The following is a 288,358-nucleotide window of genomic DNA, read 5'->3' as shown; positions in this document are numbered from 1 at the left end:
AACCTTACTTGGGCCATCCCCATGAGTTATGCACAAATTTGTTAGAGTAATAAAAATTAATATTTTACACATTTAGCTCTGATGTCCTTACCATATTTCTTGCCATTCACGATCTTTGTAACATTTCTCCACTTATTAAAGTAAAATTTATTACAACATATTTGCCGGCATTTGTACATGGCATCCCACAGTGTTGAATATGTGTACGTGAGTTCCAAAACTCAATACGCACGAGACAAACAGAGCGTTAAACAGCAACAGTGTAGGAAAGCAGAAAAACGAAAGGTTCCTCATGCGCCTATAACACACATTGTCCACCACCAGCAACCAGCCAAACAATGGGGGGTTACTTAACGCGCAAACGCATTGTCATCAGACATATGGTTGCTCTAGCCAAGCACGACAAGGAACTCTGAATGTGGCAAAAAAAAAACGCATATTGAATTTTCTGTTTAAACCATGAAGAATAAAATCATGTAACTCGTCATTTTATTCACGCAGTTTGTCGTTTATGACAAATGACACTACTAGACAAATTGTTAGAGGCTATAAAACTGCCTTCATTGAGGGGAAATATTCAATAAGTCAATACAAAATATTCATTGAATAATGACATGGGAAACTATGAAACTATTCAATAGAAGCAAGGATAGGGTAAAAATCAAAAGACTTGGGCAACAAACTTCTTTGAACTGTTACATAAGAAAGTAATCAATACAAGAATGGGGTTAAAAACAAAAGACTTAAGACTAAGCAACTATCATTGCCAATCAAAGGCCTTATCTTATAAAAGACAAAAATAAAAATAACAAGTAAAAGCGTGCAAAGTTCGACCGGGCCGAATCTTATATACCCTCCACCATGGATCGCATTTGTCGAGTTCTTTCCCCGGCATCTCTTCTTAGGCAAAAAAGGATATAAGAAAAGATTTGCTCTGCTATTAGAGCGATATCAAGATATGGCCCGGTTTGGACCACAATTAAATTATATGTTGGAGACCTGTGTTAATTGTCAGCCAATTCGAATAAGAATTGCGCCCTTTGGGGGCTCAAGAAGTAAAATAGAGAGATCGATTTTTATGGGAGCTGTATCAGGCTATAGACCGATTCAAACCATAATAAACACGTATATTGATGGTCATGAGAGGATCCATCGAACAAAATTTCAGCCAAATCGGATAATAATTGCGACCTCTAGAGGCTCAAGAAGTCAAGATCCCAGATCGGTTTATATGGCAGCTATATCAGGTTATGAACCGATTTGAAGCTTATTTGATACGGTTGTTGAAAGTAAGAAAAAAATACGTCATGCAAAATGTCAGCCAAATCGGATAGGAATTGCGCCCTCTAGAAGCTTAAAAAGTCAGGACAGCTATATCAGGTTATGGACCGATTTGAACCATACTTGGCACAGTTGTTGGATATCATAACAAAACATGGCGTGCAAAATTTCATTCCAATCGGATAAGAATTGCGCACTCTAGAGGCTCAAGAAGTCAAGACCCAAGATCGGTTTATATGGCGGCTATATCAAAACATGGACCGATATGGCCCATTTACGATACCAACCGACCTACACTAATAAGAAGTATATGTGCATTTCAAGCGACTAACTTTACTCCTTCGGAATTTGGCGTGCTTTCGACAGACAGACGGACGGGCGGACGGATATGGCTAGATCGACATAAAATGTCGCGACGATAAAGAATATATATACTTTATGGGGTCTCAGACGAATTGTTCCAGTAAATACAAACAGAATGACGAAATTAGTATACACCCATCCTATGGTGGAGGGTATAAAAATATAAAGATATATAAAAACAAGTAAAAGCGTGCTTAGTGCGGCCGGGCCATATCTTATACTCTCCACCATGGATCGCATTTGTCAAATTCTATGCCTGATATCCCTTTATAGCCAACAAAGGATAATGAGTATGAATTGCTATGCTTTTGGAGCTATACCAAGTTATGAATCGATTGGGCCCATACTTGGTTTGGCTCTTGGAGACCAGAGTTAAAGTCATTATGCAAAATTTCAGCCAATTCTAATAAGATCGGAATTGGGAGATCTGCTTATAGGGTTATTTCTTGTTCAACAGATCGATCTGTCGATTAAGCCCATCAAAAGTGCGTTTATTGTCCGATTTCGGCGAAATTCGAAACAGTGAGCTGCATTGTACCGAACCCTATTAGTAAACCCACCACCATAGGATGGCACTATAAAAATTTAGTCATTTGTCCGTGCGTCTGTCGAAATCACGATAGCAATCGAATGTGTAAAGGTAGCCGCTTAACATTTTGCACAGATATTTTTTTTTTTTTTATGTAGGTTATTTTGGTTTGAAAATGGCCTATATCGTTTACTGTCGATCCTCGGTTTTGATCTTTTGAGCTCTTGGAGGACTTAATTTTCATACGGTTTAGTTGAAATCTGGCACATGGTCTTGTGTTATAACTTCCAACATTCATGCCAAGCATGATTACAATTGGCCAATAAACTGATATGGCACCCATATAAACCGATCCCAGGATTTGACTGCCTCAGCTCCAAGAAGCCTTAATTTTCATCCGATTTGGCTGACATTGGGTATGTGAAGTGCACTTATGTCCTCCAACAGTCTCGCCATCTCTATTAAGCCCCATATTAATCGATATTCGTATTTGACTTCTTGAGCTCCTAGAAGCCTTAAGTTTTTGTGCCCAACAATACTGACAACGAATCCTTCCACGATAGGTTCATAAATAGATATGCCAATGCAAATTTTCCCATGAACATTCCATTAAGGAACAGGGGCCAACTTCTCACATATCAATAAGTGCAGTCCGGTTCATGTTTAAACTCAATGATAAGGGCCTCTTTTTTATAGCCAAGTCCGAGCGGCGTTCCGCAATGACACATCTCTTTGGGGAGAAGTTTTTACATGGCAAAGCCCCTCACAAATGTCGCCGGCATTAGGAAGGGGATAATCACCTCTTAAAATTTTATGATGGTCTCGTCAGGATTCGAACCCAGGCGTTTAGCGTTACAGGCGTACATACTAACCTCTGGGTAATGGTGGCCTTCGTCATAATTAGATATAGGTCCATTAAAATTCATACCCCGATATCACTTCGTGAGACCTTGGAAGCCTCAATCAAAACCCGAATTGAACACAAACTTAGGTAAAAGGATACATTTTATTTATTTATTTTTACACCCACCACCGAAGGACTGGGAAGGGATTTTGTCTTTCCATTTAGAACGCATCGAAATATCCATTTTCGACATTTTTTATTCTTGGTCTTCGTAAAAGTCTAAGAAGATCTAACCATGTCCGTCTGTCTGTTGAAATCACACTACAGTCTTTAAAAATAGAGATATTAAGCTGAAACTTTGCACAGATTTCTTTATTGGTCCATAGACAGATTAAGTTCGAAGAAGGGCTATATCGGACTAAATCTTGGTATAGCCCCCATATAGACCGATCTCCCGATTTAAGTTATTGGCCACATGTGTTACCCGATTTCGCTCAAATTTGACATAATATGTCGTGTTAGGTTCTACGATATCCGTGTTTTATATGGTCAAGATCGGTTTAAATTTGGATAAAGCTATCATATATACCAATCTCTCGATTTAAGGTCTTAAGCCCATAATTGGCGCATTAATTGTCAGATTTCGCAGAAATTGGGGCGAGTTGCGTTATAGTCCTCAACATCCCTGTTCAATACGGTCCAGTTCGAACCAGATTTGGATATAGCTGCCATATAGAACGATCTCCCGACTTACGGTCTTGGGTCCATAGTAGACGCATTTATTGTCCAAAATCGCTGAAATTTGGGAAAGTGAGTTATGATAGGCCTCTCGACATCCTTATTCAATGCTGCCCAGATCAGTTCAGATTTGGAAATAGACTGATCTCTCGAATTAAGGTCTTGGGCGCATTTGTTGTCCGATATCGCTGAAATTTGGGAAAGCGAGTTGTGTTAAGCCTGTCGCCATCCTTATTCGATGCTGCTCAGATCGGTCTAGATTTGGATATAGGTGCCACATAGACCGATCTCTCGCTTTAACGTCTTGGTCCCATAATAGACGCATGTATTGTCCATTGGGATTGGCGAGTTGCGTTATGATCCTCCTCCTGTTTCGAACCAGATTTAAATATAGCTGCTCGCTTTAAGGTCTAGTGCCCGATTTCACGGAAATTTGGGAAAGTGATTTTTGTTACGCCTTCCGACATCCTTATTCAATGCTGCTCAGATCGGTCCAGCTTGGATGTAGCTGCAAAATAGACTCTCGATTTAAGATTTCTGGCCCATAAAAAGCTTATTTATTGTACGATTTCGGCATCCCAGACCGGTCCAGATTTGGTTATAACTGTCATATAGACTGATCTCTCAATTTAAAGTTTTAGTCCCATAAAAGGCGAATTTATTAACTTAACTTCGCTTAAAATTTATCACAATGAGTTTTCTTAGGCCTTTTGGCATTCGTACCGAATGTGGCCAAAATCGGGCTATATGTGGATATAGCTGCCATATATCACGATCTCCGGGTTCAAGTTCTTAAGACAATAAAAGTACGTTTATTACTCGCTTTCGCTGAAGGCTAGCCTCTTGAAATTTTGCACAGATACTTAATATCGATGCAGGTCATTAGGGATTGCAAATGGGCCATATCGGTGCAGATTTAGATATAGCTCTCATGTAAAACGTTCTCCCGATTTGTCTTCTTGAGCCCCTAGAAGCCAAAATTTTTGGCTGAAATTTTGCATGCGGTGTTCTGTTATGACTTCCAAGAGCTGTGCCAAGTGCAGTCCAAATCGGTCTATAACCTGATATAGCTCCCATATTTTTGCAGAATCCATGGTGGTGGGTTCCCAAGATTCGGCCCGGCCAAACTTAGCACACTTTTACTTGCTGACTTTTAAAAATGTTTCGTCTTTTGGTAAAAGAATTCATTTGGTAAAAGAATTCTTTAAAAAAATTTTAAACCTTAACTTAAATTTTCACATAACTTTAAATTTTCTCTTTATACCAATAGTTTTGTACCAAGTTACAAACCGAGACGTTGTTATGAATAAATTTAACGTGAGAAAACGCCTTTAGGAATTAAATGGAGCATAAATGTATTTTCATCACATTGAGCGTTGCCAAAGGGAAAAGAAACACATTGGTTGGTGCCTCCTCATACAACAGCCCAGCCAGACAGGGCGTTTCTACTCTTTTTCTTACACTGTGATGTGAGGCTTACATTTTCCTCTTCAACTTTCAGGCTTTCCTCTTAAGATTTTTATGAATTTATATGCGTACAAAATGAGGGTGTGGTTGTCATTTTCAACTCCAAGTAAAACTCACATACGAGTAGATATTGCAGTTTACATTCGCATTGGCCGTATGGACAGGTATGATGTTACCAACATCGTAAAGGTAAGATAGATGAGAAAATCCATTTCATTATATTTTATAACGTTATAGTTTATCGAATGATAAAAGGGTGTTGCAATTGGCGATACAAAAAATCAAGAAGAAACACAAACACAAATTGTGGTTGGAGTTAGTCCATAAAGGGTAGAGAAATCGAGGTGTTCGAAACATTCAATGCGACAAATTTCAGCGAAATCGAATGTAATAAACTCCATTATGGCCCCAAAACGTTAAATCGGGTGATCGGTCTGTATGACAGCTTAATCAAAATATGGTCAAACGAGGAGTTTAATAAAACTCACTGTTCTTAAGTTTCATCGAAATTTGTTGTTTTATGGGTTCAAAACAGGAGATAGGATCATGTGTTAATGCAACTTTGCCTATGAACATTCCACTAAGGAACAGGGGCAAACTTCTCACATCTCAATGAGTGCTGTCCGATTTAAGTTTAAGCTCAATGATAAAGGTCCTCCTTTTTATAGCTGAGTCCGATTGGCGTGCCGCAGTGGGAGGAAGTTTTTACCTGGCACAGTACCTCACAAATGTGGCCAGCAATAGGAGGGGATAACCATCGCTGAAAATTTTTATACCTACCACCGAAGGATGGGGGTATATTCATTTTGTCATTCCGTTTGCAACACATCGAAATATCCATTTCCGACCCTATAAAGTATATATGTTCTTGATCAGCGTAAAAATCTAAGACGATTTAGACATGTCCGTCCGTCTGTCTGTTGAAATCATGATGGAGTCTTTAAAAATAGAGATATTAAGCTGAAATTTTGCAAAGATTCTTTTTTTGTTCATAAGCAGGTTAAGTTTGAAGATGGGCTATATCGGACTACATCTTGATATAGCCCCCATATACACCGATCCGCCGATTTAGGGTCTTGAGCCCATAAAAGCCACATTTATTATCCGATTTTGCTGAAATTTGGGACAGTGAGTTGTGTTAGGGCCTTCGACAGCCTTCGTCAATTTGGACCAGATCGGTTCAGATTTGGATATAGCTGCCATATAGACCGATGCTCCGATTTAGGGTCCTAGGCCCATAAAAGCCACATTTTTTATCCGATTTCGCTGAAATTTGGGACAGTGAATTGTGTTAGGCCCTTCGACAGCCTTCGTCAATTTGGTTCAGATCGGTCCTGATTTGGATATAGATGCCATATAGACCGATCCTCCAATTTGGGGTCTTAGGCCCACAAAAACCACATTTATTATCCGATTTTGATGAAAATCGGGACAGTGAATTGTGTTAGGCCCGTCGGCATCCTTCGTCAATTGGGCCCAGATCGGTTCCCATTTGGATATAGCCGCCATATAGACCGGTGCTCCGATTTAGGGTCTTAGGTCCATAAAAGCCAAATTTATTATCCGATTTCGCCGAAATTTGGGACAGTGAGTTGTGTTAGGCCCTTCGACATCCTTCGTTAATTTGGACCAGATCGGTTCAGATTTGGATATAGCTGCCATAAAGACCGATCCTCCAATTTGGGGTCTTAGGCCCACAAAAACCACATTTATTATCCGATTTTGCTGAAATTTGGGACAGTGAGTTGTGTTAAGCCCTTCGACAGCCTTCGTCAATTTGGCTCAGATCGGTCAAGATTTGGATATAGCTGCCTATATGACCGATTTCTTGATTTAAGGTTTTGGGCCCATAAAATGCTCATTTATTGTCCTATGTCGCCGAAATTTGGGACAGTGAGTTAAGTTAAGCCCCTTGACACACTTCTGCTATATCGCACAGATCGGTCCAGATTTGGATATAGCTGCCATAAAGACCGATATCTAGGTTTTAGGTTTTGGGGCCATAAAAGACGCATTTATTATCCTATGTCGCTGAAATTTGAGACTGTCAGTTTAGTTAGGCTCTTCGACGTCCTTCTTAAATTTTGCCCAGATCGGTCCACATTTGAATATAGCTGCCATATAGACCGATATCTCGATTTAAAGTCTTGGCCCCATAAAAGGCGTATTTATAATCCGATTTCACTGAAATTTGATACAGTGACTTATGTTAGGTTTTTCGACATCCGTGTCGTATATGGTTCAGATCGGTTTATTTTTAGATATAGCTACTGTACTTATTAGTGTTTGGTCCAAATCGGAACATATTTTGAAATAACTGCTACGCTAACATAAGGTATGAAATTTTCACCGAATTTTGATGAAAGATGGTTTACATATATACCCGAGGTGGTGGGTATCCAAAATTCGGCCCGGCTGAACATAACGACTTTTTACTTGTTTCTGATGTTCTCGCCAGGATTTCAAACCAGGTGTTCAGTCTCAAAGGCGGACATGCTAGTCTCTGCGGTAAGATGACCTCCAATGGTAGCTATATCAAATATGGCCTCGATCTCCATATTTGACACAAATGTCAAGAGGTTCAATACAACTCCCTATTCCAAATTTCATCAAAGTCGGCTCAAGAATAACCATTTTTCTAAGTACGTAAAGCCTTATCGGGATATCGGTCGATGTGGGGGATATATCAAAAATAGTTCGATATAACCCACCTTCGAACTCAGTCAGCCTATGGTAAAACATTGTCTTTGCAAAGTCGCCAACTGATATTCCGTTATATTGCAAACTGAAGAACAAAATTAATATCCCAATTTCCTTCAGCAATTGGTATAAAAAAAAGTTAGAATTCATTGTTCTGCCACTCCAACCCACTGACCCTTTTCAATAACTGATTTTACTGCACTATGCCATTTTTCAAACTAACATCCCATTTTTACCAACTCTGCCCTCTCTTAGCATACAACACACTAACCAAGACTTTGCCCTTCTCCACTATCTATGCTCTATAATCATTTCCCATGTCCCCCACTATGACGATTTTTCAATTTTCTTCAATGCTTCGTTGGCAATCATTGGAAGAAGAAATTGTTAAATGTTTTATTGGCCATCATTGTCAATTGATGATCCACTTGTTTGCGTTTTCTATGATTGCATTTTGTCAGTCGGGGTTTGGCGAGGAGTTTTTGTAATTTGCATAAATTTACAATTTCTGGGAGTTTAAATTAAAGTGCTCGAGCTTCAGCTGCCGCTGCAGCTAGAGTCATATCAAATATTTCTCTTCATCGGTGGTGGTCACTGAGGTGTAACATGAGACCAAATTTTATGATTTTGTCCATTGTTAATGTTTTGATATATTCTGAGATGGGAATAGTGGTAAGGAAATGAAATGTTTTTTAATTGAATTTCCTAACTGGTGGTCTGATTTTACAAAAATTTAATTTGATTTTGTTGATCAACCACCATGAATGAATGGTCTCGTTTTGTTTATGGCCCTTTTTGTGGTTTTGTTGGAGAGCATTTTAAATGAAAACGGCCTAAACATTTATGATTAAATCACAAAATTTTAATTGCGATGCCATGTCCTATTTATTTTATTAGGGATGCCATTTTGTCTTTACATTTTTTCTCACTTTGATGAATTTCTTAAGACAAAAAATAACTATTTAGTGAATGCGTGCTAAGTTCGGCTGGGGCGAATCTTATATATCTTATATATCCTCCACGGATCACATTTGTCAAGTTCTTTGCCCGACATGTCTTTATAGGCAAACCAAGGATACACAATAAGAATTGCTATGGTATTGGAGGTTATGAACCAAGGCGGACCATACTTAGCTTGAATGTTGGAAACCATAGCTTGAATGTTGAATACCATAGAAGATGCCATTGTGCAAAATTCATCCAAATCGGATAAGAATTGCGCCCTCTACAATCTCAAGAAATATAATCGGGAAATCGGTTTGCATGGGAGCTATATCAGGTTATGAACCGGTTTGGGGTCTTAGACCAATATTTCGATGTGTTACAAACAGAATGACGATGTTAGTCTGCCCCCATCTTATGGTGTAGGGTTTAAAAAACAACTTGCTTCTCGTTAAATTATTCATAGGTTCGTGTCTTAAGTCTTTTAATTTCAATGTTCGTGTCTTAAGTCTTTTGATTACTTTTTCACAACGACAGTCGGCTTTGACATAAATTACTTTTAAAGGTGTTAAAAACTAAACGCATAACAATTTCATTGATTAATTCTTGGAAATAAAGCTTGAAACCAAAGTTTGTAATATTAACACCACTACTACGAATAATAGTGAAATGTCTTTTAAATATCCAAAATCTATAAAAAAGTGAAATTTTTACGTTTGATGATCTTAATCTTAATTTAAACCAAGTAAAAACCCATTGGTGGACGACATAGCGCAGAGGTTAGCATGTCCACCTATGATGCTGAAAGCCGAATCCTGACGAGATCATCACAAAAAAAATTCAACTCCGTATATATGTCGTGCAAGCGAAACGGTCGGTAGGACGGCGAAAATCCTATGAGGAGAACCAGATCGTTAAAAGACGAGGCTATTAGCAAGAAGGAGGTCTGTATAGTTATTGGGGGACACATAGGACGACGAGCTCACTTATGTAAAATCGGTGCGGCAAGTGATAGCATGTGTAGGGCATGCCGGGAAGATGATGAGACGTTGCAGCATTTCCTTTGACATTGACCGGCTTTCGCGTCCAACAGACACCGGTACTTAGGAGGAGACACATTATCAAACATGATCGAACTTAGGAGAGTGGCGTTGAAAACAATTAAGGATTTTGTAAGTAGCACGGAATTCCTTACTTAAAATTTTCTTTTTAGAGGATACTTTATAGGTTTTTAGAGCGCACAACAAGCCGATTACTGGCTTAGGTGTATGTCCAAAGTGGCAAGGGGCGGATTAATATCTGCACCATCTTTTAAATCTAACCTAACTTAACATATATGTCGAGCAAATGAAAAATGCACAAATCAGGGTATTATTCGCATTTATGGGCCAATTCCCTTAAGTAGGGATATGGGATTAGGTTAGATTGAACAAGTAAAAAGGCATAATACGGTGACAAATGCATCATTTATGAACTCATAGCAGCTATATCTAAATATAGTTCGATCTCCGCCATGTTAAGGAAGGCTGTGTAAGGGTGTAACACAACTCATAGTACCAAATTCATCAGTTTTACTAAGTACTTAAATCGAGAGATCGGTATATGTATATGGCAATTATATACAAATATAGACCGATGTGAGCTTACTAGAACTCACTGTGCCAAATTTCGGCGAAATCGGACAATAATTGCCCATTTTATACGTCCAAGACCTTAAATCGAGATATCAGTCTATATGGCAGCTATATCTAAATATAGACCGATTGACATAGACATATTGAACACGAATGTCGAAGAGCATAACACAGCCCATTGTGTCTAATTTCAGCGAAATCGAGTCATAAATGTGCTTTTATGGCCACTTTGGGAGATTGGTATATAGGGCAGCTATATCCAAATATAGCTCGACCTTGATCATACTCGATACGAATGTCAAAAAGTCTAACAAAACTCATTTATGCCTAGTTTCAACGAAATTCACCTTCTATGGGCCTTAAACTTTAAATCGGGAGCGCGGTATTTATGGCAGCTATTGTAGATACATATCTGGACTGGAGGAACCTAGCATAGCTCCCTGTTCCAATTTTCAGTGAAATCAGACAATACATGCGTCTACCTTAACACAAGAGATTGGTTTAAATGGCAGTTATATCCAAATCTGGTCCAATCTGGGCAAAATTAAACAAGGAAATTGAAGGGCCTAACTTAACGTTCCAAATTTCATCGAAATCGGACAATAAATACGCCTCTTATGGGTCCAAGACCTTAAATTGAAAGATCGGTCTATATAACAGTTATATCTTTATATAGAACGATCTTAACCATCCTCAGTACGAATGTCGAAGGGCCTAACGAAACTCATTGTGTTCAACGAAATCGGTAGATAAATTCACCTTTTATGGGCCTTAAATCTTAAATCGGAAGATCGGTATATATGGCAGCTATATTCAAAACTGGCCCGAATTGATTTGTATTGAACGGGGATGTCAAGGAGTCTAATACAACTCTCTATTCCAAATTTCAGCGAAATCCAACTAGTATGGGCCCTAGTATGGGCCCAAGACCTTAAATTAGGGGTTCGGTCTATGTGGCAGCTAAATCCAAATCTGTACCCATCTGGGCCAAATGATATAAGAATATCGAGGAGACTAACATAACTAACCGTCCCAAATTTCAGCGAAGTCAGACTATAACTGCACCTTTTATTGGCCCAAGACCGTAGATCGAGAGATCGGTCTATATGGCGGTTTTATCAAAATCTGGACCGATCCTGGCCAAATTCATATGGGGGCTATATAAAGATATAGTCCCATATAGACCACCTTCGAACTTAACCTGCCTATAGACAAGAAAAAGAATCAATGCAAAGTTTCGGCTCAATATATCTATTTTTATTTTTAAATATTTTAGCGTGATCTCAAACAGACAGACAGACGGACGGACATGACTAGATCGTCTTAGATTTTTACGAGGATCAAGAATAAATAAATGTTATAGGATCGGAAAGGGTGCTGATTCGAATACGCCCCATTTCACTATGAACATATACCTAAGCAAATACCCAGCTTGTTGCGCTCTAAGTCCGACGAAAGAGTATCTCTAAGGAATTCCGTGCTGCTCACAAACTTTTTTGTTGTTTTCCATTCTATGCCAATAAGCTAAGTTCAAACTTGATATTGTATCCGCGCCCAAGTGCCGGAGTCTGTCAGCTGCGAAAACTGGTCGTCGACATAAGAAATACTCTTACTTTTCGTTATCCTCCCAACATGTCCTACACACGCTGTTACTTGCAGCAACTATTCTGCATAAGTGCCCTCGTAGTCCTATATTTCCCGCAATGAGACCGAAAGCCATACTGACCTCCTTCCCAACATGCCACATGTCCCTTGCCACAGCTTTTCTGCATAAGTGTGTCTAATGTGATCCGTAATGATACCGAAAGCCATACTGAACTGCTTTCCTCTTCTTGCCACTAAAAGCCTCTTCTTCTCCCGAGCCGGATTTCGTCATCCTATCGACTGTTTCACCGTTCATTGCCCAACCCCTTAACTAGGATTACGTCATCTCGGAAGGTTTCCTTCGCCTTCACTAAGTTTACCAATGCCAATGCTCTGGCTCCTACGGTCAATTCTGCCCTTTCTGGTCGGTCTGCCCTTTCTGCGCTGCGGTCCGGTACCCAAAACGATGCTGATGGTGCAATACTCAGACAAGGCGTTAAACACCTTCTTATTCTCAAAGACTGTTCGTTACCTTAGAATCCTGATTGTTATAGCCCTAATGGCCAGTTTACTGTCCGTAAAGATGTTCCAATTGGACGTCCTTGCTCTAACACCATACCACCTCACGCATACCACGATCTCCTGAATCTTCGCTCGCAGGACCGTTTTATGGTCCGGCAGTCTTAAACAGATCTCTGTCCCTGGGATCTCAATGTTGACCCCCTGGCCCACTCTGTCCTCTGTGTTTGATCCATCTGTGTAGTATGATCTTACAGATGGTAATACCAATGTTTCGTCAATCCAAGACTGTTCCGTTGGCAGCTGTGCCTCGCATTCGACCTACAGTATCGTCTCAGTTATTCAACCCGAAACTTCTTCCACTCTATCCAGGTTTTCTATCGTCTCCTCCATTATAACCAATGATATGGTCTTTTATCCATTCTCCCATCACCTAAAACTTTATAGCCTAAATAGGTTGGGTCACACTCGAACTATATGTCAATGGGTCGAACAACTAGAATAGTCTCCAGGGTCCTTGTAGCCATGGTTCTCATGGACCAGCTTATGAATTCTTATGTTTGACTTTTTCATTGGCGTCCACCAAACTACTGAGTCGTAAGTTAGTTTAGGTTAACCGCTTGGCAACCGCAGTTGCCAACCCCATCACTCGGAGACCTCTGGTACATTGTGGTCATCTTAAAAAGAAATTAAATAAGAAAAAAAAGAGACAGAGAGAGAAGGAGAGAAACGAAAGCAGGTAGAGAAAGAACAAGTAAGAAGGCGTTAAGTTCGGCCGGGCCGATCTTTGGATACCCACCACCTCGGGTATATATGTAAACCACATTTCGTCAAAAACCAGTGAAAAATGCATACCTTATGCCCCATAGCAGATCTATAAATATCATCCGATTTAGACCAAATGCTTATAAATACAAGTCATTGTTCAACCGAGAGATCGGTCTATTTGGCAGCTATATCCAAATCTGGACCGATCTGAGCCAAATTGAAGACAAATATCGAAGGGCCCAACACAAGTCATTGTCCCAAATTTCGGCGACATCGGACAATGAATGCGCTTTTTATGAGCCCAAAGCCTTAAATCGAGAGATCGGTCTATATGGCAGCTATATCCAAATCTGAACCGATCAGGGCCAAATAGAAGAAAGATGTCGAGGGGCCTAAGGCAAATCACTGTCCCAAACTTCAGCAAAATCGGATAATAAATGTGGCTTTTATGGGCCTAAGACCATAAATCGGAGGATCGGTCTATATGGCAGCTATATCCAAATCTGGACCGATTGAAGCCAAATTGACGAAGAATATTGAAGGGCCTAACACATCTCACTGTGCCAAATTTCGTCCAAATCGGATTTAAAATGTGGCTTTTATGGGCCTAAGACCCTAAATCTGAGGATCGGTCTATATGGCAGCTATATCCAAATTTGGACCGATCTGAGCCAAATTGACGAAGGGTGTCGAAGGGCCCAACGCAACTCACTGTCCCAAATTTCAGCAAAATCGGAAAATAAATGTGGCTTTTATGGGCCTAAGACCCTAAATCGGCGGATCGGTCTATATGGGGGCTATATCAAGATATAGTCCGATATAGCCCATCTTCGAACTTAACCTGCTTATGGACAAAAAAAGAATCTGTGCAAAATTTCAGCTCAATATCTCTATTTTTAAAGACTGTAGCGTGATTTCAACAGACAGACGGACAGACGGACGGACATGTCTAGATCGTCTTAGATTTTCACGCTGATCAAGAATATATATACTTTATAGGGTCGGAAATGGATATTTCGATGTGTTGCAAACGGATTGACAAAATGAATATACCCCCATCCTTCGGTGGTGGGTATAAAAAGATAACCGAAAAACCGCCATAGATACCGAAAAAATGTCGCACGGAGTAGACAACCACTCAGTCAGCTATTCCAGGCCCTAATAGAAGTCCAGAATGACTCAGTTGTCGAAAAACTATAGAGAGCTTAATGAAGAGAAAAGGTGTTTACCCACCTTCTGCCCGACATGACCTAAGGTATGATCAACCGTCTCCAAATCCTCCTCATCCTTACAGACCCTGCAGAAATGCTCATCGTCCCGAGCCCATCGCGATATCAGTGATCAAACATCGCAGTGGCCGATTAGGACTCCACCAACAATCCAAGGTAACTCTTCCCCAGATCAAGGGCATTCTTCCTCCTCGTTCTGGAGAACCTCAGCAAACACAGCTTTGAAAAACCTGGCAGCCATGTCTACGCATTTGCCATAGAAGCCATCCACCATCCCAAACAGCCAGCACAGAGAGGGATTCACAATCACCTTCACAATCACAGAATCGATCTGCTATCCAAACCTGGCCAAATCTCGCCAGCCGCTTTGTTCCCTGCCACCCCTTGGTGGCCCGGAACTCAACACAATCTAACAGCAGCCGCGAAAGGTATTTATCTAATCCCGCTCCTGTGGAGCCAGTGGACTATACATACATTCAGGCCCCATTTCGTGACCCATATGAACCTGTCTTCATAGTGTCCAATATATAAGAGCCTTCCCAGTACGCTTCTGAGTGTGACTCTTCCAGTACAGTTAACAGCACAAAATCACTCCTAAGTATTTAACCTTGTCGTATATCGGAATCATTCTGTTGGGGGAATGTGACTCATCAAATTGACTCAGTTGTGTATTATCTCCAAGGCCCTTTTGATCTTTCTGCATAGCTTTAGATACCTTCCCCTCAGAAGTATTATAACAATGTCTGTAGGGTTCAAAACCCTACTCAGTCAGTATCCGTAGTAGATATAACCCCCTGTTCCATTTTCTCCCATATATTTATGTCATGGGACCGACCCACAATTTATACACCTATATCTTAGTATGAGGTTTATCCAGCCTCTAAAGACCCAGTTCACTGGGTCAAATTGCCAAAGGATTGGATAAGTATGTCGGTTCTCATATTGTTAAGAGCCAGTCCATTCGACGTTTATGCATATCGTCAAGGATTCTTTTATTTTATGCACAACCTCGTCAAGGCAGTCTCCTCCAACCTTCTCTAGACATGGACATGCAGCTTGTATCAAAGCAATTCGCTGAATGGCCTACTCTTCATCAGGGTATCGACAATACTCTCCATGTTTTTGAGTAGAAAGGATGTAAGGCTAGTAGACCTATATGTCTGTGGTGCTGTCAAACTTGCCTTGCAGGACTTTGGTATAAGAACACCCTTGCCTAATGTCAGTTGTTCGGAGTATATGCAAGTCCTAGGCACCAGCTCAAGAAGTCAAATATGGGGATAGGTTTATAGGGAGGCTATACCAGTTTATGAAGCATGGGTACTTGTGAAAGCAGATGAGGCAGTGCTTGGAGTATTTGAGAGAAAGATTTTTCGTAAAATATATGGACCAGTTTGCGTTAACGGAGAATATAGGCGACGTATGAACCACGAGCTGTATGAGCTGTACGACGACGATAGCATAGTTACACGCATCGAAATACAACGGCTGCATTGGCTAGGTCATGTTGTCAGAATGGATGAAGAAGCTCCAGCAAAGAAGTCTTTTGAAGGCAAACAGGGTGGTACACGCAAACCGGGAAGACCAAAAGCCCGATGGAAAGATCAAGTTGTGGGAGACACCTCGAAACTTGGTGTCAGCGATTTTAGAATGAGCGCAGAAGATCGAGGCGCTTGGAACGCTATTCTACGTTCGGCTAGTGGAAGAAATATTCTGTCATAGCCAATTAAAGTAAAGTAAAGTATACCAGTTTATAGACCGATTCGCAGTATACGTGGCACAGATGTTGGAATTCATAACACAAGTCCTCGCACCAATTTTCAGCCAAATCAGGAGAAAATTTACCCTTCTATGGGCTCAGAAAGTCAAATCAGGGAATCGGTTTATATGGAAGCTTGATCAGTTTATAGACCCATTCAAGTCATACTTGGCACATATATTGGATTTCACAACAGAAGTCTTTGTGTCAAATTTAACCGAAATCGGGGCAAAATTGAGGTTTCTATGGGCTTAAGAAGCCAAATACGGGTATTGGCTTCTTGAGCCCAGTGGGGCCTATATCAGTTTGTTTACAGATTCGAACCAATACTTCGTACGAATGTTGGAAGTCAAAACACAAGCGCTTGTGTCCAATTTAAGTCAAATCGGAGGAAAATTGAGGCTTTTAGGGGCTCTAGAAATCAAATCCGGGGATCGGTTTATATACAAATCTGAACGGATATAGTCAGCCCCCTTGCAATACCCAACATCCAACAACAATAGGAAATATCGGTGCAAAATTTCAAGCAGATATCTTCATTCATCCGAACGTAATAATCATTCGGTAGTAAATAACAATTTGGCCACCTGTTAGTTACAAGGCCGTTACAAAGTATACCACCAGGGCGAGTATGTGTCTTAAGTCTTTTGTTTTTAAGTTCACCTATCCGTGGTATTTCATAAATACAACACTGAAGTTTTTTTTTTTTTTAAAAGGAAAAGATTGTCAATAAGCCAGACATCGACTGCAACATTGTTTTAAATAGAAAAATTAATAAACCGCCAATTTGGCAAAATGTCATAGTTGTTGATATTTTATTTCCTGTCGAAATGTATAACAACAGAAAACTGGTAAAAACGAACCAATATTTCAGATATGATAAAAAAAGCCCTGCATTGAAAAGGCCATAACTAATTCATTGGAACGAGAGGCAGGAAAGAAAGAAAGAGAGAAGAAATAAAAAAAATTGCAAGAAAAATGTATAACAACATGGCAAACAGACTTCAACATATCAATTTTAATTTTCCGCTATTGTAGAATGGTTAAAGAACATTTGTTTGCATAGCACAGTGGGCAATAATAACATAAATAGAAGTTTTAATTAAGGTTTTAAAGCAAAAGAAATTTGGAGTGTATTCGAGGAAGAACATTGGAATGCAGGAATAGCGAGGCAAGTAATTTATTCTACCACGAACATACCATAAAGGAACGTGCGACAAACTTCCAACATATTAATGAGTACTGTTCGACCCAAATTTTAGCTCCATGATAAGGAGACTGCTTTTCATAAACAAGACTTAAGTCTCAGTGCCCGGCTTTTGTGGCTAACACCCGAACGGTACTTAGGTGGGGACATAATACCAGACATACGCCAACTTAGGGGCGTGGTATGGAAAACAATTAAGAATTTTGTAGGTAGGTAGATTTTCTTTTTCGAAGTTGTATTTTAGTATTTAGAGCACACAACAAGCCAATTACTGGCTTAAGTGTATGTTCATAGTGGTATGGGGCGGATTAGTATCCGCACCCTCTTTTCAAGTCTCAACATCACCTAAGTCTCAACATGCTTCCGGCCGACCCTTCTTTGAGAGGAAGTTATTAAATCCGAACAATACCGCTTTGAAATCAACAAACGATTTTGGGTATAAAAATAATCAAAACAAAAATTTTTCTTACCATACAAAGTTTGTAAAAATTCGATTTTCGTGAAAAAAAATTTTTGAAATTTTATTTTCATAAAATTTTTTTCTCGATTTTCGTGAAAAAACATTTTTGAAATTTTATTTTCATAGAAGTTTTTTCCAACTTAGGCCAGTGTGTTCTGGTTTTTGTTACTATCTCGAATAAAAAAGCATAAAAACCATTTCAAGAATCTCGACAAATGTTGTGTGCATAAAAATATTGGGTGGATAACAATGATCGCGATTTCGGCCTTACCAGGGGTCTCATCCGATTGTTAAGCCACTAAAATGTTACATATTTCCACCCACTCACCAATCTTACGATCCCACAAATCCCATGCGGTTAGGTAGCTGGGCCAGGAACCCGCCCCAGGAAAACTATAAGAATCACTATGAGAAACAAAGGAATAGTAAAAGTTATCCCCCTAACGAAAAAAGGACCATGATTTGCGAATCTGCACTTTCCATAAAAGTTTTTTCCAAGTTAGACCAGTGTGTTCTGGTTTTTGTTACTATTTTGAATAAAAAAGCATAAAAACCCCTTTTAAATACTCTCGACAAATGTTCTGTGCATAAAAATATTGGGTGGGCAACAATGATCGCGATTTCGGCCTTACCTGGGGTCTCATCCGATTGTTAAGCCACTAAAAGGTTACATATTTCTACCCACTCACCAATCTTACGATCCCACAAAACCCATGCGGTTAGGGCGCTGGGCCAGGAACCCGCCACGGGAAACCTTTAAGAATCACTATGAGAAACAAAGGAGTAGTAAAAGTTATCCCCCTAACGAAAAATGGACCATGATTTGCGAATCTGCACTTTCCATAAAAGAATTTTCCAAGTTAGACCAGTGTGTTCTGGTTTTTGTTACTATTTCAAATAAAAAATCATAAAAACCTTTTCAAGAGTCTCGACAAATGTTGTGTGCATAAAAATATTGGATGGGCAACAATGATCGCGATTTCGGCCTTACCAGGGGTCTCATCAGATTGTTATGCCACTAAAAGGTTACACATTTCCACACACTCACTAATCCCATGATCCCACAAAACCCATGCGGTTAGGGCGCTGGGGCAGGAACCCACTCAGAATCACTATGAGAAACAAAGGAATAGTAAAAACAAACCCCACTAACGTTGACGACCCACACAAACGAAAAAAGGACCATGACTTGCGGATCTGCACCTGGAATGTCCACACTCCCTAAAGTGAAGGTGCAGTATATGCGCTGGCGGAGCGTTTGGAGAAGTACAAAGCAGATATTGCAGCCTTACAGGAAGTGCGATTGACTAGGAATGACGTCACAACAACAGTAAACGGTGACGAACTATACTATAGCTGCCATAACACGAGGCATGAATTTGGCTGTGGATTTGTCTTCAGCTTTACTCCGGTGGATGAGAGGCTAGCTACAATCCGCATAAAAGCCAAATTCTTCAACATCAGCCTTATTTGTGCTCATGCCCCGACGGAAGACAAGGACGATCAGACCAAGGATATTTTCTACGAGCGCCTAGAGAGAGAATATGACAGCACAGCATATGATCAACCGTCTCCAAATCCTCCTTATTCTCACAGACCCTGCATAAATCCTCATCGTCCTGATCCCATCGCAATATCAGCGATCAAACATAGCAGTGCCCGATTAGGACTCCCACCAACAATCCAAGGTAACTCTACCCCAGATCAAGGGCCCCGCCCATGATATTAAAATCGTTCCGAAAGATTTTAATTTGAAGATAGGGAAGGAAGACATCTTTGGTCCAACAGTCGGAAAATTTAGCCTCCACAAGATAACGTCCAGTGATGGGTTGAGGATGATAGATTTCGCCGCGGCAAAAAACATGGTAATTAGTAGCACCAGATTACAACATAAAAATATTCACAAAGCCACATGGCTGTCACCCAATCAAAACACGATGAACCAAATTGATCACTTTGCGATAGATGGAAAGCATTCATCCAGCGTGTTAGATGTACAATCGATCCGTGGAGTGAATATGGATTCGGATCATTACCTTGTAGCAGCAAAGGATCGAACCAGTTCGAACGTTTGAAAGTACGATCTGAGACTGCACGGAAGCTGGACTGAAAATTGATTGAAAAAATTGATTGATTGACTGGATTGAAAGCGGCAAACACAACAGATGGCAGCGGAATACTCCACTCGACTGGCTCAGCTGCGTGATGAAAGCACTCCTTGTTCCGATGATATTGGGTTGCCCAAAAAGTAATTGCGGATTTTTTAAAAGAAAGTAAATGCGTTTTTAATAAAACTAGAATGAACTTAAGGTTCATCAAATATACTTTTTTTACACTTTTTTCTAAAGAAAGCTAAAAGTAACAGCTGATAACTGACAGAAGAAAGAATTGCAATTACAATTACAGAGTCACAAGCTGTGAAAAAATTTGTCAACGCCGACTATATGAAAAATCCGCAATTACTTTTTGGGCAACCCAATATAATGACTCAGTGGCGGACAATTGCCCGCTCCATGGAAAATGCCGCGAAATCCGTGCTTGGGTAGCGAAAGCCTCCCCCTAAGAAACTCATGGTGCGACCAAGAGTGTCGAGATGTACTGAAGTCAATAATGCGGCATATAGAGCAACCCTGCAATCAGTAGTAACGCACCAGATGAAGGAGAAGTATCGGGAGAAACGGAGAGAGGAGAAATGTCTTTTCCGCAGAAAGAAAAAGTAAATGGAAAGATGTGAGTGTGAGCAAATTCAGATGAGGGGGAGTCAAAATGAAGTCCGGAATTCTACCAAAGAATTTGACATCAAACCGATGACTTTGGTGGAGGCACATCCTCCTGCAGAGACAAAGAAGGAAATCGGGTAACTGACACAGATAGCATGCTGAGGATATGGAAAGAACATTTTACCCAACTGCTAGTGTCTGACTTTGGCGGCGAAGAGGATACCGCAGCACCAATACCTGATGATGGTATAGCATGTTTACCTCCTAGTCAGAATGAGGTCCAAATAGCAGTGACCCGACTGAAGAACAACAAGGCAGCAGGGGCCGACGAGTTACCCGCTGAACTATTTAAGACCGGAGGCGACACGCTGATCAGGCGTATGCATCAGCTTGTCTGTGCAATCTAGCTAGAAGAACGCATACCCGATGATTGAAATCTCAGCATACTATGTCCCGTACACAAGAAAGGAGACAAGACGGAATGTGCCAACTACAGAGGAATAAGTCTCCTCCCCATCGCCTACAAAATACTCTCGAGCGTACTGTGTGAAAGATTAAAACCTAAAGTCAATGAGATAATTGGGCCCTATCAATGCGGCCTTAGACCTGGTAAATCCACCCTAGACCAGATGTGCACACTGCGCCAAATCCTGGAAAAGACCCGAGAAGGAAAAATCCGCTTTCGACACCTCTTTACTTTCAAAGGTATTTCAAGCCATGTCTGAGTTGGGTATCCCTGCAAAATTAATAAGACTCTGCAGGATGACACTTGCTGATATGCGTTCCTCAATAATAATAAGAAAGAATCTCTCCGAACCATTTAATGTCAAACAAGGTTTCAGACAAGGAGACAGCCTATCGTGTGATCTCTTTAATATCCTGCTGGAGAAGATTATACGAGATGCAGATGTGAATAGATATGGCACACTTATCACAAGGAAACACATGCTACTCGCCTATGCCGACGACATCGACATTATAGGTCGGCCACCGGAAGTAGTAACTGCAGCCTTTTAAAGAATCTAAAGAGAGTCAGTGAAAATGGGTCTGGCCGTAAATGGAGATAAGATGAAATGGATGGTTTCCACTCCCAAAACGCCTTTTACAACCGAGCAGATAAAGAACATGGAGAAAGTTGGAAACCACAACTTTGAGATAGTCAGCAACTTTATCTACCTCGGCACCACCGTTACTGAAACGAATGACACCAGTTTTGAAATAAATCGAAGAATAAAACTGGCAAACAGATGCTACTTTGGATTAGGTAAGCAGTTTAGATATAAGGCCACCTCTCGACAGACGAAGAGACACTGATACCCATGTTGTTATATGGTTCTGAGTCATGGGTACGTCTGATAGCAGACGAGGCAGTGCTTGGAGTGTTTGAGAGAAAGATTCTTTGTAAAATATATGTACCCGTTTGCGTTAATGGAGAATATAGACGTCGTATAAACGACGATAACATAGTTGCACGTATCAAAATATAAAGCCTCCGTTGGCTAGGTCATGTTGTCAGCATGGATGAAGAAGTCTTTTGAAGGCTGCAAAAAGTCTTTTGAAGGCGGAAATGATGGTACACTCAAACCGGGACTACCAAAAGCCCGATGGAATCATGTGGTGCGAGACACCTCGAAACTTGGCGTCAGAGATTTTAGAATGAGCGCAGAAGATCGAGGCGCTTTGAACGGTACTCTACGTTCGGCCAGTGGAACAAATGTTCTGTCATAGCCAATTAAAGTAATGTAAGTAAGCTGAAATTTGGCACAGAGAGCGCTGTGTTAGGCCTTTTATCGTCAGTGCATAGTATAATTTCAGTTCGTACCATATTTGGATATAACTGCCCCATATACGTCGATCTCCTTATTAACGTTCTTTCACCCATAAATGGCTTATTTATTACCCTTTCACGGGTTATGGGTTAGGCCTAGATTAGACCATAATTTGACATAGCTCATTTATTTAATTTATTTTCACCCGATTATATATATACCTGAGTTGGTGGGTATCGTCGCGGCTAAACTTAATGCCTTTTTACCTGTTTAAGTATCAACTAGGTATCAGATTCGTGCTCTACTCCTAAAGACATTTCATTTTTATACCCTTCACCATAGGATGGGGGTATACTAATTTCCTCATTCTGTTTGTAACACCTCGAAATATGCGCCTAAGACCCCATAAAGTATATATATTCGTCTGTCCGTCCGTCCGTCTGTCGAAAGCACGCTAACTTTTGAAGGAGTAAAGTTAGCCGCTTGAAATTTTGCACAAATACTTCTTATTGGTATAGGTCAGTTGGGATTGTAAATGGGCCAAATCGGTCCATGTTTTGATACAGCTGCCATATAAACCGATCTTGGGTCCGAAATTTCGCACATAGTGTTTTGATATCACTTCCAACACCTGTGCCAAGTATGGTTCAAATCGGTCTATAACCAGATATAGCTGTCATATAAACCGATCTTGGGTCTTGACTTCTTGTGCCTCTAGAGGGCGCAATTCTCGTCCGATTTGACTGAAATTTCGCACATAGTGTTTTGATATTTCTTCCAACACTTGTGCCAAGTTCAAATCGGTCCATAACCTGATATAGGTTCAAATCGGTCCATAACCTGATATAGCTGCCATATAAACCTATCTTGGGTCTTGACTTCTTTAGCCTCTAGATGGCGCAATTCTCGTCCGATTTGACTGAAATTTTGCACATAGTGTTTTGATATCACTTCCAACAACTGTGAGTAGTATGGTCCTAATCGGTCTATAACCTGATATAGCTGCCATATAAACCTATCTTGGGTCTTGACTTCTTTAGCCTCTAGAGGGCGCAATTCTCGTCCGATTGTTTTGATATCACTTCCAACAACTGTACAATTCTCATGCGATTTGGCACAAATTTTGTACAACGGCTCCTCCCATGTCCTTCAACATACGTATGCAATATGGTCAGAATCGATCTATAGCTTGATACAGCTCCCATATAAACCGATCTCCCGATTTCGCTTCTTGAGCCCCGAATCGGACTTAAACTTGATATAGCTGCTCCTCCATCCTGATTCATTATACTTTGTTTGCCTTAAAACAGATACTGTGCAAAGAACTCGACAGATGCGACCATGGTGGAGGGTATATAAGATTCGGCCCGGCCGAACTTAGCACGCTCTTACTTGTTTTATTCTGATATTTTTCTGATCGGCCTAACCCATGTCTAAGTCTAATTTTTCCTTATTGACCTAACACACATGTCCGATTGGAGGCCTTTTTGGGGGTCGGGCTGTACGCAGATATTTTGATTCAAATTTAAATGTCTTATGTCTACTTTACTCCGAAAGACCTTTCATTTAAGTCCCATAGTGTCCCGATCGGTTTACATTTCCGGGCGGTACGCAGATCTTTTGATTTTGGAAGTTTGGATGTCTAATATCTACTCTAATCCTAAAGAACTGACATTTGAATTCCATAATGTCCCAAACGGCTTGTATATCCTTCGGGGAGTTTGAGCCACATTCGTCCTTCCGTCCGTATTTTAAAGAAGAATTTCACATTTCTTCAGTTAGTCTTTCTTCTAACCAACCCACAGTGCAGAGAGGGAGTCATGGCGTTACAGCATAGGCACTTTGCAACACAAAAAAAAATAGGCAACAACTTGAAGCAAAAAATTGGCGAAAGATATGAATAATGGTTTCAAGGTGGTGAGACAACTCAACACAACAGAAATAAGTCTATGCCAACAACAGCAACAACTAACCACAATAATATGAATGACATTACAACAAAAACACCATGACACCAATAACATCTATGGCCTGCAACATTGGCCCGTAGTGCAAGGCAGCCCAGCATTCGTTCCTTGATTTTTTGTTTTTGCTCTTCGAAAAGAACTTTAAGGCATAACGACGACATAATATTCCTCTATGGATTTTTACTTGCAATTCCGATTGCTCTCATAAATCAAAAAAAAATTGTGAAACTCAAAACGTTTCACCTTCCTTCATTTTTTTCCTTGGCTATGTTGGCCTTATTGTCGTTAGCATAGCTTTTGGGGGCCGATAATGTGATGGTGTCGTTTTTGTATGGTGCCTCTTTGCGTCAGCATGGTGTTGACTTAATTCACTTTGTGATTTCATAGGAAATGTTGAGCCTAGCCCTGGATGGTGCGTCTGATGGGGTTTTCTTTAAAAAAAAAGTGAATGAATTTATAAAAAAAACTTTGTCTAGAGCCTTAAGAGAGTTTATAGTTCAACTAGCTGACCCGGGCCCGCTCCGCTGCGCATTCTTTTACTTTATATGGAACAAAAGTCCCCCAGACACTTGGCCTGAAAAAAAATCAGCATCGTGCTCTTCTTTCAAATACCATTTATTTAAACCCCATATTGCCATTGGCTTAAGAAGAGTTTACAGGATGAGGCGTCCCCCAAACACATGGCCCTAAAATAGGTTATCAAATTCGTTTTCTAATATCAAATACCTTTCATTTGAGCCACATATTGGCATGGTCGAAAATTTTTTTTCCTTTGGGTGTGTTTTGGGAGGGGGGTGATGGCCTAAATACATGGTCCTACATTTGGATATCAAATTCATATTCTACTCCTAAATACCTTTATTTGAGCCCCATATAGCGATGGTCAGTAAAAAATTGTGGGGTATTTTGGAAAGGAGTAGACCCCCAGAAAATTGATCCTGAAAATGGGTATCAATTCTTGCTCTACCTCTCAATACCTTTCATTTAAGCTCCACATTGACATGGTCGGTAAATATGCCCGAATTAGGGGTGTTTTGGGGATTGGGGTGGTCTTCCAAACACTAAGCCTTGAAAATATATCAGCAACGTGCTCTATTCTCATATGTCTATATATCATTTATTTGAACCCTATATTGCCATTGCCCTCAAAATTGGATTTCAAATTCGTTTTCTTATCTCATTTATACTCCTTATTGCAAAAGTCAGCAAATATGTCCGGTTTGGGGTATTGGTCCTAAAAACTATGAATATTTAGTTCCACTCTTTTTAAGAGCCAATTTGTCTTGGTGAGCAAATACGTCCTATTTGGGGGTTGTTATGGTGGTGGGACGTCCGCTAGACAGTTGGCCCCTAATGTTGATATCAGATACGTGGTCTACTCCCACATACCTTTTATTTGAGCCCCATATTTCCATAGTCGGCAAACATGACCGGCTTGGGGGTGTTTGGGGGATGCGCGGCCACTCAGTGAGTTGGCCTTGAAAATATATATCGGATTCGTGTTCCACTTTAAAAACCCTCTTATGTGAGCCTCATATTGCAATAGTCAGAAAATACTTCCGATTTGGGTGGTGTTGTGGGGGTGGCGTGGCCCCATAGACACTTTTCCCGAATATTGATATCAAATTCGTGCTTTACTACCAAAGACCTTTCATTTGAGCCCCATATTGCTATGGTCGTACATTTTTCCCCTTTGGGGGATGTTTTTGGTGAGAGGCGGCCCACCAAACACTTGGTCCTATATTTGGATAACAGATTTGTATTCTACACTCAAATACCTTTTATTTGAGCCCCATATTGCTATGGTCGTAAATTTGTACCCTTTGGGGGATGTTTTTACTGAGAGGCGGCCCCCCAAACACTTGGTCCCTTATTTGGATATCAGATTCGTATTCTACTCGCAAATACCTTTCATTTGAGTCCCATATTGCCATGGTCGGTAAATATGTCCGAATTAGGGGTGTTTAGGGGCTTGGGGTGGTCCCCCTAGCACCTGGTCCGACAATTGGATATCAGATACGTTTTCTTGTCCTAAATACCTTTCATATGAGTCCTATATTGTCATGATTGGTCTAAATATATGTTTGGTAGGTTTTAGGGTGGGGCAGCCCCCTAGGTACCCCATCCAAAATTTGGATACCAAATTTTTATTTTTAGGGTACTATATGAGAGCACACAAAATTTCGCTTAAATCGCACCACCCATATCCGAGATCTGGCGTTTCTGAAAATTAGGGTAAGGGGGAGAGTCCGCTATTTTCACAACGGGGTCATTATGCACCATCTGTGAAAATTTCAAGAAAATCGGTTCAGCCGTTTCTGAGTCTATAAGGAACACACAAACATACAAACAAACAAACCTACAAACAAACACAAATTCATTTTTTTAATATGACATGTGTTAGTGAATAGATGGCAAGTGTCGTCTGTCTCTTTTCGTTCTTTTCGGTTTATGGACCTATGCATTTGAACCATTCTTGGTTCTGAAGTTGGAAATCATAGGAAAAGTGGAAATTTTCAGCCAAATGGGATATGAATTGTGCCTTCTACTAGTTCATGAAGGTCGATTTATCAGTTTATGAACCGATGGGTATCCTACTTGGCATGGATGTTGGAAGTCATAACAAAAGTCTTAATGCCAAATATCAGCCATCGGTGAAGAATTGTACCCTCTAGATGCCCTCCACAGATGGACGGACATGGCTGAAACCCCTTCTGAGAAAAGGTAAACCGATCGGGACCTTATGTGACTCAAATGAAAGATCTTTAGGAATAGAATAGAAATATGGTATCACTATTTAGGTCAAAGAATCTAGGTGGTGCTTATGCCAAAAATCCCTCCAATTGGACATGTAATGGGTTGCCCAAAAAGTAATTGCGGATTTTTTAAAAGAAAGTAAATGCATTTTTAATAAAACTTAGAATGAACTTTAATCAAATATACTTTTTTTACACTTTTTTTCTAAAGCAAGCTAAAAGTAACAGCTGATAACTGACAGAAGAAAGAATGCAATTACAGAGTCACAAGCCGTTGAAAAAATTTATCAACGCCAACTATATGAAAAATCCGCAATTACTTTTTGGGCAACCCAATACAATATGTGTATTTTAATAAAAATTTTGGGAGTAGACTGCAAATATGATACCCAAAATTGAAGTCCAGAGCCTGGGAGTCACCCCATCCAAAAATATATCCCAATGGAAATGAAGGCTTTGAAGACCAGCTGAAGAGATGTAAACCGATCGGGACTTAATGCGACTCAAATGAATGGTCTTTAGGAGAAGAGTGGAAATCAGACATTTAAAATATATTACAAAGAATCTGGGTGCCACACTACCTCTAACCTCTAAAGGTCTCCAGTTGGACATGTAGTGCGACCAGAACAAATTTGGACTCTATACTCAAAAAAGTTGTTGTTCTAATTGTAAAGATTCGAGCCGAAGATAAGCATACTCAATTTTCCAACTTTTAATAGAGGCATTTACTTTGATGAAAGATATTTTACTTGATTTTAAGGATTTTGTATACCCATCACCATAGGATGGGGTATTCCTATTTAGTCATTCCGTTTGTGAGGCCTCGACACATTCGTATATATTTTCTTGATCGTCTCGACGTAAAAACTCGATCTAGCCATGTCCGTCCGTCCATCGAACACCGGTCGAACGTGTAAAGCTAGCTGATTGAAATTTTGCACAGATACCAAGTGTAGATGTAGGTCGTCGGGGATTGCAAATGGGCCATATCGGTTCAGATTTAGATATAGCTCCTTTTTGATTGTGCGAAGTACGGTCCGAATAGGTCTATGTTGTTGTTGTAGCAGTGTGTTATACACTGAGGCGGCAGCCCTTGCCGATGAAGAACTCCATCGGTACAACCGGCTGCCACGGGATACGTACAACTGGCCACGGGTACGTACAACCGGCTGCCATGGGATTGTCTATAATCTTATATAGCTCCCATATAAACACCGATCTCCCGTTTGACTTTTTGAGCCCCTGGAATCTGCAGTTTTTGTCCGATTTGGCTGAAAATTCGCATGTGGTGTTCCGTTATGACTTCCAATATCTGTGCTAGGTACGGTCAAAATAGGAGTATAACCTGATATAGCTCCCATATAAAATTTCAGTGAAATCGGTTAAAAAATAAAGCTTTTATGGGCTTAAGACCCTTTATCGGGAGTTTTATCCAAACATGGTCCGATCTGTACAACATTTGACAGGAATGGGTCGAATTCGGGTAATAAATGGATCTTGTATGGCCTCAATACCCTATTTTGGGAGATTGGGTCGTCGGTCTATAGGGCAGCTATATTCAAATATAGTCCGATCTAAACCGCACTTCACAGAAATGGATAGGGGTCTACCAGAATTCGCTGTGCCAAATTTCATCGAAATCGGATGAAAAATACCAATTAATTGCCTCAACACTTTTAGTCTGGAGATCGGTCTATATAGCGGCTATATATAACTAAAATCCGATTTTATGAGATCAGAAGGTCAGTCTTATATACAAAGAATACGAAAGCATCAAAAAAAAAAAGATGTTTTTATACCCAAGATATCTGCAAAATTATAAATACCCAGCTTTTGGGTATAAATAGGTAAATACCCGGGTATTTACCCAATTTACCTAATTTATCTGTTTAGTACCTTTTGGGAATTTACCCATCGCCCATCCCTACAAATACCCAACTTTTGGGTATAAATATTTGGCTATTAATAAATATTCGTTATAAATATCCGGGTATTTACCCAATTTACCGGGTAAAATCATTTTGGGCATTTACCCATCACCTATCTCTACTCATTAACCCACAGATTCATGTTTCTGTGTCTATACTTAAAAACAAATAGCTTCACATATCAACGAAGTCTTGCTGGGAACAACTTTATGCAAATCCATTATTTCTACGCCATCTTTCGTTGATATTGCTCACCATTCCGTCATTTACTCTATCCCTAAGATATGCTACATTTCCGCAGTTGTTCGTTTCGACCATTTAATTCATAATGATGTTAACTCTATTTTGCTGCATCCCTAAACTATGCCACAATTTATGACTAAATGTGTACTCATGATAATGTTTTCGATGTAGCTGTAGCAATTATTAGGCTCAGGTTACCGTTTAGAAACGTTTGAAAATAGGGGGAAAAGATGGATTTAATATAAAGAGGAATACATAAGTAGCACACTGCTATCATAACCTAAGCTAAAAGCTACTGGCAGTGTCCACAGATTGCAGTTAGTGGAATGCTCCAAAAGGAGTAGCTGCAACAGTCGCAGACAATCAGAGATGGACGATCGAGTGGAAAATCTCACTGAGGGTAATAAATAAAGCTTTTATGAGCTTCTGCCCCTAATTGGCATATCGGTCTATATGACAGCTATATCTAAATACGGTCCGATCTTTACCATATATAGATCAAATGGCGGGTGGCCTACTTATTGTTTCAAATTTCAGCGAAATCGGAGAAAAAATAAAGTCGGGAGACCTAAAACCTACCCACTGTTTCAAATTTTAGCGAAATCGGATAAAACAAAAAGCTTTTATAGGCTTCAAACACTTTATCTGCAGATCGGTCTATATGGCAGCTATACCTAAATATAGTCAGATCTGAACCATATCTGTGTCCTATGTTGGGAGGCGTAAAACTACTCACTGTTTCAAAGTTCAGCGAAATCGGTTTAAAAATAAAGCTTTTATGGGCTTCAGACCCTTTATCGGGAGATCGGTATATATGGCAGCTGTATCTAAATATAGTCCGATCCTACACTGGGAGCCTCAAAACAACTCACTGTTTCAAATTTCGGCGAAATCAGGTAATAAATAAAGATTTTATGGGCTTCAGACCTTTTATCGGGAGATCGGTCTATATGAAAGCTATATCTGAATATAGTCCGATCTGAACCTTATTTGGGTCCTATATTGGGAGACCTAAAACTACTCATCGTTTCAAATTTCTGCGAAATCGGTTAAAAAATAAAGCTTTTATGGGCTTCAGACGCTTAGTCGGGAGATCGGTCTATATGGCAGCTATATCTATATATAGTCCTATCTGGACCATATGTCGGGAGACATGAAATAACCCACTGTTTCAAATTTCAGCGAAATCGGGTAATAAATAAAACTTTTGTAGACTTCAGACCCTTTATCGGCTGATCGGTATATATGGCAGCTATATCTAAATATAATCCGATTTGGCCTGTTCAAGAACTTAACCAGCGTGCATCAAAAAGACGTATCTGTACCGAATTTCAGCTCAATATCTCAATTTTTGAAGGCTCTAGAGTGATTACAAAAGACGGACAGACAAACACACGGACATCGTTGAATCGTCTTAGAATTTTACTACGAAATATATATACTTTATAGGGTCGGAAATTGATATTTCGATGTGTTGCAAACGGAATGACAAAATTAATATACCCCCATCCTTCGGTGGTTGTTATAAAAATATATCAAAAAATATGACATACAAACAATCTCACAGGCAAAAAAAACCCGCATCGTCGTAGTCAAAGTTCTGACTGCCGGAGCGCTTTCGCCCCTTGCCAAGTAGGACTCATCAGCGGGCTTTGTCAAGTACAGTCCGGTCAAATACAAAAAGAACAAGTAAGAGAGTGCCAAGTTCGGCCGGGCCGAATCTTTTATACTCTCCACCATTGATCGCATTTGTCGTGTTCTATGCGCGGTATCTCTTTTTAGACAAACATAGAATATTGAATAAGAACTGTTATGCTATTGGAGCTATATCAAGGTATAGTCCGATTCGGACCAAAAATGAATGCTGAACATTGTAGAAGTCATTGTGTAATATTTCAGTTGATTCGGATAAGAATTGCGCCTTGTAGGGGCTCAAGAAGCAAAATCGGCAGATAGGTTTATATGGGAGCTGTATCAAGCTATTAATCGATTCAGACCATATTAAAAACGTATGTTGAAGCTCATGAGGGAAGCCGTTGTACAAAATTTCAGCCAAATCGGATGAGAATTGCGCCCTCTAGAGGCTCAAGAAGTCAATATCCTAGATCGGTTTATATGGCAGCTATATCAGGTTCTATACCGATTTACCCCATACTTAGCACAGTTATTAGAAGTCATAACAAAACACCTCATGCAAAATTTCAGTTAAATCGAACGACAATTGCGCCCTCTAGAAGCTCAAGAGGTCAAGTTCCAAGATCGGTTTATATGACAGCTATACCAGATTATGAACCGATTTGAATCATACTTCGCACAGTTGTTGGAAGTGATACCAAAACAGTATATGCAAAATTTCAGTTAAATCGGACGACAATTGCGCCCTCTAGAGGCTCAAGAGGTCAAGACCCAACATCGGTTTATATGGCAGCTATACCAAAACAAGGATCGATTTAAACCATACTTTGCGTAGTTGTTGGAAGTGCTACCAAAACACTTCGTGCAAAATTTCAATAAAATCGGACGAGAATTGCGCCCTCTAGAGGCTCAAGAGGTCAAGTTCCAAGATCGGTTTATATGACAGCTGTACCAGATTATGAACCGATTTGAATCATACTTAGCACAGTTGTTGGAAGTAATACCAAAACACTACATGCAAAATTTCAGTTAAATCGGACGACAATTGCGCCCTCTAGAGGCTCAAGAGGTCAAGACCCAACATCGGTTTATATGGCAGCTATATCAATACATGGACCGAATTAAACCATACTTTGCGTAGTTGTTGGAAGTGCTACCAAAACACTTCGTGCAAAATTTCAATAAAATCGGACTAGAATTGCGCCCTCTAGAGGCTAAAGAAGTCAAGACCCAAGATCGTTTATATGGCAGCTATATCAAAACATGGACCGATTTGGCCCATTTACCATACCAACCGACCTACAATAATAAAAAGTATTTGTGCAAAATTTCAAGCGGTTAGCTTAACTCCTTCGAAAGTTTGCGTGCTTTCGACAGATAGACGGACGGACGGGCAGACGGACGGACATGGCTAGATCGACTTAAAATGACATGATGATCAAGAATATATATACTTTATGGGGTCTTAGACGCATATTTCGAGGTGTTACACACAGAATGACGAAATTAGTATACCCCCACCCTATGGTGGAGGGTATAAAAACCCTAAAAAATATAAGAAAAACCTAAAAAATATAAAAAACCTAAAAAATAAAATAAAATATAAAATACCAAGCTACTTACCTCCATATCCAACTACTAAACACTAAAAACACACTATTTTAACCGGCTACTCACCACCGGACTCTAACACTTTGCACTACCGAACGCTTTGAATCACAAATGTAAACTAAGCACAACCCACAAAAAATCTAACACTCCCAACCGATCAGGCGCATGAGAGAAATAGCGGGAGAGCGGAAAAGCTCGGAATAGTTATATGGCATCAATCCAAGGGAATTGCATCAAAGTGCAAATGTCAATTCGTCTCCTAAAGAGAGAATTTTAACAGAGCAATCTACCACACGTAAACAACTAACTTAACGATATATGCTATCATCCCTTAAGGAATAAAGAGAGCCTTTGCCATCATCGGTAAAGGAATAACCACACAAAAATATACGCCATTATTTGTAAAGGAATAAAGTAAAAGAATAACCGAACAAAAAATACGCCATTATTTGTAAAGGAATAAGGAGAGCCCTCAACAGCCCTAACTCGGGAAAGTTGTATAGCAACATAGAAAGAAAAATTTGATATCCAAGTTTCGGAAGTTTTCGAAATTGATAACCACTTTCGGGACCAATTTTCTGGGGGTCTACCCCTTTCCCTAAAATGCCCCACAAACAGCAATTATTTACTAACTATCGCAATATGGGGCTCAAATACAGATATTTGGGAGTATAATGGAATCTGATATCCAAATGTGGGACCCTGTATTTGGATCACCGTCCCTTCCCCAAAACAGCCCCCAAAGGGTAAAAATTTACCGACCATGCCAATATGTGGCTTAAATAAAAGGTATTGAGATTAGAAATTGAATTTGATAACCAATTTTGGGGCCAAGTCATCCAATAAACGCCCCTTAAACCAATGACAATGTGGGGCCCGGTTCAGCTAGTCTTCTTCTTCTTATATATAAAAATTAATTTGTGTTTGTTTATTTGTTTGTCGGTTTGTTTGTTTGTTTCGTATAGACTCAAAAACGGCTGAACCGATTACCTTGAAATTTTCACAGATTGTGTATGTTGGTCTGGAAGGAATCATAGGCTATATAATTTTCTGATATCGTAAGGGGGGCGGACCCTCCCCCTTACCCTAAAAGTACTACCCAAAAATAAAAGTGTAGCGATCAGGACAATATGGGACTCAAATGAATGGTGTTCAGGAGTAGAGTACGAATTTCACATTAAAAATTAGGTCCAAGTAACTGGGGGGCCGCCCCGACCCCAAACACCCTAAAATAGGTTTATTCGACGAGTATGACGATATGGGACTCAAATGAAAGCTTTTCGGTAGTAGATTTCGAATATAATCAGGAAGAAAGAGTATGCTTTATAATTGGTTGATATCGGAATGGGGCAGACCCTCCCCCAAAACACCACCCAAAATCAAAAGTGGACCGATAAGGACAATATGGATATCAAATGAAAGGTATTGAAGAGTATAATACGAATATGGTATTTAAAATTGGGTCCAAGTACCCAGGAAGTCACCCTAGGACCAAAACTTCTAAAAGCAGACAATTTGCACCGTACTTAGCACAGTAGTTGGAAGTCTAATAGAAGACTATGTGCAAAATTTCAGCCAAATCGGACAAAAATTGAGGCTTACAGGGGCTCAAGAAGTCAAATCGGGAGATCGGTTTATATGGGAGTTATACCAGGTTATTCACAGATTTGGACCGTACTTAGCACAGTTGTTGAAAGTTGTAACAGAACACCATGTGCAAAATTTCAGCTAAATCGAACAAAAATTGAGGCTTACAGGGGCTCAAGAAGTCAAATCAGTTGTTGAAAGTTGTAACAGAACACCATGTGCAAAATTTCAGCTAAATCGAACAAAAATTGAGGCTTACAGGGGCTCAAGAAGTCAAATCGGGAGATCGGTTTATATGGGAGTTATATCAGGTTATTCACAGATTTGGACCGTACTTAGCACAGTTGTTGGAAGTTGTAACAGAACACCATGTGCAAAATTTCAGGCTCAAGAAGTCAAATCGGGAGATCGGTTTATATGGGAGCTATATCAGGTTATAGACCGATTTGGACCGTACTTAGCACAGTTGTAACAGAACACTATGTGCAAAATTTTAGTTAAATCGAACCAAAATTGTTACTTCCAGGGGCTCAGGAAGTTAAATCGGGAGATCGGGTAATATGGAAGCTATATCAGGTTATAGACCGATTTGTACCGTACTAAGCACAGTTGTTGTAACAGAACACTATGTGCAAAATTTCAGCTAAATGGAACAAAAATTACGGCTTCCAGGGACTCAAAGTCAAATCAAGAGATCGGCTTAAATGGGAGCTATATGCAAATCTGAACCGATATGACCCATTTTGTCGTGGACCCCGGAGGGTCCGAACTGTCTCAGCGGAGAAAGGGGACATAGTGTGCTGGCGGGCGCTGGCTGTTGGCGTTAGAGCTCCGGCTGTGGCTCAGTCTGGGGCGCGGTTCTTGCCAACACACCATGTCCAGAGACAGCTGACAAAAAAACTAAATTGAAACCAGCTCTGGATGGGATAACAACACAGGGTCATACTTACTTTACGGCAGGCACGTTATTCGCCTTCTTACTCGCACTTACCGCTATGGATTCGCTCTTCAGGGGGCACTGAGACATCCTACAGTGCCCTGGACGGCCCACCCCAACCATGGTATCCGTTGTCCAACAGTTTTGGATACCCCAGAATCGTCTCCCCGTTCCCCCTCTACAGCATGGTGCACTACCCCTTCCTTACCTTAATGATCTACTCTTCCATAGCGAAATGAGAATACTAAGCCAAGTGGAATTTCATTTCTACGTTATAAAAGGTATGTATGGGCTTTATTTAGAGGTTACATCCTCTGATTTTGATTCTATACGTTAAATTAACATTGATCAAAATATTTAAATGTTAAAGAAAGCTTTATAATTACTGCAATTTACAAAAACAAAAAAAAACGCAATTTTTAAGGCAATGCAAAGTAAGAAATTCAATTAATTAGATAAAGATTAAAACAAATCAAACTTCTAAAATCAATCCAAAAGGACTTAAAAAAAAAATAAAAAAATTACAATATATATATATAACTGTTTTTTTTTCTTTTCAGAAAAGTGCCTTTGTTGCGTCTGTCAGATCGCCGGACTGGAATGCTTCGACGACGGCTCCCCTGGATAGCAAGACAATTTGGTAGCGGAGGTGCCCTGGATCTCCCTTTTTATGTTCTTGGTAAGTATGTATAGGTAGTTCGTGTAATGTCTTACCCTCAATAAAAATATATAATTTCTTGTTTTCCTTTTTTTTTCTTTTAGCCAACCTGCAGGGACAACATTAAACGACCAAAGGGTCTTTTATTTAAAGTGTATTCCTAGTGCCCTAGAATGAGCTCACCCTACTTCCTAGGTTGTATCGTCCGTTCAATCACCGGACTGCAGATATGAAACCCAATGTCTACCCTGTTTGCTGCCTAAGTTATTCTGTTTTCTTTTTTTTTTTATTTCTTATATTTTTATTCCAGGATGTGTGTCAAGCTAAGTTTCTCTGTGTATCGTTCTAAGTATTGAACATATAAAAAGGAGCATACATCGGCCTACCTTGGCACCTACGGGCTGCTGGTGCAAAATTCCCTCGGGGACACTGGAGCAGATGGCGGCGGTGGAACCAATGATGAAGCTGGAGATGCTGATGAGATGATGATGTTGTTGAGGATGGAAATGTTGACGTTGCCGTGGATGACGATGGTTAAAATTGCAGTAGAGGTGGGTATTTATTATTTGACAAAAAGTTTTTGTTGTTCTGTTTAGTCTTTGCTATGTTTTATTCGTGGCTCAAATTAACGTTCTTTTTCAAAGCTTTTTATATTTCACAGGATCTTTTTTCTTTAGCATTAATTAGCACTAATAAGTTTATTTAGCTTTAAGTTGATCTAAAGTAACTTCAGCTTTTTTACTACAAAAGCTAGTCTTTATTCCTTTCACAAAAAAAGGAACATTTATTTGCTTTTAAATAAAAAACTTTATGCCTTTGGCATCACATATTCTGATTTGTTTTTTTTTTTTCTTTTGTTTGTCAAGCTCACAATCAAAGGTTTGTAGAACACAACATAACCTTTTCTTTTTTTTTTAAAGTTTTCTCTCTTTTTGAAACACCACTTTCAACACTCTTGAGTACACCACCTCTTACTGCTTGCACGGCTCCATCCAAAAAGAACTAGTCATCTTCCCTTTACTGTCCATCATGGTTCCCCCAAGCCATCATGTCCACCGAGGAACCATCATAAAATCTTGTTTTCCAAAATCGCAAAAACAAATAACATATGGTTTCCTCGATTTTCATTGTAGTAGTTACATTTGTATGTGGAGGTAACATATGCTGGTAACGCAGGGTTGCATTCACCAGCTGCCATAAAAAACACAGACGGTTCAAACCCAGATGTCGCTCTTCTCTAATCAGACATAGGGTGACACGCTACAAACCCAATCATCCTTTAGACGTCACCGTCATAGGATGGGAGGGAAAAACAACCTTTTGTCATGTATATAATAACATAACGTGTGAACGTAGCATTAGTCAAACCTATCTCAGTGGGTGTAGCCCCCTTAAGAAAAAAGTAATTCTTCTCCAATAAATGTACCTTGACCTATAAGTATACCTTGAGTCGAGTAGTACCTATCCGGTACTCGACTAACCAGTTATACCTTCCTTAGACATACCTTGATCAAATTAATTATATCACTAAAGCGGACGGACGGAAAAAATATGCTGAATAAGCATTTAAATTAAAAGGTAAGTAAAAGTGGTAAAAATAAATATTGTGAAATAAAAACGAAAAAAAAATAAAATAAGCATATAAAAATGCTTTGAATAAAAAAAAATTACAAGGTGCGTCCAAAAAAAACCAAAAAAAGTGCGGTAAACTTTACGTGTGTGCGTGTGTGTGTGTATAGAAATGAATGGACGAGTAACTACGCCAAAAAAAACTTAATAAAAAAACTCTACTTGCCTAACAAAACGCAATAAAAATGAAATGTAAATAAACAAAAGTGTAATGTATAGAAAATTATATGCCGGCCGTGGAGGAATTCCCATGAAAAAGTGAATTATAAGATAAAAATTGTTATACGGTGCTGTGTGTGTGTGAATGGAACCAAACGGCAGTAAACTAAAATAACAGGCACCGGCCAGTAAATAATGCCGGACAAAGAATTAATAGAAAAAAAAAAAGGTAAAAACCTAAATTTTTAATAACCAACAGTGAAAATTGGCAGAAAAATAAATTTAAGTGGTTATGTACAAATCATATGTGGTTTGCAAAACGTAACCTACAAAAAAACTAACTAAAAAAAATTCAACCAAAAAAAAAAACGGTTTAATTTGATGTGCAAGTGTGTGTGACTTTAAGTGCGTATTACTTTACGGTATCCCTACCATCATCTGTAAACCACTCAAATCATGAATGGAGGTGGGGGTGCTAAACCCAAACTGAGTGCCAAGACAAATTACTCCGCAAAAAGTGAAGTGTGAGAAACCAACAAAAACAATTGCGGAAAATGTGTGTGTGTCATGTGCCTAATGTAATGCAAACATAGAACAGGTGTTAACACTCTCTTCTTCTTGTGATTTAAACAGATCGAAAGAAACAGAACGATAATGAAATGCTGTGAATCATTTATAAGTTCAATGAACGCAAAGTGAAAGTGTTGTGAGAAAGTTAAAGTAAAATCAAGGTAAAATCTCACCTTGGAAAACGGGAAAAAAAATAAAAGAAAATTTATAAAAATTGTGTAAACACAAAAAACTTAAAGGAAATGGAAAATTAGAAATTTTCGAAATAAAAATAAAAAACTCTACCAAAGAAAATTTTCGGAACCAAAGCTAAAATGTTTGAATGAAATTAATGTGAAACAAAAGAATTATTTCAGTGAAAATACATACACCAAAGTTAAAAATGTAAAAAAAACAATATAAACAAAATTAAAGTCTATTTTCGTTTGGTCAAATAAGTGAAAATAACAAGCCGCTAATTTAAATCAGAAAAATTTTAAATGACAAAAAAAAACAAGAATCTAAAAAAAACTACGAAGCTCCCAAAGATAAAAATACAATGAGATTCAAAAGCAAAAATTCCTCAAAATTCTAAATTTCAAAAAAAAAAAAACAACAATTCCTCTAAAAAATTAAAAATATCAAACCAAAGGAAAATCTTAAAATAATAAATAATTTTAGAAAAAAAAAAAAAATGCATTTTGACTAAACAAACTTTCTTCTTGGTTCTCTTTCCAGATGCTGCAATGACACCAAACTCGCATCGGCCGCTTCGCTTGAGAGCACGGACCATACCAGACGTGGACCAGCGACCTAATGTGCCCAGGGCAGATGAACTGGTAATTGTCAAATAAATAATACGCCACGGCGTATTCTTTATTACTCCTCTCAGCCCCCTACTTGCACTCACCACGGCATCCCTCGCCCCATGTCCAAGATGCCATAGCGATAGAAAGACGGGTCACCCACTGCGAGGTTGACAGCGAGCTCTCCGGCGGTCGAGGCACCCCAGATAGGCAGAGAGAAATGGCACTACCTCGTTCTAACCCCTGTGCACATTACACCACTGGAACACTCCTGGCGGCCCCGCACTCGCGACTGCGTAAGACCACGAGTTTCGTCGCTCTCAGTCCCCGACGGATAATTCAGGTAAGTATAAGGTAAGTATAAAGTTCCAATCCTCTAGGTCCATTTACTCATCGTACACACACACACGTCCTTCACCGCCTGTTGACCATGGGATGTAACTTGCAAGGAATTTTATGGAAGCAATTCAAATGACCATCTATAGACGGTTTCGCCTAAACTGCCGCCCAAGGCGAACAAAAAAAAAAATCTAAGTTTAACCCAGAAACTGCGTGCCTGCCAAAACTAAAGCTAAGTATCCTTAAATCTAAAATTAAAAGATAATTCAAATTCTAATTCATTTCAATACTTATCCTACAGCCTACTATTCTATTGCCTTGCATCTACTATCCTTGGATTCCTAAGGAGGATTTGGAAAGTACCATCAACCAGGTAAGTGATTGCTACTTCCTCATCAAAGGTGTCGCCGTAGTATAGCGATCTATCATCGTTATGCCTATTGCTTAAGATCCTTCGCGTGGTATACCCCTATTGTCCTGCCTTTCAAGTCTTCAATCTCGTAAAGACATCTTCCCACCGATCTTTATCCGCATGTAAAGCCGGGAATCTTCACCCTCATACAATTTCGCAGAGGCTATTTCTTTTCTAAGGTCTTTCCTTTTCTTGTACCTGAGCCTGGCTTTCTCAATTCTTGTCTTATTCACCTTGAGGTTACCTTCGCTAAAAATTCTGTTTCTAACCTCTTGGTACTTCGCCCTCCTTATGGTCCAAGGCGTTATTTCCTTTAATCTCAATTCAGAATTTAATTCATTCTCCAATTCATTCTTAATCCTATCCTTATTCTCTAAAATAGTTACTCCAGCGGAGTCCTGCTCCACATGATCGGCTACTACTGGGGGTGCATCGGTTTCGGGCGCGTTTCCCCCTCTCTCGGGCCCGCTTGTCGGTTTCCCTGACACCGCGGACATTTGGGTTTCACCACGTTCTCCATCCCGCACCCATAGCAAAACAGTTTCCTTGTGGTGGATGGGCAGTCCACAAAACCGTGGCCCTTCTCCCGGCAGTTCCAACAGATATAATTGGACTGCCTACTGATGGCTTCTATTTCCAGTTCCGGCTCCTCTTGGTCATATTCCAGCTCATTTACTCTAGGGGCAAATTGCTGGCGGTGTGCCTGAGCGAACTGCCTTTGATTTGCTAGCAGCAACTCCGCCTTCCTACACTCCTCTCTGAAGTGCTGCAACCCATACATTCTTATCGGAAAGACCAGCGCCGCCATTGCCTGTTTGAGATTGCCTTTCATCATCTCCACCATCATCTCCTCCCTCATGGGCTCCCGTTGCTGGTGGCGAAGGCGCAGCATAGCGTTACAGAAGTCCTCGAACGACTCGTGGGACCCTTGCCTTCGGTCCATCATCCTCCTCTGTATATCGAAGTCGCTCTCGAACTTCCGAAACTGCGCCAGGAATGCCTGTTTCAATTCCGGATAACTGCGAATGTACCCCAACCTCCTCTGCATCCAGTACCACTCCTCCGCCGGTCCCTCCAGCAGCTGTGGGAACTTCACCAGCACCTCATCCCACTCACACCGATAATCCTCCCGAAGCTGTTCTATACGGAACATAAAATCCTCGGCGCTCATCGACTTCGTGGTGCCATCAAACTTCACCCGCCATTTCTCCACATCTATTCTTCTAATGGCCTGACGATTCGGAATAGGCGAAACTTGCGGGTAATGTGGCGCCGGCGCGTTTACAGCATTCGGAAGATATGTGTTTCTGTCACCCAGGTGGTACTGCTCCGGTGGTGGATGAGGGGATGGCCACCCATCCGGTGGTCTCTGCGGGGCGTCTACGGCTGGAAAGGTTTGGTACTGCTTCATTGTTGGCTCTCGGTACTCGCTGCCTCTCGGAATTCGATTCGATGGTGGTATCTGCTGGCCTACGGCCGTGTGTGGCTGCGCTGGTTGTGCGGTCGCTGTCTGTGGGACGCCTGTGCCCATCGGAACATTTAAGTGGGCCAAGCTCTGCTGTACAAGCTGGGGTACCAGCTGCCTCAACTTCTCATCGAGTAACCTGATGAGCTCTAACTGTCCCACACCAATGGCCGAATCTATGACCGCGTCTAGGGAACCTCCTTCTCGTGGAGCTTGGTAAAGCGCCTGGCGTGCAGCATTCGTCTCCCGGTTCTCTCTACGTTCTCTCTGGACCGTCTGAGCTGTCAAGCTGCTGAACTCCGGCGTGTCCGGAGTTATACGTACGTCCGACATATCCGATACCGACAAGGCTGGACTGGAAACCGCGGACGTGACCATCATGGGGGTGACTGTTGCTGTTGTTGTGGCCATTGCCATTGCCGAGGCTGCTGCTGTGGTCGTAATGGCTGTCGCCATGTTGGTTACTGTGGTTGTTGTTGTTGCCATAGCCGATGTGGTCGGATCAGGAACCTCACTAGTGTAACTATTTGCTCTGGTATTGACCATTAAACCTACTCCAACCTATAACCTATACTACTAATTAAACTTGATGACAATTCCAAATTACCAAATTCAGCCAACTCAAACTCTAAATACACTAATTATGTCTTCTTCTTTAAACGCAGATATGAAAACCAAAATTCACAAACGAGGTAGAAAGTGTAGTGCATATATCCTACTATAAGGTGGGGAACAAGTGAGAGAAGAGCAAATCTAAGCGGATAAGCGAAGCATTCTAAGTTTCCAAATAGGACTTCTCCAAACGTATCCGGAAACTGCTTTCTCTGCCGTAATGTATTGTATGACCCTGAGATGCTGTAGTATATTGGTATTACGTTTGCTACCTACGGACATAACCACACGGCTGTTGTTGAAAACATAAAGATAAACCCAACAACGTCTCATGTGCTTTGGCTCATGGGTATGATTGTATTAAGCGGACGGACAGGTAAGCAAAAGTAATTTGGGCTATTGCAGTTAACTATTGTATATAATGGCATCTCCTTCTCTCCTCAGGCCCGTCGCAAACGAAATGCGGATACCAAAATCCTTAAACTTCGTGACTTACGGGAGTTAAAGATTAGTAAAACACCGTGCCACATCCTGCATCTAACCAGCTTCCAGTCACCACCAGTTTGGCACGCGATCCAAGCTTTTGAAAACTTACGATCGGGACTCAATCCGGTAACCGAAATCCGATCAGTTGCTGGCTGTGGCGATAAAATGATGCGGTCAACCCGATAACTCGGGCCCCATGTTGCGGGCGCCATTCTTGTCGTGGACCCCGGAGGGTCCGAACTGTCTCAGCGGAGAAAGGGGACATAGTGTGCTGGCGGGCGCTGGCTGTTGGCGTTAGAGCTCCGGCTGTGGCTCAGTCTGGGGCGCGGTTCTTGCCAACACACCATGTCCAGAGACAGCTGACAAAAAAACTAAATTGAAACCAGCTCTGGATGGGATAACAACACAGGGTCATACTTACTTTACGGCAGGCACGTTATTCGCCTTCTTACTCGCACTTACCGCTATGGATTCGCTCTTCAGGGGGCACTGAGACATCCTACAGTGCCCTGGACGGCCCACCCCAACCATGGTATCCGTTGTCCAACAGTTTTGGATACCCCAGAATCGTCTCCCCGTTCCCCCTCTACAGCATGGTGCACTACCCCTTCCTTACCTTAATGATCTACTCTTCCATAGCGAAATGAGAATACTAAGCCAAGTGGAATTTCATTTCTACGTTATAAAAGGTATGTATGGGCTTTATTTAGAGGTTACATCCTCTGATTTTGATTCTATACGTTAAATTAACATTGATCAAAATATTTAAATGTTAAAGAAAGCTTTATAATTACTGCAATTTACAAAAACAAAAAAAAACGCAATTTTTAAGGCAATGCAAAGTAAGAAATTCAATTAATTAGATAAAGATTAAAACAAATCAAACTTCTAAAATCAATCCAAAAGGACTTAAAAAAAAAATAAAAAAATTACAATATATATATATAACTGTTTTTTTTTCTTTTCAGAAAAGTGCCTTTGTTGCGTCTGTCAGATCGCCGGACTGGAATGCTTCGACGACGGCTCCCCTGGATAGCAAGACAATTTGGTAGCGGAGGTGCCCTGGATCTCCCTTTTTATGTTCTTGGTAAGTATGTATAGGTAGTTCGTGTAATGTCTTACCCTCAATAAAAATATATAATTTCTTGTTTTCCTTTTTTTTTCTTTTAGCCAACCTGCAGGGACAACATTAAACGACCAAAGGGTCTTTTATTTAAAGTGTATTCCTAGTGCCCTAGAATGAGCTCACCCTACTTCCTAGGTTGTATCGTCCGTTCAATCACCGGACTGCAGATATGAAACCCAATGTCTACCCTGTTTGCTGCCTAAGTTATTCTGTTTTCTTTTTTTTTTATTTCTTATATTTTTATTCCAGGATGTGTGTCAAGCTAAGTTTCTCTGTGTATCGTTCTAAGTATTGAACATATAAAAAGGAGCATACATCGGCCTACCTTGGCACCTACGGGCTGCTGGTGCAAAATTCCCTCGGGGACACTGGAGCAGATGGCGGCGGTGGAACCAATGATGAAGCTGGAGATGCTGATGAGATGATGATGTTGTTGAGGATGGAAATGTTGACGTTGCCGTGGATGACGATGGTTAAAATTGCAGTAGAGGTGGGTATTTATTATTTGACAAAAAGTTTTTGTTGTTCTGTTTAGTCTTTGCTATGTTTTATTCGTGGCTCAAATTAACGTTCTTTTTCAAAGCTTTTTATATTTCACAGGATCTTTTTTCTTTAGCATTAATTAGCACTAATAAGTTTATTTAGCTTTAAGTTGATCTAAAGTAACTTCAGCTTTTTTACTACAAAAGCTAGTCTTTATTCCTTTCACAAAAAAAGGAACATTTATTTGCTTTTAAATAAAAAACTTTATGCCTTTGGCATCACATATTCTGATTTGTTTTTTTTTTTTCTTTTGTTTGTCAAGCTCACAATCAAAGGTTTGTAGAACACAACATAACCTTTTCTTTTTTTTTTAAAGTTTTCTCTCTTTTTGAAACACCACTTTCAACACTCTTGAGTACACCACCTCTTACTGCTTGCACGGCTCCATCCAAAAAGAACTAGTCATCTTCCCTTTACTGTCCATCATGGTTCCCCCAAGCCATCATGTCCACCGAGGAACCATCATAAAATCTTGTTTTCCAAAATCGCAAAAACAAATAACATATGGTTTCCTCGATTTTCATTGTAGTAGTTACATTTGTATGTGGAGGTAACATATGCTGGTAACGCAGGGTTGCATTCACCAGCTGCCATAAAAAACACAGACGGTTCAAACCCAGATGTCGCTCTTCTCTAATCAGACATAGGGTGACACGCTACAATTTGCAATCCTCAACGACCTACATCCATACAAAGTATCTGTGCAAAATTTCAAACGGCTAGCGTTACGCGTTCGACTGCTATAGTGATTTTGACAGACGGATGGACGGACATGGCTATTTCGACTCGATTCGATTCTCTATCAAGAATATATAAAGGGTGATTTTTTTGAGGTTAGGATTTTCATGCATTAGTATTTGACAGATCACGTGGGATTTCAGACATGGTGTCAAAGAGAAAGATGCTCAGTATGCTTTGACATTTCATCATGAATAGACTTACTAACGAGCAACGCTTGCAAATCATTGAATTTTATTACCAAAATCAGTGTTCGGTTCGAAATGTGTTCATTCACCGTAACGTTGCGTCCAACAGCATCTTTGAAAAAATACGGTCCAATGATTCCACCAGCGTACGAACCACACCAAACAGTGCATTTTTCGGGATGCATGGGCAGTTCTTGAACGGCTTCTGGTTGCTCTTCACTCCAAATGCGGCAATTTTGCTTATTTACGTAGCCATTCAACCAGAAATGAGCCTCATCGCTGAACAAAATTTGTCAAAATTTGAACACATTTCGAACCGAACACTGATTTTGGTAATAAAATTCAATGATTTGCAAGCGTTGCTCGTTAGTAAGTCTATTTACATTATGGGGTCCTAGATATTTCGAGGTGTTACAAACGGAATAACTAGATTAGTTAGGGGAATACTAATCCAAAAAAAAACTATTTTTTATTGTGTTCTATCTTTTGTCTGCTTGATTCTGTTGAGTGTCAAAGCCCAGGAACTCTACGACTAAGATGGGGTGCGTCCACAGGGATCTGGGTCTGAGTCGAGTGGGTCTGGCCGGGCAGTTAAACAGTTGACGTGTATCGTGCGGTCCCTGGTTACAATCGGGACATACATCTTGCACGTCGGCATCAATCCCAGCTCTGTGGGAATTGAGGCGGCTGCATCTGCCGGAACGTAATTGAGCCAGAACTACTCTGGACGTGTTAGACGGTGTGTTGCTGTAATAGCATTGATTGGTTTCTTAGATCGAGATTTCGTCGCACCAAATTCAGCGGTAAGATCTGTCAATATGGACAAATGCCTTTTTCTCATCTGAGAATCACAGAAAATGGTATGTCTTCTAGGCTGTAACTGGACTCTTAACAACATTTTTCTTTTGTAGCGCAGTAAAAAGGAAAATAACTCCACTTCATATATATCTGCCAAAAGAACACATCCAACTTTTTCAACCAAAACACACTTCCACAACCGCAACTCTAACAATCGTCGATTGCCGGAAGAGTACATTTTCAATGTAGGCATATTGCAGCCTATTAAAAAAAATACTTTCTATAGAAATACAAATTTGATAACCCTTTTAAATCCATTTCCCATACACACAAGTTTATTTTAAATACATTTATTAACTAAGAAGAAATTTAACATAACACCAAATAGTCTTTTTTGGTTTTTATGCTTAGAGAATTCATAGATAAGTTTAACGATAGTACACACACTTCATACACTTCTAAAAATATCGTAAAAACAAACTTTTTTTCCTAATCCAAACAAGCTTAACTTATAAAGTTCCAATCAAGGGAGAGACATAATAAATAAATAAAATCTTATATGAGCGAAGTTAAATTTAGGTTATGTAGCTGTGGAAAAGAAGGCTTTTCGAGTTTCGGGTTTCCTGGGTTATGGACATAGCAATTTATGTGTTAAGCAAATATACGATGGCATTGAAACCAATTGTTTCTTGTCTCTGAGGTTTGTTGTTTAAGGTACTATTTTAAAATGTTTAAAAACAAAAGCTGAACAACACAGTCATTAATTTTGATGATTTTGAGTTTTGTTTCGGATTTGAGGTTTGTATGGCTGTAATGTTTTTGTTGCTTCTTCTGAGGTGTTTGTTTGTTTGTTTTATTCAATTCAGACACTTTTGTCAAGTAAAGTTTGTTATAAAAAACGATGATAAAATAACCTAAACTACTAAAGCTTCTAGTTTGCAAAGAGAGCAGAGCATGGTTCTTATCTCCAAATTCAAGTCAGCAATGGCCGGTAGTTGGTTAAAAACCAAAAAATGGGAGATATGTGTTTGTGATGTAGGAATCAGAAAAACAAATTCAATTTAGGTTGTAAAAAGAAAATTCATTCAAAATTTGTACTATTGTCCAAGAATGGTAAAAAGATTTCTCTCATATAAAATAAAAGTGATCTAGAGGCCTTCTATACATAACCAAGTGCAAAATAAGCGTTGCGGACCATTTTGAAGAGGAGTTTTACAAGCATGTAAGTTGTCGATCCTCGTCAAAATCCACACACAAATGTCTCAAGTAATCTGCATAAAAAAATTATATTACCAAACAACTGACATCTCCACAATTGTTATAACCAACCTTGTCTTTATAGAAACACATCCTCATGAGATGTTTGCCTTTTGCTTCATGTTGCCATTTTGGTTTCCTTTTTTCGTATACCTATCCTTTGGAGACTAATGCTTTTCCTTACCAAGCTTTCATCATGTGCTCTCCTTACACCTCTATGTACTACATATTATTATAACTCTAAATTTTACAATTTATAGTCCTGCGTCTCTCTCTCTCTCTCTATAGATCGCCAGCATCATCTGAAGCCTCAGAACTATCATCAGATGATTGTTGTTTAGATTTTTTATTCTTTGGTGGTGCTGTCTCATCTTCGTCCTCTGAACTGCTGGATGAACTTCCCGAACTGGATGAACCGGACTCTCCCGTGTCGCTGGAGCTATCCGATTCGCTATCCGATGATGAAGAACTGGAACCGGATGAACCCGAACCAGTTGATGATCCATCTTCACCATCCGACGAAGAATCTGAATCATTGTCAGAACTCGATGATGAGCTACTGGATGAACCGGAAGATGAATGACGTTGTTTTTTCTGTTTCTTATTACCCGTCATGTTGGCCATGTCCAAGGCGTTAGTTACCCCATTAGCCATATTTTCCTGACTTTTTTCTTGCAATTTCTTGTTTAGTTGCTTCGTCCTAGAGGTACGATGTACATATTTGCGTTTCTCTTTGCATTCGTATGACCAATGGCCAAATTCCAGGCATTTTTGGCAACGTACACCATTGGGAAAAGCGGCCGCTAACTTGGCATTTCTATAATGAGAAAGCAAAACAAGTAAACATCTAAAATCTATTAAACCGCTTGTCTTCCATTTATAACAAATTACCTTTTCTTTAAGGAAAGCTTCCTGGCTGCCAAACCAACCAGTGTCATTATCAGTATTTTCCGAAATCGCCTTTGGGAATAAATTTTGGTGGCCGTTTTGTTTACCCTATAACGACATAAGCCCTGAACTTCACTAACACAGCGTGGACGTGGTTTTTAAAATTTTAATTTTTATTATATTCTAAAAACCCTTTCGTATATATGTTTTTTGCAAAATTAGTGTTGTCAATTGCCGGTACGTCGTAAAAACGCCATTGTTGTTAAAACAGTTAGTCGTTACGTATTGTATAACAAACTATAAAGTGGCATTATGAAAGTAAAGAGGTATCATACTTGAAAATTAGTTGAGATTATTTTCTGAAAATAAAGCTGCATGGCTGAATTATTTTAAAGGTTGCTTCATATGTAATACAACTACAGAGAAACCATATGGTGAAATCGCCAACTTGCCATAAAGCTGATAGACATTTCCTCTAGCTTTGATCCATTCGGAAGATCATGCTACACCGATGAATCAAAGCTAGAGGACAGAGTGGGTCTGGGGGTTTACATTGAGAAAAGCGTGACGTGGTGTGCTGCTAAGGCGAGGACTTTGAGTGTAAACATCTTTACAGACCGTAAAATTACCATAAGGGTAATAACAACCAGGACGGTAAGGTCACAAACAGTCTTGCAGTGTAAGATGGAGATAAACGCTTTCTCTGAGGATGCCAAAATCCGCATCGTTTGGATGCCGGGCCATAACTGAGTAAGGGGAAATGAAAGGGCCAACGATTTGGCGATGAAGGCCAGAGGAGTGCCTACAATAAACTTGGTTAACCCGCAGCCTTTCGAGTCGACGCAGTCCGAGTTTAGGGAGTTCTCGATGAATGCGCATGCAACCCTGTGAAACAGCGCAACGCTCGGTAGGACGACGAGAATCCCTATGGGGGATCCATATCGTGAGAAGACGAGGCTATTACTGAAAGGAAGAAAGAAGGCGGTCAGTATAGCTATTGGAATCATGACGGGACACAACCAGGACGGTAAGGTCACGAACAGTCTTGCAGTGTAAGAAGGAGATTAACGCCTTCTTTGAGCACGGCAAAATCCGCATCGTTTGTGGAACAGCGCTACGGTTGGTAGGACAACGACAATCCTATGGGGGGACCCAGATCGTGAGAAGACGAGGCTATTACTGATAGGAAGTAAGAAAGAGGTCAGTATAGCTATTGGAATCATAACCGACTACGAGCTCACTTATGTAAAATCGGTGCGGCAATTGAGGGCATGCACGGAAGATGATGAGACGTGTAGCATTTTCTTTGTCATTGCCCGGTTTTCGCGTCTAACATATTCCGGAACTTAGGTGGGGAGACTAACTATATCAGACATGAACCAACTTAGGGGAGTGGCATGGAAAACAATTAAGGATTTTGTAAGTAGCATGGAATTCCTACCTTCGAGACCACAACAAGCCAATTACTGTATGTCATGGGGCGGATTTTTATCTGCACCTTTTCAACCTCACCTAACTTAGGAAAACAATTGTTTTAAAATAAGAAATGCTGGCGATACTCGTTAGATATTCCCCTTATATAAACGTCAATTTATTGACCCGAAAGTAACAAGGCAAGGAGGGGAGCCATTCGTCGTATTTGTGATCTCCGTGTCGCTGAACAGCCATCACAATTTACCAAGCACGAATCTACAAATGTCATACGTGGCGCCAAGTCGCGCAAAGCGCTATTCCCAGACCGAATCTGTACACTGATGCTGAAGAATCTGGATCTACCTAAAGTCGAGTTATTTGTAACTGTTCTCATCCTGTCTGAACTCTATTATAGTACCCGATGTTTGGAAGATGGGCAGTGTGATCCCATTTGTGAAATCTGGAAAGGACACAACCAAGGGGAAGTCGTACAGACCGATCTCCCTTCTCTCATCAGTTGCCAAGGCGCATGAGGGACTACTCCTCCCTTTGGACATGCATGCATTATGAAGGCTGCATAGGACTACAACTACTTAACATGTCATCCCCGTATACAAAAGAAGAAACAATGTTCTCAAGTCCCTTGTCGGCAGCACTTGGTGTGCTGACAAGGAAACCTTGGACTAAACACCTAATGATTATGGATATTGTGGCTAGACAAACAAGGCGGATTTTAAAAGGTGGTGTTATGCGAAGAGCTGTTAACAGCCGACCATGTTTGACGGTATTAAGATGTTATGGCGAAACAACAATTGGTACAACAATCACAATTCAAATGGTACAATCAGCCATCTTCCCATCAAATTGATCGACGTTTTGCCAACACACACAAAGAAATTTGTGTGCGTGTGTGAATGCATGTGCGTACATGAGCAGATAATATGTGAGAAAGAAGATAACAACAAAGAGAATGCAAACAAATATCTGACATCTTAATACCGTCATACATGGCCGGCTGTTAATAGCTGTTTGCGTGAGACCACCATTTTAAATCTGGCTTGAATTCCAATCAACATTGCGTTTACTGCAGAGTAACGTGACCCCGAATATTAATCCGTTGCGTTTCGTATGGCTTCGAATAACTGCTGTTTAAGACTCTGCAACCCCCTGCTGTCACAAACAGCTGATACCAAAATTAGGGGGTGAAAAATTAGAATTTCATTCAAACAACAGATTCTATTGTAGTCCAGGAGCAGTAATTTTTAAACAATAAAAAACAACGACAAATATTAATATTATAAAATGTTTTGTTGTCTTAGAACATGTTTAAATGGCAATATACATAAAACCAATCGCACTCATCAACCCAGCAATCGAATCAAAGAGCCCGAAATACATCTTGACGCAGGAACTGCTGGTAAGTTGCGTTGTTTCCATCAACCGTATGTTTTAATTGTAAAAATATCTGCGTGTATTTTATTTGAATAGGCTCGGAAGTGATTTTGCTGTCCAACTATATGCGCATAACTGGCACTGGAGGAGCTTTAGCCACAGCACCATTAGTCCAATCAAAGTCTTATTTTGAAGTGAAAATACAACAAAAGGGCATATGGTCTGTAGGTTTGGCTACACGCCAAGCAGATTTAGATAAGAAATATGGTGGCTTAGATAAGGAAAGTTGGTGCCTGTGTTCGGACAATGTAACGCGTCACAACTCGGAAGAGTATGGTCCTGTTGTGACAACAATAAATGAACCTAAATCTAGCAATGGCGATGTTATTTTAAATGACTCCGCCATACCAGGTCTAATTGGTATCGAAGATATGGATGAGGATTTACTCTTAACCACGGGTCGCAGTGATGGCGGTGTTAGTGCGACAAAAACAGCTCAGGAAACGAAAGGTGAAGCGACTGATAGAACAACAGCAATCACCATGCAGCATAGCTTCCCCGATGAGGGAGATGTCATTGGTGTTTCATTCGATCACATTGAACTGAATTTCTATTTTAATGGAAAAAATTTAGATGTACCATTCCGCAATGTTAAGGCCAGTACTGTGTATCCGGTTATATATGGTGAGTGACTTGTTTTATATCCTATTGATCCAATTAGCTTATGAATAAATGATCTAAGTTCATTTTGAGCGCATAGGTAGCAGGGCTGATAATGAGCTCGCATAAGATCGTGGGTTCGATTTTGTCTGGTACTACTGTAGTTTTACAATTGTCAATTTTGTTCACAATAACCAAGCCAAATTTTGTTTTATTTGGTTTCACTTCATTTTTGTCTGTCTTTATCATTCATTTCAGTTGGCAATGGCGCAATTTTGGATATAATCTTGGATAAATTTCATCACCCACCACCCAATGGCTTTGAAAATATTATGCTCGAACAATCTCTGTTGTAAAAATCCTGCAACCCACTGTTTCTGGGAAAACCCTGTTAAGCGAAAAAAAAAAACAAAAATGTGAATACAATAAAGGCAATCAAGAGGAGAAGAAGGGAAGAAACAAACATTCCTTATGTACTGTTAACCATAAATTATTCTAGTCTTTACATTTCTTTTTCCATACCTACGATTTCAAACTGTTTTTTGGTTTATGTTGAGTTATTTTTTTGAAGTATGAAAAAATTTCTTAAAATTATGAAGAAAAACGAAAAAATTTTACGTGATTTTTACTCATTATTCCATTTGTATTAATTGTGCTCGAAAATTTTCTAGCCTCTTAGTTTACTTAATTCCTTTATTCTTAAGTTTTATTGTTAATTTACTTATATGGTTTCTCTATTTTTCCTATATACCTATTTATTAACCAAAATATCTTCTCTTGGCATTTTTATGATCTTTTATGTTCTTGGAGAAAGACAAGGCTTGTAATTGTATATGTATGTATGTATTAAAAATATAATCCTTATTCATGCAACAAACTATAAAAATAAATAAAAACTAAAATTATTTAAAGCGAATAATAAATTTCCGACTTCTGTTGTTGTTGTTGCTGTAGTAGCAGTGTGTGGTACACTGAGGCGGCAGCCCTTGCCGGTGAAGGAATTCATCGGGGCCATCCGGTACATACAACCGGCTGCCATACAACCGACTTCTGTGTTTTTCTGTTGTGCCAAAATTGTTTTTGTACTTATGAAAAAGTGTATTCTAGGATATGACATGAGATTTGATCTTAAAACTAATTTGGAACGTGGAAATTTTTCTCAGCAGACATTCTCAAAACATTTTGCGAGACCTTAGGGATGAAAGAAAATATAAAAATTAGTAAGCCAAAAAATTTCAAACAACATTTTACGATGTGAAAAATATTTTCTATGAAAATTTCAACGTTATTTTTAATCTAAATAAAGTTTTCTATTTTAAGCAACCCGTTCCCAATTTTGATTGAAATATTTGTCAAACAGACAGACCACATATACCACTAAAGTAATAGTGGACTTCTGTAAGGGCCTGCGATGGCTGACGGTCGGCCCGCAAGGCGATGAGACTTCTTTGGTCTCTATGTCGGCTTTTCGTTTGTCTTTATCTAGCGGCTTTCGTGGCTCTCTTATTTCATTTCTTTCAAGGACGAACACAATTGACCATTATGGAATGTTGAAGTTTCCAAAGAATAAACAGATATCATGGACTAGGAAGAATCCATTTGTAAGTTCTCCAAGCTCTTTGACATCGACTACGGATGTAAAAGCATCAATCATCAGGTAGGGGAATATCTTTTTGATTATTTTATTGATTTGATTGGTGTTAAGGAGGCAAATAATCCATCCGATGGTAGTCTCCATACTTAATTTGCTAATTGGGTGGTGTGCGACCGAGTGATGTGGTAAAAAATTGAGTCGGATTGGCTGGGTAGATGAATAGTTGTTGTTGTTGTTGTAGTAGTGTGTTAAACACTGAGGAGGCAGCCCTTGCCGATGAAGAAATCCATCGGGTCAATCCGGTACGTACAACCGTCTGCCATGGGATTTTATGAATAGTTGCCCTGTGCAAGCGGGACACATCTAACATCAATCCTAGCATAGTAGGAAATATGGACGGCTGCAACTACCGAAACAAAGTTTAGCTAGAATTACTTTGTTATGTTGAGGTAGGCTAATTTAATATTAACTTGGTAGCTGTTTAACTCTGCTGTTTAATGGATGTTGTTGTTGTAGCCATATTTGCATGTGGAGGTGGCGATTCTCATCACGCTCCTAAAGGCAAGCAAGCTCGTTTCGGTCCATACGACCGATCGACACGGGAACAAGTTCTTGTTTTTGTAAACAGTTTGCATGGGAAGATGGCGATCCTCGTTAAGCTCCTGTAGGTGAGCAAGATCGATCCGGTCCAAAGGACCGATCAAAGCGGGAACAGAGTGGCCATTGGTTATTTAAAGGCGCAAATAACTCGCCTTCTCATATCGAGCATTATAGCCACTTAGTATTTATGCAAGAGCCGGTGCAGGCCGGCCTCTCACAGAAGCTCTCCGTTCGATACCGCTGATTGTCTGCGACAACCGTTGCAGCTACTCCGTATGGAGCATTCGACTATCCGCAACCTGTGGGTGCGCCCGGTAGCTCGCAGCTAAGCTTCTCGTGGCAGCAAAGAACAGCACGCAAATTGGAGCTCACTGTTCGATTATGTGTAATGCTCACAGCTATACCGTGCCGCCAATAATGGTCCACCCGATATGCTGCTTAGTCTAGATTCTATCTTCAAAAGATCAACTTCTCGTTCTAGAAAACAAAATAGGGATCTTTGACTTTTCAGGAGATCGTTCACAAAAAAAATGTGGAGAAACGCATCATACCACATCTATGTATGATGTATGTTCAGGTCTGGATTTTATTGCACTACGGGTTGTGCAGCTGAGTAGTTGATACTAGGCAAGCCAAGTCCACAAGGTTTCTTTGTCAACATCCTAAGTGCAACCGACAAGCGCAAGACTTTATCACATTGTATTGCAGTAACATGTACGGAGGATCTGGAAAGGCTGTCAAATGTGATGCAAGGCGTTTTAGGAAAGTTGGTAGCCAGCGAATCTTTTATTTATCTACCGACATGTTTTCGTTCTCTATCAAGTTTTGAGAGAACTAGTGCCACAATCGCTTGACTATTGGCGAGAGAAGAGATATTGGTCTGTACGATTCTTTCTTACTTTAATTATTTTGTGGCATCAGTTGTGGGATCAATCTGCTCCTTTGTTAAACCTTGGGAACTATCAGAATGTTAGGAGTAAGAGTCTGTTGGATTGGGACCGATACAAGAGTTTTCACTACGTTCCTTGAAACAAGGAGTCATATAGACTTTTGGACGGGAAGCCTCTTTCAGACGATGGTGTACGTTGAATTAAAGGCACCATATACGATTTCGATATATGTATGTGGACATTCAGGCTGCGCTGAAGGCTTTGACAATGGGAAGGATGGCAGCCTCCGCTGCTCTGACGAAGGGTAGCGGGGAAACAGGCAGATGAATGGATAGATGTTGAGCACAGACGGTTTTTCAAAATCATTTTTCTCCTCAACAACCTCCCATTTTCCCTAATTTGGTTAAGGTTTTAAATGGCTTTAATACTTACAAATGTCGCCAGCATTTCCTAGAGTGTAATCACATTGAAATATATTTTTCATATACTTGTTGGTATTTGAACTCATGCTTTTGGAGACCCTATAAACCTGTATTTGTAAATTAATTTCCATTTAATAGGTATATTATTTTTAATTAAAATTTCAATTAGAATCAAATCTTACATTATTCAGGCAGAAATTCCTCATCGGCGTCATCTTCCTCTTCGCTTGTACTTTCATCTTCCTCCTCCTCTTCATCCATTCGAGATTTATTTTTAATATTTACCACTAAGGATTCTATGTCCAATAATTGCTTGTTTATTCTCTCATCAATCATCTCGTTGGGAGCTGTGGCCATAAGTATAGTAGAGGGACAATCAGGTTCAATGTCTGCAGCGGTAGCAACAGCAGCTGCAGCAGCCTGAGATGAGGTTGAGGGTTGTGGCTCTGCTGTTCTAGAGAAACTGCCAGTAATGTGTTCCACTAAACTGGATTTAAGCTGTAGTTCTTCTACCTTCAATGAATGGTGAATTTTAATTGTTTTTTCTTTTCTTTATATGACTTAGGTCTTGAATTGGTCGCCTTACCTTTAATGTGTTGATATTTTCATTTATATCGCCCAAAATCTCTTCCAGCAATTTTTCTATTTGAACAAGTTGCTTTTGTTCCTTTTGAATAGCTTGAACTTTTAGATTTTGAGCCTTACGCATTGTTATAATTTAAATAATAGAAGTAATAAGTTGAATTGTTTTTTGACAAACCCGGCTAGTTGAAAAACAATAACAAACAAAAACAGATGGTGGATAACGGTTACCAGTGTGGCGAATTAGAAGTTGGTATGTCGAGTTGCCAACTTCAAGGAAATGGAAGTTAACAAAAATGACGAGAGATGTCGCCAATGAATATAAAATTATTAAGCTAAGCTGAAGCAACAGTTCAAAAAAAAAAATCCAAATTCACTTTACATTGGTAAGTAAATGTGTTATTATTTATCGAATGGTGTTCTTGAAGGAAAATTTCAATCTTTCAGAAATTGCGTTCAATGAAACTGGCCAAGTGCTTAAACATCTGTTTTAATTTTTAATAATGTCAAATAAAAGTAAGCTCGCCTTACAGCGCTACAAGAGAGAACCTCTAGATCAAGCGGCATATCAAGCATGTCTCGACAACATTCATCCAGACACGGTAGCAGATGCGGTAAATGGCTACCGGGTGGAAGTAGTCCTTGGAGAACGATAGCCTCCCATTGCACCTGAAGATATTGACCTCCTTCGGCAAACCAGAGTAGTTCTTGCTCAATTACGTTCCGGCAGATGCAGCCGCCTCAACTCCTACAGAGCAAGGATTGATGCCGACGTGCAAGATGTGTAACCAGGGACCGCACGATACACGTCACCTGTTTAACTGCCCAGCCAGACCCACTCGACACAGACCCAGATCCCTGTGGACGCACCTCATCTTAATCGCAGAGATCCTGGGTCTTGACACTCAACAGAATCAAGCGAAAGATAGAACAACAAACTGCTACAACAACAACAGTTCAATCCCATGGAAGCAGGTTCTATGTACCGCATTTACCCGATGGAGTTCTCCATCGGCAAGGGCTGCCGCCTCAGTGTACAACACACTGCTACATGACAGCCGGTTGTACGCACCGGATTGACCCGATGGAGTTCTTCATCGGCAAGGGCTGTCGTCTCAGTGTTTAACACACTGCTACAACAACAACAACAACACACTGCTACAACAACAACAGTTCAACAAAATAAATTCAAATTTTCTTATCCTTGGTATGTAGATGTGTTATTATTTTATCGAAATGTGTTCTTGATGGATAATTTTAATCTTTCACATAATCAGTAAGGCACCCTCCGTCTGGGAGAATGTTCAACGAAAATGGGTGGTCCCTAAATCATCCCTTTATTCAAATTTCATAAAGGACATTCCGCAGGGGATACCGAGCTCAGACATGGCTTCAAATAACTTAGGAAGTAGAGGTCAATCAAAGGCGGCTGTGTAGTCAACGAAAGTATGGTAGGTATTGACTTGTCCTTCTCTGGTCATTTCCAGGATTTGGCGCAGTGTGAAAATTTGGTCTGTAGTGGATTTACCAGGTTTAAAGTGCATTTTTATCATGCAGACTTTAAATATGAATTTCTTAAACATTACGCTTGATAGAATTTTGTATGCGATGAGCAGGAGACTTAATTATCTGTAGACGGCGCATACATATGTATGTATGTGCAGGTTCGAAAACATCGGCTATGCGTTCTTCTATCCAGATCACGCAGACGAGCTGATGCCTTTGCCTCATCAACATATCGCCTCCGGTCCTTAATAGTTCAGCCAGCAACCCATCGGGTCCTGCTGCCTTGTTTGGTCCTTTATGCTAGTACTATGTTCGCTTTTAGGTTTGTAATCCGTGGCCTATTTATAGATTCACTTCACGAATTACAGAATTGGGAGACGGATGCTGTGTTGGAGAAAGTCAATAGTGGCGCAGAGGTGGATATGCCTCTATGAAGCTGAACATTTGGGTTCGTATCTTGGTGAGAAATTCAGAAAAAAATTTTGTGTAAACGCTGACTTGTGGGGTATTAAACCATAAACAAACTTCTCTTAAAAAGGATGTCGATCTGTTGTAAAAAAGAAATAGCGAATTAGGAGAAGGACGCTGTGATGGTTGTTGTTGTTGTAGCCACATTTAATGTGGAGTTTGCAATCCCCGTCAAGCTCCTGGAAGTAAGCAAGCTCGTTCCTATTCAAAAGACCGATCGCCGCGGGAACAGGTTGGTGGCTATTGGTTATTTAAAGGCGTCAATAACTCGCCTTGCCATATCGAGCATTATAGGCGCTTAGTATTTATGCAAGAGCCGGTGCCGCCCAGCCTCTCACTGAGACTCTCCACTCGATACTGCTGATTGTCCAAGACTACTGTTGCATCTATTCGATATTGTGCATTCCATTATCCACAACTTGTGATCTCGCCCGGTGGCTCGCAGCTAAGCTTCTCGTGACAGCAATGAACACCACAGAGATCAGACCCCAAAGTTCCAGCGTGTATGGTGCTCACAGCTATCCCGTGCCAGGTGCTGCGATGGAAAAAGTCAATTATGGCGCAGTGGTTGACATGCCCCTATGAAGATGAACATTTGGGTTCTTGGTAAGAAAATCAGAAAAAAATTTTGTAATTCGTTTCAAGAAGATGTCGATTTGCGATACAACGCTTAGATTCGGCTATAAAAAACTTTAACTTGAATATTTAAACACTCAATGGTAAGTGAAAAGTTTGTCCCCTGTTTCTTAATAAATTGAATCATCATCTAATTGCAATCTGGCGAAGCAATGTTCTCGGCGAACTACAGTAATATTGGCTGAACTACGTTCCTGCGGTTGCGATTCCTAAATTCCTTTTATGTGTGTGTCCCGCTAGTAATCAACGTTTACCAATTAATCAGGTTCCCGTGGCGGCCGGCCGTATAGACCGTAACGAGCTTGCTCGCCTATAAGAGCTTGACGAGGATCGCCACCTCCACATGCAAATGTGGCTACAACAATAGCAACCTATTTTTCTGTCCAGCCAATTATGTAAAACTTTGGTAAGGTAAGTTGAGGGTGGAAGAGGATGACGCCAAGATGTACATATGCCTTAGCCTCTGCGTAGGCTATCGTATGGCCCATTGCGATTCCTCAAGTAACGACAAGCTTGTAGACGTAGAAAGAGTTATTCAAAGCGCATGAAAATAAAAAATGGGATACAGGCATATTGGAAAGGGCCTCACATCAGTGAAAATTCCTCCAGACAGCCACTTCAGGCTCCTTCAGTAGTCCTGAATGACGAGAGTAATGTGAATGTATGTGCCTTAAGAGAATCCAGAAAAGAAAACAATGTGCTCATCCATAATTCTATGACTCCTTCCCGCCGTTGCAGGACAATGGTGCAAAAGTAACTTGAACATCAATAATTTCTCCTCCTTCCCAGCAAACTTGCAAGGTTTGCTTCTCCCTTCATCCGGTGTGGTGCCAAAGATTTTGAATAACCATAGCCATTCAAGACTTCTATAATCAGCTCAATCTTATGCTTCCTCAGCCCTAAGGAAAATGCCGTTCTTCTCAGTGAGAAACTCCGTTATAGTGTCTTAGTCACCCTGCAACCCAATTACCAAACCCATGGCAGCCGGTTGTACGTACCGGATTGACCCGATGGACTTCTTCATCGGCAAGGGCTGCCGCCTCAGTGTATAACTCACTGCTACAACAACAACAACAACATCACCAAACCACGCTCTATTTGCGTAGTCATCGTAGAGAGAGATTCTATCCTACCAAAGAGTTTACACAGAGAGTTATCGACTGATTTTGTAGAATGCTCACCCAAAACTAGCGAATCATTCGCTTACCATTCCAGTGGCGTAATTTCCCGCCACACCTTGATGGTTCGAAACCCAGCAAAGTCTACAGCACTTCCCATGATTTAAAGGTTATTTTAGTATCGTTTAATAGGTATCGACTAAATCACTTCCAGAGCCTAAAAGATCGCAAAGACTTCTAAAAACGATACATCCGTCCTAACTCCTGTGACTCAATAAAGATCATTGTTGGCAATGCGGGCTCATCTAAACTGGATCCATTTGTGTTTACCGAAAATCCAGACAAGGGAGGGCAACCTCTAGTCAAAACATCCTCGCTGAGGGAACGACATTCATGTCGCCAATGAAGAGAAATCTCCCAGCTAAATATTCCGTCGTCCTAAGCCCCCAATAGAATAGAAAATCACCCGAATTATAGTGAACAAAAAGTTCGTGATCCCCTCAGCCTAAGACATCAGATCGAGCATGACATCTGGCTCCTTAGTTCGTCTTACTCTGCAACTACTTGATCAACCTGAGAGACTATTTCTCTTCAGAGATTGAAACCAAACATGCAAAGGTAAAAAATTAGTTAAATTACCTCAGTAAACATTCACCTCGGGCTAAGTCTCTAATTCGTAGCTATCGGCTTACGACAGAAGTAGAGATCACCAGTCCTATGTTGACCCATTTCATCATTTTTTTTTTCAGTCCAACCTCTGGTCAAGAATTACATTCAGTTACTTAGCCCTACGAGGCTACCGTAGCGCAGTGGTTAGCATATCCGCCTATGACGCTGAAAGCCCGGGTTCGAATCATGGCGAGGCTATCAGAAAAACATTGTTCAGCGGTGGTTTTCCTCTTCTAATGCAGGCAACATTTGTGAGGTACTATGCCATGTAAAAACTTCTCTCCAAAGAGCAGTCGCACTGCGGCACGCCTTTCGGACTCGGCTATTAAATGGAGGCCCCTTATCATTGAGCTTAAACGTGAATCAGACTGCACTCATTGATATGTGCGAAGTTTGCCCCTGGAATGTTCATGGTCAAATTTTGCATTTACTTAGCCTTTACATCGTTCCTTTATGGAACCAAAGATTTTGTCTTTAACCACCAAACTACGATCCAGTATTGTAGTTGAGGCAGCAGCCCTTGCCGATGAAGGACTCGATTTAATCCGGTTAATCCGGTACGTATAGATTGTCGATCTAATGTTTGAAACGATTTTTGAAATCGCAAGCCAGGTAATGAATATTTGACGCATTCGGAATGTTATGGAAGACTTCAAAACGCCATGAAAATAAAACACTCTTTAAGGTTTGGATATAATTTTTTTTTTTCGTGATTTTTCGAACACATTCTAGCTTGAGATCATATTCATTTGCTTTCTATTCGAAGAATAGCATAGCAAAGAACTTATAAAAGTTGAGCAATTGTGTGTTATTATTCAAAACATTTTGACTGTTATGGTGGATCGTGATTTCTGATACGCCATGTTCTTCCACACCTTTGTCAAATTGATTAAGGTGCCCTACATACCCAAAGACTATTAAGTACGATGTAGAGCGCGCTTTTGTTTTGAAACAAGGCTCGTATCCAACTCTTAAATACCTTTCATTTGATGCCCATATTGTCCCAATAGGTATACATGTCCGTTTGGTTGGGTTCTGGGTGTACTTACCTAGTCATTCCGTATATAACACCTCGAAATATTGATCTAGGACCCCATATAGTATATATATATTCTTGATCGTCTCGACGTCCTGAGTCGATCTAGCAAGTCTGTCTGTCGAAATCATGGTCGAACGCGTAAAGCTAGCCGCTTAAAAATTTTCATACATTAATATTGATGTAGGTTGTTGGCGAATGCAAATAGGCCATATCAGTTGAGATTATGATATAGCTGTCATATAAACCGATCTCCCGATTTGAATTCTTGAGCCCCTGAAAGCCACAATTTTTGTCCGAAATGGATAAAATTTTGCATGTAATGTTAAGACTTCCAACAATAGTGATAATTACAGTCCAAATCGGTCTATAACTTGATGTAGCTACCATGTAAATCGATCAACCGATTTCACTTGTTGAACCCTTACAAGCCCCAATTTTTGTCCGATTTTACTGAAATTTTGCACATTGTTTTCCGTTATGATTTCCAACAACTGTCTCAAGTACCGTCTGAAACGGTCTATAACCTGATAAAGCTCCCATATAAACCGATCTTCCGATATGACTTCTTAGAAGCCACAATTTTTGTCAGATTTGGCTAAAATTTTGCAGGTATTGTTCTAAAGGGTGATTTTTTTGAGGTTAGGATTTTTATGCATTAGTATTTGACAGATCACGTGGGATTTCAGACATGGTGTCAAAGAGAAAGATGCTCAGTATGCTTTGACATTTCATCATGAATAGACTTACTAACGAGCAACGCTTGCAAATCATTGAATTTTATTACCAAAATCAGTGTTCGGTTCGAAATGTGTTCATTCACCGTTCAGCGATGAGGCTCATTTCTGGTTGAATGGCTACGTAAATAAGCAAAATTGCCGCATTTGGAGTGAAGAGCAGCCAGAAGCCGTTCAAGAACTGCCCATGCATCCCGAAAAATGCACTGTTTGGTGTGGTTTGTACGCTGGTGGAATCATTGGACCGTATTTTTTCAAAGATGCTGTTGGACGCAACGTTACGGTGAATGAACACATTTCGAACCGAACACTGATTTTGGTAATAAAATTCAATGATTTGCAAGCGTTGCTCGTTAGTAAGTCTATTCATGATGAAATGTCAAAGCATACTGAGCATTTTTCTCTTTGACACCATGTCTGAAATCCCACGTGATCTGTCAAATACTAATGCATGAAAATCCTAACCTCAAAAAAATCACCCTTTATTATGACTTTCCACAGCTGTACTAAGTAAAGTCAAAATCGGTCTATAACCTGGTACAAAACCAACACCTGTATCTGTAAATTTTTGTTTTATTTTTATACCCACCACCGAAGGATGGAGGTATATTCATTTTGTCATTCCGTTTGCAACACATCGAAATATCCGTTTCCGACCCTATAAAGTATATATATTCTTGATCAGCGCAAAAATCTTAAGACGATCTTGCTATGTCCGTCGGTCTGTCCGTCTATCTGTTGAAATCACGCTACAGAGGTATTGAGCTGAAACTTTGCATAGATTATTTTTTCTCCACAAACAGGTTAAGTTCGAAGATAGGCTATATCAGACTATATCTTGATAAAGCTCCCTAATAGACCGATCCGTCAATTTAGGGTCTTAGGCCCATAAAAGCCACATTTATTATCCGATTTTGCTGAAATTTGAAACAGCGAGTTGTGTTAAGTCACTCGTCGTCCGTATTGAATTAAGGTCTTGAACTAATAAAAGGCGCATTTATTGTCCAATTTCGCTGAAATTTTGGACAGTGAGTTGTATTAGACCTTTCGACATTCTTCTTCAATTTGGCTCAGATCGCTTTAGATTTGGATATAGCTGCCATATAGACCGATATCTCGGTTTAAAGTCTTGACCCCATAAAAGGCACATTTCCGATCCAATCCGATTTCACTGAAATTTGACACAGTGACTTATGTTAGGCTTCTCGACATCCGTGTCGTATATGGTTCAGATCGGTTTATTTTTAGATATAACTGCTAAAAAGACCAATATTTTGTTATATACAATGGGACAAAAGGTATTCATTTCACATATTTACACGAGGTGGTGGGTATCCAAAGTTCGGCCCGGCCGAACTTTACGGCTTTTTACTTGTTTTCCATAGAAATACAATTTGTAACAGATTTTCCATAACAACAGATGATCAAAATGGACTTAGTCCGTTACATATTAATGATGTATTGGGTTGCCCAAAAAGTAATTGCGGATTTTTTAAAAGAAAGTAAATGCATTTTTAATAAAACTAAGAATGAACTTTAATAAAATATACTTTTTTTACACTTTTTTTCTAAATCAAGTTAAAAGTAACAGCTGATAACTGACAGAAGAAAGAATGCAATTACAGAGTCACAAGCTGTAAAAAAATTTGTCAACGCCGACTATATGAAAAATCCGCAATTACTTTTTGGGCAACCCATAGTAAAATAATTTTTATTTTTTTTTAATAAATACATACCTATGTTAATATGTATGCCATTGAATGAAGTTTTAAAAAATATTCTTGTGTACATATTACATTTTTTATTTCAACAAACTTATACATATATAGTTGCAATCTATTTATTAATTTTAATAAATGTTTCTTTGCCTCCTTTGTTTTAATTTATTGTAAACAGTCTTAGTTTTAAACAACATACATACATATATATGTTTGTTTTTTTTTTACTACAGAAAACCAATTGCTTTGAAATGTTAATAGAGTTCTATCATAGATATTTGTGTTAGTTTTTTTCAAAAATTATTGTTATAAAGCAAATCTTTATTTGGTGGAGAGAAATAATTAAAATATTCTTATAATGATCAATGCACTGCCTCTGTTAGCAATCATTATCTAATATACTGAAAATTCTGCAAATGACATTCAAATGTTCTAGCAATAAGAGCCATTTGGCTACAACTTGTCATGTCACCATACAACACTGCTATGACACTACAAGACATGAATCTAATAATTGAGATTTAACTGCTATTTTTTTAGCTTTAAAATAGATGCAGTGCATTGATTTTCTTTCCTACTCTCAATAATGTTTAATATAAGTTTGAAATATTTGTTTTTTGTTTTTTTTTTTTTTTTTAAATAGATTTATTGTTTAAGCAATAGTTAGGTACTTTAGTTATACAGAGCATGTATGCATATTGACAGAGAACAGTAAGGATTTAATAGCCTTGTTTAGTTGTATCATATTTAAAATTTTATAATTTTTTTGTATATAATTATTGGTCTACCCCAAAGGGTTTAGAATATTCAAAAGAAAATAAATAAGGACGGGCTAAAGTCGGGCGAATCCTACCTTTTGATACCCTAAACCACATTGGATATGCAGGCAAAGTCGTCGAATTTAAAATTTGCTTAAAGTTGATTTTTTTGAGAAGATCGATTGATACATGGGTTAGCAAAGGCCTTAAAAGTGAAAATCGGGAGATGCATATATATGGGAGCTACATCTAAAACAAATTTCTATGAAATTCATTAGTCATCAGAAGAGTTATAAGAGTTATAACCATTGTGCCAAATTTTGTGAAGATCTGTTCACAAATAACTAAACTCTTGAGTATCATTCAAACTCGGACGAATGTATATTGCAAATTTTGCCCTTTAACATTCCACTAAGGAACAAGGGTAAACTTCTCACATATATATGGTAGTTATATCTCTATATGAACCGATTTCTATTAAATTCAATAACAATACCGGGAGTCATAAAGGAATCCTTTGTGCCAATTTTCGTGTGAATCGGTTAACAAATGGCCAAGTTATTGCAATACTAGTCCAAATCGGGCGAACATATATATGTGGGAGCTATATCTAAATCTGAACCGATTTCTATAAAATTCCCCAATAATATCAAGACTTGTAAGAGAAACCCTCGTGCAAAATTTCGTGAGAAACGGTTTACAAATGACTAAAAAAATGCAATTTTAGTCAAAATCGGACGAACATATATATGGGAGCTATTTCCAAATCTGATCCGATTTTTTTCCAATTTCAATAGGATTCGTCTCTAGGCCCAAGAAAATGCTTGTGTCAAATTTGAAGATGATCAGATGAAAATTGCGACCTGTACTTTGTACACAAATTAATATGGACAGACGGACATAGCTAAATCGAATCAGAAAGTGATTCTGGGTGTTACAAACAAATTCTCTAAGTTATAATAAACTGTACCACAGTAGTGGTGTAGGGTATAACAAGTAAGAGCGTGTTAAGTTCTTCCGGGCCGAGTCTTATATACCCTCCACCATGGATAGCATTTGTCGAGTTCTTTGCGCGGTATCTCTTTTTAGGCAACCAAAGAATAATGAATAAGAACTGTTATGCTATGGGAGCTATATCAAGTTATAGTCCGATTCGGACCATAAATGAAGGCTGAACATCGAAGAAGTCATTGTGTAATATTTCAGTCCATTCGGATAAGAATTGCGCCTTGTAGGGGCGCAAGAAGCAAAATCGGGAGATCGGTTTATATTGGAGCTGTATCAAGTTATAAATTGATTCAGACCATATTGGACAAGTATGTTGAAGGTCATGAGAGAAGCCCTTGTACAAAATTTCTGCCAAATCGGATGAGAATTGCGCCCTCTAGAGGCTCAAGAAGCCAAGATCCCAGATCAGTTAATATCACAACTATATCAGGTTATGTGCCGATTTGCGCCATACTTAGCACAGCAAATGGAAGTCATAACGAAACATCTCATTTAAAATTTTAGCCAATTTGGATAAAAATTGCGCCGCCTAGAGGCTCAAGAAGTCAAGACCCAAGATTGTTTTATATGGCAGCTATATCAGTATATAAATCGATTTCAAATTTACTTGGCATAGTTATTGAAAGTGATACCAAAACACCACATGCAAAATTTCAGTCAAATCGGACGAGAATTGCACCTCCTACAAGCTCAAGAAGTCAAGACCCAAGATCGGTTTATATGGCAGCTATATTAAAACATAGACTGATTTGGCCCATTTACAATCTCAACCCACTTACACTAATAAAAAGTATATGTGCAAAATTCCAAGCCCCTAGCTTTACTCCTTACTCGACAGACAGACGGACGGACATGGCTAGATCGACTTAAAATGTCATGAGGATCAAGAATATATATACTAGACGCATATTTCGGGGTGTTACAAACAGAATGACGAAGTTAGTATAACCTCATCCTATGGTGGAGGGTATAAAAATGCAGGCTCTCGAAAAATTGAGTTTTAAAATTCTAAAAAACAAACGATGTTCAGCCCAATTTTTGTTAAGGGTAGCTGACGAAGTGTTACCAAATTCACACTGGTATATGAGTCAAACTAGAAATGACAGCTACATAATATTCGTTTTATTGACAGTTCATTATATTGGCTACGAGCCACCAAAAGAAACTTGCTTCTGAGTTTATTTAAAAGAAAGTTATTCGTGATGCAATTCAATCATAATATTGTGATTGTGCTATAATATTTGGCTGGAAAATCACAATCGCCTATTGTTGGCGAACTCAAAAACCTCAAAGTGAACAAAATGTTTGTGTATTGCACCATACATTTCTATTATAATACTGACAGCGTTGCCAAACTATGGTGATGGTAAAAAAAACTGCAAATACATCTGAAATGATTTGGCGAGTAAAGGCTTGAATTCAATAAAATCTACGCCATAGTGGCCGTACAAATGGTTCAAGATTTAAAAATATCCCGCGAAAGTATACAACATATATTGAAAAATTGGCTCAAGGTAAAGCCATACAAGTTCCACAAGGCACCCGTTTTTATACCAAAGCAAACAAGTTAAGACTCGAAAGTTGCTGAGTTTGCATGAAAAAGACTCGAGAGGGACAATTCAACAAATACCCTCTCTTTTATGACTACAAAGCCGCTTTCGATACCCCTTTACGTTCAAAGGTATTTCAAGTCATATCTGAATTTGGTATCCATGCAAATTTAAGACTCTGCAGGATGATACTTGCTGATACGCGTTGCTCAGTAAAAATAGGAAAGAATCTCTTCGAACAATTTAATACCCAACGAGGTTTCAGACAAGGAGACAGTCTATCGTGTGATCTCTTTCAATATCCTGCTGGAGAAGATTGTACGAGATGTAGATGTGAATAGATATGACATACTAATCACAAGAGAACACATGCTACACGCCTATGCAGACGACATCGACATTAAAGGCCGGTCACCGGAAGTAGTAACTGCAGCCTTTGAAAGAATCGAAAGAGAGCCAGTGAAAATGTGTCAGGGATACAATGTGATACGTTAGGATCGCTTAGAGAATGGAGGTGGGGGATTGGCCTCCGTGATACACCATTCCGTGCAGTATAGACACATCTCGCCTGCGCCTGGCGCTGTTGGCCCCAACATGGAGTGCATGGGGATAGCTGTCAGGTCCGGTACTGCCGACAGAGAGCTATACATCGTATACATACCGCCGGTTGGTAGCTGTGGCCCAGTTAATGGCCAAGCTTACAAGCCCGACATAAGTCATCTGGTTCTAGGGGCCTCACACTTCATGGCATTCTCCCCTAGGTAACGACCAGCTGGGGATAGATTTGGCAGAGCAGATTGAAGGCTCCACGTCTTACACGGTGAATGAGGATGCCACCACCTGGATTACGAGGAGGTGCAGTAGCTGGTCTCCTGCTTCCCCTGATCTCCTGAGTGACGTATCCTGGCAAGTCGTCATTTCTTTGGGAACAGACTACCTACCCATAATTCTCACTATCCAGCGCTCCTTTAAGCGATGAACATTTATAAATCAGAAGAAGGCCGCTTCGATCGGTTTCTGAGAATACACTTATCGCCCCATCAGTGTACTGACACCTCGCTCAAATGTACTAGTTGCCGAGGGGAAATTCCGCCGCTCGCTTTATACCAGCAGGTCGAATACTCCAAGTTCGACTCAATTTCACGAGCGTGATAGAATTTGTTGAACGGACACCACTGATCCCAGAATCAGCGAGCTGAATTTGGAGATAAACAGGGTAGTTAAAACAAGTAAAAAGGCGTTAAGTTCGGCCGGGCCGAACTTTGGATACCCACCACCTCAGGTATATATGTAAACCACCTGTCATCAAAATGCGCTGAAAATTGCATACCTTATGTCCCATAGCAGTTATATCGAAATATGATCCGATTTGGACCAAATACTAATAGGTACATGTCATTGTTCAATTGTGTATAACAAAAATATTGGTCTTTTCAGTAGCTATATCTAAAAATAAACCGATCTAAACCATAAACAACATGGATGTCGAAAAGCCTAACATAAGTCAATGTGTCAAATTTCAGTTAAATCGGATTATAAATGCGCTTTTTATGGCCCCAAAACCTAAAACCGAGAGATCGGCCTATATGACAGCTATATCCAAATCTTGACCGATCTGTGCCATAATGCAGAAGTATGTCAAGGGGTTTAACTTAACTCACTGTCCCAAATTTCGGTGACATCGGACAATAAATGCGCCTTTTATGGGCCTAAGACCCTAAATCGGAGTGCCGGTCTATATGGCAGCTGTATCCAAATCTGGACCGATCTGAGCCAAATTGACGAAGGAAGTCGAAGGGCCTAACACAACTCTCCGTCCCAAATTTCAGCAAAATCGGATAATAAATGTGGCTTTTATGGGCCTAAGACCCTAAATCGGAGTGTCGGTCTTTATGGCAGCTATATCCAAATCTGGACCGATCTGAGCCAAATTGACGAAGAAGGTCGAAGGGCCTAACACAACTCTCCGTCCAAAATTTCAGCAAAATCGGATAATAAATGTGGCTTTCATGGGCCTAAGACCCTAAATCGGAGTGTCGGTCTATATGGCAGCTATATCCAAATCTGGACCGATCTGAGCCAAATTGACGAAGGAAGTCGAAGGGTCTAACACAACTCACCGTCCCAAATTTCAGCAAAATCGGATAATAAATGTGGCTTTTATGGGCCTTAGACCCTAAATCGGAGTGTCGGTCTATATGGCAGCTATATGCAAATCTGGACCGATCTGAGCCAAATTGACGAAGTATGTCGAAGAGCCTAACACAACTCACCGTCCCAAATTCCAAAATTCCATTAAAATCGGATAATAAATGTGGTTTTTATGGGCCTAAGATCGGAAGATCGGTCTATATGGCAGCTATATCCAAATCTGGACCGATCTGAGCCAAATTGACGAAGGAAGTCGAAGGGCCTAACACAACTCACCGTCCCATATTTCATTAAAATCGGATAATAAATGTGACTTTTATTGGCCTAAGACCCTAAATCTGAGGATCGGTCTATATGGGGGCTATATCAAGATATAGTCCGATATAGCCCATCTTCGAACTTAACCTGCCTATGGACAACAAAAGAATCTGTGCAAAGTTTCAGCTCAATATCTCTATTTTTAAAGACTGTAGCGTGATTTTAACAGACAGACGGACGGACATGTCTAGATCGTCTTAGATTTTTACGCTGATCAAGAATATATATACTTTATAGGGTCGGAAATGGATATTTCGATGTGTTGCAAACGGAATGACAAAATGAATATACCCCCATCCTTCGGTGGTGGGTATAAAACATTGGCGGAATTTGCGTCGGGAACACTTGGAGCAATGTAATTAAGGTATTGGTTTAAGCAGGTTGTGGTCTACTGTTAGGTCACTTTCGAACCCCGGTAGATGGGACGAACTCAGTCACTTCTTGCGACGTAACCGTGACTGAAGAAGAGATGCTGCATATTGTTCAACCGTCAATTTATTGAACAACATGTGTTCCGATTGTGATATGGGACCACACGTCACCTGTTTCACTGCCCAACCAGATCCACTCGTTTCAAACCCAGATCCCTCTGGACGCAAACCACCTTAGACGAGTCGAGAGTTGCCGGATCTGGATATTCGACACAATCAAACAGACGTAAGATAGAACACAACACACTGCTACAACAACAATACGGCCTACATCTGGGTTTTAAAATCGTGAGTTACAAATGGAAATCCAAGTTAGTCTATCCCCCTTTATAGGGGGATGCTTCACTGCTACAACAACAATGCGGCCTACATCTGGATTTTAAAATCGTGAGTTACAAATGGAAATCGAAGTTAGTCTATCCCCCCCCTTTATATGGTTGATGGTACAAAAACGTATTAATTTTTGAAAGTGGAGTAGACCAATGTTTTTTTTTGGTAGCATGCTAATGAAAATATTTTTGCTATTATCAAGTCCTAGTTATCATAAATGAACATTGTGTAAGTATATAATGTATGTAGATAGATTATATAGTTAAGCTTAGGTTGTTATTATTCTTAAATAGTTTCAGTAATGTTATTTAACAACAACAATAAATGATTAAATTTAATGTGTAGTACTTAATGATTTCATTTTTTTTTGCTTTTTGAAGAGATATGCAGTTGGCGGATATGTTGTTGAAGGAGCGCATATTTGTAGTTTTACTGTTGTTTTGTTTATTTTTTATTTATTTGTTTTTTTTTTCTGTTTTATAATATATTTTCTAATAAATAATGAGCATATACATACAATTATTGTTGTTGTAGTTTTCATTTACATCTAATAAATATAATTTCGAATTTCCGTTAATATCATTTCGAACATTATGTTTGGGATGGAGGAGGACGTTTTTGGGAATGGCGATTTTTTACTCTTCTTGAAAAGAGTGATAGATAGAGGGGATATAACCAATAACTTGGGAACGTCTTTCTAGATTTTTTTTTTTTGGAATTTCTTTTGCTTTATAACGTTTTTTTGTTAACTTTAAATATCGTAATGACGAATTTTGTTTAAGGGGATTTTGTTTTTGTTTTTTACAATAAGTTAAGAAATTTCACAGGGATTTGATTTTCTAAAGACTTGACTACAGACTTAATTCGGGTAATGGCGTTATTGAGTGTGGCTGCTGATGATGAGAAGACCTTAGTTCCTGCTGCTGTTCTAGTGTTAGGTCGTCATCATTAATTGATGATGTATCATCAGCTGCTGCTGCTTTTGCAGTTGTTGAGGAGGCCTCCATTGATGAAGCCGCTATTGGTGAGGCCTCTGAAGTTGAAGTCACACTGTTACCAATGCCACCTCTGCTGTTGTCAGAAATCTGAATCAAGTCCTTGTTGTTTATATCCGTTCGTATTGTTGTCGTTATAGATTTATGAACATCTGTATTGTATTGCTGTTGTAGGTGGTGTGGTACTTGCTGCTGCTGCTGCTGTCGACTGTTGTTGTCTTCATGGAAACGATTTCTTCTTAAACTAGTCGCACGTTCCAAGGGCAATTGTTGTTGTTGATAATGATGCTGATGTTGCTGATGTTCCTGCAACTGATGCTGCTGCTGCAATCTATTGTGTTGGTGCTGATGATTGTTGTGGTTGTTGTTGTATGTATTTCTAAATTGTTGACCCATCGGTTGGTGGCTGCTGTAATAAGTATGATGTTGATGTTGTTGCTGCTGCTGCTGGTGCAATTTCCATTGTTTACGTCTTATGTTGTTGGCATTCGTTGACCATCCACTGTAAAAGACAATCGAAATAATGGAGACAATAAGAAAACAAAAACTTTCTCGTAGAGTAACAAGAACAAAGACCAAAGTCAAGTCAAAACAGTTGATACATATCAAGTCAAAACAGTTGATGCATATCAAGTCAAAACAGTTGATACATACTACACAGAAAAAATGAAAAACATGATTCAATTAAGAAATTTGTACATTCAATTAAAAAATTCGCTGAAATCGGACTTAAAAGGGAAAAAATTATTCAATTAAGAAATTTGTACATTCAATTAAAAAAATTCGCTGAAATCGGACCTATAAACGAATTTGTATTAGTGATTAACAATTTTATCATTTGCTCAAAAATCCAATTACACCCATAGAAAAAATCAAGCACGGCGTTGACAAAATGGCCACATTCGTTCATAAAAGTGAATCAACACACAGATGTTATTAGATCAACAACAAATATTTATAAATCAACAACAGTTATGTTGAACAAAACGTCCACAGACGTTCACATTCTGACAACTTCAGGTGTACAGTTTATTAAAAGATCACAAAAAGATTTTGTGTGCCGATGAATATCCAACCTGTGTTCCATCAATCTCAAACGCCTTAACACATTGCACCACGGCCGGCTATACACATACAAGGTTTAAGAGTCATCTAAACTTAAGGTTGCTACATATACACATTTCAAAGGGATGATGACCACAACGGTCTTTGTATGAATCGACAACGATTGTTCACAAAATCATTCACGTTTGTTGACAATATTTCCAACAACGCTTGTGTATGATAATCGCAACGTTGGTGCATGATTTTGAAACCTATTTTTCCTATCTGTGTATTAACTCAATTTATTTGAAAATTGTCCCTTCCCCCAAATAACATTTTTACCAATTTAATAAAAGAAAATTTTTGATATTTTTTGCATTTATAAAAAAAATATTTTATTGGATTAAATTGCTGATAAAACAGGTAATATATTGCGTTTAAATATTCATTTTTATACCCAACAACTGTGCTAAGTATGGTTCATATCGGTCCATAACCTGATATAGGTGTCATATAAACCGATCTGGGGTCTTGACTTTTTCAGCTTCTAGAGGGCGCAATTTCTATCCAAATTGGGTGAAAGTTTGAACAACGATTTCTCCGATGACCTTCAACATACGTGTCAATTATTGTCTGAATCGGTTTATAGCCAGATGCAGCTCCCATTTAACCGATCTCCCAATTTTACATCTTGAGCCCCTAAAGGGCGTAATTCAGTTCAATTATGGTCCGAATCGAACTACTGTAACTTCCTTCACAATTTTTCAGACATCCTTGGATTTGCGAAGAAAATCTTTTTCCGTAGAGGTGCTACATGAAGCGATACTGTTAAGGTTGCTATGGAAAACATAGCAAAAACCAATTTATTTTGGGCGTAAAAATTCAAAGTAGTTTTCAAGGCTAAAAACGCTATAACTCAAAATCGCATAATCAATATCCTAAAAATGCAAAAAATCAACGTGAGTTTGAAATTGCTGTAACATCCTTAGTTTTGCGAATTTCAAAATTCTTAGCACATCTTTGGATTCGTGAAGAAAATCTCTTTCCGTAATGGTGCTGGATGAAGCAATACTCTCCTCTATTTCCTTGAAAACTTTACGAGTATTGCTTCAAAATCGCATAATTGATATCCAAAAATTCAAAAAAACCAACGTGAGTTTGCAGCTGCTGTAACTTCCTCAGTTTTGCGAACCTGACAATTTTTAACCACCATTGGATTCGTGACAAAAATCCCTTTCCGTAGAGGAGCTACATGAAGCGATACTGTTAAGGTTGCTATGAAAAACATTGCAAAACCCATTTTTTTTGGGCGTAAAAATTCAAAGTCGTTTTCAAGGCTAAAAACGCTGTAACTTCTTAATTTTTGAGAATTTCGAAAATTGTTAAGCATTCCTCAGTTCCAAATTCGAAGACGATTCTTAAAGTAAACAGAATTACTTAAAATTTCACATTTTATTTTTTTTGCATTTTTTTAGCAAAGGCTAACCCCTTATGAAAATTTTCAATTTTTGATGCGAAAAAATTTTTCGAGTTGAGTATACAGTATTGAAGATAATCGCAAAAAATTCGGTTTAGTGCAACTCCTATGTTTTTTCTTCAAGAAACAAGCTCAAAATCGCATTATCAATATCCGAAAAATGCAAAAAAACTAAAGTGAGTTTGAAATTGCTGTAACATCCTTAGTTTTGCGAACTTCAAAATTCTTAGCACATCTTTGGATTCGTGAAATAAATCTCTTTCCGTAATGGTGCTGGATGAAGCAATACTCTCTTCTCTTTCCTTGAAAATTTTACGAGTATTACTTTAAAATCCCATAATTGATATCCAAAAATTCAAAAAAACCAACGTGAGTTTGCAGCTGCTGTAACTTCCTCAGTTTTGCGAACCTGACAATTTGTAAGGCACCGTTGGATTCGTGACAAAAATCCCTTTCCGTAGAGGTGCTTCATGAAGCGATAATGTTAAGGTTGCTATGGAAAACATAGCAAAAACCAATTTATTTTGGGCGTAAAAATTCAAAGTCGTTTTCAAGGCTAAAAACGCTGTAACTCCTTAATTTTTTCGAATTTCGAAAATGTTTAGGCATTCCGCAGTTCGAAATTCGAAGACGATTCGTAAAGTGAACAGAATTACTTGGAATTTCACATTTCATTTTTTTTGCATTTTTTTAGGAAAGGCTAACCCCTTATGAAAATTTTAAATTTTTGATGCGAAAAAATTTTTCGAGTTGAGTATACAGCATTGAAGATAATGGCAAAAAATTCGGTTTAATGCAACTCCTATGTTTTTCCTTCAAGAAACAAGCTCAAAATCGCATTATCAATATCCGAAAAATGCAAAAAAACCAAATTGAGTTTGAAATTGCTGTAACATCCTTAGTTTTGTGAACTTCAAAATTCTGTGCATACCGTTGGATTCGTGAAGAAAATCTCTTTCCGTAATGGTGCTGGATGAAGCAATACTCTCTTCTATTTCCTTGAAAACTTTACGAGTATTGCTTAAAAATCGCATAAATGATATCCAAAAATTCAAAAAAACCAACGTGAGTTTGCAGCTGCTGTAACTTCCTTAGTTTTGCGAACCTGACAATTTTTAAAGCACCGTTGGATTCGTGACAAAAATCCCTTTCCGAAGAGGTGCTATGAAGCGATACTGTTAAGGTTGATATGAAAAACATTGCAAAAACCATTTTTTTTTGGGCGTAAAAATTCAAAGTCGTTTTCAAGGCTAAAAACGCTGTAACTTCTTCATTTTTTCGAATTTCGAAAATTTTTAGACATTCCGCAGTTCGAAATTCGAAGACGATTCGTAAAGTGAACAGAATTACTAGCAGCTTCAAATTTTATTTTTTTGCATTTTTTTAAATTTTTTTGAAAATTTTTTTGAAAATTTTCAATTTTTGATGCGAAAAAATTTTTCGAGTTGAGTATACAGTATTGAAAATAATGGCAAAAAATTCGGTTTAGTGCAACTCCTATGTTTTTTCTTCAAGAAACAAGCTCAAAATCGCATAATTAATATCCGAAAAATGCTAAAACAAGTAAAAGCGTGCTAAGTTCGGCCGGGCCGAATCTTATATACCCTCCACCATGGATCGCATTTGTCGAGTTCTTTTCCCGGCATCTCTTCTTAGGCAAAAAAGGATATAAGAAAAGAGTTGCTCTGCTATTAAAACGATATCAAGATATGGTCCGGTTCGGACCACAATTAAATTATATGTTGGAGACCTGTGTAAAATTTCAGCCAATTCGTATAAGAATTGCGTCCATTGGGGCTCACGAAGTAAAATAGAGAGAACGATTTATATGGGATCTGTATCGGGCTATAGAACGATTCAGACCATTATAAACACGTTTGTTGATGGTCATGAGAGGATCAGTCGTACAAAATTTCAGGCATATCGGATAATAATTGCGACCTCTAGGGGTCAAGAAGTCAAGATCCCAGATCGGTTTATATGGCAGCTATATCGAGTTATGAACCGATTTGAACCTTATTTGACACAGTTGTTGAAAGTAAAAATAAAATACGTCATGCAAAATTTCAGCCAAATCAGATAGGAATTGCGCCCTCTAAAAGCTCAAGAAGTCAAATCCCCAGATCTGTTTATATGACAGCTATATCAGGTTATCGACCGATTTCAACCATACTTGGCACAGTTGTTGGATATCATAACGAAATACTTCGCGCAAAAATTCATTCAAATCGGATAAGAATTGTGCCCTCTAGAGGCTCAAGAAATCAAGACCCAAGATCGGTTTATATGGCAGCTATATCAGGTTATGGGCCGATTTGAACCATACTTGGTACAGTTGTTGGATATCATAACAAAACACGTCGTGCAAAATTTCATTCCTATCGGATAAGAATTGCGCACTCTAGAGGCTCAAGAAGTCAAGACCCAAGATCGGTTTATATGGCAGCTATATCAGGTTATGGACCGATTTGAACCATACTTGGCACAGTTGTTGGATATCATAGCAAAACACGTCGTGCAAAAATTCATTCCAATCGGATAAGAATTGCGCACTCTAGAGGCTCAAGAAGTCAAGACCCTAGATCGGTTTATATGGCAGCTATATCAGGTTATGGACCGATTTGAACCATACATGGCACAGTTGTTGGATATCATAACAAAACACGTCGTGCAAAAATTCATTCCAATCGGATAAGAATTGTGCACGCTAGAGGCTCAAGAAGTCAAGACCCAAGATCGGTTTATATGGCAGCTATATCAGGTTATGGACCGATTTGAACCCTACTTGGCACAGTTGTTGGATATCATAACAAAACACGTCGTGCAAAATTTCATTCTGATCGGGTAAGAATTGCGCACGCTAGAGGCTCAAGAAGTCAAGACCCAAGATCGGTTTACATGGCAGCTATATCAAAACATGGACCGATATGGCCCATTTACAATACCAACCGACCTACACTAATAAGAAGTATTTGTGCAAAATTTCAAGCGGCTAGCTTTACTCCTTCGGAAGTTAGCGTGCTTTCGACAGACAGACGGACGGACGGACGGACGGACGGACGGACGGACGGACAGACGGACGGACATGGCTAGATCGACATAAAATTTCACGACGATCAAGAATATATATACTTTATGGGGTCTTAGACGAATATTTCGAGTAGTTACAAACAGAATGACGAAATTAGTATACCCCCCATCTTATGGTGGAGGGTATAAAAAAACCAAAGTGAGTTTGAAATTGCTGTAACATCCTTAGTTTTGCGATGAAGCGATAATGTTAAGGTTGCCATGGAAAACATAGCAAAAACCAATTTATTTTGGGCGTAAAAATTCAAAGTCGTTTTCAAGGCTAACAACGCTGTAACTCCTTCATTTTTTCGAATTTCGAAAATTTTTAAGCATTCCGCAATTCGAAATTCGAAGACGATTCGTAAAGTGAACAGAATTACTTGGAATTTCACATTTTATTTTTTTGCATTTTTTTTAGCAAAGGCTAACCCCTTATGAAAATTTTCAATTTTTGATGCGAAAAAATTTTTCGAGTTGAGTATACAGCATTGAAGATAATGGCAAAAAATTCGGTTTAGTGCAACTCCTATGTTTTTCCTTCAAGAAAAAAGCTTAAAATCGAATAATCAATATCCGAAAAATGCAAAAAATCAACGTGAGTTTGAAATTGCTGTAACATCCTTAGTTTTGTGAACTTCAAAATTCTGTGCATACCGTTGGATTCGTGAAGAAAATCTCTTTCCGTAATGATGCTGGATGAAGCAATACTCTCTTCTATTTCCTTGAAAACGTTACGAGTATTGCTTCAAAATCGCATAATTGACATCCAAAAGTGCAAAAAGATTGTAAATGAGTTTGAAATTGCTGTAACCACCTTAGATTTTCCTGAAAATCGTGAAACTTTTGTTTAATTACATTATTTGACGAAAGAGGGTAGGTAGCCTTTTGAAGTTAAAAATTTTTTGTGCCTCAATATTTTGTTAGTTGAGTACATATAAATAGAGATAATGCCGAAAAAACTCGGTTTAACGTAATTCCTAGGGGTTTCTTTAATAAACAAACTCACCTTCGCATAATTAATATCCAAAAACAGTAAAAAGTACCTCCGATATATACACATACCGTCGAAACCGCATAACTGCAATACGCTTAAGTGAAAAATCCCGCTTAAATGAAACTTGAGGGAAAGAGCCATTCGTTTTTGGTGCTATTCAATGCAATTTAATTCGCTTATGTGAAAAATCGCTTAACTGAAAAACCTTTTACACCCCAAATTGCGTTTTATGGGAACTTGAAGTCACATAAGTGAAACAGTATTTCTATGGAAAACTATCTGGAATTTGAAAAATACGCTTCATAAAGAAAATTCGTAAAACCATATTTTGATATCGCTAATTATTTTCTCTGACTTTTAAAGGGTTCTGCTGCCACCGGAGCGCAGAGGTTAGCATGGCCGATGAAAAAAAGACACTTTTCTGCGGTGACTATCACTTCCTTATGGTGGCGACATTTGGCATGTAAAAACTTCTCCCCAAAAGAGGAAAATAGGTGTCGCAAAGCGGCACGCCATTCGGACACGGCTATAAAAAGAGGTCGTTTATCATTGAGAAACTTGAATCGGACAGCACTAATTGATATGTGAGAAGTTTGCCCCTGTTTCTTAATCGAATGTTCATGAGTAAATTTTCACCATTCGCCCTGTGCAAAGTGCGTATATTTCGTAAATTTTTGGTATCTCTTAGAACCAAAATATTCAAAGTTCCAAATACTGCTTTACGCAACTCATTTAGTTTGCCATGGTGTACCTAAGTACTCTTGTACCAATTTCGTTATTAAACGAAATAGAAATAGTTCTCCCACTTTCAATACTATTTTGGGAAAATTGTTACCAAATCCCATTTTATCCAGACGCTCTTAAATTTGGGTCCAAATTCCTCCCGTTAGCGCTGCGCAAATTCTTACCATTTCGTACAATTGGGTACTTTCTAGTACCTTAACGTACGAATATCACAAAATTTAGCCTTGTCTCGCGCCTACGACCCAATTCTTATAATCATATCTCCTATTAAAATAGGATTTTCACACTCAATCTCATTCATAAATTCCTTAACCAACGAAAAAATCATGCTCCCAGTTCGCGCCTATTATGTTCTTGCCAGGATTCGAACCCAGGCGTTCAGCGTCATAGGCGATCATGCTAACTGCTGCCTAAAGTGGCAGCAGAACCCGTTAAAAGTCAGAGAAAATAATTAGCGATATCAAAATTTGGTTTTACGAATTCCAGATAGTTTTCCATAGAAATACTGTTTCACTTATGCGACTTCAAATTCCCATAAAATGCAAATTGGGGTGTAAAAGCTGTTTCAGTTTTGCGGAATTTTCAGTTAAGCGATTTTTCACTTAAGCTAATTTAAATGCATTGAATAACACAAAAACGAATGTCTCTTTCCCTCAAGTTTCATTTAAGCGGGATTTTTCATTTAAGCGTATTGCAGTTATGCGGTTTCGACGGTATGTATAAATATCGGAGGTACTTTTTACAGGTTTGGATATTAATTATGCGAAGGTGAGTTTGTTTTTTGAAGAAAACCCTAGGGATTGCGCTAAACAGAGTTTTTTCGGAATTAACTCTCTTTAACAAAATATTGAGGCATCAAAAATTTAAAATTTTAAAAGGCTACCTACCATATTTGCTCAAATTATGTAAAAAAAACAAAAGTGAAAATTTTAAGAAATTCTGTTTATTTCATGATTTCCCTTTGATTCAAATCTCGGAATGCTTTTGGATTTTCGAGATTCGAAAAAATTAAAGAGATACATCGTTTTCGACCTTTAAAATAACAACAGATATTTACGCCCAAAAAAAATATTTTTTGTGTATTTTTTCTAAGAAAACTATGAAATATAGCTTCAACCAGCATCATTGGAGAGAGAATATTGGCTTTTTAATCCATGCATGCTCCTGGATATTGGAAATTGGAAAATACAGGGAGTTAACAAATTGTTGGACTCATTTTTTCCGTAAAAAAATTTATTTTGGTTATTTTTTGATGTTTACTGAAAATTTGTTTCACAAGTTAACTTCAATATGAAAACAGCTTTACTTTTTGAATCCAATGGTGTTTTCAGAATTTTCAAAACTTCGAGAATCTAAGGTGATTACAATTTCAATTGCACTTTTGGAGATCAATTATGCGATTTTGAGCTTGTTTTTGAAGAAAAATCGCAAGATTTGCCATAAACCGATATTTTTGCCATTATCTTCAATACTGTATACTCAACTCAAAAAATTTTTTCGCATCAAAAATTTAAAATTTTAGCCTTTCCTAAAAAAATGCAAAAAATATAATGTGAAATTCCAAGTGATTCTGTTCACTTTACGAATCGTCTTCGAATTTCGAACTGCGGAATGCCTAAAAATTTTCGAAATTCGAAAAAATTAAGGAGTTACATCGTTTTTAGCGTTGAACTTGTCAGGTTCGCAAAACTGAGGAAGTTACAGCAGCTGCAAACTCACATTGGTTTTTTTGAATTTTTGGATATCAATTATGCGATTTTGAAGCAATATTCGTAACGTTTTCAAGGAAATAGAAGAGAGTATTGCTTCATCCAGCACCATTACGGAAAGAGATTTTCTTCACGAATCCAACGGTGTGCTCAGAATTTTGAAGTTCGCAAAACTAAGGATGTTACAGCAATTTCAAACTCACGTTGATTTTTTGCATTTTTCGGATATTGATTATGCGATTTTGAGCTTGTTTCTTGAAGGAAAAACATAGGAGTTGCACTAAACCGAATTTTTTGCCATTATCTTCAATGCTGTATACTCAACTCGAAAAATTTTTTCGCATCGAAAATTGAAAATTTTCATAAGGGGTTAGCCTTTCCTAAAAAAATGCAAAAAAATAAAATGTGAAATTCCAAGTAATTCTGTTCACTTTACGAATCGTCTTCGAATTTCGAACTGCGGAATGTCTAAAATTTTTCGAAATTCGAAAAAATGAAGGAGTTACAGCGTTTTTAGCCTTGAAAACGACTTTGAATTTTTACGCCCAAAATAAATTGGTTTTTGCTATGTTTTCCAGAGCAACCTTAACAGTATCGCTTCATGTAGCTCCTCTACGGAAAGAGATTTTTGTCACGAATCCAATGGTGCCTTAAAAATTGTCAGGTTCGCAAAACTGAGGAAGTTACAGCAGCTGCAAATTCACGTTGGTTTTTTTGAATTTTTGGATATCAATTATGCGATTTTTAAGCAATACTCGTAAAGTTTTCAAGGAAATAGAAGAGAGTATTGCTTCATCCAGCACCATTGCGGAAAGAGATTTTCTTCACGAATCCAACGGTGTGCTCAGAATTTTGAAGTTCGCAAAACTAAGGATGTTACAGCAATTTCAAACTCACGTTGATTTTTTGCGTTTTACGGATATTAATTATGCGATTTTGAGCTTGTTTCTTGAAGGAAAAACATAGGAGTTGCACTAAACCGAATTTTTTGCCATTATCTTCAATGCTGTATACTCAACTCGAAAAATTTTTTCACATCAAAAATTGAAAATTTTCATAAGGGGTTAGCCTCTGCTTAAAAAATGCAAAAAAATAAAATGTGAAATTCCAAGTAATTCTGTTCACTTTACGAATCGTCTTCGAATTTCGAACTGCGGAATGCTTAAAAATTTTCGAAATTCGAAAAAATGAAGGAGTTACAGCGTTTTTAGCCTTAAAAACGACTTTGAATTTTTACTCCCAAAATAAATTGGGTTTTGCTATGTTTTCCATAGCAACCTTTACAGTATCGCTTCATGTAGCACCTCTACGAAAAGGGACTTTTGTCACGAATCTAACGGTGTTTGAAAAATTATAAAGTTTGTCAAAATAAGGAAGTTAGAGCAATTGCAAACTCAAGTTGGTTTTTTTGAATTTTTGGGATATGAATTATGCGATTTTGATGCAATACACTGAAGATTTCAAGGAAATGGGAAAGAGTGTTGCTTCGTCCAGTACCATCACGGAAAGAGATTTTCTTCACGAATCCAACGGTGTGCTCAGAATTTTGAAGTTCGCAAAACTAAGGATGTTACAGCAATTTTAAACTCACGTTATTTTTTTGCATTTTTCGGATATTGATTATGCGATTTTGAGCTTGTTTCTTGAAGGAAAAACATAGGAGTTGCACTAAACCGAATTTTTTGCCATTATCTTCAATGCTGTATACTCAACTCAAAAAATTTTTTCGCATCAAAAATTGAAAATTTTCGTAAGGGGTTAGCCTTTGCTAAAAAAATGCAAAAAAATAAAATGTGAAATTCCAAGTAATTCTGTTCACTTTACGGATCGTCTTCGAATTTCGAACAGCGAAATTATGCGATTTTAAGCTTTTTTCTTGAAGAAGAAACATAGGAGTTGCACTAAACCGAATTTTTTGCCATTATCTTCAATGCTGTATACTCAACTCGAAAAATTTTTTCGCATCAAAAATTGAAAATTTTCATAAGGGGTTAGCCTTTCCTAAAAAAATGCAAAAAAAAAAATCACTTTGAATTTGTAAGTAATTCTGTTTACTTTACGAATTGTTTTCGATTTTTAAACTGTTGAATGCTTAAAAATTTTCGAAATTCGAAAAAATGAAGGAGTTACAGCGTTGTTAGCCTTGAAAACGACTTTGAATTTTTACGCCCAAAATAAATTGGTTTTTGCTATGTTTTCCATGGCAACCTTAACATTATCGCTTCATGTAGCTACTCTACGGAAAGGGATTTTTGTCATGAATCCAACGGTGCCTTAAAAATTGTCAGGTTCGCAAAACTGAGGAAGTTACAGCAGCTGCAAACTCACGTTGGTTTTTTTGAATTTTTGGATATCAATTATGCGATTTTGAAGCAATACTCGTAAAGTTTTCAAGGAAATAGAAGAGAGTATTGCTTCATCCAGGACCATTACGGAAAGAGATTTTCTTCACGAATCCAACGGTGTGCTCAGAATTTTGAAGTTCGCAAAACTAAGGATGTTACAGCAATTTCAAACTCACGTTGATTTTTTGCATTTTTCGGATATTGATTATGCGATTTTGAGCTTGTTTCTTGAAGGAAAAACATAGGAGTTGCACTAAACCGAATTTTTTGCCATTATCTTCAATGCTGTATACTCAACTCGAAAAATTTTTTCGCATCAAAAATTGAAAATTTTCATAAGGGGTTAGCCTTTCCTAAAAAAATGCAAAAAAAAAAAATCACTTTGAATTTGTAAGTAATTCTGTTTACTTTACGAATTGTTTTCGATTTTTAAACTGTTGAATGTTTAAAAATTTTCGAAATTCGAAAAAATGAAGGAGTTACAGCGTAGTTGGCCTTGAAAACGACTTTGAATTTTTACTCCCAAAATAAATTGGTTTTTGCTATGTTTTCCATAGCAACCTTTACAGTATTGCTTTATGTTGCACCTCTGCGAAAAGGAATTTTCGTCACGAATCCACTAGTGTTTGAAAATTTCCGAAGTTCACAAAACTATCGAAGTTACACCAGTTGCAAACTCACGTTGGTCTTTTTTTACAATTTTTGGATCAAATCGGTCTATAACCTGATATAGCTCCCGTATAAACCGATCTCCCGATTTGACTTCTTGAGCCACTGAAGGCTTCAATTTTTGTCCGAATTGGGCTCAACATTTTCAGATAATGTTCCGTTATGACTTCCAACAATTGTGCTAAGTACGGTTTAAATCGGTCTATAACCTGATATAGCTCCCGTATAAACCGATCTCCCGATTTAACTTCTCGAGCCCATTGGAGGCTTAAATTTTTGTTCAAATTGGGCTCAAAATTTTCAGATAGTGTTCCGACAATTGTGCTAAGTACGGTCTAAATTGGTCTGTAACCTGATTTAGCTCCCATATAAACCGATCTGCTGACTTGACTTCTTGAGTCCTTACAAGTTTCAATGTTTGTCGGATTTGAAATTTTGCATGCGGTGTTCTGTTACGACTTCCAAAAAACTGTGCCAAGTAAGGATCAAATCAGTCTATAACCTGACACAGCTCCCATAAAAACCAGTCTCTCGATTATCTTTGTTCGGTTCTTGGATTCTTTAATTTTTGCTGGTTTGGTATGTAAAATATAACTATGCCCTTCAACTATATTTAGTTTGTATCAAATTTTAGCAAAATCCACGATGGTGTTGTGTTCCCAAGATTCAGCCCAGCCGAACTTATCACGCTTTTACCTATTTATGGTAGGACGGGCGCTCAGACACTTGAACTCAAATTTTTGTAGCGTATTTGGATTCTACTCTTAAATGACTTTAATTTAGGAACCATATTGTAGCGATCGGGCTTTACGTCCGTTTTGGGTGGGGCGCTCCCCTTATGTGTTGGTCCCTTAATGAGCGATTTTGAGTTAGTATCAAGGTACAAACAAAAATTTCCATAATTTGGTTCAGCCATTTTGGAAATATCTCGGAAATAACGCAAATTGTTTACCATTTTTTTCGATCTCATCCCACTGTACGATGTACCGATAGGTCTTTATGCAAGTTTCGCGTGGTTTTGAAGGTGGAACGGGCTTACTGACACTTGGACCCTGTTTTTGAATGTCAAATTCGTTTTATACTCTTAGATATCTTTCATGTAAATCTTATATTGTACCGATCGCTCTATACGTTAGTTTCTGGAGGGGGGTTTGTGGAAGTGAGGTGGCCCTCAAGACACGTGGCCTCAAATTTTTATATCAGATGCATATTTTATTTCCAAATATCTCTCATTTTAGTCTAATATTGAACCGAATGGTCTGTATGCCCGTTTAGGCGGTTTTTGGGGAGAGGCGTGCCCCCTACGAACTTAACCTCAAACTTAAATAGGTATTTGTGTTTTTTCATTACTATAAAGGTAAAAAAAATAGCATAAATCGTTCCATCCATCTCTAATATATCCCAGAGTTACCGCAAAATAAAGGCTTGAGAACTCAAAACCGCTTTTTGGCGTTTTGGTCTACTGACCTACGACTTTCAACGCCATTTGCGATTTCCCACCCCCAGATTTGCTGTTGTATAGTGTTATCTACTCACTTTGACAATTTTCTGCGCATCGTTTGGGAACCTTCATAGTCCATGCGATTTAGATTTAAGTCCGAGTTTCCATTAAGGGAAGCCGATAAAGAACTTTGAACTAAAAAAAAAACAAGAAAAGTGGTAACTCTGTTTGATATCTACACAGGGCCTTATTTGTCCTTCTTACCATGTTTTCTCTTGGTGCCTCGCTGCAGGCTATTCACTGTTGCTTGGGAGGAATTGCCTATAATCTGAGGCCGTTTCAAGGTGCAACTTCTGCCTTTACAATTCTTGAGTTTGGCAAGAGTATCATGCATATAGGATTTTTCGTTGAGGGTCAGTGAAGAAGCACGATTAAGGGTCTCAAAGGGATCTGAAATGGACAAAACACACATTTTTCAAGTTGAGGAAGAGTTTTTTTTTTTGCCAAATTGAATCCATTTACCTATTCTTAAATTGTAGTAGGTTATGAGACCTGTGGTAAATTCACAATACAAATAATCATGGGTGGCATTGATGGTTCTTAAACACGAGTAGGTGTTGTTGTTGGCATTCATGCAGAAACAGAAGGGACTGTCATTCCACAGAGGAGCAGTACGCCAATGGCTATTGTCATGGGAGAAACAATTCATTTTCTCCGAAAGGCATTCCTTTTCCAGGCGGGCCTTTTTGATGCGTTTACGTTCTTTTTTGCGTTGTCTCTCCTCCTTTAGTTTGCGGCGGGCTTCACGAGCTACTTCCTTGGAATCAGTATAGCTGAAAAGAGAGGATATTAGTGAGCCCTCTGGCTTACCAACATGAAAATCTCTACTTACTCAATGTCCGGCTCACAATAGCATTCGGCAGGTCCTGAGAATTGGTTATTGCCATTGGGTAAAAGATCACTTGCAGAATGTCGAGAATTGTAATAGGTTTCCTTGACCTCTTCCTTTTGTCCTCCCTTGTTTTTGGGCTTATTGCGGCCAATAGTTTCCGAACTGGAGGCTATACTTTCAGGAGTTGAACTTGCAAAGCTACTCTCTTCAGCACTGCTAGAGGAAGCTATAAAAAAAAAAGAAATAAACATCATTGCCACATTGCCATACAAATTATTTTCTGTTCTTCTACCTTCTGTGGGCTGGCTTGTGGTGGTTGATGTATTTGGCACTTGATTGTGATGTTTGTTCTTTTGGTTGGATGAGCTCATGGTATCCTCATAGTTGACTTTTCTGGATTTGGGTACAAAATAGTTCATATCAAATTCTGCATTATCCACATTACTCTCAATTCGCCTTCTACCAGAGCTGGGGTAAGCATTACCCCCACCCATGCCAGTATTGTAATGACGATTGTTGTTATGATGCTGTGGCGGCTGCTGTTGATGATGATGGTGATTGTAAGGCATTCTATGACGGCCTTTCTGATGGCGGTAACCTGAGCCATAATGAGTTGCACCTTCTGTATTGAAATTATCGTTTGCTGCTCCTTCAACCCTCCCTCTGTTATGATGGGCAAACTCGTTATTCCAATGCCTTCCTTGTTGTTGCTGTTGTTTACTCTCCCTCAATTGCTTCTTAATATCCTTTAAATGCGTTATCTTATCCTTTAGCACCTTGATTAGCATATCAATTTGAGATCTGGATTTACGCCAAGTCTTTTCATCATCATATATCACATCCGAACAATTGACTTTTCCACTCTGAGATTCTATGTAGCATCGAGTGCCCACTCTACCCCCAACTTTGGGGAATTTGCCACCTCTTACAAACCCGGCCGATGTTATCTTGGTGGCTGAGGTTTTACTCGAGCCATTTACAGTCCAGTCATGTTCCACAAATTTTAATTCCAAAGTCTCCAGAGTATCTTGAATTTCTTGTATGACCTTTGAGATGGCATCATTGGAGGCATTATTCTTTTTATTCTCATCACTGTTCACAGCTTCGGGATTATCGAATAGATTGGCGGTCAGTTCACGTTTTGTGCGTTCCAACCTTAGCTGCTGGGCATGTTTTTCATGCTGTTCCAGCAGATGCTTTTCAACATCGTGTAAATTTTTGTGTAAATCCAGTAGTTCTTCCATTTCATAGGGTAAGTCGGAATGATAGAGTTCTTCGATATCAAAATTTTCGGTGTCCCGTTTGTGGCGGCGGGAATTTTTACCCATATTTTGATTCCTGCGAAATAATTAGGAAAGGAGCCTTACATATGAAAGTAATTCAAGAAGCGGAATAAGTAAAAGCCCACATAGATCTTCCTTTACCCATACAATGAAGCAGATTACACCTATGAATTCTAAGTTCAGTCTAGTCTTCACATAGCAATGGTTCCTGCAAAAGATAAACTTCCCCTGCCCACAAAAGGACCTTTTTGGCAATGGTGAAGATTTATCTACAGAAATCTGACCATGGTCATGATTCAGATTTAGCGCAACTGTTCCATTGTCTGTGTTCGACAGGATTTCTTTCTAATAAGATTCGTTTGATCCTGTCATGATGAGTTTTCTCACGAATCTAGGACCATTGGCATAGCATTTCCTCAGGTCGCAGAATATTTGTAGCATGAAAAATTCCTCTTCAGTTGCTTTCCCTGCTGCTGCTGTAGAATCAATTTCTGAGCATCCTTCTTTGCTGCTAGCGCACACCTTGAGCCTTATTTAAACGCTTGTTAGATCCTGCTTTTTTTTTGATCGCATCATACGAAAACAGGATTTACGGTAAAAACAAACCGCGGACTTAAGCGATGTAAAAAATAGTTCGTCAGACATGTCTTTATAAACTGTTTTTGATACATCTCCAGGGGACTCAGAACCGCCATTTACACCACAGCTCATCTAAACATTGGTGAATCACAATGTTAGCTGAATTCGTAGGATACAAATCATTTAGGCTTGTTAAGGATTCCAGGCTGACGACGGCTGAAATATTGAAATGGTAGTCCCTTAGTTCCGGAGGTATGGATACGGAACAGAGAACTGCAAGCGGTGGTATTTTTCTGATTTGCGGTATACTCATAAAAATAGGGTGTTAGTATCCATCACCACCGCAATAGATGCGTTGTTATGCCTATGATACTGATAGGAGGCCTATGATACGATCGTATGAATACTCGTACATTCATTTTCATGCTTCGCGCACCACCGCTTTTAAAATAGTCTTTGTCCTTTGCGTTGTTAGGAGTGAAAGCTAGCTCAGCCACCGCAAATCCGATATACCACTGCAGATCTCTTATTCGCAATGAGAAGGGGTCCCATGTAATGATTACTCCTCATGAAGGGAGGGCATGTTTTTGAAAAAGGAAACCCAATAACCTAAGCAAATTGTAGGCATGAGAAACTGGAGTTTTCTTCAGAGGCCTCTGTAGGCCAGTACCTTATCGGCAAGTGAGAGATAGCTCAGCCACTTCACCAGTCGAGGTTTCAGCTTCAACCATTGTAGCTGCTGGGTATTAACAGATAATTCTAAGACTACTTCTGCACAGCCGAATCACCAGAGAACTAATACAGATCACAAAAATTTTGACGATAACACTCTCTGTAGCTATCCTGAGTAACTGAAAAAACTATCATCAGAAAAGGCAAGGAGTTCATGTGTTTGCCAGAGAAGCTCACTGGTATAGGCAAATCGCAGGTATAAAAAAATAGGATGGGATCCTTAAGACTCGAGCAAGAAGTTTCCTTCAGAAACCCCAGCCAGCAAGTTCCTTATCGGTGGAAGCTGGCTTTTTTTAAGTTATGGTTTATTTTTGAGGACGGCTTGGTGAGTACTGCTCTAAAGCATAACACGTTTTCTTACGTTCTCACTCTCTGAGTACTCTATAAATTTGCAGTTTAAGTAAATATCCTACCAGTATGTCCTTAACTGCGGCTCGGGATTGGCAAGGTAACAAATCAACCAACCAACTGAACTATTTCGTGCAGTTAGTTCACCAGTTTTTCGGATCGTGATAAGACGAGACTTTTATTGAGTGGAAGTAGGAAGGGGACAAGTATGACTTTCGGCATCACAACGGATTCCATAGTACTACGAACGCACTTATGCAGAATAGGTGCGGCAAATGGCAGCATTTGTACGACATATGGGGCGATGATAAGACTGTGGGACATGTCTTATACTTACGCCCGGCTTTCGCAACTAATAAACTCCGGCAGTTTGTTGCGGATACGATAAATGCCTTGAATCAGGTTAAAGGCATTGAATGGAAAACGATTATGGATTTTGTGAGCAGCAAAGAATTCCTGACATCGATCACTTCGGGGATACTGCAAGTGAAATAGTGTATAGGAGATGTGGAGAAGATGACAAGACGTTGAAACATTTCTTATATCAATGCAGCTAAGAGACTTGGGTATTTGGGTGCGGATACGATAGCAGCCTAGAATCTGCTTAGAGGCATTAAATGTAAAACGATTATTAATTTTGTAAGCAGCAATGAATTCCTGACATAAATCTTTTCGTGGAAACTTTTTTAATTAAGAGTGCACAAGCCGATTACTTGCTTAGGTATATATCCAAAATGGCATGGGGAGGATTGGAATCAGCACCCTAACGTAACTATAAGTCCTATTAAGCACTGAGGACTGACTGCATCGTTCGGTTTATATTTGGTTTGCCCAAAAAGTAATTGCGGATTTTTCATATAGTCGGCGTTGACAATTTTTTTCACAGCTTGTGACTCTGTAATTGCATTTTTTCTTCTGTCAGTTATCACCTGTTACTTTTAGCTTGCTTTAGAAAAAAGATGTAAAAAAAGTATATTTGATTAAAGTTCATTCTAATTTTTATTAAAAATGCATTTACTTTCTTTTAAAAAATCCGCAATTACTTTTTGGGCAACCCAATAGTTTTAGTGACCTGTTCAATTGAACTAGTTCTTTCGTTAACTACATATATCTATTATGGAATTTTACTCACCGCTTTTTGACTTCCGGCTTTATATATACGACGCCATCTGGTGTAAAACAGGCACAATTTCGTTTATTTTGAGTTTTGGGATATTTGGAAATTTCCGCCAAATGATGTTGTAACTGTAACTGAAACGATAAAATAAAATTTAAGCTTTGCGAACATATTGTGTGTGTATGATGAAGAAATAATTCATATCAGGTATACTTTTGAAGTCATAAAACGCAAGATAATAATAAATACTGAGATTATTCAAAATTCTAAAATGGTATCTTATGGGTGAAACTATAAAAATTCAAATAACCATGTTGTAATTTCATGTTATGATTTAATATGTCGATAAATATAGGTAAGTGTACGATCGTTTACGCAATGTTATTCTAAATGTGTACAGATCATCGAATCTGCAAATAAACTACAACACGTTTCTATTTTTGAACAACTTGAACAGTAGGCCTATTTTTGTTCTGCTCTTTACAGATCACAATATGAATTTTGACTATTATCGAATGTAATCGAAAACCATAGATTATAAAATAAACATAGAACAATCCACTACATCGCATTTATTTTTTGATACGAATCGTATAATTCAATATATATCGAAAAATTTGAGTTATCGAATATTATCGTGTGTTATCGATGCATATCGACCATCCAATAAGAATATACAAATTAATTAAGGCACACTTCTTTTTTCTTGCAAACGATGTAACTTAATTTAGTTCATTAAAACAAGTAAAAAGGCACCACCTCGGGTATATATGTAAACCACTTTTCATCATAGTCCGTGGAAAAATGCGTAATTTATGCCTTCCTAGTAGCTTTATCAAAATATGGTCCGATTTGGATCAATTCGACACGAATATTGAGTAGTCTACTAAGTACAAGTCATTGTTCAATTTTGTAGAATAAAATATTGGTCTTTTTGGTAGCGATATCCAAATATAGACCGATCTGAACCATATACGGCACAGATGTCAAAAAGCCTAACATAAGTCACTGTGTCAAATTTCAGCGAAATCGGATTATAATAGGGTCAAGACTTTAAATCGAGAGGTCGGTCTATATGGCAGCTATAATCAAATCTAAACCGATCTGAACTAAATTGAAGAAAGATGTCCCAAATTTCAGCAAAATCGGGCAATAAATGTGGATTTTATGGGCCTAAGACCCAAAATCGGAGGATCTATAACAGCTATAACCAAATCTGAACCGATCAGGGCCAAAATAAAGAAGGATGTCAAATGGCCTAACACAACTCGCTGTCCCAAATTTCAGCAAAATCGGATAATAAATGTGGATTTTATGGGACTAAGACACTAAATCGGCCAATCGGTCTGTATGGGGGCTATATCAAGATATAGTCCGATATATCCCATCTTTGAACTTAACCGGCTTATGAACTAAAAAAAAATCTGTGCAAAGTTTCAGCTCAACATCTTTATTTTGTAAGACTGTAACGTGATTTCAACAGACAGACGGACTGACATGGCTAGATCGTCTTAGATTACGCTGATCAAGAATATATATACTTTATAGGGTCGGAAATTGATATTTCGATGTATTGCAAACGGAATCACAAAAAGAATATACCCCCATCCTTCGGTGGTGGGTATAAAAAAAGGAATTATGGACTGTTATCGTTTGTTATCGCTATGCATCAATTATCCAGAAAATACAAATGTATTATCTTGAGCTATGGAGCTATAACCGAAATATAATAGTGGTCAATAAAAATACATATACGTCTGAGTGTTGTCAACTTTTATCGACTATAAATTAAATATAAAATAATCGATTACAAAACATTATCGTTAGAATTATTTTGACATTGATGGCATGATATCTTTGGCGAGAAGTGTTTACATGACAGTTTCTGATGTTTTCGCCTGGATTCGAAACCAGGCGTTCAGCGTCATATGCGGACAGTCATCGACTGTCATCCAATAACCGATTACAACAAATTGATCAATCCCATGGCAGCCGGTTGTACGTACCGGATTGACCCGTTGGAGTTCTTCATTGGCAAGGGCTGCCGCCTCAGTGTATAACACACTGCTAACCACAACAAATTGATTTTTTTAATAAGAATTACATAATTTAATTCATGGGGCAAAATATTATTTATCATCTGCTTTGTGTGAAATCGATGTATATTGGTCATCCAGCAAACATATAATAAACGCTTACAACAAATTGATTTTTAAGAAGAATGACATGATATCTTTGGAGAGAAGTTTTTACATAGCAGTTTCTGATGTTCTCTCCCGGATTTGAACCCTGGCGTTAAGCATTGACTGTTTTCGTGTGATTTCAATATATGTATATCGATCATCGATCATATTTACTAACTGATTACAACAAATTTATTTTTTATAAGAAGGACATAAATTAATTCATTGGGCAAAATATTAGTTATCGAATGTTACTTGTGTTATCGATATATAACGATTATCCAATAAACATATAATTGTCGATAACAACAAAATGATTTTTTCATAAGAATTACATCATTTAATTCATGAGGCAAAGTATTAGTTATCGAATGTTTCGTTTGTTATCGATATTTAATGATTATGCCATAAACATATAAATATCGACTTCAACATATTTTTGTTTTCTTACAAATGATACAATTTAATTAATAGAGAACATTTTAAGTTATCGATTGTTATCGTGTGTTATCGATATATATCGATAAACAAATGCAAATATAATAATCAAATACATTATATTTCTCCTTTTATACGAACGAAACAATTTACTTCATAGAGCAAAATTATGTAAATTATCAACGGTAATCGGGATGGTAGAATTGAATTTATACCAAAAATCTGAGTTATCGAATGTTATAGATATTAATTCACTATCTAGAAGCAATATAGTGATCGAATGCAATACATTTTCAAAAGAACGATATAATTTATCTGGTACTCGTAACAGTAAATATTATTCCCACAACCATTCTGAATTTCATTGTGGCATTGATTGATTATCGACAGTTATCCACTGTTATCGTATTACCCATATTTATTTATATTTAGATAATTCATTAAAGCAAACATAGAAATACTTACATGAAATTTACATTTATGCTTGCGCCATCTACCATTCTCATTGACACACTTCCATTTCTGGCCAGCCCGGCAATTTTCCAATAATGTGGGATCCGAACATTCTGAATTTAAGCGCATCATTTTGGTAATGTAAGGTGCTAAGGGTAAATTATTGTCGAATTGATCTTGTTGTTCAAGTTCATCGTCTGTCTCATCATCCTCCTCAAGATTGGCTGCTGAGGTATCAACTTCGTCATCTTCATTTTCAAACTCAAAATCATCATCGGTAAGATCTTCATTGTCAGACTCTGAAATGTATGGAGAAATGACAAAAAAGTTAAACTTGTTCTTAGTCCCAAGAGGTGCAAGCAGTAAATCCCGACCTTTAGCATTGCCTATATATTGATCCTCCTCTCTGGATTCCATATCGAGAACATCGATACGCGCTGTAGTGGTGGTGGTTGTGGCATTCTCCACAAGATCTTCAATTAAAGTGCTATTAGCCAATTTCATGTTGGTTCTTTCAACTTGCAGGCGAGCTCGAGCTTCCGCAATTTGGTCAGGAGTTTCACGTCGCCCCGAGCTCTCAATGAGGAATGTATCGGGCCAGGCTTCCTTCATGAGTCTTTGTTTGTTCAACAACAAAGGTAAAATACTGCGACCATCCATATGAGAGGGTGTGGGCACGCCACCCATATCCAAAAAGGTGGGAGCCAAATCAACATTCAAAACAATTTCATCGACCCTTAAAAAGGCAAAAAGATTAAAATTTTCCCCTTATAAAAAAGATTTACTTACGTTCTTGATGGCTCTATACCAGGACCTCTAACCAAAAACGGTACTCTAACATCAAATTCAAAGGGAAAACTTTTACCCTTAATCAAGCCAAATTGACCCAAATGGTAGCCGTGATCCGAGGTATAAATGATGTATGTATTTTCCAACTCTCCCAAGGTTTTCAGTTCATTATAAACTCTTTCCACAGCCACATCTACACTTTGGAGGGTCTGTAAGCGCTTTGTCATAAGCAAGTTGGTAAAGCGTTTGTGTACCGGTTCCATGGGTTGCGTAACGCGCAATATCCATTGCTTATCGGGATTCGGGGCCAAATCATAAGAAGGCGTACTATGGTAAGGAAAATTGGTGTTGTTAATATTTAAATTGCCTTGGAAGAGTTTGGACAACTTACTGATGTGTGGTAACATTAAAAAATAAATGACTATACTGGGGCGCTGAGTCTTCGGGTCCATGGGGCGCCGGGAAACTCATGGTTAACATCACAGGTTTTCTTTGGTTTTGTTGTTTGGATGATCGCAAAAATGCTATTGAATCATTGGCTATTAAATTTGGATAATAATCCTGTAAAGCAGAATATTTGAAGAAAATGTAAGAAATTTTGTAATAAATTTTTAGAAAGTTTTTTTAAAAATTTATTTTTATTGAAAAATGTTTCTAACTCGTTGTCCAAATTTTGTCAATTATTTTTTTTTTTGATTTTTTTAATATATTTTATTGGCTGGATATAACATTCAATGCTTTTTATTCAAATAATAGCATAGGAAAGAACTTATAAAAGTTGGGCAAGTGTGTGTTTTTGTTCAAAACACTTTGACTGGCATAGTGGATCACGATTTCTGATACGCGATTTCTAATACGCCAAAAATTCTCCCAAAAATCAATCAATTTCCACCCCAAATAGCTTTTATATAATAGGGAGGTTTTTTGGGGTGGGGAGGCTCCCCAAACACATGGCTCTATATTGTCATGATTGGTCTATATAACCATTTGACGCGTTTTGGGCGGCCCCGCGGCCCCGCGGCACCCCACCCCAACAAAAGAAACCATTTTATGTTTCTGGTGTCTGTGAGAGTGCACAAAAATTTCGAACCAATCAGATTACCAATCTCCGAGATTTGGTGTTTTTGAAAATTAGGGTAGGAGGTTAGGAAAGAGTGGCAGTCCTCTATAGACTCACTTAGACAATTTTAAGCCCATTGTGATATCACAGTAGCGACAGACCAAGGCTTCTGGCGGAAATCGAACCCACGACCCCTGCACTGATAATCCAAGCACGCTACCAACTCGGCTTCCGGGACGCCTAAAGTAAGGGTAATAAGAAGTAGTTCTTAGGTGAGACATTTCTACACAAATACGGATATCAAAATCGTGCTCCACTCCCAAATTTCTTTAATTTGAGCCCCATATTGCCATGGTCGGTAAGTAAGAACCGTTTGGAGAGTGTTTTGGGGCTGGGGCGGCCACTGGCACTTTGCCCTGAAAATAGATATCAAATTCGTTTTTTACTCCCAAATACAGTTTATTTGAGCTCCACATTGCTGTAGTCGGAAATGAATTTCAGTTTAGGGGGTGATATACCCCCAAACACTTGGCTTCAAAATTTAATATCAAATTGCTCTAGTCCCATATTGCCCTAATGGGTCAATTAACCTATTCGACGTTTTTTATGAGTAAAAGCGCCACCTAGACTTGAACGCAAATTTTAATGTCATATTCATAATCTACTCCCAAATATGTTTCTATTGAATCCCATATAGCCATGGTCGGCTGATATGACCATGTGGGGGTATTTGGGGATAGGGCGACCTCCCATTTCTTGGGTTTAATTTTGTATTCATATTTGTAATCTACTGCCGAATACTTTTCATCGGAGTCCCATATTAATAGGAACGTCGAATATATCTGTTTAGAGGAGTTTTGGGGTTGAGGGCGCCCGCTGGGTACTTGGACCCAAAATTGAAAACGATATTCGTTTTCTAGTCTCCAATACCTTTCATTTGATACCCATATTGTGCCTATCAGTTCACTTTTAGTTTTGGGTGACGTTTTTGGGGTTAGGGGAAGGGTCCGCTACCATCCGATATCTAAAAATTATGTAACCTATGTTTGCTTCCACAAAAACTTACACAATTTTTAAAAAAATCGGATCAACCGTTTTTTATTATGAACCGAATATTATATAATCATGATGGGTCATATGTCCATTTGGAGCGTTTTTGGGGGTGGGGTGACCCCCTATACTTCGATCTGATTTTGTGTTCCAGATTCGTAATCTACTCCCGAATACCTTTCATTTGAGCCCCATATTGATATGGACCTTTAATTTGTCTGCTTTTAAAAGTTGTGGGGCTAGGGCGACTTCCTGGATACCACCCATTTTTAATACCATTGAACTCATTTTTAATACCATATTCGTATTCTACTCTTCAATACCTTTCATTTGATATCCATATTATCCTTATCGGTCCACTTTTGATTTTGGGTGGTATTTTTAGGGTTACGGGGAAGGGTCCGCCCCCTTCCGATATCAACAAATTATATAGCCTATTCCTTCTTCCTGGCAATATTCGTTATCTACTCTCGAATACCTTTAATTTGAGACCCATATTGTCATGCTCGTCCTATAAACCTAATTAAAGGTGTTTTTGGGTATGGGGCGGCCGCTCAGTTCTTCGGACCCAATTTTTAAATGAAATTCGTACTCTACTCCAGCCTACTCTACTCTACTCCTGCCTACTCTACTCCTGCGGTCTCTACTCCTGCGTACTCTACTCCTGCCCACTCTACTCCTGCCTACTCTACTCCTGCCTACTCTACTCCTGCCTACTCTACTCCTGCCTACTCTACTCCTGCCTACTCTACTCCTGCCTACTCTACTCCACTACCTTTCATTTGAGTCCCATATTGTCCTGATCGGTACACTTTTATTTTTGGGTAGTACTTTTGTAGTAGGGGGGAGGGTCCGCCCCTCTTCCGATATCAACAAATTATATAGCCTATGTTTTTTCCAGACCAAGCTACACAATCAAGGTAATGGGTTCAGCCGTTTTTGAGTCTATACGGAACAAACAAACAAACCGACAAACAAACACAAATTAATTTTTATACCCACCACCATAGGATGGGGGTACAAGTATCTAGTCTTTCCGTTTGTAACACCTCGAAATATAGATCTAGGACCCTATAAAGTATATATATTCTTGATCGTCCCGACAACCTGAGTCGATCTAGCCATGTCCGTCCGTCCGTCAGTCGAAATCACGATAGCGGTTGAACGCACAGATACTTAATATTGATGTAGGTCGTTAGGGATTGCAAATGGGCCATATCGGTTTAGATTCGGATATAGCTCTCATATAAACCGATCTCCCGATTTGTGAAAAATTCAATGCAATTCTTATGCTCCTGGAAGCCTTAATTTTCATCCGATTTGGCTGAAACTTTACATGCCGTGTTTTGTTATGACTTCCAACAACTGTGTCAAGTACGGTCCAAATTGGCCTATAACCTGATATAGCTCCCATATAAACCGATCTCCCGATTTGACTTCCTGAGCCCCTGAAAGCCGTGGTTTTTGTCCGATTTGGCTGAAATTTTTCACGTAGTGCTCTGTTAGCACTTTCAACATCTGTGCCAAGTACGGTCCAAATCGGTCTATAACCTGATATAGCTCCCATATAAACCGATCTCCCGATTTGACTTCTTGAGCTCCTGGAAGCCTCAATTTTCATCCGATTTGGCTGAAGCTTTGCATGCGGTGTTTTGCTATTATTTCCAACCTCTGTGTCAAGTACGGTCCAAATCGGCCTATAACCTGATATAGCTTCCATATAAACCGATTTCCCGACTTGACTTCCTGAGCCCCTGGAAGCCGTGATTTTTGTCCGATTTGGCTGAAAATTTGCACATAGTGTTATGTTATAACTTCCAACAACTGTGCCAAGTACGGTCTGAATCGGTCTATAACCTGATATAGCTCCTACATTTTGGCAAAATCCATGCTGGTGGGTACCCAAAATTCGGCCCGGCCGAATTATAAGATTCTAAATTTTTTTTTTTGAACATTTTGTTAATTTTTTTTTTTGGAACAATTTGTTCAAAATTTTTTTATATTTGTTTTTTCTAATTTTCCAGTTTAATTTTTTTTGTAGTACCTACCTTGGCATAATCAAATCCATGCTTTATCTTCTGCCCATTCATGTTGATACTATAATTATAGTATTTCGAGTTCATGATGAGGCCACCCCACTCCCTCCAGCCCGGCGGTATATAGGAACCATTATATTTATTGAGATATTTGCCAAAATAGCCCGTCCTATAGCCGGCATTGGAGAGATAGGTGGCAAAGGAACGTGTCTCATGCGTGGCCTGCCACTGGGGACTGGAGCAGTTGTCATTGTTGGTGAAGACCATGTGATTGTGCACATACATGCCGGTCAATAGTGACGAACGAGCCGGGCAACACATGGGCGTTGTGGTATAGGCATGGCGAAATTCTGCGCCTCCATCGCGTAATATACGCAAAGTACGAGGCATAAAATTGAGGGAGCCCAATTCCACATCCTGATCATCGGTAAGTATGAGTATGATATTGGGTTTTCGACTCGACGAATTGGAATTGGAGTCACGTGAAAAACGCTTTGAGGACTGGGCAGGGCCAGAATTACGCTGACGCGCTTGTCTATGATGGTTGTTGCTATAGCTGTGAGATGATGATGATGATGAAAATGGCTGAGTTTGGGGAGAGCTGTGGCGACGTTGCTGCTGTTGATGATGATGCCTTTGCTGATGTTGCTGTGCTGTTGCTTGATGATGGTGTGTGTTGCTGCTGCTGCTGCTGGTTTTCTGATGATGATTATTGTGCCTATGATGTTGTTCTGTGGTTGTTGGCTCTCGAAAACTACCGGCTGCCTTAATTTCCCTTGAACCCATTAACTCCTCACTATGGAGGTTTTCTTTGGCCGCATTTGCTGTTGCCAGCATAAAATTCACTACAAGCAGCAGACATATGCTGGAGCTAATTGCTAATTTTTTATTTATATGAAATGGCTGCATGTTTGTTGTGTTGGAGTTACCTTCTGCGCCGTATTCTATTGGATATCACAGTTGCTATTGGTTCTAAATTCGCAGTATTTTGCGGGCAGAAATTTACATTTCTAATGTGAAATTTTAGCCTTTATGTCATTTTAATGGATTTTCTTAGCAAATGTTTGTTTTTGGCAGGAGCTGAAAAGAGAGAGTAGAAAGAGGAAAAGGAGTTTATAAATTTCTAGCTAACAAAAAGTAGGTTTTAAATTATGGGAAGCAGATGAAAGCTTTTCCTACTAGGATGAACCCAGCGGGTTACCCATACCAAAATAGGGAACTTTTATTGTATGAACTAAGAACAACCTGCCCTTAAGTTTAATTGGTGGAGATTTATTTTAGTCACTCATTTTACCAAATTCATTAACTCACACATTCTACAGTCAGGGGCCTAAAATAACTCACTGTCCCAAATTACGGCGAAATCGGACAATAAATGCGCCTTTTATGGGTCCAAGACCTTAAATCGAGGGACCGGTCTATATGGGGGCTATATCAAGATATAGTCCGATATAGCCCATCTTCGAACTTAACCTGCTTATGGAGTTTGGTGCTCACAGCTATCCCGTGCCGATTAGCCTCATATTTATGTAATACTAGAGGCAATGTATCATAGTTTTAATAAAGCATTTCGATTTTTCTTGGATACGAAATTCAACTGTCAAAATTTGGCATGTTTTTGCCAAAAATTCTAACCAAGTTGGCTGTGATTGGGCTTTAAGGATAGTCATTAGAAAAACCCTTGTCAATAAAGTAATATTTTCGTATTGTTACTAAATGAGGGTATCATTATATGGATCCATCATTCAGATCCCAGGAATGGCAAGTCTCAAGATAAACTAAAGATAAGAAGTTGAAGAGAAGAAATAGGGCTCCGGTGGTTCAGAAAGCCTTTCTCGTTTCGGCAAAGTAAGCGGAGGTAGCGGAACCAGAGGTTCTTACTCAAAATTCGTTTAATACTAATGTGGTCATTATGAGTAATAGGGAATTTTAAGGAATCCCGGGTGGCACCTGTTTCTTTGGGATGGAGTCCAATAACTCCCTACTGATAATTTAAATTTTTCTAAGCTAATACCACCCAAGTCAGGAAACCCATGAAACTTCTTTCTCAGTTTGACTAAGAAGAGGCTGTGTTATAGAAGACATACTGTTTTTTTCTCGTAACAGTGGCAACTCCATAGATTGTCTAAATGTCATTGCAGATTGCCACTGAAATTTAATAAAAAAAACTCTGAGAAATCATGTGTTGCTTTCCATTTTACATTCTTTACATATATGCTAAAAAAAACTCCTAACCTTGAACTTTTCCTTCAAAACCTCTTTAGATGACATGCCTTTACATATTAATCTGATATTTTTCTTCTGAACCATTGACCTCAAAATTGTTTATAATGTTCAACATGATGACAAAATAAAGACGCTTAAAACTGTTTTCCCTTTTTTGAAATCAGTATCATGCAGCAGTTTTTGCCTCTTCAACCCTCACAATGTCAATAACGACATTATCATATTGCGGTTTGAGGAAAATTCACCCAAAAACAAATCTTTATGGCATGGGAACAAAGGAAAATTCCTCTTTGACCTTTTTGGTGAATGAAGTGAAAAGAAAAATTGAAACGATGGTATGCTTTGGAGAGTTGTGGCATTTTGTAATAATTTTTCCCCAGTTATTGGCCATTCTTTGTCATAGCATAAGAATGATATTGAGGATAAAGTAAGGTACACCATTTCCAAAAAAATTAAAAAGGCATTAAGTTCGGCCGGGCCGAACTTTGGATACCCACCACCTCGGGTATATATGTAAACCACCTTTCATCACAATCCGGTGAAAACAGATCTGGACCAAATTAAACAAGGATATAATAGTCATCCTATTTTATTATAACTCCATTACTATATCCTTAGTTATATTTTAATAGGGACTGGTATCGATCATATTCTATTCAGGTCCCGAAAACTCATATACAAATAACATTTTCAGACATTAAATATGCTTTTTAGGGTATTAAGACCCCTAATTGGATGATCGGTTTATACGAGAGCTATATCTATATAGTCTGATCTGACTCATATTTGGAGCGGATGTCGGGAGGCTTAAAACAACTCACTGATTCAAATTTCTGCCAAATCGGATAAAAAATAAAATTTGTATGGGCTTCAGACCCTTTATCGGCAGATCGGCGTATGGGGTAGCTATATCTAACATATATCTATATCTAATGGGAACAAAGGAAAATTCCTCTTTGACCTTTTTGGTGAATGAAGTGAAAAGAAAAATTGAAACGATGGTATGCTTTGGAGAGTTGTGGCATTTTGTAATAATTTTTCCCCAGTTATTGGCCATTCTTTGTCATAGCATAAGAATGATATTGAGGATAAAGTAAGGTACACCATTTCCAAAAAAAAAAAAAAAATTAAAAAGGCATTAAGTTCGGCCGAACTTTGGATACCCACCACCTCGGGTATATATGTAAACCACTTTTCATCACAATCCGTTGAAAACCGATCTGGACCAAATTAAACAAGGATATAATAGTCATCCTATTTTATTATAACTCCATTACTATATCCTTAGTTATATTTTAATAGGGACTGGTCTCGATCATATTCTATTCAGGTCCCGAAAACTCATATACAAATAACATTTTCAGACATTAAATATGCTTTTTAGGGTATTAAGACCCCTAATTGGATGATCGATTTATATGAGAGCTATATCTAAATATATAGTCTGATCTGACTCATATTTGGAGCGGATGTCGGGAGGCTTAAAACAACTCACTGATTCAAATTTCTGCCAAATCGGATAAAAAATAAAATTTGTATGGGCTTCAGACCCTTTATCGGCAGATCGGCGTATGGGGTAGCTATATCTAAATATAGTCTGATCTGATCTGGGTCAGATATTGGGAGGCCTAAAAGTACTCACTGTTTAAAATTTCAGCGAAATCGGATAAAAATAAAGCTTTAATGGGCTTCAGACCCCTTAGAGATCGGAGATCGGTCTATATGGCAGATATATCTATAAATAGTCCGATTTCAACCATATTTGGGTCAGATGTAGCGAGGCTTTAAACAACTCGCTGTTCCAAATTACAGCGAAATCGGGATATAAATTAAGCTTTTATGGGCTACAGACCCCTTATCAGCAGATCGGTCTATATGTCAGCTATATCCAAATACAGTCCGATCTCAACCATATGTGGGTCAGATATTGGGAGGTCTTAAACTACTCACTGTTTCAAATTTCAGTGAAATCGGATAAAAAAAGCTTTTAAGGGCTTCAGACCCTTTATCGGGAGATCGGTCTATATGGCAGCTATATCCAAATATAGTCCGATCTCAACCATATTTAGGTCGGATGTTGGGAAGGCTAAAACTACTCACTGTTTCAAACTTCAGCGAAATTGGATTAAAAATAAAACTTTAATGGCCTACAGACCCTTTATGGGGAGATCGGTCTATATGGCAGCTATGTCCAAATATAGTCCGATCTCAACCATATTTGGGTCGGATGTTGGGAAGGCTAAAACTACTCACTGTTTTAAGCTTCAGCGAAATCGGATAAAAAATAAAGCTTTAGTGGGCTTCAGACCCCTTATCGTCAGATCGGTGTATATGTCAGATATATCTCAAAATAGTTCGATCTGAACCACATTTAGGTCAGATATTGGGAGGCCTAAAACTACTCGCTGTTTAAAATTTCAGCGAAATCAGATAAAAAATAAAGCTTTTATGGCTTCAAACCCTTTATGGGGAGATCGGTCTATGTGGCAGCTATATCCAAATATAGTCCGATCTGAATTATATTTGAGTCAGATATTGGGAGGCCTAAAACTACTCACTGTTTCAAATTTCAGCGAAATCGGATAAAAAATAAAACTTTTATGGGCATTAGATCCCTTATCGGGTGATCGGTCTATATGGCAGCTATATCCAAATTTAGTCCGATCTGAATTATATTTGGGTAAGATGTCGGGAGGCCTAAAACTACTCACTATTTCAAATTTCAGCAAAATCGGATAAAAAATAAAGCATTTATGGGCAAAAAAAGACCGATCGGCAGATCGGTCTTTATAGCAGCTATATCCATATATGGTCGGATTTGGCCCGTTCAAGAACATAAGCAGCATGCATCAAAAAGATGTATCTGTGCCAAATTTCAGCTCAATATTTCAATTTTTGAAGGCTATAGAGCGATTACAACAGACGGACGGACAGGCGTACGGACATCGTTAAATTGTCTTAGAATTTTACGATGATCCAAAATATATATACCTTGTCGGGTCGAAAATCGATATTTCGATGTGTTGCAAACGGAATGACTAAAAGAATATACCCCCAATCCTATGGTGGTGGGTATAAAAAAACATAAAGAGAATTAAATAGAACAAGTCAAAGCGTGCTTAGTACGGCCGGGCCGAATCTTATACGCCCTCCACAATAGATCGCATTTGTCGAGTTCTTTTCCCGGTATCTCTTTTTAGGCAAACAAATGATAAAAGAAAATAATTGCTATGGTATTGGAGCTATATCAAGTTATGGTCCGAATCGTACTGAATCGAATGTTGGAGACCATAGTAGAACTCATTGTGGAAAATTTCAGCCAATTCGAAGAAGTATTGCGCCCTTTAGGGGCTCTAGAAGTAAAATAGGAAGATCGGTTTATATGGGAGCTGTCTTAGGCTTAGAGCGATTTAAACCATATTTGATACGTATGTTGAAGGTTATAGAAGAAGCTGTTGTACAAAGTTTCAGCCAAATCGGCTAGTAATTACGCCCTCTGGAGGCTCAAGAAGTCAAAATCCCAGATCGGTTTATATAGCAGCTATATCAGGTTATGGAACGATTTGAATCATACTTAGCACAGTTGTTGGAAGTCATAACGAAACACGTCATGCCGAATTTCAGTCAAATCAGATAGGAATTACGCCCAATAGAGGCTCAAGAAGTAAAGGCCCCAAAATTTCAGCCAAATTGGTTAATAATTACGCCCTCTGGAGGCTCAAGAAGTCAAGATCCCAGATCGGTTTATGTGGCAGCTATATAAGCTTATGGAACGATTTGAATCATACTTAGCACAGTTGTTGGAAGTCATAACGAAATACGCTGTGCCCTCTAGAATATTAAGTCAAGACCCCAAAGTTTCAGCCAAATCGGCTAATAATTACGCTCTCTGGAGGCTCAAGAAGTCAAGATCCCTGATCGGTTTATATGGCAGCTATATCAGGTTATGGAACGATTTGAATCATACTTAGCAAAGTTGTTGAAAGTCTTAACAAAACATGTCATGCAAAATTTTAGTCAATCAGATAAGAATTGCGCCCCTCTAGAGACTCAAGAAGTCACGACCCAAGATCGGTTTATATGACAGCTATATCAGGTTATAGACCGATTTAAACCATACTTAAAACAGTTGTTAGAAGTCATAACGAAACACGTCGTGTAAAATTTCAGTCAAATCGGATAGGAATTGCGCCCTTTGAAGGCTCAAGAAATCAAGACCCCAGATCGGTTTATATGACAGCTATATCAGGTTATAGAGCGATTTCAACTATACTCAGCACAGTTGTTGGAAGTCATAAAAACCGCATGCTAAATTTCGGCCAAATCGGAAAAGAAATGCGCTCTCTAGTGGCTCAAGAAGTCAAGATCCAAGATCGGTTTATATGGGAGCTATGACCTACCGCCGTGATCCTGTATCTAGATATAATTTTTGTTTGATTCTTTCTTCATTCTCGTAGTTTTAAAATTGCACTGAAATTTTTTTACCGAATTTCTATGAATCTCTATGAAAGTTATGATCAAATTCCCAAATAGGAAATGGTGTTTCTTTTGTTTGCATTTTTTTTGTCGTCACAGTTTCCGTCAACATAGTAACGTCCATCCTCTTTTGTTAAACTTTTTGTATATCATCCTTAGTGCTGTTGTCAAATATATACAATATATACATATATGCCAATAATCGAGATACGATATTTACAAGTTGTTTCCAAGAAAAATAGGAATATACTGTCACACACCAAGGGTGGTTTAAAGCAGACGGTTCATCACTTCCGGCATATCTAAGGGATTTTGATTTCATACTTGTTGGCTACACAAAAGCATGCAAAGCTTAAGAAGGCTAAGGAGGTATTAAAAAACCATTAGGTTCAAATTTTTTTCGATATGTGTGTTTAAGAGAAAATTTTGTAGTAATGTGATTTTGTTTAATAGATGATCTCAAAATCTGATTTGCTTAAGAAAGTTCTCCCGGCGAGAAAATCAGAAAATTTTTTGGAGTTCTATTTTGTTTCGATCGGTCTACATTTCCGTCGTTAGTTGAGGTAGTTGTTAAAATAGGGGTACTACCACGTAGAGCACAAAACTCCCATGCCATGCAAACCAAGGCTAGAGTCCCCAGGTCGGCCAAACAAAATTTTTTTTCATTAAATTTATTTTAGAAAATTTGGCATTAAAAAATTTGAATTTTTTAATCAGAAAAAAATGTTTTAAAGTGGTTTTTACCTTTTTTTTAATTTAATTACTTTAGACACTTATCTGTGCAGCAGTACTTATTGATTTATTTCATCATAAAGAAGCTGAAGTCGGTAGGCTACAGGATTTGTGCAAGACTACCAAACATGAGATTATGAGTGCCAATACTCTGCGGCACCAAAATTATTAAAATTAGTTTTTAAGGGTAATAGTAGAGAGTGACAGTAAAACGAACGAGACAAAGCAGCGCGAGCCGAACGAAGAAAACAAAAACACCACCACCCCAAGCAAAGCATATGCGTAGGCAACTTAGATGGTTTTTTGCCTTGCTTATGGATATATTGTTGTTGTTATTTTAGGTTGGCTTGCAAAGAGTGCCTTTCAACAACAAATTTGTACTTTGGGTCTTTGAGATTTTAAATAAATTGTTGCAGGAAAATTAACAACTTTCGTAGTTGTTTTTTCGACCAAAGTTGTTGTTATTCAAAATTATTTTTATCTGTGTATAGGTGTGTATTAAGTTCTGCAGACTGTTCAATCATTATGCGCAGGGAGATAATGTGGTCGGCACATGAACGTTCTGGCCGAAAACCTGTCATATCCCTCCTCAAAATGCTTTCAAGCGCGGGCGAAATACGATTCAGAAGAAAACTTGCCATCACTACTTTATTGATTGCGTTTAGCAATGTAATTCCCCTTCAGTTTTTACACTGGGTGAGGTCACCCTTCTTTGGGATTCTGACCATGATCCCTTCTTGCATTCTGTAGGGACAGCGTTTGTATCCCAGTCCATGCTGATTATCTTAGGTATACAGAAACAAGTAAAAAGACATTGGATACCCACCACCTCGGGTATATATATATCTAAATATTAGCCATATTTAGGTTCGATGTTGGGAGGCTTAGAACTACTCACTGTTTCAAATTCCAGCGAAATCGGATAAAAAATAAAGCTTTTATGGGCTTCAGACCCTTTATCGGAAGAACCATATTTGGGTCCTATGTTAGGAGGCCTAAAACTACTCACTGCTGCAAATTTTAGTGAAATCGGTTAAAAAATAAAGCTTTTATGGGCTTCAGACTCTTTATCGGGATATCGGTCTATATGGCAGCTATATCCAAAAATAGTCCGATCTAAACCATATTCGGGTCAGATATTGGTAGGCCTTAAACTACTCACTGTTTTAAATTTCATCGAAATAGGTTAAAATATAAAGCTTTTATGGGCTTAAGACCCTTTATCGGGAAATCTGTCTATATGACAGCTATATCCAAATATAGTCCGATCTGAACCATATTTAGGTCAGATGTTGGGAGGCTAAAAATAATTCATTGTTCCAAATTTCAGCGAAATTGGGTAATGAATAAAGTTTTTATAGGCTACAGACCCATTATCGGCAGATCGGTCTATATGGTAGCTATATCCGATCTGATCCATATTTGGGTCAGATATCGAGGGGCCTAAAACTACCCCCCATCCTATGGTGGTTTTTGTTTGTTTGTTTGTTTATTGAGTGTAACACCAGCACAACAAGATTATATCTTATATGTTAATGTGCTGATTCGCAATAGAGTATATAAAATAATGATTATTCTTTTTAAAAGGATATTAACTAATCTTAACATTTTAAATTATAGTAGTAAATATTAAGGACATTTAAAGAAAAATAATTCGTAGTTCATTTAAAAAATTTAAATAGCTCATTTTTGAATGAAGTTGCATTGCTTATGCTCTGTATGTTGGGAGGTAGGTTGTTCCAGAGACGCGTACTATGTACAATGTACTGTCGTTCAGAGGTTTGTGTGGCAAATCGTGGTTGAATGAGTTTTAGGCCACGGTTGGATCTGGCGAATTTCAGATGTTTGTGTAGGTATTCAGGTTCTTTTGTGTAGATTACCTTGTGCAGAAGAAGTAGACATCTGACATTCAGTAAGTTTGAAAAAGTTAAGTTAAATATTTGGTATGTAAATTGTGATATACGAGCTTGTCGACTTTTGTTAAACACATATCTTGCAATATCATTGTAAGCAACATTAAGCTTTCTACTGGTGTCTGCATCACAATTCGCAAATATCTCGCATCCATATAACAGTGTGGGAATTAAATAACTTTTTGCAAGTAACATTCGGATGTGAAAAGGAGTTGACAAGCGAACAGTCCATAAATTTCGCAGCATCCCACGTACTTTGCCAACTGTTGCATTAATGTGATTTGTCCACGTTAGGGTTGAATTAAAAGTCAATCCTAAATTTGTGGCTACTTGTACAAGATTCACTACAGAGTTACCAATTTTCACAACGAGATCATCAGTTATTGTCACATTTCTTTTACTTATCAGAATCAGTTTGGTTTTGGATGGATTTAAACATAATGCATTATTAACAGCCCAACAATGTATTAAGTCTAAATCAATATTTATGTTAGACACACAGGTTTGGATATCTTTCAGTTTGCAGTATGTGTAAAGTTGGACATCGTCAGCATACATTTGGATTTTAGATGTTGCAGGCACATCAGGCAGATCATTTATATACATGGAAAATAAAAGAGGGCCAAGGATAGAACCTTGAGGTACTCCTTTAAGGACATTCAGAGAGTTAGACCAACTATTGTTATAAAAAACAGACTGCGATCTTTGCGTCAAATATGATGATATCAGCTTGCAAGACGTCTCGGAGAAATTAAATAATTTCATAAGTTTTAGGACAAGAATATTATGGTTTACAGTGTCAAAGGCCTTACTGTGATCCAAAAGAAGGAGAAAGGATATCATTCCGTTATCCATACTTTGACGAAGGTTTTCAATTACATCAATCAGAACAGTGGTACAACTTCTTTTCTTTCTAAATCCAGATTGCCAGTTAGATAACAAATTTTCAGATTTCAGAAAATGCTCAATTTGGTTAGCCATTATGCGTTCCAGTGCTTTAGACAGGTATGGTAAAATGGCGATGGGACGGTACTCATTTTTTGATTTGCGAATAGGTACAATTTTTGCATGTTTCCATTCAAGCGGAAAAGTGGATTTAGTTAGAACAGTGTTAAATATATATGTTAAATATGGCAGAATCTTTGGCACAATTATTTTAATAAATCGTGGATTTATTTCATCAGTTCCGATCGCATTAGATTTAATGGACAGAATGCTGTGTAGAACCTCAGTTTCATTTACACAGCGAAAGGAAAAAGGATTTTCAACAGCTACCATGCACATATTTTCATATATATTTTCAGTAGGATAGACAGTGTTTATTGAAACAAAATTCTCATTTAGTTCATTTCTGTTCATGTTGGGTTCCAGCTGAGTATTGCGTTTTTCTCCAACGCAAATTTTTCGTATCTCATTCCATTTAGAGCGACTATTAACAGCATTCTGAAATTTATTATGAAAATACAATGTCTTTGCCTCAGTTATACACTTTCCAACAGCTCTTCTAGCATTTTTAAAATGTTCATGTAGTTGTGAGGTTCTAAAACGTTTCCAACGTCTATATGAAAAGTTTCTTTCATCAATCAAAGTTTTTATTCGCTGGTTAAACCAAGGTGGTTGTGAATATTTAATTGTTATTGTTTTCTCTGGAACACATCGATTGTATATTGAACAGATATGATTTTGAACAAATGATGTTTGTTCATCCGCAGAGTCAAAATGATAAATTGAGTCCCACGGTACTTCATCAGTAAGGTGATTCAGTAAATTGTAGTTTATTTTCTTAAAATCGCGGTAGGTAATTCTGTTGTCTTGATAGGTCATGACGTAGTTATATGTTAGAAACAGTAGGTCATGTTTAGAAAAACCAGGTGCAGCAAGTTGGTCATAAAACAAAACATTTGCAACATTGTTAACAAAAAATATATCCAGAAGGCTGGATGAATGACTCGTAAAATGGGTGGGCACAGAAGTGTTAGTTGGTACTAAGCCCAACAGCTCCATCGAACTGGAAAAATGAGATTCAGACAATATATTGCTATTAAAGTCACCAGCTATAGCTATATTGTTGTAAGAAAACGAGATTGTTTCGATACAAGATAGGAGCATGTCATATGGTATATTGTTGTGGGGCCTGTAAACACAGCCAATCAGCATCTTCTCATTTGAATAACAGTTTATTTCTAGAAATAGGTATTCAATGCTGTCACCTTGTGATGACATACATTTAACAGTCGCATGTAGTCCAGATTTCAAAAATATAGCAACACCGCCACCATGACTTTGCCTATCGGCTCTAAATATGTTATATCCTGGTAAGGTATATATATTATCGCATATATCCGGGCGAAACCAAGTTTCAGATACACATATGGCATCTATAGCAGAATTCACAAAAGTATCTCGAAATTCATCCATTTTATTGTTCAAACTTTGTGCATTTATATGAACAATTGTAAGCCCAGGCATTTGGTTCTTAAAAATCTTCAGCATCAATTTGAGATTATCTCTGGAACCGCAAGAAGTGTCACTTGTCATATGTAATACGCATAAGCAATGCTAACAGTATGTATAGTTGACTTAAGTGCTGAGCTGTATTAAGGAAATTCGATTTAAATAGAGGCAAAACATATATATGATAACATAGAAAAAGGCATAGTAAAGCGAATATATAGTAACATACAATTAAAATTATTATATTAAATTTAATATGACACCAAAATATTTCAGGACTCAATATGAGCAACTGGTCTTTCAGGTGTTTCACGAAAGAGATTGGTAAGTTGCTCTATGTTTTCAACAAGCGTAGGGGAATCAGATCCAGGCCGTCTTACATAAACAAGGCCACGAAGCGAAAAAACAGACTCCAGATGTTTTTGTCGCTTAAGCTTCAGTGCATTTTGAAAAATTTTGTAATTATGGTTTGTCAGGTTCTCATTTATATAGAACGGTTTATTAGAGTCAAAACCTGCATGACTCAATACCAGGTTTGAATTAATTGATTTTCTAAACCTCGCAATATTTTTTAAGACAAAGTTTTTGTCAAATGGCGTTGCTAAATGAACCATAATTACAGAGTCTGAAGAGTTATTCTGGTTACGAACGTTGTCCAGACGGTACATAGCTCTAATCGTTGGGATCGCTATGTTAATTGTGTCACAAATATTTGCAAAAATTTGGTACAGGTTCTCCCCATTTTCGGAAGGTATGCCATTTATTCTCAGATCGCAAGCCACTTGGTTGTTTTCAAATTTTTGCTGATTTGCTTTCAGTAATTGAATTTGATTTTTCATTTCAGTCATTGTATTTTCCATACCATCAATTTTGTCCACGACTGTTGTTACTTTGTCAACCCTTTCATTGAGTTTCACATATTTTTCATTTAATTTAGATATCTCGCACTTGATGTCGGCCATACTCTTATCTATGACAGCTAAGAGACGCGACTCAGTTTCAGATAAAAGAGATTTTAAAAGCTCTGTTTGCTTCTCAAATCTCTTATCGATTAACATAAGCATTCGGTGTGGAGAGTCATAATTTGAAAGCCGCGGAGTTTTGTTGACACTTTCCTCACTTATGCTCATCCCCTCTCTCATTCGTTTTGGCGCCAACAACAGAGACTCTCCAGGAGAAATATTGTTGTTGGATGAAGATATTATTTTCACTGATGGCACTTCAGACATGATGAGTTAACTTTAATGTTTCTCAGGGTTAATTGTTGTTGTTGTTGTTTTAGTTCTTCACTTTTTTCTAGTTTAGCACTTTGATATGTGGTTTTGTTTTGTTTTGAATTTGTATTTGAAGCCTGTGTTGTATTCTTTTTTGTAAATAACACGACGGTGATTTGCCAAGCAAACAGTATGAACAAAAATTAACAAAAATTAAACTTTGTCAGTTAAAAAACACTTTTAAACATTTGAAATAATTTATTTTTGAGGAGCGTTTTAAAAACACGTCTGTACGCAAAGAGAGTTCAAGTGTTGAATTGGTGGGTATAACAATTTATCAAAATATTGTAGCTATAGGATTTGAAAGATTAGGATCGGCCTATTAGAAGTGTGTTGGCAAGCAGTACACAATTTAGCTCCCACTTTATGACCAAATGTCATCGCCGATTGGTCAGTTCCTGCACTCAGTAGCGACCAACATTTTGAATAAAAAATTTGAAGTATCTTTACCAATTTCACAGTAACAGAAGAATTATGGAAATTTTGAAATAAAACATTGGGTGGAAAACCCCCCCCAAAACAAAATCTTGACTACGCCCCTGATGGGAGCTATATCTAAATTTACACCGACTTTTACGACTTTGCATGTACGATTTTGTACAGATCCAAAGAATACAATTGGACCAATATTGTGGCTTCTACGGCCTTTGAAGGCCATATTGGCTGAAAGATATATATGGGAGCTATATCTAAATCTGAACCGATTTTGTTCAAAATCAATAACGTTCGTCCTTTGACCAAAAAAGTGACTTGTGCAAAATTTTCCGACAGTCGGACAATAAATGGGACCTGTGTCTTGATCATGGAACATATAGACAGACAGACGGTCATAGCTAAATCGCATCACGAAATGATTCTAAGTCAATTGGTATACTTATCAATAAGTCTAGCTAATCTCTTCCTTAGTGTTGCAATCAAATGCAGCAAAGTTATAATACCCTGTACCACTGTGATAGTGTTTGTTGGGTATGAAAATGTTGTCAAAATTTGATTTCCACAGAAATTTTTTTTAAAATTTGATTTTCATAACGTTTGTGGTAACGCTCTTAATGTTCATACATTTATATACATATCATATCGTTGAAGCTGCCTTTAACATGGCTCCTTTAAAGACAAACATTTTATAAGATTTTGCATTGTTTGCTATTTTCCTTTGGGCCCAATATGCCGCCATTGTCTGCTATTAAAGGGAGCAGTTAACCCTTTAATACAAGTCCTTGCTTACCTTCCTCTTTGCCTACACTACAGTCTACACTTCTTGTTTGCAATGTTTAACTTATTTCACACGCATCCATTTATGGTGGGGATGGTGGGTTGAGTGGTGGTGGTCCTTTTGGCTCATGTTACACCATTCATGCAAATACCATTATGTTTTAGCCTAATGACCTTGAGCCTGAGTTGTGGTTTGCTGTCAATTATTAGGAATGGCAAAGAGTTTCTCATTTCCACCACTTTTGATGTGAGTGCGTGTGTGTGTGTGTGTTTTGTGGGACTTATGAAAATGAGTCGGATGTTCGTATTTACGATGTGTCGACATGAAAAGTGTTAGGACTGTTAATTGGATTTTACACTCACTTCATTCATCACCTTCTCATTATCGCATAAGAGCATAGAGAGCACAAAAAAACTGAATGTATATTAAAAACTCAAAGATTCAAATACCGAAAGTACACAAAAACTCAAAGAATGCGTTGTGAAAATGTGGCTATGTACTAAGTCTTAGAAGAAATCACCAAAGGAATTTTGGAAACAGTGCAAAAAAAAAAAATTCTGCGGAAGAAGAATAATCGCAGATAAAAATGAGAGAGAGGATGCTTAAAAAAAGTTTTATAAAATAACAAGTAAAAAGGCGTTAACTTTGCATACCCAACACCTTGGGTATACATGTAAACCACCTTTCGTCATAATCCAGTGAAAAATGCATAATTTACACCTCATAGCAGCTATATCGAAATATGGTCCGATTTGGACCAAATTGGACCCGGACATTGAGTGGTCTAATTAGTATAAGTCATTGTTCAATTTTGTAGAACGATATATTTGTCCTTTTGGTTGCCATATCCAAATATATAGACCGATCTGAACCATATACGACACGGATGTAAGTCACTGTGTCAATTTCGAAATCGCGAAATCGGACAATAAATGCGATTTTTATGGGGCCAAGATTTTAAGTCGAGAGATCGCTCTATATGGCAGCTATATCCAAATCTGAACCGATCTGAGCCAAATTGAAGAAGGATGTCGAAGAGCCTAACACAACTCACTGTAATAAAATTTCAGCGAATCGTATAATAAATGCGCCTTTTATGGGTCCAAGACCTTACGTCGAGAGATCGGTCTATGTGACAGCTATATCCAAATCTGAACCGATCTGGCCCAATTTAAAGAAGGATGTCGAAGGCCCTAACACAACTCACTGTCCCAAATTTCAGTGAAATCGGATAATAAATGCGCCTTTTATGGGTAAATCGAGATATCGGTTTATATGGCAGCTATATCCAAATCTGAACCGATGTGGGCCAAATTGAAGAAAAATGTCGAAGGGCCTAACACAACTCACTGTCCCAAATCTTATCGCAATCGGATAATAAATGAGCCTTTTATGGGCCCAGGACCTTAAATCGAGAGATCGGTCTATATGGCAGCTATATCCCAATCTGGACCGATATGAGCTAAATTGATTTGGGATATCGAAGGGCCTAACACAACTCACTGTCCCAAATTTCGGAGAAATAGGACAAAAAATGAGCCTTTTATGGGCCCAAAACCTTAAATCGAGAGATCGGTCTATATGAAAGCTATATCCGAATCTGAACCGATCTGAGCCAAATTGAGAAAGAATGTCGAAGGACCTAACACAACTCACTGTCCCAAATTTTGGCGAAATCGGACAATAAATGCGCCTTTTATGGGGCCAAGACCTTAAATCGAGAGATCGGTGTATATGGCAGCTATATCCAAATCTGGACCGATCTGAACCAAATTGAAGAAGTATGTTAACTGGCCTTACACAACTCACTGTCCTAAATTTCAGCAAAATCGGATAATAAATGTGGCTTTTATGGGCCTAATACCATAAATCGGCGGATCTGTCTATATGGGGGCTATATTGAGATATAGTCCGATATAGCCCATCTTTGAACCTTACCTGCTTATGGACAAAAAAAGAGTCTGTGCAAAGTTTCAACTCATTATCTCTATTTTTAAAGACTGCAGCGTGATTTCAACAGACAGACAGACGGACATGGCAAGATCGTCTTTTTGGGGCTCAAGAAGTCAAAACAGGAGATCGGTTTAAATGGGAGCTATATCAGGTTATAGACCGATTTGGACCGTACTTGGTACAGTTGCTGAAAGTTGTAACAGAACACTACCCGCAAAATTTCAGCCAAATCGGACAAAAATTGCGCCTTGTAATGGCTCAAAAGTCAGATCGGGAGATCGGTTTATTTGGGAGCTTTATCATGTTCTTGACCGATTTATACTGTACTTGACACCATTGTTGAAAGTCTTAACATAACACTATGGGCAAAAATTTAGATAAATCGGACAAAAATTGCTGCCTCAAGGGATTCAAGAATTCAAATCGAGAGATCGGTTTATATGGGAGCTATATAAGGGTCTTGACCGATTTCGAATGTATTTGGCATATAATAAATGTGCCTTTTATGGGCCTAAGACCTTAAATCGAGAGATCGGTATATATGGCAGCTATATCCAAATCTTAGCTGATATGGGCCAAATTGAAGAAGGATGTCGAAGGCCTTATCACAATTCAATGTCCCAAATTTTGGCAAAATCGGACAATAAATGCGCCTTTATGGGCACAAGACCTAAAATTGAGAGATCGGTCTATATGGCAGCTATATCCAAGTCTGGACCGATCGGGACCAAATTGAAGAAGGATGTCAAAGGGCGTATTACAATTCAATGTCCCAAATTTTGGCAATATCGGACAATAAATGCGCCTTTATGGGCTCAAGACCTAAAATCGAGAGATCGGTCTATATGGCAACTATATCCAAATCTGAACCGATCTGAGCCAAATTGAGGAAGAATGTTGAAGGACCTAACACAACTCACTGTCCCAAATTTCAGCAAAGTCGGATGATAAATATGGCTTTAATAAGCCTAAGACCCTAAATCGGCGGATCGGTCTATATGACAGCTTTATCCAAATCTTGATAGATCTAAGCCAAATTGAAGAGGGATGTCAAGGGGCCTAGCACAACTCACTGTCTTAAATTTCAGCAAAATCGGATAATAAATGTGGCTTTTATGGGCCTAAGACCCTAAATCGGCGGTTGGATCTATATGGGGGCTATATCAAGATGTAGTCCATCTTCGAACTTAACACCCCCCTCCTTCGGTGGTGGGTATAAAAATTAATATAATAAGAACTCCTCCAGAGGCCATTGCCGCTTATGGATGCAGTACAGATCGATGCAATCTCATGGCAGCCGGTTTAACACGATGAGGTCCTTCATCGGCAAGGGCTGTCGATTCAGTGTACAACACACTGCTACAACAACAACATACATATCGATGTGGTTTGTTTTGAAGTTTTACATTTTATTCAAACTCACTGTTGATATATGGTGAGATACGTTTACAACCTCCAACACCCACACCAAAGACCGACCAAGTGGCTCCAAAATTTATATAGGCCTCATATAAACTCATCCCTAGATTTGACTTCTTAAGCCTCTAGAAGCCTCAGGTTTCTTTCGATTTGGCTTAGATTTGGAATTGGAAGCCCACTTAGGCCCTCCAAAACTTGGCCCGGCTGAATATATCACGTTTTAACTTCTTAGTTATTTTCATTTAATTTGTAAACTGTTTGTGTATAAGATTCAACAGTTTGTTAACAACTGCCTATATCCACATCCAAGATTTTCCATGGAAATCCTAAAGCTTACCTTCCATAGTGCCTAGGTAAGTTGTTTACATTTTTTCTATAAATATCCGCCATGCAATGTTAATCCATGTGATAAGTTCAAACAAAAACGAAAATAAAAAAAAAAACAATTTCCAACTTTGTTTTATCACAGCACAACCCTCATTGCAAAAGGTCATTTGACACCTGTTGTTGAGAGATATCCAACTGCGATAGCTTAGTTGGCGAGTTGTTTGGGAACATGCGATTTTTCAGATTTCTCACCCATTTTGTTTGAACGAGCGATTTGGTGCTTAGTGTTCGTTTAGTAACGTTTTACATTTTCTGTTCACAAAAGGATATGGATCCTTTTGTAAGCTCCTCTTTCCCATTGGACAAATGCTCGTTTGGATGACATACACAGAAAAACCACTCTGAGATGTCAATTTTGGTTTTGGAATTTTCGATTTGATTGCCAAAGGGCAAAAATACTGTTATTGACCTCAGAGCATGGTGGTATGTACATGGTGCACAGGAGTGGTGGGTGATTTGCACATAAGTATGGCAGGATGAAAAACAAAAGAGGCTAACTATACAAAGTTAAATGTCATAGGATTTCAATATCAAAATTCAAAAAATTATGAATTTTTAAATAAATGCTCAGCAAACAGAAATATTGAAGAATAAACCGATTTAGACATACGACTGTTAGAAGTCGTAACAGAACACCACGTGCAAAATTTCAACTCAATAGGTCAACAATTGCGGCTTCTAGTGGCGAAAGAAGTCAAATCGGGATATCGGTTTATATGGGACCTATATTAGGTTATTGACCTATTTGGACCATACTTGGCACGATTATTAGGAGGCGTTACTGAACTTTATGTGCAAAATTTCAGCTCAATCAGACAACTATTACCGCTTCTAGAGACCCAAGAAGTCAAATCGGGAGATCGGTTTATATGGGACCAATATAAGGTTATATTCCGAATCAAACCATACTTGGCACGATTGTTGGGAGCTGTAACATAACGTTATGTGCAAATTTCAGCTCAATCAGACAACTATTGCCGCTTCTAGGGTCTCAAGAAGTCAAATCGGGAGATCGGTTTATATGGGACCTAAATCAGGTTATAAACTGATTTGGACCGTACTTGACATGGTTATTGAAAGTCATAACAAAACACCACGTTCAAAATTTCAGCTCGTTTGGACTACAATTCTAGGAGCTCAAGAAGTCAAATCGGCAGATCGGTTTATATGGGACCTATATCAGGTTACATACCGATTCGAACCATACTTGGCACAATTGTTGAAATTCGTAGCAGAAACCTTCGTGAAAAATTCCAGCCCAATCAGACAACAAATACGGCTTCTAGGGGTTCAAGAAGTCAAATCGAGAGATCAGTTTATATGAGATCTGTATCAGGTTATAGAACGAATCGGACCGTACTTGGCACGATTGTTGGGAGCGGCAACAGAACAATAAGTTCAGCTCAATCGGACAATAAATGCGGCTTCAAGGGGCTCAAGAAATCAAGTCGGGAGATCGCTTTATAGGGGACCCACATCAGGTTATAAACCGATTCGGACCATACTTATTGAAAGTCGTAACGAAACACTACGCGCAAAGTTTCAATACAATCGGAGAGCAATTGCAGCTTCTAGGAGCTTAAGAAGCCAGATCAGGAGATCGCTTAATAGGCGACCTATATAGAGTTATTGACCGATTTGGACTATACCAACCACGTATATTGGAAGTTAAGACAAGGAAAAAGGCATTAAGTTCAAGACGTTTAAGCAAAATATTAGTCTATATGGCAGCTACTTATATCTAAATATAGTCTGATCTCCACCATACTCAAGAAGGATATGTAAGGGTCTAATACAACATATTGTACCGAATTTCACTGAAATTGGCTAAAAAATTATGCTTGTATGAGCCTAGAAACTTAAATCGTGAGAAAGGTATATGTATATGGCAGTTATAACCAAATATAGACCGATCTGAACCACAGAGAACATGAATGTCGAAAAGCCTAGCACAGCTAACTGTGCTCAATTTCAGCGAAATCGGACAAAGAATGCACTTATTACGGGCCCAAGACCTTAAATCGATAGATCGGTATATATGACAGCTATGTCCAAATGAAGGCTGATCCATGCTAATTTTCAAACGAAAAATCAAATATCCAAGAACTCATATAATAAACGCTGCTTTTATGGTCTCAAAAACATAAATCGGGACATCGGTGTATATCACTGTTATATCCAAATCTAGAACAATCTGGCCGAATTGAATTGAGATGTCGAGCTACCTAACACAGCTCATTATCCCAAACTTCAGCGAAATCGGACAATAAATGCGTCTGTTATGGGCCCAAGACCTTAAATCGGAAGATCGGTATATATGGCAGCTATATCCAAACCTAGAGTTATCTGGCCGTATTGAACTGGGATGTCGAGGGACCTAGCGATGAAAGCGTCTGTTATGAGCCCAAGACCTTAAATCGGACGATCGGTATATAAGGCATCAATATACAAATCTGAACCTAGGCCGTATTGAACGAGGATGTCGGGGGTCCTTACACAACTCACTATACCAAATTTCAGCGAAATCGGACTGTAAATGTCCCTGTTATGACTCTAAAACCTTAAATCGGGAAATCGGTATATATAGCAGCTATATCAAAATTTGGACCGATCTAAGCCGTATTGAACGAGAATGCCGAGAGGCCTAACACAACTTACTGTCCTTAATTTCGGATAATAAAATGTCCCGAAATCGGATAATAAATGCATCTTTAATGGGCCTAAGACCTTAAATCGGCAGATCGGTCTATATCAAGATATAGTCCGATATAGCCCATCTTTGAACTTAACCTGCGTATGGACAAAAAAAGAATCTGTGTAAAGTTTCAGCTCAATATCTCTATTTTTAAGGACTATGTACGGACAGACAGAGGGACAGACGGACGGACAGACAGGCGGACAGACAGACAGACGGACAGATAGACAGATGGGCAGATAGACAGACAGACGGACAGAGAAATGGACAGACAGTCGGACAAAGAAATGGACATACAGTCGGACATGGCTAGATCGTCTAAGAATTTTAAGAAGTTCAAGAATATACATATTTTATCGGGTCGGAAATGGACATTCCGATGTGTTGCAAACGGAATGACAAAATGAATATACCCCCATCCTTCGGTGGTGGGTGAGCCTCTCGTCATTCGACTTGAATATGGTCCAGATCGGACCATATTTAGATATAGCTGCCACATGGATCTACTAATACTTCTAAATTTCGCATGAATATTCCATTAAGGAACAGGGGATACATCTCTCATATCAATGAGTGTAGTCCGATTAAGGTTTAAGCTCACCGATAAGGGTCCTCCTTTTTATGCTGAGTTCGAACGGCGACACCACTTAGTAGAGAAGTTTTAACATGGCTGGATAACGTTTTTCAAGTTTTTTGACTGTTAGGGCAAGATCATTAAATTTTACAAAATTTTGTTTGATTCTCCTTCGAGACGAGCTCAATGATCGGAGATGCAAATGGAAAAGGAAAGCCAAAGATAGCAACACACACCAACCACTTTGGGACGCGTTTCGTCTTTAGTTAAAAAACTATTCAACCATATTAAGTGTGATGGCTTCAAGGGCCGTGCGTTGGTATGTTGTATTTGAATCGTATTAATTGTGAAAACGTATCTATGGTACAATTACCACATTAACCAAGCTCGACAACCCTGCTTATTAGCTGTACTTTTTCCAATGCATTTACTTTTATGTAATGGCAGAAATTCTGTTTGTGGTAAATTACACTTCTTCCGTACCACACATGATTTTGTTCATCTGTTGGAAGTTGGATAACTTAAAAGTGTAGCCAGCGTTAGTAAGGAGTTAACCACCGCAGACGACTTTGGCGATATTCACGCAGGGATTTGAACCCAGGAGTTCGGCGTCACAGCGGCCATATGGACCTATCTACCGATTTAGGGTTTTAAGCACAAAAAAGTCGCATTTATTATCAGATTTCTATGAAATTTAATAGATTTAGGCGTTTTAAGCCTCCCGTCATCCGACCAGAATGTAGATCAGATAGGGTCATTTTTAGACATAGCTACCATATAGATCGATCTACCGATTTAGGGTGTTTGGCCCATAACTAATGCATTTATTAACCGAATTCGTGGCAATTGCGATCAGAGAGTTGTATTAAGCCTCCCGATATTCAAACTGAAAATTGTCCAGATTGGACCATATTTTCATATTGCTGTCATATAAACCGCTGCGCCGATTTTGGGTCTTGAGCCTATAAAAGGTTTATTTATAAACTTACTAGCATTCCGGTGGTCAGCTTCGCTACCCCCGTTTTTGGTATCCTCTTTTTAGCGTAGGACTTCCATAAACCTAGGTAAATGCAAATTTGCCCATGAACATTCCATTAAGGAACAGGGGCAAACTTTACACATATCAATGAGTGGTGACCGTTTCAAGTTTAAGCTCAATGAAAAGGGATCTCTTTTATATAGCTTCTCTTTGTGGAGAAGTTTTACAGGCTGCCATACCAAATGGTGCAGTACCTGCCAAATGTTGCCAGCATTAGGAGGAGATAACTACCGCTGAAATTTTTTCATGATATTCTCGACAGGTACGTTTTCTTCCACATGCCATATTTTTATCACCACTGCGATAATATTTGTCAAATTCCTTAATTTTAGCAGTCGCCATTCACTGTAGGCGAAGATAAGCTAATTTGTACTATTTCGCACTATTTGGTACCAAAATGTACGAATTTTAAATGAATCATTTAGTCACCCATTATACATATCCATCTTGTACCTACATGCCAAATTACAGATCTCTAGCTCCATCTTTAATGAAAATATACGAGTTGTGAATAGATTTTTAGTCGCCCTTCATATTTTCCTAATTGCAGCTGCATGCGAAAATTTCAGAGCTCTATCTCCATCTGTAAAGAAAGTACCAAATGGTAACAATTTTGGTACCAAAATGAATGAATTTTTAATAGATCATTTAGTCACCAATCATATATTTCCTAATTGTATCATGCAAAATTTCATAACTATCGCTCCATCTGAACAGGCAGTACAAAATGGTACAAATTTTGGTACCAAAATGTGCGAATTGTGAATAGATCATTTAGCCACCCATCTTAAATTTTTAGTTGCACTTACATGCCAAACAACAGACCTCAAGATCCATCTGTACAGAAAGTACAAAATGGTACAAATTTTTGTACCAAAATGTAGAAATTTAGAATAGATCATTTATTTCTTAGTTGTACCTTCATTCCAAATATCGGACCTCTAGTTCCATCTTTAAAGAAAGTTCTAAAATTTTTTCTTTTCCACCTCTTCTTTTTGCACCAAATGTCTTTTAAGTCAAATTTCAAAATTCTACCTCTATCCATCCGCACGTACTAAGTACACTCATTGGTACTTTTTTTAGTACCTAAGTGTACAAATTTCCTAAAACTCTTATTGTAAGGTTGCCATAGTGTACCTAAGTTCCCAAATTCAGAGCTCTAGTTCAATTTACAAGGAAAGTACCATAAAGAACCGATTTTGGTACTAAACATAATATTTCTACCACTTCCGGACGATTTTCCAAATTTTTTTTCAAGACTTATGTTTTCGAGACACTCTTTAATTTGAGCCCAAGAATACTCTCCTAGCTCTATCCGTTCGCCCTGGGCAAATAGTACCCATTTTCGTACTATTTGCTACTATTTTTAATACGTTACTGTACGAATATCACCAAACCCGGCCTTATCCCGCGCCTCTGACCTAAGACTAATATTCGTTCAAAATTTCTTAATTAGAGCTTTATTGCTTAAGTCTCTTGGCTATTTATCCTTAATCCTCGTTTAGAGAAATGTTTTCTCAACTTGTCAAACATGCATTTGGCGGGTTTAACTTTTGAACTTTTCAACGGAAATTGCACAAGTGCCACATTCAACGTTTGATACGTTTGAATATTTCACGGTATGTACGATACACCAACAAGGCTACCTATTTGCAGAAAGTTTGTGAATTTCGTGTAATTGATTTAACATAAGTCCCAACTATGTTTACTTAAAAATGGAAATGGTTAAAGAAATAATACACAGCGAGTAAAAGACAGAATTTCAGGAATGGAAAAACGCAATAGGCATGCAAAACTCTATGCCGACAAATAGGCATCTTGGCGTTTGTTAAGATGTATAGCTGTTCCATGCGATGGTATTGCAAAATTGCCAAACATTGAATGAAGATTCCATTAAGGAACAGAGATCAAACTTCTCACATATCAATAAAAACTGTCCGATTCATGTTTGAGCTCAATGATGAGGGACCTTCTTTCTATAGCAGAGTCCGAACGCAGCGTAACACCTATTGGGGAGAAATTTTTTTATGACTGCTATACCTTTTTTTTACCTTCCTCCATAGAATGGGGTTATACTCATTTCGTCATGCCGTTGGAACACCAAGAAAATTTGATCTGCGATATCGTTCGATAACGTAACTATACAGTATCGATATAGTTTGATGATAGATGGAAATATAGAAAGACGGACAGAGAAAAGGGTCGGGTGATTTACGAATTCATTTACCACGCGAAAAATATCCTCTTGGAAGCATTCCAAGAAATGAGGAAACCTAGACGGATTTTAGCTTTGAGACGCTCGAGCTACATTCTGCTACGCACTTCCCTGGCTGCTTGGAGGGGGTCGGTGGGTCGATGAACCCGGATGGTATCGATGTGCCTCTCATAAAACATTGTGCCGAGTCACCGTCCTTGGTTAAGGACATGATATCGGAGGGAAGATAGTCTACGTACTGACGGGATGGTGGGGGTTTAGGGTGGTTTTTATACTGAAGGCGGAGAAACCTATTCATTCTCTATCCCCATGAACTATAGGCCCATCAGTTTCTCATCTTTCATTTTGAAGAATCTGGAGAGACTGATTGACACATGTATTAGGAACCATCTGGTATGCGGCTATCGGCATGCGTAAGAGTTGGATGGTTAACAGTGTGACAGTGGTTGGCTACTTCGAGACCGTATAATTAACGTATGACTGGCAGAGGGCTCGATAAGGAATATTGTGACCAGAGTATCTCCGCAAGGTGGGGTTTTATCCCCTCCTAGGGGGTTCTTGATTGTCAATGGGATTCTGAGTTCTTTCGAGAGGGAGAGGTTGTTTCCTCGGCGAATGACGTCGTCACCATTGTGGGTTGACCTTTCCTCTCTGGAATAAAAGGTACAGAGTACTGCGGCAGTGATGATCTTCCCCGAGAGAGGCGCTGAATACTATTCTCAAATACCTTTGCACCCGTATGCTGTGTGTGTGGCAGTGAAGAGGCATAATACTGAGGAAGTCAGGTACATAATGGCGACTGCCAAAATTTGGGAATTTTTCTACTCTGATGCCGGATAGAGATGAGGCGTGGTAGTATGCTCTATGCGGCTCGACTTATTATTTACCAGGGGATTCCTTCCCTGATGCGGTCCTGAAAGCATAGGAGATGATGTAGATGGGAAAGCGGCGGTCTGACCAGACTCTCATGAAGATCGGTATAAGACTGAGGAAGTCAGTTACACAATGGAGCCTAACAAACTTTGGTCATTCTTCTATTCTGATGACGGATAGAGATGAGGCGTGGTAGTATGCTCTATGCGGCTCGACTTATTATTTATCAGGGGATTCCTTCCCTGATTATTATTTACCAGGGGATTCCTTCCCCATCTACATCATCTCCTGAAAGCATGGGAGATGATGTAAATGGGGCAGCGGCGGTCTGACCAGACTCTCATGACATAAGTGGACACTCAGGCAGCGCTGAAGGCTCTGACGTGTCGGGCCATGTCAGGTCAAAACTGATTGGAAGATGCAAAGAGCTTCTACGAATGAACCATTGGATAGGCTGTCAGGCTCCACTGCTTCCCGGGGCCTCAAAATGTGACGGGGAACGAAACGGCCGACGAACTGACCAGAAATGAATCGCAGAACGTGCCTTTTTTTACCCACCAACGTAGGATGGGGGTATAGTAGTCTAGTCATTCTGTTTGTAACACCTCGAAATATTCATCTAAGACCCCATTAAGTATATATATTCTTGATCGTCTCGACATTCTGAGTCGATCAAGCAATGTCCATCCGTCCGTTTGTCTGTCGAAATCACGATAGCGGTTGAACGCGTAAAGCTAGGTGCTTGCAATTTTCCACAGATACTTATTATTAGTGCAAGTCGTTGGCGATTTCAAATGGGCCATATCGGTTCAGATTAACATATAGCTCCCATATAAACCGATCTCCCGATTTGACTTCTTGAGCCCCTGGAAGCCGTAATTTTTTCCGATTTGTCTGAAATTTTGCACGCAGTGTTCTGTTATGACTTTCAACAACTGTGCCTAGTACGGTCCGAATCGGTCTATGACCTGATATATCGCCCATATAACCCGATCTTCCGATTTGACTTCTTGAGCCGTTACAAGCCACAATGTTTGTCCGATTTGGCTGAAATTTTGCACGTGATGTTCTGTTATGACTTTCAACAACTATGCTAAGTACGGTCCAAATCGGTGTAAAACCTGATATAGCTTCCATGTAGCGCAGAGGTTAGCATGTCCGCCTATGATGCTGTACGCCTGGGTTCGAATCCTGGCGAGACCAACAGAAAATATTTTCAGCGGTGGTTTTCCCTTCCTAATTCTGTCACCATTTGTGAGGTACTATGCCATGTTAAAACTTCTCTTCAAAGAGGTGTCGCATTGCGGGACGCCGTTTGGACTCGGCTATAGAAAAGAGGCTCTCCATCATTGAACTTAAACTTGAATACTCATTGATATGTGAGAAGTTTGGCCCTGTTCCTTAGTGGAATGTTCATGGGCAAAATTTTTTATTTGTTGGATATCATATAAATGTAGCCAGCATTTGTAAGAAGATAACCACCGCTGCTGTTTTTTCTAATGTTCACGTCAGGATTTGAACCCAGGCATTCGACGTCATTTGCGGACATACTAACCTCTACGCCACGGTGGCCTCCAATTAATGCTTATACAAATATTTTAAAATCCATAGGATTTGTTTTATTACGAACTCCCATCAAACTTTTATTATTTTCTGCCTATAAGAAAAACCGCGCAAATCCATGGGAGTGCGGTCAATCCGAACTGAGCACGCTTTTTCTTTTTATAATTCCCCAAGTTGACATTTTTTCAAAACATGGATACACGTGTTTCCTATTTATATTTTCTTTTCGCAATCTGCTCAGTTTTTCTTGTGATTTTGAAAAAATTTTTTCATTATGTATTTTTCCTGGTTCTGAAGAATTTTTTACTAAACTTTAGTTAATTGTAACTGGAAGGTAGTATGAAGTAAATTCGCATTCCACTTAATTGCTGAGTATTTATACAAATACACATATAATGAAGTGGCAACTGTATTTTCTCTATAACCTCCAACCTTTGGCTCCATGCCTCGTTGTGTTGGAAAAAAAAAAGTGGCTAAACTGCATCATACACCAAGTAAAAGTCGTCTGTTTGCTGATGCATTTCAAAGTCTTCTTATGACCATTTTTGGACAAGGATGTGGCAGCAGCAGCAGCACCAACAACTATTCATTTCTTAGAGTAACACACGCACATGCATCGTACTAAGTCCTCTTTCATGTGCCATGTAAGAACCATAGCTGATGTCTAAGTGAGCTCTTGCCTGCCGACCAAGAAGATTCTGTGAAACCAAGTAAAGTTTCTTTTGGTGCGATTGCTTGCTTGCATTGTAAACTAAAGTGAGCGTTTTTATCATGCATGCTGTTTTTTTTTTTGGTTCTTGTAATTCGAAAAAAAAAAAAAAGAACAACAACTAAAACTAGTTTTTCCAGCATTTTTAAGTGGACATATAACTCCTGCGGTACACCAAAAACATGTTTTCTGTAACAAAACAAAACAAAAAGTCAACTGCCATGAACGAAGGCGCGACCACCAAAATGGACAACGTTGGGTTTCTTTAAAGACAGAAACAGGAACAGCCTCATAGACACAACAACAATGGCAGCAACGAAAAGACTAACAACAAAAACATGGTCAGCAGGAACTTGACCAGTGTTGGGACATTACATGATCAAAGTTGGCTGGCCTAGACTAAACTAAAACCTAGTCTACAATAGTTCATATACAAAGCCAGTGGAGCATAGCAGCCATAATACAGTCATTGTCATATTTAACTAACCTTTAGAGGGATAAGAGGAAAGGAAGTGGTGAAGTGATATATCCAGGAAGATTTACAAAGAAGGACGATGATAGCTAAAATGATTTTGGGTTAGTCTAAGACTAGGAAAGGTTAGTTTTAGAATACTTTCTCTAAGAAAATAGTAGTATTAGTACACTTTCCCATAGAAAAGGGTAGTTTTAGTACTACCCTTACCCTTAGGAAAGAGTAGTTTTATTGCCCTTACCCTCAGGAAACTGCAGTACCCTTTCCCTTAGGAATAAGAAGTTTTAGTAAACTTTTCTTTAAGAAAGGGTAGTTTTAGTACCCTTTTCCTTAGGAAAGGGTAGTTTTAATACCATCAACCTTAGGAAAGGGTAGTTTTAATACCATCAACCTTAGGAAAGGGTAGTTTTAGTACCATTTCCTTTAGAAAAATTCAGTTTTAGTACTCTTTCCCTTTAGAAAGGGTAGTTTTAGTAGCCTTTTCCTAGGGAAATCTTAGTTTTAGTACCCTTTCCCTTAAGAAAGGGTTGTTTAAGTATCCTTTCCCTTTGGAAAGGGTTGCAATAATACCATTTCCCTTAGGAAAGCGTATACGTTATCCCCAAGGAATGGTAGTTTTAGTACCTCTTCCTTAGGAAATGTTAGTTTTTGTATCTATGCCTCAGGAAAAGTTAGTTTTAGTACCCTTTCCCTTAAGAAAGGGCTGTTTAAGTATCCTTTCCGCTTCCTTAGGAAAGGGTAGTTTTAGTACCATCAACCTTAGGAAAGGGTAGTTTTAGTACCATTTCCTTTAGAAAAATGTAGTTTTAGTACTCTTTCCCTTTAGATAGGGTAGTTTTAGTAGCCTTTTCCTAAGGAAAGTACCCTTTAGTTTTAGTACCCTTTCCCTTAAGAAAGGGTTGTTAAGTATCCTTTCTCTTTGGAAAGGGTTGCAATAGTACCATTTTCCTCAGGGAAGTGTAGCTTCAATACGTTATCCCTAAGGAATGGTAGTTTTAGTACCTCTTCCTTAGGAAATGTTAGTTTTTGTATCTATGCCTCAGGAAAAGTTAGTTTTAGTACCCTTTCCCTTAGGAGGGCACTAAGACCCCTTCCCATAGGAAAGTGTAGTTTTAGTACCTTTTTCCTTAGAAAAGTGTGGTTTTAGTTTCCTTTAGCTTAGGAAAGTGAAGGGTTGTTTTATTATCCATTTTTAAAGACAAGAATTGGGGAGTTTCTTACTCTATTCAGAGGAAAGAATAGCGAAGTCTTGTTCTACATACCAAATTTTTTTCAAACCAGCAAAAATTAATGCTACTAGGAACCGAACGCGGACGATCGAGAGACCGCTTTGCATGAGAGCTATATCAGGTTATAGACTGATTTGGACCGTATTTAGCAAAGTTGTTGGAAGTCATAACCGAACACCGCAAAGTTTCAGCCATACCGGCCAAAATTGCGGCTTGTAAGAGCACAAGAAGTCAAATCGGGAGATCGGTTTAAATGAGAGCTCTATCAGGTAATAGACCAATTCGGACCGTACCAGGCAGAGTTGTTGGAAGTCATAACAGAACACTACATGCAAAATTTCAATCAAATCGTATTAAAATGGATGCTTCTAAGGGCTCAAGAAGTCAAATCCGGGGATCGGTTTATATGGGGGCTATATCTGTATATAGACCGATTCGGATCATACTTGGCATGGCTGTTGAAAGTCATAACACAAGACTTTGTTTCAAATTTCAGCCAATTCGGATGAAAATTGAGGCTTCTAAGGGCTCAAGAAGTCAAATCCGGGGATCGGTTTATATGGGGGCTATATCTGTATATAGACCGATTCGGATCATACTTGGCATGGGTGTTGGAAGTCATAACACAAGCCTTTGTTTCAAATTTCAGCCAAATCTGATGAAAATGGAGGCTTCTAATGGCTCAAGAAGTCAAATCCGGGGATCGGTTTATATGGGGGCTATATCTGTTTATAGACCGATTCGGATCATATTTGGCATGGATGTTGGAAGTCACAACTCAAGTCTTTGTTCCAAATTTCAGCCAATTCGGATGAAAATGGAGGCTTATAAGGGCTCAAGAAGTCAAATCTGGGGATCGGTTTATATGGGGGCTATATCTGTTTAAATACCGATTCGGATGATACTTGGCATGGATGTTGAAAGTCATAACACAAGTCTTTGTTTCAAATTTCAGCCAATTCGGATGAAAATTGAGGCTTCTAAGGTCTCAAGAAGTCAAATCCGGGGATCGGTTTATATGGGGGCTATATCGGTTTATAGACCGATCCGGATCATACTTGGCATGGATGTTGAAAGTCATAACACAAGTCTTTGTTTCAAATTTCAGCCAACTCAAATGAAAATTAAGGCTTCTAAGGTCTCAAGAAGTCAAATCCGGGGATCGGTTTATATGAGGCTACATCTGTTTATAGACCGATTCGGATCATACTTGGCATGGATGTTAAAAGTCGCAACACAAGTCTTTGTTTCAAATTTCAGCCAATTCGGATGAAAACTGAGGCTTCTAAGGGCTCAAGAAGTCAAATCCGGGGATCGATTTATATGGGGGCTGTATCTGTATATAGACCGATTCGTATCATACTTGGCATGGATATTGAAATTCACAACTCAAGTCTTTTTTCCAAATTTCAGCTAAATCGGATGAAAATTGAGGCTTCTAAGGGCTCAAGAAGTCAAATCCGGGGATAGGTTTATATGGGGGCTATGGGAACGGACGAACGGACATGGCTAGATCAACTCAGAATGTCGAGACGATCCAGGCTATATATACTTTAAGGGGTCGCACATCAATATATCGAGGTGTTACAAACGGAAGGACTAGATTAGTATACCCCCATCCTATGGTGGTGGGTATAATGATGTTAGATAAGTCTAACACAGACTTTATACAGCCACAAGAGACTTGGAACTTATTATAGCCTTAGATTTATAGGGAGAACAAGAAGAAGTATAAATCAAAGTATATCCGCCACGCCAGGAAGTCAGTCTGCCGAACATGTCTTGTATTCAATTGTTGATAAATAATGTCGAGTTTGGTTTAGAATTCTTTTCTCGATTTTTCACCATTTTCCTCAGAGCTTTGAAGAATTGCACTGTGTAAGATTTTTGTTTAGATTTTTTAGGTTTAGAAATGTCTTCTATAGTCTTGCTCTCATCTTGACTAATTGTGTCTTACCCCTCTTGCCATATCAACCAGATTGTTGAAGCCACACAGAAACTCCTAAGAGACATAAAAGCCAAAATACATGATTTCCTGATTTCATTCATGATTGCTTTTTGAATGTTTTTGGCCAAGCAGCAGCAGCAGGAGTTGCCGCTGCCTCCAAATAGGGTAGCAGACTTAGCATCAACAACCAAGTTTGTGAGCATTATTCGATTATTTCATGTTTTGTTTTTTTTTTTTTGGGTTTGTTTCGTTTTTGGTTTCTTTTTCACTCACTGTTGCTTTTATGGTCTCTAATTTTTGTTGTTGTTGCCCATTTAAGGTAGTCCTCTAAAAGTTATGACCACAGTTTTGTCTGGCTGGCTGGTCATCTTAAAGTTTTTATGGCCATTCCAATATTTATGGCCAAGTTTTATGCCTGCACAATGGCCATTTGTTAGTCCATATGACTGTTGCTAAGTGCAATTTTTTTGTTGTTGTTTTCTTTTCAAAGAGTTTTTCCTGTTAGCTTAAGTTTTGAAGGTGAAAAAGTCTTTCAAAGAGAGTTGCCATATGAAATAAATTTCGAAATTGAATGCGGGTCAAGTTCGGCTGTGCCGAATTTTGGATACCAACCACCATGGATTCTGATAAAAATTTGGAAATTTACTAATTTTGCCCATGAAAATTCCTCTAAGGAACAGGGGCAAACTTCTCATAGATCAATGAGTGCAAGTTTAGGCTCAATGATAAGTGGCCTCCTTTAAATAGCCGAGACCGAAAGGGCAAGCCGCAGTGCGACACCTCTTTGGAGAGAAATTTTACATGGCATAGTACCTCACAAATGGGGGGAGGGGAAAACCACCGCTGAATATTTTTCTGATGGTCTCGCCAGGATTCGAACCCAGGCGTTCGGCGTCATAGGCGGACATGCTTACCTTATTTTCTGTTTAGGGAGGGGAAAACCACCGCTGAAAATTTTTCTGATGGTCTCGCCAGAATTCGAACCCAGGCGTTCAGCGTCATAGGCGGACATGCTAAGCTCTGCGCTACGGTGGCCATCATTTTACCATTTATTTATCTGTCCTCTCACCCATTTCCTGTTTATGGAGGGGAAAACCACCGCAGAAAACTTTTCTGATGGTCTCGCCAGGATTTGAACCCAGGCGTTCAGCGTCATAGGCGGACAAGCTAACCTCTGCGCTAGGGTGGCCATCATTTTACCATTTATTTATCTATCCTCTCACCCATTTCTGGTTTAAACTCATTGGCAACTCTTTTTATACCCTCCACCATAAGATGGGTGGTATACTAATTTCGTCATTCTGTTTGTAACTACTCGAAATATTCGTCTGAGACCCCATAAAGTATATATATTCTTGATCGTCGCGACATTTTATGTCGATCTAACCATGTCCGTCCGTCTGTCCGTCCGTCCGTCTGTCTGTCGAAAGCACGCTAACTTCCGAAGGAGTAAAGCTAGCCGCTTGAAATTTTGCACAAATACTTCTTATTAGTGTAGGTCGGTTGGTATTGTAAATGGGCCATATCGGTCCATGTTTTGATATAGCTGCCATATAAACCGATCTTGGGTCTTGACTTCTTGAGCTTCTAGAGTGCGCAATTCTTATCCGATTGGAATGAAATTTTGCACGACGTGATTTGTTATGATATCCAACATCTGTGCCAAGTATGGTTCAAATCGGTTCATAACCTCATATAGTTGCCATATAAATCGATCTTGGGTCTTGACTTCTTCAGCCTCTAGCGTGCGCAATTCTTATCCGATCAGAATGAAACTTTGCACGACGTGTTTTGTTATGATATCCAACAACTGTGCCAAGTATGGTTTAAATCGGTCCATAACCTGATATAGCTGCCATATAAACCGATCTTGGGTCTTGACTTCTTGAGCCTCTAGAGGGCACAATTCTTATCCGATTGGAATGGAATTTCGCACGAAGTATTTCGTCATGATATCCAACAACTGTGCCAAGTATGGTTTAAATCGGTCCATAACCTGATATAGCTGCCATATAAACCGATCTTGGGTCTTGACTTCTTGAGCCTCTAGAGGGCACAATTCTTATCCGATTGGAATGGAATTTCGCACGAAGTATTTCGTCATGATATCCAACAACTGTGCCAAGTATGGTTCAAATCGGTTCATAACCTGATATAGCTGTCATATAAACAGATCTGGGGATTTGACTTCTTGAGCTTCTAAAGGGCGCAATTCCTATCCGATTTGGCTGAAATTTTGCATGACGTATTTTATTTTTACTTTCAACAACTGTGTCAAATAAGGTTCAAATCGGTTCATAACCTGATATAGCTGCCATATAAACCGATCTGGGATCTTGACTTCTTGACCCCTAGAGGTCGCAATTATTATCCGATATGCCTGAAATTTTGTACGACGTATCCTCTCATGACCATCAACAAACGTGTTTATTATGTTCTGAATCGGTCTATAGCCCGATACAGATCCCATATAAATCGTTCTCTCTATTTTACTTCGTGAGCCCCAATGGGCGCAATTCTTATACGAATTGGCTGAAATTTTACACAGGTCCCCAACATATAATTTAATTGTGGTCCGAACCGGACCATATCTCGATATTGTTTTAATAGCATAGCAACTCTTTTCTTATATCCTTTTTAGCCTAAGAAGAGATGCCGGGAAAACAACTCGACAAATGCGATCCATGGTGGAGGGTATATAAGATTCGGCCCGGCCGAACTTAGCACGCTTTTACTTGTTCAAGTTAAATGCTTCTAAAAACTTGGATTTAAAAATTTTTGAAACCAATGAAACCATTCCAAAAGGCTTAAATTCCAAATCGATTTTTCCTCTTCAAAAGGATTTTTCAATTAGATTTTCTGGCGTAGCACATTTTTGCCGAGCCAAGCGGCCAAGCCGCTTAATCGCAAGAAAAGTCTTTTCAAAGGGTCGCCTTCTATTCATACCAAGAAGTTGCCATTAAACCAAAATGGGAAACTTTTAAAATGATATAACGCAAATTTATGACACTTTTTAGTATCGCTTGAAACTGAATAACACCATCAACTAAGAAGAAAAGAAAAAGTCTTGAATGCTTAAGTGGTGACAATGCCAAAACGACAAAAAGTTCTTGGCGAGTTTATAAACCTAACCCGCTAAATGGCAAGAAGAAAGTTTCAAGGTAAAACACAAAGATGAGATGTCTTCTGCCACCAACATCAGCATGAGCATCAGCACAGCATCATTATTATCATCGTCAGCATCATTGTTGCCTATTCGTTGGGCCTATAACAAAAGGCCTTTGTTTATGCCATTGTAGTTGCTAAGAAAGAAAAAGGACATAATTTTTATTGCCTAGTTTGAGTCACAAACACACACACACACAAAGTGACATGGAAATGAGTGCGAAGATTGGTTTCACCTCCACTCTTTCACTCTTTGCAACAACCAACAGAAAACCCCTAACATTGCCCTCTGGACCCTAAACCAAATTATTTTAAATTGAAATTTATAAGAAGATATTTGCGTAGCTCTAATAATGTGATGGTGAGATATATAGGCCATTTAATTCTATTAGAAATCTCCCCCGAAATTCATGCCAAAAATCGAATTCTTTTGTCTGTTCAATGGTTGGCGATAAAGTTTTACAAATTGACTCGAAAGGGGTCGCTTGGTTGGCTGGTTAATTTATTCAAATGTTTGTTGCTAGCAAAACTATTGAACGAAACTTCTTGAAAATGTCAAAGGACATCATGAATGGCGTTCATAATCATGCTGTCCATTTGGGGGGACAAATTGTGGCATAAACTTTTATTTGTACTTTGTGTTTACCAAAAACTTAAACTTAGTTAAGTAGGAAAAAGGTTTTCGGAAAAAAGGTAGCAACATTAATGGAAAGAAAGAAAAATCTTTTCCAAAATATAATTCGATGTTTAGTGTGAAAGTGGATATTAGAATCTTTTTGGGGATCGGGGATCTATTTAAGGATTTTAGAATCTTTTTGGGTAAAAAAACTTGGAAAAATGTTAATTCGGCAGAGCCCTCCTGGGATTCGAACCTGGGCACACGGAGCAACTGCGAGACCCATTGCCGATGTCTAGCGTTCGAACCCATCAATACAATTTCCAAAAGATGCACAAAACCAAGTGTATGCCTTGGGAGTAGTGTAATTGTGGAGACAAAAAATCTGCCATTACACAAAGACATGCACTGGGAGAGGAACAGCTTACGTCTCTGGGAAAGGCCTCAGAGTACCTACTAGCACCGCTGCTATGTCTGCTATGGATGGTATTGGTATGTCCCTGAGACTGACGGACAAATCTGAGTGTCATTAAGACAGCCTGAAATGAAAAGTATTTAGGTGGCCATACTGTCGGCCCTGCAGGTCACCGTAGCCCAGAGGTTAGCATGTCCGCCTATGACTCTGAACGCCTGCGTTCGAATTCTGGCGAGACCATCAGAAAAATTTTTCACCGGTGGTTTTCCCCTCCTAATGCTGGCAACATTTGTGAGATACTATGCCATGTAAAACTTCTCTCCAAAGAGGCGTCGCACTGCGGCACGCCGTTCGAACTCGCCTATTAAAAGAAGACCCCCTATCATTGAACTTAAACTTGAATCGGACTGCACTCATTGAAATGTGAGAAATTTGCCCCTGTTCCTTAGTGGAATGTTCATGGGCAACATTTTGCAATACTGTCGGCCCTCAAGGCCTTGCAGTTAAGGATAGTAAGGGGTCAGAATGTTAAACATTGCGCTGGAAATGAGAACGCGGGCAAAAACGCCATGAAGAGCTCATACAGGGCGATCAAACCAGTCGCCAGTCTTGCATACGTGCCAATTGTCCAATATGTACCTTCACACCTACACTTCTTTTCTCGTAAGGGTATCACAATGGGTCAAACTGACCTCCGAGTTAACCTACCTTTATGGCTGGCTAGCATTTAACCTAAACCTGACCTTAACCTATCTGCGATGTTTGAAGTCGTAACAATCTACCTTCTAGAATAATTTTACAACCATTTGGGTAAGCTGCCCTCAAAGGTCGTGGAGGAGACACTGATGATGTAGTATATCCAAATAATGCGGTAACATAATAAGGACTCCAACTTATTACAAAACAAAAAGAACAACACTATGTTTGATATGCTGACTTCAACAGTGATTGTTGGTGAGGTGGAAATACGTAAGGGTGACTTGGGGATGTGGAAAACCAAGCAACGGTCGGCTTTGACTTGACAAAATCCAGGCTTATGTTGGTCTTCCTTCATTTCAAATGTGAACACAAACCTCCCCGCGGGGTGACCTTTAACGGATGTTAAAGGTAGGTAAAATGTGCTACGAGTTCACCTATAGAACGATAACCAGTAAGGAAGGGCAAAAGTCGGGCGGTGCCGACTGATAATACCCTACACCTATCCTATAAGTACAATGTGGGAGCTACAACCAGTTCTGAAGAAATTTTGATGGACCTCGGAGAGCAAATATGTTCAAACTGTAATAATTTCGGTTGACAAATGACACCATTATGGCAAATGAACATAATCTGACGAACATAAATGGGGGAGCTAAATCTAATTTTGAGCCGATTTCGAGCAAAGTTTTCATATAATGTGATAGTCGTCGAGGAAAGCATTGTGAAAAATTTTGGTAGAATTGGTCAAACAATGCGCTTGCAGTGACTCTTGCGGTGAAAATCTGGCCATATATATATATATATATATATATATATATATATATATATATATATATATATATATATATATATATATATATATATATATATATATATATATATATATATATATATATATATATATATATATATATATATATATATATATATATATATATATATATATATATATATATATATATATATATATATATATATATATATATATATATATATATATATATATATGCTATATATATGTATATATGACGGCTATATCTAAATCTGTTCGCTGTATCTAAATCATTGCACGAGGTTTTGGGAAGATTGATCAATAAATGCGCTTGCAGTGCCTCTAGGAGTGAAAATCGGGCGATATATATATATGAAAGCTATATCTAAATCTGAACCGATTTCTATGAAATTCACTGGTAATGTCAAGAGTCATAAGAAAATCCTTCCTGTCAAATTTCGAGAGAATCGGTTAGCAAATGACCATTTTCATTCATTATTACTGAAAATCGGACGAACGAATATGGGAGCTGTATCCAAATCTGAACCGATTTTTTCCAATTTCAATAGGCTTCTTCCCTAGGCCGAAAAACATGCCTGCACAATATTTTAAGACGATCGGATGAAAAACGCGATCTGTACTTTGTACACAAATTAACATGGACAGACGGACAATCAGACGGACAAAGCTTAATCGAATCAGAAAGCGATTCTGAGTCGATTGGTATGCTTATCAATGGGTCTATCTCTCTTCCTTCTGGGTGTTACAAACAAATGCACTAAATTATGTACCACACTAGTGGTGTAGGGTAAAAAAACATAGATTGGGGCGTCGGGTTAGTAGCTCATCACCAGGAAAACTATAAGAACGAAGAAGAAAAAAAAAGGATCCCCCCCATGTTGACGGCCTCCGAAAACATTTTGAGCTACACACTGGCGGATGTATTGGAGAAGTACTAGGCAGACATTACTGTCATGCAGTAAGTGCGATGGCTCGTGAAAGGCTCCCCAACAACACCGAGTGGTAACTCCCTATATTATAGCTGGCAAGAGACGAGGCATGAATTTGGCTGTGGATTAGTGGTTAGTCGGAGACTTAAACACCTTTTCTCCAGCTTTACTCCGGTGGATGAGAGGCTAGCCACAATCCGCATAAAAGCCAAATTCTTCAACGAGCAGACCAAGACGAGCAGACCAAGACGAGCAGACCATGACGAGCAGACCAAGGATATTTTCTTCGAGCGACTAGAGAGAGAATATGACCGCTGCCCCGCTCACGATATTAAAATTGTTTTGGGAGATTTCAATGCGAAGATAGGGAAGGAAGACATCTTTGGTCCAACAGTCGGAAAGTTTAGCCTCCACGAGACAACGTCTAGTAATGAGTTGAGGCTAATAGATTTCGCCGCGGCAAAAAACAAGATAGTGAGTAGCAGCAGATTTCAAAATAAAAAAAATATTCACAAAGCCACATGGCTGTCACCCGATCAAAACACGAGGAACCAAATTGATCACGTTTTGATAGATGAAAAGCATTCATCCAGCGTGTTATATGTACGATCGATTGTGGAGCGAATATAGATTCGGATCATTACCTTGTTGATCCTTGATACTACCCATGTTGTTATATGACTCTAAGGCATGGGTACTTGTGAAAGCAGACGAGGCAGTGCTTGGAGCGTTTGAGAGAAAGATTCTTCGTAAAATATATGGACCAGTTGGCGTTAATGGAGAATATAGGCGACGTGTGAACCACGAGCTGTATGACGACGATTGCACAGTTACCCGTCTCAAAATACAACGGTTGCGTTGGCTAGGTCATGTTGCCAGAATGGATGAAGAAGCTGCAGCAATGAAGTCTTTTCAAGGCAAACACGGTGGTACACACAAACCGGGAAGACCAAAAAAATGGAAATATCAAGTGGTGAGAGACACTTCGAAACTTGGTGACAGAGATTTTAGAATAAGCCCAGAAGATTAAGGCGCATGGAACGCTATTCTACGTTCGGCTAATGACACAAATGTTCTGTCATAGTCAATTAAAGTAAAGGCAAGTAAGCACTTAAAGATAAAGTTCGTAAATTCAGCCATTGAACACAAACTTCAAACCTTCACCAACAGATTCTTGAGAAATATATCAAAAGACCTGGTGGCCAAGAGTAGAAATCACTCAACGAACTCAGATACTTAGCAGCTGACACACAGACATGAAGATTCCACATAGACAGCCTTAGTTCCCGAGGGAATTTGCTGATTAATAATACCCCAAGATAAGTGAATTTAAAAATTTTAACATGAATTTTTTTTTCAAAATTTAAGTTTAAAATGCAAAAAATTGCTCTTTCTTTACATCCAGGCAAAAGGCAATCAGTGAATAGCTCACAGCACCCCACACTATGTACAAAACGTCAATTGTATGTTTTTTTCCGCTTCAAAGATTAATGAACACAAAAAAGGCGGAAAATTCTTCTAATGAAGGTAATTAGTCAAATCTTGGCAAGCGCCAAGTTTTTTTGCGTTCTGAATTACTGACTGGCCTTATGTCCGACAGTTTCTCATCTGCATTTTGCATGTCTGTTATCGTAGGAAAACGTCAACGCTATTTAATGATAGCCATATTATTGGAAATATACTCTGATGCAAAACTAAAATTGAAAAAAATAACTACCATCAATCCCATGATAATAAGCCTTGCTTTTGTTTTCTCGCTCAGCGGCGTCAGTTGGCCATTATGGGGCAGGCATCTCTTGGCGTATTGCTCTAGCAGCCAAATGGAATCAGGAATGTCTATGGCCGGAAAACGTGGGCAACACTTGAGATAACGCAACTGTTAAGTACAAAAACAAAAACAAAAGCACAGAAACAGAATGAAGTAAAATGCCATCGCCATCACAACCATCCATCCTTCAAGAGAGATAAAAAAAGAACTAGAAACAAGCTCAAATAAAATAAGCATTTAATGCGATTTCCAACTTTAAGTTCAATTAAACAAATCATTTAAAGTCGTTTGATATGTGTGCTTAAGATATATGATTACAGTAGTCGGCAGGAATATTAGAACACAAATGAAAATTTGCCCATGAACATTCCATTAAGGAACGGGGGCAAGCTCAAGGATGAGGGACCTCATTTTTAAAGCCGAGTCCAAACTGCATCCTTCAGTGCGACAGCTCTATATAGAAGTACCTCACAAATGTCGCCAGCATTAGGAGGGTATATCCACAACTGATACATTTTTTTAATTTTCTCTCTAGGATTCGAACCCAGATATTCAGCGACATAGGTGGAACAGCTATTAGAAGACGCTAAGATTGAATTTTATTACTCTGGAAAATTTTGACAAAAATAAATTTCTATAGAAAATTTTATCAAAATCTTATTTTTATACAAAATTTTGTCAAAATTTTTTATACCCACCACCATAGGATGGGGGTATTCTAATCTAGTCATTCCGTTTGTAACACCTCGAAATATTAATCTGCGGCCCCATAAAGTACATATATACTGGATCGTCTCGATATTCTGAGTCGAACTAGCCATGTCCGTCCGTCTGTTGAAATCACAATAGCGGCCATGCGGGTTCAGATTTGGATATAGCCCCCATATAAACCGATACCCGGATTTGTCTACTTGACGCATAAGAAGCCTCAACTTTCATCTGATTTGGCTGAAATTGGTGATAAAAACTCGTGTAATGACTTTCAACGTCCATGCCAAGTATGATCCGAATCGGTCTATAAGCAGATATAGCCCGCAGATAAACCGATCCCCGGATTTGACTTCTTGAAGCCTCCATTTTCATCTGATTTAACTGAAATTTCGAACAAAGTCTTGAGTTATGACTTTTAACATCCATGCTAAGTATGATCCGAATCGGTTTATATACAGATATAGCCCCCATATAAACCGATCCCCGGATTTGTCTTCTTGGGCCCTTAGAAGCCTCCATTTTCATCTGATTTGGCTGAAATTTGGAACAGAGACTTGTGTTACGACTTTCAACACCCATGCCAAGTATGATCCGAATCGGTCTATAAGCAGATATAGCCTCCATATAAACCGATCCCCGGATTTGACTTCTTGAGCCCTTAGAAGCCTCCATTTTCATCTGATTTGGCTGAAATTTTAAATAAGGATTTGTATTATGACTTATAACAGCCATGCCAAGTATGATACGAATCGGTCCATAAACAGATATAGTCCCCATATATACCGATCCCCGGATTTTACCTCTTCATCCCTTAGAAGCCTAAATTTTCACCCGATTTTACTGAAAAGTGGCCCAAACCCCTATCTTACGACTTACAATATCCATCCCAAGTTTTATACGAATAGGTCAATATAGGCCTCCTAAGTACCGATATCTTGATATGACTTCTTGAAATCAAAAAAATAATTCAAATAGAAACTCAGTTAATACGGGTACATTTTTAGCGGAATCCATAGTGGTGTGTACTCAAGATTCGGCCCGGCCGAATTTATTTTTATTAACAACTAGCCGAACCGGGCTCGCTTCGCCGCGCCTTCTTTAACTCTCTAATATCGGGAACACTTCGCTCTGAATCTGGATATTGAATTCGTGCCACTGTAGCTTATGTCCGCCTATGACGCTGAACGCCAAAATTTTAAGCGGTGGTTATATCCTCTTAATGCTGGCGACATTTGCGAGGTACCATGGCATTCATGGTCATGTAAAAAATTTTCCCTAAATAGGTGTCGTACTGCGGCACGTCGTTCGACTCAGCTATGAAAAAGGTCCCTTGTCATTGAATTTAAGCATAAATCGGAAATTGATGTGTGGGAAGTTTGCCCCACTCCCCCGAAGTACGACACCTCTTTGGAGTGAAGTTTTACATGGCATAGTACCTCACATATGATGCCAGCATTAGGAGGGGAAAACCATGGTTGAATTTTTTTTCTTGATGGTCTCGCCAGGATTCGAACCCAGGCGTTCAGCGTCATAGGCGAACATGCTAACCTATGCGCTACGGTGGCCTCCAAAAAAATGTCAAATTCGTTCTTTTCTCCCAAATACCGTTGATTTGAGCTACATATTGCCATAGTCGGAAAATGAAGTTCAGTTTAGGGGGGGATTAAGAGAGTATCCCCAAACACTCTACTCTCAAATACGTTTTATTTGAGTGAAATATCGCCACAATGGATCAATTAATCTATTCAACTTATTTAAGGAGGAAAAGCGCCTAAACCTAAACTTAATCTACTCCCAAATATCTTTCATTTGATTTCCATATAACCATTGTCGGCTGATATGCCCATTTGGAGGTGGGGCGACCTCCCATTACTTGGACCGAATTTTTTTTGCCATATTTGTAATCTACTACAAGACCAAAACACCGATGTAAAGATTAAGTAGAGAAAGATATCTCGAAACTCGAAGCGATCGGAAATCTATTCTACGTTTGGTTAGTGGAATAAATGTTCTGAAATGGACGCCTAAGTATTCATTTTAGTCCCATATTAATAGGATGTTTAGAGGAGTTTTGGGGTTGGGGCGGCCCGCTGGGTAGTTTGATCCAAAATTTAATACAATATTCGTTTTCTAGTCTCCAATACCTTTCATTTGATACCTATATTAAGCCTACTACTCCACTTTTGGTTTTGATTGATGTTTTTAGGGTAAGGGGACGGTCCGCCACCATCCGATATCTAAAAATTATGTAACCTATGTTTCCTTCCACAAAAACTTACACAATCTGCTAAAATTTTAAGAAAACCGGTTCAGTAGTTTTGGATTCTGCGGAACAAACAAACAAAACGACTCTCATACAGTCACAATGGGTCATATGCCCATTTGCGGCGTTTTTGGGGGTGGGGTGACCCTCTACATTTCGATCTGATTTTGTATGCTAGATTCGTAATTTACTCCCGAATACCTTTTATTTGAGCCCCATATTGATATGGACGTTCAATTTGTCTGTTTTTAGAAGTTTTGGGTTTAGGGAGACTTCCTGGGTGCTTAAACCAAATTTTTAGTATCATATTCGTATTCTACTCTTCAATACCTTTCACTTGATATCCATATTGTCCCTATCGGTCCACTTTTGATTTTGGGTGGTGTTTTTGGGGTAACGGGGGAGGGTCTGCCCCCTTCCGATATCAACAAACTATAAAGCCTATTCCTTCTTCCTGACTACATTCGTAATCTACTTCCGAATACCTTTCTTTTGAGTCCCATATAACTTAATTTTAGGGTGTTTTGGAGTTGGGAGGCCCTTAGTTATTTGGGCCCAATTTTTGATATACTCTACTCCTGAATACCTTTCATTTGAGTCCCATATTGTCATGATCGTCCAAAAAAACTATTTTAGGGGGTTTTTACTTATTAAAAGTTTTATTTCTGCTGAAAATGTTGTCTGGAAATGTTCTATGCGGTATCTGGAAGCTGTACTCATATCATTTCCTAACACTGTACCAATGCATTTTAAAAGTGTTAATGATATCAGACGCCATTCTCATCTTAAAATACAAATATTTGACTAGACTTTATGGTTGCATATATATCATGCCGAGAATGCAAAAAAACACCACTTCAACTTCAATTTAACGCATTTGTGCTGTGGTGCACATTTAGCTAAAGTTTAAATTTTTATCAAATGCCAACGCGCGTGGCCTGTCAGTTTTCTTAACATTTCACATAACAAAAACTTCTTAACTCGAGTGGACATTTTGCAGACAGACCGCAACAGAAGTCATGCCACAATAGGCAGCAGCAAAATCAACTCAAGATGATGAAGTCATTTAGACAAGAGCTCGAAGTTAATCTGCAAATACGTTTGAATACAATTGTCATTTTTAATCATGACCCATAATAAATCATAATAATTATTTTCATTGCTGTGTGAATGGCAAGAAGTTCAATTGCATGAAACTTAAAATGATGGAGGACTGTGGTTAGTTAATCTCAAAAAGGATTTGAATGGAAAGCAAAAAAAGTCATAAAAAAACTGCTAAGGCCCATGAATGGTAGTAGCAACTAAAAAATGGTTTAAGCAAACATAAATGTTTGTAGCAAACATAAATGGTTGTAGCAACCATAAATGGTTGCAGCAACCATAAATGGTTGTAGCAACCCTAAATGGTTATAGCAACCATAAATGGTTGTAGCAACCACAAATGGTTGTAGCAACCACAAATGGTTGTAGCATCCATAAATGTTTGTAAAAACCATAAATGGTTGTAGGAACCATAAAGTGGTTGTAGCAACCATAAGTGGTTGTAGCTACCATAAATGGTTATGGTAACCATAAATGTTTGTAGCAGCCATAAATGGTTATGGTAACCATAAATGGTTATGGTAACCATAAATGTTTGTAGCAGCCATAAATGTTAGTAGCAATCATAGGTGGTAGTAGCAACCACAAATGATAGTAGCAATAATAAATGGTTGTACCAACCATAAGTGGTTGTAGCAACCATTAATGATTTTTGCAACTATAAGTGGTTGTAGAAACCATAAATGGTTGTAGAAATCATAAATGGTTGTAGCAACCATAAGTGGTTGTAGCAACCATAAGGGGTTGTAGCAACCATAAATGGATGTAGCAACCATAAATGGTAGTAGCAATCATAAATGGTTTTAGCAACCATAAATGGTAGTAGCAATCACAAATGGTTGTAGCAACCATAAATGGTTGTAGCCACCAAAAATGGTTGTAGCAGCAATAAATGTTTGTACCACACATAAATGCTTGTAGCAACCATATTGGTTGTAGTAACCGTTGTTGTTGTAGCAGCTCGTTGTGTTCTATCTTTCGTCTGCTTGATTTTGTTGAGTGTCTAAATCCAGGAACTCTGCGACTAAGGTGGGGTGAGTCCAGAGGGATCTGGGTCGGGCTTGGCAGTTTAGCAGGTGACTTGTGTCGTTTGGCCCCTGGTCACAATCGGGACGTACATCTTGCACGTCTGCATCAAACCTTGCTCTGTAGGAATTGAGAAGGCTGCATCTGCCGGAACGTAATGGAGCCAAAACTACTCTGGTTTGCCATGGAAGGTCAATTTCTTCAGGTTTAACGGGAGGCGGTCGTTCTCCAAGGACGACATTTGGATGGTATCTGCGTTAACAGCCCAAAAGGTATTGCTTCGACAGCATTTAGTTACATCTTCGCACCGATAGTTTCTGTGTCTCTTGATGGAGGTGGTCCACAAGAGAACTGAGGAGACAGCCCGTCGCAGTTCGAAGGGCGGCATTCTGAGAGATCTGAATATTATTCCAGTGCGCGTCGCGGAGCTGACGAAACCACACTGGTGTTACATAACTTACCACAAACCGGTCAATTGCTTTGTACGTGGTCAGCAAGGATTCTTTGTCTGCTTCCCAAGTGCAGCCAACAAGTGACTTGAGGGTCTTGTTTCTACTTTTGACTTTATCGCAAATTGCTGTGGCATGTGGGGAGAATGTGTAAAAAGCTGTCAAATGTGATGCCAAGTATTTTGGGACACTTGATGGAGGGAATCCTTTCTCCATCGACCATCACCATCAGCTCGGCATTCACCTCACGTGTATTTGTAGTGAACAATGTGGGTGAAGATTTGGTGGCAGATATTTTCAGATTTCTTGCAGCGAAATATGAGGCAAGGTCGTTGAGGTAGACGTTCAACCTATCGCAGATGTCAACAATGGTTGGGGAGCCTATTGCCATGATCGTACAATCGTCCGCATAGGATACGATCTTTGTGCCGCCTGTAGGGGGTGGAATGGAGGAAAGGTACAGGTTAAACAGTGCTGGTGATATCACCCCACCTTGGTGAACTCCCTGTTTCACTCTGCGGTGCTTCGACTTCTTATCCCTAAATTCCATAAACGGAACACGACTACACAGATAATTCGCGACCCAACAGCGTTTCAGGCCTGGATGGAGGAACGTGTTGCCGATGTCCCCAAATAGTTTGGTATGGCTGATGTTTTCCAATGCCTTCGATAGGTCCAGCGTGACGAAGACCGTCTGGGCTGATTGAAGCCACGGCAATTGAGCGCGGTGATGGCATGCACAGCAATTGTTGTGTTATGCAGTCTTCGGAATCCATGTTGATGCTCGGCGAATGGAAATTCTCCTACGAGGCTCGAAAGGAGTAATGCCTCAAGCGTCTTTGCTACTGGTGAGAGAAGGGAGCTCTCTCTGTACGATTTCCCCAAACTCGGGTTCTAACAACCATAAATGGTTGTAGCAAACATATATGGTTGTAGCAACTATAAGTGGTTGTAGCAACCATAAATGTTTGTTGCAACCATAAATGGCAGAAGAAGAAGTATATGTCTCACTCCAAACCAGAGTAATTCTGGATCAGCTACGTTCTGCGGCAGTCTAAAGCTACAAGCCTAGCCCAGAAGGATTGTGTGCCGATAGTTGTATGTCCACTTGTGACCAGGGATTACACGACACTGATTAGGAGGAAGTTACAAAGGATCTGCAACGCCCAACTAAGTAAGTATGATTAAGAATAATATCTTAAGCAAATTTTTCCTGCTTTCTAGCTAAGCTTGCTCATCACTGTGCCTTGTAAAATTTTATTTTATTAGAAAGATTTGTCTCCTGCAGCCTAAATCAGCCGCATAAGTATATTGCCAGACGAAAGAATTGAAATTGAAATAAAATCTGTAGGTGTATGGGTGTGTAGAGCAAGGTCCACATGTGGACTTTGGTCACATATCACCAACGCTAATTGGCCAATTGCCAAGTGGGTTGGTCACAAGGCTCATTTAAGCACACACACACACATAACATATATGCACCAAACTTAATTGACATTATTATTAATAGCATTGCTTCTCATACTCATCATGGAGGATGAGAATGTTAATCCTTGGACAAAGTCCTTTAGAGAAATATCATTTGGGGTTTGAGCATAATGGAATGTACGAGTATTGTGGCTTTAATAATTTGCCATAATTTTCTCAATAATCGCCAAACATTAACTTTTGCATGCATATAAAGTTTCTACGGCTTTGGCATTAAGGACGACAACGTCAATGAACATTTTAAGTTCCTGAATTAGTTTGGCTTCAAGGACGCGATTGGAGTATGAAAAGCCAAATTCAAAGTATACTCACTCAGCTGTGTGTACGGTAGGAAACTTTGGTTTGGCGTTTAGTTTTCATCGTTCGAGAAAGAGCCATGAAAATGGTGGCATAGACATAAGGTCACAACTGTAAAGTTCGTGAAAATAAATGTGTGCGAATTAAGTTTATTGTGTTTGAGGTGGTGGAGGAGGAGGATGACGGTGACGGTGAGTAGCCTTAATTGAGGTGATGCAAAGTCAGAGGATAGAAGAGAGAGTTTGATGGTTTATGCCAAGGAGAAAGTGCGTCAAGTTCATGAAGCAAACAAACAACTGCTGAACATTGACTTTTGTTAAAAAAAACACTTGAGCCTCGAAATCAAGGCCTTGAAATTTGGTTTTTATGATATTAACTTCTATTAGGGTAATATCAACGTGGTGGTTTAATGTGGCAATGAATATATCATTGAAGGATTTTCATAATGATTTTTTTTATCAAAGAAGAGAGACTTTTATAATAAGGATAATTTCTTTTAATTTAAGTTGCTATGTTATATAGCTCATAAATAGGTTTACAGTCGTATTTCCGCCTAGGAAATTTGTTATGGTCAGGCAGTCCTAGAAGTTTATTAAAGTATGACCCACCTTATGAAAATGAGGCCAACGTAACGCAGAGGTTAGCAGGTCCACCTATGACACTGAATGCTTGAGATCGAATCCTGACGAGAACATCAGAAACCAGTAAGGAAAGTCAAAAGTCATGCTCTGCCCTACACCTACCCTCTAAGTACAAAGCAAGAGCTATATCTATTGGGTTGCCCAAAAAGTAATTGCGGATTTTTTTAAAAGAAAGTAAATGCATTTTTAATAAAACTTAGAATGAACTTTAATCAAATATATTTTTTTTACACTTTTTTTCTAAAGCAAGCTAAAAGTAACAGCTGATAACCGACAGAAGAAAGAATGCAATTACAGAGTCACAAGCTGTGAAAAAATTTGTCAACGCCGACTGTATGAAAAATCCGCAATTACTTTTTGGGCAACCCAATAATTCTGAACCAATTTTGATGGACATGGGTGGATGTTTTCTGATGGGTTATTATACCCTCCACCATAGGATGGGGGTATACTAATTTCTTCATTCTGTTTGTAACACCTCGAAATATGCGTCTGAGACCCCATAAAGTATATATATTCTTGATCGTCATGTCATTTTTAGTCGATCTAGCCATGACCGTCCGTCTGTCGAAAGCTCGCTAACTTTCGAATGAGAAAAGCTAGCAGCTTGAAATCTTACACAAATACTTTTTATTAGTGTAGGTCGGTTGGGATTGTAAATGGGCCAAATCGGCCCATGTTTTGATATAGCTGCCATATAAACCGGTCTTGGGTCTTGACTTCTTGAGCCTCTAAAGGGCGCAATTCCTATCCGATTTGGCTGAAATTTCGCATGATGTGTTTTGTTATAACTTGCAACCACTGTGCTAAGTGTGGCCCAAATCGGTACATAACCTGTTATAGCTGCCATATAAACCGAACTGGCATCATGATTTCTTGAGCCTCTATCGGAGGATTTGGAAGAAATTTTGTACAACGGCTTCTCTCATGACCTTCTACACACGTGTCTAATATGGTCTGAATCGATCAATAGCTTGATGCAGCTCCCAATCGGATGAACATATATTGGGTTGCCCAAAAAGTAATTGCGGATTTTTCATATAGTCGGTGTTGACAAATTTTTTCACAGCTTGTGACTCTGTAATTGCATTCTTTCTTCTGTCAGTTACCAGCTGCTAATTTTAGCTTGCTTTAGAAAAAAAGTGTAAAAAAATATATTTTTGAATAAAGTTCATTCTAAGTTTTATTAAAAATGCATTTACTTTCTTTTAAACAATCCGCAATTACTTTTTGGGCAACCCAATATATGAAGCTGTATCTAAATCTGAAACGATTTCTACGAAATTCATCAGTAATGTCGAGATAGATGCTAAATTTCGATAGGATCGGTTAACAAATGCATTTGCATTATCTCGGCTCTTTGTCAAATCAGGGAAGTTACACATTTTTATTCCTCCATTATGCACTGAAAAACTTTTTGCTGTAAATATTCGTGATGATTGGACAATAAATACGACCTGCACTTTGATTACATGAATACATGTAATCACAGACGGACATGGCTAAAGCGAATTAGAAAGTGATTCTGAGTCGATCGGTATACTTATCAATGGGTCTAGCTCTTCTCCTTCTTAGCGTTGCAAACAAATGCACAAACTTGTAATACCCTGTACCACAGTGGTGGTGTAGGGTATAGAGAATGCAACAACACCTGTAACGGTTTAGAAAGTGAATCCTCAAAGTCATCAAAATCCACGCCGTAGTTCTGCCACGTGTCAAGTTTTGCCGTGGCCAACTTTGGATATTCACCACCATGGTATTATTTATCATCCAATATTATTATAACTGCACTGCCATATCCATAATAATATCCAAATATGGGTTAGTCTGGGTCATATTTGACTCAGATCCAGCAACAGTTTCAGCGAAATCAGGCAATAAATCCGCTATTTATTGTATTAAGACCCCAAAATAGAATGCAACAACAAATGCAACGGTTTAGAAAGTGAAGCCTCGAAGTCATCAAAATCCACGCCGTAGTGGATGGCTAAAGATCTGCCGTGCCCAACTTTGGTATTACCATGGTATTATTTATCATCCAATTTTATTATAACTTCACTACCATATCCATAATAATATCCAAATATGGGTTAGTCTGGGTCATATTTGATTCAGATCCAGAGAACCCTTTTACAAGCAACAGTTTCAGCGAAATCAGGCAATAAATCCGCTTTAATTATGGCATTAAGACTCCAAAATGGAAGATCGGTATACACAGCAGCTGTATATAAATACTGTCCCATCTGGACCCTATTTGGGATGGCTGTCGGGAATCTTAATACAACTCACCGTTTAAAATTCCAGCGAAATCGCATAACAAATGCGGTATTTTATGGGATTTAGACCCCATATCGGCAGATCGGTCTATACGGCAGCTATATTTCAATATGGTCTGATCTAGACCATATTCGGGTCGGATGATGGGAGGCTTAATGCAACTCACTGTGTGTAATTTCAGCAAAATCGGATAAATAAAATTCTTATCCGCTGCTCTATGGCCTTAAGCCTTTATTCAATTTTGTTCAGGCCATTGGCGCTTCCCTTCAAGTATCAACATTGTACTCATCGACCTTAGAAACCTCCAAGTAGTTAGAAATATAACATGAAGTCACAAATTTGGTATCTCGTTTGTGGTGTGCTTAACTGCGTCTTTGGTGTATTAAGTCAATAAACCATAATGCTATATGTTAATGTACTTCCTCTATAGTTCGAACATATCAGCCCACACTACTCATTGATCATAGTAATGATCAATTAGTTTGTCATACAACTTTAGTTTGAAGACTTTGTAATCTTCAAACATTTTGACCCGTTAACCGAGACCTTAGTGTATTCATTTAATCAATAAACCGTAAACCTGACTAAACTGATTGCATCTACTTGCAGCAGTGATTTGTCTATTGCTTTACATTTACCATTAGCCAAAATGACATTTGGTTGCACTTGCGGTGAATTCTATATTAAATTAATTAAGAACATAATACATTATCCCTCTTCTGAGGCAACAATTCTACCACAGCAATGGATAGCAGGAAAAAAAACTAAATGTTTTAATAATGAATCCCTAAAAATTACTTTTCAATTACAAATGAATTTTCATGAAAGTTTAATTGAATACTGCCTTCTTTCTCCCCCAAAACAAAATCAAGCTGAGTGGAAAAAAACTCGTTGGAAATTTTTTCAATTATTTTAATTGTGCTGTTATTTCAGTTTTACTCCGTAACTTTTTAGATATGCAGTGTAGGGTGGTGAAGTTTTTTGTAATGATACTAAAAATTACACAAAAAAGTTTTATTTTTAATTCAAATTGTTTTTATACACATAAAGGGGAGTAGAATTGTAACAACAACAAAAAAAATGATGAAAATAAAATGTTCGCCACTGAAATTGAGAAATGGAAAAAGTTTCCTTTTGCCATCTAACCAACCAATCAAACAAACGACGTCATGTGTGCTACGTCAGTGAGGAATTAAGTCCTAACGCACACACACAAAAAACTAAACTAAAGCCAAAAATAGTTGGCATTACACCAAGTAACCAAGCTACTGTAATACATTGGAGAATTTAAAGTTTCTTTTTTTTTTGCAATTTGTTTGATTTATTTCAATCAAACTCGGTGAATTAATTGTAATAGGTGCAACTTTTAGTTGAGTGTTTAGCAATTTTTTGTATAGGAAATTTAAAAATTTCATGCCAAGGGATAAAAGTAAAGGCCATGGAAAGCTTAAATTAAGAAACAAGTTTTAATTTTGGACAATTATACAAGATTTTCTTGAAATTTTGTATTAATAACAAGTACGTAAGTACTAAAATCGGATTAAGACCAAACCCTTGAAATCCTACACCAAGAAATTGAAAATATTTTTGAGCACTTCTGGTTGTTTTTGAACCCTCCACCACAGAATGGGGGTATACAAATTTCGTCATTCTGTTTGTAACTCCTCGAAATATTAGTCTCAGACCCCATAATGTATATATATTCTTGATCGTCATGACATTTTATGTAAATCTAGCCACGTCCGTCCATCCGTCTGTACGTCCGTCCGTCTGTCAGTCCGTTCTTCTGTCCATTCGTCTGTCTGTCGAAAGCACGCCAACTTTCAAAGCAGTAAAGGTAGCCGCTTGAAATTTTGCACAAATACTTCCTATAGGTGTAGGTCGGTTGGGATTGTAAATGGACCATATCGGTCCATGTTTTAATATAGCTACCATATGAACCGATCTTTGTTCTTAACTTCTTGAGCCACTACAGGGACAATTTTTATCCGATTTGGCTGAAACTTTACATGAGGTGTTTTTTTATGATTTTCAACATTTGTGCTAAGTATGTTTGAAATCGGTCCATAACCTCATATAGCTGTCATATAAACCGATCTGGGGTCTTGACTTCTTGAGCCTCTAAAGAGCGCAATTCCTAACCGACTTGGCTGAAATTTTGCATGAGGTCTTTTGTTATGATTTCCAACAGCCGTGCCAAGTATGGTTCAAATCGGTCCATAACCTGATGTAGTTGCCATATAAACGGATTCTGAATTTCGACGGATTCTGAATTTCGACTTCTTGAGTCACTACAGGACGCAATTCTTATCCGAATTGGTTGAAATTTTGCAAGAGGTGTTTTGTTACGATTTGCAACAACTGTGGCAAGTGCGGGTGAAATCGATGCATAACCTGACTTAGCTGTCATATAACCGATCTGGGGTCTTGACTTTCTTGAGCCTTTAGAGGGGGAAAATCCTATCCTATTTCGCCGAAATTTTGCACGACGTGTTTCCTTATGATTTTCAACAACAGTGCAATGTATGGTTCAAATCGGCCCATAACTAGATATAGCTGTCGGCTGTCCCAATCTGGGATCTTGACTATTATCTGATTTGGATGAAATGACCTTCAAAATACGTGTCAAATATGGCCTGAATCGGTCTACAACCCAATACAGCTCCCCTATAAAACGATTTCTCTATTTTTCTTTTTGATCCCCTAAAGGGCGAAATCCTTATTTGATTTGACTGAAATTTTACACAATGACTTCTACTGTGGTCTCCAACATTCATTCCATTATGGTCCGAATCGGACCATAACTTGATATAGTTCCAATAGCATAGCAATTATAGTATACCCCCACCATAGGATTCATTCTGTTTATAACACCTCGAAATATGCCTCTGAGACCCCATAAAGTATATATATTCTTCATGGTCATGCCATTTTAAGTCGATCTAGCCATGTCCGTTCGAAAGCACGTTAACTTTCGAAGGAGATAAGCTAGCCGCTTGAAATTTTGCACAAATAATTTTTATTAGTGTATGTCGGTTGGGATTGTAAATGGGCCAAATCGGTCCATGTTTTGATGGCTGCCATACAAACCGATCTTGGGTCTTGCATTCTTGAGCCTCTAGAGGGCGCATTTCTAGTTCGATTTGACTGAAATTTTGCGCGTGGTGTTTTGGTATCACATCCAACAACTGCGGTAAATAGGTCCATGTTTTGATATAGCTATGACAGCTATATCAATCCGCTATATAAACCGATCTTGGGTGTTGACTTCTTGAGTCTCTAGAGGGCGCAATTTTCGTCCGATTTGACTGAAATTTTGCATGAGGTGTTTTACTATCACTTTGAATAACTGTGCTAAGAATGGCACAAATCGGTATATAACCTGATATAGCTGCCATATAAACCTATCTTGGGTGTTGACTTCTTTAGCCTCTAGAGGGCGCAATTATAAGTTTGTGTTAAGGGTATTATAAGTTTTGCAACGCTAAGAAGGAGAAGAGCTAGGCCCATTGATAAGTATACCGATCGGCTCAGAATCACTTTCTGATTCGATCTAGCCTTGTCCGACCGTGAGTCCATGTATTCTTGTAATCAAGGTACAGGTCGTATTTGTTGTCCAATCGTCACGAAATTTTGCACATGTCACTTTTTTGGCTCAAGGACAAACGCTTTAGATGTTGGTAAAAATCGGTTTAGATTTGGATATAGCTCCCGTATATATGTATCGCCCGATTTGCACTAAATGGCCGCAGTAACCACAATTTTCAACCGATTTGAACAGAATTTGGCATGGATTGTTTTGTTACTGATCTTAACATATCTGGAAGATTTAATCAAAATCGGTTCAGATTTAGATATAGCTCCCATATATATGTATCGCCCGATTTTCACTTTAATGGCTGTAGAAACTACAATTTTCAACCGATTTGGACAAAATTTGGCACGAATTGCTTTATTACTGATCTTAACATATATGGAAGATTTCATCAAAATCGGTTCAGATTAAGATATAACTCCCATATATATGTATCGCCCGATTTGCACTTTAATGGTTGCAGCAACTACAATTTCCAACCGATATGCACAAAACTTGACTGGGATTGTTTTGTTACTGGTCTCAACATATTTCCAAGATTTAAAGAAAATCGGTTCAGATTTAGATATAGCTCCCATATATATGTATCGCCGGATTTGAACTTTAATGGCAGTAGTAACTACAAATTTCAACCGATCTGCACAAAATTTGACAGGAATTGTTTTGTAACTGATCTTAGTACATTTTCAAAATTTCATAAAAATCGGTTCAGATTTAGATATAGCTCCCATATATATGTATCGCCGGATTTGAACTTTAATGGCAGTAGTAACTACAAATTTCAACCGATCTGCACAAAATTTGACAGGAATTGTTTTGTTACTGATCTCAAAATATATGCAAGATTTTACCAAAATCGGTTCAGATTTAGATATAGCTCCCATATATATGGATCGCCCGATTTACACTTTAATGGCTGTAGCAACTACAATTTTCAACCGATCGGCGTAAAATTTGACATAGTATGTTTTGTTACTGATCTCAAAATATTTGCAAGATTTCATTAAAATCGGTTTCGATTTGGATATAGCTCCCATATATATGTATCGCCCGATTTGCACTAAAATGGCCGTAGTAACTACAATTTTCAACCGATCTGCACGAAATTTGGCACGGATCGTTTTGCTTCTTAGTTTAACATATCTACGAGATTTCCTTAATATCGGTTCAGATTTGTATATAGCTCCCATATATATTTTCGCCGGATTTGCATTTATGTTGCCGTAGTTGCAACGGTTCAGATTTAGATATAGCTCTCATATATATCTATAATTATCATATATTTATAATTGTAGGTTAGGTGTAGGGTATTTTATAGTCGGCTCCGCCCAACTGTTGCCTTTCCTTACTGGTTTTCTAATAAAACTTTTAACAACTGCCTCTAAGGACAAACAAATTTATTAATGTTACTCTTCAAACTCACCTCTGGGAAAATGTTAGCATGTGCCATTCCAGCCGTTCTTTTTTTTCATTCTGCCAATGAAGCAAAACAAAAATTTATATTTACCCTCTTTTTTTGCGTCCTATTAGTAAATGGTTGCGCTTAGGAGCTGCTTCAGAGCAAATATATTTCATCCAAGTCATTTTGCTCCTAAATCACTTTAGGCTTAAAAAATTCCCAGTTGCATTTAATCGGCTAAAATGACAAGGGCAATAAAGTCCTTTTTGGGAATCTCAATTCCACACTTCATTTTGGGACTAAGCAGTGAAAGAAAGAAAAACTACAAAGAAAAATCAACAAAATGAAATTTGAAGGACAATCTCTAAAGGATTTACCCCAAGGGAGATGTTTGACAAACTGTTCCACTTTTTTTTTGTTTTTTTTTTTTTTTAGCTTATCAATCTTCTGAGTATGAAATATTCTGGGAAATGTAGCCTTGAAATGTCATTTGATGGTCCCTTCCATGGAGTAGAATGAATGTGATTTTTTATAAATTGCTTTTAGTATTTGTGCTGAATAATTGTATGGAAGTGGAGTCATAGAAACGATTAAGTAGTCATTACATCACCATTAGTTATTTTTATTTTGTATACACTGCGAAAAAAATAAATGTCGGTCTTAACAAAAAGTGTCGACAAAGTAGGACAATGTTGTAGAAATTTAAATGACAAATCAAAATTAAACAAGTAACAAGAAAAAAAGTGTTATGTTCCGTCGTGCCGAACTTTGGATACCCACCACCAAGGATAAATTAACCATCCACTTTTATAACAACTCCACTACCATATCCATTGTGATATACAAAACGGGGCTAGTCGGGATAATATTTGGTTGAGGTTTTGAGAACTTTTATACAAGTCTCAGTTTCAGCGATATCAGCTATATCTAAATATAGTCCAATCTGAACTATATTTGGGTCGAATATCGAGAGGCTTAATACAACTCATAGTTTAAGATTTCAGCAAAATCGATTAAAAAATGCGCCTGCTACGTGCTTAAGACCCTAAACCGGCATATCGGTCTTTACGGTAGCTATATGTAATTGTGGTTCGATATATGCCATATTCGGTTTGAATATCGTTTAGTACCCAAAATCCCCAGATCGGTCTATATGCCAGTTATATATAATCCCATTTGGCCTATTTAAGAACATAACCTCCGTGTAGAAGAAATACGAGTCTGTGCTAAATTTCAACTCAATATCTCAATTTTCAAAGACTGTAGACTCATTACAACTGACAGATACACGGACGGACATCGTTAAATCTTCTTAGAATTTTGAGACGATCAGAAATATATGTACTTTGTGGGGTCAAAAAATACAAATTTTACCCACGAACATTCCACTAAGGAACAGGGGCAAACTTCTTACATAGCAGTCCGATTCAAGTTTAAGCTCAAAAAGGAGACCCCTTTTTATAGCCGAGTTCGAACAGCGTGCCGCAGAGCAACATCTCTTTGGAGAGAAGTTTTACATGGCATAGGAGGACCTCACAAATGTTGCCAGCATTAGGAAATATTTACGGTGGATTCTATGTTGGTAGGTTTAAAAGCGATAAAGTTCGGCCGCGCCGAACGTTGGATACCCACCACCTCGGGTATCTATGTAAACCAACTTTCGTCATTGTCGGGTGTAAAATGCATTATTAGGCACCTTTAGCAGCTTTATCCAAATATAGCTTTATCCAAAATTCTGTACGGACATGGTCTAGTAAATACAAGTCATTGTTCAATTTTGGTTCAACATTAGTTTTTTTGGTAGCTATATCCAATAATAGACCGATCTGAGCCATATAAGACACGGATATCGAAAAGCTTTACATAAGTCACAGTGCCAAATTTCATCGAAGTCGGATAATAAATGCTTCTTTATGGGGTCAAGACCTTAAATCTAGAGATCAGACTATATGGTAGCTATATCCAAGTCAAGAACGATCTGGGCCAAATTGAAAGCAGTAAGGAAGGGCAAAAGTCGGGCGGTGTCGACTGTGTAATACCTTACACCAATTTTGATGGACCTCGGCGGATCTTTTCAGATGGGTTATTAAACAATCCGTATCAAACTCTAATAACTACGGTTGACAAATGACAACATTGGAAATTACCCAAAATCTGACGAACACATATATACGAGCTATATCTAATTCTGAACCGATTTGGAGCAAACTTCTCAGATATTGTGGCGGTCGTCGGGGAAAGTGTTGTGCAAAATTTTGGGTAGATTGATCAAAAAATGTGCTTGCAGTGGCTCTTGGAGTAAAAATCGGGCGATATATTGGGTTGCCCAAAAAGTAATTGCGGATTTTTCATAAAGTCGGCGTTGACAAATTTTTTCACAGTTTGTGACTCTGTAATTGCATTCTTTCTTCTGTCAGTTATCAGCTGTTACTTTTAGTTTGCTTTAGAAAAAAAGTGTAAAAAAAGTATATTTGATTATAGTTCATTCTAAGTTTTATCAAAAATGCATTTACTTTCTTTTAAAAAATCCCCAATTACTTTTTGGGCAACCCAATACATATATGGCAGCTATATCAAAATCTGGGCCGATTTCTATGAAATTCACCAGTAATATCGAGAGTTATAAGAAAACCCTTCCTGCAAAATTTCGACAGAATCGGAAAACAAATAATCACTTTTTTGCAATATCTCTCAAAATCGTACGAATATATATATGGGAGCTATATCTAAATCTGAACCGATTTTGACCAAACTTTAAAGATATTGTGGAAGTCGTCGAGGAAAGCATTGTACAAAGTTTTGGGAAAATTGGTCAATAAATGCGCTTGCAGTGACTCAAGAAGTGAAAATCGGGCGATATACATATATGAGAGCTATATTCAAATCTGAACCGATTTCCATGAAATTCACCAGTGACGTCGAGAGTCATAAGAGAATACTTCCTGCCAATTTTCAAAAGAATCGGTTAACAAATTACCATTTTATTGCATTATTACTACAAATCGGACGAACATATATATGGGAGCTATATCTAAATCTGAACGCTTTGTTTTCAATTTCAATAAGCTTTGTCTCTAGACCGAAAAACATGCCTGTACCAAATTTCAAGACAATCGGATAAAACCTGCGACCTGTAGTATGCACACAATTAACACGGACAGACAGACAGACGGACGTAGCTAAATCGAATCAAAAAGTGATTCTGATTTGATTGGTTTACTTATCAATGGATCTATCTCTCTTCCTTTTGGGTGTTACAAACAAATGCACTAATATGTCAAAGGGTCTAACACAACTCGCTGTTCCAAATTTCAGTGAAATCAGACAATAAATGCGCCTTTTAAGGTTCGGTCTATAGCAGCTATATCCAAATTTGGACCGATCTGGGCCAAACTGCGGAAGGATGGTCAGGTGGTCTAACACAACTTACTGACCCAAATTTCAGGAAAATCGGACCATAAATGTGGCTTTTATGGGCCTTAGACTCTATATCGGCTGATCGGTCTATATGGGGGCTATATGAAGATATAGTCCGATATTTCCCATCTTCGAACTTAACCTGCTTATGGACAAAAAAAAAGAATCTGTGCAAAGTTTCAGCTCAACATCTCTATTTTTAAAGTCTGTAGCGTGATTTCAACAGACAGACGGACGGACATGGCTAGATGGTCTTAGATTTTTTCGACGATCAAGAATATATATACTATATAGGGTTGGAAATTGATCTTTCGATGTGTTGCAAACGGAATGACAGAATGAATGTACCCTCATCCTTCGGTGGTGGGTGCAAAAATTCAGCAATGTCCAAATGTAGGACGATCCTTAAAATGGTCGCCGAGCATGTCGGAGAACCTATAAAAAACTGACTGTGCCAAATTTTAGCATATTGGGAAATGCATCTTTTGTGGGCTCCAGACTTTGAAAGGTGAGGACGGCCTATGTGCGGGCTGTATCCAGATAAAGCCCCATATATTCCATTTTCGAGCTCAACCTGCCAATGGTAAAAAACCAAACTTTGTCTTAAACATTACCAATTTTTATACCCACCACCATAGGATGGGGGTATACTAATCTAGTCATTCCGTTTGTAACACCTAGAAATATTCGTCTAAGACCCCATTAAGTATATATATATTCTTGATCGTCTCGACGTTCTGATTCGAAATAGCCAAGTCCGTGCGTCCTTTCGTCGGTCGAATTCACGATAGAGGTCGAACGCGTAAAGCTAGCCGCTTGCAATTTTGCACATATACTTAATATTGATATAGGTCGTTGGGGATTGCAAATAGGCCATATCCGATCAGATTTAGATAGCTAGGATAGCTCCCATATAAACTGATCTCCAGATTTGACTTTTTTAGGCCCTGGAAGCCACAATTTTTGTCTGATTTTGCACGTAGTGTTTTGTTATGACTTCCAACCATAGTGCCAAGTACGTTCCATCTCGGTCAAGAACCTGATATATTGGGTTGTCCAAAAAGTAATTGCGGATTTTTCATATAGTCGGCGTTGACAAATTTTTTCACAGCTTGTGACTCTGTAATTGCATTCTTTCTTCTGTCAGTTATCAGCTGTTACTTTTAGCTTGCTTTAGAAAAAAAGTGTAAAAAAAGTATATTTCATTAAAGTTCATTATAAGTTTTATTAAAAATGCATGTACTTTCTTTTAAAAAATCCGCAATTACTTTTTGGGCAACCCAATAGCTTCCACATAAACCGATCTCCCGATTTGACTTCTTGAGCTCCTGGAAGCCGCAATTTTTATGTTCTGTTAGGAGTCTTAACAGCTGTACCAAGTTCGGTCCAATCGTATTTAACCTGATAAAGCTCCCATATAAACCGACCTCCCGATTTGACTTTTTGAGCCCCTGAAATCCGCAATATTTGTTCGATTTGGCTGAAATTGAGCATAAGGTGTTTTGTTATGACTTCCAGCAGCTGTGCCGAGTACGGTTCAAATCGGTCTTTAATCTGATATAGCTCCCACATAAACCGATCTGCCAATTTGACTTCTTGAGCCCCTGGAAGCCGCAATTTTTTGTCCGATTTGGCTGAAATTGAACATAAGGTGTTTTGTTATGACTTCCAGCAGCTGTGCCGAGTACGGTTCAAATAGGTCTATAACCTGATATAGCTCCCATATAAACCAAACTCCCGATTTGACTTCTTGAGCCCCTTGAAGCCGCAATTTTTATCCGATTTGGCTGAAATTTAGCATGTGTTGTTTTGTTACAGCTAACAACTGTGCCAAGTACGGTCCAAATCGGTCTATAACCTGATATAGCATCCATATAAACCAAACTCCCGATTTGACTTCTTGAGCCCCTTGAAGCCGCAATTTTTATCCGATTTGGCTGAAATTTAGCATGTGTTGTTTTGTTACAGCTAACAACTGTGCCAAGTACGGTCCAAATCGGTCTATAACCTAACATAGCTCTTATATAAACCGATCTCCCAATTTGACTTCTTGAGTCCTTACAAGCCGAAATTTTACTCCGATTTGGCTGAAATTTTCGATGCGGCGGTCTATTACAACTTACAACCACTGTGCCAAATACGGTCCAAATCAGTCTATAACCTAATATAGCTGCCATATAAACCGATCTCTCGTTTTGACATCTTTAGCCCTTGAAAGCCGCATTTTTCGTCCGATTTCGTTAAAATGTTGCACATTCGTTCTGTTATGACTTCCAACAACTGTGCCAAGTACGGTCCAAAAAACCATAAAATTATACCCTTCAATTAAACTTATTTTGTATACAATTTTAGCAGAATCCATGGTGGTGGGTTCCCAAAATTCGGCCCAGCCGAACTTCGCACGCTTTTACTTGTTTTTCATATAATTTTTCCTATTTTCAGTGTACCTAGATTCAATGGTATACGGAATAGTTCAAATTAGCAGAACTTCTTTCAATTAGTTTAAGAAGCACTTTTGCTTACCATAAGTTTAATGGCAATATCCGAGTTGTGCAAGTTTTTCCTGCAAATGAAAAAGAGAAGACATTAAAAAGTTTGAAACGCAAATGGATGTAACGAAATGAAGAGTAATGAAATTCACTGGAATATACTCCTGGAAAAATGTTATGCATTAATAGTATTCCTATTCCATTAACTTTTTCAGTAACTTACTAAGACACCCTTTAATGTGACCTTTAAACCCATAACATTGAAAATCAATCAAAAAGCTTTAACAATAATTGAAAAACTCAAATCTAAACTCTCAACTTAAATATCTTCACAAAATTAAAAACTTCCTTTTCTTCCGCAACCACTCCAAACACCATTCCGTCCTTCCATGTATCCTTTCAATGATTGGCACTAGCTTCAGAGATTCAAGGCCGCATCCATCATTTATTTGTAGCATATATAGATGGGATCAGCATCAATTTGGCCTATTGACATTTTTATTTGCACAATTATGCCATATTTGTGACCTTAAGCGAAACGATTTTTCATTTTGAGAGTGATAAGAAATAAAGCAAACACCCCAACACACAAACACCCAGATTTTATTTGTTCATGTAATTTGTAATGAAAACTATTTATGAGTTGCAACATTTTGCTGTGCCAAAAATATTTTTTGTTCCTTTAGTTGCTTTTTTTAGTTTTGGCAAATTTATAGCAGACTATATATTATGACCAAGCCATAGAAAATCTTAAACAGAGAGATTCGAAAATAGGTACGAGAGATTTAATGTAAAAAATGTATTGGTGAAACTAGAATTTTAATGAATGGAGCTAACGAATAGAGCCCATTTACTCAAGATTTGGAAGACTAGGATAGGCTAAGATCCTAATATTGGAATATCAGGCAATGCAAGGACGGAAGACTCAATACAGCTTAGCCAACAGGCCCCCGACGATGGAACATTACCGAACATTACCGACTTTCTCAAGATTCGGAAGACTAGGAAAGGCAAAGATCCTTTTATTAAAACATCAAGCAGTGCAGTGACAGGAAACTCAATGCGGTCTAAAGAACAGGGAGCAGACTCCCAAGATGCCCATTTATTGGAGGACCAATGATTAAGGTCATCCAGATAATCTCCGCCGGAGAGAGACAGCTACACACGCTCTGATGGAGAAAATCATATTCATATTGCCTTAATACAGGAGCTATGGACGACCCGGAACAAAGTTTCTGGACTGAACCATATCAACTATCAATTATTATTGATGAGGAAAGCAAAACAGACAGGAAACGAGATAGTATTCAACTTTAAGCTCAATGATAAGGGGCCTGCTTTTCATAGCCGAGTCCCAACGGCGTGCCGCTGTGCGACACCTCTTTGGAGAGAAATTTTTAAATGGCCTAATACCTCACTAATGTTGCCAGCATTAAGAGGGGAAAAGCACTGCTGAAAAATTTTTTTATGGTCTCGCCACGACTTCAACCCTTGTGTTCAGCGTTATTGGAGCACATGTTTATCTCTGCGCTACGGTGGCCTCCACACCTTGCAGCATATTCAGTGTGTAATACTCTCGTAGTGATGTAAGACCAGAGCAAGAACGGAAATACAGCCGCTCCCTACATCGGTTACACTTCCCACCCACAGGTGATGGAGCCGATTCTGGCAAACCGAACTGAACCAGGGTCCGAGGTTCTCTTCAATTCCGGCACGGACCAGAATCGTGCGTAAAAGGCATTCCGGGTTGTGTCTCTCCCATGACGAAAAAGGGACGAACTAAAGCGGCAGCCCCTGGACGATTGAGGGTTCCATTGGGTCAACCAGGTACACGGAACCGTTTGCCATGGGATTGCATCTCTTGTCCCATACACTTTTAAAAGCTATTCGAGAAAAATTTGGGGTGGTTAAACCGCCTTTCCTGTACAGGCAATTTACTGCAGTTGTCAGACTTATAATGACATATGGCGTTGTAGTCTAGTGGACGGCGAATCAAAAATTCAGCTTCTGCTCAATACGTAGTCGGAAGTAAAGACTGGCTTGGTTGTGCATCACAGCCGATGCGAATTCTCACCACATGGGGTGGGGTAGTACCAATACTAATAAGCGGGGCCAAGCCCTGGCAGAGTTCTTGAATCCATACACATCGCAGTAAACTTCCGCTTTGCGACGTGCTCTGTTGTAAAGTCTGGGGACCTCCTACCCAACATTGCGAATTTCCCCGGTCATCCAGGCTTTTCTTGGGCTGATTTCTTTTCTCGAAGAGGACAACTATCTTCGGACTAGACCTCATAACATTTAATACGTTCGGAAAATCTAATCGTTGAGGTTCAGGATTGGAGGGGCACTCCCTATCAGAGTGGCCAAGATTCGGAAGACTAACTAGAAGAAGACTTGGGCAAGATAATTTAGATTGTCCAAGCATAGAAGACATTGAAGACAATATCAATAGGATTACGACCACACTAGTGGTGTATTTCGAAGATAGTTGTCATCTTCGAGAAAAGAAATCAGCCCAAGAAACGCCTGCAGGACCGGGGAAATTTGCAATGTTGGGAAAGAGATCCGCAGACTTTACAACAGAGCACGTCGCAAAGCGAAAGTTTACTGGGATGTGTACGGACTTTCATATGGCATGATGGTATTTATGCTCAAGCCCGGCAAGGTAAGTTATGTGACACCAAAGGCGTATACGTCTTACGCCCTTTCTACTCAAAACCGTGGAACCTATTGTGGATTCCATTATAAAGAGCTGGACATCCAGCGAACTGCTTAAATACAAACAGCTTGCCTATGTCAAGGGAAGGTCGGTGGAGGCTGCCCTGCACTAGGTTTTGCATAAAAGAGAAGAATCATTCGATGCCAAAACGTACACACGGGCGTAATGCATTAACATCGAGGGGGCTTTTAACAAAGTGCGGACCGACACACTTATCCCATCCTTAGACCAGTCCCTGGTGGAGTTGGTCCTATGACAGACTGGATAAACCATATGCCAAAGAAGAGGTGGATGAATTGTGGGTCTTATGACATAAATATAATGGAGAAAGAGCACACAGGGAACGCCACAGGGGCCATTTTATCGCCACTGCTATGAGTGACAACCATGAATGACCTATTACGGATGCTGACTGGGGAGGGGTTTGAACCTACTAAGAGGTAAGTATCCGAAGCAGCTATGCAGAAGGGCCGAAAGGGTCTTGCATATGGCATATGACTGGACTAGAACCAGAGGTCTCAATTTTTACCCAGAGAAGACTTGTGAGAAGACTGCACACAAGGAAGACGAAGGTGGGTCAATTTGACGCACCACGTTTCCTTAATACAGCGATTTCCGTAGCTGACAAGTACAAATACTTAGAAGTGATCTTAGACAGGAAACTTAAATGGAAGTAACACATACAGGAGCGTACCGAGAAGGCTCGAAATGGGGTATGAATCCGAGGATATTCCACTGGCTCTACAGTAGCGTGATGAGACCAATACTAAGTTACGCCTCAGTAGTTTGGTGTAGAACATGTTGTCCTAGCATATGCGGAGCGATGAGGACCACGCCCATTAGGGAAATGGAGACTATTCAAGATTTCTGACCGATCCGAAGTGTGAGGCAGCCACTGCGTCTATGAGACTAAAGGCGATGGGAGAATGAATAAAGGATAGTGACAGTGGCAGTGGTAGTGGCACCATCGTGTTATTATCGAGGCAACGATAGGAAACACGTATATATTAGAAGAGGTTTCCAATTGGATACCTGAGATGACACTTGAGGTCGAGTGCGAGTCACTGCTGCCAGAGGTACAGTCTTGAATTGACGGAACTCTGTTGATGCCCTCTGGGAGATCATGATATACAGATTGATCAAAGCTAGATGACAGAATGGGCCTGGAAGTCTGCATTTAGAACCCAGGGATTGAGATCGGGTTTCGGTTGTCTGACTGTAATACGATCCTGCAGGCGGAGATATGGGCGATGACGGAACGCGTGAGTTGGTGTGGTGCTAACGCAAGGACGTCGTGTATGAACATCTTAACGGACAGTAAATTAGCCATAAGGGCAAACAACCAGGACGGTAAAGTCACGAATAGTCTTGAAGTGTAAGGAAAAGATTAACGCCTTCTCTGAGAATGGCACGATTCACATCGTTTGGGTGCCGGATCATAACGGAGTAAGGGAGAATGAAAGAGCATTCGATTTGGCAGTGAAGGCCAGAGGACTGCTGTCAATAAAATAAGTTAACCCGAATCCTTTCGGGTCATCGCAATACCAGTCAAGGGCGTGGTCGACGAACGCGCATGTTACACTGTGGAACAGCGAAACGGCGAAATTTCTATGGGGAGAACCGAATAGGGAAAAGAGAAGGCTATTACTGAAAGGAAGTCAGAAGGAGGTCAGTAAAGCTTTCGGTATCATAACGGGTCACATAGTACCAGGAGCTCACTTATGCAATATCGGTGAGGCAAGTGATAGCGTAAGTAGGGCATGTGGGGAAGAAGATGAGACGTTGGAACATTTCATATGCCCGAATTTTGAGAGTAACATAAACCGGCAATTAGATGGGGAAACAATATCAGACATGAACCAAATTAGGGGTGAGGTATGGAAAACAATTGAGGAATTTGTTGATAGCACGAAATTCCTAACTTGGATTTTCTTTTTCGAGATCACATTTCAGTATTTAGAGCGCACAAACGGCCTATTACTCGCTTAGTTGTATGGTAACAGTGGCATGGGGCGCGCCCTCTTTTCAACCTAACCTAATTTAATTTTCAATCTAAGCCATCAATAGAACTTCTAACAGATGCACAGAATCATGTGTATACCATTGAAGTAGTGTAATTGTGTAGACAAAAAATCTGCCATTAAGCCTAGTACTGACATCATTCACAGCGAAAATGCCTATTAAATTATTGTGGAATCTGACAACAACACTCCTTCGAAAGTTAGCGTGCTTTCAACAGACGGACGGACATGGTTAGATCAACTTAGAATGTCAAGACGATATGGAATAAGTATACTATATGGGGTCTTACATGATTATTTCGAGGTGTTACAAACCGAATGACGAAATAAGTATACCCCCATCCTATGGTGAGAGTATAACAAGTAAATTACTAAAACCAATTTATCAATTTCCGTAAAATTTTTGAATTTTTAATGCAAATCTAAGAGTTTTTGTTAGATTTTTTAAAAAAGAATTTGCTTTACCCCTTACATACCTTCTTTTGACTCTCATGGCATAGATTTGCAAATATTGTAACCAATAAAACTGTTTATGATGTTTACAAAGTATATACTGATGCTTATTATGTTTACAGAACCCACCCACATATATTTCTCTTGCTTTACGACAAATACGTCCATCTTAATACATGAACATAGAACGCCTATTTAAGCTATTTGTACAGTGTCACAAAGTGTTGAGAGGAAGAGATGCTTAAAACAAAGAAATGCGGAATAAAGAAGTAAGAATTGTAATGGTACACAGGCATAGTTCAATATGTATACTTCATTGAGTCGAAGAAGAATACTTCGAAAAGTGGCAAACTGTAAGAAAAAACTTAATAGAAGGAATCCTTTGGAGGTGCTAGGACCAACATATTCTTTTCTAGAACAAATACTTTTTGTTAAAATTTCCTTCAAAAGAAAAGAGAGGTGCCATTTTGCACCACATCACTTGAGTTCAGCAGTGGTCAAACAATAAACTATTGCATTTAATTTATTGGGTTGCCCAAAAAGTAATTGCGGATTTTTCATATAGTCGGCGTTGACAATTTTTTTCACAGCTTGTGACTCTGTAATTGCATTCTTTCTTCTGTCAGTTATCAGCTGTTACTTTTAGCTTGCTTTAGAAAAAAAGTGTAAAAAAGTATATTTGATTAAAGTTCATTCTAAGTTTTATTAAAAATGCATTTACTTTCTTTTTAAAAATCCGCAATTACTTTTTGGGCAACCCAATAGTATGTGAACAAGAACATAAGTCCGCATGATGTGAAGAAACGTCCAAATGTTTGATTATGTGTGACCACCTTAACTCTAGTTCTTAAATATCATTTCTTAAAATAGACTTAAGTTGTTTTTCCCATTCTAACACAGATTTTGTACACATGAGCTAACATACATAGTTTATCATAATCGTATTCGAAGAATACATAAATTCTGCACACAAACTGATTTATTCAGTTTTCTATCATTTCGCACCATCATTATCATCATCATCATCATCGTCAACATCACCATTACGTAATATGATATGCATGTACATCCCAAAGCGATTTTATTTACACCCACAAAGAGCCATATTACGAATATGCCTGATATTATAACGAAACATGCATTTGGCAATACTTTGTAAGGCAGTGAGCAACTCAAATGGTTGGTACTGCAAATGATGTAGCCATCATATTCTATGGAAAAGTTCAACATTCTGTAAGATTTCAAGAAAAACAAGTAAAAAGGCATTAAGTTCGGCCGGGCCGAACTTTGGACACCCATCACCTCGGTATATATGTAAACCCTCTTTCGTCACAATCCGGTGAAAATTGGATAACTTGAATATAAGTAAGTCACCGTTGAATTTTGTATTTCAAATTTCAACAAAATCGGGTAATAAATAAAGCTTTTATGAGCCTCAGACCCTTAACCGGCATATCGGTCTATATGACAGCTATATCTAAATACAGTCCCATATTTACCATATTTGGCCCGGATGGTGGGTGGCCTAAAACTACTCATAGTTTCAAATTTCAGCGAAATCGGTTAAAAAAATAAAGCTTTTGTGGGCTTCAGACCCTTAATACTACTTAGGGGTAAGGATCCGAACCAGCTATGCAGAAGGGCCGAAAGGATCTTGCATATGGCAAAGGACTGGATTAGAATCAGAGGTCTCAATTTTAACCCAGAGAAGAGTGAAATATGCCTGCTCACAATGAAGACGAAGGTGGGCCAATTTGACGCACCACGTTTCCTCAATACAGCGATTTCCATAGCTGACAAGGTCAAATACTTAGAAGTGATCTTTGATAGGAAACTTAATTGAAAGTAGCACATTCAGGAGCGTACCGAGAAGGCTCGAAATGGGGTCTGAATCTGAGGATATTCCACTGGCTCTACAGTAGCGTGGGAGGCCACCGTAGCGCAGAGGTTAGCATGTCCGCCTATGACTCTGAACGCCTGGGTTCGAATCCTGCCGAGACCATCAGAAAAAAATTTTCACCGGCGGTTTTCCCCTCCTAATGCTGGCGACATTTGTGAGGTACTATGCCATGTAAAACTTCTCTATAAAGAGGTGTCGCACTGCGGCTCGCCGTTCGGACTCGGCTATAAAAAAGAGGCCCCTTATCATTGAGCTTAAACTTGAATCGGATTGCACTCATTGATATGTGAGAAGTTTGCCCCTGTTCCTTAGTGGAAAGTTCATGGGCAAAATTTGCATTTGCTACAGTTGCGTGATGAGACCAATACTAAGTTACGCCTCAGGAGTTTGGTGGACCGCCATGGGGAAAAAGTGCAACGTTAGGATAATACAACAAGTTCAGAGAACATGTTGTTCTAGCATATGGGGAGCGATGAGGGCCACGCCCATTAGGGGACTGGAGACTATTCAAGATTTCCGACCGATTCGAAGTGTGAGGTAGACTTAAGGCGATGGGAAAATGAATAGAGGATAGTGGCAGGTCATACCATCGTGTTATAATCGAGGCACGATGGGAAACACGTATACATTAGAAGAGATTTCCGATTGGATACCTGAGATGACACTTGAGGTCGAGTGCGGATGACTGCTGCCAGAGGTACAGTCTTGAATTGAGGGAACTCTATTGTTGCCCTCTGGGGCAACAAATTTTTATGGGGAGAATCGAATAGTGAAAAGACAAGGCTATTACTGAAAGGAAGTAAGAAGGAGGTCAGAAAAGCTTTCGGTATCATAACGGGTTACATAGCACCAGGAGCTCATTTATGCAAAATCAACTTTTGTGGGCTTCAGACCCTTAATCGGGAGATTGGTCTATATGGCAGCTATATCTAAATATAGTCCGATCTGAACCATATTTGAATCAGATATCAGGAAGCTTAAAACTACTCACTTTTTCAAATTTAAACGAAATTGGATAAAGAATAAAGCATTTATGGGCTTTAGACCCTTCATCGGTAGATCGGTCTATATAGCAGCTATATCCAAATATGGTCCTATTTGAGCTGTTCAAGAACTTAACCAGCGTGCATCAAAAAGACGTATCTGTGTTAATTTTCAGCTCAATATCTCAATTTTTGAAGGCTGTAGAGTGATTACAACAGATGGACGGACAGACACACGGTCATGGTTAAATCGTCTTAGAATTTACGACGATACGAAATTTATATACTTTGCAGGGTCGGAAATTTGTACTTCGATGTGTTGCAAACGTAATGATTAAATGAATATACTCCCTATCCTACGGTGGTGGGTATAATAATTGGGTATTCCACAGTGATGAACACTTTTATATCAACCACTAGATACGCTTGTCAAAAAAAAAGCGACAGCTACCAAAATATCGGATGATTTAAAATAACACCTCTTGTTGGAACCGCCTTGAAATACGACATTAATGGGTGAAAGACCTACCTCCAATCGAGAGATTGGTCTATAGAGGGCTTCATTCAAATATGTTCCGATTTTACCCATAGTCGGTACGGATATCCGAGGGTCTCAATACAACTGTGCGAAATCAGACAAAAACTGAACTTTTATGGACCGAAGACTTTAAATATGAAAATCGGTAATACAATTTATTGTATTTCAGAAAAATCGACCTTTTATGAGCACACGACCTTAAATCGGGAGCTCGGTGCATGTGACATCTCTAACGGTTTATGAGTTATTTTTATACCCTCCATTCTGTTTTTATCATGATCTCTGTCATATAAACCGATCTTGGATCTTGACTTCTTGAGTCCATAGAGCGCGCAATTCTCATCCGATTTGGCTGAAATTTTGCATAAGGTGTTTTGTTATGAATTCCAATAACTGTGCTAAGTATGGCGAAATTTAGTACAACGGCTTCTTTCACGACCTTCAACATATGTGTCTAATATGGTCTGAATTGATTAATAGCTTGATACTGCTCCCATATAAATCTATCTCCCGATTTTGATTCTTGTTATACCCTCCACCATAAGATGGGGGGTATACTAATTTCGTCATTCTGATTGTAACTACTCGAAATATTCGTCTGAGTATATATATTCCATAAAGTATATATATTCTTGATCGTCGTGAAATTTTATGTCGATCTAGCCATGTCCGTCCGTCTGTCCGTCTGTCTGTCGAAAGCACGCTAACTTCCGAAGGAGTAAAGCTAGCCGCTTGAAATTTTGCACAAATTCTTCTTATTAGTGTAGGTCGGTTGGTATTGTAAATGGGCCATATCGGTCCATGTTTTGATATAGCTGCCATATAAACCGATCTTGGGTCTTGATTTCTTGAGCCTCTAGAGTGCGCAATTCTTATCCGATTGGGATGAAATTTTGCACGACGTGTTTTGTTATGACATCCAATAACTGTGCCAAGTATGGTTTAAATCGGTCCATAACCTGATATAGCTGCCATATACACCGATCTGGGGTTTTGATTTCTTGAGCCTCTAGAGTGCGCAATTCTTATCCGATTGGAATGAAATTTTGCACGACGTGTTTTGTTACGATATCAAACAACTGTGTCAAGTATGGTTCAAATCGGTTCATAACCTTATATAGCTGTCATATAAACCGATCTGGGGTCTTGACTTCTTGAGCCTCTAGAGGGTGCAATTCTTATCCAATTTGAATGAATTTTGGCACGTAGTATTTTGTTATGATATCCAACAACTGTGCCAAATATGGTTCAAATCGGTTCATAACCTGATATAGCTGTCATATAAATCGATGTGGGATTTTGACTTCTTGAGCCTCTAGAGGTCGCAATTATTATCTGATTTGCCTGAAATTTTGTACGACGGATCCTCTCATGGCTATCAACATACGTGTTCATTATGGTCTGAATCGGTCTATAGCCTGATACAGCTCCCATATAAATCGATCTCTCTATTTTACTTCTTGAGGCCCCAAAGGGAGCAATTCTTATTCGAATTGGCTGACATTTTACACAGGCCGTTTAACACATAATTTAATTGTGGTCGGAAGCGGACCATATCTTGATATCGCTCTTATAGCAGAGCAAATCTTTTCTTTTATCCTTTTTTTGCCTAAGAAGGGATGCCGGGAAAAGAACTCGACAAATGCGATCCATGGTGGAGGTATATAAGATTCGGGCCGGCCGAACTTAGCACGCTTTTACTTGTTTAAATCTCTTTGGTGAATTCAAACTCATTTTATATCATCGCATTTCCACAGGCATGGCTTAACGTTTTTCTGGATTTTGGTGTTATGAAGATGATGGCGATTATGATGGTGCTAACGATATGTGTTGCCATGACTATTTGCTCTCAATACCTGTCATGGCTCTATGGTTTCTTCGCAGCACGAGGACAGGTATAAAGGGATTTGTACAGTGAGCGTCAAAGGAAATCGAAATCGTAGAGTGTATGCATACAGTATACTCGTACTTTATAGAGTGTATGTATTGGGTTGCCCAAAAAGTAATTGCGGATTTTTTAAAAGAAAGTAAATGCATTTTTAATAAAACTTACAATGAACTTTAATCAAATATACTATTTTTCTAAAGCAAGCTAAAAGTAACTGCTGATAACTGACAGAAGAAAGAATGCAATTACAGAGTCACAAGCTGTGAAAAAATTTGTAAACGCCGACTATATGAAAAATCCGCAATTACTTTTTGGGCAACCCAATATGTATATATTTTTGATTGTCGAGACATTCTAGCCCAGACTATTGAGCCATGTCCGTCTGTTCACCTATCAATAGCACATTGTCTTTTGATTTATTTTAAAGTAGAAGTAAAACAACTCCTTCGAAGTTTTTGATGGGCATTCAAACCAGGACCCCTTTGAGCTAGCTTCCAACTAAACTAACACTGCCACTAATAATCTGATAACGCATTACAAAATTTCACTTAAGATCTTGTTCACACATAAAAGTAATCTTTTCCAGCGACACTTTCTGTAGTCCTTAGTGTGTTGAGTAAGCTCTTAATTTCTTTAAGGTATTTAAGCCAATGATCTTATTAATCTATGCCGCGTAATAAAAATCAAGATGCTGGTAGAAATATCCTCATTGTATCATAATTGATAAAATTTCTTTAACTTAGCTTGACCCAAGTCCCTCACAGAAAAAGGTAAATAGTGACATATGTTGAAAAAAAACCTCTCTTGAGGTTTTATTGCCAATCGAGTGTGAACAGAGTTTCTGATTCGTCACTTTGTAAATAAATGTTTAAGCTTTTGCAATTCGTTTAGATTGAGAAATTCAAAATTCTGAGAATTCAATAAAAATGTTTTTTTTTTCTTCTGCTATGAGATATTTTTTTTTTTTGTAAGTTGCTTAGTTTTATGAGCTGTGGGTGATGAATATGTATGCGGATGATTTGCTTTGAATTGCCATGGGTGTATTTAATGGGAACACTGAACTTGAATGCAAAGAAAAGCTGTACAAAGATGTCATGCAATAAATGACAAATTCCACGAAATATTTTTCTACAATTGCTGAAATGTTCTCTTTTATTGTTGTTTAGTTTAACATTCTTAGGAAAATTTAGGGGAAAATATAAAATTGAACAATAATTGATGAAGTTTTTATATTTTTCACTTAAATATGGGGGTATATTATATTCGTCGTTCTGTTTGTAATATTTAGAAATATTGAACTAAGACCCCATTAAATAGGTAATATTGTTGATTGATCGGAGGATGTTATGCCCTTCCCTTCTATCGAAATCACACTAACATTCGAACTGAAAGATTTTGCACTAATGCTGGTTGCTATAGGTCGGCATACTGATTGACCGACTTTCAAAATTCCTTGAAGAAAACACTCCTTGTCCTGACGATATAAAGGCACAATGGCAATACATTGTCCACTCCATGAAAAATGTCGTAAAAATTTGTACTATGACATCAAACGACTCCGCCAATGAATCCAGGGTATGACCAAAAGTGTCACAATGGTACTGAAGCCAGGAATGCAGCATATGGGGTAACCTTGAAGTAACCGTGAAGAGAAAGGGGAGAGGAGAAATCTTAGTCTATTCCGCAGGAAGTAAAGAAAAATGGAAAAATTTATGAACGAATCGACATGTTAAGGAGTTTGAATAAAGTAAAAAATTCTACCAAAGACTTAGTAATCCAACATCCTCCTGCAGATGCAAAGTAAGAAATGTGGGAATAGTTGCAGATACTATGCTTATAATATGGAAACAATATGATACAGAGCGGCCATCGTCTAATAGGCCACTGTGTATGCTAGACACAGCGGGCAAGCTAGTGGCAGCGTTTAATAAAGCCTAGACTCGCGGATGGCATCGCTGTAGGAGGAGGACTATCAAAACGCAATATTGTTCCTCCCAGTCGATAATGGGGGTCCTAAAGGACATAGTTTAGGCTATGAAAGTAGACCAACGGCCAAATTATCATAGCAGACCCACCATACTCCTAGCAACGTTGCACGTCAAAAACGCTTTTTAACAGCCTCAGATGGGTAGGCCTATTGCAGGCCATGAAGATTACCTTCATAGTGCCTAAGTATCTGTTGAGAATCATGAGAAGCTATCTGAGATACCGGACTCTTCAACTCATTCACTCAGGTGCTGCCAATATTCCATATTTGAGCACGACTTTTAAAATGTCAGATTTGACGGGCTTCTGGGGATGAAGATATCAGAAAACCCATTTTTGCACGAATACGCAGACGACATTGCCCCAGTCATCACAGCAAGAAATACGGATGAGGTGCAACAAATACTAAAGCAGGTCTTGATCAAAAAAAGACACTGGCTGGAATCCCACGGGCTTCTGGTAATGCAATAGACTGTTGTACAGGAGTAGCTCGCTGTTCACCAGAAAACGCATTCCCACAAAGACAGATCAGCGGATCGAAGACGTCTTATTATCTACTAGAAGGCACATGAAATACCTAGGGGTAAAACATGAAAGGATACGGATGTATACAGCCCAAACGCAGTAAGCGGCGAAGATAGCGGCTCAATTTGAGCGATTAATGGCAAAAATCTGAGAATTTCTACAAAGCAAGCGCGAGCTCAAGATTGAATAGTATTTCTCTGTATGGAAGCTAAATTTGTTTGCCCTGTAGGTCAGGTAAACAAATCGGTTATGAAATGAGCATTGTAGAAGCCCAAGAAGTATTGGGTTGCCCAAAAAGTAATTGCGGATTTTTCATATAGTCGGCGTTGACAAATTTTTTCACAGCTTGTGACTCTGTAATTGCATTCTTTCTTCTGTCAGTTATCAGCTGTTACTTTTAGCTTGATTTCGAAAAAAAGTGTAAAAAAGTATATTTGATTAATGTTCATTCTAAGTTTTATTAAAAATGCATTTACTTTCTTTTAAAAAATCCGCAATTACTTTTTGGGCAACCAATATATTCGGGAGATCGGTTTACATGGGAGCTATATTAAGTTATGAACCGATTCGGACCATACTTCACACGAATGTTGGAGGTCATCGTAGAAGTCATTGTGCGAAATTTCAAACAAATCGGTTATGAAATGAGCATTGAAGAAGCCCAAGAAGTATATTCGGGAGATCGGTTTACATGGGAGCTACATCAGGTTATGGATCGATTCAGACTATACTTGGCACGAATGTTAATGGCCGAAGTAGTCGCTGTACAAAATTTCTATCTGACAGATGGATGGACATAGCTTGATCGACTCATAATGTCCAGAACGATCATGGGGTCCTAGATCAATATTTCGAGATGTTACAAACGGAATGACTAGGTAAGTAAACCCACATCCTGTGGTCAGCTGGGCCGACTCTAATATACTGCCCACCATGGATCGCATTTATCAAGTTCTTTGAACCGTTGCTCTTTATAGACAAGAAATCATCAGAAATTTTTTAAGATGCTTAGCTATGAATTACCCACTCCAGAGGTTCAAGTAGTATATTCGGGAGATCGGTTTATGTGAGAGCTATATCTAGTTTCGAACCGATTAGAACCATAGTTAGTACATCTAATGTAGGCCATATGAAAAGTCCTCATGCTAAAGTGTATAAGAATTGCCCCCTTCAGAGGTTCAAGTAGTCTATTCGAGAGATCGGTTTATATGAGAGTTGTATCTAAACGCGGACCGATTTGGTCCATTTACAATTCCAAATGATTTTTACTTCTTCGAAAGATAACGTGCTTTCGACAGACGGTCAGATGGAAGGACACGGATAGTTGAAGGGCATAGTTGCACTTTACGTACTAAACTTCTGACATAACGGCAACAACTAAAGCTTCTGGGTGCCGTAAATGATCAATCGAGAGATCGGCTTATATGAACGTGAAATAAAATGTTCACCAAACTCGTCGCTCAATAAGTCCATTGTTACGCTTGCTGTGTGGCATGTGGCACCGTTTTGTTGAAACCACATGTCATGCAAGTCAAGCTCTTGCATTTTGGGCAAAAAAAAAAAAAGTTGGACATCATCTCACGGTAGCGCTCACCATTCACAGTTACGTTATGATTCGCATTATCTTTGAAGAAGTACGGTCCAATGATGCCACCAGCTCATAAACCGCACCAAACTGTGACTTTTTCTGGATGCATTGGTAGCTCTTGCAATGCTTCTTCAATGCTTTACCTTCAATACAAAAGGATAATTCTGCTTATTTACGTACCCATTGACCCAAAAATGAGCTTCGTCGCATTTGATAATAAAATTCAATAATGTGTAAACATTGTCCGTTTGTGGAATAGAGGAACGTTGTTTGACAGTGGTACAAAACACGAAACTTGTGTGAGCTGTTTAAACCAGTGTTGCCAAAAAGATATTAGCTAAAATATCATCCTTTATATTCTTGTAGAGCTCCCTTACAAATAAATCTCCCGATTTGACATCTTGAGCCCCTAGATACCGCAACTGTTATCCGATTTGGCTGAAATTTTGCACGTTGTTTTCTGTTACGACTTCCAAATATTGTCCAAATCGTTGTATAACCGATATGCCTTCCATATAAGCCGATCCATTAGGAATCAAATGCTCCTGGAAGTTTCAATTCAATATGAATGTATGCTACGGATAGGTCCATGCATCCATATAATCGATATCCTAATTTTTTTTCTTGAGCCTTGTTACCTTCCATTATTCTGCCTAAAAAGAAAACCTGGGCAAATAACTTGCCAAATGCGATCCATGGTGGATGGTATGTAAGATGTATTCGGCTTCACAAAGTTTTTTTTTTTATGGTATCTCAAATCTTCAACCCTGTGATTTTTAGGCCACCCACCGATGCGCAAACAAGTCGCAATGTGCCACTTTATCCTCATCGCTCTACAGGTGGTGGCGATAAACGTTTTATGACATTTTAAACAAACCAACCAAAGATTATTTCAATTTGTTCTCAGATGCTTAACAGCAAATAAACATTTACAGAGATTGCGATGACTGGAAACGTGACCCATTTGTAAGATTTCTTATCAAGAAGATGACCGTTAAAAAGGTATACAAAATTCAATTGTAATTGTTTATGATGTGATTGTAAGATTGAAACTGGAGATATGTTTAAACAGTTCCAATGAATTGGATAATCCTGAAAGCAGCACAAATCGAGTGGATGTTCTCCTTGTTTTGAAACAAGTCAGAGAAAGGTTGTCAAATGTGAGTATTAAAGAAAATGGGACTAATAAAACTCTCCTTATCACCTTAAAACTATGTGTTTGAAAAATTCAACATTTTATTCCTATGTATTGGGTTGCCCAAAAAGTAATTGCGAATTTTTCATATATTCGGCGTTGACAAATTTTTTCACAGCTTGTGACTCTGTAATTGCATTCTTTCTTCTGTCAGTTATCAGCAGTTACTTTTAGCTTGCTTCAGAAAAAAAAAAATGTAAAAAAGTATATTTGATTAAAGTTCATTCTAACTTTTATTAAAAATGCATTTACTTTCTTTTAAAAAATCCGCAATTACTTTTTGGGCAACCACAATATATTTAAAATTTAATTACTATCTTGCAGCTGCCAGAATTAAATTCGCCCATCACTTGATTCGCCTATTTAGAGCTAAATAAATTAAATAAATATAAAATATTTGCCACTAGAATTGGTTTTAGTAGAAAAATTTCAATGCTGTGGAAAATTGAAATTCCGTGGAAAATTTAGCCATGGCTATAAATTAAAAGCCTGTCTAAAGCCGTTATTGACCACCTGCTGTGTCAACCTCAATACAAAATTTACCAAATATCACAAAATTCACACAACTTATAGAATAAACAGAGAAGAAAACAAGTAAAAAGGCATTAAGTTTGGCCGGGTCGAACTTTGGATACCCATCACCATGGATTCTAAAAAATATGGGACATATATCGGGTTATAGGCAAATTTGAAACGTATGTGGAACAGTTGTTGAGAGTCCTAACAGAACACAATGTGAAAAATGTCAGCCAAATCGGACAAAAATTGCAGCTTCCAGGGTCTCAAGAAGGTAAATCGGTAGAACGGTTTATACGGGAGGTATATCTGCCTATTAACCGATTTAGACCATACTGGGCACAGTTTTTGAAAGTCATAACAAATCCGATGAAAATTAAGGCTTCCTGGGGCTCAAGTAGTCAAATCGGGAGATCGGTTTATATGGGAGCTATATCAGGTTATAGAACGATTTGGACCGTACTTGGCACAGTTGTTGGAAGTCATAACGGAACGAATGAAAATTTTGCCCATGATCATTCCACAAAGGAACAGGGGCAAACTTCTCACATATCAATGAGTGCAGTCCGATTCAAGTTTAAGCTCAATGATAAGGTGCCTCCTTTTTATAGCCGAGTCCGAACGACATGCCACAGTGCGACACCTCTTTGGAGAGAAGTTTTACATGGCATATTACCTCACAAATGTTGCCAGCATTAGGAGGGGAAAACCACTGCTGAAAATTTTTTTCTGATGGTCTCGCCAGGTTCGAACTCAGGCGTTCAGCGTCATTGGCAGACATGCAAACCTCTGCGCTACGGTGGCCTCCGTCATAACGGAACACTATATGCAAAATTTCAGCCAAATCGGTTGAAAACTGAGGCTTCCAGGGGCTCAAGAACTCAAATCGGGAGATCGGTTTATATGGGAGCTATATCAGGTTATAGACCGATTTGAACTATACTTGGCACAGTTGTTGAAAGTCATAACAGAACACCACATGCAAAATTTCAACCAAATCGGACAAAAATTGTGGTTTCCAGGGGCTCAAGAACTCAAATCGGGAGATCGGTTTATATGGGAGCTATATCCAAATCTGAACCGATATGGCCCATTTGCAATCCCCAACGACCTACATCAATACTAAGTATGTGTACAAAATTTCATGAGGCTAGCTTTAGGCGTTCGACCGCTATCGTGATTTCGACAGACGGACGGACGAACACGGCTAGATCGGCTCAGGATGTCGAGACGATCACGAATATATATACCGTATGGGGTTCTAGATCAATATTTCGAGGAGTTACAAATGGAATGACTAGATCAGTGTACCCCATACTATGGTGATGAGTATAACAAGAAAAACGTCAATACGTTCGGCCAAGCCGAACTTTGGATACCCACCCGCTACGCTGCGCCTTCTTTCGCTCTTATTTTATCTGAGACCTATACTGGCATGGTCTGTAAATAAGTCCTCTTTTAGGGTGCTTTAGATATTTCCCCTCCAATGTGGATATCATATCGGCGCTTTACTCCCAAATTTCTTTTATTTGTGCCTTATATTGTTATGGTCGATAAATATGTCCTCTTTAAGGCTATTTTTTATCGGATTCGTGCTCTAGTCTCCAATACCTTTCATTTAAGCCCCATATTGTCATTATTGGTTTATATTTCCATTTGGCGGGCTTTGGAGGTGGGGCGGTCCCCCTAGATACCCCACCCTAAATATCAATAATAAATTTCTTTATTTGAGTTATTATAAAAAAACTAGATCTGGGGTTTTGGAAAATAGGGTAAGGGGAGGGTCCGCCCATTAAAGTTTGGATGTTACTGTGCCAAGTACGGTCTAAATCGGTTTATAACACGATATAGCTCCCATACAAACCGATCTTCCAATTTGATATCTTGAGCCCGCATTTTTTGTCCGATTTGGCTGATATTTTGCATGTGGTGTTCTGTTATCATTTCCAATAACTATGCTAAATACTGTCCGAATCGGTCTATAACCTGATATAGCTCCCATATAAACCGATCTCCCGATTTGACTTCTTGAGCCGTTACAAGCAGCAATTTTTGTCCGATTTGGCTGAAATTTTGCATGTGGTGTTCTGTTATGACTTCCGACAACTGTGCCAAGTATGGTCCAAATCGGTCTATAACCTGATATAGCCCCATATAAACCGATCTCCCAATTTGATTTCTTGGGCCCTTACAAGCCGCAATTTTTGTCCAATTTGGCTGAAATTTTTCATATGATGTTCTGTTATTACTTCGAACAACTTTGCCAAGTACGGGCCGAATCGGTCTATAACCTGATATAGCTCCAATATAAACCGATCTTCCGAATTGACTTCTTGAGCCCTTACAAGCCGCAATTTTCTTCCGATTTGGCTGAAATTTTGCATGTAGTGTTCCGTTATGACTTCCAACAATTGTGCCAAGTATGGTCAAAATCGGTCTATAACCTGATATAGCTTCCATATAAACCGATCGCCCGATTTGACTTCTTGAGCCTATACAAGCCGTAATTTTTGTCCGATTTGGATGAAATTTTGCATGTAGTTTTCTGTTATGACTTCCGACAACTGTGCCAAGTACGGTCCAAATCGGTAAAAAACCTGATACAGCTCCCATATAAACCGAAAGCCCGTTTTGACTTCTTGAGCCTTTACAAGCCGTAATTTTTGTCCGATTTGGCTGAAATTTTGCATGTGATGTTATATTTTGACCTCCAACAACTATGCAAAGTACGGTCCGAATCGGTCTGTAACTTGATATATCTCCCATATAAACCGATCGCCCGATTTGACTTCTTGAGCCTTTACAAGCCGTAATTTTTGTTCGATTTAGCTAAAATTTTGCATGTGGTGTTCTGTTATGACTTCCAACAAATGGATATTACGAAATCTTGCAAACAGAATAACTAAACGAATACACTTCCTATCCTATGGTGGTGGGTATAAAAATAAAATAAATTAGATTTTATTAAATTTATTTATTTATGCATTTGTTTAAACCATGTCAGGCATTCAATGAACTTTGCATTTATACTCAAACAATGTTCATTGCAACTCCTTAAACATATGCCACAGAGATTAGAGCAACACCGAAACACACATCTCATTTAAAACCCAAATTTAACACGTTTTATGATTATGAGTTATTATGATTTATTTGACTGAAAATGAGCAAAAAGGTGGCAATTGACGATGTAAATTTGCTTCTTGCTTTTTTTTTTTTGTTTTTGTTGGCATTCAGTCATCACCACATTTGCATGCCCTGGATAGGTGCTTTGGCACAGCCTTTAGCTGTAAGATATGACTGATATACGTACTTGAATAATTTATAGCTCATGGCAGAGCAGAGTATATCTTGTAAGAAAAATTAACTAAAATTTGAGAAAAAAATGATTTTTTTTTGTTTATAATAAACAAACTTTGTTGTGGGTGTCATGTAATCAAAAAAAAAAAAAAATGTGCCCCTAAGATGGAATGTGGAATGCAGAAAAATACTGAGAATATTTCAAAGCTGTTGTAGGTTGACAAGTTGAATTTCCATATGATGAAGACCATAGCAGGTTTATCAACAAAGTAAGAAATATTTCTTAAATTTTAAGTTATGCGGCAATTGATGCGCAACCAAGATATTATTTGATATTCAAGAAAGGCATTAAGTTTGCCTGAGCTGAACGTCTGCGTGATTGTGAAAATTGTGATTGTGTGATATGTGATTTTATTTATCTACTTAAGGACCTTAGTATTTAGAGTTGAATAATACGGTCTTAAAGGGCCTACATTTGTGATGCTCTCTGTGCCTTGTTTCGTGTAGTGTTATGTCTTAATGATACTTCTAATTCCCCATTAGGCTTCCAGTGGCTCAAAAAGTCCAACCTTAAGATCGGTCTATAAGGTAGCTATACTTCAATTTAAATTCCCCTTAAACTTGCAGTCTAAACCTGAACACCTGGCAGTTTATTAGTGTGACACCAAACTTTCCCACACCATCGAATTTAAATGTTCACATCACTTTACTCAATTCTCCTCCCACATGTTTAAGTAGGTGACACTTATGCGGAATTTCATAAAAGCAAAAATTTAAATCCGTTTGTTTTGCGGAGTACTGATAACATCAGCACAAATGAATGATTGAACGACGAACAAATCCAATGAGTGACACATTTGAAAACTTGGGATGACAGGTGACAATATTAGTTTTCAAGCTAAAGTAGTGATTTAGCAACATGAATAAAGTAGCGCGGCCCCCCCTCCCTGCTCTCATGCAAAGCCAATGAGAAAAAAGGTGCAAAACTTTCAAATATATAACAACAACAAAAAAGCAAGTATTGTAAAAAGCAACAACAACAACAACGACTAAAAATACAAAGAAAACGTGTGCAAAAATACAGTGACCTTCACAATACCAGAAGTTGGAGACTCTGTGCAAGCACAGTGTTTAGTAAAGGATAATATTAAAATTAAAATTTGAGAATTTTCAACATTATGGGGAAAGGCTGAAACCCCCAAAAGGATAGATATGCTATAAGAAATAAGCATCTCCAGGTGGCCGAAAGCCCCAGATAGTAAGAACAGCAATATAAACTAAATGATCCTCGCATTAAGCGTTATAGGCCTAACACTTGTTATACCCTACACCACTACTATGGTACAGGGTATTATAACTTAGTGAATTAGTTTGTAACACCCGAAAGGAGGAGGGAAAGACCCACTCATAGGTATACCGATCGACTCAGAATCACTTTCTGATTCGATTTAGCTATGTCCGTCTGTCTGTCTGTCCATGTTAATTTGAGTGGAAACTACAGGTCGCAAATTTCATCCGATCTAGTACGGGCATGTTTTTCGGCCTAGAGATGAAGCATATTGATATTGGAACATATCGGTTCAGATTTGGATATAGCTCCCATATATGTGTTCGTCCGATTTAAAGTAATACTGGAATAAAATGGTCATTTATTAACCAATTCTCTCGAAATTTGGCAGGAAAGATTTTCTTATGATTCCCGACAATAGAGGTGAATTTCATAGAAATCGGTTCAGATTTGGATATAGCTCCCATATATATGTTCGTCCGATTTGCAGTAATAATATACAACAGTAAAATGGTAATTTGCTAAACGATTCTCTTGAAATTTTCTAAAAAGGATTTTCTCTTGACTCACGACATTGCTGGTGAATTTCATGGAAATCTGTCCAGATTAAGATGTATCCTATATATATATATATCGCCCGATTCTCACTCTTAGAACCACTGCAAGCGCATTTATTGACCAATCTTCTCAAAAATTTGTACAACGCTTTCCTCAACGACTACCACAATGTCTTTGAAGTTTGCTTGAAATCGGTTCAGATTTAGACATAGCTCCCATATATATGTTCGTCCGATTTTCAATAATAATGCAATAAAATTGTCAGTTGTTAACCGATTCTCGCGAAATTTGACAGGAAGGATTTTCTTATGACTCTCGACATTACAGGTGAATTTCATGGAAACCGATTCAGATTTAGGTATAGCTCCCATATATATGTTCGACCGATTTTGAGAAATATTGGAATAAAGCGCTCATTTGTTAACTCATTCTCTCGAAATTTGGCAGGTAGAATTTTCTTATAACTCTGAACATCACTGGTGAATATCATAGAAATCGGCCCAGATCTATTGGGTTGCCCAAAAAGTAATTGCGGATTTTTCATATAGTCGGCGTTGACAAATTTTTTCACAGCTTGTGACTCTGTAATTGCATTCTTTCTTCTGTTAGAACATGCTCGCACAGTGGGATATAATCGAAATCTAGAAAAAAAAGTAACAGCGTGCTAAGTTCGGCCGGACTGAATCTTGGGAACTCACCACCATGGATTCAGTCATAACAGAACACTTTGTGCAAAATTTCAGCCAAGTCAAGTCCAGAAGTCAAATCGGGAGATCGGTTTATATACTATAATATACTATACTAATTTCGTCATTCTGTTTGTAACACCTCGAAATATGCGTCTAAGACCCCATAAAGTATATATATTCTTGATCGTCATTTTAAATCGATCTAGCCATGTCCGTCCGTCCGTCTGTCTGTCGAAAGCATGCTAACTTTCGAAGGAGTAAAGCTAGCCGCTTGAAATTTTGCAAAAACACTTTTTATTAGTGTAGGTCGGTTGGTATTGTAAATGGGCCAAATCGGTCCTTATTTTGATATAGCTGCCATATAAACCGATCTTGGGTCTTGACTTCTTGAGCCTCTAGAGGGCGCAATTCTGATCCGATTCTATTGAAATTTTGCAAGTGGTGTTTGGTATCACTTTCAACAACTACGCTAAGTATGATTTACATCGGTCCATGTTTTGATATAGCTGCCATATAAACCGATCTTGGGTCTTGACTTCTTGAGCCTCTAGAGGGCGCAATTCTCGTCCGATTTAACTGAAATTTTGCACGTAGTGTTTTGTTATCACTTCCAACAACTACGCTTAGTATGGTTTACATCGGCCCATGTTTTGATATAGCTGCCATATAAACCGAACTTGGGTCTTGACTTCTTGAGCCAATAGAGCGCGCAATTCTCATCCGATTTGGCTGAAATTTGGCTCATAGTGTTTTGGTATCACTTCCAACAACTACGCTTAGCATGGTTTATATCGGTCCATGTTTTGATATAGCTGCCATATAAACCGATCTTGGGTCTTGACTTCTTGAGCCAATAGAGCGCGCAATTCTCATCCGATTTGGCTGAAATTTTGCATGAGGTGTTTTGTTATGACTTCCAATAACTGTGCTAAGTATGGCGTAAATCGGTATAGAACCTGATATAGCTGCTATATAAACCGATCTGGGATCTTGACTTCTTGAACCTCAAGAGGGCGCAATTCGCATCCGATATGGCACACATTTTGTACAACTGATTCTCTCAATAGCTTGATACAGCTCCCATATGAACCTATCTCCCTATTTTGCTTTTTGAGCCCCTACTACAAGGCGCAATTCTTATCCGAATGAACTCAAATATTACGCAATGACTTCTACAACGTTCAGCATTCATTTATGGTCCGAATCGGACTTGAATAGCTCCAATAGCATAACAATTCCTATTCAATATTCTTTGTTTGCCTAAAAAGAGATACCGCGCATAGAACTGGACAAACAAATGGTGGAGGGTATATAAGATTCGACCCGGCCGAACTTAATGCCTTTTGACTTGTTTCTCTTTTTGATTTTACTTCACCTTCGCTGCCAGCCACTGTTTCACTTTGTCGCCATTGATCTGAGGACACACCGTCGATAGAATTTCGCACACCTTGCACAACGTCAAGTGTTTGCACCCTCCTTTCTTCACGCAGGCATTGTTATGGAAACACAACAAAAAAAAAACCGAAAAAAAGAGTACAAAAGTGGAAACCAACAAATAAAAGCCGAAAAGCAAAGAATTAAGAATGAGTTTTTTTTTTTGGATATTGGTCTTGGCCATTTCATTGCCTGCCAAATTGGCAGCTAGTTTCAATTTTCGACAAAATGCAGCTGCTTTCCTCTTGTGATGTGATTTAAAGTGAAATTTGTTTTGGTAGTGAGTTTGTGTTTTTTTTTTTTTTGTATTCCAGCCTTCAGTTTGCTGGTGTGGCAAATTCACATTCAAAATTTGAAACGGAAATGATTAAGCATACAAGGTGTGTGCTTTAATTTTTTTTTGGTTATCAGTATTGAAAATAATGCATATTGAAAATAACATGAAAATCGAGCATGTTTGTTTGAAAATGCTTACGTTTTCAAATTTGTTGTTGTTTTTTTTGAAATTTTTAACACCACTTGTTCGAACTAAATGTGACACCCAATATTTGATTTTGTTTATTAAACAAAATTTTGGGTTTTCTTATTTGGCTTTGGTGTGCGAGAAAATTTATTGCATTTTACCAAAAATTCTTGTTGTTACATGAGCAAAATCAATGCAAGCAATAGAGTATGGCAAAAATTTTGAAAAAAAAAACCATACGAATTCAATATGAAATTTTGGTTTTTGTAATAGGAGGAATGGGGCAACATTCCTCCTTAGCGTTTATAAATAGAGATTATACTATGCGCGAATTATGCTAATGAAGAGAACCACATTCCATATTTCATTTCGAGGGGTTACACTGATCGAAATTACATTGAAATCGTTCATGTTTCAATTCAAGGTTTGAATCCTTAGAAGACGACTTATTAGTCTTCTAAGAATCCAAAACTTTAATTGAAACATAAAAATTTACCGATTTGAATCATAAACGGCAAAAGATGACTTATTTACCCAACTGAAATGTAACTATGTCAGCGCTGGTGTCTTGAGATACAAAATACTTTAGTCCGCTTAATACAAGGTGTTCAAGGTTTACCGGTAGTTTTCCTCCACTTAAGACAAACATCTTTTAAATGTTAGTTTATCACTTTCGTTACAGCCTAATCTACAACCAAACGATACATATACTATACATATCTACACACATGTTCACTTGCTGTTCACATTTTTCTTTGGCACTTGTTCAATTCCTTAACATGCAATTTCGTCCAAATGGTCATAAATTATGGCAAAACGTGACAAAAAGTTTACGAAAAATTTTACATATCACATAAAACTACAAAAGCGTTTACACATGTTAAAGTGTATGTGTTATTCAATGCGAATTTAAGGACTACTTTTCTAGTTTTTTAGATTAAAAAAAAAAAAAAAAAAAAAATTTGCAACCACAATGTTTGCTGGGACATGTTACATCTCATTGGGAAAAAGTGAAAAATTTTTGAAAAAAATTTTTAAAAAATTGTCTTTACATATTCTCCGCGCTTTCGTTACTCACAAAATGTAAGTCTTAACGTACTTGTGGAGTATCTCATATTGTCGTTACAAATCTAAAAATATGCATGTATTTAAACTGATATTAGATTTATTTAATGTGAATTTAAGGACTACTTTACTAGTTTTTTAGACTAAAAAAAAAAAAATTTTGCAACCACAATGTTTGCTGGGACATGTTACATCTCATTGGAAAAAAGTCAAAAATTTTTTTGAAAAAATTTTTTGAAAAATATTCTTTACATATTCTCCGCGCTCTCGTTACTCACAAAATGTAAGTTAACGTACTTGTGGAGTATCTCATATTGTTGTTACACATCTAAAAACATGCATGTATTTAAACTGATATTAGATTTATTCAATGCGAATTAAAGGACTACATTTCTAGTTTTTTAGATTAAAAAAAAAAAAAAATTTTTAATTTGAATTTAAGGACTACTTTACTAGTTTTTTAGATTAAAAAAAAAAAAAAAAATTTTGTAACCACAATGTTTGCTGGGACATGTTACATCTCATTGGAAAAAAGTCAAAAAAATTTTTTGAAAAATTTTCTTTACATATTCTCGGCGCTCTCGTTATGTGCATGCATTTAAACTGATATTAGATTTATTTAATGCGAATTTAAGGACTACTTTTCTAGTTTTTTAGATTAAAAAAAAAATTTTTTTGCAACCACAATGTTTGCTGGGAAATGTTACATCTCATTGGAAAAAAGTCAAAAATTTTTTTGAAATAATTTTTTGAAAAATATTCTTTACATATTCTCCGCGCTCTCGTTACTCACAAAATGTAAGTCTTAACGTACTTGTGGAGTATCTCATATTGTTGTTACACATCTAAAAACATGCATGTATTTAAACTGATATTAGATTTATTCAATGCGAATTAAAGGACTACATTTCTAGTTTTTTAGATTAAAAAAAAAAAAAAAATTTTTTTGCAACCACAATGTTTGCTGGGACATGTTACATCTCATCGGAAAAAAAGTCAAAAATTTTTTGAAAAAAAATTTTTGAAAAATTTTCTTTACATTTTCTCCGCGCTCTCGTTACTCACAGAATGTAAAATGCTAAAGTGTATGTGTTATTTAATGCGAATTTAAGGACTACTTTACTAGTTTTTTAGATTAAAAAAAAAAAAAAATTTTGCAACCACAATGTTTGCTGGGACATGTTACATCTCATTGGGAAAAAGTCAAAAATTTTTTGAAAAATATTTTTGAAAAATTTTCTTTACAAATTCTCCGCGCTTTCGTTACTCACAAAATGTAAGTCTTAACGTACTTGTGGAGTATCTCATATTGTCGTTACACATCTATAAACATGCATGTATTTAAACTGATATTAGATTTATTTAATGTGAATTTAAGGACTACATTTCTAGTTTTTTAGATTAAAAAAAAAAAAAAAATTTTGCAACCACAATGTTTGCTGGGACATGTTACATCTCATTGGAAAAGTCAAAAATTTTTTTTAAAAAATTTTTTGAAAAATTTTTATTACATATTCTCCGCGCTCTCGTTACTCACAGAATGTAAAATGCTAAAGTGTATGTGTTATTTAATGCGAATTTAAGGACTACTTTTCTAGTTTTTTAGATTTAAAAAAAAAAATAAAAATTTTTGCAACCACAATGTTTGCTGGGACATGTTACATCTCATTGGAAAAAGTCAAAAATTTTTTTGAAACATTTTTTTTGAAAAATATTCTTTACATATTCTCGGCGCTCTCGTTACTCACAAAATGTAAGTTTTAACGTATTTGTGGAGTATCTCATACTGTCGTTACACATCTTAAAAACATGCATGTATTTAAACTGATATTCGATTTGACATAAACGAAGGACTTTACTTGGTCACTTATTTTTCAATGCAACTTCCTAACCCCACACAACAACTAAAATTTTACACATTTCTGACAAAGTTTACAAATATCCTAAGTGACACAACATGTTGTTCGAGAATTGTTTAAAACTTACAAAAATTGATTTGAAATACTAGGCGAAAAGTTTTTCCTTAGAAATGAAGCAATAAAATTTGCACATGCAAATATCTGCAATTAACATGTCGGTGAATGGAAAATTTTACACAGCAATGAGGTGTATTGGGCAGAAAAGCATTTAGAAATAAACCTCTGGCAAAACTTCCAATGCCAATAAAACGGAGACAAAGTTTGTTCTATGGGAAAATTTGGTTTGAAAAAATTTTTAATAAAATATTAAAAACAAGTAAAAACGCAGAAAGTTCGGCCGTGCTACCACCATGGATAAATTTAATATCAAAATTTATTATAACACTGCTGAAATCCGTATTAATATCCAATTATGGTTAGGTTAGGTTTGGTAAGAGTGGCAGACCTCTACAGACTCACTTAGACAATTTTAGGTCCATTGTGATGCCACAGTAGCGCTAGACCAAGTCTTCTGGCGGGAATCGAACCCACTACCCTTGCACTTTTAATCCAAGCGCGCTACCAACTCGTCTACCGGAGCACCATGAAAATTAAATTCAATTATAATCCGATCTCTATACAAATAACACTTCGAAATTTCAGCGAAATCGGATAATAAGTGCGCCCTTCGTGTGATTAAGCCCTAATTCGGATGATCGATTTATATGGCAGCTATATCTAAATATGGCCCGATCTGTACAATCTCTTGATTGGATATCGGTAGTCTTAAAGCAGCTCACTGTTTCAAATTTCAGCAAAATCGAAGACTAAATGCGCCTTTTATGGTCTTTAGACCCTAAAGCTAAAGATCGGACTCTATGGCAACTATTTCTAAATATAGCCCGATCTGGATTATATTCGGGACAGAGGTTGGAAGTCTTGATAAAACTCACTGTTCCAAATTTCAGCGAAGTCGGACAATCAATGGGCCTGTTATAGGCCTAAGACCCAAAATCGACAGATCGGTCTATATGGTAGCTATATCGAAATATGTTCCGATCTAGACCATTTTTGGTTCGAATATTGACGGGCCTTATAATACTCACTATTCTGAATTTCAGCGAAATCGGGCAATAAATGCGACTGTTATAGGCTGAAGACCCTAAATCGGCATATCGGTCTATGTGGCACCTATATGTAAATATGGTCCGATAGACACCCTATTCGGGTAGGATTGCGAGGATCATAGTGTAACTCACAGTTTCAAATTTCAGCAAAATCGGAGAATCTGGACCAAATTCGCGACAGATGTTGCGAGTCTTGATACCACTCACTGTTCCGAATTTCAGCGAAGTCGGATAATAAATGCGCCTGTTATAGGATTAAGACCTAAAACCGGCAGATCATTCAATATGGTAGCTATATAGAAATATGTTCCGATTTGGACCATTTTTGGTTCGGATATCGACAGACCTAATAAAACTCACTGTTCTGAGTTTCAGCGAAATCGGGTAATAAATACGCCTGTTATAGGCTTAAGATCCTATATCGGCATATCGGTCTACACCATACTCGGGTCGAGGTCCCTAGTGCAACTCACTGTTTCAAATTGCAGCAAAATCGAGATGCGCTTTTTATGGTCTTTAGACCCTAGCTGAAGATCGGTCTCTATTGCGGCTATATCTAAATATAGACCGATTTGAACCATATTCGGCACAGATGACGGGAGTCTTGACACAACCCACTGTTCCCAATTTCAGCGAAAGACCCAACATCGGCAAATCGGTCTATATCCAAATAGGTTCCAATCTGGACCCATTTTGGTTCGGATATCGGTGGGCCTAAAAAAGTCACTATGCTAAATTTCAGAAGAAATCGCTTAATAAATGCGCCTGTTATAGGCTTACTCAAAAAAATCTATCACTTGAATCCCCATGATTTTAATGGGTCAAATAACCTATTGAAGGCGACTTTATGAGGTAAAGCACCACCTAGATTCTTGGACACAAAGTTTCATGTCATAGTCGTAATCTGCTCTCAAATGCCTTTCATTTGAGTTTCATTAAGCTATGATCGAGTAATATTACCATTTGGGGGGTTCATCTGAGACGGGCGAACCTTCAATTACTTGGGCCTAATTTTTTATGTCATTTGAGTCCTATATTGATATGCACATCCAATATGGAGCAGTTTTTGGGATTGGGCGACCCCTTGGATACTTGAACCAAATTGGATACTTGAACCAAAATAATGCGAATTCTACTATCCAATATCTTTCATTTAATACCCACATTGTCCCCATCGTTCCACTTTTGATTTTGGGTGGCCTTTTTGAGGTAAAGGGGGAGGGTCCGCCGCCCTTGCGATATCAAAAAATTATATAGCCCATACTTCCTTCCTGACCATATTCGTAATCTACTCCCGAATACCTTTCATTCGAGCCTCATATTATCATTATCGTCCAATAAACCTATTTTGGGGGGTTTTGGGGTCGGGGCCCCCAGTTTTTAATATTAAATTCGTACTCCACTTTTGAATACCTTTCATTTGAGTCCCATATTGCCCCGATCGATCCACTTTGTTTTTTGGGGTAATGGGGAGGGTCCGCCCCCCTTGCGATATCAAAAAATTATATAGCCTATTGCTCCTTTCGGACCACTCCCCACTCTATTTGAAGCAGAATATACCGACTATGGCAATATGTGTCTCAAATGTGGTTTTTAGAGAATAGTATGGCTCTGGGTTTGTTATTTCCTCCTAATGCTGGCGACATTGTGAGGTGCTTTGCCATGTAAAAACTTCTCCCCAAAGAGGTGTCGCTCTGCGGCACACCGTTCGGGCTCGACTATAAAAAGGAGGTCCCTTATCATTGAATTTTAAATTGAATCGGACAGCACTCATTGATATGTGAGAAGTTTGCCCCAGTTACTTAATGGAATGTTCATGGGTAAATTTTCATTTGCAATATGAAATCGATATCCACTTTCGGGGTAAAGGTTTTGGCAACTTCAATCCACTACCAAAACCAAGATATTGTAAATAGTAGATTTAATATCCAAACTTTGATGTCCCAAAAGCCTCAGAGGGATATCATAGTGCCTCAGAGGGATATCATAGATACCGTTAGTCAAGCGACATACAGGGTGGCTGATGAATATTGCTACAATGATGAATATTGCTACATTTTTTTTTCGGTGTATGGAATACATTTTTCTTTTATTCATGTTAAATTAAATTATTAAATTAATTATTAAATTATTATTAATTAAATTAATTAATTAATTAATTAAATTAATTATTAAATTATTATTATTAAATAGAAAAAAAGTTATTACATTTTTTTTTGGTAGCGGCTTTCATCAGCCACCCTGTACATATCTCACTTTCGCAGCATGATATTTCTCTCAAAGATCTTAAATTGTCGAATATGAATATTGAAAGGAAAACTTTGCACCATATATTGTAAAAGAAGGCGCAACGGAGCGGGCCCCGTTCAGCTAGTCTTATATATAAAAATCAATTTGTGTTTGCTTGTGTGTTCCTTATAGACTCAGAAACGGCTGAACCGATTTTCTTGAAATTTCCACAGATGGTGCATAATGACCCCGTGGTAAAAATAGTGTACTACATTTTTTGATATCTGAAGGGGGAGAGGACCCTCCCTCTTACCCTAATTTTCAGATCTCGGAGATGGGTGGTGCGATTTAAGCGAAATCACTCTCTGTGCTGTGTGGTCTCATATAGTACCCTAAAAATAAAAATTTGGTATCCAAATTTCGGATGGGGTACCTAGGGGATCCGCCCCACCCTAAAACCTACCAAACATATTTTTAGACCAATCACGACAATATGGGACTCAAATGAAAGGTATTTAGGATAAGAAAACGTTTCTGATATCCATTTGTCGAACCAAGTGCTAGGGGGACCACCCCAATCCCCAAAACACCCCTAATTCGGACATATTTACCGACCATGGCAATATGGGAATCAAATGAAAGGTATTTGCGAGTAGAATACGAATCTGATATCCAAAAGTGGGACCACGTTTCTGGGGGTCCACCCCATTACCAAAACAGCCCCCCAACTGGACTTATTTACTGACCATGGGAATATGGGGCTTAAATAAAAGGTATTTGAGTGTAGAATACGAATCTGATGGTCAAATGTGAGGCCAAGTGTTTGGGGGCCGCCTTTACGCAAAACCATCCTCCAATGGGGAAAAATTTACGACCATAGCAATATGGGGCTCAAATGAAAGGTCTTTGGGAGTAAAGCACGATTCTGATATCAATATTTGGGAAAAGTGTCTATGGGGCCACCCCACTCCCACAACACCACCCAACCCCCAAAACACAACAAAATCGGACATATTTACCGATCATGGCAATATTGAACTCAAATGAAAGGTATTTGCGAGTCGAATACGAATCTGATATCCAAATATGGGACCACGTTTCTGGCAGTCCACCCCTTCCCCAAAACACCCCCCAAACAGGACTTATTTACTGACCATGGGAATAAGGGGTTTAACTAAAAGGTATTTGAGTGTAGAATTCGAATCTGATATCCAAATATGGGATCAAGTGATTGGGGGGCCGCCTCTCACCAAAAACATCCCCCAAAGGGACAAATTTACGACCATAGGAATATGGGGCTCAAATGAAAGGTCTTTGGGAGTAAAGCACGAATCTGATGTCAATATTCGGGAAAAGGGGGAGGGGGTCTATGAGGCCACCCCACCCCCACAACACCACCCGACCCCCAAAACACCCCTAAATCGGACATATTTACCGATCATGGCAATATGGGACTCAAATGAAAGGAATTTGCGAGTAGAATACGAATCTGATATCCAAATGTGGGCCACGTTTCTGGGGGTCCACCCCTCCCCCAAAACACCCCCCAAACTGGACTTATTTACTGACCATGATTTGAGTGTTGAATACTAATCTGATATCCAAATATGGGATCAAGTGATTGGGGGGCCGCCTCTCACCAAAAACATCCCCCAAAGGGACAAATTTACGACCATAGGAATATGGGGCTCAAATGAAAGGTCTTTGGGAGTAAAGCACGAATCTGATATCAATATTCGGGAAAAGGGGGAGGGGGTCTATGGGGCCACCCCACCCCCACAACACCACCCAAATAGGAAGTATTTGCTGACTATTGCAATATGAGGTTCAAATAAGACGTATTTTAGAATAGAACACGAATCCGATATATATTTTCAAAGCCAACTCACTGAGTGGCCGCCAGGCTTAGTAATTGGGGGACTACCCCAATCCCCTAAATATCCCTAAATCGGGCATATTTACCGACCATGTCAATGTGGAGCTTAAATGGAAGGTATTGGGGGGTAGAACAGGAATTGATACCCACTTTCGGGAACAATTTTCTGCGGGTTTTTCATAGCATGGTATTTCACTAAAAGATCTTTAATTGTCGAAAATAAATATTCAAACAAAAGGAAACTTTTGTTCCGTATAAAGTAAAAGAAGGCGCAGCGGAGAGGGCCCGGATCAGCTAGTTTTATATAAAAAGAAATTTTGCTAAAATTAACTTTAAGTAGAATTAAATTTTAAATTCAAGTTTTTGTCAAATTCTTCTTTTGAAAATATGGATGCAACAATTTTTCTCTCCTGAATGAATTTTCATTTCGATTTCTCATTCAATTCCGTGGCAGCGTTCCCTCTTTGCCACAACATATCAGTTGTTGTACACCTTTGGCTGCATGAAGTTTCTCCGAAAAATATTCCGGTTTCCAGTTCTGTTTTTTCAGGTTTGTTTTTTTTTATGCCACAACAAAAATATGATATATGATCAAGGATATGGTGCATGGTAGGTTTTGTGTGATACCAATCTGACTACTGGTTTACGCATAAAGGGCAAATCGATACCATGTCCAAAAAGAAAAAACAAAAAAAAAAGAAAAAAAAAACTCTTGCTAAATGCACGTGATATGCAGACCTTCATTATAGGAGTCTTCCAATGAAAAACCAGTCATTTATCATTAACAAACATTTTTATGAAAAAAGCAGATGATGATGATAATGATATTGGAGAGAAACTATAGGCAACAACATCATCATTATCATTATCGACATCATTTTCGTGCTCCTTTAACCACAACCATACTCCTTGGATTTTGGGCTTCTTGTGGTCTTCTTTATTCATCGCTTCTACTGTTGGTTGTTGGTAACATCAATTTGGCAAATTGATTCTGTTTCATAAGCTTTTACTACTCCATTCAATGTTTCAGGGCCGATGCCATGGTGTCCTGCTATAAATGCAATTAAAAGGATTCCTAGTGGTTATGGTGTTAGTGTCCGGTCGAACAACATCATCATACATATGTGTCAAATGATGTCTGATGTAGAAAATCCCATTAGGTCAGTTGTGGCCATTGTTGTCATTCATCATCAATTAGTTGGAATTAATTTCATTAAATGCGGAAACAGTACAACAGCTCTGGATCTATGGTATGGGTCAGGCACATTTTCCTAATTAGATCGTTTTGTATGTTAATGGGTAAACTTAACCACATAAATAAGTTAATTAGAAAGGAGTTTTTCTACAAAGGATATTAGGAGTAACTAAAACAAAAGTATGAAGAATAACATACTTAGAGCTACAGATAATTTGTAAACATGTTAATTTAAAAAAAATCAAATTAGTTAAGTATTTTTTCTATGAAAAAATTTTTCAAAATTTTTTTTCAAAATTTGGTGGATTGGTGGATGGTGGATTGAAGTAGCCAAGCCCTTTGCTCCGAAAGTGGATATCAGATTCTACCCTTCTCCAAAAAAATCACACTTGAGCTACATATTGCTATAATCGGTATATAAGTGTGGTTTAGAGGGAGTTTATGAGATGAGACGTTGAGGCCTGAGATACTTGGGCCATAAAACAGATAACAGATTTGAAACCAAATTGCCATTGGTTTAGCAGAGTTTATGGGGTGAGACGACTACCAAACTCTTGGCCTCAAAATTGGATATCAAGTTTTAGACCCATACTTCCATAGTCGGCAAGCATGTCCGGTTTGGAAGGTGCTTTGGGGCTAGGACGGCCCTGAAAATTTATATCAGATTCGTATTCTACTCTAAAATACCTCCGTTTCGAGCCCCATATTGCAATGGTCAGCAAAAACTTCCTTTTTGGGTGTTATGGGGGTGGGGTGGCCCCATAGACCCTCTTCCCGTATTTTGATATCAAATTCGTGCCTTACTCCCAAAGACCTTTCATTTGAGCCCCATATTGCTTTGGTCGTAAATTTGTCTTCTTTGGGGGATGTTCTCGGGGATGGGCGGGCCTTCAAACACTTGATCCCACATTTGGATATCAGATTCGTGTTCTACACTCAAATACCTTTTATTTAAGCCCCATATTGCCATGATCAGTAAATAAGTCCTATTTTGGGTATATTTTGGGGAAGGGGTGGACCCCCAGAAACTTTGTCCCAAATTTGGATATCAGATTCGTATTTTATTCGCAAATACCTTTCAATTGAGTCCCATATTGCCGTGGTCGGTAAATATGTCCGATTTAGGGGTGTTTTGGGGGTTAGGGTGGTCCCCCTAACACTTGGTCCGACATTTGAACATCAGATACGTTTTCTTATCCTAAATAACTTTCATTTGAGTCCCATATTGTCGTGATTGGTCTAAATATATGTTTGGTTTTAGGGTGGGGCGGCCCCCCTGGTACCCCATCCGAAATTTGGATACCAAATTTTTATTTTTAGGGTACTATATGAGAGCACACAAAATTTCGCTTAAATCGCTCCGCCCATCTCCGAGATCTGAAGTTTCTGAAAATTAGGGTAAGGGGGAGGGTCCTACCAATAAGATTTTTTCAAAATTTTATTTTTATAGAAAATTTTTTTTTAAATTTTTTTCTTATAGAAAATTTTTTCAAAATTTTATGTTTATAGAAAATTTTTCAAAATTTTATTTTTATAGAAAATTTTTTCAAAGTTTTATTTTTATAGAAATTTTTTTCAAAATTTTATGTTTATAGAAAATTTTTTCAAAATTTTATTTTTATAGAAAATTTTTTCAAAATTTTATTTTTATAGAAAATTTTTTTAAAATTTTATTTTTATAGAAATTTTTTTCAAAATTTTATTTTTATAGAAAATTTTTTCAAAATTTTATTTTTATAGAAAATTTCTTCAAAATTTTATTTTTATAGAAAATTTTTTCAAAATTTTATTTTTATAGAAATTTTTTTCAAAATTTTATTTTTATAGAAAGCAGTTCTAAAGCATTTTTAATTGTTGCGTCACGTAGGTCCCCCGCGCGGGGTAACAATCTTGTCGTGATGCGGGGGCTGAATCTGAATATAACATTGACTTGCCCCCTATCGAGGATTCCTGCGATGGACTCTCGGGAATTGGAGCTATCCACCTTAATGAAACGGATGAAGAGGACGTCCAGATGATCTCCTCAGAACCGACAGCAGCCGAAACCCCAACTCCCGGTGGAGTGGCGGGAAACTCGCAGGGGGGCAGGCGGAAATTAAAAAAGACGGACGGGCAGAAACGGGAAGAAGGCTACAAACGCTCGTTACGGTATCTGAGGAAGATGGAGGGTCTAAAGCCATCCACTCTGATGATCCGTGACAATCGTTTTATGCGCAAGCATAGGTTCCACGTGAAGAAGTACAAGTCTATGATGAATACTACTGTCGTGGAACGTATGGTTCCCTCTACTACATTGGACGATACCGGAACTGACACCGACGCAAACACTTCAACTGGAGATGTCACATACGTTACAAACAATAGACCGAGACCGCCAGTGGAAGCACCGCGTGCGTAATACCAGACCCAGAAAAGGACAAAACTGTTAAGCCGAGGCCTTTCGTTGATACTGCCGCCAGGGTCAGGAAGGGTGGTCAGGAGAGTGTCCTCGCCACAAGGGTACGTCACTCAAATGACAAGCCCAATTCAGGAAACAAACGGCAGCGATCTGGCGATACAAAGGCGCCTGATGACAAAAAGGCCAAGAAATTTACCAGCTTGTCATCAGCGCCTGAGTTACAGGGCGCTATCCTGGACCGGAGCAATCCTGAAGGTCAGCTATCCACTGAGAGATGATTATTAGTCGAAGAGAAGATTCTCCGAGCTCTATCGGAAGTCATTGGAAAACCAATGGAGCACTGATAGAGTGGGATGCCGTAGGAAAGAGGACGCGTGCGAGGGAGTTCGAGAAGATTCAGAGACTGGCCTGCGCCGGGATCCTCAGGGCAATAAGATCCGCACCGCAGGCAGTCCTGGAGGCAATGCTGGATATGCATTCCATTGGGGCTTAAATTTGGAACTGCACCGCCACTTCGATCTGGGTGTTATGGATACGAAGGGTGGACTGAGAAGGATCTGCTACTACCTGGCACCAGTGCCGACTGGATTGAGGGCAATCGCGATTCTTTTTCCTAAGAGGGACGAATGGAGGGCGGATGGTGTACTTGAGGAGGATGAGACCTCGATCTACACAGATGGCTCCAAGATGGAGTCAGTGACTGGATTGGGGGTCTACTCTGATGCACTCAATATCAGTATGCCTCTGAGACTGCCGGACGAGTGTACGGTCTTTCAGGCAGAGGTCTGTGCCATTGCAGTGACCGCAAAAGAAATTCTATTAAGTGGCTTAACGCCCTCCAAACTCAGAATTTATGTGGACAGTATGGCGGCGCTCAAGGCCTTGAGGTGGAGGATGGTGAGGTTGAGATGCGTGGCGGACTGTTTGGAATCCCTGGATAGGCTCCTGGCCCACGCTAATGACGCTAACATAGGTTCCTGTGCATGAGGGGATTCCAGGAAATCAGAGAGCGGACGAGTGCGCCAGGAAAGGTTCGTCTGCGCCGAGCGGACTAGTCATGTAAGACCGATGACTATTCCGCCCGGCGCAGACGAACCCCTCCTGGCGTGCCATTTGTCGAGCTACTGAACACAGTAGATCGGACGGCCAGGGCGGCGTTGGTGGCGAGGTGGGACTCGGTAGATGGCCGGTCATCGACCGAAGGAGGACAAGGGAGTTGCTGGCATTCGATAAGAGGTCGAAGAGTACTCTGACAGGGGTCATAACCGTACACCGTGCCATAGGCCGCATGGCGGCGCACATGGACATACCGCACCATGACTTCTGTAGAAGTTGCCTCGATGAGGATGAGGAGGAGAGTACTGAGCACTTGCTGTGTTCCTGTCCGGGTCTGCAGAGACGTAGGCTCTCCTTTCTGGGGAGCCGTTTCTTCTGCGATCTGGGTGAACTTCCAAACTTACCTCCGGTATCCTTCCAGAGGTTTGTTGAGAGAACAGGATGGTTACGACGGGAGGTGCCACAAGCTCCGGTGTAGGTATATACGTGCTTGCGTAGGTACGGGCGGTTCTTAACCCCTCGTTTGGGTTTCTCCACACCTCCTTTTCTTTTATTCGTGTACAACCTCTAGTACGAGGTCTCACATTTTCAATGTCTTCTCTTTCTCTCCCTAGGATACCACAATGGGCCAAATTGGCCTCCGAGTGAACTCACCTTTGGTGGGCATCCCATTCAACCTAACCTAGACCTACCATAGGACATACCTCAACTGTGTAAAGACAAGGTCAAATTAAGTTACTGCTTCATCTCAACGGTACGGCTGAATAACAACAAGGCCGCAGAAGGCGATGGTGGCCAGCTGAGCGGAGGAGACACTATGATAAGACGTATGTAATAGGTTTAGAAGAACACATGCTCGACGATAAGATGTTCAGCATACGATTGTTCCAATTTATGCTTATAGTTTAGGTGTAAGGTTTTATATAGTCGCCACCGTCCGACTTTTGACTTCCTTACTTTTTGGTATTTTAGGGAAAATCGTTTTTTTTCAGTTTATGTTACAAAATGGATTTGTGAATACCTTTGCTATCCAGCTAGGATTTTTTCGTCTCTTGTCCACTTTCCAAATAAAGCCTTGTACATTTCTCTCTCTCTCTCTCTCTCTACATATCCTTCATATGATTTATTTTCCCAGTTTTTATTGCGTTTTTGTAGCAGATGATATTTTTTCTTATAATTTTTCAAAGAAAACAAATGAATCAGCATTAAATTCAAGGTAGGCAGACAAAACAACGTTGATAGAGTTGAAAAAATTAAATTAGAGTAAAGAAAAGGGATTCAGCAGTTGCTGTGAATGGTCATGATGATGAGAAATATGCTGGAGACAGAGGATTAAAAAGTGTATTAGGGTGGATTAGAAAATAATGTAAATAAAATTTTGTAGTGACAACAAAAGTGGTATGTGAAAGATCCGAGATCCGAGACCGGTTTATATGGCAGTTATATCAGATTATGAATCGATTTGGACAAACATTTTCCAGAAAATTTCTGCCAAATGGGATAAGAATTGCGCCCTCTAGAGGCTCATGAAGTCAATATCCGAGATAGGTTGACATGGGAGCTAATCAGGATTTGGATCGATCCAGAAAATATTTGGCACAATTATTGAAAGTGGAAACAAGACACTGCATGCAAAATTTCAGCCAAATCGAAAACTAATTGCGCCCTCTATAGACTCAAGAAGTCAAGATCCGAGATCGGTTAGTATGGCAGCTGTATCAGATTATGAATCGATTTGGACTATACTTAACACAATTTTTTGCAAGTCATAACAAAACATTTTCCAGAAATTTTCTGCCAAATGGGATAAGAAGTGCGCCCTCTAGAGGCTCATGAAGTCAAGATCCAAGGTCGGTTTACATGGGAGGTATATCAGGTTATGAATCGATTTGGACCATACTTAGAACAGATGGACAATACTCAAAACAAAACACCTGGAGCAAAATCTCAGCTTAATGGGATTAGAGGATCTAGGGGATCTAGAATTGCGACCTCTAGAGGCTCAAGTAGTCAAATTCCGATATCGGTTTATATGGCAACTATACCAAAAATATGGACCGATTTAGCCCACTTACAATCCCAACCGACCAGCACTAATAAGAAGCATTTATGCAAAATTTCAAGCACCTAGCTTAACTTTTTGAAAGTTAGCGTCCTTTTGACAGACAGATAGACAGACGGACGGACATGGCCAGATCGACTTAAAATGTCATAACGATCAAGAATATATATACTTTATGGGGCCTTAGAGGCATATTTCTAGGTGTTACAAACGGAATGGCAAAATAAGTCTTCCCCCATCCTATAGGCGGAGGGTATAATAAGCTATTTTGTGCAAAATTATGTTATGGTTCATTGAAAGCCTGTCCTTCCTAATATGCTAAACTCTCTCTTCTCACCAACGTGATATGCTTGGGCGTTGAAGCTGGGTAGACACGATTGTGGTTTTTTTTTTTTTTTAATGACTTGATACAATTTCTCAATTTTAGAATGAATTTTTTTATGGACTAAAGGTGATTTTCTTTTTTTTTCTCCAATTTCACATAGTCACTCACACATTCACATATGCACTCTCTATTCTCAACCCATCTCAATGGCAAACTCATTTCGAAATGGAATGTGTTGATGATGTTGGTTGAATTTTTTTTTTTTTAATTTTTTTCAAACATTTCTTATGAATGTTACCTTCTCTTAATGAAATAAGGGAGAAAATCCAAATAACCTTCAAAGAAGCAACAATGTTGATGTATGGGATATTCCATAGTTAACGGGTTAAGCATTTTTAATGATTTAATGAGACAGAATAATCTTACATGGTATACGCTCCTACAAGATAGGACAATTTTTAATCACTTTTCTTACCTTACGTTGTTCAACAAGTGATAGATAGGCTTAAACAGTTCCTGAAAAGAGTAAAAGAAATGCAAAAATTATTAAATATTTTATGATTTATAAGTAGAGGCATAGGTCTCGGCTTGTCAAAACTTTATGACAAAGAAGTAAAGCATGCTAAGTTCGGCTGGGCTGAATCTTATTTACCCATGGATCGCATTTGTCGATTTTTTCTCCCGGTGTTTTTTTTAGGCAAAAAGGATAAAAGAAAAGAATTGCTATGCTATTGGAGCTATAGTAATAGTCGGACAATAATTAAATTGAGTATTGAAGACCACAGTAGAAGTCATTGAGTAAAAGTTCAGCAAATTCGAAAAAGAATCGCGCCCTTTCAGGGCACAAGAAGTAAAATAGGGACATCAGTTTATATGGGAGCTGTATGAGGCTATAGATCGATTCAAATCATGATCCTTTGACACGTATGTTAAAGGTCACGGGAGAAGCCGTTGTACAAAATTTTAGTCAAATTGGATAATAATTGCGTCCTCTATAGGCTGAAAAAGCCTAGATCTCAGATCGGTTTATAAGGCAGCTATATCAAGTTATAGACCGATTTAAACCATATTTATACACAGTTGTTAGAAGTCATAGCAGAACACGTCATGCAAAATGTCAGCTAAATCGGACAAGAATTGCACCCTCTAGAGGCTCAAGAAGTCCAGATATAAGATCGGTTTATGTGGCAGCTATATCAGGTTATGGACCGATTTCAGCCATACTTAACACAGTTGCTGGAAATCATAACAGAACACCTCATGCGAAATCTCAGCCAAATCGGATAAAATATGCGCCCTCTAGAGGCTCAAGAAGTCAAGATCCAAGATCGGTTTCTATAACAGGTTATAGACCGAACGATTTGAATCATAACGAAACTCGTCATGCAAAATTTCAGCCCAATTGGATAGGAATTGCGTCCTCTAGAGGCTCAAGAGGTCAAGATCGGTTTTTAAGACAGCTATATCAAGTTATGAACCAATTTCAACCATGCTTAGCACAGTTGTTGGAAATCATAACAAAACACCTCATGCAAAATCTCAGCCAATTGGGATAAAAATTGCACCCTGTAGTGGCTCAAGGAATCAAGATCCAAGATCGATTTATATGGCAGCTATTACAGGTTATAGACCGATTTGAATCATAACGAAACACATCGTGCGAAATTTTAGCCAAATCGAATAGGAATTTCGTCCTCCAGAGGCTCAAGAAGTCAAGACCCCAGATCGGTTTATATGACAATATATCAGGTTATGAACCGATTTCAACCATGCTAGCAAAGTTGTTGGAAATCATATCAAAACACCTCATGCAAAATCTCAGCCAATTGGGATAAAAATTCCGCCCTCTAGTGGCTCAGGAAGTCAAGATCCAAGATCGGTTTATATGACAGCTATATCAGGTTATGAACCGATTTCAACCATGCTTAGCAAAGTTGTTGGAAATTATAACAAAACACTTCATATAAAATCTCATCTATTTGGGATAAAAATTCCGCGCTCAAGTGGCTCAAGAAGTCAAGATCCAAGATCGGTTTTAATGGCAGGTATATCAAAACATGGACCGATATGGCCCATTTCCAGTCCCAACCGACCTACACTAATAAGAAGTAAAAATGCAAATTTTGGCCATGAACATTCCACAAAGGAACAGGGGCAAAATTCCCACATATCAACGAGTGCAGTCCGATTCAAGTTTAAGCTCAATGATAAGGGTCCTCCTTTTTATAGCCCGAACGGCGTGCCGCAGTGCGACACCTCTTTGGAGAGAAGTTTTACATGGCATAGTAGCTCACAAATGTTGCCAGCATTAGGAGGGTAAAACCACTGCTGAAATTTTTTTTCTGATGGTCTCGCCAGGATTCGAACCCAGGCGTTCAGCGTCATAAGCGGACATGTTAACCTCTGCGCTACGGTGGCCTCCACTAAAAAGAAGTATTTCTGCAAAATTTCAAGCGGTTAGCTCTAGTCCTTCGAACGTTAGCGTGCTTTCGACAGACAGACGGACGGACGGACAGACAGACGCAATTAAAATGTCATGACGATCAAGAATATATACTTCATGGCGTCTTCGACGTATATTTCGAGGAGTTACAAACAGAATGGCGAAATAAGTATACCGCCATCCTATGGTGGAGGATATAAAAATGAGTTCTCTGTCTACTCAACATTTGAAAAGATAAATCCTTAGAAAATTAGACCTAAATTTCCATACTTAGACATAAAAAATTGATGAATTTTCTGCGTGTACAAAAAGCAATACCATCGATATTGAAACATACATGCACCAGTTGAAGAAATCAACCACGGCGTAGTCAAATTTAACTCCATTGTTCCTAAAAGTGAATAAACACATATGTGTTATCAGAGCAACCACAAAGGTTCATGAATTAACAACAGTTGTTTGTGAACGAAACGTTCAAAACTGTCCCCAGTCGTTCACATTCTGACAAGGTCTAGTGCACCGATGTTTTTGATTTTTGTGAACGAAACGTTCAAAACTGTCCCCAGTCGTCTACATTCTGACAATGTCTAGTGTACAGATGTTTTTGATTTTTGGGAACGAAATGTTCAAAACTGTTCCCCATTCGTCTACAGTTGTCTAAGATTCCAAAAAGTTTTTGTGTGCTGCTGGGAACAAGCCTCTGTTCCATCTATTACATGATTATGCGTTTACAAACGCCTTACCACATTGCACCACAGACGCCTTTGTATATGCAATAGTTTAAGAGTAATGTGAATATATGGTTGGTACACATACACATTTTGTAGGGAAGATGTTCATAACTGTTGGTACATGAAATTGAGAACACGCGTTCACAAAATCACTCCCGCGCTTTGCAAATTATTTCAACAATGTATGTTTAATAACACCATTAGTATTGTACATGATGGTTGAAACATATTTTTTCTACTAGTGTAGGATTTTTTTTATTTTCCGTAGTGCATTCACTTTTACCTCTTTATTCTTAGTTGTATAATTGTATAAACAGAAGGCCACATTATGGCAACGTCTAGTGCACAGACATTTTTGGATTTTTATGAACGAAACGTTTAAAATTTCCCCCAGTCGTTCACACTCTAACAACGTGTAGTGTAGAGATTTTTTTGATTCCACAAAGTTTTCGTGTGTTACTGTGAAAAAAACCTCTGTTTACCATCGCCTTACCACATTGCACCACAAACGCCTATTTATATGCAATGTTTTAAGAGTAATATAAACATAAGGTTGGGACACATACACCTTTTTAGGGATGATGTTCATAACGGTTGGTATATGAAATTGACAACGCGTGTTCACAAAATCATCCCCGCACTTTGTAAATACCTTCAATAATTTCTGTTTAATGACGCCATTAGTAAATGATAGGATTTTTTTTGGATTCTTCGTAGTGCATTCACTTTTACCTCTTCATCCTCAACTGTATAAACATCTGCAACTTTATTTCTCAATTCAATTCCTTAAAGAGATATCTTATTGATGCATTTTGATATGTAGTGAACCATATGTAGTTTATAAATTTAATTTCACAAATATAAAAACCATCATCATTATGATCTTCATCATATAGTCGACGACTATAACAATAACAACATGAACAATTCAAGTCTGGAGACAAATAATACAACACCAACAATGGCAATCCTTAGGAACAAAGAACAACAAAATACAAACTGACAAATATTTAAGTGTCTGCATTCATCCGTGAACAAAATCTGAGGGAGAAGAAGCATCACTGGCAATACCAGCTGCTGCTACAGCAAAAATAAAAAAAAAATACTCAAAATTTAGTCCAAGGTAAGCAACTTTTTTGGAAGGTGTTCTTGAGCTGAGAAGGGACTAAAAGGTGTATAACAAAACAAAAAAAAAAAATAAAACAGAAATAAGGCAAAATTCAATGATGAATTACAAGTTTTAAGAAAATGAAATTTTAACAGAATTTCCCATAGAAATGAAATTAAAAAAAAATATCGTTTAGAAAGAAAATTGAAAAAAAAAAATTTGCAGATAGGAAAATAAAGATGGGAATATAATTTAAAAACAAGTTATAGTCCGATTCGGACCATAATTAAATGCTGAATATTGTGTAATATTGAGCTGGTGGAATCATTGGACCGTATTTTTTCAAAGATGCTGTTGGACGCAACGTTACGGTGAATGAACACATTTCGAACCGAACACTGATTTTGGTAATAAAATTCAATGATTTGCAAGCGTTGCTCGTTAGTAAGTCTATTCATGATGAAATGTCAAAGCATACTGAGCATCTTTCTCTTTGACACCATGTCTGAAATCCCACGTGATCTGTCAAATACTAATGCATGAAAATCCTAACCTCAAAAAAATCACCCTTTATATCAGGTTATAGACCGATTTGGAGGGTACTTGTTACAGTTGTTGAAAGTTATAACAGAACACTATGTACACAATTTTAGCCCAATCGCACAATAATTGCGGCTTCCAGGGGCTCAAGAAGTCAAATCTGGAGATCGGTTTATATGGGACCTATATCCAAATCGGGTCCGATATGGTCCATTTTCAATCCCCAACGACCTACATCAATTTTAAGTATCTGTGCAAAATTTCAAGCGCATAGATTAACGCGTTCGACCGCCATCGTGATTTCGACAGACGGACATAGCTAGATCGCATCGGAATGTCGAGACGATCAATGAAATATATACCTAGATCAATATTTCGAGGTGTTACAAACGGAATGACTAGATTACTATACCCCCATCCTATGGTGATGGGTATAACAAATAAAAGCGTGCTAAGTTCAGCCGGGCCAAATTTTGGTACTCACGACCCTTATTAACTGAGTCTGTGTTTGAATTATTTTGGTCTCAAGAAGTCATATCGGGTTATCAGTGCTTAGGGGGGCCTATATGACCACAATGTGGGATGCGGATAAAACTTGTCACTGATGTTGTAAGCCCTAAGATAAGGGTTTGTGCCAAATTTCAGCCAAATCGGGTGAACATTTAGGCTTCTAAGGGCTCAAGCAGTCAAATCCGGGGATCGGTTTATATGGGAGCTATATCTGTTTACAGACCGATTCGGATCATACTTGGTATGTATGTTGAGAGTCATAACTTAAGTTTTTTTTTCCGAATTTCAGCCAAATCGGATGATAATTGAGGCTTTTAAGGGCTCAAGCGGTCAAATCTTGGGATCGGTTAAGATGGGGGCTATACCTGTTTATAGACCGATTCGGATCATACTTGGCATGGATGTTGAGAGTCATAACATAAGTTTTTTTTTTACCGAATTTCAGCCAAATCGGATGATAATTGAGGCTTTTAAGGGCTCAAGCAGTCAAATCCGGGGATCGGTTTATATGGGAGCTATATCTGTTTACAGACCGATTCGGATTATACTTGGCATGGATGATAAAGAAATAACACAAGTCTTTGTTACACATTTCAGCCCAGGGATCGGTTTATAAGGGGGCTACATCTGTTTACAGACCGATTCGAATCATACTTGGCATCATACAAATCAGAACACAAGTCTTTGTTCCAAATTTAGCGAAATCGGATGAAAATTAAGGCTTCTAGGGTCTTAAGATGTTAAATCGGAGTATCAGTTTAAATGGGGCTATATTCAAACCTGAACCAACCACCTACATCAAAAGAATGTACATGTGCAAAATTTCAAGCGGCTTGCTTTACGCGTTCGACCACTATCGTGATTTCGATAGACAGACGGACGAATGGATTTGGCTAGATAGACTCAGAATGACGAGACGATCCAGAACATATACACTATGTGGGGTCGCAGATCAATATTTCGAGGTGTTACAAACGGAATGACTAGATTATTATGCCCCCTTCCTATGGTGGTGGGTAAACAAGGAGATCGAGGAACCTAAAACAATTCACTGACCCAAATTTCAGCGAAATCGGACAAAAATGCGCTTTTATGGGCCTAAACCCTTAAATCGAGAGATCTGTCTGTATGTCAGTTATATCCATATCTGAACCGATCTGAGATAAATTAAACAAGAGTGTCGAGGGGCCTAACGAAACTCACTGTCTCAAATTTCTACGAAATAGGATAATAAATGCGGGTTGTATGGGCTTAAGACCCAAAATCGCAGATCGGTCTATATGGCAGCTATATCCAAATATAGTCCGATCTGAACCATATTTAGGTCGGATATCGGGAGCCTTAAAATAACTCACTGTTTTCAATTTCAGCGAAATTGGGTAATAAATAAAACTTTTATTGGCTCCAGACCGTTTATCGGGAGATCGGTCAATATGGCAGCTATATCTAAATATAGTCCTATCTGAACCATATTTAGTTCGGATATTGGGAGGCCTAAAACTACTCAATATGTCAAATTTTAGCCAAATCGGATAAAAATAAAGCTTTTTTGGACTTCAGACCCTTTATCAGAGGTTCGGTCTATATAGCAACTATATCCAAATATGATCCCATTTGCCCCGTTCAAGAACTTTACCAGAGAGAAAGAGAGAAATCATTATACAAAATAATTGCCTATAGGATGAAAATTGCTCTCTCTATAAGCGCAATGTATTTTACAGGACATATTCAGTGTCCCGTCGCTTATTTTTATTGGAGTTGGAGTGCCATCGATATTTTGCCAGCTCTATCGTAGGCATTCAGTATTTGTGCAAGAGCCAGAGCCGCCCGGTGTCTCATTAAGACTCTTCACTCGATACCGCTGATTTTTGCGCGACTGTCGTTGCAGCTACTCCGTATGAAGCATTAACTATACGCAACCTGAAAATACACTCTTTCCGTCTCTTCGTGGTTCCTTTTTACGTCGTAACGTACTCGTAAGCACCATAACATCGATTATTCCCGAGTCTAAGTCTTCTTACGTGGTAAAGTATCTGTAGGCAACGTAAACTTTATTCTTCCAGAGTCTTCAAGTCTTCTTACGTGGTAACGTACCTCAAAACAACATAAACTCAAATCTTCTCATGCCATTTGAGATTTCTTAGATGCTGACGTCCCCGTAAGCAACATAACATCGACTCTTCCCGTGTTTTCGAGCCTTCGTATATGGTGACTCACTCGTAATCAACATAAACTGTATTCTTCGCGAGTCTTCAAGACTTTTTACGTGGTGACGCACCCGTAAGCGAACATAATATCGATTCCTTCCGAGTCTACTTACGTGGTAACTGGTAGGCAACGTGAACTCGATTCTTCTTATGCCGTGAGAGTCTTTTTAAGAGGTGAAGTACCTGTATGCAATATAAACTCGTTTCTTACGTGGTGACTTACTCTAAGCAACATAGCATCAATTCTTCCCTCATCTTGGGAGTCTTTTTACGTGGTGACGTAGCCGAAAGCCACATAACATAGATTCTCCCCGTATCATGCTAAACTCCTTACGTGGTGAAGTTCCTGAAAGCAACATAAAATCGATTTCACCTGGGTCCTGTGTCCCCCTATATGGTGACGAGACCGTAAGCCACATAATATCGATTCCTCCCGTGTCATGCTAGTCTCTTTCCGTGATGCCCGTAGGCACTATAAAATCGATTCTTCCAGCAATGGGCGAACCAGACCTTGATTCGTTTAGTGCCGATTCGTCCAAAACTCGTTTCTCACCGATCGAACTGATTTGTTATCCTCGATTGACCCCTACCAGACCCCGGAATCTGACTCCGCTTACTGTAACGCCAACCAATCCGCAAACCGCCTGGATTCTCCCAGTGCCGTGCCGACCTAAACTCGATTCTCCCCGTACGAACTGACATGTTACCCTCGATTGATAGTGGAACCTGACACCGCTAACTCTCACCCCAGCATAGCCACAAGCCGCCTCAACAACACGAAGTGCCGCACCAGGTCATGTCTGCCAGAGAACAATTCCTTGAATAAGAGCCGTTCCCGCTCACATCACAGTTCTAGATCCGCTCGTAGGACGAACTGTCGTTCCAGGAAACGTTTGTGTTACTACAGCAGCAGAATTCGTTGTAAATACTATGAGACATACGTATTTCCTTACTATGGTCTCTGTAAATATAAATTTCTATAACGAACCCTACCCTCGCGAGTTCTACCCCTTCCAACGGCGGGAAACTTGTCGTTACAGGTGGACTTATGTCGTTACAGGTGGTCTAATGTCGTTACTGCTGGACTTTTGCTGGTATCCGATAGTGACGGCGATAGTTATACCAAGAAATAATCCTTGATGACGGTATACGGCCTTAAAAACAACAAAGCAGCAGCGGCCGATGGGTTGCCTGCTGAACTATTTAAGACCAGAGGCGATTCATTGATTTGGCATATGCCTCAGATCGTCTGTGTGATCTGGCTAAAAGAACGAACACCCGATTAATAGAACCTCAGCCTGCTGTGTAACGTTTACAGGATACCTTTGAGAGAGTATCCTCCCCCGGCAAACCAGAGTGATTCTGGCTCAATTACGTTCCGGCAGATGCAGCCGCCTCAATTCCCACAGAGCTAGGATTGATGCCGACGTGCAAGATGTATGTCCCGACTGTAACCAGGGACCGCACGATACACGTCACCTGTTTAACTGCCCGGCCAGACCCACTCGACTCAGACCCAGATCCCTGTGGACGCACCCCATCTTAGTCGCGGAATTCCTGGGTCTTGACACTCAACAGAATCAAGCAGACGAAAGATAGTACACAATAAACTGCTACAACAACAACAACAACCTTTGAGAGAGTGCTTTAAATCACGCCAAATCGTGAATAACACCCAAGAGAAATTTCCAATAGAAATGACATTTTTATAAAGTTTGCTATAGAAGTAAAATTTTGACACAATTTCATATTCAAATAACATTTTGACACAATTTCTTTTAGAAAGGAAACATTCAGAAAATTTGCTAAAAAATTTAAATTTTTACAAAATTTTCTATAGAAAGTAAATTTTGAGAAAATAAAATAAAAAGTTCACAAAACTTCCTATAGACCAGAAGAAATTTTGACAAAATTTTCTATAGAACTGAAATTTTGACAAAAATTTCATATAAAACTGAAATTTTGAAAAAATTTCAATGAGACCAAATTTTTTTTTTCAAATTTTATATAGAAATAAATTGTTTAGTTTAAAATTTTTAATATTTTTACCTTCAATACTCACAATTTTATATTTTCTCTACCAAGTAAAAGATCACTTTCCACAATTATTTTTAAAATTTAATATTGAACTGTTATGATTTTTAATTATGAAACATTCCAAACAGTAAATCATAGAAAACACACGAAAACCCTCCCATTAGCACTAAACATTCTTTGGTACAAAATTAATTTTTAAGGAAAATGTTTACACTATAAAAAAAGAGGTGGCATAAATTTCGCATACTGCTCTCAAAAGATATAGCCGCAGCTGTGTCTGTGGTAATTGGAAATTATGGCTTATAAATTTCTTGACACTATAATTAGCTAAATTGCCTTTCTTTTTCACTAAACGCTTGAGTGCATCTGGATTTCATTAAAGAAATTTCGGGGTATCACTGATTTCAAACAAACACTGGCCACTCACTCACTGCCTGGGGTTTTCGGGGTGGTGGGCAACTAAACCAGCCCAGCACTAAACACCATTCATAAATCTATCACAGATATCAGCTAATAAATATGCCTTGTACCGTAGTGCATGTAGCTAGCTAGCCAGCCAGCCACCATCGATGCCAGAACGAACCATGTTCCTTATTACAATTAATGGCAATGTTTATTTTATGGACACTTGGCCAGTGGCCAAAAAATGGGTCAGTCCATATCCGTATCCAGACCAAGAATATTTAGCACTCTTTTATTTTATTTACAAACCAAAAAACGCTATTTGCATTTGTTTCCATTACTTTTTTCGAAAGTGTTTTACGAGTTTAATTTCCACAAAATAAAAAAAAAAACAACAAAAAACCAACAACAACAGCAATAAAAGAAAGCAGAAGGAAAATAAAGGCGTGCGCCTAAGAAATTGACGCGCAATTTCGGTTTGGTTTTTTTTTTTTTGAAATACGGACCGAATTGAAACAAACTACCGGCACCCAGAGTAGCAGACGACTACAATCAAACGGCAGCAACTGAGGTGTGTTGTGCTGAGGTTGTATTATGTTGTATGGTGTTTGAGATGGCTGCTTGAGTGTTTGATTGCTGGCGGTGTTGGTTTCATTTTGGTTGGTGTTTTTTGATGCAGGCCAAATGCACAGTGGGTAACAAAAGATATTTTGAAAACAAGTAAATCTTCCTTTCGAATGTTTTATGAAAAATTTGTGATTGGGAAAATGAGACTGGCGAATTGGCTGAGTGAGGGATGGGCAGATAGATGGACAGATGGATAGATATACGGATATACAGACAGACGGGCATATGGACAGACAGACGAGCATAGGGACAGACAGACGGACAAAATGTCAAAGAGACGGACATATAGAATGACAGACAGGCGAACATAGGGATAGACAGATGTTATTACTTGGTTCAAGTAAACAAGTAAATCTTCCTTTTGATTGTTTTATAAAAATTTATTCATTGGGAAGATAAGAATTGACTAAGAGAGGGATGGGCAGATATATGGACAGATGAACAGGTAGACGGAAGGATGGATAGATTTATGGATATACAAACAGATGGACATATGGACAGACAGACGAGCATAGGGACAGACAGACGGACATATAAATACACAGACAGAAGAACATAGGGACAGACAGACGGACAAATTGACAAACAGACGGACATATAGATAGACAGACAGACGAGCATGGCGACAGATAGACTCGCAAATTGACAAAGAGACGGACTTATAATTACACAGACAGACGAACTTAGGGTTCGGATATTAGAGGATATATAGGCAAACATATGGACAAACGGACGGACGGACTTATAGATAGACAGACAGACGTTATTACTTGGTTCGGATATCAGAGGATATATGGGCAAACATATTGACTGACAGACGGACGGACATATTGACAGACAGATAGACGGATTTACCCATGAATGGACAGATGGAAGAATATACTGATCGATGGACAGATGGACGGACGAGCGGATAATAAAATACGACTTGAGCATACTGAGAAAAATGTTATACAGTTTTACACTAAGTAAAATGTGTACTAATAGCCGAAAAATGATCCTAAATCCCATTGAACATCCTACTATATGTCTATCTGTGAGTGAATTTTGCCAAATATGAGGAAAAAGCAAATCTTTGTCTTTAACAGTAGACGACATGGGTGTGAGAGCAGAGGCAAAGAAGGACAAGTTGAGGCTTTTGATGAAAACGCATTTTTAAAAGGTCTCACCGAGACAATGGAATTTTGGAATAATGAGGCTGATCGAAGGCTTATGTTAGGTTAGTTTAGGTGGCCATCAGACTCACTTAGACGTTTTCGTCCATTGTGATACCACAGAAACAAAAGAAGAAAGATGCCTTCTAGTTCCTACTGTTAAATGGCGTATGCTTGAATACCAAGGATTCCCTCAGATCCCGAAGCGATACTTGGAAGAATAAGGAAATGTAATCGCAATCTTTCAACCACCAACTGGAAGCTTGGTAGACTGGATGAGGCTGATGGTGACCGGAAACATGCAGTATTCGTACTAAACTCCAACTGCCTCGCAGACCTCAACAAGTCTGAAGGGGTTGTATCCTACGGATTCAACAAGTTGAAACTGAAGGTCTATAGAAGCGGTGGGATTGGGGATTCAGGAGACGACTCAGCAGTTGTTGTTGAACACTTGCCTGAGGAATTATCAACCACATCGCTAAAGTCTGGAGGATTGCAGGAGACTGAAAATCCCCCTGCCACAATCGAGACTGGTGGGGATGGCAACGAAACGGGACCCGACAAGCCCTGTTTGGGTGGGTCACAAAATTGGACTTGAACCTTCCAGAACACTTTTAAAAAGCCCAATAATTTGCAATTGTTCACATCCGCTAAATCAGACAGGTTCTCAAAGAAATGAAAACCTAAAGTGGAACTCCTTCTAACTGCTAGTGCGGGACACCCACACACAGAAGGTGTTCTATAGTCTCTTCTTCTTCGATGTCCTCACAGCTTCTGCAAAAGTCGTTGCTGGCAACCTTCAGTCTGTCAGCATGTTTTCCGATTAGACAGTGATCGAAGGCTTATCGCTACGGAATTTATGGTAAGGAAAGCCTTAGTGTCCTTAAAACCATGAATCGTATTATGGATACCATGATAAAGAGTAGGACATCCAGTAAACTGCTCAAGTGCAAATGCAAATGAGCAGTTTCCTTGAAATTTTCTCTATAAACAAAATTTCCTTGAAATTTTTTCTAAAAATAAAATTTCCTTGAAAATTTCTCTAAAATAAAATTTTCTGTAAAAGCAATGTTTTCGTGAAATTTTCTCTTAAGACAAAATTTCCCCAAAATTCTCCGTAAAGACAAAATTTCCATAAAATAGTCTCTGAGGACAAAATTTCCATGCAATTATCCCTAAGGAAAAAATTTCGTAAAATATTTTCGAAAGACAAAATTTTCGCTAAAAACAAAATTTCTATCAAATTTTCTGTATTTTACATAATTTTTGAAAATTTTGGGGAAGCTTAAAAATTACAACAAATAAAAAGGCGTTAAGTTCGGCCGGGTCGAACTTTGGATACCCACCACCTCGGGTATATATGTAAACCAACTTTCGTCAAAATCCTTTGGAAAATTCATACCTTATGTCCCATAGCAGCCATATCGAAATACGTTCCGATCTGGACCAAATACTAATAAGTGCAAGTCATTGTTCAATTGTGTATAACAAAATATTGATCCTTTTAGTAGCTATATCTAAAAATAAACCGATCTGAACCATATACGACACGGATGTTGAAAAGCTTAACATAAGTCACTGTTCCAAATTTTAGTGAAATCGGATTATAAATGCGCCTTTTATGGGGCCAAGACCTTAAATCGAGATGTCATTCTATATGACAGCTATATCCAAATTTAGACCGATTTGGGCCAAGTTGAAGAAAAATGTCGAAGAGCCTAACTCAACTCACTGTTCCAAATTTGGGCGAAATCGGAAAATAAATGCGCCTTTTATGGCCCCAAAACCTTAAATCGAGAGATCGGTCTATATGGCAGTTATATCCAAATCTTAACCGATCTGAGCCAAGTTGCAGAAAAACATCAAAGAGCCTAACACAACTCACTGTTCCAAATTTGGGCGAAATCGGAAAATAAATGCGCCTTTTATGGCCCCAAAACCTTATATCGAGAGATCGGTCTTAATATATGGCAGCTATACTCAAATTTGTAACGATTTGAGCCAACTTGAAGAAGGACGTCGAAAGCCCTAACACAACTCACTGTCCCAAATTTCGGCGCAATCGGACAATAAATGCGCCTTTTATGGACAAAAAACCTTAAATCAAGAGATCGGTCTATATGGACGCTATATCCAAATCTGAACCGATATGTGCAGAAATATAAAAAATATTTCTGCAACCGAATTGCAGAAATATGTCAAAGTGGCTAACGCAACTCACTGTCCCAAATTTTGGCAAAATCGGACAATAAATACGCTTTTTATGGGCTCAAAACCTTAAATCGGGATATCGGTCTATACGGCAGCTATATCCGAATCTGGACCGATCTGTGCCATATTGCAGAAGTACATCTAAGAGGCTTAACATAGCTCACTGTTCCAAATTTCGGCGAAATCGGACAATAAGTGCGCTTTTTATGGACCCAAAACCTTAAATCGAGAGATCGGTCTATATGGCAGCTATATCCAAATCTAAACCGATCTGTGCCAAATTGAAGAAAGATGTCAAGATGGCTAACGCAAATCACTGTCCCAAATTTTGGAAAATCGGACAATAAATTCGCCTTTTTTTGGGGGCGCAAAACCTTCAATCTAGACATCGGTCTATATCGCCGCTATATCCAAATATAGCCCGATCTGAGCCAAATTGAAAAAGGATATCTTAGGCACTAACGCAACTCACTGTCCCAAATTTCAGCAAAATCGGAAAATAAATGCGCCTTTTATGGTCCTAAGACCCTATCGGCGGATCGGTCTATATGGGGGCTATATCAAGATATAGTCCATCTTCGAACTTAACCTGCTTGTGGACAAAAAAAGAATTTGTGCAAAGTTTCAGCTCAATATCTCTATTTTTAAAGACTGGAGCGTGATTTCAACAGACCGACAGACGGACATGGCTAGATCGTCTCATTCTTCGGTGGTGGATATAAAAAAATATATATTACCCCAATTTTTTTCTTTCCACAAAATTCCTCTTCCGGCCCACTGTGCATAACTAGACTCAAAACTACTATGCATAAACTAAGTGTTCATACAAACTCTTCCAAATCGGGATAATGAGGTGTGACTGAGAGTGTACTCTTGTAAATGAATTACATTGTAAAATAAAAAAACGTCACAACATCATTGTCATCATCACCTTCTCTCACCTCCCTGTAACCAGCCAGAACCAACGTCAGTGCCACCAACAATGAACGGTTAACAAAAATTTAGGTTTGTTACAATTGCAACCGAAAACTAAATTAAAAGAATAACAAAAAAAAACAACTCAAAACAACAACAACAACATTTAATTGCAACCGACAATGGCAACCAAGCATGGCGACACACAATCATCCACCCACATGACAACAACTCTTCAGTGACATTCACAGCATGATATATGGAGTAAAGAGGTGCGGCGGATGGACGGACGAAAGAAAATCAGATACAGTGACGACACAATGCGGCCATATTTTGTTGGCTGCAACAAACGCCGTTCAGGTGCCTAGGAAAAAGGAATTTTGAAGCAAAATTACTTCGAAATCATCAGAGATGATAAGAAGGATTAGTTACTTGGTACAAAAGAGTCATTGAGAAATGTAATGGTAAATGGCAATGATCATTTATGGGTCTTGACTTGAACTGATTTTGATGAAATATGGAAAAGATGTGAATATCAAAGCTAAAAAGTCGTTGCTCAACCAACTTTATGAAGATCGATTGAAAACTGTAGCAATACTTTCCTGCATTTCTAGAAACAGCTGATTATCAAAAACAGCTGTTCCATGCTGCCAATTTCTGCAAGGAAAAACCCTACAGTACAATTACCAAACTCCCAAAACAGGGCTTGCTCTCACGCACTTTCCCGCTCTCTGCTGCTGGCAAATAAAGTATGCAAACGGCTTCCAGTAACAATTTGTGCAAAATTGAAAAATTTTTTCAGTACACGAACACACTTAATGTCTCTCTTTATTGTTTGCTTGGTGTAGTTGTTGCACTTTTCTCAGCTGACTCTGTTTTGTGGGTTAATGTGCTAAAAGTAAAGTGTAATTGTTGTTGCAATTGTGTCCTGTGTTGTTTTGTTAGTTACAGCTACTGTCACAGCCGTTGTTATTGTTGCTGCTGCTGTTCCTCTCTAATTGTTAGGTTAAAATTCTGTGGTGTTGTTGTTGTTGTTTGTTGGTGTGTGTTGCTTTATGAGACTGCTACTGCCATCAGCTGCTATCGTAGTGCAAGTCCTTCGTTGTATGCCGTCAGTAGATTTTGGGTTTATTTTTTAGAGCGGAGATGGCAAAATGTTTATACCATTGCTGCTGGGTTTGGTACTGTACCCTTTAGATAACAATCATAAGTAGCTTGCCCCAGTGCTGCCAGGGTATCATAGTAAAAAATCATCAAAATTGAGAAAAAAATTTTCAAAGTTTAAATTTTTTGAAAAAAGGCCATAAAGTGGTTACACCTAAAATTCGAAATTTTAAGTCGACCTAGCCATGTCCTTCCGTCTGTATGTCGAAAGCACGCTAACCTTCAAAGGAGTAAAGCTAGGCGTTTGAAATTTTGCACAACTAAATCTTATTAGTGTAGGTCGGTTGGGATTGAAAATGGGCCAAATCGGTCCATGTTTTGATATAGCTAACATATAAACCGATTTTGGGTCTTGACTTATTGAGCTTCTAGAGGGCGCAATTCTCGTCCGTTTTGACTGAACGTGGTGTTTTGGTATCACTTCCAATAACTGTAATAAGTATGGTTCAAATCGGTTCATAACCTGATATAGCTACCATACAACCGAACTTGGATCTTGACTTCTTAAGATTTTAGAGGGCGCAATTCTTTTCCGATTTGGCTGTAATTTTACACGTGGTGTTTTGGTATCACTTCCAACAATCGTGTTAAGTATGGTTTAAATAGGTTCATTACCTGATATAGCTGTCATATAAACCAATCTTGGGTCTTGATTTCTTCAGGTTTTAGAGGGTGCAATTCCTATCCGTTTTGGTTGAAATTTTGCATGCGGTGTTTCGTTATGACGTCCAATAACTGTGCTAAGTACGGTTTAAATCGGTCCATAACCTGATATAGCTGCCATATAAACCGATCTTGAATCTCGAATTCTTGACCCATTAGAGGGCGCAATTCCTATCCGATTTGACTGAAATTTTGCATGAGATGTTTTGTTATGACTTTCAACAACTGTGCCAAATATGGCTCAAATCGGTCCATAACCTGATATAGCTGCGTATAAACCGATCTGAGATCTTGACTTTTTTAGCCTCTTGAGGGCGCTGAAATTTTGTACAATGGCTTCTCCCACGATCTTCAACATACGTGTGAAATATGGTCTGAATCGATCTATAGCATGATATATGTTCCGATTTTGCTTCTTGAGCCCCTATGAGGGGCAATTCTTATCCGATGAACTGAAATATTTCACAATGACTTCCACAATGTTAAGCATTCAATTCATTTATGGTACGAATCGAACTACAACTTGATATAGCTCCAAAAGCATAACAGTTCTGATTCATTATTCTTTGTTTGGCTAGAAAGGGATATCGCGCAAAGAACTTGACATATGCTATCCATGGTGGAGGGTAAATAAGATTCGACCCGGCCGAACTTAGCACGCTCTTACTTGTTTTTATTTAAGAAGTCTTGGAAGAAATTCCAAAAACGATCAAGAGAAGACGAGTCTTTGTTCACCATGACAATTCGAGTTCTCACACATCGGCTCAACTCAGAGGTTAAATTGTCCGTCTATGACGCTGAACCCTTGGGTTTGAATCCTGGCGAGACCATCTGAAAAAATTTTCAGCGGTGGTTTTCCCCTCCTATTGCTGGAAACATTTGTGAGGTTCTATGCCTTGTAAAAACTTCTGTCCAAAAAGGCACTGCGGAACGCTGTTTGGACTCGGCCATCAAAAGGAGGTGCCTTATGGTTGAGCTTAAATTTGAATCGGACTGCACTCATTGATATGTGAGATGTTTGGCCCTGTCCCTTAGTGGAATTTTTATGGGCAAAATTTACAAAAATCTTCAAAGCTTCCAATTGATTGGTCATCCGCCGTACAACCCTGACTTGGCACTAAATGGCTTCTTTTTACTCCCGCACATTTTCGTCGCCTTTTTAAGCGTTTAATAACCATGTTTTGGAATTGTCTCAATCGAAATGGAACAAGTAAAAAGGTGATAAGTTCGGCCGGGCCGAACTTTGGATCCTCACCACCTCGGGTATATATGTAAAACACCATTCGTCATAATCCGCAGCTATATCGAAATATGGTCCGTACCAAATTCGGCACGGACATTGAGTGAACTTATAAGTACAAATCATTGTCCAATTTTGTAGAAAAAAAATATTGGCCTTTTTGGTTGCCTTATCCAAATATAGACCGATCTGAACCATATAAGACACAGATGTCGAAAAGCCTAACACCACTCACTGTCCCAAATTTCAACAAAATCGGACAATAAAAGCGCCTTATATGGGCCCAAGACCATAAATCGAGAGATCGGTCTATATGGCGGCTATATCCAAATCTGAACTGATCTGGGCCAAATTGAAGAAGGATGTCGACAGGCCTATCACAACTTACCGTTCCAAATTTCGGAGACATCTGACAATAAGTGGTTTTTCATGGCCCCAAAACCTTAAATCGAGACATTGGTCTATGTGGCAGCTATATTTAAATCTGGACCGATCTAGGCAAAATTGAAGAAAAATGTCGAGGGGTCTAACACAACTCAAAGTCACAAATTTCGGCGAAGTCGGACAATAAATGTGCCTTTTATGGGCCCAAACCTTAAATCGAGAGATCGGTCTATATGGCAGCTATATTCAAATCTGGACCGATCTAAACTTAAGTGCAAACAGATATCGAGGAGCCTCACATAACACACAGTCCCAAAATTTCGGCGAAATCGAACATTAAATGAACCTTTTATCGCACAAAGACCTTACATCGAGAGATCGGTCTATATGGCAGCTATATTCAAATCTGAACCGATCTAAGCCAAATTAAAGAAGAAAGTTGAGGGGCCTAACACAACTCACTGTCTCAAATTTCGGCGACATCGGACAATAAATGCGCCTTTTATTGGCCCAAGACCTTAAATCGAGAGATCGATCTATATGGCAGCTATATTCAAATATGGACCGATCTAGGCCAAAGACCTTAAATCGAGAGATCGATCTATATGGCAGCTATATTCAAATATGGACCGATCTAGGCCAAATTGCAGAAATATGTCTAGGGGCCTAATAAAACTCACTGCCTCAAATTTTGGCGACATCGGACAATAAATGCGCCCTCTGAGGGCTCAAAACCATAAATCGAGAGATCGGTCTATATGGCAGCTATATCAAAATCTGGACCGATCTGAGCCCAATTAAAGAAGAATATCAAGGGGCCTAACACAACTCACTGTCTCAAATTTTGGCAACATCGGACAATAAGTGCGCCTTGTGAGGTCTCAAAACCAAAAATCGAGAGATCGGTCTATATGGCAGCTATACTCAAATCTAGACCGATCTGGGCAAAATTGCAGAAAAATGTCGAGGGGTCTAATTCAATTCAATTCAATTCAATTCAATTCAATTCACTTTATTAATAATCTCAAAGCCATTTTGGCCAAATTGATTACAAAGAAATATATAATGGCACAATATAACTAAATACTTATATCTACAAACGTATATAAATTAAAAATATTTTACTACTCTATCATGGATTTGGATTGTTTCCCCCATAAACATATCACTTAATTCTTTACCCATTATCAACAGTCAAGACGATAAAAGAGTTAGCATTTTCATTTTAAAGTTAGAAATTGAAAGTTCAAAGTGTCTTTCAGAGTATGGTAAAAAAGTATTCCAGATGCGACAAACTCGTACTTGAAAGGAACGTTGCATGATTAAGGAATTAAACCGTGGACAAATTAGAGAATGGGATCTTGAAGAAAGTCCAAAAGAGAAAAGAGTTGTCAAATATGTAGGAAAACCAAGCTTTGTTGCCTTATAAAACATAATAATTACACGTAGCTTTATAAAATTGCTGAAAGTGCAGCCCAAAAAGTCAAAAACATATGGAGTTACATGATCGTACGCATGCAGCCCATAAACATATCGGATAACTCTGTTAAAATATCTCTCTAAACGTATAATGTTAGAAGCACTTGTTCCAGAATATACTTCAATGCCATAAGATATCAAAGGCATCAGAAGAGAACGTGCTAACAGCTTACGTATTTTTAGTGGCATATATCCGTTAATGCTGTAAAGTTTGCGTAGACCGAAAGTTAAATTTGACAAAACCTTATTAATGTGGACATCGAAACTTAGTCTATTATCTATATAGAAACCCAATGTCTTTATCGAGCTGACATATTCCAGCATTTCATTCCTTATTACAACACCTGGAATATAACTTCCACTATAGTTAAAAACCATTGCCTTAGATTTTAATATATTTAGAACTATAAAATTATCAGCACACCAAGTCTCAATATTATTCAATGTGGTCTGAAGTCTTGCTATCAGTTCCCTAGTATTATCTCTTCCTGCAGACACAAGCAATTGAAAATCGTCGGCATACATGTGTCCAACAACGCCATGTAAAGTATCGAATATATCATTGACATACATACTAAAAAATAAAGGTCCCAATACTGACCCTTGAGGTACCCCCCTGACAACTTCTCTTGTTGAAGACAAAGCATTACCAGCTTGTACAAATTGTCTACGAGAGGAAAGAAATGATGCAATAAGCGAACAAGCTGTTTTGGAAAAGGAAAAAATTGAAAATAATTTGTTCAACAAGAGTTCATGACAGACGGATTCAAAGGCTCTACTCAAGTCCAAAGTTACTAAGATCGAAACAGATTTATTATCAATATTCCTTCTCACTTCATCCATTAAACTTGCCATCAGTGTTGTTGTGCTAAAGTGTCTCTTAAAGCCAGATTGAAAATTTGAAAATAATCTTGTTACAGTTTGACTAGCAACAATCTGTCTATTCAATAAAATCTCAAAGATCTTGGAGAACACCGGTAGAATGCTAATGGGCCTAAAGTCGCTTGGCGTTGTCGGTCTGCTAATTTTTGGTATGGGCACTACCCTTGCAATTTTCCAAGCATCTGGATAGGAGGAAGTCATCAGTATATTATTGAATAAGTGTACAATTAATCTTGAAATGAGAGGAAATATCAATCTTAAAAATCTTATTGGAACCCCATCAACTCCAACAGCGTTAGATTTAATTGAATTCAACGCATTCCACACATCTGTCTCATCCACTGGATGAAAATCAAATTCATTTAGCGGCCTCTCACCACTATAATTAACATGCATTAACCTTGGGGCACCACTAGGTGGCGGTAACAAAAAGTGAATATTACATCCCTCAACGTCCACATCATTATCAGCAAGATTACGTGAACTATTGCCGTTCGCACCTAAGTTCTTAAGTTGTTTCCATGTTTGGGACTGCGTAGTAGATTGAAATAATTCGGTAAAAAATATGCCTCTACGTTTCCGTATTATACGTTTGGCTCTATTCCTGTATTTACAATACACACGCCAACGTCCTTCGGTTCTATCTTCCAAAAAACCTCTAAAGGCCAAATCTCTTTGCTCTTGTGCGCTTTGGATTTCGAAAGCCCTCATCCAGTTAGCTGTTTGTTTCTTCTTATACAGCTTCTGGGGGATATGCCTATCATATAATTCCAATACCAACGCATTCATAAAGACAGTCTGATAATTTACATCAGTTGTACTATACATTCCACTCAGATCCATCATATTCACATCTCTAGCGCAATTTTCAAAATTAAACGAGCTATAGTCCCTAATGAATCTTGACTCGGTATCGGCGGTGGTTGGAATATTAAGAGATAAACAAATCAAAGCATGGTTGGAATTTAGGGCTGGAAATTGGAACTGCATACTCTTTTCAATTAAACTTGAATTTGACAGTAGATAATAGTCCAATAGAGAACATCTTTGGGAGCCTATGCTGAAATGTGTAGGTGATACATTGTGTATGATATCTAGTCCCATTCTACTACACAATTCTCTCATTCGAATACCATTCTCAAACAAATTTACGTTGAAGTCACCCATAATTACCACCCTTTCATACCTAGCTGTGTACTCTGCCAACAATGTTTCACAACTATCAATTCCACCATGAGGCAAATACAGAACACCAACTAATATTTTAGATTCGCCAGTACCTCCAATTTCAACAAATATACCCTCAGATATACCTTCATCCATAATCTCATACACTACTCTTGATTTAAGCGCGTTGTTAACATATACACAGACACCTCCTCCTCTTTGTACCAACCTATCACTTCTATAAACACGATATCCATCTATGTGAACAGCTGCATCTGAAATTGAAGCATTCAGCCATGTCTCCGATACACCGATGACTTGAAAGATTTTATCTTCAAATAGACTACGTATCTCTTCTAGTTTAGTTGAGTTCGATCTTGGGGCTATGCTTTGTGCGTTTAAGTGTATTGCATTAAAATGAGCTGGATTTAAGTTTAAATTACCAATCTCGTTTTTGTTGATTATGGGTCCAAGATTATCATTAATCATAACATAGGCATAGTGAAAACCCCCAAATCCATGATAAATGCAGAAACCTAAAACTAAATCTTAAAATAATAAAAAGTAACAATGATCTGTACGTATTAACTATCATTCGTTACGATTGCTACTCATTAAAAAAAAAATAATATTTTAGACAAAAGAAGTGATATTCTGCTATTACACAAGATATTTTAAAAAGATAAGATTCTCTAGCATAGCGATAAAATAATTCCATGAAAGAAACAAAGCTATCATAACTTGGGAAATATATATCTATCATGCCTGTTCCGATTTTCGAAAACGCAAAACGAAAGAATTTCTTTGCCGTATTTCTTGCAAAACTCGAAACGCTGACGCTTGAATTCATACTCTTATCAAAGCTCATATAGTTAGAGCAACCTCAAGTGATTTCAAATCTTAAAAGAAAGCGATTTAGAAAATATAAGCAAAACAATATATTGCGTTTTGCGAATTCGGAAACCAGAACAGGCCTGTATATGTATATTATGCATGAGAAATAAAAATTAATTGATTTGGAAAAACTAAAAATATAATTTATTTATTTGTGGTGATAACAAAATTTTGGAATCTCTAAATCTGGAATTCAAAACAGTTTACAGTCAATTAATGATAAGATAAAATAATGCTTTTCGTTTACATTTTCCTAATACAACTCACTGTCTCAAATTTTGCCAACATCGGACAATAAATGCGCCTTTTATGGGCCCAAACCTTAAATCGAGACATTGGTCTATGTGGCAGTTATATTCAAATCTGGACCGATTTAGGCAAAATTGAAGAAAAATGTCGAGGGGTCTAACACAACTCAAAGTCCCAAATTTCGGCGAAGTCGGACAATAAATGTGCCTTTTATGGGCCCAAACCTTAAATCGAGAGGTCGGTCCATATGGCAGCTATATCCAAATCTGGACCGATCTCAACCCTCATTGTGGAGGCTTTAAAAATATCAAACACTAACAGACCCAAACTGGTTTTTAAACAAATGTTTGCGCTTTGCAAAAATACGGACTATTTATTAGTGTGCCAATGAGAACTCTATTCTGGATACCTCTTGCTTTGGATAGTTTAAATTGACAGTCTGAATCAGACTCACTACCTCTAAGCTAACATGGGTAAGATTGTTGGTATTTTCTACTCATTCGCGTTAGTGGGAAATTTTATAGTGTATTTAGCCATTTCAAATGCCTTAGTCCTGCCATCCTACCGGACTATGCTTTCTACAAATACCAACAATGAGTACCATTGGATACTTTTTTCCAAAAACAAAACTGATTTCTCATCTCTGATTTACATACACACACACACACAGAGACAGATAGGCATTCAAGTGAATGTGTATAATTTTGTAAAGATGTAATTAGAACGGTCATAGTTCACATTTGCAACATGCATGTCATAAGCTCCTTGGGCAGATGGTATGAGAAGTTTGAGAAAGATCGTCTGACTCAGCACCATTTTGGCTAAAATAAACAGCAATAAGTTTTAAGATAAAAAGAAGAAGACACTCTGTAACTGACTAAAATGTACGTTGTTATAGAATTCAGAGATATATGTGTTAGCAAAAGAAGACGAGAATGTATTTGGAGTGTTTGAGAGAGAAATATACTTTAGAAAATTAAAAAAAAAAAACTTCAAATTAACCTAAGAACCAAATGTATAGGATGGCGAGTATGTGAGAAACCAGGTTTTTGGCGAGATAAGAGTTTGAGAGAGAAAAATACTTTAGAAAGGTTAGGTTGAAAAGAGGGTGCGCCCGCCCATGCCACTATGGACCTACACCTAAGCCAGTAATTGGCTTGTTGTGCGCTCTAAGTACTAAAAAAGCACAATGATAAGGGGCCTCCTTTTTTACGCCGTACAAAAGTTTGAACATGGCAGGATACCTTACAAATGTAGTCAGCATTAGTAAGGGGATAACCACCGCTAAACACTTTTCTAATGCTCACGCCCGTATTTGAACCCAAGCGTTCAGCGTCACAGGCGGTCATGCTAACTAACCTCTGCGCCACGGTGGCCAGCAGTGACAACTAATCTCCTTGTTAAATATGTTCAGAGTCGGTCCACAATTTGATGTGTAGTAGCTCATAAAAAAATCTGCCGATTTGACTTCTTGAGGACCAGGAACATAGTCCACACCCAGACGAATTTAACATGTTTAACTTTTTGCCTTTTTTATAAAATTCTCAAACATAACAAACTTTATTTTTGCTTTAAGTTTTCCTGACTCACCAGTTGACCCTACAGCTTTTGAATTTGTCCTATGTAAAAATGGTATGATTTTCATGTAATACTAAATTTTGCTTGAATTCGGAGCAAGAAACAAAGATTTGTCATCCATGACAAGTATGTGTATGACAAAAATTTTAACTTTAATATGAATCATTCCAGTCATACTCATCCATGAAATGTTTATTCCTTACACAGTATGGGCCTTTCTCTGTTTTGTTGTCATACCAAAAATGACATCACTCGATACGTGCCGACAGTGTAAAATGTTAAAGATAATACGATTGGTAAGAAGTTCATTACAGTTCGTGATTTTTAGGGGTATTTAAGGAAAAACAGCAGTCTGTCTGAATGCGTTTCTAAGAGTTGAGAAAGAGACGAAGTAAATCATGTGAGAAATTTGATTATTGAGGGTAGAACTTCAATGGACTACCATAGGGTTACCTTAGGACCACCACAGGACTACCACAGGACTACCATGAAAGAACCATAACACTACCATGGGACCACTATAGGACTACCATAGGACTACCTTAGGACTTCCTTAGGACTACCTTAGGACTACCATAGGACTACCTTAGGACTACCTTAGGACTACCATAGAACTACCATAGGACTACCATAAGAGTAGCTTAAGATTGCCATAGGACTACCTGAGGACTTCCATAGGATTGCCATAGGTCTACCATAGGACTACCATAGGACCACCCTGCGACTACCATAGGACTACCATAGTCTACCACAGGACTACCATGGAAGAACCATAGCACTACCATGGGACCACTATAGGACTATCATAGGACTACCTTAGAACTACCTTAGGACTATCACAGGACTACCTTAGTACTACCATAGAACTACCATATGACTACCATAGGGCTACCAAAGGACTACCATAGGACTTCCGAAGCATTACCATAGGATTACCATCGGACTACTATAAGACTACCATGGGATTACCATAGGACTACCATTGCACTACAATTGGACTACCATAGGACTACCTTAAAACTACCTTATGACTACCTTAGTACTACCATAGAACTACCATAGGACTACCATAAGATTAGCTTAAGGTTACCATAGGCCTTCCATAGGACTGCCATAGGACTACCATAGGACCACCCTGCGACTACCATAGGACGATCATAGGACTACCATAGGTCTACCATTGGACTACCATAGGACTACCATAAGACTACCATAGGACTACCCTTGGATCACCATAGAACTACCATAGGACTAACGTAGGATTTCTATAGGACTACCATAAAACTACCATGGGACTACCATAGGACTAACATAGCACTACCATATCACTACCATAGGGCTACCATAGGACTACCATAGGACTTCCATAGGACTTCCGAAGAATTAACATAGGATTGTTATCGGACTACTATAAGACTACTATAAGATTACCATGGGATTACCATAGGACTACTATTGCACTACAATTGGACTACCATAGGACTTATGGTACCATAGGACTACCAAAGGACTACTATCAGACTACCATGGGATTACCATAGGACTACCATTGCACTACAATTGGACTACCATAGGACCACCATATGACTACCATAGGGCTACCATAGGACTACCATAGGACTTCCGAAGAACTAACTTAGGATTACCATCGGACTACTATAAGACTACTATAAGATTACCATGGGATTACCATAGGACTACTATTGCACTACAATTGGACTACCATAGGACTACCATAGGCCTACCATAGGACTACTATAAGACTACCATGGGATTACCATAGGACTTCCGTAGCACTACCATTGGACTACCATAGGACTCATGGTACCACAGAACCTACATAGGACTATCATAGGACTACCATAAGTCTACCATAGGACTACCATAGAACTACCATAGACTACCATAGGACTATCAAAGAACTACCATATGACTACCGTAGGGCTACCATAGTACTACCATAGGACTTTCGAAGGATTACCATAGGATTACCGTAGGACTACCATAGGTCTACCATAGACTACCCTAAGATTACCATAGGATTACCATAGGACTACCATAGGTCTACCATAGGACTATCATAGGACTACCATAGGACTACTATAGACTACCATAGGATTTCCATATTACTACCATAGGACTACCATAGACTAAAATAGGACTACCAAAGGACTACCATATGACTACCATAGGACTACCATCGGACATACCATAGCACTACTATAGGAATACCATATGATTACCATAGGACTACCACAGAACTATCACAGGACTACCATAGGACTGCCATAGCACTACCATAGGACTACCAAAGAACTGCCATAGCACTACCATAGGACTACCAAAGGACTACCATAGGATTACCATAGGACTACCATAGGACTATCATAGGACTACCATAAGTCTACCATAGGACTGCCATAGCACTACCATAGGACTACCAAAGGACTACCATATGACTACCATAGGGCTACCATAGGACTACCATAGGGTACCATAGGACTACCATAGGACTATCATAAGACTGCCATAGGACTGCCATAGCACTACCATAAGAATACCAAAAGACTACCATAGCACTACCATAGGACTACCATATGACTTTCATAGGACTACCATAGGGTACCATAGGACCACGGTAGGACTACCATAGAACTACCATAGGACTAACATAAGACTAACATAAGACTACCATAGGACTACCATAGGACTACCATAGGACTACCATAGGACTACCAAAGGACTACCATAGCACTACCATAGGACTACCGTAGGACTACCAAATGACTACCTTAGGGCTACCATGGGACTACCGTAGGACTACCATAGGACTACGATAGCACTACCGTAGAACTACCAAAGGACTAACATAAGACTACCATAGGACTACTATAGGACTACCATAGGACTACCATAGGACTACCAAAGGACTACTATAGGATTACCATAGAACTATCATAGGACTACCATAGGACTATCATAGGGCTATCATAGGACTACCATGGAACTAGCATAGAACTACAAAAGCACTATCATAGAAGCGTGTTTAATAGTGGTCATAGCCCAGTTTCCGTTTCCACCACACGGTGTGGTAAATAATATGTGAAACCCTTTCTCTATCGAAATATTCTACAGATGTTACATTTTTTCCGCAGAATGCCCCTTTCTGGAATTTTGTATTTCACATGCATGTCATCAATTCTAGTGGTCCTAGTGGTATTTGCTAAATGTTGTTGTTGATGTTGTCATACTTGTGAATACTTAATTTGACAATAGTGTCCTCCGGTACACTGCAGGCGCACAAACAACACACAAAGGCAGACCAACAGCACCAATACAATTGCACGTAGATTGTAATAAATACGAACGAGAAGTGCTGAAAACAAAAACGAACAAAGGCAACCACAAAAACTATACAAAAGAGGACACCAAAATCCGCATTTCAATGCAGTATCTTGACACACTCACACACATTAATGCACACAATATACACACATATATGCTTCGCACATGCGAAACGATATTCCTTATTCATGTATATACTTATGTGAGTTAGTCAAATTGCATTGCTGTGCTAGGACATTGCTGTGCCGGCATTAATAACATACGGTTGTCATACTGAACGGAATTTAGCACATTATGCCAAACTGTCGTTAGCAGATATCACAGTTTAGCATTTTACAGAATGGAATAATGGTATGGAAATAGGAGCAGAAAGTGGTTAATCGACGGTAACCAACACATAAACTACAATATTTTGCCACAATACAAAACAAAAAACGAAACATGGTGAAGAAATAATTTTATATATTTTGCAATAGTTTTAAATGGGGTGTTTAAAATAAAATGTGGGGGAAATTAAAGAAAAAGAATAATCTCAAGGATTTTATTTCTATAAGAAATTTTTGAAATTTTGTCAAAATTTTATTTCCATGAGAATTTGTCACAAATCACATTTCTATAGGAAATTTTGAGAAAAATTCATTTCTATGGGAAATTTTGAAAAAATTTCATTGTAAGGGAAATTTTGTCAAAATTTAATTTCTATAAGAAATTTTGTCAAAATTTAATTTCTATAAGAAATTTTGTCAAAATTTCATTTCTATAGGAAATTTTGTCAAAATTTCATTTCTATAGGAAATTTTGTCAAAATTTCATTTCTATAGGAAATTTTGTTAAAATTTCATTTCTATAGGAAATTTTGTCAAAATTTCATTTCTATAGGATATTTTGTCAAAATTTCATTTCTATTGCAAATTTTGTCCAAATTTCATTTCTATTGCAAATTTTTGTCAAAATTTCATTTCTATAGGAAATTTTGTCAAAATTTCATTTCTATAGGAATTTTTGTCAAAATTTCATTTCTATAGGAAATTTTGTCAAAATTTCATTTCTAAGGAAATTTTGTCAAAATTCCATTTCTATAGGAAATTTTATCAAAATTTCATTTCTATAGGAAATTTTGTCAAAATTTCATTTCTATAGGAAATTTTGTCAAAATTTCATTTCTATAGGAAATTTTGTCAAAATTTCATTTCTATAGGAAATTTTGTCAAAATTTCATTTCTATAGGAAATTTTGTCAAAATTTCATTTCTATAGGAAATTTTGTCAAAATTTCATTTCTATAGGAAATGTTGTCAAAATTTCATTTCTATAGGAAATTTTGTCAAAATTTCATTTCTATAGGAAATTTTATCAAAATTTAATTTGTATAGGAAATTTTGTCAAAATTTCCTTTCTATGGGAAATTTTGCCAAAATTACATTTCTAAAGAATTCCTTTTTCAGAATTTTGTTTACCCAAACTTAAGTCGGATGTTGTTAGCCGTAGATCTTCTTATCATCCTACAATGTATGATTGTATGTGGTGATGGCATCCTTGAAAGTTTTTATGCAATTATTTTAATTTCATTTTCAGCTTGTCTCATATAAGGATATGTCTGCCATTCAAAAATATACACACACACACATTAACATGCAAGCTCACTTACACACATTCCCCACATTGTTAGACGCACAACAAGAGATACTCAGGCCACTTGAAGTAAAAACTGTTTTCGTTAAAAGAGTGCAAACTGCACTTTAGCAAATAGAGTTTCGGTTTAGACCAAAAAGGAGGATGTGGTAGAACTACAGAAAAAAAAGCAAAAAGTATGTGGGTAGACTTTTCACAAAAACTCATCTCGAGGTCATGTAGAATTTCACTTTGTATTTAAGTTTTTCTTATTTTATTTTTTTCGGAAGCAAGTGTTGATTTGTTGGAGTTTTCCTCTTTGTCACACAGACTCATGCATGCAAATGTTAGTTGTTATTGTTGTGACAATTACTTGCAATGACTTGTGCATGATTTTCACAAAAGTAGAACACAAAATGAATAAATAACAAACGAAAATATTCTAATTTATATTTTTAACAACTTTACAAAGGATAGCAAAATATTTTTCTACTTCAGAACAAACAAAAAGGTTGTAAAAAGAATGTAGAGTATTTAAAACAAAAGAAACCCCAAAACCCCTCATCTGCGATGTCCATCCTATGCATAAACTGTTAGCATCCTTCCGTTTGAGCATACATCTCATCCTGGCAAAAGCAATGTTAACTGAAATGGAATATCTGCATGTGGTTTGCACTGCAGTTGACATTGATTTGTGTGATACAATGGGAAAAGTGGAACAGCAAGATTTAGCGATAGTTGTCAAATATTGAATTTCGACACAATTTGGTATGGTAAAGAAAAATTGACAAAATTTCTCATAGAAATGAAATTTTTACAAAAATGTTCTTTAGAAATGAAATTTTGACATAATATTCCTTAAACAAGAAGTTTTGAAAAAATTTCCCTTAGAAATGAAATTTAGAAAATATTTCCCTTAGAAATGAAATATTGACAAAATTTCACTAAGGAATGAAATTTTGACAAAATTTCCCTTAGAAATGAAATTTTGACAAAATTTCCCTTAGAAATGAAATTTCAACAAAATTTCCTATGGAAAGAAAAATCCGGACAAAATTTTTTCTTAATAATGACATTTTTACATGGTTTCCTTAAGAAGACAAATTTTGGAAATGAAATTTTTGCATGATTTCCTTTAAAAAAAAATGTTGACAAAATTTCCCTTTGAATTGAAATTTTGACAAAATTTCCCTTAGAAATGAAATTTTGGCAAAATTTCCCTTAGAAATAAAATCAGGACCATATGGGACAACAATGAAAGGTATTCGAGAGTAGAGTACGAATATGATTACCAGAAATTGGGTATTATTACCAATGTGAATAATTGTCAATCATGGCTATATAGATTTCAATGAAAGGAATTTGGTAGTAGATAAACAAATTGTACTGAGGACATACATATGGTAGTAGGTAAGAAACTTATTTTTCGCGTGGTGCTAATGAAGGCACAGCAGACCGGGTCGGATAAAACTAGTATTTCTATAAAATTAAAATTTTCGTTATCACACAGTCCCCACTGTGTGGTAGCCAAAAAGGGCATTGCGACAACTGTGTTGCCAGTTTCTGCATCTTCTTTCTTTCTTTCTTCTTAATTTACCTGCAGTATTCTCTTTATGGTTATAAATTTTCTGTTGGTCAATGTATTTATTCGCATGGCTGTGAAGGTTCGCAAAGACCTTGTCCTAAATATTAAATCTATGGGTTTATTTTTATTTAAAATTGAGCGGTTTGGTTTTATTCAGTCTGTGCGTTGATATTTGCTTCTATATAAATCGATCGCTTGATTTTTACTTCAAATTTTCGTTGAAATACAGGTGGTGGAAACTAAACGATACCATCGATACTATCGATATTTAATATGAGAAATGTCGAAATTGAAGCTGCTTCGTGAGTTTTTCCAAACTCTTCTATTTCATATGATTAGCAAACTAAAACCTACAACACAAATAACTCAGCAATCTTTTGGTTTCCAGTTTTAAATACACAATTTGCCACAAAGTAACCATGTGCCGAAATAGCTCAGTTGGGAGAGCGTTAGACTGAAGATCTAAAGGTCCCCGGTTCAATCCCGGGTTTCGGCAAAAGGTTTTTTTTTTAAATTATTTTATATTCAAAAAATAGGAAAAACTGAAAGTTTAATTTTTTAAATAATAAAAAATATTACCTACATTATCATTGTAAAAAATCCGCATGTTATTTCCACTATCTATAACAGAGTATTTTACCACATTTTTTACATTCGTTTGTTTGTTTGTGCTTTACTCGTTTCACTTTCTTTGGGTACACCACTCAGTATCATGGCTGTAGCACCGACAAGATGTGTGTGTGTGTGTGGTTGCGTGACCATTTGACTGCTTGCCTTTGACGTAGGGCTGTGCTATACTTAGCTTTTGCTTTCGTATCTACAGAAAAGCTTTTAGCAATGAATTTTGTTGTGCTTTAGTGCTTATTGTGTTGTGTTTAGTCATTCAGCTTGCATGTGTTTCCGTGGTGTAGTGGTTATCACATCCGCCTAACACGCGGAAGGCCCCCGGTTCGATCCCGGGCGGAAACAGGATTACTTTTTTTAAAGTTATTTTATTTTTTTTATCATTTTATAAGATTTTATTTTTTTTATTTTCCTTTTAATTTTATTATACCCACCACCGGCGGATGGGGGTATATTCATTTTGTCATTCCTTTTGCAACACATCGAAATATCCATTTCTGACCCTATAAAGTATATATATTCTTGATCAGCGTAAAAATCTAAGACGATCTAGACATGTCCGTCCGTCTGTCCGTCTGTTGAAATCACGATACAGTCTTCAAAAATAGAGATATTGAGCTTAACCTGCTTTTTGTCCATAAGCAGGTTAAGTTCGAAGATGGGCTAAATCGGACTGTATCTTGATATAGCCCCCATATAGACCGATCCGCCGATTTAGGGTCTTAGGCCAATAAAAGCCACATTTTTCATCCGATTTTGCTGAAATTTGGGACAGTGAGTTGTGTTATGCCCTTCGACATCCTCCGTCAATTTGGCCCAGATCGGTCCAGATTTGGATATAGCTGCCATATAGACCGATCCTCCAATGTAGGGTCTTAGGCACATAAAAGCCACATTTATTATCCGATTTTGCTGAAACTTGGGACAGTGAGTTGTGTTAGGCCCTTCGAGATCTTCCGTCAATATGGCTCAGATCGGATCAGATTTGGATATAGCTGCCATATAGACCGATCCTCCAATTAAGGGTCTTAGGCCCATAAAAGCCACATTTATTATCCGATTTTTCTGAAATTTGGGACAGTTAGTTGTGTTCAGCCCTTCAACGCCCCTCGTCAATTTCGCCCAGATCGGTTCAGATTTGGATATAGCTGCCAAATAGACCGATCCTCCGATTTAGGGTCATACGCCCATATAAGCTACATTTATTATCCGATTTTGCTGAAATTTGGGGCAGTGAGTTGTGTTAGGCCCTTTAATATTCTCCCTCAATTTGGCTTAGATCGGTCCAGATTTGGATAAAGCTGCCATACAGACCGATCTCTCGGTTTTAGGTTTTGGGGCCATAAAAAACGCATTTATTGTTCGATGTTACCGAAATTTGGGACAAAGAGTTAAGTTAAGCCCCTCCACATATTTCTGCAATTTTGTCTAGATCGATCAAGATTTGCATATAGCTGCCATATAGACCGATCTCTCGATTTAAATTCTTGGCCCCATTAAAGGCGCATTTTTAATCCGATTGCACTGAAATTTGACACACTGACTTATGTTATGCTCTTAGACATCCGTGTCGTATATAGTTCAGATCGGTTTATTTTTAGATATAACTACTAAAAAGACCAATATTTTGTTATACACAATTAAACAATGACTTGTACTTATCAGTATTTCATATTTCGATATAACTGCTATGTGACATAAGATATGGAATTTTCACCGAATTTTGATGAAAGGTGGTTTACATATATACCGGAGGTGGTGGGTATTCAAAGTTCGGCCGGGCCGAACTTAACGCCTTTTTACTTGTTTTTTATTCTAATTAATTTTATTTTATTTTATTTTATTTCATTTTATTTTTTTTTTATTTTTTTATTTTTATTTTAATTTATTTTTTTTTCTTTTTTTTATTTTTTTTTTATTTTTTTTTTTGTTATATTTTATTTTTTATTTTATTTTATTTTACTTTATTTTGTTTTATTTTATTTTATTTTATTTTATTTTATTTTATTTTATTTTATTTTATTTTATTTTATTTTATTTTATTTTATTTTATTTTATTTTATTTTATTTTATTTTATTTTATTTTATTTTATTTTATTTTATTTTATTTTATTTTATTTTATTTAATTTTATCTTAATTTTATTTTATTTTATTTTATGTTGTTTTATTTTATTTTATTTTATTTTATTTTATTTAATTTAGTTTCATTTTATTTTTTTTATTTTATTTTATTTAATTTTATCTTAATTTTATCTTATGTTGTTTTATTTTATATTATTTTATTTAATTTTATTTAATTTTATTTAATTTAATTTTATTTTTTTTTATTTTATTTTATTTTATTTTTTATTTTATTTTATTTTATTTTATTTTTTATTTTATTTTATTTTATTTTATTTTATTTTATTTTTATTTTTTTTTTATTTTTTTTATTATATTTTATTTTTAATAATATTATTATTTCTTTGTTTTGGTATTTTATTTATTTTTTTTTTGTTTTTTTTTTACTTTTTTATTTTATTTATTTATTTTTTTTTATTTTATTTTTTTTTTAATTTTACTATATTTTATTTTATTTTTTTATCATTATTTTATTTTATATTTTTTTTGTTTTATTTTATTTTATTTTTAATAATATTATTATTTTTTTTTTGTTTTGGTATTTTATTTATTTATTTTTTAATTTTTTATTTTATTTATTTATTTGGACTTGTAAATCGAAATGTTATGTTATGTTGGCAAAAGAAATATTTTACATCCAATTTAGTGAAAATTAATGCCTTCTCTTTACCAAATTTGTGTTAAGAAATTTTTATTAATACATTTTTAACCTCAACCACCCATTAGGTGTGACACAAGCCATGTAAATGTCATTATTTAACATTCCTCCTTATATCTTAAAAATACGAAATTTATGTCTTAAAACTGCATTTAATGGGCAATAAAATATGGCATTAAAAATATCTCGTTTTAGTTACTCAACCATTTGCATTCGAACAAGTCTAATGCATTTTTCTAATACATATTATAGGCTTCTTCTTCAACACGAAAAAGTTTCTCCCCACAAAATACGGCTAAATTATGACTATTATCCCATATAACATTTAAAACGAAAAGCCAGCCTAAATTCTATGCTCAATTCAAACTCATGAATATTTATAAAGTGAATAATAAACAACATTAGGAGCTTAATAACAAAGTTTTTGAGCCATTAACAAAACATTCATTGCTGAGATTTTGAGAGTTGCTTTTGGCCCAGCAGTGACTGTATTGGCTGGCTCATAAGTATCACACGGCCTGGTAATGACAGTTGATATTATTTTTGATATGCATGCTCTGGTTCATTACTTTGGTCTCCATCTCCCAACTGCGTTTGCCTCCGCCTTGGCCCTCTGTATCAGAAGTCCATTAATTAATGAGATTTGATTCAAACAAAAGCCACCATGTAAACGGCCATAAATTAACAACTTTGTTACACACACACGACAGGAGGCGACCCCCACACGGACCCCCAAATGTTTGATTGTAACAGAAAATTAAGATAAGCTTTAATTAACACATTTCGTATCAAATTAAATTAAACGACACATTGTAGTGTGATTGTGATGGTATTGGGCAAGGTACGTACCAAAGAGATAAAACTATGGGAATATATTTAAAAGGTATTTTGGGGTATTGTTAAATGAATTTTCAAAGAAGAAAAAAATTTCCCTTGGAAATAAAATTTTGCCAAAAATTTCCCATTGTCAAAACATTTTAAACAAAATTTCCCCAAAAAATTCAATTTTGACTAAATTTCTCATAGAAGTGCAATATTGACAAAATTTCCCATAGAAATGAAATTTTGACTAAATTTCCCAGAGAAATGAAATTTTGACAAAATTTCCCAGAGAAATGAAATTTTGACAAAATTTCCCAGAGAAATGAAATTTTGATAAAATTTCCTATAGAAATGAAATTTTGATAAAATTTCCTATAGAAATGAAATTTTGACAAAATTTCCCAGAGAAATGAAATTTTGACAAAATTTCCCATAAAAATGAAATTTTGACAAAATTTCCCAGAGAAATGAAATTTTGGCAAAAATTCCCATAGAAATGAAATTTTGGCAAAAATTCCCATAGAAATGAAATTTTGACAAAATTTCCCATAGAAATGAAATTTTGACAAAATTTCCCATAGAAATGAAATTTTGACAAAATTTCCTATAGAAATGAAATTTTGACAAAATTTCCCATAGAAATGAAATTTTGACAAAATTTCCCATAGAAATGAAATTTTGACAAAATTTCCCAGAGAAATGAAATTTTGACAAAATTTCCCATAGAAATAAAATTTTGACAAAATTTCCCATAGAAATAAAATTTTGACAAAATTTCCCAGAGAAATGAAATTTTGACAAAATTTCCCAGAAAAATGATATTTGGCAAAATTTCCCAGAGAAATGAAATTTTGACAAAATTTGCAATAGAAATAAAATTTCGACAAAATTTCCCACAGAAATCAAATTTTGACAAAATTTCCCATAGAAATCAAATTTTTACAAAATTTTCCTGAGAAATGAAATTTTGACAAAATTTCCCATAGAAATGAAATTTTGACAAAATTTCCCATAGAAATAAAATTTTGATAAAATTTCCCATAGAGTTTAAATTTTGACAAAATTTCCCATAGAGTTTAAATTTTGACAAAATTTCCTATAGAAATGAAATGAAAAAATTTCTCAAGGTATGAAATTTCGACCAAATATCCTAAGTAAGGCAATTTTGAGAAAATTTCCCAGGGAAATGATATTAAAAAAAAATCCGAGCTTTTGATAAAATTGCCCATTGAAATTATTTTTTTACAAATTTTGCTACAAAATGGAATTTTGACAAAATTTCCCATAAAAATTTTGACAAATTTCCCATAAAAATTTGGAAATGTAAAAATTTTGACAAAATTTTCCATGGAAATAAAATTTTAACAAAATTTCTCATGGAAAATGTTATTTTGACAAAATTTCCCATACTCACACAAATGTCAAATGTTCCAAAGAATAACTAAAGAATAAAATTTTGACAAAATTTCCCTTGAAAATTACATTTTTAAAGAATTTCATACAAAAAACAAGTAAAGGGTGCTAAGCTCGGCCGGGCCGAATCTTATATACCCTTCACCATGGGTCGCATTTGTCGAGTTCTTTTCCCGGCATCTCTTCGTAGGCAAAAAAAAGGATAAAAGAAAAGATATGCTCTGCTATTAGAGCGATATCAAGATATGGTCCGGTTCGGACCACAATTAATATGTTGGAGACCTGTGTAAAATGTCAGCCAATTTGAATAAAAATTGAGCCCTTTGGGGGCTCAAGAAGTAAAATAGAGAGATCGATTTATATGGGAGCTGTATCAGGCTATAGACCGATTCAGACCATATACACAACACATATGTTGATGGTCATGAGAGGAGCCGTCGTACAAAATTTCAGACAAATCGGATAATAATTGCGACCTCTAGAGGCTAAAGAAGTCAAGATCCCAGATCGGTTTATATGGCAGCTATATCAGTTTATGGACAGATTTGAATCATACTTGGCAATGTTGTTGGAAATAATAACAAAATACTTCCTGCAAAATTTCCTTCAAATCGGATAAGAATTGCGCCTTCTAGTGGCTCAAGAAGTCAAGATTCAAGATCGGTTTATAAGGCAGCTATATCAGGTTGTGGACCGATTTGAACCTTACTGGGCACATTTGTTGAAAATCATAACAAAATACTTCGTGCAAAATTTCATTTAAATCGGATATGAATTGCGCCTTCTAGAGGCTCAAAAAGTCAAAACCCAAGATCAGTTTACATGGCAGCTATATCAGGTTATGAACCAATTTGAACCATACTTAGCACAGTTGTTAGATATCATAACAAAACACGTCGTTCAAAATTTCATGCCAATCGGATAAGAATTGCGCACTCTAGAGGCTCAAGAAGTCAAGACCCAAGATCGGTTTATATGGCAGCTATATCAAAACATGGAACGATATGAACCATTTTCAATACCAACCGACCTACATTAATAAGAAGTATTTGTGCAAAATTTCAAGCGGCTAGCTTTACTCCTTCGAATGTTAGCATGCTTTCGACAGACAGACGGACGGACATGGCTAGATCGACTTAAAATGTCACGACGATCAAGAATATATATATTGGGTTGCCCAAAAAGTAATTGCGGATTTTTTAAAAGAAAGTAAATGCATTTTAAATAAAACTTAGAATAAACTTTAATCAAATATACTTTTTTACACTTTTTTTCTAAAGCAAGCTAAAAGTAACAGCTGATAACTGACAGAAGAAAGAATGCAATTACAGAGTCACAAGCTGTGAAAAAATTTGTCAACGCCGACTATATGAAAAATCCGCAATTACTTTTTGGGCAACCCAATACTTCATGGGGTCTCAGATGACTATTTCGAGTAGTTACAAACAGAATGACGAGATTAGTATACCCCCATCCTATGGTGGAGGGTATACAAATTATGACAAAATTTCATATCGAAATAAATTTTGACAAAATTTCCCATAGAAAAGAACTTTTGACAACATTTCTTGTTGACAACATTTCCCAAGTAATAAAATTTTTGTCAATTTCCTATTGGAATGACAAGATTAGGATTTGAATCCAGGCATTCAGCGTCATAGGCGGATATGCTAACCTTTGGAAATTGTTGAACGGATTTAAGCAACATTTTGTTTAAATTCTTATGGTAACCTAAAAATTCATGGGGGAACGCCCTACCCAAAACGGGCATGTATACAGATTGGAATAATATTGGTATCATATGATAGGTGTTTGAAAGTAGACTACGAATCTGATATAAAAAGTGACCCCAATCGTATGGGTGGCCATTTAATCCTCTAAACTTTTATATAAATGCCGTCCGATAGGGACACTATGGGACTCAAGGGAAAGGTATTTGAAAGTAGAGTACCAATCTCGTGTAATATGGACACCCCACCCTCCAAAACCGCACCCAATGGAAATGTTGCCCGATAGGAACACCATGGGACTCAAACGGAAGGTATTTAACAGCAGAGTAAAAAAGTTTGCCCATGAACATTGCACTAAGGAACAGGGGCAAACTTCTCACAGTCCGATTCAAGTCAAAGCTCAATGATAAGCGCCTGCTTTTTATAGCCGAGTCCGAACGGCGCGCCGCAGTGCGACACCCCTTTGGAGAGAAGTTTTACATGGTAAAGTACCTCGCAAATGTTGCCAGCATTAGGGGGCGAAAATCACCACTGAAATTTTTTTCTGATGGTCTTGCCAGGATTCAAATCCAGTCGTTCAGCGTTATAGGCGGATATGGTAACCTTTGGAAATAGTTGAACGGATTTAAGCAAAATTTTGTTTGAATTCTTATGGTAACCCAAAAATTCATGGGGGAACGCCCCACCCAAACGGGCATGTCTACCGATTGGAATAATATTGGTATCAAATGAAAGGTGTTTGAAAGTAGACTACGAATCTGATATAAAAAGTGACCCCAATCGTATGGGTGGCCATTCAATCCTTTAAATTCTAATGTAAATTCCGTCCGATAGGAACACTATGGGACTTAAGTGAAAGGTATTTGAAAGTAGAGTACCAATCTCGTGTAATATGGACACCTAACCTTCCAAAACCGCACCCAATGGAAATGTTGCCCGATAGGAACACTATGGGACTCAAACGGAAGGTCTTTAACAGCAGAGTAAAAAAGTTTGCCCATGAACATTGCACTAAGGAACAGGGGAAACTTCTTACATACATATAGGCCGCATGGGACAAAATAGAACTCCAATGAAAAGTTGTCAAGTAGAGCACAAATCGTATACTGAGATTGGGAATGGAATGTTGGAAAAATCCATGTCCACTTTTTTTCTTTTCCTTATTACTCTAAAAAATACCAAATGACATTGATGAGCCAGAGTTTTGTGCTTTCGACTGTATTTATAGCCCTTTCAACTATTCCTGGCGTCAATGATCTTTAATATTTTTTGTTTTTTAATATCAAGACACAAGATCGAGTGCCAAACAGCTGCACATGAATGTGATAAATGAAAATTTTAATAATTCGCTTATGAAATGGGAATCTTAGCTCCCTTCACTCGAGACAAAAATTTATGACAAATGCTGCATTGAAATCATTGCAAGCGGAACATTAACGGTTCGTTCTTTTTAGTCGAAAAATCTAGTCCTCCTCTCCAGAAATAGGCTGTTTTGTTGCAAACAAATCCGTAATGTTTAGTGATGGTTTACGCTTGACAAACAATCTTTAGAGGGTACACTGAAAGAAAATGGATGAGAAAACTGGAGAAAATATAGTGTTGCGATCAAGATTTTAATGAAAAGTTTTGATAGCAAATTGGGACAAAACTTTGATTTCAGATTTTAGAAAATTAAATTTTTAAGAAACGAATGACACAGATGCTATTTTGGACTAAGGAAACGGTTTAGAAACAAAGCCACCTCTCGACAGACGAAGATAACACTACACAAGACACTGATACTACCCGTGCTGTTATATGGTTCTGAGGCATGGGTACTTGTGAAAGCAGATGAGGCAGTGCTTGGAGTATTTGAGAGAAAGATACTTCGTAAAATATATGGACCAGTTTGCGTTAAAGGAGAATATAGGCGACGTATGAACCACGAGCTGTATGAGCTGTATGACGTCGATAGTATAGTTACACGCATCAAAATACATCAGCTGCATTGGCTAGGTCATGTCTTCAGAATGGATGAAGAAGCTCCAGCAAAGAAGTCTTTTGAAGGCAAACACGGTGATACACGCAAACCGAGAAGACCAAAAGCCCGATGGAAATATCAAGGGGTGGGAGACACTTCGAAACTTGGTGTCAGAGATTTTAGAATAAACGCAGAAGATCAAGGCGCTTGAAACGGTATTCTAGTATTCGGTATTCGGATTTTTTTTCGGTATTCGGCTTGTGGGACAAATGTTCTGTCATAGCCAATTAAAGTAAATACATTTTTAAGAAATAACTTTTTTGAAAAAAAAAAAAATTTTTTTTTTTCTTTATATTTGTCGGTAGATTTCTTTTCTAACTTTTATACCCTCCACCATCGGATGGTGGTATACTAAGTTCGTCATTCCGTTGGTAACACCCCGAAATATTCGTCTAAGACCCCATAAAGTATATAAATTCTTGATCGTCATGACATTTTAAGTCGATCAAGACATGTCCGTCCGTCTGTCTGTCCGTCCGTCCGCCTATCTATCGAAAGCATGCTGACAGATAAGCTAGGCGCTTGAAATTCTGCATAAATACTTCTTCTTAATGTAGGTCGGTTGAGATTGTAAATGAGCCAAATCGATTCATGTTTTGATATAGCTGCCATATAAACCAAGTATGATCTAAATCAGTCCATAACCTGATATAGCCGACATATAAACTGATCTCCTGATTGGACTTCTCGAGCTTCTAGAGGACGGAATTCTTATCCAATTTAGCTGAAGTTGTGCATATCGTTTTCACTTCCAACACTAGTGCCAAGTAGTGCCGATTTAGTATGATCTAAATCGGTTCATAACCTGATGTAGTTGCCATATAAAGCGATCTCCCAATTTGACATTCTGAGCTTCTTGAAGGTGCAATTAATAAACAATTTGCCTGAAATTTTCGAGGTGATTTTTTTTCTATGACTTGTACGCCATGACAAGGTAAGAGTGGCAGTCCTTTACAGACTCACTTAGACAATTTTAAGTCCATTGTGATACCACAGTAGCGACAGACCAAGGCTTCTGGCGGGAATCGATCCCAGGACCCCAGCACTGGTAATCCAAGCACGCTACCTACTCGGCTACCGGGGCCGCATGACAAGTACGGTCCATATCGGTCAAGAACTTCTCGTATTTATTTGAAAAAGTAATTCAAAGAACTTGACAAATGCGATCCATGCTGGAGGGTATATAAGATTCGGCCCGGTCGAACTAAGCACACTTTAACTTGTTTTTAATTTCTTTATTTTTAATACAAAATTTGTTAATACCCACCACCGAAGGATGGGGGCATATTCATTTTTTCATTGCGTTTGCAACATCTCGAAATATCCATTTTCTTGATCAGCGTAAAAATCTAAGGCGATATAGCCATGTCCGTCCGTCTGTCTATTGATTTCACGCTACAGTCTTTAAAAATAGAGATATTGAGCTGAAACTTTGCACAGATTCTTTCATTGTCCATAGGCAGATTAGGTTTGAAGATGGGCTATATCGGACTATATCTTGATATAGCCCCCGATTTAGGGTCTTAGGTTCATAAAAGTCACATTTATTATCAGAATTTTCAAAAATTTGGGATAGTGAGTTGTGTAAAGCCCTTTGACATCCTTCTTCAATTTGGCGTAGATCGGTCCAGATTTGGGTATAGCTGCCATATAGTCCGATCGTTCGATTTAAGGTCTTGGGCCCATAAAAAGCGAATTTATTGTCCGATGTCGCCGAAAAATTGGGACAGTGAGTTAAGTTAAGCCCTTGTTAAGCCCTTTGAAATCTTTCTTCAATTTGGCCCCCATCGGTTCAGATTTGGGTATAGCTGTCATATAGACCAATCGCTCGATTTAAGGTTTTGGGCCCACAAAAGGAGCATTTATTGTCCGATTTCGCCGATATTTGGGACAGCAGGTTATGTGAGGCCCCTCGATATCCTTCGTTCATTTGGTCCAGATCAGTGCAGATTTAAATATAGCTGTCATATAGACCGATATCTCGATTTAAAGTTTTGGGCCCATAAAAGACGCACTTATTGTCCGATGGCGCCGCAATTTGGGACGGTGGGTTGTGTTAGGCGATTCAACCTCTGTTTGCAGTTTGACCCAGATTTGGATATAGATGCTATATAGACCGAACTCTCGATTTAAGGTTTTGGGCCCATAAAAGGCGCATTTATTGTCCGATTTTGCCAAAATTTGGGACAGTTAGTTGTTTTAGGCCCTTCGATATCGTTCATTAATTTGGTCCAGATTTGGATATAGCTGCCATATAGACCGATATCTCGATTTAAAGTTTTGGGCCCAATAAAAGCGCATTTATTGTCCGATGTCGCCGAAGTTTGGGACAGTGGGTTGTGTTAGTTCCCTCGACATCCTTCTTTTATTTGGCCCAGATCGGTGCAGATTTGGATATAGCTGCCATCTAGACCGATCTCTCGATTTAAGGTTTTGGCCCCATAAAAGGCGCATCTATTGTCCGATGTCGCCGAAATGTGGGACAGTGAGTTGTGTTGGGCCTCCGACATTCTTCTTCAAATTGGCTCATATCGGTCTAGATTTTGATATGGCTGTCATATAGACCGATATCTCGAAAACCGATCTTGGGTCTTGACTTCTTGCGCCTCTAGATGGCGCAATTCTTATCCGATTGAAATGAAATTTTGCACAACGTGTTTCGCTATGACTTCCAATATCAGTGCTAAATCAGGTTCAAATCGGTAAATAACCTGATATAGCTGCCATAAAAACCGATCTGGGGTCTTGACTTCTTGAGCTTCTAGAGGGCGCAATTTTTATCCGATAGGAATGAAATTTTTCATGAACGATTTTGCTACGACTTTCAACAACTGTGTTAAATTAGGTTCAAATCGGTAAATAACCTGATATAGCTGCCATATAAACCGATCTCGCGATTAAACTTCTTGAGCCTCTAGAGTGCGCAATTCTTATCCGATTGGGATGAAATTTTGCACGACGTGTTTTGTTATGACATCCAACAACTGTGCCAAGTATGGTTCAAATCGGTCTATAACCTGATATAGCTGCCATATAAACCGATCTGGGATCTTGACTTCTTGAGCCTCTAGAGGTCGCAATTATTATCCGATTTGTCTAAAATTTTGTACGACGGATTCTCTCATGACCATTAACATACGAGTTTATTATGGTCTGAATCGGTTTATAGCCTGATATAGCTCCCATATAAATCGATGTCTCTATTTTACTTCTTGAGCCCACAAAGTGCGCAATTCTTATTCGAATTGGCTGACATTTTACACAGGTCTCCAGCATATAATTTAATTGTGGTCCAAACCGGACCATATCTTGATATCGCTCTAATACCAGAGCAAATCTTTTCTTTTATCCTTTTTTTTTTGCCTAAGAAGGGATGCCGGGAAAAGAACTCGACAAATGCGATCCATGGTGGAGGGTATATAAGATTCGGCGTGGCCGAACTTAGCACGCTTTTACTTATTTTGTTTGGTGTACCCAGATGAAGCTGCTAAAGCGCCCAGATTTTCATTCTCCATCTTCTCTGATGCCTTCTGGTTTTTATACGACTTCGTCAATGCTGTCATGCTCAGATTTTCGTAATTATGGAACCTAAGACTGGACGCCACAATTAGTATGCATGCATTTTAAGTTTTGTGTGTGAATGCATTTCGTTTACGAGCATTTAATTAAAGCATGGATAATTATGTTGTAATTTATGCAAACTACACTTGCCTTGCAACGGCAGCCCCAAAGAAGCTATGCAGCTAGTCGACGACTTTGACGTTCTCTAACAGATCCCAAAAAAGAAATCTTTTGAGATTTTTTTTTTTAAAACTACTACCGCACATTTTCCGGACTTTTGATTCTTTTTATGATCAGCGCCGCCATAATTTTTGTTTGCTTATAAAACTTACATGTGTTGTTATTAAGTTGGGTATTTCGTTTTTTTTTCTCATGCTTTTCCTTTTTGTAGTTTGTAAATTTTCTTCAAAGTTTTTTATGTTTGCATGCTTTCCCTAAATGTTCTCCGGTGTTTGTGTGGATTTTTTATTCTTCTGGTTTGTTAACAGCTCGTTCTGTGGTATTTGCATGTGAGGCGTTTACTTTGGACAAATTTTCCCCTTTAGATTTATGGTTTAGGTTTTTTTCTTCTGGTTGTTGGTTGGTTGGTGTTTATTTTTAAAGCTAAACGAGTTTCGTTTGTAATTTGATTGACTTTTATGATTTTGTTGATAAGTTGATTTTCCAAGATTTTATTTTTGTTTGTTTAATCGCTTTAGCTCTTTGATTGCTGCGGACGATTTGCATATGAATGAATGAACGATGAGTTCCATAGCAATGGTGGTGAATGAAATTGACAGGGGGAAGGCGAATAGAAAAATGTTCAGCATGTGGAACTATGTTCATAGTTTTTATGGGGTTTATTTGAAGAAAATATCAAAAATTTAAAAAATATTCAATCTATTTGACTTAAATACAGGCCCTTAATTGAGAGAGCCAGAAAATTAAAAATTCTGTCACATGGGAACTAATCTCATGAAAGACTCACAGCATCTTTCTGTGACAACTTCAACCCTAATTTGGGCAAGATTTGTACTCTGCCATCTTTCATTTAAGTCCCCAAAATGCCCACATGAACATATGGACAGATAGGGACTGTCCATATGTTCATGTGGGAGTTTTTTTTTTGGCATGGTAGGGCTCCCATACACTTGGGGCAACATTTTTATATTAGGTCCGCACTTAACTACCAAATACCTTCTATTTGATACCAATATTGTACGAATCGGCAAACATGTCCGTTTGGGTGGGGCGTTCCCCCAGTTGCTGGACCCCAATTTTTTTAAAAGATCTATGAATGCTTTTGGGTAATCATAAGGATGGTGATGATGATGAAATTTTGCTTAAATCGCTACACCCATCTCCGAGAACTTGCGTTTTTACAAGTTAGGGTAAAAGTAAAGAGGTGCCTCTCACCCACTTCGGATATCTAACAAAGAAGTACCCTATATGGATACCATTTATACCCCATTCGGACTACATATCCGTTTGTAATTATTTTTGGGGTTGGGGCGGCTCTCAGACATTTATATCAAATTCGTAGTCTACTCCTTAAAACCTTCGAGACTTATCAATAGGCCAATAGTTCGCATATGGGTTTTTTTCTGTTATGACATTTTAAGTCGGTCAAGATATGGCCGTCCGTCCGTCTGTCCATCGAAAGCACGCTAACTTTCAAATATGTAAAGCTTGACGCCTGAAATTTTGCACAAATACTTCTGTGTATAGGTCGGTTGGGATTGTAAATGGGACAAATAGGTCCATGTTTTGATATAGCTGCCATATAAACCGATCTTAGGTATTGATTTCTTGAGCCCCTAGAGGGCGCAATTCTTATCCGATTTGGCTGAAATTTGGCATGACGTGTTTCGGTATGACTTCCAATAACTGCGCCAAGTATGGTGGAAATCGGTTCATAACCTGATATAGCTGCCATATCAACCGATCTTGGGTCTTGACTTCTTGAGCCTCTAGAGGTCGCAATTATTATTCGATTTGCCTGAAATTTTGTACGACGGATTCTCTCATGACCATCAACATACCTGTTTATTATGTTCTGAATCGGTCTATAGCCCGATACAGCTCCCATATAAATCAATCTCTCTATTTTACTTCTTGAGCCCCCAAAGGGCGCAATACCCGAACTTAGCACGCTTTCACTTGTTCATTTTTAATTTTGTCTTCACAGAAAATTTTATGAAAATTTGGTCTAAAGAGATGAAATGCGTGGCGGATTGTTGGGAATCCCTGGATAGGCTTCGGGTCCCCGATGTGAAGCTGACATGGGTTTCTGAACATGAGGGGATTCCAGGAGATGAGAGGGCGGACAAGTGCGCTAGGAGGGGGTTCGTTTGCGCCGGGCGGATACAATATTCGTGGTCTCCTGTCAAATACCTTTCATTTAATACCCATATTGTCCCATTCTATAAACATGCCCGTTTAGGTGGAGCGTTACCCTCAGTTGCTTGACACCAATTTCTTTTTAACAATTTCGTTTCTTCAGGTGACCATAAAGATGCAAATAAAATTTAACCTTAGTCGAGCTATTGAACACAGCAGAGAGGATGGCCAGGGCAGCATCGATGACAAAATGGGACTCGGTGGATGGTTGCCGGAGCGCAAGGGCCCTCTGGCTTGTCATCGACCGGAGGAGCATGGGAGCGTTCGATAAAAGGTCGATGAGTAATTTAACAGGGCTCATAACCGGGCATTGCGCCCTAGGTCGTATGGCGGCGCGAATGGGTATACTGTACAATGACTTATGTAGGAGTTGCCTCGATGAGGATGAAAAGAAGACTATCGAGCACTTGCTGTGGTCATGTTCGGGTTTGCAGGGACGTATGCTCTCCTTTCTGGGGAGCCGTTGGGGAGCCGTTTCTTCTGTGATCTGGGTGAACTTGCGAATGTACCTCTGGTAGGTCTTCTAAGCAGATTAAGATTGGAAATTTTGTCTTTAGAGAACATTTCATGAACATTTTGTCTTCAAAGAAAATTTCGTGGAAATTTTGTCTTTGGAAAAAATTTTATGGAAATTTTGTCGTTAGAGAAAATTTCATGGAAATTTTGTCTTTAGAGAAAATTTCATGGAAATTTTGTTTTTAGAGAAAATTTCATGGAAATTTTGTCTTTAGAGAAAATTTCATGGAAATTTTGTCTTTAGAGAAAATTTCAAGGAAATTTTTTCTTTAGAGAAAATTTCATGGAAATTTTTTCTTTAGCAAAAATTTCATGGAAATTTTGTCTTTAGAGAAAATTTCATGGAAATTTTGTCTTTAGAGAAAATTTCATGGAAATTTTGTCTTTAGAGAAAATTTCATGGAATTTTTTTCTTTATCGAAAATTTCATGGAAATTTTTTCTTTATCGAAAATTTCATGGAAATTTTTTCTTTAGCGAAAATTTCATGGAAATTTTGTCTTTGAGAAAATTTCATGGAAATTTTGACTTTATAGAAAAATTCATGGAAAATTTGACTTTATAGAAAATTTCATGGAAAATTTGTCTTTAGCGAAAATGTCATGGAAATTTTTTCTTTATCGAAAATTTCATGGAAATTTTTTCTTTAGCGAAAATTTCATGGAAATTTTTTCTTTAGCGAAAATTTCATGGAAATTTTTTCTTTAGCGAAAATTTCATGGAAATTTTTTCTTTAGCGAAAATTTCATGGAAATTTTGTTTTAGAGAAAATTTCAAAATTTCTTTAGAGAAAATTTCATGGAAATTTTGTCTTTAGAGAAAATGTCATAGAAATTTGACTTTAGAGAAAATTCCATGGACATTTTTTAGAGAAAATTTCATGGACATTTTTTTAGAGAGAATTTCATGGGAATTTTGTCTTTATTTATTTTTCGACTAAATTTTACCTTTAAAAAATATTTCTTGGAAATTTCCGGTCAATTGCTACTTGTACCCAGGATATGCCGTTTTTTTTATCCAAATCCATCATTTTATCTCCGCACTGTCGCATCCATTACATGAAGAAATATTGGCAAACTTTTTGGCTTTGTCGATTGTCTGCATAAAAATGCATAAATTCCCTACCCATTTTCGGCATGCAATATTTGTGTGCCTGGCATTTGAAATTGTATGAGTGAGTGAATGACACATGCAGCAGCAGCAGCAGCCGCAGCGGTAACTCCATCATAGTCATCTCTCTATTAGTGTCAATACCCTATACCGTGATTATCAGCGCACGTATACTTGGCCTCGTCATAGAGTATATCGGGGAAAAAAGCAACTGCGACTACGCGCAGCAGTACTTTTAAGGATTTTCAAAATTCATAAGGCTGCCATAGGGTGGAGGGAGGTAGGAGAGCCACCGCGTGAGTTCGATGGCTGTGTCACAAACGTGGAGTTTACGAAACACGTACAACATCAAGCATTTCTCGTTATGCACTGTAATCTTGAGATAAATTGCCCAATGTCTGCTGACAGTTTGTTTTCTTTTTGTTTTAGCTGAGCTAGAGGCCGATGCAGCTACAACTATACCAGGGTTTTTGCCACTGCCGCTGTAACACTCCTGTCATTCGTATTACTGGCAATGGGTTTGGACCAAGAAACAAAATACAAAAAAAGGCCATATCTAATGAAATGAACTCGAAAGTGCATCCCTCGAATATACAGTCACACAAGCGAAGAGTAAATCTATTTTTCGCCATTTATTCTTTCTTTCATTTTTGCCTATCAACTTCAAATGAATGTGAGATGTGGAGTGCTGCCAGCTACCAGCTACGCCAGCCAACTGCCAAATAAAAGACATTCAAATACAGCCATTTATGCAGAAATTATCCAAAATGTCAAAATGACAAATAATTTTGGTTGCCACTGATAGCCTGACGCATAACAAAAATTTTAGAGTTTCTTTGTCTTTGTCTAGGAGGAGGGTTCAGGGCATAGAAGAAATTTGGCAAACAAGGTGAAATGGCACAACATAACAGAATTTTAATTGCCATTGAGTCAGAATGGCCGGATAAGGTAAGGAGAGATGAGAAGACTCACCAGGGTTTAAACGGTTAGAGTTGCCACTTTGTCAAATTTTTCTAAATATTCGTCATATTTGGCTGAAATTTTGCATGTGGTATTTTATTACGACTTCCTTGAGAGTCTTATTTTTTATACCCACCATCAAGGATGGCGGTATACTAATTTAGTCATTCTGTTAGCAACACCTTAAAATGTTGACCTGAGACCCTACAAAGTATACAAATTCTGGATCATCTTGACGCTCTGAGTCCACTCCACTCCACCCATTGGCCGTCCGTCCGCTTGAAATTTTGCACAGATACTTCTTATCAATGTCGGTCGTTGGGGATTGCAAATGGCCCATATCGGTTCTGATTTGGTCCAGTGGACAGTGTACCCTAGACACAGGAGCCACTCTAGAACCTCTTGGACAGCGTTTTTTCCTAAGTCACTAAGGGTCCGAAACAAACCAAACAGGCGGTTCGTCCTATTCATTCGCTTGCTGATACATCTTGGTCATGTAGTCCGGTCGTCACGTTGCAAGTGAGTCCGGCCAACTGCTTGCATATTACCCAAAAAGACCTGGAGCCGTTAACCCAAGACGGGACCTAGGAAATTTTAGAAAATTGTGTCTTTTGAGAAAATTTCATTGAAATTTTTTTTTTGAGAAAATTTTAGGGAAAATCTTTTTTTAGAAGAAATTTTGGGAAAATTATATTTTAGAGAAAATTTCATAGAAATTTTGTCTTTAGAGCAAAATTTAGGAAAATTTTGTCTTTAGAGCAAAACTAAGGAAAATGTTGTCCTTAGAGAAAATTTCGTGAAAATTAAGTCTTTAGAGAAAATTTTGGAAAAATTATGTCAATGGAGGAAATTTCAGGGAAATTTTGTCTTTAGAGAAATTTTCATTGAAATTTATTCTTAGAGAAATTTTTATTAAAATTTTTTCTTTTGAGAAAATTTCGAGAAAATTTTTTCTTTGGAGAAAATTTCGGGAAAATTTATTCTTAAGAGAAAATTTCGGAGAAATGTTTTTATAAGAGAAAATTTCGGAGAAATGTTTTCATAAGAGAAAAATTCGGAGAAATGTTTTCATAGGGGAAATCTTCGGGGTAATACGGAAGCCACCGTAGCGCAGAGGTTAGCATGCCCGCTTATGACGCTGAAAGCCTGCGTTCGAATCCTAGCAAGATCATTAGAAAACATTTTCAACGGTGGTTATCCCCTCCTAATGCTGGCGACATTTGTGAGCTACTTTGCCATGTAAAAACTTCTCCCCAAAGCGATGTGGCATTGCGGCACGCCGTTCGGACTCGTTTATAAAAAGGAGGCCTTTTATCATTGAGCTTAAACTTAAATCGGAAAGTACTCATTGATAGGTGAAAAATTTTTCCTAGTTCCTTAATGGAATGTTCATGGGCAAATCTGTAATTTGCGATTTTTTTAAAGAAAATTTCGGGTATATTTTGTCTTTAGAGAAAATGTAGGCAAATTTTATCCTTAGAGAAAATTTGGAAATTTTTTTTAGAGACAATTTGGGGAAATTTTTTCTCTAGAGAATATTTGGGGAAATTTTTTCTCTAGAGAATATTTGGGGAAATTTTTTCTCTAGAGGATATTAGAGGAAATTTTGTATTTGGGGAAAATTTAAGGGAAATTTTGTTTTTAGAAAAATTTTCTCTGAAGAAAAGTATTTCCGAAATTTTCTTTAAAAGCTAAATTTTTTATTAAAACTTTCTCTTTAGGCAAAATTTTCGTGGGATATTTTCGGGGTAATTTTTTTTAAGAAAAAATTTTGAGGAAATTTTGCGTTTACACAAAATTTTGGCAATTTTCATGGAAATTTTGTTTTTAAGACAATTCCGGGAAATTTTTGCTTAACAGAAAAATTTCTAAAAAAATTGGAAATTGCATGAGTGAACTTGCAATTTACAATGTTTTTAAAAAAAAGTGCCGGAAATTTTATATTTAAGGAAAATTTGGGACATTTTTTTAAAGAAAATTTCAGGGAAAATTTGCCTTTAGAGAAAATTTCGGGGAAAATTTGCCTTTAGAGAAAATTTCGGCAAAATTTGTCTCTAGAGGATATTTTGGGAAATTTTGTCTTACGAGACTTTTTCTTTAAAAGATAATTTTCCATTTGAATTTACTCTTACGACAAAATTTTCCGCGGGGTTATTTCGGGGTAATTTTTTTTGGAAAAAATTTGGGGATATTTTGTCTTTAGAGAAAATTTTGTGGAAATTTTGTCTTTAGAGAAAATTTTCATGGAAATTTTGTCTTTAAAAAAAATTTTCATGGAAATTTTGTTTTTAAAGAAAATTTTCGGGAAATTTTTTCTTTAGAGAAAATTTTGGAAAAATTATTTTTTTGTGCAAATTTCAGGATAATTTGTCTTTAGAGAAAAAAATTTTGGGAAATTATTTTACCGTTAGAGAATTTTGACTGAAGGAAATTTCGTCTTTAGATAAAATTTCAGTGAAATTTTGTTTTTGGAGAAAATTTCAGGGAAATTTTGGCTTTAGAGAAAATTTCAGGGAAATTTTGGCTTTAGAGAAAATTTCAGGGAAATTTTGTCTTTAGAGAAAATTTTCATGGAAATCTGGTTTTTAAAGAAAATTTCCGGAAATGTTTTCTTTAAAGTAAATTTCGGAAAAAAAATTTTCTGCAAATTTTAGGAAAATTTGTCTTAGAGAAAATTTCTGGGAAATTTTGCCGATAAAAAATTTTGCCTGAAGGAAATTTTGCCTTTGAAGAAAATTTCGTGGACATTTTGTCATTGAGAAAATTTTAGGGAAATTTTGTTTTTAAGGAAATTTTTTCTTTAGAGAAAATTTCACGGAAAATTTGTGTTTAAAGAAAATTTCAAGGAAATAATGTCTTTTGGAGAAAATTTTGTGGAAATCTTGTTCTCGAGAAAATTCGAGGAAATTTTGTCTTTTTGGAAAATTTTGGGGAATTTTGCCTTTTGAGAAATTTTGTTTTTAAGGAAATTTTTTTCTTTAGAGAAAATTTCAGGGAAATTTTGTATTTTCGAGAAAATTTTGTTCTCAAGAAAATTCGGGGAAATTTTGTCTTTTTGGAAAATTTCAGGGAATTTTGTGTTTAAAAAAAATTTCAGGGAAATTTTTTCTTAAGAGAAAATTTCACGAAAAAAATTTCAGGGAAATTTTATCTTTGGATAAAATTGTGTTCTCGAGAAAATTCAGGGAAGTTTTGTCTTTTTGGAAAATTTCAGGATAATTTATCTTTGGGGAAAATTTTAGGGCTATCTTGTCCTTAGGAAAATTTTACCTTTAGAGAAAATTTCATGGAAATTTTGCTTTTGGAGAAAATTTCGTGAAAATTTTGTTCTCAAGAAAATTCGAAAAAATTTTGTCTTTAAAGAAAATTTCGTAGAAATTTTGACGAAATTCAAGGAAATTTTGTCTTTCGAAGAAAATTTCGTGAACAATTTGTGCTCGTGAACATTCTAAGAAATTTTGTTGTTAAAGCATATTTCGTAGAAATTTTGACTTTAAAGAAAATTTAACGAAAATGTTTGGGAAAATTCGTCTTTAGAATCACTTCTGGTCAAATGTTGTTGTAGAGAAAATTTCAATGAAATTTTTTATTCAGAGAAAATTCATAGATATTTCCGAGAATTTTTCTCTAAAGAAAAAATTTAGAGAAAATTTCGGATAAATGTTTTTTTTTTTTTGGAGAGAAAAATTTTGCCTTTATAGAAAATTTCAGGGCAATTTTTTTGCCTTTATAAAAAATTGTTTTTAGAGGAAATTTCAGGGAAATTTCGCCTTTAGAGAAAATTTCAGGGAAATTTCGCCTTTAGAGAAAATTTCAGGGAAATTTTGCCTTTAGAGAAAATTTCAGGGAAATTTCGTCTTTGAAGAAAAATTTATGAAAATTTTGCCTTTAGAGAAAATTTCGGGGAAATTCTGTCTTAAGAGAAAATTTCAAGGAAATTGTATGTTTTGGAGAAAATTTTGGGGAAATTTTCGAGACATTTTTTCTTTACGGAAACTTTTCGAGACATTTTTATGGAAATTTTGTAATGGAATTTCTTCACTAGAGAAAATTTCATAGAAATTTTGTCTTTAGAGAAGATTCCATGGGCATTTTGTCTTTAAAATAAATTTTGTTGAAATTTTGTCTTTAGAAAAGAATTGATGGAAATTTAAGTTCATTATTGGCTCAGTGGTACTTAATGTTCATTATAGACTCAATTAAACCTAATCACCTTAAGTTGTTAATTTGTTGTTTAATTGCTTGATTGATGAGTTGTCATAAACATAAACTTTATTTTGTTTTAAAATTGTTTCAGTTAATTGAAAAGATTCTATAAATAAATCCCTCATTTGATATGAAACACTTTCAAGTAATCCCCTCCAATAAATTTCTATAAAGGATATACAAAACTTCAAAGCACTTCTAATTATTAACATTTATCCATAAATGTATGCATATGTTGTAGATCCCCCCCCATCACATCATGTCTGCCTTTTGTTTAAATTTATGACACATATTTTTCAAATTGCTTCTGAATTGAAGAAGTAGCAACACTATCATAAACAATATCTGGCGACACCTCCAACGCCAAATCATATGCCCAGATTTGTCATCACATCCAGAAGTCTTTTTTAATTTTGGGAAGAATGTCATTGTGGCATACATGTTGCTTAATGAGTTTGTGGCACTCCACAATAACCATAACAAGCGGCAACCAACAACAATGGCGTAAGAGCCGCCGTCATCTCTGTACTCTCGCTGTCGTGAAATAACAAACACCATTAAAGAATATGACCCAGACACAGCGCCACATTCAAAATCCATTCAAGATATGTACCATGTAGTTGATACATGTGTGCGTTGGGCTTTCATTACTTAAGAAGATTTTAGGATCATTACTTCAAGAGGTTGTTGTACTTCTTCACATCAAACCATCAGCCAGACCATCATCAATTTGTGGTGTTACAACTCTTGTTCACCAACTCGAAAAGGGACAGAAACACAGGAATGCCTAGAGGAGAAGGAGGGAGGGTTTGGGGGGACCATGACATTATCGCACCACAGAAAGGCGTAGATTTCTACACCAAACTACTTTACCACCGCCAGCCACACTTCGTCACTTGTCCCCATAAATTTGTGAGAAAATGAAAATGGAAAGCCTTGACGTAATGCTCTAGGAATTCCTAATAATCGCTGCTTAAGCATGATTTCGATGTGTAAAGTCGTCGTCAAAGTCGGATAATCGGAAAGTGTTATAATTAGTCCTCTCGAGTTCACATCGAGGTATTTGTTAATGGTAAATGTGTGCGGTAAGCCATTATAACGATAAAATATTTGTTAAAGATATAGGGATGTCGATGGGGGCATTGGTGGGGAAAAATTGAGAAATTAATAAACGATGAAGCGCATTGAACCCCAAATGTTATCGCTATTCACGAATGAATGGAATGGGTACAAATGTCGGTCCATCTGCGTTCGTAAACTGCATAACGAATAAATCCAACTTTTTCCAAATTTTGGAAAACATCCTTTGATAAAACATTGAAGATAATAAGTAAAAGGGTGCCAAGTTCGTTCGAATATTGGAAATCCACTCTTTTCTACCAAAAATTTAAACAAATTAACTTCAAGGGCACATGTGTTCTTTACATTAAGAATTTAAACTTCTACAGTCCTCGTAACTCAGAATTTAGATGGACAGTATGGCGTCATTCAAGGTTTTGGATTCGAGTACAGTAAAGTCGAAGTGGGTGGCGCTACGGAGGGTAGCGCCACCTATTCCGTAGCGCCACCTATTCCGTAGCGCCACCTACTCCGTAGAACGACCTAATCCGTAGCGCCACCTACTCCGTAGCGCCACCTACTCCGTAGCGCCACCTACTCCGTAGCGCCACCTACTCCGTAGCGCCACCTACTCCGTAGCGCCACCTACTCCGTAGCGCCACCTACTCCGTAGCGCCACCTACTCCGTAGCGCCACCTACTCCGTAGCGCCACCTACTCCGTAGCGCCACCTACTCCGTAGCGCCACCTACTCCGTAGCGCCACCTACTCCGTAGCGCCACCTACTCTGTAGCGCCACCTACTCCGTAGCGCCACCTACTCCGTAGCGCCACCTACTCCGTAGCGCCACCCACTCTGTAGCGCCACCTACTCCGTAGCGCCACCTACTCCGTAGCGCCACCTACTCCGTAGCGCCACCTACTCCGTAGCGCCACCTATTTCGTAGCACCACCTATTCCGTAGCGCCACCTATTCCGTAGCGCTACCTACTTCGACTTTACTGTACTCGAATCCAAAACCTTGAATGACGCCATACAGTTCATATAAATTCCGCTAGCGGTAGCGCGGAGATTAGCATGTCCGCCTATGACGCTAAACGCCTGGGTTCGAATCGTGGCTGGAATATCAGGAAAATTTTCAGCGGTGATTATCCCCTCCCAATGCTGGCGCCATTTGTGAGGTACCAAGCCATGTAAAAACTTTTCCCCAAAGAGGTGTCGCTCTGCGGCACGCTGTTCGGACTCGGCTATATAAAGGGGGTCCCTTATTATTGAGCTTAAAAATATAATCGGACAGCACTCATTGATATGTGAGAAATTTGCCCCTGTTTCTTAATGGAATGTTCATGGGAAAATTTGCATTTGCAGATGGCGAAATGTTTAGCATCTCGGAATAAACCCCAGGCTGAAGGCACACGCAGAGGTTAGCATGTCCGCCTATGACGCTAAACGCCTGGGTTCGAATCCTGGCTGGAACATCAGGAAAATTTTCAGCGGTGGTTATCTCCTCCCAATGCTGTTGCCATTTGTGGGTACCTGCCCTTTTAAAAACTTCTCCCCAAAGAAGTATCGCCCAAAGGTGTCGCTACCCTCATTAGCGCCACCGCTAGCGGTAGCGCAGAGGTTAGCATGTCCGCCTATGACGCTAAACGCCTGGGTTGGAATCCTGGCAGGAACATCAGGAAATTTTTCAGCGGTGGTTATCCCCTCCCAATGCTGGCGCCATTTGTGAGGTACCTTGCCATGTAAAAACTTCTCCCCAAAGAGGTGTCGCTCTGCGGCACGCTGTTCGGGCTCGGCTATATAAAGGAGGTCCCTTATTATTGAGCTTTAAAATTTAATCGGACAGCACTCATTGATATGTGAGAAATTTGGCCCTGTTTCTTAATGGAATGTTGATGGGAAAATTTGCATTTGCAGTTGCCGAAGTGTTTAGAATCTCGGAATAAACCTCAGGCTGAAGGCACAGTGCTGGGAAGGTTCAAAGACTGGTCTGCTTCAGAATCGCTGAATGTTGATATCCATACATTACGCAGGTTTGGAAACGATGTTGAATGGGAAGCTTATTGAGGTCTATATTCAGAACATCACCGGCAAAGTTGTGCTCAAGCTGAAGGCGTACGGCTATGGCCACAATCCCATTCTGGATCCTATATAAACAGAAAGAAAGGTGAGGAAGGTCTCAGACTATCTAAAACTGAAACCGAGATAATATCTTCAGGATTCACTTTGCCGAAAAAGAGAGTTGGGAAATTGATGCTTCGTTTCAGTACGATAAGACGTCCGTGTTCACTGATGAAGCCACAAAGGCTTTAGAAAGTCGGGCAGAGGATTGAAATTTATGGCCGGGTCTGGAAGTCAGGTAGGGGATTGGAGATCCCACATCGGTTTATATAGCAGCTATATCAGGTTATATACCGATTTGAGCCATATTTACCACAGCTGTTGTAAGTCGTAACAAAACACCTCATGCAAAACATCAGCCAAATGGGATGAAAATTGCGCCCTCTAGTGGCTCAAAAAGTCAAGATCCCAGATCGGTTTATATGGTAGCTATATCAGGTTATGGATCGATTTCAACCATACTAAGCAAAGTTGTTGAAAGTCATAGCAAAACCCTTCATGCTAAATTTCAATCAAATCTGATAATAATTGGGCCCACTAGAGGCTTAAGAAAATCAAGATCCCAGAACGGTTTATATGGCAGCTTTATCAGGTAATGGACCGATTTGAAACATACTTAGCACAGTTATCGGAAATCATATCCAAACACTTTGTGCAAAAGATCAGCTAATTCGGGTGAAAATTGCGCCCTCTAGTGGCTCAAGAAGTCAAGATCCAAGGTCGGTTTATATGGCAGCTATATCAGGTTATCTACCGATTTGAGCCATATTTACCACAGCTGTTGTGAGTCGGAACAAAACACCTCATGCAAAATTTCAACCAAATCGGATGAGAATTGCGCCCTCTTGTGGCTCAAGAAGTCAAAATCCAAGATCGGTTTATATGGGAGCTCTATCTAAATCCCCAACGACCTGCATCAATATAAGGTATCTGTGCAAAATTTCAAGCGGCTAGATTTACGCGTTCGATCGCTTTTATGATTTCGACAGACGGACGGGAATGGCTAGATCGACTCAGAACGTCGAGACGATCGAGAATATATATACTTTATGGGGTCTTAGACAAATATATCGAGGTGTTACATCCACCCCATCCTATGGTGGTGGGTATAAAAATAGTTGCTTTTCGGATTCGACGTACGCAAATTACAAATGCAGGATACTGATACTGCCCATGTTGATGTATGATTTTGAAATATGGCTACTTGCGAATGCAAACGAGATAGTACTTGGAGTGTTTGCAATAAAGATTCTTCATAGAGTTCAAGAATCAAAAAGTGTGTTGTTAGAAAATATCGGCTGAGTTAGTACCCATCTAACAAAATTTTCCGATTTCGGTCCAATATCGGTCCGACAATTGGATGGATCACCCGATATCGCATCCGATGTCTTACCGATTTCGATTTCTCAATATCGGAACAGAAACAAAAAAAAAATCCCTCAGTCTTGTCGAACCGATTTCTTTACGGATTTGGTAAGAATTTTCGTATGTTTCGTCCGACCATGTGCAGACATATCGGACGTCAGATAAATTCGGATCATATTGATAGCTGGGTAGTTGTCAGAATGAATAAAGATGCCTTGATTGAGAAAACATACAGGTAAGCGCAGATGGGCTGCACCAAAACTTAGATGGATAGAATAAATAGGGAAATTGGGGAAGAAATGTCGAAGATGGAGGCAATTAGAAATATTTTCTAGGTTCGGCTAGAGTATCAAACGGTCTGTACGCACCTCTCATTTGAGACCCATTTAGTTCCTATTGCTATATATTCCGGATTGGGGTATTTTTTGCAGGATTAGGTGACCACATACAAGTGGTTTTTATTTTTAATGGGAAAGAAACTTGGAAATCTATGCCGACAAGGGGAAATGTATGTCGGCATATACAATAGTATATCCTGCAGCATATTCAGCTAGAGACAAAGCGATTCGTATGTCATTACCATCAATATCACGCCGTAGTCGTTGATTTCCATAGGAAAGAGAATGTTTTACTTTTTGTTGTATTTAATACAAAGTGAAAATATGGGTGGATTAATATTATCGCAGATTTTTAGTTTTTGATATATCTGTTAAATCTTATATTTGAAAAGAGGGTGCGCTACTTTTAAAAGATTCTTTTATTTCGCCTTCATAAAATCGTCTACAATTTCTAGTACTAGAATGGCATTTTAGTTTTAAGCTACTCAGCCTTACCCTGGTTTAGTATCTATAGTCCCCTATCTCATTGCTGGAAAAATTCCTTCCTATCTTTTGACAGGGATTAGAGATTGGGTGTGTTTGCGGGATTACATCAGACTAAGAAAGAAAAATCAAAACTACTGGAATTTATATAAGGCAGCTAATTTTATGCAACTCAAATGCCTATGATCATTATCATCGATCACTAATGAACACTTGGTGTGTTAATTTACACACCCTATGTCACAAGTCATTGGTTAAGCGTAATGACATGGTGGATTGGCATTTGCCACCGCAACACAAGGCAACAAAGAGATTTTGTTAAAATATGATTATAAGAGAAAATAATATCTAAGAAATTTTAAAAAATTATTACCAGCTAAGAAATTTTATTAAATATACTATATTCTGTTGTAATGAATGAAAAATTGATTTCAGCAGAAAATTACAGGGTGGCTGCTGAATATTGCTACAATGATGAATATTGCTACATTTTTTTTTCGGTGTATGGAATACATTTTTCTTTTATTCATGTTAAATTAAATTATTAAATTAATTATTAAATTATTATTAATTAAATTAATTAATTAATTAATTAAATTAATTATTAAATTATTATTATTAAATAGAAAAAAAGTTATTACATTTTTTTTTGGTAGCGGCTTTCATCAGCCACCCTGTATATCTAAAAAATTATTAAAAATAGATTTTCAGACAAAATGTTTGCAAAATTTTATAATTTACTATCTGCTGCGCCATCATTAACTCCACGCGAAAAATAAGTTTCTTATTTTCCACCATATGTATCTCCCCAGTACAATCTGTTTACCTACTACCAAATACCTTTTGTTTGAACTCCATATAGCCATGATTTACAAATATTGGGGGTTGCCCACCCCTCCTATAAGTTGAACCTGATTTTCAATACCATATTCGTAGTCTACTCGCCAATGCCTTTTATTTGAGTCCCATATTATCATGATGGTCTAATATGCCCACTTGGGACGGTTTTGGTTTTGGGGCGGCCCCCTTGGTAATTAGACCCCATTTTTAATATTCGATAATCATACTCGTACTCTACTCTCAAATAACTTTTATTGGAATCCCATATTGTCCCGATCGGTACTTGGATTAAAGATTTGACATCATATTTGTATTCTACTCCCGAATGCCTTTCATTTGAGTCCCATATTTTGTTTCTTTTTTTTATGTCAGCCAACACGCAGGGGCTGTCCCCTCTAAAAGCAGTGCATTGCGTTGGCGAGAGGAAATTAAAAATTGGAGGGGGGGAGAAGGATGTAGTGTTTATTGACATTTGTATTAAATCTTTGGATGTCAAAGTGGGTGGGTAAAACGTTAGCCGGAAGTCGATTCCACATACGAACGGTTCGGGCGAAATAAGAATTCTCTCCTATTTCCCCCGAACCGCTGGCCAATAAATAACAATCGGATGTGAGTTCCTGGAATGTCTAGTATCCCTGACATACATCAATACATCAGGAATAAGAAGACCAATATCAGACGAACACACACCACGAAAGTACCGATAGAACATCGCCAAACAACCCACATTGCGACGATGATGAAGGGAGGCAATAGAGTTGGTTGCCCCACTGTCCCAAATCAACGCCATCGCTCTCCTCTGTACACGGTCCAGTAGCTCCAGGGATGATTTGGAAGCTCCAGCCCATACATGTTAGTTGCACTCCATTTTCGGCCTTATGAAAGTGGTGTAGATGTTAAGACGATCAGACGGAGTTTAAGGAAGCCTAAACAATTGAATGCTTGTTTCGATACTTCAACTACATATTTAGTCCAACGGACATCACTTGTATTTTCTTGCCCAGAACATCAATAGCTTCTGATTGCTCAACATCTACACCCTTGATAGACAATGATGATCGTAATGGGTCAGCGAATCGTTTGTGTGACAACAAGTAGCTCTGAGTCTTCCATGCATTAATCTACTCGATTCATTCGACCCCACTCAGAAATGGCCAGCAAATCCTGGCAGAGTGTATCGTTCATAACCCGCCTCTTGTCCTCAATCTCTCGAAGACTCGGCCTATGGTCGAATGACATTACTGTCATCCGCAAATGAGTAGATCGGATTCGATGTCTGACCCAACAGATCGTTTACGAAAATTAGATAAAGAGAAGGAGAACGAACAGAGCCCTGGGGTACACCTGTGGTCAATTTGTGCTCATTGGATGAGAACCCATCTGTAACTACTCGAATAATGCGGTCTTTGAGAAAGCTCGAAATAAATCGAACGAAGCCATTACCGACACCAAATGCCGGATCGGTCCACTTTGATTTTTGGCAGTACTTTTGGAGCGGTTTTGGGCTTGGGACTGCTCCATGGGTACTTGAACCCAATTTAAAGTATCATAATCTACTCCCGAATACCTTTTATTAGAGTCCTAAATTGTCGCGATCGGTCCACGTTTTATTTTGGGCGTTACTCTTGGGGTGATGCCCTCGGTACTTGGGTCCAATTTTTGACACCATATTCGTATTCTACTCCCGAAAACCATTCATTTGAGTCCTATATTGTCTCGATCAGGCCACTTTGATACTCCTCTGCCAAAAACTTTTCATTTTAGTCCCATATTGTACCGATCGGTCCACTTTTGATTTTGGGCTCAACTTTTGGGGCGGTTTCATATTTAACTTCGAAATACCTTTCATTTGAGTCCCACATTGTCCCAATCGGTCAATATGTCCTCCGGGGAGATTTTGCGGAGTGGGGAGGCCCCTCAGGCACAAAGGAATACATTTTTATGTCAGATGTATACTCTACTTTTAAATACCTTTCATTTGATACCCATATTGCCCAAAGCAGTAAAAGTGCCCTTTTGGGTGGTGTTTCTGGAGGTGGGGGACCCCCCCCAAACACTTAAGGTCAAATTTCTAATTTGTATACCATATATTCGTAATCTACTCTTGAATACCTTTCATTTGATACCCATATTGTCCCAATTGGTAAACATGTCCGTTCGAATGGGTTTTGGGATGGGGCGTCCCCCCAGGTTATTTGACCTCAACATTTTATACCAATTTAGGGTTTTGTGTTTTTAGGGTACCATAAGGTAACATACGAAATTTCGCTTAAATGGTGCAACCATCTCCGACACCTGGCGTTTTTTAAAATGGGGATAAATGGGAGGGTCCGCTCCCCCTTTGGATATCAAAAAATTTAGTACCCTATTTTCACCGGGGGCTCAAACTCGAAAATCGATGTAGCCGTTTTTGAGTCTATACGGAACAAACAAACAAAGCGCAACAATTTCATTTTTATACCCACCGCCATAGGATGGGGTATACTAATCTAGTCATTCAGTTTGTAACACCTCGAAATATTCGTCTGAGACCTTCCAAGTACCTGGGGGACCGCCCAGCCCCAAAACCCCTTAAAATAGATTTATTTGACGATCATGACAATATGGGACTCAAATGAAAGGTATTCCGGAATAGATTACGAATATGGTCAGGAATAGGAATAGGCTTTATAATTAATTGATAACGGAAGGGGGCGGACCCTCCAACGTTACCCCAAAAAATCACCCAAAATCAAAAGTGGACCGATAAGGACAATATGGGTATCAAATGAGAAGTATGCGGTAGTAGATAACGAATCTGGCATACAAATTCATGTCGAAGTATAGGGGGTCACCCCGACCCCCACAAAAACGCCCAACATGGGCACATTAGCCAATCACGAATATATGGAACTCGGTTTGTTTGTTCCGTATAGACTGAAAAACGGCAGACCCGATTTTCTCGAAATGTTCGCATATTGTGTAGATTGGTCTGGAAAGAAACAAAGGCTATATAATTTTTCAGTATCGGAAGGGGGACGGACCCTCCCCCTTATGCCAAAAACACAACCCAAAATCAAAAGTGGACTGATCGGGACAATATAGATATCAAATTAAAGGTTTGGGAGAGTAGAATACGAATATGGTTTTAAAATTTGAGTCTAAGTACCCATCGGGCCGCCCCTACCCCAAAACTCCCCCAACCAGACATATTGGGCGTTCATTTCAATATGGGGTTCAAATGAAAGGTATTCGGGAGTAGATTTCTAATCTGGCATACAAAATCAGATTGAAGTATAAAGGGTCACTCTACCCCACAAACACGCCATTAGACCAATTATGACTATTTGATACTTGGCTGAACCGATTTTTTTTAATTTTTCATAGATTGTGTACGTTTGTCTGGAAGGAAACATGGGCTATAAAACTTTTAGATATTCGGTGGACCCTTATCCCAAAAACGCCACCCATATCCGAAAGTGGTCCGATGGGTACAATAGGGTATCAAATGAAAATGAAAACGAATATAGTGTTAAAATTTGGGTCCAAGTACCCAGCGGGCCCCCAACCCCACAACTTCTCTTAACAGATATATTCGAAGTTCATGTCAATATGGGACTCAAATGAAAAGTATTAGGCATTAGATTACAAATATGGCATAAAACATTAGGTCCAAGTGATGGGAGGTCGCCCATACCCAAATAACCCCAAATGGGCATATTAACCGACCATGGCTATATGAGACTCAAATGAATGGTATTAGGGAGTAGATTACGAATATGACATTAAAATTTGCCTTCAAGTCTAGATGGCGCTTTTCCTCCAAAAATTACGTCAAATGGGTTATTTGACCTATTATGACAATATTGGACTCAAATGAAAATACTTTTCATTTGAGAGTAGAAAACGAATTTGATATCCAATTTTGGAGCCAAGTGTTTTGGGATACGCCCTAAAGCACCCTGAACTTCATTTCCGTTGGGAATAAATAACGAATTTGACATCTATTTTCAGTGCAAAGTGTCGGTGGTTGCCCCAAGCCCAAAACAACCTCCAAACGGTTCATATTTACCGGCCATGGCAATATGGAGCTCAAATTAAAGGGATTTGGAAATGCAGCACGAATTTGATATCCATATTTGAGTCGAAATGTCAGACATCGCTCCCTTAATGAGAACATTACCCTAATGAAGAACATTGAAACCAGGAATCGAGAAGGGGCAAATTCTCACAATTCAATGTGTGCTTTCCGATTCAAATTTAAACTCAAAACCTTTTTTATAGCCGAGTCCGAACGGCTTCCCGCAGTGCGACATCTCTTTGGGGAAAATCTTTTAAATGACCATGCATGGCATTGTACCTCGTAAATGTCGCCAACATTAAGAGGGGATAAACACCTCTTTGGGGAAAATTTTTTAAATAACCATGCATGGCATTGTACCTCGTAAATGTCGCCAACATTAAGAGGGGATAAACATCGCGTTGTCCGATGTTCTCGCCAGGGTTCGAACGCGTTCAGCTTCATAGGCTACAATGGCACCCTAAAAAGATATTAGAGAGTTTAAGAAGGCGCAGCGGAGCGAGCCCGGTTCGGCTAGTTATGTATAAATTTTTAGCAGCATCCATAGTTGTGGGTTCCCAAGATTCGGCCCAGCCGAACTTAGGACGCTTTTACTTCTTTAAAATTTTATCTTTTAGGAATTTTTGTCAAAATTTAATTTCTAAGGCAAATTTTTCACAATATAATTTTTCAAACACTAAATTCCTAGAGAATTTTTCGCAAAAATTTTTTCCTCTGGGAAATTATCAACATTGAGGCTTGCTTCCAATGTTGTTTTGTGTAAATTTCTCATTATACGTAAAAACAAAAAACTGTCAGCCCACATTTTTCCTTATCGATATCAATACCCCTATCTCTGCAGGTGATTTGCAGTCAGGGTTTTAGCAAATAGCCGCCGATATTCAATTAGAATTAATGAAAAATTCAAATGTTGATATGAATTTGCAAATATCAACTTACCTCCTACCAAGCCTCAATAATGGCTCTCGGTGAACTTATCACCGTTGAGCTTATCTGCAATTTAATCCTGCAAAACGAAAGACAAACAAGACAGAGGGTAAATGTTAGTACAGAGAATATAACTTGCCATATTATATATAAATATAATAAATATTTAAATTTGCATTTACATTTGCATATGACTGTGTGATAAAGGCTGTCAAACAATGTACAAAGTATTACAAGAAACATAGTAAAACAAAACGACCATCTGATAAATATTTGCTGGCCTGGCTGCATTGAAATGTTAAATAAATATGATTATTTGATTAAGAACTGCATTGAGGAGGGAAAGTGTGAGTGTGAGTGCAACATTAAAATGTTGTAAATTATAAATTTTAATGCAAATATTGTTAACAGCAACGACAACAAGATGTTAACACAGGGAAGCCACTTAAAAGGCCGGTAATCTTTGAGCCTTTCAAACACCAAGGAATAAATTTTTATATCAGATTCTTATTCTATTTTCGATCTTCTGCGCTCATTCTAAAATCTCTGACACCAAGTTTCGAGGTGTCTCCCACAACTTGATCTTTCCATCGGGCCTTTGGTCTTCCCGGTTTGCGTGTATCACCGTGTTTGCCTTCAAAAGACTTCTTTGCTGGAGCTTCTTCATCCATTTTGACAACATGACCTAGCCAACGCTATTTTTAAATACCTTTCATTTGATATCCATATTGTCCTAATAGGTAAATATGCCCTGCTAGGGGGTTTTAGGGGTGGGGAGGCCCCCTCGGAAACAAAGGAATAATTTTGTATGTCGGATTTGTACTTTACTTTTAAATATCTTTCATTTGATATCCATATTGCCTAAAGCGGTGAAAGTGTCCTTTTGGGGGTTTTAAGGGGGGTGAGGGACCCCCCGAACACTTAGGGTGCAATTTGTACACCAAAATCGTACTCTACTCTTAAACACCTTTCATTTGATACCCATATTGTACAAATCGGCATAGATGTCCGTTTGGATGGGTTTTGGGGTGGGGCGTTCCCCCATAATATTTTACCCCAAAGTTTTATACAGATATTGTGCTTTTGGGTAACGATAAGGTAACACACAAAATGTTGCTTAACTCGGTGTATCCATCTCCGAGACGAGGTATTTATGAAAATTGGAATAAGGGGGAGAGTCCGTCCCCCCTTCGGATATGCAAAAATGCTCTTCCTATTCTCAGCGGGGGGCCAAACTCTACTCTTTAGGAAGATTTCATGAAAATCGGTACAGCGATCTTTTAGTCTATACGGATCAGACAAACTAACAAACAAAGCGCAACGATTTCATTTTTATACCCGTTTATACCATAGGATGGGGGTATACGTATTTTGTCATTCCATTTGTAACACCTCGTCTTAACCCCCATAAAGTATTCTTGATCCTCATGTAATCTTAAGTCGATCTAGCCATGTCCCTCCGTCTGTCCGTCTATCGAAAGCACGTTAAATTTCGAAGGAGTATAGCTAGCCGCACAAATACTTTTTATTAGTGTAGGTCGATTGGTTTAAACCGATCTTGGATATTGACTTATTGAGCCCATAGAGGGCACAATTCTTATCCGATTTGGTTGAAATTTTGCATGAGGTGTTTTATTATGTTACATCCAACAACTGTGCAAAATGTGGTTCAAATCGGTATATAACCTGATATACCTGCCATATAAACCGATTTTGGATCTCGACTTCTTGAGCCGCTAGAGGGCGCAATTCTTACCCGATTTGGCTGAAATTTTTTAAAATGTCTTTTCCCATGACCTTCAACATACATGTCATGGAAAATTGGTCGACATTTGGGAACTTTCATTTCTGTAGAACATTTTGGATAATTTTCTATTTTAAAGAAAATTTTGTCAAAATAAAATTTTAAGTGAAATTTTTTTTAAGTAATTTCCTAAGGAAATTTGCTTAAAATTTCCATACTAAAGCAAAATTGGTCAAAATATCTTCGCGCTCCGTCCCGTTGCGACTTTTTTAACTCTCTAATATCTTAGTCGAGATTGGTCTATAAATCCATTTGGCGGGTTTTGAGCGGCCACAATCCCAACAATAAAAATGATGTTGTGTTTTTAGTGACAAAAAAATTTCGAACTTCTGGTGTTTTTGTAAATAAGGGTAATGAAAAGTGCTTTTTAGGGCGGGAATGGCACCTCAGATATTTCGATTCAAATATGGATATCAAATTCGAGCTCCACTCCCAAAGCCCTTTGATTTGATCGCCATATTGCCGGTAAATATGAATCGGTTAAAGGGTATTTTTGGACTGGGGGAAAATAGTTGTCAAATTCGTTCTTTTCTCCGAAATACCATCGATTTGAGCTCCATATTGCTATAGTCGGAAATGAGTTCAGTTTAGGGAGTGCTTAAGGGCGCACACCCAAACACTTGGCTCCAAAATTGGATATCAGATTACTTTTCTACTCTCAAATACCTTTCATTTGAGTCCCAGATTGTCATAATGGGTCAATTAATCTATTTGATGAGGTTTTAGGAAATAAGCGCCACCTAGACTTAAATGCAAATTTTAATGTCATATTCGTAATCTACTCCCAAATATCTTTCATTTGAGTCTCATATAGTCATGGTCGGCTAATATGCCCATTTGGGGATGGTCCATTGCTTGAACCTATTTTTTATGCCATATTTGTAATCTACTACGAATACTTTTCATTTGAGTCCCATATTAACATGAACGTCGAATATATCTGTTTAGAGGAGTTTTGGGGTTGGGGCGGTCCACTGGGTACATGGACACCCATTTAATACCATATTTGTTTTCTAATCTCCAATACCTGCCATTGGATACTAATATTGTGTCCCTCGATTCGTTTTTGGTAGCTTTTTTGGGGTATGGGGAGGGTCCGCCCCTATCCGTTATCAAAAAATTATATAACCTATGTTTCCTTTCAGATAAACCTTCACAATCTGTGACATTTTTAAGCAAATTGGTTCAGCCGTTATTGATTCTACGGAACAAACAAACCAACCGAGTCCCATATAGTCATAATTGGTTCATATGCCCATTTGGGACGTTTTAGCGGCTAGCGTGAACCCCCATTGCTCGATCTAATTTTATATGCCCGATACGCAATCTACTACCGAATAACTTTCATTTGAGCCCCATATTGACATGAACGTCCAATATGTCCGTTTGGGGGAGTTTTAGGCTTGGGGTGGCCCGATGGGTCATTCGACTCAAATTTTAATACCATATTCGGATTTTACTCTTAAATACCTATAATTTGATACCCATATTGTCCCGATCGGCCCACTTTTGATTTTGGGCGGCGTTTTTGGCATTAAGGGGAGGGTCCGCCCCCTTCCGATACCAACAAATTACATAGCCAATGTTTCCTTTCAGGCCAACCTACACAATCTGTGAAAATTTTAAGGTAATCGGTTCGGCCACTTTTGAGTCTATACGGAACAAGCAAACGAAACGACAAACAACAAATGCAAATTGACTTTTATACCCACCACTATAGGATGGGGGTATACTAATCTAGTCATTCCGTTTATAACACTTTGAGATATTGATCTGCTACCCCATAAAGTATATATATTCTGGATCGTCTCGACATTCTGCGTCGACTTAGCCATGTCCGTCCGTCCGTCTATCGAAATCACGATAGCGAAATCATTGGGGATTGCAAACGAGCCATATCGGTTCAGATATAGATATAGCTTCCATACAAACCGATAGTCCAATTTGACTTTTTGAGCCCTTACAAGCCTCAATTTTTGTTTGATTTGGCTGATATTTTGCATGTAGTGTTTTGTTATGACTTCCAACAACTGTGCCAAATACGGTCCAAATCAGTCTATAACCTGATATAGCTCCCATGTAATCCTGTCTTTCGATCATCCATGTTTTCTTCTCATATTCACCTCTAAACAGTGCTACCGTTATCTTATTGGTTAAGTTTAGCTTTATTTGTTGTTGTTGTCTGAGATCATGCAATTTCTTGATGTGTGTGTCGTTTTATTTTTCCTTGTGTGCGAGAGTCATCCTCTCTCATAACCACTCTAAGACGATCTCTTGCTTTAGAAAGCATCACGGAGTTTGGGTGCATTGACTTATGTTTGCCAAAATTTTCTCTCTATAGAAAATTTTGTCAAAATTTAATTTTTATTGAAAATTTTGTCCAAATTTCATTTCTATAGGAAAGTTTGTAAAAATTTCCTTTTTATGGGAAATTTTTCAAAAATTTGCTTTCTAAAGGAAATTTTGAAAAATTTGTTTTCTATAGGAAATTTTCAAAAATTTGTTTCTTAGGAAATTTTCAAAAATTTGCTTTCTATAGGAAATTTTCAAAAATTTGTTTTCCAAAAACAAAAAAATTTCTCTGGGAAATTTTGTCAAAATTTCATTCTCTGGGAAATTTTCTCAAAATTTAATTTTTATTGAAAATTTTGTAAAATTTTCATTTCTATAGAAAATTATGTAAAAATTTCCTTTTTATGGGAAAGTTTGTAAAAATTTCCATTTTATGGGAAATTTTTTTAAAAATTCCCTATCTATAGGAAATTTTTTTAAAAATATCCTTTCTATAGGAAATTTTCAAAAATTTCGTTTCTTTAGGAAATTTTCAAAAATTTCCTTCTATAGGAAATTTTCAAAAAATTTTTTTGTGGGAAAATTTGTAAAAATTTCCTTTTTATGAGAATTTTTTAAAAATTTTTTTTCTATGTGATATTTTCAAAAATTTAAAAAAATTTCCTGTCAATACAAAATTTTCAAAAATTTGCTTTCTATATGAAATTTACTACAAATTTCCTTTTAGCGAAATTTTTCAATAATTTCCGTTCTATAGGAGATTTTGTAAAAATTTCCTTTCTATGGGAAATTTTGTCATAATTTCATTCTCTGGGAAATTTTGTCAAAATTTTCTTTCTATAGAAAATGTTATCAAAATTTCATTTTTATTGAAAATTTTGTCCAAATTTCATTTCTATAGGAAAGTTTGTAAAAATTTTCTTTTTATGGGAAATTTTTTAAAAATTTATTTTCTATAGGAAATTTTAAAAAATTACCTTTCTATACTAAATTTTCAAAAATTTGCAATCTATACGAAATTTTCAAAAATTTGCTTTCTATAGAAAATTTTCTAAAAATTTCTTTTCTATGGGAAATTTTTCCAAAAATTTCTTTCTATAGGAAATTTTGTCTAAGTTTCATTTCTATGGGAAATTTTGTCTAAATTTCATTTCTATGGGAAATTTCGTCTAAGTTTCATTTCTATGGGAAATTTTGTTAAAATTAAATTTTTATTGAAAATTTGGGCAAAATTTCATTTCTATGGGAAATTTTGTTAAAATTAAATTTTTATTGAAAATTTGGGCAAAATTTCATTTCTATAGGAAATTTTGTAAAAATGTCCTTTTATGGGAATACAAATTTCCTTTTTTAGGAAATTTTCAAAAATTTCCTTTCTGAAGGAAATGTTCATAAATTTCCTTTGTATATGAAATTTTCTAAAAATTTCCTTTCTATGGGAAATTTTTTCAAAAATATCCTTTCTATGGGAAATTTTGTCAAAATTTCAACTCCATCTTTGATCCTCATATAAAGGCCTTTTTATTAGGTTTCTCTGCCTTCTTTACTTTAGTGTGTGTGTACTTGTCCAAGCAATAAATTTGCCAGTCAGTAAGATTTTTATCAAATGAACGTTGGTGTTGCACATTTTAATCCATAGTAGCAGATTGCCGCCACAGACTCAATGTCTATCTTTCATTATACTCAAGTTTGTATTTAATTAAAATTTTAAATAAATACGATGGGAAGCCATTCACACTCGCACACAGCAAACATAAGGCAATCTTTCTTTCTTTTTTGTAGTAAATTGCAAATTGCAATTTTCTTCCAAAGTTTTATTGCCAGGAGACCACCGTAAAACTTCAGCGTATATAGTGTCAGAGTCAGACTTTCTACACTGGAGACTTGTTCGAGTTGGAGATGGTGATGGTAATGATGGCGGTGTCGTTGTTATGCATAACTGATTCAGTGTAATAATAATAATTCATAATTTAAATCCAATTATAATTGTAAGTTTTAATAAATTGTGACAGTAGAGCACTTTTTAACATGAACTCTGTAAATGAAATTATAATAATATGAAAAATGTCAAAGAGTTGCCAGATGGCAGTGAATTGAAGGCAGTTAAGCAGTTAATATAGCAATTTTTAAAAAATTTTCTCTAAAAAGAAAATTTCTTAAGACAAAATTTCTAAGAAATTATCTCTAAAATCAAGGTTTCGAAGAAATTTTATCTTAAGACAAAATTTCTAATAACTTTTCTAAAGACAAAATTTCTAAAGCCAAAATTTTAAAGCAATTTTCGCTATAGGCAAAATTATTAAGAAATTTTCTCTTAAGGACAAATTTTTTTTTTGGGGTAAGGGGGAGGGTCCACCCGATATCTAAAAATTATAATGCCTATGTTTCCTTCCAGACAAACGTACACAATCTATGAAAATTTTATGAAAATCGGTTCAGCAAAGTATCATATAGTCATAATGGGTTTAATGGCGTTTTTGAGGGGTAGCGTGACCTCGTATACTTCGATCTGATTTTGTATAGCAGATTTGTAATCTACTGCCCAATACTTTTCACTCGAGTCCAATATTGACATGAACTTCAAATATATCTATTTAGAGGAGTTTTAGGGTTGGGGGGGGGGGGGCCCGCTGGGTACTTGGAGCCAAATTTTAATACCATATTCGTTTTCTGGTCTCCAATACCATTCATTTGATACCCTCATTGTGCCCATCGGACCACTTTTATTGCCTATGTTTCCTTCCAGACAAACGTACACTATCTATGAAAATTTTAAGAAAATCGGTTCACCCGTGTACCATATATGCATTATGGGTCTAATGGCGTTTTTGAGGGAGGGCGTGACCCCCTCTACCTCGACCTGATGTTGTATGCCACATTCGAAATCTACTCCCGAATACCTTTCATTTGAGTCCCATATTGAAATGATCGTCCAATATGTCTGTTTGGGTGAGTTTTGGGGTTGGGTCGTCCCGATGTGTGCTTAGACTCAAATTTTACTACCATATTCGTATTCTACTCTCCAATATCCTTCATTTGATACCTATATTGTCCCGATCGGTCGAAAGAAACGCCAAATCTCGGAGATGGGTGTTGCGATATAAGCGAAATTTTGTTTGCTCTCTTATAGCACCCTAAAAATAAAAATTTGGTACCGAAATTTCGGATGGGGTACAAATGGAGGGTTGCCCCACCCCAAAAACGAAAATTTTGAAAATTTTTAAGCGAAATTTTGTTTGCTCTCTTATAGAACCCTAAAAATAAAAATTTGGTATCCAAATTTCGGATGGGGTACCTAGGGGGGGGGGGGGGGGTCGCCTCACCCCAAAAACCTCCCAAATATATATATATATACACCATTCAAGACAATATGGGACTCAAATGAAAATTATTTAAGATTAGAAAAGTATCAATTGTCGGACTAAAGATTTAGGGGACCACCCCAATTCCCAAAACAACCCTAAATCGGATATATTTACCGACCATGGCAATATGGGACTCAAATGGAAGGTATTTGAGAGTAGAATACGAATTTAATATGCAAATTAGGGACAAAGTTTCTAGGGGTCCACTCGTTCCCCAAAACACCCCCCAAACAGGACTTATTTACTAATCATGGCAATATGCGACTTAAATAATAGGTATTTTTTAGATATTGTAGAATACGAATCTGATATCCAGATGTGGGACCAAGAGTTTGATGGGCCACCCATCCCCAAGAACATCCCCCAAAGAAGAAAAATTTACTACCATAGCGATATGGGGCACAAATGGAAGGTCTTTGGAAGTAAAGCACGAATCTGATATCAATGTACGGGAAAAGTGTTTACAGGGCCACCCGACCCCCATAACACCACCCAAATAGAAAGTATTTGCTGGCCAATTTGCAATATGAGGCTCAAATAAGAGGTGTTTTTGAGTAGAACACGAATCTGATATATATTTTTTCAAAGCTAAGTCACTGAGTGGCCCCCCCATCCCCCAAAACACCCCCCAAACCGGTCATATTTGCCGAGGAGCTCAAATGAAAGGTATTTGGGAGTAGGACATAAATCTGGCATCAACATTCGGGACCAACTGTCTAGGGGACGTTCTACCACCATAACAACCCTCAAGTAGGACGTATTTGCTCAACAAGACAATTTGGGTTTTCAAGACAGTGGAGCTCGGTGTTCATAGTTTTTAGGGCCCATAACGTAAACCGGACATATTCGCTGGCTTTTCCAATAAGGGGTTTAAGTGAGTTTGAGATTAGAGAACGAATTTGATATCCAATTTTAAGGCCAATGGCAACATGGGGTTCAAATATTTATATGAGAATAGAGCACGCTGCTGATATATTTTCAGGTCTTAGTGATTGGAGGACCACCATAGTTCATAGTTTTTAGGGCCCATAGCCCAAACCGGACATATTTGCTGGCTTTTCCAATAAGGGGTGTATGTGAATGGTTTTTGGAGATTTGAAAACTAATTTGATATCCAATTTTGAGGCCAATTGCAATATGGGGTTCAAATATGTTAGAATAGAGCACGCTGCTGATATATTTTCAGGGCTTAGTGATTGGAGGACCACCCCACTCCCCAATACATCCCTAAATCGGACATAATTGCCGACCATGTCAATGTGGGGTTTAAATGAAAGGAATTGGGGGGTAGAGCAAGAATTGATATCCACTTTCGGGACATATTTTCTGGGGCTCTCCCAAAATACCCCACAAACAGCAATTTTTTACTGACCATCGCAGTATGGGGCTCAAGTAAAGGTATTTGAGAGTAGAATACGAATTGATAATGTAGGATCATGTATTTAAGGCATCACCAAAACACCCCCCAAAGAGTAAACATTTTTCGACCATGACAATATGTGGCACAAGAGATTGAGATTAGAAAACGAATTTTATATCCAATTTTGGGACCATGTGTTTGGGGGACGACTCATCCTGTAAACCCCCCTCAAAACCAATGGCAATATGGGGTGTAAATAAATGGTATTTAAGAGAGGAGCACGATGTTGATATTTTTTCAGGGCCAAGTGGGGCCTCACCCCCGAAAACACCCCTAAATCAGATATCAAGAGAATATCGAGATGAAATAAAGTATTTTAAGAATGAAGTAAACCTTAAATTCTTAGGCTAATAAAGATCATATGGGATTCTGATAAAGGCACTTATATTGTTAAACTGTTTGTCAAGCGATATACTATTTTCCTGGCATGGTATTTCTCTAAAAGCTCTTTAATTGTCGAAAGGGAAATTTTGTTCCATATAATGTAAAAGAAGGCGCAGCGGAGCGGGCCCGGTCCTGCTTATTTTCTATAAAGACAAAAATTCTATGAAATTTCCTCCCAAAAACATCTCCACGAATTTTTCTCACTTCCATTTTTCTTTGCTCTCTTTCCAGTTTCGTAACAGTAACAAAACTTTCCAAAGTACTCCCAGCGACTTAAATATCAACTCTTGAAATGTACCATGTTTTTTTAACGTCACGTCTTTTGTTTTAAATCCCTTTAAATAAAAACAACTGAACAAAGATGGCATGCTGACATCTAACAAACAAAAGTAGAGAAAAACTCCAAGTTCTTTATAAATAAGTAGTTACATATGTCCTTATTTAACAAAATTGTTTGACTCATTTTTCACTTCCTTTTTTTAGCGTTGTCCTTCGTTCACATACAAAAAAATTCCTTCCACAATTGCATGAGGCACGTACTTTGTACTTTGGGGTAAGGCCATAGCAAGCGAAAGGCTGCGAAAAAAAAACAACAGAAAAATAATGAAACTAATATTTGGTTTTCAGCTCAAGTGCATTTTTGGCGTTGAAATGCAATAAACGAAAGATGTTTTTTTTTCTGTAGCTGTTGTTGTCAATACCTTAATTAAATTTGGCAGCATGTACCAAAAGTTTTTCTCAGTATCATGGAGCAAAAAAAAAAAAGTTGGTGTTTTTACCAATGTGGAAGTGGACGGAAGGAGATATGATAAAAAAACAAGCCGGAAAGAGTTGCGGCCAGAAAGGCATTCACCTCGAGCCTAGCAGAAAGGGCTAAGGACGAGACTTTTCATAGATCCCGCCGCTAAGGCCATCTGGCCACTATTTTCACAGCGTGCCTTGGACTTGACTATAATCCGAATGGTTGTTAGGTGGCAAGGTTGGTATTTACACTCAAGCCCGGCAAGGCTACATATGCGACACCAAAGGCCTGCAGACCTATAAGTTTTACGTTCTTTCTACTCAAAACCATGGAAGTATTTCAGAAACATTAATAAAAAATTAGGTCATTTAAGGAAGACAGCATGCTTATGTCAAGGGAAGGTCTGTGGAGACTGCCCTGCAAGAGGTTGTGCATAAAATGAAGAATCCTTCAGTGACAGGCGGTCCACATTGGCGGTATGAACGACATTAGGGGAGCTTTTTACAACGTGAGGACTGACACACTGATCCAATCCTTAGGCCAGCACCGGGTGGCCAAGTCCTTAGAGGCTAGATTAACCATATGCTAAGGAACAGGTGGATAATTTGTGGGTCCCATGACATCAATATAAGGGGAAAATGCCACAGCGCACGCCACAAAGGCATTTTATCGCCACTGAGGCTGACTGAGGAGGGATTTGAACCCGTCTGCAACGCAGATGATAATGCTACTAAGGGGTAAGGATCCGAACCAGCTATGCAAAAGGGCCGTAAGTGTCTTGCAGATGGCATACGACTGGGCTAGACCTAAGGGTCTCAATACTAACCCAGAGAAGACTGAAATATGCCGATTCACGAGGAAAACGAAGGTGGGCCATTTTGACGCACCACGTTTCCTCAATAGAACGAGTTTGTTATCTGACAAGGTCAAATATTTAGGAGTGATCTTGGACAGGTAAATGAATTGGAAGTGTCTCATTCAGGAGCGTACCGAGAAGGCTCACAGATGTTGGGCACTATGTAGACGGGTCGTAGGCTCAAAATGTCTGAATGGGTCTGAATTCGAGGAGAGTCCACTGTTGGGCACTATGTAGACGGGCCGTAGGCTCAAATTGGGGTCTGAATCCGAGGAGAGTCCACTGCCTTTACAGGAGCGTGATTAGAATGATATTTTTTCACGCCTCAGTAGTTTGATGGACTGCAATGGAGAAAAATTGCAACATAAGGATAATAAAACAGGTTCAGAGAACATGTCGAAGATCATATTACATGGATGAGGTCGAAGATCATATTACACGGATGGATCAAAGCTGGAGGATAGAGTGGGCCTGGGTGTACATTGAGAACACAAGGACTGAGATCTGTTTTAGACTACCTGACCATAATACTGACCTGCAGGTGGAGATCCGGGCGATCATGGAATGTGTCAGATGGTGTGGTGTTAACGCGAGGATGCCGAGTATGATCATCTTTACGGACAGTAAACCGGTAACAGGTAAGATCACGAACAGTCTTGAAATATAAGAAGTAGATTACCGCCTTCTCTGAGGATGGCACGATCGCCATCTTTTGGCTGCCGGGCCATAGCGGAGTAACTGGGAATGAGAAAGCCGACGATTTGGCAGTAAAGGCCAGAGAACTGCCGTCAATAAACTGGGTCACCCGAAGCTTTTCGGGTCGAAGCAGTCCGAGTAAAGGGTGTGGGCGATAAATGCGCGTGTAACCCTGTGGAACGGCGAAACGGTCGGTCGAAAACCCTATGGGGAGATTCAAATATGATGGCTTTCGCAATCATATCGGGATATATAGGTCTACCAGCTCATTTATGTAAAATCGGTGAAGTCTTTAAGAAGGAAGGACCAGAACGAGTACCACCTGGTAAGACCAACGAAATGAAGGTACTGAAGGACACCGGATTTGTAGGTTTTGAGGAAGAAAAGCAAAAGGCTCTTTAATGAAGATGAAGAGATAAAATATGGCAGAGGGCTGGCCAATCACTTTGGAGCCACCGTAGCGCTGAGGTTAGCATGTCGAGCCGCTTGTAAGGCTGAACGCCTCTGCTTGAAGCGGTGGTTATCCCCTTTGTACCGTACTAGGAGACATTTGTAAGGTACTGTACCGTCTGGCATGGCAGTCATGTAAAAATGTCTCCTCAAAGAGGTGTCGCACTGCCGCACGCCGTTCGTATTCGGCTACAAAACTAGGAGACCCCTTATCACTGAGCTTAAACTTGAATAAGGCAGAATTCTTTTGATATGTGAGTGGGTTGTCCCTATTTCTTGGCGGAATGTTCATGGGCAAATTTGCAAAATTTTGAGGGCTGGCACGAATATGGTGGAGTTCTGGTGATGTTCAAGAAGGAGTCCTGCAGAGAATGAAGTGAAGCTTTTAGTTTGCGCAAAGTGCCTTCTAAGTATCCCTGCACTCCCAGTTCTCTGAGCACGGAAGTTACAGCAAGAGCAACTATATTGCTATACCCAGAGGAGTTGCATCAACGGAGGATCTTTTCAGTGCCATTGTCGACAATGAGAAACAAATGTGAGCGATTCAAACTTTCCAGTCATTTAAATCGGCCGGACGAGACTGCATCGTTCTGGCGTTTTCAGAGCGAGCCTGGCATTGTCCTGTAAACCTAGGATAAGGCGAGGGGTTAGGGTGATCTTCATCGTCAAGGTGGCTAAAATTAACCAAACAATGTAAGCATGTATGCCACCATAGAGCAGAGGATAGCATGTCCGTCTGCGATGCTAAATGACTGGGTTTGAATTTTTAGCGGTGGTTATCTCCTCCCAATGCTGGCGACATTTGTGAGGAACTATGCCATTTAAAACCATTAAAAGCGTGCTGAGTTCAGCCGGGCCAAATCTTTGGAACACACCATATTGTATTCCATTAAAAATTGACCCTCATTAACTGAGTTTGTGTTTGAATTAGTTTGGTCTCAAGAAGTCATATCGGGATATTGGTACTTAGGGGGGCATATATATAGGGTTTTGGATCAAATTTCAATCAAACTAGGTAAAAATTTAGGCTTCTATGGGCTGTAGAAGTCAAATCCGGGGAACGGTTTATATGAGTGACATACCTTTTTGAAGACCGATTCAAATCATACATTACATGGATGGTGGAAGTCACAACACAAGCCTTTTTTCCAATTTTCAATAAAATCGGATGAAGCTTGGGGCTTCTAGGGGCTCAAAAAGTCAAATCCGTTTATATGGGGTTATATATGGTTTATATGGGGGCTATATCCGTTCATAAACCGATTCGGATCATAATTGGCATAGATGTTGGAAGTCATAACACAAGATTTTATTCAAAATTCTCTCCAAATCGGATAAGAAATGAGGCTTCTAGAGGCTCAAGAAGTCCAATACGGGGATCGGCTTATATGGGGGCTATATCTGTTTATAGACCGATTCTGATCATGGATGTTGGAAGTCATAACACAAGTCTTTGTTACATACTTCAGCCAAATCGAATGAAGATTTAGGCTTCTAGAAGAAGCCTCAAGAAAAAGGCTCAAGAAGTCAAATCCCGGGATTGGTTTATATGGGGGCTATATCCAAATCTGAACCGTTTGCAACCCCCAACGACCCACATCAAAACGTAGTGTTTGTGCAAAATTTCAAGCAGCTAGCTTTACGGACTGATGACATTTACTATGGTCATCAACATTCAATTCATTTATGGTCCGAATCGAACTATAACTTGATATAGCTCCAATAGCATAACAGTTCTTATTCAATATTCTTTGTTTGCCTAAAAAGAGATACCGCGCATAGAACTCGACAAATGCGATCCATGGTGGAGGGTATATAAGATTCGGCCCGAACGAACTTTGTGCGCTCTTACTTGATCAAAATCACTTTGGGAGTATCGAAGTACATCAAGCCAGCTTGTGTGGTATAACAATAGGGATCAAGTGTCAAGGTCCGAATTAACGGCAAAAACCGCCGTTACATTCCATTTAAGTCCGATATTATATCGATAAGTCTCTACGACTTTTTTAGGGGGTTTTTGGTGTGGAAATTTCTCCTCAAACATTGGATCATGAAATTTATTTTTTGGGTTACTTTTAAGGTCCAAACACTATTATGATAAAAATTCGTATAAATCGGTATACCCATCTCTTATACATCTTGGATATATCGCAAAATGTGGGGAGCTTTGGTTTTCATTTTAGGTTTTATAACCTATGTTCTACTGACATTATACCGTCTTCCTGATGTGAAATTTCCAGTCCCTCCCCCAGATTGGCTGTTGCATTGTTGTTTTTTTTCTGAATATCCTTCCATTAAAAAAAATCATTTCGTAAAAGTCAATTTAAAAATTAATTTTTTTTATATACAACCAATCAAAAAACTTCCCCTATTTTATGTTCGTCCCACCCCTCCCCCATTTGCACCATATTGAATGGATAATGAACTTGAATAGCTGAGCAAATAAAAGAACGAGAACATAGCAGAAAAAAATTGCATTAAAACACTTGAAAACAACAATGAAAAACAATCAGAACAGAAATACTTTGGTCGTTTTTAATAACCCAGAGGACAATTGACTTTGGTACCAAAAAAAAATAAAAAAGCCACAAAGGCGAGCAGACATTGAATCATCATCATCATCACCGACATTATTGTTGCCATCATCGCCATACGCTAAATTTATTCAAAGGCGAGAGTGCGTAAAAAACCAAAGCTTGTTCCAATGTTAAGAACAACGCAGATTTTTGCTCATGAATTTCAAGTGCAGCCAATGGAAGTGAGTGAAATCATGGTCGAACGTTAAGGGGTTAAGTAGGAGAGCATAATGAATTCTTTGTGCCCTTTTAACATTAAGACACCGAGGCAAATGGGTCAATTTTTATTAAAAAAAAAACTCCCTTTACTTACAGACCTGTTTAAATCATATTTAAATGAACAAAGGCAAATGCCTCGCAGTCTACAGCAGAAACACCAAATTTGTCTTCATTTACAATTTAATTTAATTTGAAAGTACAAACCTCTGGGGTGGCTTTGCCAAGTTTTTCTCTTCCATGGCATTAATTTGAGTACTAATTTATAAATTCTCAGAATTTTGTGTAACCTCATGAATAAGCCAATTTAAAAGTTCCAAAATTTACTGTTGTGAAAAACATTTCATGAAGCAAAAGAGTTATCCTCGTCGACACTCTTGTAATGACACAACTGAATTAAGTAATTGGAGACTAACAATGGAGGGAAAGCGGCAATCGTATCAGGCGAAACATACAATGCCTAAAAGCACAAAAACTGCATGCACATCTTCTTCTTATATATACAGGGTTGCTGATGAATATTGCTACAATGATGAATATTGCTACATTTTTTTTTCGGTGTATGGAATACATTTTTCTTTTATTCATGTTAAATTAAATTATTAAATTAATTATTAAATTATTATTAATTAAATTAATTAATTAATTAATTAAATTAATTATTAAATTATTATTATTAAATAGAAAAAAAGTTATTACATTTTTTTTTGGTAGCGGCTTTCATCAGCCACCCTGTACAACAGGTAAAAGCAGCCGGGCCGAATCTTATATACCCTCCATCATGGATCGCAGTTGTCGAGTTCCTTTACCTGCATCTCTACATAGACAAACAAGGATATAAGGAAAGATTTGCTCTGCTATAAGAGCGATATCAAGATATGGTGCGGTTTGGACCACAATTAAAATGTTGAAGACCTGTATAAAATGTCAGCCAATTCGAATAAGAATTGCCCCCTTTGGGGGCTCAAGAAGTAAAATAAAGAGATCGATTTATATGGGAGCTGTATCAGGCTATGGTCATAAGAGAATCCGTCGTAAAAAATTTCAGGCAAATCGGATAATAATTGCGACCTCTAGAGGCTCAAGAAGTCAAGATCCCCAGATCGGTTTATATGGCAGCTATATCAGGTTATGAACCGATTTGAACCTTATTTGACACAGTTGTTGAAAGTAAGAATAAAATACGTCATGCAAAATTTCATTAAAATCGGATAAGAATTGCGTACTCTAGAGGCTCAAGAAGTCAAGACCCAAGATCGGTTTGTATGGCAGCTATGTCAAGTTATGGACCGATTTGAACCATACTTGGTTCAGTTGTTGAATATCATAACAAAATACTTCGTGCAGAAATTCATTCAAATCGAAAAAGCAATTCGCCCTCTAGAGGCTCAAGAAGTCAAGTCCCCAGATCTGTTTATATAACAGCTATATCAAAACATGGACCGATTTAAACTATACTTAGCGTAGTTTTTGGAAGTGCTACCAAAACACTACGTGCAAAATTTCAATAAAATCGGACGAGAATTGCGCCCTCTAGAGGCTCAAGAAGTCAAGACCCAAGATCGGTTTGTATGACAGCTATATCAGGTTATGTACCGATTTGAAACATACTTGGCAGAGTTGTTGGATATCATAAAAAAAACACGATCGATTCTGACCATATTGCACACGAATGTTGAAGGCCATGGGAGAAGCCGTTGTACAAAATGGGGTTGTACAAAATTTCTCCCAAATCGAATGAGAATTGCGCTCCCTAGAGGATCAAGAAGTCAAGTCCCCAGATCTGTTTATATGACAGCTATATCAGGTTATGGACCGATTTGAATCAAACTGTGCCAAGTTGTTGGATATCATAACAAAACACTATGTGCAAAATTTCAGTCAAATCGGACGAGAATTGCGCCCTCTAGAGGCTCAAGAAGTCAAGACCCGAGATCGGTTTGTATGGCAGCTATATCAAAACATAGACCGATTTGGTCCATTTACAATCCCAACAGACCTACACTAATAAGAAGTATTTGTGCAAAATTTCAAGCAGCTAGCTCTACTCCTTCAAAAGTTTGCGTGCTTTCGACAGACAGGCGGACTGACCGACAAACGGACGGACCGACGGACGGACGGACGGACAGACGAACGGACAGACAGACGGACGGACAGACGGACGGACGGACAGGCGGACGGACGGACAGACGGACGGACGGACAGACGGACGGACGGCCGGACAGACAGACGGACGGACAGACGGACGGACAGACGGACAGACGGACAGACGGACAGACGGACGGACGGACAGACGGACGGACGAACGGACATGGCTAGTTCGACTTAAAATGTCACGACGATCAAGAATATATACAATATATACCTTATGGGGTCTTAGACGCATATTTCGAGGTGTTACAAACAGAATGACGAAATTACTATACCCCCATCCTATGGTGGAGGGTATAAAAATCAATTTGTGTTTGTTTGTTTGTGTGTTCCTCATAGAATCAGAAACGGCTGAACCGATTTTCTTGAAATTTTCACAGATGCTGCATAATGATCCCGTGGTGAAAATAGGATACTACATTTTTTGTATGTGAAGGGGGAACGGACCCTCCCCCTTACTCTTATTTTCAGAAACAACAGATCTCGGAGATAGGTGGTGCGATTTAAGCGAAATTTTGTGTGCTCTCTTATAGTAATCTACAAACAAAAATTGGTACTCAAATTTCGGATGGGGTACCTACGGGGGGGCGCCCCACCCCAAAACCTACCAAATATATATATACACTAATCACGATAATATGGGACTCAAATGAAAGGTATTTAAAGTTAGAAAACGTATATGATATCTAGTTGTCGGACCAAGTGTTTGGGGGACCACCCCTTCCCTCAAAACACCCCTAAATCGGACATATTTACCGACCATGGCAATATGGGGCTCAAATGAAAGGTATTTGCGAGTAGAATGCGAATCTGATATCCAAATTTGGGACAAAGTTTCCAGGGGTCCTCCCCTTCCCCAAAACACCACCCAAATAGGACTTATTTACGAACCATGGCAATATGGGGCTTAAACAAAGGCACTTGAGTGTAGAATACGAATCTGATATCCAGATGTGGGACCAAGTGTTTGGGGGCCGCCCCGAGAACATCCTCCAAAAAAGACAAATTTGAGACCATAGCTATATGGGAGTTAAATGAAAGGTCTTTGGAAGTAAAGCAGGAATCTGATATCAATGTTCGGAAAAAGTGTGTATGGGGCCACCCCACCCCCATAACACCACCCAAATAGGAAGTGTTTGCTGACCATTGCAATATGGGGCTCAAATAAGAGCTATTTTAGAGTAGAACACGAATCTGATATATATTTTCAAAATCAAGTCACTGAGTGGTCGCCCCATCCCCCAAAACACTTCCCAAACCGGACATATTTGCCGACTATGGAAAAATGGAGCTCTAATGAAGGGTATTTGGGAGTAGACCATGAATCTGGCATCAACATTCGGGACGAAATGTCTAGGGGACGTTCCACCACCATGGAAACACCAAGTAGGACGTATTTGCTTACCAAGACAATTTGGGTCTTCAAGAGAGTGGAGCTCGATATTGATAGTATTTAGGGCCCATACTCCAAACCGGACATATTTGTTGGCCTTTTCAATAAAGGATTTTAGTGAATGGTATTTGAGATTAGAAAACTAATTTGATATCCAATTTTGAGGCCAATGGCAATATGGGGTTCAAATATATGAGAATAGAGCACGGTACTGATGTATTTTCAAGGCTTAGTGTTTGGGGGACCACCCCACTCCCCAAAATACCCCTAAATCGGGCATATTTACCAACCACGTCAATGTGAGGCTCAAATGCAAGATATTGGGGTTCTACCCCTTCCCTAAATCACCCCACAAACACCAATTATTTACTGACCATCGCAATATGGGGCTCAAATAAAGGTATTTGGGAGTAGTATACGAATCTGATGTCCAAAAGTGGGGCCATGTATTTGGGGCACCGGCCCTTTCCCAAAACACCACCCGAAGCATACAAATTTTGGGGCCAAATATTTGAAGACTTCTCATCCCATAAACTTCCCTTAAACCAATGGCAATATGGGGTTGAAATAAATGGTATTTGAGAGTAGAGCACGATGATGATATTTTTTTCAGGGCCAAGAGTGTAAGGGAACACCTCACCCCCGAAAACACTCCTAAATCGGACATCATGAAAATATCGAGCTGGAATAAAGACTTTTTACAATGGAGTATATCTAAAACCTAAACGCTAATGACCCTAAACCATCCGAGCGAATTCATACACCAGAAGGATCCATGACCCTACAAATCTCTGCGAACCAGCTTCAAACTTTTTATTTTCAAACCACCTTTTTGGGTAGAGGCAAAGCTAAGCAAACACGACTAGTGTAGTCTTTATAAATAACTTTGGATTACAGCTAAGCTTATGAATTTCAACTCTTTTGCTCAGCCTTTTGACACCATTTCCCCATATTAAATCCATTAAACTTGCTCACTTTTAAACTCAAACTTTTTTAAGCAGTTTGAAAATTTCTCATTGACCTATTCGCCTGGTTAAAAATACAACCACATTAAGCTCTTCAATTATTAAACTTTTCAAATATTCAACTGCTGAACTATTTTACCCTCCTCACTCAGCCACTCACCCCATTTCATTAACCAATCACCAATACCGTGTAAAAGGAAAAATTCCATCAATGAATAGGAAAAATTCCTTAGCAACCGTCTTTCAACCTAAACCACCATCGAAAGAAGCAATCGCTAGTTCACTCACACACCCACGGCAATGGTCACATTCTGGTCATGCAGAAAAAAAAACGCACAAACCCTAATTGAAATTTTTATGAAAAACAGTACAACTATGGTACGTGGAAAAAATGAAACACAACCAAAAGAATGCATAAAATGTTCTTGAAAATGAAAGAGTTTTTCTTGTTTTTTTGCCATGGCCCCTTTTTGTCAGCAAGTGCAATAAATGTTGATCCCAATTGAACCATCTGTAGTTTGTAAATCTGTATGATAACAAACAAGTAAAAAGGCGTTAAGTTCGACCGGGCTGAACTTTGGATACCCACCACCTCGGGCATATACGTAAACCACCTTTGGTCAAAATCCGGCGAAAAATGCACACCTTATGCCCCATAGCAGCTATATCGAAATATGCTCCGATTTGGACGAAATTCTAATAAGTACAAGTCATTGTTCAATTATGTATAACAAAATATTGGTCTTTTTAGTAGCTATCTAAAAATAGACCGATCTGAACCATATACGAGACGGATGGCGAAAAGTCTAACATAAGTCACTGTGTCAAATTTCAGTGAAATCGGATTATAAATGCGCCTTTTATGGGGCCAAGACTTTAAATGGAGATATCGGCCTATATGGCAGCTATATTCAAATCTGGACCGATTTGGGCCAAGTTGCAGAAAAATTTCGAAGAGCCTAACGCAACTTACTGCTCCAAATTTCGGCGAAATCGGACAATTAATGCGCCTTTTATGGGTCCAAAACCTTAAATTGAGAGATCGGTCTATATGGCAGCTGTTTGCAAATCTGAACCGATCTGTGCCATATTGCAGAAGGATGTCGAGCGGCTTAACACAACTCACTGTCGTAAATATCACCAAGGACCAAGACCTTAAATCGAGAGATCGGTCTATATGGCAGCTATATCAAAATCTAAACCGATCTGGGCCATATTGCATAAAGATATCGAGGGGCCTAATTTAACTGACTATCCCAAATTTCGGCGACATCGGACAATAAATGAGCCTTTTATGGGCCTAAGACCCCAAATCGGCGGATCGGTCTATATGGCAGCTATATCCAAATCTGGACCGATTCGGACCAAATTGAAAAAGGATATCGGAAGGCCTTACACAACTCACTGTCCCAAATTTCGCCGACATGGGATAATAAATGCGTCTTTTATGGGTTCAAAACCTTAAATCGAGAAATCGGTCTATATGGCAGCTATATCCAAATCTGGACCGATCTGGACCAAATTGAAAAAAAATATCGAAGTGCCCAACATAACTCACTGTCCTAAATTTCGGCGACATCGGACAATAAATGCGCCTTATATAGGTCAAAAACCTTAAATCGAGAGACCGGTCTATATGGCAGCTATATCCAAATTTGGACCGATCAGGGTTAAATTGACCGATGATGTCAGAGGGCCTAACATAACTCAGTGTCCCAAATTTTGGCAAAATCGGACAATAAATGCGTCTTTTATGGGCGCAAGACCTGAATCGAGAGATCGGTATATATGGCAGCTATATCCAAATCTGCACCGATCTAGGCCAAATTGCAGAAAGATATCGAGGGGCCTAATTTAACTGACTATCCCAAATTTCGGCGACATCGGACAATAAATGCGTCTTTTATGGGCCTAAGACCCCAAATCGGCGGATCGGTCTATATGGCAGCTATATCCAAATCTGGACCGATTTGGACCAAATTGAAAAAAAATTTCGAAGTGCCCAACATAACTCGCTGTCGCAAATTTCGGCGACATCGGACAATAAATGCGCCTTGTATAGGTCCAAAACCTTAAATCGAGAGATCAGTCTATATGGCAGCTATACCCAAATCTGGACCGATCAGGGCCAAATTGACGAAGGATGTCGGAGCGCCTAACACAACCCACTGTCCCAAATTTTGGCAAAATCGGACAATAAATGCGCCATTTATGGCCCCAAAACTTAAATCGAGAAATCGGTCTATATGGCAGCTATATCCAGCTTTACTCTGTCGAAAGAAAGCGTGCTATCGACAGACAGACGGACGGACATGGCCAGATGGACTTAAAATGTTGTGGCGATCAGGAATATATAATAAATGGGTCTCAGACAAATATTTCGAGGTGTTACGAACTGAATGACGAAATTTGTGTACTTCCATCCCATGGTGGATGTTATAAAAGCTCCCGATGTTTTATAGCAGCTACACCAGGTTATGAACCGATTTGGACCATACTTGGCACAATTGTTGGAAGTCAAAACAAAACACCACCGACCAAATTTCACCCAAATCGGATAAGAAATGCGCCGTCTACAGCCTCAAGAAGTCAAGATCCGACATCGGTTTATACAACAGCTATATCAGGTTATGGACCGATTTGAACCATCCGTCCGTCTGTCGAAATCAACATAGCTGTCGAACGCGTAAAGCTAGCCTCTTGAAATTTTTCACAGATACTTAATATTAATGTAGGTCTTCGGGGATTGCAAATGCACCATATCGGTTCAGAATTAGATATAGCTCCCATATAAACCGATCTCCCGATTTGACTTCTTGAGCCCTTACAAGCCGCAATTTTTGTCCGATTTGGCTTAAGTTGAGCCTGTGGTGTTTTGTTTTGACTTTTAACGACTGTTCCAAAAACGGTTCGAATCGGTTCTATAACCTGATATAGCTCCCAAGCCGCAATTTTTGTCCAGTTTGGCTGAAATTTTGCATGCGGTCTTCTGTTACGACTGTAATACGGTTTATAGCCTGATATAGCTCGGTTCCTAGAATCTTTAATTTTTTCTGGTTTGACAGAAGTTGGTTACGGAAAAAAAAATTTTTAGCAGAATCTATATCAAGATATAGTCTGGCATAGCACATATTCGAACTTAATCCGCCTGTGGTCAAAAAAAAAAAGAGTCTATGCAAAATTTCAGCTCAATATCTCTGTAAAGACTGTAGCGTGGTTTCAACAGACAGATGCGCCACCATAGCCAGGTAATCTGAAATTTATACGACGATATACTTTAAAGAATTTTAAATGGATAATTCCATGTGTTGCAAACATAATCACAAAATTATTATAGACCCAACTTTCAGCGGTGGGTATAACAAGTAAATACGCCTTGATTTCGGCCGCTCGTTAGATTCCCACCATAATCATGAAACCTCGCAGCCATTTTAGCCATATCAATGACTGCTGTCCAATTCAAATTTCAGTTTAATAATAGCGGACCTAATTTTTATAGACCACCCCGAACAGCATGTTGGTGAGCAACGGAGAAGTTTTACATGGCCATAGATCTTATAAATATCACCAGCTTTATTAAGCAGACCCCTATGATATACACCAACAATGTTGGCCTTGAATCGGTAAAAACTGTCCTGTGGTTAAACGATCCGAACTTTGAAATATTGTGCATCTGATAGTGAGGGGATCTTCTCCCATATTTCAATATTCTTAAGTCCGTTTAAGTCGTTTTATTGCTCAAAACTGTTAAAGTGTCCTGTTGGGTGGGTGTTTGGTGTTGGCTTAGGGGTGGGGGCCTTCCGACACTTACGGCAACATTTTAATGCAAAGTTCGTACTATACTCTTAAATACCTTTCATTTGATACCCATATTGCTCAAAGCGGTTAAAGTGTCCTGTTGGGTGGTGTTTTTGTGGGTGGGGGCTCTCCGACACTTAGGGCAACATTTTAATGCAAAGTTCGTACTATACTCTTAAATACCTTTCATTTGATACCCATATGGTACAAAGCGGTAAAACCTCCCGAAAACTAAGAGTGAAATTTGTATACCAAATTCGTACTCTACTCTTAAATACCTTTCATTTGATACCCATATCGTCAAAATCGGTACACATGTCCGCTCGGGTGGGGCTTGGGATGGGCGTCCCCCAGATTATTTGACCCCAAAAATGTTTATCAATTTCTTGTATTTGGAGTACCATAAGAAGGCATACAAAATTTCGCTTAAATCGGTGCAGGCATCTCCGAGATCGGTCGTTTTTGAAAATTGGGGTATGGGGGAGAGTTCGCTCCCCCTTCGGTTATCAAAAAGTGTAGTACCCATCTGTGGAAATTTCATGAAAATCGGTTCAGTCGTTTTTGAGTCTATTTGGCTTTGAACCGGTAAAAACAGTCCAGTGGTTAAACGATCGGAACTTTGAAATATTGTACATCTGATAGTGAGGGGATCTTCTCCCATATTTCAATATTCTTAAGTCCGATGTCAAAGATGTGTGAATCGTTTTAAGTTAATTTTTCTTTGGAAACCCTATAATAATGCAAAAACCAAAACAACATCGACAATTTGGTGTAAAGAAACAGAGGGGATCACCCCTCTCAAAGGACCTCCGAGCGGGCATGTAGACCAATCGGGCCAATATAGAACTCAAATAAAAGGTATTTGGCAGTAGAATACAAAATTAAAATCCAAACTGAGAGCCAAGCGTTATGAAGGCCGTTGCACCCCCAAAACTCACCAAGCGAACATGAAGACCAATCGCAACAATATGGGACCAAATAAAAGAACCAAAGAAGGAAGGACAGACTACGGTACCGCAGAGGTAGTTCATATACCAAATTTTAGCTAAATCAGATAAACAATGAGGCTTCTGAGGATGTTAAGCTAGATTTTGTGTGGGTTTTGGTCAAATCGCGTACATTTTTGGCTTCGAGGGGCGATTGAGACAATATGGGACCCAAATGTAAAGACTTTTGAGGACTTTAAGTATTGACCAAGAACATAAAGATGGTGATCATTAAAATGACTGTAAGTTTATTGGGATTTTTGTTAAAGGCAATTTCATTCTTTATGAAATAGTCATAATTAAAAGACATCCATTGTAAATCATTGATGTTTCATAGAGTTATAATGGCCCACATTTCTACCACATGCATTGGAAAAAGCAACATCAGCATCACCAGCCTGCATGTATGAGTGATCCATATTGCATCCAAGTGCAAGGTGTCCACAAAACTCAATTTCACGCTTCCTATTTTAATTGGCCAAATTTCCGTTTATTTCAATCCAAAAAAAAAAAAAACAAAATCTTCTGCCTGCCATCATTCACATATACAGCGAAAGAGAGCCGGGAAAAGTTGGTCGATGAACAATTCTGTGAAGGAAGTATCTACAGCGTAACCCCCTATTCGTAATTGCAACTCAGGGTCTGACCACTGGTGTGAATGTTGAGCATGCATTTAAGTTTCATGTGCATAAAAGGAGCTAACCGACATTCAGTCCTTTTATAGTCCTTCATAACTTTGGTCAATTGGTGGCATGCAATCATTTGGACAGTGAATGTGGTTTTTGGGGTTGGTGTTGGCGTTGGCGCTGCCATTATGGGTGGCAAGGGCAACTTGAATTGCCAAAGTTCGGTGGAATTTGTGTTTTTTTTGAAACAAGCTGCTATATGCTGCTGACAATACTATGCCAGTAAATACCTTAGGCATGAAATATGGTGGAGGATTGTTTTAGGAATTTCGATTTTTTTTTGTGTTAGTTTGGCAAAAACTTCAACAATTTAAGCCAAATTGCAATATTGAGAGATTTTTGATTTTGCCACTTTAACGGGATGAATTGAAATCGGATTTTGTAGAAAAGTCTATAGGTTGGGGGTACATTCAATTCGTCAGACAGTTTGGAACACCTCGAGATATTGGTCAAAGGCCCCATGATTTAAATGTATTCATGATGTCAATGATAATTAAAATCGATCCGTCCCAACATCAACAGCAATGAATTGGCATAGAGGAGATATTCCGTGGAACTTTAGTAAAGAGTCTTAAAATTGTCAAGGGCGGCGCTTGTATTCATTTATGATGCTATAAGAGCCTAAGATACTGCTAAGTACCTGCTTTATCCACATCTAGGACTCTGCTCGACGGGATTTTAAAAAACTTTGCAGGCAACCATTGACCTCTTTTGCTGCAGAACTCTTAAAACATCTCTGCAATATTTCTATGGCATTAAACACGATGACAGCTTTAGCGATTTCATAACCTTCTTTTTTCATTTGCCATTATTGTACTCTTCAAAGCTCTCGATTTCGTAAATTCTAAGTCATATTTCAATTGACAACCATTTGTGTCATTCAGCCAGTCCAGTCATGCGGTACATGTTCGTTGTCCCAGTATGCATTAAAACAGACTTTTAAGTTGCCCCCATCATGAAAAGGCGATGCATTCCAAATGCCATACCAGCTGATGGAGACAAGCAAAAGGCAACAAGAGAAACAAGCACCAGCAGCACCACAGCCATTACTGACAAATGACACTTGAAAATACGCAATTTGACCATTTACGTTTCATTTCGAAATGAAAAAGACAAAAATGCCAAACTAAAACACAGACCCACTTTGGCAGCACATTTCAAAAAACGCTCAAAAATCTCTGGAGGGTTTTTTCATTGCAATAGAACTTGAGTTGAAAAGCTTGATGGACGAACATCATTTAAATTAACAAAGGGAATATAGAAGAGCAATCGAATAAGATGGGAGAGAGAGAATAAGAAAAATAAGGATTCCATTGCAGGACATTAGGCACAGAGCATCACAAAGAGGGAAACAAAAAAGAAACAAGTAAAAGCGTGCTAAGTTCGGCCGGGCCGAATCTTATATACCCTCCACCATGGATCGCATTTGTCGAGTTCTTTTCCCGGCATCTCTTCTTAGGCAAAACAGGATATAAGAAAAGATTTGCTCTGCTATTAGAGCGATATCAAGATATGGTCCGGTTTGGACCACAATTAAATTATATTTTGGAGACCTGTGTAAAATGTCAGCCAATTCGAATAAGAATTGCACCCTTTGTGGGCTCAAGAAGTAAAATAGAGAGATCGATTTATATGGGAGCTGTATCGGGCTATAGACCGATTAAGAACATAATAAACACGTATGTTAATGGTCATGAG

General features: G+C 38.3%; 5 protein-coding genes, 1 long non-coding RNA gene and 2 other non-coding genes across 9 annotated transcripts; 4 read left to right on the top strand and 4 right to left on the bottom strand.

Annotated features, from left to right (window-relative positions):
- Nucleotides 1–34,986: 34,986 nt before the first annotated feature.
- Nucleotides 34,987–36,664, top strand: LOC131995088 (uncharacterized). The gene is made up of 3 exons (XR_009397142.1): nt 34,987–35,455; nt 35,735–35,853; nt 35,937–36,664. It is a non-coding gene; the product is annotated as an uncharacterized LOC131995088 (long non-coding RNA).
- A 10,078-nt stretch (nt 36,665–46,742) lies between these two features.
- Nucleotides 46,743–48,059, bottom strand: LOC106094975 (zinc finger CCHC domain-containing protein 10). Of its 2 annotated transcripts, XR_001222666.2 has the most exons (3): nt 47,831–48,059; nt 47,012–47,756; nt 46,743–46,953 (listed from the first exon to the last, which is right to left on the bottom strand). XR_001222666.2 is itself a non-coding variant. In XM_013262219.2 (2 exons), the coding sequence occupies exons 1-2, from the start codon at nt 47,875–47,877 to the stop codon at nt 47,222–47,224; spliced, it is 582 nt and encodes a 193-aa protein (XP_013117673.1). In that variant the 5' UTR covers nt 47,878–48,059; the 3' UTR covers nt 46,743–47,221. The 2 variants fall into 2 exon arrangements, 1 of the variants encoding a protein (XP_013117673.1); XM_013262219.2 differs by having other exon boundaries at nt 46,743–47,756.
- Nucleotides 48,060–50,435: 2,376 nt separating this feature from the next.
- On the top strand, nt 50,436–52,208 carry LOC106094976 (SPRY domain-containing protein 7). Its single transcript, XM_013262220.2, has 3 exons — nt 50,436–50,657; nt 50,729–51,316; nt 51,551–52,208. The coding sequence occupies exons 1-3, from the start codon at nt 50,543–50,545 to the stop codon at nt 51,646–51,648; spliced, it is 801 nt and encodes a 266-aa protein (XP_013117674.2). The 5' UTR covers nt 50,436–50,542; the 3' UTR covers nt 51,649–52,208.
- A 2,773-nt stretch (nt 52,209–54,981) lies between these two features.
- On the bottom strand, nt 54,982–55,547 carry LOC106094977 (PR domain zinc finger protein 2-like). The gene is made up of 2 exons (XM_059362937.1): nt 55,385–55,547; nt 54,982–55,311 (listed from the first exon to the last, which is right to left on the bottom strand). Exons 1-2 carry the CDS (start codon nt 55,505–55,507, stop codon nt 54,982–54,984), a joined length of 453 nt encoding a protein of 150 aa, XP_059218920.1. The 5' UTR covers nt 55,508–55,547.
- Nucleotides 55,548–63,894: 8,347 nt separating this feature from the next.
- Nucleotides 63,895–197,940, bottom strand: LOC106092597 (extracellular sulfatase SULF-1 homolog). Its single transcript, XM_059361762.1, has 14 exons — nt 197,917–197,940; nt 158,201–158,240; nt 97,277–98,344; nt 93,510–93,679; nt 93,119–93,445; nt 92,704–93,065; nt 92,342–92,628; nt 89,271–89,389; nt 85,489–86,534; nt 85,197–85,422; nt 84,827–85,137; nt 84,569–84,754; nt 84,400–84,499; nt 63,895–71,476 (listed from the first exon to the last, which is right to left on the bottom strand). The coding sequence occupies exons 3-14, from the start codon at nt 98,171–98,173 to the stop codon at nt 70,666–70,668; spliced, it is 4,842 nt and encodes a 1,613-aa protein (XP_059217745.1). The 5' UTR covers nt 98,174–98,344; nt 158,201–158,240; nt 197,917–197,940; the 3' UTR covers nt 63,895–70,665.
- A 19,183-nt stretch (nt 197,941–217,123) lies between these two features.
- On the bottom strand, nt 217,124–219,794 carry LOC131994838 (uncharacterized). The gene is made up of 3 exons (XM_059361761.1): nt 218,036–219,794; nt 217,430–217,960; nt 217,124–217,137 (listed from the first exon to the last, which is right to left on the bottom strand). Exons 1-3 carry the CDS (start codon nt 219,792–219,794, stop codon nt 217,124–217,126), a joined length of 2,304 nt encoding a protein of 767 aa, XP_059217744.1.
- Nucleotides 219,795–228,989: 9,195 nt separating this feature from the next.
- Trnaf-gaa (transfer RNA phenylalanine (anticodon GAA)) lies at nt 228,990–229,062 on the top strand. The gene has a single exon. It is a non-coding gene; the product is annotated as a tRNA-Phe (tRNA).
- Nucleotides 229,063–229,462: 400 nt separating this feature from the next.
- Nucleotides 229,463–229,535, top strand: Trnav-aac (transfer RNA valine (anticodon AAC)). Its single transcript has one exon. It is a non-coding gene; the product is annotated as a tRNA-Val (tRNA).
- Nucleotides 229,536–288,358: the final 58,823 nt, after the last annotated feature.

The sequence above is a fragment of the Stomoxys calcitrans genome, chromosome 2 (assembly GCF_963082655.1).
Source record: "Stomoxys calcitrans chromosome 2, idStoCalc2.1, whole genome shotgun sequence".
Classification (NCBI taxonomy): Eukaryota; Metazoa; Arthropoda; class Insecta; order Diptera; family Muscidae; genus Stomoxys; species Stomoxys calcitrans.
Note: the sequence above shows the minus strand (reverse complement) of the source record. Positions and strands in the feature narration are given on the sequence as shown.

Bases quoted from the DNA above. Each gene is read 5' to 3' on its own strand.
- LOC106094975 (XM_013262219.2), bottom strand. From the start codon at position 47,877: ATGACACTGGTTGGTTTGGCAGCCAGGAAGCTTTCCTTAAAGAAAAG. The intron at 47,757-47,830 runs GTAATTTGTTAT...TTCTCATTATAG, and splicing joins AAGCTTTCCTTAAAGAAAAG to AAATGCCAAGTTAGCGGCCG.
- LOC106094976 (XM_013262220.2), top strand. From the start codon at position 50,543: ATGTTTTGTTGTCTTAGAACATGTTTAAATGGCAATATACATAAAACC. The intron at 50,658-50,728 runs GTAAGTTGCGTT...TTATTTGAATAG, and splicing joins TCTTGACGCAGGAACTGCTG to GCTCGGAAGTGATTTTGCTG. The intron at 51,317-51,550 runs GTGAGTGACTTG...CATTCATTTCAG, and splicing joins TGTGTATCCGGTTATATATG to TTGGCAATGGCGCAATTTTG.
- LOC106094977 (XM_059362937.1), bottom strand. From the start codon at position 55,507: ATGCGTAAGGCTCAAAATCTAAAAGTTCAAGCTATTCAAAAGGAACAA. The intron at 55,312-55,384 runs GTAAGGCGACCA...CATTCATTGAAG, and splicing joins AAAATATCAACACATTAAAG to GTAGAAGAACTACAGCTTAA.
- LOC106092597 (XM_059361762.1), bottom strand. From the start codon at position 98,173: ATGCAGCCATTTCATATAAATAAAAAATTAGCAATTAGCTCCAGCATA. The intron at 92,629-92,703 runs GTCGGGATTTAC...CATACATTTCAG, and splicing joins ATATATAGGCAATGCTAAAG to AGTCTGACAATGAAGATCTT. The intron at 89,390-92,341 runs GTAAGTATTTCT...TTATCGTTTCAG, and splicing joins AGCATAAATGTAAATTTCAT to TTACAGTTACAACATCATTT.
- LOC131994838 (XM_059361761.1), bottom strand. From the start codon at position 219,794: ATGATTAATGATAATCTTGGACCCATAATCAACAAAAACGAGATTGGT. The intron at 217,961-218,035 runs GTAGAGCCTTTG...TTTCCAAAACAG, and splicing joins CTTAGTAACTTTGGACTTGA to CTTGTTCGCTTATTGCATCA.